At 40.0% G+C, this 265,059-nt stretch overlaps 4 protein-coding genes and 1 long non-coding RNA gene across 20 annotated transcripts; 2 read left to right on the forward strand and 3 right to left on the reverse strand.

Annotated features, from left to right (window-relative positions):
* Positions 1-7,385: 7,385 nt before the first annotated feature.
* Positions 7,386-10,315, reverse strand: LOC131576357 (uncharacterized). Its single transcript, XR_009276965.1, has 3 exons — positions 9,961-10,315; positions 9,706-9,820; positions 7,386-8,429 (listed from the first exon to the last, which is right to left on the reverse strand). It is a non-coding gene; the product is annotated as an uncharacterized LOC131576357 (long non-coding RNA).
* Positions 10,316-10,489: 174 nt separating this feature from the next.
* On the forward strand, positions 10,490-87,902 carry ABI1 (abl interactor 1). 12 transcript variants are annotated; one of them, XM_058832965.1, is made up of 12 exons: positions 10,490-10,771; positions 33,754-33,921; positions 59,610-59,786; positions 69,465-69,479; positions 70,203-70,303; positions 73,444-73,584; positions 75,325-75,425; positions 76,348-76,422; positions 77,990-78,166; positions 80,997-81,083; positions 85,214-85,399; positions 87,018-87,902. In XM_058832965.1, the coding sequence occupies exons 1-12, from the start codon at positions 10,655-10,657 to the stop codon at positions 87,191-87,193; spliced, it is 1,521 nt and encodes a 506-aa protein (XP_058688948.1). In that variant the 5' UTR covers positions 10,490-10,654; the 3' UTR covers positions 87,194-87,902. The 12 variants fall into 12 exon arrangements, with proteins under 12 accessions (XP_058688948.1, XP_058688955.1, XP_058688950.1 ...); XM_058832972.1 differs by lacking the exon at positions 77,990-78,166; XM_058832967.1 differs by lacking the exon at positions 76,348-76,422.
* A 602-nt stretch (positions 87,903-88,504) lies between these two features.
* PDSS1 (decaprenyl diphosphate synthase subunit 1) lies at positions 88,505-111,936 on the reverse strand. Of its 2 annotated transcripts, XM_058832979.1 has the most exons (12): positions 111,713-111,936; positions 110,042-110,106; positions 109,512-109,631; positions 109,087-109,210; positions 108,598-108,728; positions 101,748-101,889; positions 100,570-100,681; positions 100,371-100,480; positions 93,816-93,896; positions 93,526-93,639; positions 89,992-90,072; positions 88,505-89,261 (listed from the first exon to the last, which is right to left on the reverse strand). In XM_058832979.1, the coding sequence occupies exons 1-12, from the start codon at positions 111,818-111,820 to the stop codon at positions 89,121-89,123; spliced, it is 1,329 nt and encodes a 442-aa protein (XP_058688962.1). In that variant the 5' UTR covers positions 111,821-111,936; the 3' UTR covers positions 88,505-89,120. The 2 variants fall into 2 exon arrangements, with proteins under 2 accessions (XP_058688962.1, XP_058688961.1); XM_058832978.1 differs by lacking the exon at positions 109,512-109,631 and having other exon boundaries at positions 88,510-89,261; positions 111,713-111,924.
* LOC131576354 (protein adenylyltransferase SelO-like) lies at positions 111,936-134,536 on the forward strand. Of its 4 annotated transcripts, XM_058832964.1 has the most exons (19): positions 111,936-112,176; positions 113,498-113,616; positions 113,850-113,978; positions 114,706-114,770; positions 114,872-114,928; positions 115,028-115,126; positions 119,414-119,481; positions 120,153-120,240; positions 121,064-121,133; positions 121,768-121,840; positions 122,398-122,481; positions 124,551-124,680; positions 125,218-125,262; positions 125,351-125,432; positions 125,522-125,614; positions 128,989-129,068; positions 129,904-129,947; positions 133,858-133,937; positions 134,266-134,536. In XM_058832964.1, exons 1-19 carry the CDS (start codon positions 112,002-112,004, stop codon positions 134,386-134,388), a joined length of 1,704 nt encoding a protein of 567 aa, XP_058688947.1. In that variant the 5' UTR covers positions 111,936-112,001; the 3' UTR covers positions 134,389-134,536. The 4 variants fall into 4 exon arrangements, 3 of the variants coding, with proteins under 3 accessions (XP_058688947.1, XP_058688945.1, XP_058688946.1); XR_009276964.1 differs by lacking the exon at positions 129,904-129,947 and having other exon boundaries at positions 134,266-134,284; XM_058832962.1 differs by lacking the exon at positions 133,858-133,937.
* Positions 134,537-137,803: 3,267 nt separating this feature from the next.
* On the reverse strand, positions 137,804-203,400 carry APBB1IP (amyloid beta precursor protein binding family B member 1 interacting protein). The gene is made up of 14 exons (XM_058832960.1): positions 203,112-203,400; positions 186,395-186,466; positions 184,333-184,420; positions 182,165-182,457; positions 176,532-176,609; positions 173,765-173,924; positions 170,050-170,171; positions 162,802-162,876; positions 161,484-161,627; positions 157,948-158,058; positions 145,158-145,256; positions 144,205-144,319; positions 140,321-140,418; positions 137,804-138,337 (listed from the first exon to the last, which is right to left on the reverse strand). The coding sequence occupies exons 2-14, from the start codon at positions 186,464-186,466 to the stop codon at positions 137,804-137,806; spliced, it is 1,989 nt and encodes a 662-aa protein (XP_058688943.1). The 5' UTR covers positions 203,112-203,400.
* Between the last annotated feature and the right edge of the window lie 61,659 nt (positions 203,401-265,059).

A 265,059-nucleotide genomic window follows, 5' to 3' on the forward strand; every position in this document is an offset into this window, starting at 1 on the left:
ATCATTATTTTTAAGTTTTCCTACACAAATTCAGAAGACAAATGATAGGAGAAATCTGCTTGGCAAGGGGAGGGGGGGAGGAACACACAAAATCCAGCCTGCTGTTGTGAGATTTCCAACATAAATTAAGGCATGACTTTGAAACTGATATAATAGTTTTGTTATTACTCTGCATATGAATAAAAATTACTTAGAATTCTAGAATTGTCAAGGTTGCAAAAGACTTCTAAGATCATCACATCCAACCATCAACCCAGCACTACCATGTTCCCCACTGAAGTCCTCCATCCACATGTTTTTTCAGCACTTCAAAGGACAGTGATTCCACCAGTTCCCTGGGCAGCCTTTTTCAATGCTTAACCATCCTTTCAGTGAAGACATTTTTTCCTAATATCCAATCTAAACATCTTCTGGTGCAAGTTGAGGGCATTTTTTCTCAACCTGTCACTTGTTACCTGGAAGAAGAGACCAACCCTCACTTGGCTACAACCTCTTTTCAGGTAATTGTAGAGAGTGGCAAGGTCTCCCCTGGGCCTCCTTTTCTCCAGGCTAAACAACCCCAGCTCCCTCAGCTTCTCCTTGTAAGACCTATTCTCCAGCCCTTTCACCAGCTTTGTTGATCTTCTTTGGATATTTCCTTTTATTTGATTAAAACCTTTTATACAAAAATAGTTATGCATTAGATACCATAATTTATACAGTCTATTTTGTGAATAAGCATTAGCAATGGATTATACATAAATCGCTACATTGTTGCTGTGATCCTTATTCCTAGGCACTTATAAATAAATATATTCCCCTGTGGCTTCACTAAATCTTTGAAAAGTACATTTCTATGCAAATCTGTGAAAAGTTATATGGCAGTGTTACCCTTAGCACTGCACAAGTTGTCCAGTACCATAGCGGACTGTGGAAGAGTCTGACAGCTGATGGACTGGAAGCTCCAGGCCTTTTTCAGTAGGTACATGTAAAATTAGAGGGTATAAAAAGCCAGATATAAAGTACAGAGGACAATTTTGCCATATTCTACATATATACATATGTAGTGGATAACCTCCTATTAGTATCTTAGTTATGCACTTAGTTATACACAATATTCACAAAGCTCTTTGCTAAGTTTTTCTAAGATTGCTTAAGTAGAAGAACAAGTGATCCTCCGATCCAGAAAATGCAGCTGTCTGCCATGCACCAAGGGAATGCTTGGCAGCTGCCAGCCTCCAGCCTAACCCTGCTGCGTGATGGCCAGCACTGACCCTGCTGGAAGGTGGCAGGGCTGGGACTGGCTCGCTGCTGCTTTAGCCAACACCTCCCAGCTTTCAGCTGAACCACAGCAATGGAACAGCATCGGCTACAGGCTTGGGTTACAGGTTCATGTAGTTTATATCCATCACAGAACTGTAATGGGAAATCACTTTATAGCAATTTTATTGTTCTAATGGACTATTATAGCAGGAGGCTATTGTAAATAATACCTGAAGAGTTTACTGAAATTAGGCTTTTTCAGTTATGAAGACAAATCTTTGAATGAAGTGCTGTATGTCAGATTTGCTGCTCTTTTTCTAATGCAGAACAAGAAAGCATTTGAATACTGAATTCTCTTCTCTGAAATAAGGAACCTTTTGGTCACACAACAAAAATAATTTAAAATTAAATGTATTAGCCATAGGTCATTAGCTGGCCGATACATTGTTTAAACTTGCCAAGAGTTTGGTGGGTAGCCAACATAAGTACCAACATCAAGATCTGATTTTTCAGATCTACAGCAAATGACCTTTACACAGCAGGAGTAATTGGCAATGATCATAGACTGTAGTCCTCAGATTCCTGTGAATTTTTTGCCTATTGTGAGAAAACAAGAGAAAATAAAGTCCTGAGGCCAAGTCTAGATCCAGTGTAGGAAAAGTTTGTAGTTTTTTAGTGCTTTCCTCGGCCCACCTGTTCTCTGCTGTGATCAGATACCATATCTAAACAATCTTCAATCTCATCATAGTTCCTCTTTACCTTTTCTTCCTCTTCCTCCCCTTTTACACCTGTACATGCCCCTTCTGTCTGGCCCATGCAAGTGCCTGCACTATTTCTTCTCCCAGAATTCATCATACTGTTACATTAGGGATGCCAGGGATACAATCCCTCTATGCCATTATCCATCACAGTGATACTGTATGGGAAAAGAAAAGAAAAAAAAAGTGCAGAAAAAATCCCTTAATCATTGCAGTGCACACTGGAACATTATCAGCACATCCCAGTTCCTCAGGTGACAAATTCTAGCTCTTATAAACGCTATTAAGAGTATGCAAATATATTAGTTCTAGAACTTCAGGAATTCACCAAATGTTGTCAGGTTTTTCAGGAAGAGCAGGAGATATGGCCCTGAAACTACCTTCTGCTAACTATCTTCTTCATTCAAAATAGAGAGCTCCTGGAGTAACTTCGTGGCTGAAATATTTGTAATGATGCTACAGAAAGCATTTCTTCTTTCTGTCTCACAAATTCCTTGGAGAGGAAAAATAAAATCTGAAATAGAAATATGTGCTACTTGTGCTAAATTAAGACTGAGAAAGGTATAAGCAACTAAAAGCAAAGCTTTACAAGGGGGAAAAAACCTGCAAATTTCACATACAGTATAGTGAGGGCTCTATAATACATCTTCAATGTAAAACAACATCTTAATCTCTTTTTCAGTCAGAACAGCATGAGTCTTTTTTTTTCTTAGCATGTAAGAAAAGATATCTAGCTGTGAGGCATCTTTTAATTGATATAAAAACATAGACAGGATCTACCTTACATATTGAAGAAATTTTGAGAAGTACAAACATGTCAGATACAGAATGAAGCGTCAGACATTTAAAGGGAAGTGATGGCATGCATAATTATCCATCTCACATTCAGAATTATTTTAAAGAATGTTAGAAATATTTTTAATACTGAATAGATATGTATTTATTAAATGCCACTGACTAAAAAGTCCCCACCACCTTAGGAAACACACTGGCCAGAAAAATACTGTGGAATTATTATAGTGACGACCAAATAAATTAAAACATTCATAGCTAATGGTGACAGCAAATAGTTGAGCATAGCAGGAAGCTGTCATCAGTAATTTACATATTCACTTCTAATTGTGCTTGTGGATCATTAGTATTGTTCATATTTGCATTCGCTGCCCTCTGAACCAAGTCATTTTCCAGTGGCATATATTCACTTTCACTGCAGGTAACTTTCATTAGTGGTAATTAAAGGACAATTTTTACCGCATTATGCTACAGGAAACAAGAAGTGGTTGCTGAGATTGATTAATATCTAAACTAAGTTTGAGATGTAATCAGTCTCAGAGGCACAAGAGATTGTTCCTGTTATGTAATGAAAAGTAACAGGAGAACCCCCTCCTATTTGTTTTGAATGTCCGAAGCTTATCCTTTAAATTTTGTTGGAATGAACTAAGCGGCCTGATTTATTTTTAAATGTTCCCAACAGAGAATAGCCTCAGTCTGTGTGTAATGACTTTTTACCCTCATTTCTGCACAGTCTGTGTTTGAGCTCTGACTGGCACAATACCAAGGAGAATGTCAATGTTATCTTAGTGTGGAAGTGATCTTCTAGTATACAACCGTATCTGAAGGTTGCTGTGCATCCAGTCTGATCCCTTTTGCCTTCAGTGCTATTGAAGATGGTCCTTTTCAAACACCGCTCAACCCTACAGACTCAGCATTGCTTCCAGTTGAAGCTTTACTGTTTCACTGGGAGCTGGAACAGACCCAAGAACTGTAATGTGTTTTCACTTGCTGAAAAAAAAACTATTATGTTGTCCCTTATTTTGCCATCCAAATACTGTGCTTGGTAATATTATCACTGCAAAATTGTTGTCAAATATTTATTTTTATTGGGGAAATAGCACTTCTTCTGCAGTAGCATGATGTTATCATTTAATTATTTTTTCTTTTCTGCTTTGTGATGGAAAACTGCAATTCAATGAAGTATATATTTAAATGCAAAAGAGGCACACCAATTAATCAGTACAGAATACGAATGCTTTTAATCTGCATCAAAAAAAAAACTGTGGCACTTAGAAAAACACCAATCTTTCAAACAGAAAGAACATAAAAGTAATTCCTATCCATGCTCAGATTTCCTCAAATACAATGAAAAATTGTGCAATTAGATTATCTTCACAATAATATATTATTTTAAAGTTCCGCATTATGCAAAGCACAATTTGATAAGCTTTTCATTCCTTTTTTTTTTAAGAATAAAAAGGGACTTAGATAAGTAATTTTAATTGGTAAAAAAAATTCCACAGGGATAGCTCAAGTGTTGGCTCCGAAACACAGATGTTTACTGTTTTCTGGTTTTTATTCATGCACTGTACCAAACACAGAAACTAAGTACTGAAGATAAGCAATAAATCAGTCTAGGTATATATAGGGTAAGTTAGGTACAGCCAGGACCATGAAGTAATCAATTCTGAGGCGTGGATAAACTACGTGATAGTATATTGTATATATACTATAATGTATAATACTATAATATACTATAATATAATATATATGTATATATTGTATAGTACAATCAACTCTCCATTATCTGGAGTCATAGAAGACTGGGAACTGATGGAGAAGAGGGAAAACACAGATAGTGGAGCTGCTCCAAGAAACACCAGAGACACTTCTGTTCTGTGTGTGGTAAATGTAGTCCAACAGAGTTGTGGTCAGCACTAGGCAGTGGTCTCAAGGCATCATTTGCAGTGTAGCAGGAACTTGCAAAGCCATCTTAGACTCTGCTTCTCAAGGAAGCAGTTACAGCTCTGCAAACCCATGTCTGAGCCAGTCACTCTCATTAAGCTTGGGGTGGCTCTATATGTGTTTTCCCTGGAACATTTTTGTTTGTGCTATTCTCATAGCCTTTATAAAGCAGTGCAAATAGACCAGAAATGGTACTAAAGGTGTTTCCGGACTTCAAAATGTTTTCCAAGACCTTAAGCAATTTTTTTCTTCCTATTAGGGATACTTACTCCAAAGAGCTGAGCAAGTAGGACACTGCTGATATGGGCCATCTACCCTTTCAGTGCCTGCTTAAGTTTAGAGTCACGGGAGAATTGTCTTTAGATCTGTTATATTCCCTTTCACTGTTCATTATGCAAATATTTATTTTTTTCTGGGCAAGGTGTCTCTGTCTACTTTTAACCAGAAACTCTATGCAGGGTGAAAAACCTTTTCCAGGAAAATTTTTATTTCATATATACATATCAAATAAATTCTTCCATTTTAAAGGATTGCCATCCTCCAACAAACAGCTATTAGCTCAGGAAATCCCAACTTACCCACCCTCTAATGAGTATGCCAAACCTGCATGGGTCTATTCAAAAAGCTGACTTTGACTCCATGCCTACCCCTTGCAATAAGATGGTTCTTTTCATATTTAAATTACCTTTCCAAAGCCATAAAATAAAAGAATGAAAAAAAAATGCTAATAGAAAGGATTACTGCCAGAAGCCCACCTCCTGCTTTAAGTGGTTGCTCTAAAGTCAAAGCTTCCTCAAAATGTTTTCATAGCAAAACAGTTTAGCACTATTTGTTAGTGGTGTTAGAAGCAAGTTGTCATTTGTCATACATTAGCCATCCTCTCTGTAGGTCTAGGAGAAAGAAATGAGCTGCCTGAGATTCTCCACATATCTGGCTGCACCACCAGGGTCTAGTCCCCCATTTTCCCCATGTTCTTAGGACAGTGGATGCATCGGTCCTATTTTGAGGGATTAAGAAGATAAGCCTACCTTGTGATGGGCAGCTGGAAGTGACAGCAGGAGAAGGGATCTAGACTGGTAGCTGGGAATGGAAAATAGGAGAGGAATTCCTTGATACAGTGAAAGTGGAAAGGAAAAATAAGGAGACAACCTAAAGGCCAGAGGCTGAGCTGAGAAAGATGCAAGAATGAAAAGATTAAAAAATATTAAAATATTAAAGAGGCCAAAGGAACAAGGGATACAGTGGAACATGGGAGAAGAGCAACTGAGATGACAGATGGCGAAAAGGGTAGCGGAGGTGATGGAAAAGGAGGATTGCTGACACCAGAGTACTGCTGAGGAGCAAAGATAAGTACACAGGAGGGATGAAGAACAGAGAGTTTTATGAAAAATTAGGTTGAGACAGAAGGCAAATCCTGCAAGTGAAAATATATTAGAGGAGAAAGGTCATGTCAAAATACAGTAAAACTATTTATTTTTTGCCACTCTTATCTTGTGCATTCTTGAAGCTGCAATTTTGAATCTTATTACTTCTGTGCTCCCCAGCAGCTCAGGCTGCCTAGCAATGGCTGGCTGTGCTGGCTGTGCTGCACAGAGCTCGTGGCTGCCTAGCAACTGCCAGGGGGCTGTGCTGGGGTCCCCAACAGCTCAGGGGTGCAGTCCTGCCCCAAACACCCCTGCTTCCCTGGCAAGCCAGGAGGCAGCACCTCCAGTTGTTAACAGCTGTGATGAAAACCTTAAAAACATTAATAGGGAAAAACGGCATGTGGAGGTGACCACAAGAGTGCAGAGTGCATGACAAACAGTCTCCAAAATGCAGATACAGCCCCATTAATCTCTGCAATATTCAGACAAACTGTGATGGTAACTGAAATATCAATATGGGTAATTATTCTGGTTCTTAAATAAAGCTCTGTGATAAAGCAAAGGAAAGCAACCCAATGCAGCTATGCATCTTCTTGGGCAGCTATTAAACTGGCAGAGCAAATTTTGGTACCAGGAAAAAAAAAAACATTAAGAGTATTAAGTAGTCACACAGGCTTGCCCTAGTACAGCCATACTTGTGTAACTACCATTGCAATCAACAAAAATTTTCTTACGAGAAAATGAGACTTGGCATTTGGCAGCAGAGCTGATGTGGCTGATCTGAACAGGCCCTGTGTCCTCTATGCTTCCAGCTGCCCCCTTAGATCCCTCATCTCCCTTTCCATTGCACTGTCAGAAGCGCTTGTGCAGCTAAACAACCAAATCAGGAATCAATCCAGCTGAGAAATGGTCCAACAAAAAAATAAAGGGTTATTTTCCAATCAACACTACTGAAGCAAGTACTGTTCGTTCCCAAGGGAAAAACAAAGACACATGCCAATCTATGGTCAAGGAAAGGGAACAGACAGTTACAGAGCTACCCAAATTACAGTGCAGGAGAAGTTGCTGTGCTACTGCTACTCTGCTGCTGTTCTAAACAGCACTTAGAATACAGTCACATTTTTCTTTCCCAGCCAAAAATGGCCTATTGTCCCTATTGTCCTGAAAGACAGGATTGCCCCTAGAGTTCATGCCCCACTGAAGAGGAGAAAATCTCAGAGGTAAAGTTATAGATATATAAGACACTGAGAAATATACAAGCATATTTTACTCTGGGTAGGATCTCATTTGGGTGATTGTTTAGGTGGAGACTGATGGACATAATTACATGTTTTCCTCTGCCAGTCCAGCAGCCCAAGCCAGGAAAATTTTAATTACCAGCTCTTTTACATACTCGAAGTATCTTGTGTAAGTTAGATAATTTTTTTCTAATCAGCAGATTATTGTCTGGTGCAATGAGAAAGTGTGACAGAGCAAAAAAGCCCAAACCCAACAAACTAAACCAAAATTCAAAAAATGACAGAATAAAATAGTTTCTGGAAAGAAACCCCAGTGAACGCAGTTTAGATGCACACTACTATCTTCAGCAAATGTCAGCTCAAGCCCAAGGTTTATTGATTGTGGCTCAGCGCTGGTTCTGTTACATTTGCACTTTTTCAGGTGCTTTAGAGTCACTCGGTGTACACACCATGCAGATTCATGGAGCCAGCTTCAATCTATTGCACCTGAGTCAATGCACCCTCCAAGAGCCTCAGATACGAGCAACACCCTGCAAAGACACTTGAGGGACCCTGCAGAGAGTTATTTAGAAAGCTATTTAGTTATTTAGGGCTAGCATGGGGCAGAAGCTAATAAGGCCTGCTGATCTAATCAGTTGAGCGTATCTACACCACAATTCCCAGTACATCTTACACTGTGTGTCAGTGCCCTCACAGCAGCACTGCCATGGTTGTATGGCACCCAGCTGAGAGGTCCTGAAGGAGCGGACCTGGAGCCAGTTTGGGAGTTTACCTACCCCAGGTCTACCTCGTGGGCGTGGGGACAACACCTGGCCGTGCCACGGCAGGTGCAGAAAAGCCTCAACGCAGCTGTCACAAGGTGGCGACCTTTGATGTGCTCCTCCAAGGTCTTCATGAGTTGTGAGAACATTTCGAAGTACACTGGGTGGGGTTTGTGCAAGGCCTTTCAGGTCGAGTCCAGCAGGACACGAGGCTGCAAGCCCTCCTGGAGCCACTGCTCCACTGTGCGAGGTGGCTGCATCTCCTGGGAGCCCCCACTGCGTGCTCAGTGGCTGTCCTGCCACGGGCTTGCAGGACAAGCTTGCTCACTGAAATGAAGCACAATACATTAGCAAAACACATGCCACTCATTTCTCTCGTACTGAAAAAAGCTGATGGGCAAAGCCCCACACATATGTCATTTCTTCTACAGGGGCAGCTGTAACATTTTAAGAAGAGCCAACAACAATTCTGCTACTTTTGGGAATGTCAACAGCTTCCATGAAGCTAGTCTGCGATCTCTAGGCAATTACAGACTCATCCAAGCCAATGGGTGTTAAGCAATTTGCACCCAAAGTGAATAGCAAAATCAAATTTGTCTTTGTCTTTTAATGTATAGCTGGAAACAAGGAAAAGTCAGTACAGGAAACAAGGAGAAGACAGTGCCCAAGAGGGGTTCTGGTCACACTTGCCCCAGGACATGTTTAAAGCTTGCCAATATCTCAATACAAACCAATTGAATTATTTGACATTAAAAGGAATCAAAAATAAAGTGTTTTATTGGAAATTAAATGCTGCCCTAAAGAGAGCTATTGAAACTCCTTTGGAAACAATTTTTCTAAGCTGTCAAGTAAATTAACCATCAGAAGATAGCAATGTAGATGCATTTCTAAGCCACAACAAGTGCTGCAAACATACAAGCCCCTTTGGCTCCTCAAAGAGCTCTCAAATAATTTTCTTGGTACCTTTCTGGCTGCTCCCACACAGGGGTGGTTTTTGTAACTGCAGCTACAAAGAGTTCCCCAGGCCCACTGGTCCTTTCCAGGCTCCTACCTTTCATCCTTGCCTCTACAGTTCTGGGCTGAGATGCTGGACTTTGCTAACCTCAGAGGTGAAGGGAGATCTATTTTTTTTCCCTCCACCTTGATTTAGAGACAGTAGGAAGTACACCAAAGCACAGCAGTACTGCAAACAGGAGACAGACTACAGAGAACAGGTAAAATGTCCCATGCTTATGCAGAGATAAAGCAGTCTCCTCTTACTATAATGTGCTTGAGACTGGTTTTTTTCTGAAGCATACTGACTTTTTACCACTGTGTGGATTTCTCTGGGATAACTACTAAAATTCAAGGACTAACTGTGCTTGTGTTTGTGAGTGCAGACACACAGCACATGGCATGAACAGCAGAGCCTTGGAGATGGCTTCTTCTGGTCCTGTTACTCATTGCAAAAGCAGGCACGGACAATCCAGCAAAGCAGTCACCTGCTGTTACTGGCTTCTCTTCTGGCATGACTGCAGAATCAGGATTTTGCTTACAAAAAACACATGCAAGAAAGATTGTACTAATCTTTTACTAATCTAAGACAGACCTTTGTCTTCCATACCTTTGCAAACAGCCAGAGGAAGCCTTGAACAATGATTAACAACTGAGGTAAATGAGTGGCAGGAATACTGTATTTATCTCAGCCAAGTATGTAAGCTCTTCTTCTGAACCTAAATCTGGACAATCACTAATCGTTAGTGAGCAGGCCTTGAGGAAGATCTACACAGCTTAGATTCAGTATTTCTCCCTCCCCCCCATGGGGTAACTCCCTGGAAGGGACTAGTTGCCCCCATGCATGATCCCTCTAACACCTTACCAGTGATTTGTCATCTTTGGAATGGTCTGCTCAGGGAGGTAATGGAATCACCGTCCCTGGAGATGTTTAAAGAAACACCGGACATGGGATTTAGGGCTGTGGTCTAATTGACATGGTGTTCAGTCATAGATTGGACTCGATGATCTCAGAGATCTTTTCCCAACCTAACTGGAAACCTAAGATCTGCGATCTTCCAAATTTCAAGGCAGGCAGCCAACCACCGCTTCCCTCCCAGACCCTCCTGGGCTCTCCTGCAGAGAGGCGCTGTCTCCGGTCACCACTGCGGGGCTTTTCTGAGCGGGGTGTGGGGATGGACATCAGTGTATCACTTCGTCTCTGGGCTCCCAGAAGGACAGTCCGGCAGCCAGCCGGGCCAGCGCACTCCGGGCCCCGCCATGTCCCTCCGGCCGCGGGCGGTGCCCATGAGCGGCGGCCGCCCCGCGCATGCGGCCGGGCCTGCCTACAACTCCCGGCTGCCTTCGCACAGCGGGGGCGGGCTTTTCCTCTTTTTTTCTTGGTCTGTTTTTTTTTTAATCTTTTTTTTCCCCTCCCCTCGGAGGGGGAAGGATGGGTGGGGAAAGCGAGCGTTCACGAAAGCGAGGCGAGGAGGAATCCCACAATACCAGGCGGGTTGCGAGCCCGGCGCTGCCGCTGTCTCTTTAATGCAAGAGGAAGCGATGCGGAGGGGTGGAAAATGGCAGAGTTGCAGATGTTGCTAGAGGAGGAAATCCCTTCTGGCAAGCGGGCTCTGCTCGAGAGCTACCAGAACCTCACTCGAGTCGCCGACTACTGCGAAAACAACTACATCCAGGTGAGGGGCGGCGGGGCAGCGCACCGGGGGCCGGCGGCGGCGCTCGGCGGGGCCGGGCTCTCCGGTGCGGGCGGCGGGGCCGGAGCCGCCCGAGGGGCAGCGGCGCCTGGCTGCCCTCGCCGCGGCTCCCGCCCCGCAGCCGGTCCCTCGGGTTTGCCTTTTCTTTCAACTTTCCCAGCTGAACGGCCAGGCTTCCCTTCCCCCCCTCCAGAGGGGAAGGGAGGGGGTTATTATGTCAGTCCGGCGCTGAGGGTGTGTCTTCTTTTTTTTTTTTTTTTTTTTTTCCTTCCCCCCCCCGTATTTATTTATCATGAGTCACATCCCGGAGACCTCCTAGGGCAGGGGTGGGGGTGTGTGAGGCGCGAGGGCCCCCGAGCCTCTCCGTGCAGCCAGCTCCGACTCGGTATCCGGGGTTTCCCCAGGGCTTCCCGGCGGCGGGGTCCCTTCGGGGGCCGCGGACGGGCCCCGGGGCGGCGGTCGGTGGCGGTGGCCGGGCGGATGCGCCGCACGTGGGGCGCGGGTGCCGGCGGCCCCGCACCGCGCTCCGCCGGGGCCGCCGCCGCAGCGGCGCGGGGAGCGGAAGGGGCCCCGCACACGGAGCTCGGGGATCCGCGCCGGGTCCTCCTCGGCGTGCGGGTCCCGGCGGGGCCGAGGGAGCCGCGGTGCTGCGGGTCCGCAGCGCTGCCTGAGCACCGTGCGGGGGCAGGAGGCTGCCCGTGGGCTGGCACCGCCGTGCGAGCGTGAGGCGGTGTTTCAAAATGGCAATCGGTGCCTCTCGCCGCCTGCCCGGCTCTAACACCCTGCAACAGTGATTGCAGACCGGGTCTCTCGTGCTGGAAGAGGCTCCATTGGTTGTAGCGTCTCTCCACTGGTCGGTGTGGGGTTCCCCCCCCCCCCCATAGATTGCCAGTGCTTCTTGACCTTGTTTTGAGTCTGTGTTTGTGAAGCTACTTTAAGCACAATTTACTATTATTATTTTTTCAGGATTTACATCACGTGACTCTAAGTCTGCGTAGTCATACAGATCTGGATGCAGAATTATCCAGAGATGCTGAAACTCAGCTTTTTTTTTCTGTGAAAAATTTGAAGGTGAAAGGCAAACAAACCTTATTTACTAGACAGGTCGTAGAGTGAACTTGTTGAATCTAATACTAGATCACCTGTGATAAGTATTTAATGCAGGTTACTAACGTCTTTGGTATCCATCCTTGCTGGTAAGCTATCTTACTGTTTCTAGTAATGGAGCAGCAAATATGGAAACATCTTTAATAATACAAAGTTATTTTTTTAAGGAGATATTTGAATTAAAACTACTCTAACAAGCCATATTTTCAAGGATTTTTTTTTTTTTGGTTGTTTTTTTTGTGGTATATGAGGTAGTATGAGTTAATGTCTATTTATGCTTCCGAGTTGTTTGCTCCACCCAGAGAAAGCTGCTGATATAAATGCTTGTAAGAGGCGAGGTTCATTTGGTTTTACTCATGGGAAATATGACAAATACATGAGTATGGTAATTGCAGCACAAGTTTTGACGTGTCTCCTGCTTCTGACTTTTCCCTATGTCAGAAAGGTGCAGAGAATCTTCAGTTACATCATATTCTTCAGAGTCATAAAACTTGTCTTTTCTTACTTCAATCAAACAAACCAAATAAACACAACACTTGAGCAAATTCCCATCCGGTCATTTGGGGTGGCTTTTCCTTTTTTCGTTTTTTTTTTTTTTTAATTTGGTAGCTCATTTTCACCTCAAGTATCAAGGTCAGCTGGATGTGGGATGGTAGGGTCTGTTTTATCTTTGTACAGCTGTGTTTATCCCTTTTGAAAGGAAGCTGGAATTCTAAAATTCCTAATGCAGTCTTGTACAGTAGCTTTGGAAAATGTATTACCTTGCTTGTATTTTACATGTTTTGTACATTTGCTCAGTAAAAATGGTAACTGTATTGATAAAATTATGTATTTTTTTAAATGTTTGATGGAGGTGTTTTTTTTAATCAGCACTTGATGCAAAGCCATCTGCTGTCCAGTTGGACTGCTGAACAGATTATACTGCCAGTGCATGTGGTGGGGCTGCTGCCGGATTAGGCAATATGACACAGGGCACTGGGTTATGAGATTTGAGTGTATAAGTATTGTGGCGTGGGAAGAGAAAAAAGGAAGGGAAGAGGGTTAACAAATATACAATACAAAATCTATGTGTTTAGTGTAATTGAGCATTTTATAAAAAAGACAGGCCAGAATAGAGAACCTGGTCATGAAATGAATGTTAAAATACTTCACAAGTAGCTACATATTGAAGCTTACGGTTACTTATCTGTAACTTAGAGCTGGCTCAGTTCAGCCCCTTTGAATATGAAGGGATTTCTTTTTTTCTCTGGAAAAAGTGAAGTGCTCTATAGTGGTAAAAATTACCATGTGCTGTTACTCCCTCTGAGTTGTGCCACTGGGGTGGAACAGGTTTGTCAGACTATTCTGAGTGCTGGCACTAACAATTTATAATGATTGTAATGGGAGACAGAATGATATTCTCAGTGTTTGGGTTTATATTCTGTGGTGAATTAAGCAGGAAAGTAATTTCCCACCACTAATATTGCTGTATTCAAGCTATATATATATATTTTATTTAAAAATACAGGAATTTTGTTTTGTCTGTTTAACTTAAGCTGAGAATAATTCTAATAAAATTTCAGTCATGCTGATTTTTTGAGGAAAACTTTTCTTCAGTGTCTTTAGGGATTCCTCATGGGGGGTGGGAAAAAAAAAAGAGAGAGAAATGGGGAAAAGCTCATCTGGCTGGAACTTGGCTCCCTGAAGGTGAATATAGTTGTGTGGAGAGTAAGTATCCTTTTACTGAAGCATTTACAAAAGGTGACAGCATTCAGGAATCTAAAGTTGAAAATTACGGTTCTTAGAAAGGCAGGAAGCAGGTTTTTGCTAAGGCATATTGTGACTATATCAGAATGCTGGCTGGTAACACAGTTAGCCAGCCCTCTAGATCATGTGTATTTTGGTTATCTTGAAAGTTTATTTGTTAGGAAGAGAAAATAATTCAGGAGAAGTAGAGCAAATAAGCTTCTAAGGAAGACCTGCAGTGCAAAAAGGAAAGTACAGAATGGTGACAGTCTTGAGGGGGATGGGAGAAAAAGGGAGACAGAAAAAAGTAAAAACCAAATGTAGAAGTAGTAACTGAAGAACATTGTGGTGTTTTGGTGGTGATTTTGGCTTTGAATAGAAGGAAAAGGGCATTATAAGTACATTAGTGTATTTAATCTCTGATGATATTTAAAATCTGGTGATGTTTCTGGTTGGAAGCTTCAGTAACAAGCAGGTAGAAAATTGGATCCCTGTTTTAGGTCAGAGGCTTAAACTCTGAACAGTTTGAAGAGCAGGTTTTGAACCTTAAATCTTTAAGGCATGTTTTTGCCTTCTGGAGAATTTTTTCTTCTATACAGATGTATTAATTTTTAAAAACTATTTTCAAAATGTAAGCTCCCATAGCTGATGTCTTCCCCAGATCCTTTTGCCTGCAGGTGTATTCTGGGACTAATCCTTCTGGTGCGCTTGTAACCAAAAGGCTATCTGAAAATCTGTAGCATAAAGCTGAAGATGCTAGTGAGGAGTTTCATCAGTATCCTAGACAGTATGAACTTGATCAGTGCTACTTAATACAGAAATAACAAGGAGTTAAAGCATTTGCAGTTCTAGTTATGATTCATCAGCTGAAAAGTACTAACTTCCTGACTAGAGATTCTCTAGTCATTTTTCTGGCTGTATTGAGTTATTTTGGTGTTTTAAGGAACTTATTTACAATAACTAGCTTATGAAGCATTAGAATGACACAGGAAATCAGCTTCTTCAGTGTTACTGCATTGATGGCTTCCTTTTGAACAACTTCAGTTGACTGGTGTATCCCAGAGAGGCCTCTCTGTGCTATAAAGCGCTGCTTACAGCTCTTCTCCTGTCTAAATCAAGTGTTCCTCATAACCCTGTTTATGCATATGCAGATATACATAGTTTTTGTCAGTTTCAAGTTTCTAGACCACTTGTGAAGATCCTGTTGCAATTTTTTTTTTAAGCTCAAATATAATTTTAATATGACTGTGAGAATCTCTAAACAAATAGTTTGCACTCCTTGTGTAAATTGTCATCCTGATAGTCTGAAGTGGGTAGATTTAGCAGCTTTAGAAAAATAAATTCAGTGACATTTTAAGGAAGTAAGTGCTGTGTTGCCTGAATATGTGTTTTTCTGTCATGTTACTTCCTTCTGTAGCTTCTGACTGGTGTGTGGAAACTGAACGGTGAAATAACAAGTTATTTTGGGTAAAACAGACAAAAGCGCAGACAGATTTCAGTTTAACTGCTATTCCAAAAAAATTAAAGTATCTTTCCAGGTTATATAAAAGTAAATGTGTGGCATTGAGCAGAAGTGTTGCATGCAAAAAGTTTCATAAATATTTGTGTTATCTTCCAAGATGCATAGAGTAACTATTTTTGCTTCATAACTTGGATGTTCTACGCTTCTCTACAATAGATATTTCCTTTCCAACACTAATGAACCTTTTTTTGGTGGCTTTTCTTTTAACATTGGTAGGTGGTCAGACACTCGATTTCATTGCCTGGCACATGGAAAGTGCTTAACTTAGTTCAGTACAAAGAAGTTCACTCAGAATGTCTAATTCAGGAAATGAGCTGCTCTAAAAGGATAAACTTCTTAAATTGTCACTAATACAAATCCTTTATGTGCTGTAAGAACTTGCATGCTTTTATGTTCATAGTTTGAGTTTGTATTGAGAGTAAATGCAGTGGTATTTTTTCTTCTGCAGATTTGATTGCTAAATTTGGAACATTTAACAAAAAAAGCAAATTAAGTTCATTTTCTGTAACACCAAATATAGTTCAAAATTAAGAGAGCAATGAGATAAAAATGTATAATCTATTATGCTTTGTAGGTTTAAATAATACTCTTTTTCAAAAGGTGTTGTATTATACTTTGAAATAATGTTCTTTAAAGGTACTTTAAGCAAACATTTGCCAGCAGTATAAAAGACACAAGCAATTCTGTGTGTGGTTTTGGACTTCTTTTTAGAATAATAATATAGGCACAGGTTGGTGGGTTGGGCTTATAGTTCTTCTGTGCCTTGTATAGGTCTCCTGTGCCTATGCAAGTATCTTTGTGTTTTGCAAAATAAAGCTTTAGCTTATCGGCAGTAATAAGACTGTAGCCCAACTTCACTGAATCAGCAAATGATTACACTGAATTTAAAGAAAACTAATCCTATGGTGTTATATGTCTGGTTTGTGTCCAGAAGAGGTAGATGATATGAGATTAGCTTTTCCAAATTCCATAAATTTTGGTATATTTGGTTTAAGAAGCCAGCAAGATGTTGGCTGCTATTCCTTCTCCATTTTTCATAAGTGCTGCCTGAATCAGGTGCAGTAAAGTGGATTGGAATAAGATTTTACAGGTATGTATTGTTTCTTCCACAAGGGAAGTGCTCTCCACTCCCTTCTGTTTGTGCATTGTTGGAAGGAAGAAGCTTGCAGGATGTCTGTGGTCAGTGTGAGTGAGATCCTTGCTCCCTGTGCTGCTCTTGCTGTGCACAGTCCTGTGGAATTGTTGGAGGGAAGAAAGAAATATGATTAAATGGGGCAACAATCTACTACTTCCTTCTGGTTCTCTGAGAGGTTACAGTAAGTAGCTCTCCTGGTAAAGAGAAAATAGATGAGGCTTGGGAAGGTCTCATAAAGTGGAGAATGAAGGCAGTTGTAGTGAAGAGTACCGGAGCAGGCTGAGTACATGTAGGAAGTGTTGTACCTCTGAGGGCAAAGTTCCTGCTAGTATCTAATCTAAGTTTAACAGAAAAAAAGTCTGAACTCTGAAACAAAAGAACTGCTACGACTTCCCAGTATCTTTGTTTAGCATTTTGAACTGTCTTCATATTACAAAAGCATATGAGGCATGGAATTTTTAACTGCCTTATGGAAGGTCATATAGGGACATATTGTCAGATTTGGGAACAGAACCTGATAGTGTGGACTTCCAGTGCTGTTCCCCCTGCCACCCCACCCCTTTCCAGGCTGCCTCTGTTACACTGCAACACAGCAAAAAGTGGGTGAAACACAGAAACACAGAGACAGTAAGCACAGAGGCAGTGTAATGACTCTTTTTGGAAAATATGCACCTGAAAGCATCATTGAGCATCAACTCATTAGCAGCAATTACTTTTTAAGAATTTTATGTATTGACTCTCATAAGAACCTTGAGATTCTCATTTTTTGCGAACCTTGGGAGTTACATAAGGCTCACAGTACTGTTTGTCTGTGTGTTGGTGGGTCTTGGCAGAAACACGAGAAGATGCCGCTCTATTTCTCATTAGTGAAAGCAGTCTGTGTTTGACATTTCTGGTGACCGAAATCTCGCTTAGCTACAGAATGTTGGAGTGGCAGCTGCGTGGACAAAGTGTCAGTCCTGGCATGGCAAGACAGCCTTGAGGGATAAAGGGGTATCTTGCTCTCTCTGCCTGTGTTCAGTCCTTATTAAGTGACTTGGAGTCTAAAGGAGTGCAGTGTGGTTTTTATTGTTAAATGGTAGGAAATTACTTGTGGGACACCGCTTACTCAGTGTCCAGGCTTGTTCATAACTATCTGAGCATTCGTGCTCTCTTTAGCATCTGTGTTCCCTAGAGTGGTCTTGTTATTCCTTCCACTTCAATCCCAAATCTGAGCGGAGGTGACAGAGATGGGTGAGCTTGGTTAGAAGGATCCTCACCTCCCTCTACCCCTACGTAAAGGGAAGTAACTGCTGAATTTTAAGTGGTAGCGTTCCTCAGTCTGGTTCCTCCCTTTTCCTGACCTTGCTGGTGAGGCAGCAGCCACAGAGACTTGATGTCTCCTGTGGGTTTTGGAAATAGCCTTCTGCAGCTTAGAACTTGCAGAGAGCCCTTGAGAGCCAAGACCAAGGTGCTGTGGAGAGTAGGTCACAGTGTGCTCCCGAACACAGCTCTGAGCAGAATGGTCCTGCAGGTGCCTTTCCTCCTGCACCCCCAGCCTGTCAGTGTGTCCTGACTGTGCTGGAGGGGCTCAGTCAAGTGTTTCATCAGCTTAGTGTCAGGTATTGAAATAGAAGATGCAGCATTTCTAACTCTTTTAAGTGGGCTCTTTAAAGCATTTATTAGGCAGCAGATGAAAACAGAACTCTAAACTTTTCCTCCTAATTTTAGAGGGAATGCGTTATTTTCCTTTGGTTAATTAATAACAGTGTAGATGCTGCCTTTTCTTGAGACTGCAAATAGTGTTGCTCATTACTTATGCAAGCCCTTAATGATGTTAACAGGAGCCATGCATGCTTGCTTAGAAGAATATATATTTGCTACTATGATGCTGATAGTTCAGAAGAAAAGGAGGGGTGGGGAATCCTGTATGAGACTTTCAACTTAGAGTGAAACATAAGTATAGCATTTTCTGGTACAACTTGTAAAATTCAGCGGTTTGTATTAAAGTGAGTTGGAATTGGTAGGTAACCTGCTGGCTGAGCTAAAGAAGCAGGTTAGTTTAACTCTGAAAAAGACTGACTACTTACAAAGGGACTTTATTTTTAATAATATTCTTGTCAAAGGTTCCAGATCAAGTATGTTTAGTAAGTGCTGGGGTTTGGCAAACTGAAAAAGTATCTGAAAATCAAAACATCCCTTAGTTTGAGCCTCCCCTATGATAAAGTCTCTTCATAACCTCCACAGATGGTTTGCCATGCTGTATCTTCTGACATTGTGGAATATTCTAAAAGAACAGTAAAGGTTGTCTCCTCTGCAATGAGATTGCATCTTTCTTGTGTTTCTTATGCTAAGATATCAGATATATTTCTGATAGTGTCATCCCTCCCTCTCTGAGCCCAAAATAATTCTCTATACTCTTTTTACAGCAAAAGTGCTGCTCCATGTGCAAGGAAGCTTTGGTACTTGGTAGTGATGTACAGTTAAATAATTCATGGGGAAGAGAGTGCATCACTGTCCTAGCTTTATTGTAACCTCAAATAGGAATAAAATGTGGTACTGTTTCCACTTTCGTTAAGAAAGCAGGAAGGCCTCTCAGAACTCGCACGGAGGAGTCTTAGTAAAACAAATGTTGGTTTGACATCTTTAGAGTTGAATGTAGTGTTCCTTCTGGGTGGTCTTAAAGTTATAAATAATTCCAAGGAACAAAAGTTTGTTTACCACTTGAAGCATAACAATTCTTGGAAAAGAATTGAAGTGTAGACTCCGCTGGCTACTTTCACACCAGTGTTTCACATGATAATGCTTTTTATAAGCTATGCCTTATCAGGCAAGTGTGGTGTTTTTTGTTGGCTTTTTTTGTTGTTTTGGGGGTTTTTTTGTTTGTTTCACGGATAATCTTTTACTAGATGTATATTTTCACTTTCGTTTTCTGATCTCCTTGTTGTACTTTGGGGTCAGCAAATCTGCCAAGCAGTATTTGCCCTGCAGTAATCATTGTCAGCTGTGCATCTTATTTGACTTTTAGCAGGTATGCTACAAGTTAATATTTGAGCTGTGGTCCTCATGCAATAGTTCTACATTTTCTAGAGCCTGTGATAAGAAAATATATGCATAAAACAAATGGGCAAGAGAAGAACAAGGTATTCAGGCAGGTGCATCAGATTAATGCAGGAACATCTAAGTAGCTGCAGAATGCCATGCCATGGCTTGTCTTTTCACATACCTAGTAATGTTGGTTGTTCTTATGTCACTAAATATTAGTAATGATGTTTCTCTCTTTCCATGTTCTTCTCCTAGGTTGTGATATTAATACGAATTTGCTGATTTCTCTACCCCTGCTCAAGTCTTCTTTTACTTGCTGCAGATTGCTTGTTAGACCTTTTGTCTCACTCTCATGATGTTGACTTTGTCTCACTCCAGATTTGATCTGAAAACCTATTCTCCCTTGCCTATTTTTTTAATTAATCTCTTTCTATTATTTAATTACACATTTTACTGCCTTGCAACTTATATTATGCAACTATTTTTCATGATGCCTTTCCTACAAACAGTTTCTACTAGCATGGGTTTGCTCGTAATTTGAAACCTTCAGCTACTGAAGACATTTATACACATCTTGTTTTAAAATTATCTTTGTTGGCACAGAGTTGAGACTAAATCCTTATCTCTGCAGTAGTCTCTAGCTACCTGAGGAAGCCATGATGAGCAGACTACAGAGGATACGAAATGCAGCTGGGAAGACAGTGGAATGGGAGTGACATGATTCTCCCTATTACTAAAATTCTTAGGAGCCCTCTCATATTTATATGCAGCCAGGTCTTTCCTATATTAGAAACCTGTCTTCTTCAGGAAATTGGTCCTTTTGTTACTCTTTTGAGACTGAGGAGTAAAATGAGTATAATAAAACTTCTCTGCTTGCAGGGCTTTGGTTCGCTTAACAGTGAAGGAAAGTGAATGTGTCAGGAGGAATGGCATTCTCTTAACATGCGTGTGTCCACAAAGCAGAGCTGGAATGGATCCTTAAAGGGTTTTATAAAATATGGTTATAACCTCCAGGATTTCCACTGAGAAGCCTCATGGCAGGTGGCTTGGATGGTGCTTCAGTCAAGGTCCAGAGAGTATCAGACTAGCAAGTCTATGGTGGATCAACGCACTTACGTTGGCAAGATCTTTGAGACCTGGTTGGAGATTGTTCAGCTTTTGATTTGCTGTCTGACTCGCAGGATTTCTAAATCTCTGGGAGGAGCTATTGTTTCTGTGATGCAAACTCCTGGCTTTAGCCGCATTAGATAAAATATGCGTCTGGTTTGGAAGTGCTTGGCTCTACAAGGGCTCTCTTCAAATACCGTGGGTGTGTTTCCTGCTGCAGCACACCATATGTTCTCCCAGCACTGAAATGATGTGGTTGCTGCAGTAGTCCTGGGATTTGTCTTAAATGGCAACAGATTTTTAATCTAATTTCTAAGGTGCCTTTAACTTTGAACGTTAGAGAAATTGTTGTTCCCGTAGATGTATTTGAAGTCTGGGCTCATACAGTGCAGTTTACTTTGTCAGAAATTTTGTATCTCTTCAGTAGTGGCTGTCATTTCTAAATGTGTATTTCATTCCTCTTTATCAGTTTGTCCTTTAACCAGTGGAGAATGATAATAGCCAGTGGAAAGCTTTCTAGCACACATTCCCTCTTTGAAAACCTACTGTATGTTAACACAAACTGTAAAATCAGCTCTTCTCAGTACTCTGCAGTGAATGAATACTGACTGTTCAGAGACTGAGGGAGGTATTTTTGTAATTATGAGAGAAGCTTGTTTACTGGGGATAGAAGCCAAGTAGGCAGGGATATGGTACCTGTTGATTTCTGTCTCTGCTGGAGAGAGAAGTTGCTGGTTTTGGTCCTGAATGTCATGTGTGGAGTATTTAAATGTGTTCCTTGGGCATGGAAGGAACTTTAAGAGTAGATAATCTGTGTTGAATAACTTTCTGCCTTGCTGATAGAAAATGGGAGTGGTTTGAAGGATATCTGAAAAGCAATTTGAGGGTCTTGAGAAACTCCCAAGTTTCTGGTGGGAATAAGAGCACAGGAAGAATGGGGAAGAGTGTGTGTAACCTTCCTTCATTGTGTTCAGCCACTCTCTCTTGCTAACTGTGGTACTGAGAAGGACAATGTGAAAAGCAAATACTATTTGTTTCCTGCCTACAGCAGAGAAATAGCTTTACTTTTTTCCCAGATTGCTGTAAGGGCTTTCTGCAGCAGCAGTGGGAGTGGGGGAGTATGAACTGGAACAGGTACTTTTACTGGCTGCAGAACATCCCACGAGGCCTGGGGGAATGAATGTGGGGAATACTGTGAGTCATACTTGTCAGTCTCATAAAGCAGGAGGCTTTTTAAAATTGGCCTTGAAGGAGAAGAGGTGTTTAATGGAGCAGTTGTGCAGGAGTTATGCAAATAGAGAACATAAATAATGAGCAAACACACTCATTTAAGCTTTTTGCCTCCTCAGAAAATGACTAAATGCAAACAAGCATTGTGAAAGTTAAGAAAAATGCAACATCATTTAACTATAATGGGTGCAAAAATATGGCCATCCATGACGATAAGAAAATTCTCCTTTTGTGAATAGCAAAATTAATTTATGTAGTTGTTGAACAGAAAACATGCTTGTTGTCAGTCTGTTTGGTTTTTTGTGCTTTCCAGTTTCCTTTGAAAAACAACAGGCAGGAAGCTGAAAAGCAGTTCCCTAACCCAAGAGCGGGTGGGGAGGGGAGGTGGTGAAAAGACCAGTCTTGAGTTTTGCTTTGGACGTATCTTCAGTGTTTAGGCTGGTTTAGTGTAAAAAGTTTTTTCTTCTCTGTACCCTTATTCATGCAGGATTTAATTTACATGTAAGTACTGTGTATTCTTTGGTGAAACCAAGAGCATGTTTTTAGAGTATAGCTGTATTTTTTTTTTTCCTTATTGACACAGCCACTTCATGCTGTTTTAAATTAATTTTGAACAGAACTTATGAAATGTGCTTGCATCATAGTGAGAATCTTATCTCTGATAGTAAGCTTTACCAGCAGACTTAATGGGCATAAAATTTTCTTGGACTACTACTTCTGCTTCTTGCAGTGCAGAGAGGCCATCCCGAGCTTTGAAGCAGTTGGAAATGACAGATCCACCATCCCACATGCTGCTGCACTGCTGTGTATGTCCTCCCATGGCCTCCCCTGTGTTTCAGCCCAGCTTCCTCCTGGGTGTACAGATGCAGAGGTAGTGGCAGTGTGGGTATGGGTGGATACACAGCTGCGGTGATGTGTTCCTGTTGTGAGGGGACTGTTTCTCTGAGCACAGCCCCTCTGCAGCTGTAATAAGGCCATTCAAGCTGATTACAGACGAGATAGCAATGTGTCCTGATGGCCCTATGACAAGTGCTGAAATAGAATAGTTCAGGTTTTGTTTTACTGCTGGAGCAGGGAGACAGGGAGCGATGTGGATATGACTGTTCTCATGCATCTGGTTGCGCGGAAGTGCAGCTCTGCTGTCCTCTATGACTCTGCACCTTCTGCATATGCCTACACCTGCCCTCTACATTGTACATGAAGGGGAGGCAGTCTTTAAAATCGTGTGGAGGTGCATCTTAAAAACACCAGTGCAACTTCAGCACTGATTAGAAAACTTTGCTGTAACTGTGTCTGTAAGAGGCATTGCAGCTGTATTTATAGGGAAAGTTACTCACTTGAGCTGCTGCTGTATTAGCTAACAGCACAACAATTGTCTCACCAAGGAGTTTAGAAAAGCCAGACAAAGAATTCCCTCACTCCTGAACTTGATGCTGTATTTCCTATAAAATAATTTGTTTGCTTTCTTCTGTTGCTTTCTGTAAATTGGGTTTTACCTATTGCTGGATGTGGAGGTTACTGTATTTATTTAGTTCTGGTTATCTGTTCTTCTGTTCACTTTTTGGTGAGGAAAGAAATATTATTGACTCACCATTCCTACTCCCTCTCCTTCTCCATTCTCCTGAGCTATCTCTTTTGCTCTGTTGTGTGTGGTTTTTAGAGGAGATGAAAATCTACTTGTTGCAATTGAAATAACCCAGTATGTAAGAGAGCTTCTGCATGTAAGGTTTTGCAATGTTGTTGCTAACCATAGGATAAAATTTCAACTTAATAAAAATAATTATGCAGACAGAAGCTGGATGTAGTGTGCTTACAGCCACTATCAAATAAAAACTGTACAGTCAGGTCCAGGAGTACATCAAAGTCTGAGCAGTATTTGCTGTTTATGTGATCAGCTAGAAACAGAAACTAGGTTAATTTTTTCAAATTACGTGCAAGTTCTTATAAAAACAATAATTCCTTGTATTGCAGTCCATTACTTTATTACCATGAGATCACTGTATAGCCTGTGTGTTGTGTGAGAATATGCCTTGTGCTGGGAAACAATCTACTACAAAATTCTGGGAATCTACTAATTTCTGGTCTAAGTACGCTGCTAAGTACAGTGAAATTCGTGATGATTGTGTGCTGGACTGAATATCCATCTTCAAGAAACTAAATAGCAGCGTAGTGATACAAAGCACGAGGAGAGAATTTGATCCTATAATGGCCATTGTTTTCTTTGTTTTAAAAATACTGTGATGTTTCAGAACTGCCTGAACTGTAAAATCTGGGCAGCAGCTGTGTGTCTAAAGTGACTCTTAAACATGAGAGCTGTTCCTGAATTAGGAACACGTGCAAGACAGAAATTTGCTGATTGTCTGAAGGCTAGTGTAACTCTTGGCTCTATGGTTTTTTTGCCTTGAGATTCTCCCTGGAGCTGGACAGGCCTGTTAATGACTTTCAGTGCTCCCTTTTCCCACTTCCTTCACTGCTTTGTTGTTTTGCAATATCTCTGATGTCTCCATGGGGAGGAACCTGTTGCAGTGCAGAGTGTAGCTTTGAGCCTGCTTGTTTGTGCACCAATCCACCAACTTTAGTGGATGCTGACATTCAATGTGTTTGTTTTGCATACAGATGTTGAGGTTACCCTATTGTATGGGTTCAGAGCACTATTGACATCAAATAGAATACCAGGTTGGAAGGGGACCTTAAGAATCATCTGGTTCAACTTTTCTTGGGCATAAGAAAGCATAATCTAGACAAGATGCCCCAGCACCCTGTCCAGTTGAAAACTGGTGTTGGGAATTCCACCGCTTCCCTGACAAGATTATTCCAGTGACTGGTTGTTCTCATTGTGAAAACTTTTCCTATTGTGTCTAATAGGAATCTCCCCAGAAGTAACTTGTAAAAAGGGAGATTCCATCTTTTCCTAACCACCCTTTGAATACTGGAATGTCTGTGATAATAATCTGTGATACCAGGACATGCTGAGATGAAATTTGATCCTTAATGCTAAATCTTGTTGTGTTAACCTTGCTTGTTCAATGCTATCTGGTATGATTCCAGGCCTGCATAAAAGGTAGGGAGGACTAGAGAATGAGAATCTGGGGGAAAAAAAAGGTAGTCTTTGAAGCTGACCTATGAAGTCATCAAATTTTAGCCTGTTGCTTGTCTTCAGATGAAGATTTGTTGTATTCTGGGTTTAGACCCTTAGTGTGATTTATCAAAACAGAAATAAGACTTCATGTCAGGAGTCACCAGTCCTAGAGAGTAAACTAAAGAGGTAAACAAAATCCATAGGAGGAGATGTTGTGAACATAAACTTTTTCACACAGAGTGAACTGGGAAGCTTTGACCCAAAGCAGGTTACTCTGTGGTGTCTGGATTCAAAGGTTTGCATGACATCAAAGTCTGTCAATTTCTGATTTTTCTGTTTGTTTGGAGAAACTCAAGTTTGGTTCTATGTTGCTGCCACTATATCACAGATAGGGTATTGAAGTAACTAATAAATAGTAAAGTGTTTCCTTCTTATTCTCACAAAAAAAAGAATGAAAAATAAGTCTCTGACTTATCAAGGTGCGTGTCTTGCTAGATGAGCTAATATTTGTGGGTGGGTGCTGTCACTTAAAGTAAACAGCCATTTTAATTTCAAGCCCTATTAAAAAAACAAAAGATCAATATTTGAGAGACATTCTATTTGTTTCTCTAGGCACTGTAAGTTCTCTAATTCACTGTTATCTGCTGTCTGGTGTGCCAAAATAATCATACACTCCAAAGCCTTGGGTAGCTTTCATAGTGTTGAAGGAAGAAGACTGCTATGGAAGTGCCAAGGATTTCTTTTTCTGTCTGACAGCCCAAGGGTGGCATTAGAATCACAGAATTATTTAGATTGGAGAAGGCCTTTGAGGCGGTCAAGTGCAGTCATTAACCCAGCTCTGCCAAGGCCACTAGTAAACCACGTCCTAGGTGTCACATCCACATGTCATTAAAATACTTCTAGGGATGATGAATCCAACACTCTGGAGCTCTGGCTGATATCTCTGATGTCAGAGGCTGCTTTATGTCAGCTCTGAAGAAAATGGTGTTTGATGTCACAATGTGATAAATCAGACACTGCAAGAAAAGTTCAAGGTGTAGTTTTGAAGCAACTGTATGTGCTACTATTGGGCAGTGCTTTACAGGAACAGAATATGTGGTTTCTGTATTGAAGCTTATATTGTCTAAATCATGTAAAACACAGAATGTAAGATTTGGACCAAATTTCTTACCCTTGCTGTGTGTGCAGCCTTGAAGCCTTACTAAATGAGTGTACAAGAGTTATGTGAAAATGACATGTGGGCATGTCTGCTTCAGTCACTTGAGTTCAGTGTGGCATGCCATTATGGTTGTATAGACAGACTGTGACAACTGACAGTGACAATGTATTGTGCCAACATATTTACTGAGACATCTCTTTGATTTGATTTGGCAGAAGAACTGAAAACTACATTATCAACAGTATTTTTATATATTGTATATAAATTATATATGTATATATAGTTTTTTTAATAAGGGGGGTGGCTTAGTCCAGAGCCAACATGAACCTTGTTTGTTGCATTGGGTAGAAAATGCTACTAACAGAGCAGCTGGCATGTACCTTCCCAGGCTCCATCTGTTAGAGTCTGCATTGCTTTATAAATCACATTCCTAGTGGAGAGATTTGTTTCTTGCTACAATGTTTGCAGCCTGGATTAAAATGGAATTCCTCAATTGTTTTTTTTAAAAAAATTATTTATTGTTTAAGTGTGTATGTATATATATTCATGATATATGTATGTTTCTTAAACTTTCTATTGGAATTAACTTCTCCCCTTGATAAAGAAGCTTTTCTCCGTCTACCTTTCTCAAAAAAGAGGATGATTAAAAAATTCAGACTCTTGTATTTACAGTTAATCAACAGAGTGAAAAGCAACTTTCAAGTAAAAGAGAATTGGCAAAGACACAGTGAGATTGACTAAATTTGGTCTCAGCGCATAGAAATGCTAATTTGCTATCAAGGCTATTCAGGACTGGTCAGGGGAATATTATTGATGGAAATGAAGGATTTGCTTCTAGCTGATTGTCTCGTGCATACAGGATTTGGGGGAAGGGCTTGTCTGAAAAAGAGTTTGCAAATTACAGGCAGTGCTGCTTACACTGCTGCATGTGTTTGTTAAACAGTAATTTGGTGTGTGTCTTGACCCTTGAGATAAAGAATCTGACTAGTCAATGTTGTTTGTCAAGATAATGTTTCTAAAAAGAAACAGACTGAAATCTTGTTTGTGGACTGCGGTGTGGTGGTGGTGGTGATCATCTCATCTTCTGGTGCCTTGAATGAATGCCAGCATTATTGTGCAAGGTCTTTACCTGATGAGAAGAGATTTCAAGTTCTTCTAGTTTCTCTGCATTTTGTATAGCTGATTTACTGCATCTTATCTGGAGAAACTCAACAGACATGATATTATTTCATACCAGTGGATTTTTTTGTTTTAGATGCTGGAAGGAAATTCCCTTGAGTTGAAGGTTAGATGCTAGCTTTGCCGTGTTTATTGAGGATTTCTGTCTTAGTAGATGCAAAGAATTACTGTTTACTGAATGAAGTTGAAAGAATTTTAATCATGCTGTTTATAGTTTTGGGGTTTGCATAGTGAAAGGTATCTTGGGGTTTAGAACTGCTCTTAATGGTTAGGCATCCTTCTGTACCTTACCTGGCTTTCAGATTCCTCCATGTTTCTGGAGCAGTTATTTAAATAATCAAGAGCTCTGATATTTCTATTTGACACTACCTCTCACTCTGTGAGGAGAGAAGCGTGCTGAATAGTCTTGTTCTATTTCTTGTTTTCACTGTCAGTGAAGGATTGACTGCCAGCCCCCTGGAGAGGCCTTGGACAGGAGGTGGACACATTCAGTGACTGCAATATGTTGCTATTAGTAGCTTGCAAGCTATGGTGTAATTAAAGTCTTGAGCTTTTACTTGTGCACACACAAATTCAGGAATGGTAGAAAAGTACAACCAAATGACATGCTTTGATAAGAATCACTTCAGTAAAACCCTTGAACGTTTTTGTATTGCACATACTTTAGCACTGATCTTTGTGATGCAGAATTTTAGTTGAGATGTGCCAGTGGTCCGGAGTGTGTGTGGCTTTTTGCCTTTAGTTCCCCTTTCAGTATGGAGGCTGGGTTGGTCCTGTCATTTTATCAGTCTGTACTTAAGACTAAGTCCCTTCCTGTTCTTTGTCCCCACATAAATGCTTGCTTTTTAAATTTCCCACAGTTGTTTTTACTGATGATAATAATAATATGAATGGCAGAGCAACTGATTCAAGTAACAAGAATATGGGTAGTGATCTGCTTATGTTGAAGAAAAACAGCAGATGAAGTGTACTGGTGACCCTCTATAGCCTTGTCTGTGGTGCTGTGGGAGGGTGTCTCTTGTCCTAGTACACTGGGCAAGTTGAGTTTGAACTTCTGAGTTAACTCTTCTGATGGCTTACTTCACTTTCCTGTGGGGGAATTGGAGTGCTGATCAGTCAGGAACAATCCAACTTGTAGGCAGGTAAATTCCAGGCCAGATATAACTCTGTGGGTATTGGAATGTACTCAGCACATCATCCATCCCCTTGAAGTAAATGTGTTAGGTGTTGCCTAGCCTAATGCATTGCAGAGAGAATTTCTTCAATGGAATTGCTGTATGGCACAGGTACTGTAAACCTGTTGCAGGAGACAATTGACACATCTGATTGATACTCCTATTTTTACCTGCATGGCATATGTAATGTAAGCAACCCTGTTTGTAAATTTTGAAACTTTAGTTTCCTGTACCACTTTGGAATGTAATATATCCATTGAGGCTATGTGTGTGGTGATAGAAACCCTGAATGCTCCCTGCTGAGTACCTGCTACTAATAACCACAGTCTGTGTAGATCTACTTGGATGGCTTCCAGGTAAGTAGTTGGCTCCTGAAAGTTCTTCAGACTATAGAAACTTGTGGCACTTGCTGCTGTGACTTGCCAGTGTGTCTCTCTTCTCTAATTTATAACTGATACTCTGATGTAATAACCATCAGTAGCAGCCAAAAAGTCTACCTTGGTGCAGTGTGTTTACAAAGAAGTCTGACAAGCTCTATGAAAAACAGATAAGGGAAAACCTGAATCTGAGGGGTACCTACGTATTTCAGTATATAGCTCCTCAGTTATTTGCAGTGATCTAGGGACATGATATTCAACATAAATTGCATTTCCCTCCTGAGCCAAAAGTCTAATCTAGTGTGTATGGCATATTTAAACCTTTTAAAAACACGTTACTAAAGCTTGGATGTGGAAGACTTGGTCTAAGAACATAGGTGTGAATGGTTTAGAGATGTCCAAGCCTTTTACAATTAGCAGTCAGAAGTAACAAACTCAAATAAAGCTTTGATTTATTAAAAACCTTATCAGATCAGTGAAGCAGCAACTTCAGACTCCTATATCTGAAGTTCCGCATAGTGTTACAAGCCCTTGCTTTAGGGAGGTTTGCTCCTGTTTTCTGAGTAAGGAAACCACTTTTCAGAAATTCCACTTTGGAGCGTCCCCATTTAATTCTCAGGCAGGTTCAAGTACTGATGTCTAGAAGTCTCCAGACCACTTCCAGAATGTACATCTTCACCATTCTGTAAAAGTATTTCCTGTTGACTTGAAAAATAAGGTGCTGTAGGTTCTATGTAACATAAGCTCGTATGATAAAAATTTTGACTGGGTGGTTTGATATGGATCTCTGAGCTAAAATGGCAAGACCTTGGTGAAGAAAACAGGCCCTGGAAACTTCAACTGTAGTGCTTGTGTTATCAGAAAACATGCATTCTGTAAATATCAAAGATTGATACATGATGGGATGAACAAAAGAGAATACTAATGGATGTATTGATGACTTTGCATAGTTTCATTCTGTGAATGCATTCTGTGATGCACAATAGAGATTGCTGAATTCCTGTGGCAACTGATTGTAGTAATCCTAATTTTTTCTTTAATCAGCTAATGATAGGTGGATTTCTTTTTCAAAAAGTCCAGAACATAAAACTGAACAATTTTCTTGTGTTTACTTTTGAAGCAACTGTACTGCAGCGTTGCATTTTAAAGGTGCATGAGCACAACAAAGGCAAATATAACTGAGTGTAAAGCTGTTCCTGCAGCTTGGTTGCTGAGAGTGATCAAGCCCAGCAACAGAACTCCAAGCATCTGAGCAGCTATTGGGCACTCAGTATTTAAGAGCTCTGTTTAACTTCCTGATTACTGGGCTGCTTTAGGGCAGTTCTCTGTTAGTAGTTTGTCCTGGATGAGTTTTTCTGTGCTTGAATTTGCACATATTCCAACAGCTTGAAGATGAAAAATGTGGAGCAGCCCATGCCACGTACTAAGGAGGCATTTTGGTTTGTTTTTGCTAGGCCAGCCAGCTTTGGTGTGATCGGATAAGCTACTTTCTGACCTTTGTCAAGTGGAACCAGCTCTTCTCTTGGGGACTTTATCTTACAGGGAATATCAAACACAGTGAATGGAACTGAAGTTTAAAGAGGGAGAAGAGAGGTTGGGCAGCAAGTGCTGAGGGTATGGACTGGTGTGTTTGCAGTAGGATGTTTGACTTCTGAAGATGATTTACAGTGTGAGCTTATGAGATCTGTGGAGGGAGCCTGTACATGCAGTTATGTGCTCTATGAACTGGCACATGGTGGGAATTAGCTGAGAGAGATGGGCAGATGGCTTGAACAATGCACACACAATATTGTGGAGATGTGCCTGTGTGGGTGGCAGTTTGGAGAGGGGAAGAAAATGTGACTTGTAAAGATCGGCTGTGGAGTGATGGACAGGTTCCTCATCATTTGACCATGACATGTCACTGAACTGAAGACTTGATTTTACTGCGTCAATTATTTGGGTGCAGAACAAGTTTTGACTTTACAATAGTATTTATGTAAATTTTTCAAGGACACTTTGTAATACAAGTTGCATTTGACAAAAATACATGGTATGCAGTGTGGAGAGCCATGCAATTTTAACTGTCTCTTCATGTACCCCATTAAATTATATGAGAGGTTTTCTTAATTTTTTTTAAATATTGAATCTAGTGATGTGGAAGCAATTTCAAACAGCAATTTTGTTATAGTCACACAATTGTTAAAGGTGAACTGGGGATACAGGTTGGAGCTTACAGGAGGGAAACTTCAAAAGCTATGATGTTCTGTAAAGAATATCCACTTTGCTATTGAAGGAGATCAAATTTTTGTTTACAAGGACAACTGGAGAAAAAACAATTTCTTTGAAGCTTTTAATACTAGATTGCAAAGTAATTCTGAACCTTTAGGAAAGAAGTCAGATGACAGTCTTTGTACTGTGTTGTCTTAAAATTGAATAGTTAACTGGTGCTTATATATTACATTTAATGTAAACATGTGTGCTGTCTTCTAGTCTGCTTTCAGTTTTTGCTTAAAAAGAGATGTGAAAGTAACAGTTGAAGAACACTGAAACTCTCGGCTCCCTCCTGTTTCTGTCACACAGTTCTTGGCTTCTCCCTCTACCCTCCCGCCTTTGCTGTCTGTGAAGCTTTTAGCTTATATCTTGTGGATGCCAGCAGTTCTCATTAAAATAATGCAAAAGACTGCATGTCTAGTTAGTTCTAATCTAAACTGTTAATCTGCAAACTGAAATTGCCTGAATTATCTGCAAGGCTTGAAAATGTTCCTAATCTAGTTCTTACAGGACATGAAATGCATTCCACATCTCAGCTATGTTCATTTAATCCTGCTGCCAAAGTAGTAATTTGAGCAAATAACTAAAACGTTTAGTGCTTAGGCAAAGACATTTAATCAACAAATCATTGCAGAAGAAAAGAAACTTGTTATACACTGAAGTTTTCCCATTTGACAGCACACAGTAATGGAGTGCTGCAACTTTGTCACCTCTTAGTGTTTAGCCTAACAGTATTTAATTGAAACTTTGTAATAAGAAAACTGCTTGAATAAAGGCTGGTGTTGTTCTGTTGTCATCCCAATACAGGAGGATTTTATTCATAAATCATCCAGTCAGCTAAAAACACTGTTCTAAAATATTCTTCCTACACCAATCAGCTTAATTCTAATGTGCAAGTGCCAGTTCTTACTCAAAATCTACATATATATTTTATCTGTTTACACAAATAATTCTATCTGTTCTATCTAGAAATGGAAGCAATATTTTACTATGTTTTTGTTATGTTTGGAGCTAAGTTAATTTTGTAAAAGGTAGCACTGCTGAACTTCAGACTAGGCTTTTGGGCTTTTTACTAGCTAACACAGTATCTTAAGGCACTTAGGATATATTTCTACTTAAAACTAAAACTTATGCTCTTACTTCATGATTGTGGCTTAATATATTTAAGTTTCTCTAAAGGCTCTAATTTAATCTCTACATTTTTTTCTCTCTCTGAGGGACTTGGAGAGGCTTCTATTTCATGCATCCCAACAGTAGCTTTGTTTGCATGTGGAAAAATGGAATTTTATGTAGTCTGTCCTTAGTACGTGCAATAGTTGTTCTGCCTTTTGGCAGCATTGAACATTGAACCATTCTTGCTGCTTCACATTTTAGAAGGCATCTGTATATGAATTCCATTTGAAGGATGGCATTAACCAAGTGTCAAGTGTCACTAATAAGTGTCAAACATTTTTAGGAATGTTAGTCATGAGTATGAACAGAATTCCTGGATTGGGGGAACTCATGGGTTTTTAAAAAATATATTAGCAAAATGTGGCATAGCATAACATGTTGCAGTATTTAGGTCATGATGCAACTTTTATAATGTATATGAACAGCTTGCCTTCTGGTTTTCTACTTAAAAATAAGAGACAGGATTTAAAAATGAATGAATAAGGAAAGTGGAAACATAGGGCTCAGTTGAATGCTAATGGAATGTCTTTGTTTCCTTGCTTTGTGCTTAACATTGTAACTCTTGCATATAATGTGTATGGAGTGTTATTCAAAGAAAACAACAATTAAAATAGAAGTCTAATTGGAAGGGGCTATTAATATGGACCTTTTCTATTGGTTGCTGAGGTCTGCTCTTTGTTCCACAAATACATAAAATGGGGATGAAATTATTCTAGAAAAGGAAATTCTGGATAGTTCCTGTTTGCAGGTTGGGTAAGAGATGAAGTACATGGCCTCCACTGCCAGCTCCTAAGGTGTGAAACAGGGAGTACTTCAAAGGGGGTTCTGTCTGTGTGTTGTCATGGTAGTGGTGGTGTTGGTATCCCATCCTACCAGAGAGGAGGGATTTGGGCCACACAACTCAAGTGATGTAAACAGTTCCTGATCTTGGACAGTAACCTGCCCTCTGACTAGGGAGCCATGCCTCAGGACAGATTGAGGACTTTACCTTAGCAAGGTGTGATTTCAGTGGGAAGGAAATCACACCTTTCCCTATATTTTCACCCTTCAGGGGTAAGGATATGCTCCTTTCTGGTACCTCAAAATATGTGTGCCTTCTCAGTCAATGATCTTTCTCAGCTGTCAAGGAAAGTTTAAGCTTTTGTGTGAGGAGGGATAACTTCACAAATACTCCTGTATGCAGGAGGCCTCTGTGCATGGTATCCTGATGCTCTACTCGTCCTTCTGCTGGTCTTTGGGAGTAGTAGCCAGCATAACTGGAGGGCGGGCTTTTTAGATGGCATATGGAATAGGGGGATACCCAACTGTGGGAGAGTATTTTTCTGTCTTAATTAGCCTGGGCTGCATGACCTCATAAAAAATAGCAAAAGGGACATTTCAGTGGTCATTGGGATTTGGAGGCTTTTTGAGAAATGAGAGATTATTGGGTAGGCTTTAGAAACTTGACTCCAACAAATCACAGTAGTGTTGTTTTTCCTAGGGAATGAATTGTTTCTTGGGGTCTAAATTTATTATCGTTAAATATTTTTCAAATACTTCCTTGTCTGTATGATTGAGATTTTTTTTTTTTAAATCTCATGCAGATCAAGTACTTTGGCTGCTCAGTCAGACCTTCTTGACTACAAATTCTTCCAAATATAGGTTGTATTTTTTGTTCCTGTCCTTTTTCCCCATCCTCTTCCTGGCCTAAAGCAGATGTCTTGTTGTTTTTCTTTACAGGCTCCAGATAAAAGGAAAGCATTAGAAGAGACCAAAGCCTACACAACTCAGTCTCTAGCCAGTGTTGCTTATCAGATCAATGCACTGGCCAACAATGTGTTACAACTGCTGGACATCCAAGCGTCCCAGCTACGGAGGATGGAGTCCTCTATCAACCATATCTCCCAGGTAATATCTTTTCTCTTTTAATAGAGGATTGACTGTTGGTGGAGGCATTATCATGTCTCTTATTATTGAGTTGGATAGTTTATGTTGACTTTATTGTGACAGAAAACGGTAAGGTTTTTTTCTTTCTAATATTTATGAAATATGCTTTGTGATTAAGGTCATGTCCCAAATAAAATAGTTCCTGTATCAAGAATGCTGGAATTTGATTTAAATTGACTGATTTAAAGCAGGAATTAATTATTAAGATTTCAAGATCTGAAGCTGCACTTGAGGGAGGGGTAGAGAGAAGGATTCTGTTTCAGAAGGAAATCCAGTTAGATGTGCCATATGAGAGGTGGTATTTTATTTAACACATGCAATGAGTTCATTTGTTTTCATAGCCTTGCAGGACATAATTTCATGTGCTGTATGGAAGGGGAGGGGGGTTCACATGCTGCCACTCTTGGTCAAGCCAAAATCCTTCCCAGCTAAGGCAGCTGAATGAGTGAGCTGACCTGACTTGTACTGTGACTGCAGTATTGGAGTTGCTGCAGTGAGAACATGGAAATAGATGACAGGAAAGAATAGGCCAATCCTTCTCTGTGGCAGCCTGTATTTCCCTGGCTGAAGCTTCACCCTGTCTGCCTGCTTCTGTGGGGGTAAGCATTGCTGCTGCTGCCTGCTTTGTACCTATCATTGGCCTCATTGTATGCTAACTCAGCCAAAAATGTCTGCTGTGTTTAATCTGGAAGTGGCTTGCTGCATAGCCAGGTGTGTGCCATGTTAGTGCCAATGATGGCACGGGCAGAGCTCAGTTATTTCATGCTTACACTGGTGTTCTGAAATGGGCTTGAGGGAGTTGTTAAAAGCCCAGTATCCACTCTGTTGTGCTCTTACCGAAATTCAGTTGGATCTTCACTGGACGTTGTCCCATGTCTCTTTGAGATGTTTCATAAACAAATAGCACAGGATGCAACCTAATATGTTCTTCAGTGCAGCCAGTGAATAAAAAACCTTAGTCGGTCAGCCAGCATCCTGTTGGTGGTACACCTTAGACCAAATATGTGAAAGAAAATGCTTCTTATGGTCTCTGTTATCTCCCTCCCCAGCCCTGCTAACCTCTCTTTACTGATTTTTTAGAGTTGTTCTAAACATCTTTCTGTGAAATGACAGCACAATGGTTTTGTCTAAAGCATGTCAGCAGGGAGAAGATTCCAGTGCATATGGAAGGGCCCTCCTAGTAACAAACCTATCAAAAAGGCATGTGAGGTTAAGATGTGCTGAGAACTAAACAATGCTAAGAGCTGTGTAAAGTATTTAAAAGGTACCTTCCACTGAAACAGGAGAGTAGGAGGAAATGAAATTGCAGTAGATGAGTTTTTTAATTCTGTTAAGTATTCAGAGATGCTGGGATTATGACTACCTTTTAAGAAATGACTGGATAAAGAACTGAATCTATGGACTTTCCCAAGCATTGGATGCCGTCTTACACTGAGCACATTTTTTCTTAAGTGTTTGAGAGCTGCAGTGTGTGTGAGTGATTATTGTTAAATTCTCATTGGCCCACTGATATGACTAACCATGGAAAAAGCCAAAATGTTTGATTCTAGCATAAAAGGTGTTAACCCACTGTACTGTTTGCTGCTTGGATTGAAGACACTGTGCTGAAAGCTATTGAGTCACCTGATACATGAACTGTTTGCTAAAGGCTGGGAACAATCAGTGCTTTGTAAAGCTTTTGAGGAGTGTTTAGCAGGTCACTTGCTTGTAGTTTCTGTCCTGGTTGGGCTTGCCTGAAATTAATCCTTGCTTATAAATGAACCTCTGCGGACTAATTTTGTAGAATTAAATGGGATACAGATAATGCACACATACCAGCTCAGCTATTTGCTTTTAAGTGTTTCTGCTCAAATGCTTCAACTGCTTTTCTGAAATCAGATGTACAGTTGCTGTGATAGGCTGTTTTTAAATGCTTTGGGATCTCCAGAGTGTCCTTCCCTGTGCCTGTATCAATTGTGAATATTTTCATGTTATTTTCAAAGCATGGGGATGAACAGATTCTCAAAATGGCATTATTTTTCATGGAAGAGGTATTTCCCAGAAACACAGAATTGAGGCATTGCCGATCAATTACTCGATTCTGGGTTTTGCAAAAAAAGAGCAGCTATCTGTGAAATAAGGTACAGTTTGATAGTTATTCTAAGGAAGAAAGTCCTGTGGCTCTTCTGAGCACAGGCTGTTTCTGTTCCCGTACTGTTTTTCAGTTCACTGTGCTTGTTCTCCAGAATGACTCTAAGCTAAATCCCTGGATAGCTAAGCCTGATTAGTAGCCACTCTGTATTTTTCCTAGCTTAGTGTCTTCTTCAGTGGAAAAAGACCTCATGAAAATTTAGGTGATGGACTAGTGTGTTATTATTGTTACTGGAGCCTAATTTTATAGATGGAAATTGTGCTTGGTTTTATAGGAAAAAAATTGTTGGGCTTTGGTTTCTGGTTGAGCACAAATGCAGAGGCTTCACATGAGTAATTGCAGTGTGGTGAGGGAACACTTGTCTGAGGTGGAGGCCATGAACAGCTCCAGGAATGGCTTTCACATAGCAGCCAGAGCAAAAACCTGCCCAGCTTGCATCTGTATTTTTCTGTAGTTACAGTTGTCTTTCAGCTGTAGTGCCTGTGACCTGCCATATGATAATTTACTGCACCCAGTACAGGGGGCTGTGCACATAGAGCTCAGCTCTTGGTTTAAATCCTTCATATTGACTTGGAGCATTGCCAAGCTGACTTGACCTTTCCAAGCTGCTCTGATATGGCAGAGCAGAGACTTGGTCACTCTTCTGGAGAAGTTTGAAAACCCTTCTGGGATAAGGGATCCTACTTAATTACCCCATTAGGCAAGATTTGAGTGGAAAAAGCTAGTAAGCATATACTTTGCATCAACACAGGCATCAAGACTTCACTGATGGCATTAACTTAGCAAATATGCCAGACACTATCCTACAAGAAGGGCTGAATGCAGGATCCAGGGAACTATAAGCCTGTCAGCCTGACCTTGGTGCCACGGAAGGTAATGGAACGCATCATCTTGAGTGCTGTCACGTGACACATGAAACCAGGTAATCAGGCCCAGCCAGGATGGGTTTGTGAAGGCAAGTCCTGCTTGATCAACCTGATCCCCTTCCATGACAAGGAGACACACTTAGCGGATGAGAGAGAAGCTATGGATGCGTCTACCTGGACATCAGTAAAACCTTTGACACCATTTCCCACAGCATCTCTTGCAGAAACTGGCTGCTCTTGGCTTGGATGGGTTTGCTCTTTGCTGGGTAGAAAACTGTTGAGATGGCCAGGCCCAGGAGTGTTGGTGAATGGAGTTACATCCAGCTGGTCACCAGTCACCAGTGGTGTTCGCCAGGGCTTGGTATTGGGGCCAGACCTGTTCAATAGCTTTATCAATGATCTGGATGAGGGGATTGAGAGTACCCTCAGTCACAGCAAGTGGGGTAGAAGTGTGGAAGGCAGGAAAGCTCTGAATGGGGATCTGGACAGTGTGGATGGATTGGAAGAGGCAAATGGTCTGTGGTTCAACAAGACAAAGTGCCAGGTGCTGCAGTTTGGCTACAACAACCACATGCAGTAGTCCAGGCTTGGAGAAGTATCAGGGAAGCTGCCCAGCAGAAAAGGACCTGGGGGTTTTGATTAACAGAAGCTGAACCTGACCCAGCATGTGCCCAGGGGGCCAAGACCACCAGTGCCATCCTGGCCTGTGTCAGAAGTGGGGTGGGTAGCAGGACTAGGGAAGTGATCGTCCCTGTGTACTCAGCACTCTTTCTTGGTTGTACTCAACTCTTCCTCTCCTCTTATTGGAATTAAGAGTTGACTTAAAACATGTACTTTAAGATACATTTTTTGCTGCTTCATTTCCACAAAGTTCAAGAGAATGAAGATGGGACAGCCAGATTTCTCAGAGGAGAGAGGTTGACAGGGACATCCTTGTTTACTGTGTCAAAACTGAAAAATATAACAGATCAGCACTCATGTTTATATCAGAGCTGCAGCACTGAGTGTAGCAACTCTTCCTTTTTTTTCCTCCCTCTACATAAACAGCTTTTAAATAGCTCAGTATTTAAATCCAAGCATGAAGAAAGCAATAGTCTCCTTTTTAAGAAATTATAATTTTCACCAGGAAACACCACTCCCCTTAAACATTCAGTGTGAAGATTTTCTTTTGCATCTGAAGCTCTCCTCTAATGCAAAATAGGGACTATTGTAGAACAATGTGTTCTGAAAGCATCTCTCATTAAAAAAAGATATGTGCACATCTTTTGTTACCATTTAAAATTATAAGGTTTTAGAATTAAAAAAATAATTTATAAACTCCCCTGAATTAGTTCAGAAGAATCCTGCCTATTACCATCCATGTCTAATTAATTATGTGTGTAGTGCCATGTGCAAGGAGAAAGCCAAATGCCTTATGTTGCTGCAGCGTGGTTGTGTAGGTAAAGTTGGGGCAATGGTGCAGATACACAGATATCTTCTCAGAGGCTTTCTGAATCCTACAGCTGTAGCCTGTGTTGAATCCTGAATACTAAGGCCTTTCCATTGAGTTAGCTGCCAGTCAGGACTGCTGTGGATTAGGTTTCAGAGAAGTTCTGCTGAACATGTTCTAGGGCTGTAAGGGGCGAGCTCCAAAATAGTAACAAGTTGGTGTTTGGCAGGGAAGAGGAGCACAAGAGCTGTTATATGCTCAGCCGCTGGTGTTTGAAGGGGCAGTGCAGTGGTGGCTCTTTATAGGAAAGAGCTTTCAGAGTGTGTGTGTACTTTGGATTAATGTGATACTGCATTTAGGGATTGAGTATAATCACAACACAGTTTAATTTATGTTTAAAAGCCAAGAAATAGAAAGATGAATCTGTTGATGAATGTAGATGGTCATGCCTAGAAAGAAGCAATTATGTGAAGAACTTTAGTACACTTATGGATAGGAGCAAATGACCTTTCCAGATCCTCTTAATGGTGACTCTGCTTCCAAAGTACAGTTCTCCAGGTACTTTTGTGCTGAAGTTGCCTCTTTAAAAAGAAGTAAGTGCTTAGCCCCTGACCTTTGTTTCTGACCTCAAGAACATATGGGCTAGATGGAAGGACTGTTAATTGGAGAGAAGATTAGCCAGAACTAGCAAATGGTTCACTGCTGCTAACAAGCAGGGTCAGTACTGGAGCCTACAGTGTTCAGAACATGCTTTGGAGACCATTCAGAACATAAAGCATATCCTCAACAAATCTGGGACTAACTCTAAATTAGGAAAGATGATTCATACACTGCATGGCAGAGCTTCAGTATGCAGGACTCTTATTGAACCAGCAAAAACCTCAGGAAACTGGGCAAGGTGCATGGTCCTACACCCTAGGGTAGGGCCCAAAGTGCATTTGTATGCATTGGGAGGTGACTGTGAGTAGCAATGGATTGGAAAGGAGCTGGTATGCTGATGAGTGCTGTGCTGAGCATGAGCCAATGCCACAAGACTGTCTAAGTGAAGCAGTGTGGTGGAGCTGCCTTGGGAAGATTGTGGCTGACAGATAGAAGGCAATGATGCGATTTCGTCTGGAGTACTGGGTCTGGGCTGTTTTTTTTTTTTTTGTCACCTCTGTCTTGTTCAAGAGTGATTTAGGGAAACTGAAGACACTCCAGCAGAGAGGGCTGCAGAGATGGTCAGGGGCTTGGAGCATGCAGCCTGCAAGAAGAAGTTGAAGGAGTTGTGTTAATTTGGTCTGGTAAGGAAAAAGCAAAGCAGTGAAGCTATGGTAGCCCGTTAGTACTTAAGTCTGTTTCTGTCTTTGCAGTTGGTCTTTTGCTTGATAGTGATGGTGTAATGTTAAACAGCTAGCCATAAGCTGAAGCTTGGCAGATTAGTACATGGAGTTGGGAAAAGCCTTTTTATTTTGGAGTGTGATCTCTGCCATGACTTTTTGGTATTACACTGCAGCAGCTGGATGTATCCTAAAAGCTGGCTTTGTATCCTTGAAAGGCACAGCATAAATTATAGGAACTAATTGGTGTGGGGGGAAAGATAATTACAGAGTCAGGGGAGAAACTGCCATTACATATCTACAAATCTTGTATGCTCCACTTCCATCCAGACTTTCCTTTCCACACATCCAGAAGTCTGTGGAGAGACCAAAAGTATCAGCAAGAGCTACTGCATTGTCTAATGTTGTATACATTAAAAAGATAATGTATTCTCTCTGGTTCTCTTTGACTGCCCCTGCCTGTCAGCAGCCACAAATACTCTAAATATGGCAAGAAACTTGCACCTTTTGTTTAGATTAAACTTGCCTTGGGTGACGTTCCCTCTCCTAGTAAAGTGCTGACAGTTATCTCTGTGGCCTTTGCTTCACATCCTGTTCATCCTGTTCTCCCCCGATAGAGGCCAAGGCTCCAAGAAGTTGTGCCGTGCTTGCTCTGTTTGTCTGCTTTTGAAAATTGTTGTCAACTTCATGCATATCAGCTTCTACATGATATATATGAATTGCTCAGAAAGTAGTATAATGTGTGAGAGTTGCCTTGTCAGCCATTCAGCTGAGAAATTCCCTTCATGTCCACAAATGAATACATGTAGGATGTCCGTAATTCCTGTGCAGTTCAGCTGATGCACTTAAAAAGAAAACCCCAGCACATTACCAACAAATAAATCAAAGCAAGCCCTCCATGACAGTTAGGTACTCCTATGAGAGAGTAACCACAATGTCAGCCTTTCTGTGATGGGGAAGAGCAGTTGCTTTGATGAAGAAGAAACTGAACCAGAAACTTTTGTTTCACACTTTTTTTGTTTGCCCTGTGGAATGCAGGGTTTGGAACATGTTTTTGGGGAATGGGCAAAGTTGCTTACTTTAATAGCCATTGACTGTCATGAATTCCTTCATATGCTTAATCCCATTTCACCATCTACCAGAAGGGCAGTCTGAATGCATAGTTTTCAATGTGTTTTAGACCATTAAAACCTTCTTTCTGCTCAATGATTATTTGGCTGTAAACTCTAGATACCTCATTAAATACTGAATTAAGAGGCCTGATGCAACCTCTTGTTTTCTGAAATCAAAGCCAAAAACCCAGGACTGTGAACATGACTCTGAAAGGCCTTTTTGACAATTTTGTGTAACAAAGGAGTCATCAGTGTTTGTGCAGTCTTTTTAATGAAAACCTCTCATATCTGGAAGCTATACCAGGCTGATGAAATGCGTCACTAACCTGATATAAAGTCACATATTGGACTTTCCAGGGAGTCTTGGTTTGTTTGGGGTTTTTTTCCCCCCTTCAGATGCATCTGATTACCTTGCTGCCTGAATTTAATTTTCCTTCTATTTCAAGTCTTAGTAAGCCAGCAGTACCCACATATGAATAGTTCTTGGTTTACATCTCATTAAAGTTTTATCTCTGTCAATGTTTTAATTGCATAAATGCAGTGTATGAGGTGATAAGAACATTGTGCCTAATAAAACAGCAGGTAACCAGCTACCAAAGCATTTAGTCAGTTGCTATACCCGTGCCATCCAGTGCAGCTATTTGGGATGTTGGTTTTTGTGGCAGCTGGGTAGTGGTGTGCTTGAGCTGACTCTTTTTGGGGAAATAGAGGGGAGAAACAAGTACAAGAAACTTACTGTGGAGAAGATGAGTAACAGCATTCATTGTACAGCATCACTGAAGCTGCCGGTCAAGCACAACACATCCTGCTGGGTGCTTGTGGCTGGACTTCTTGTGCTGTTCAGATAGGGATCGCTTAGTGATTTCTGCTGGCTGGTTTTACTAGGACCACATAAGTGCTTAGTTAACTTTGATCTGCAGGTGGAAAACCAAGTAATGATTCACATGGGTGTTTATAAGCCAGTAATAACACTGCCACTTTTAATGCTGCTGCTGGTTTGACTTTATTCTCTTTTTTAGCAGCCTTTTGGGACCCATTGGTATCTGTTATGCATGTCTTGTAAAAGCCTCCTTACAGGTCATACATATACAAGGAATACTTTATTAGTTCATGGGAGGTCTATGAATATTTGTTAGCCGCTCTTCTAAAGAGTTGGGACAACTTCTGTTGGTTTTTTTTAACTTCGTACTTTTGTAACTTTGAAAAAGTGTATATGAAGTGTGAAAATCTGTCCAACTATGTTAATATCACTAAACACTTGTTACATGGCTCCTGAGCCCCAGTGGGAATCCCCTCCCTTCCCCAGCATCATCTCTGCATCACTGGGGCAGTCACAGACCACAAAGGGAAGCTTCCCTTTACTGTACCACAAAAAAATGTGAAATTGTGTTGGGTGATATAATTTATGGCTGAAGACCTAAATAAGTTACCGTGAACATTGTTTATTTGAGACAGCTTATTTTGCTGGCGAATATTGTTGTTTCTTCCCTCTCCCTGCTGCTAGTGCCATCAGAGAGGGCATTATGGCCCTCTGTAGTAGTGGAAATAAAACTGTAAATTTGTTTGTTTAAAAGCTATACTGTATATAGGATTTTTATTTTTTAACAAAACTCGTCAAGAATGTGTCTTGAATGAGCACATTTCAAGTGACAATTGGCTAAGGCCATCATTTGCTATTTCACCCGTTCCTATGTGGTATGTTGATTATGCATACAGAAGTAACCAGCATAAAAGTGTGTGTGTCTCTTTCTCAATTCCAAAAAATAGATGACTAAAGCTGTCATTTTTGTCTCTAATATTAAATTCCGGTTCCAACAAATAGTTATATTATTTAATAATTTTGGCTAATATTGTACCTAATTCTATCTTATTGTTTACATTTTTATGCCCATATATGACCACAGAATCACAGGGTTTTTATTTTTTTTTTTGTTTCCTCTTTGAGAATCTGCTGAGTAGCTATGACTTCTTAATGAATGTATCTTTGTACAAGTGCTAATGTTTAATGTAGCTTTACCTGTTCATGCCTAAATGCATTTGCTTCTTCCCCTCACATGTTGTCCTAGCATGATTATGTACTATGGATCCAGTGGTACAATTCAGCATGGGCTCACACCACGACTGAAGCACGGCTTGCTGTTTCTTTAACTGGCTTCTCTGTCCTTGCTTGCAAGAGAAAAATAATAATCAACCTGATCTTGTCATGCTATCTCAAATTCCTCTGTGTGGCAAGATCAGGAGCAGCAAGGGTATGATTAAAAGCTATTAGGCTTCTAAATATAAAATAAGAACAAGTAGGATGGGAACCTTAGAGTTGAGAGGGATCATGATGGAAATAATAAAACATACCATTGCTTCAGGAAAAGTCAGTTGGGCCATCATTTGAAAATATAAATACAAGGAAATTGAATAATGACTGAAGGGCTTGATTTGAACATAGGAATTTCTGCTTGCATGTTGAACTCGGTGTCTTAGAGGATTATTTTTTTCATTTTAAGATAATATTTTTGAACTGTGTTCAAAACTAGGCTATATAAGGTTGCAAGATAAGCCTTCAAACCACAAATCAACCTTTATCTGACTGGAAAGGAGATAAACATCATCTTTGGAAAGCTAATCCTTTTATAGGATTTTCTTATGTGTGTTGTTAAGTATTGAGCAAGATGCAGTAATGGCCAGATGTACAGGACTAGAAAAGATGAGTTCCGCTGAGGATAAGGCTTGTCACCTAAGCTAGGCTGAAAAAGGTCCTAGCTGAAGTTTTTGAATAGGGTATCTACTTTTTGCTCTTTAATAGCTTATAGGTAGTGTATGGTAAGCTAATAAAAAGCCTAGTGGTGTGACAATTTGTGTGTTCCTCTAAATAGTTTTTGAATTTCTTTTCATTAAAACTTAGATTACAAATAAGAAAAAAACTTATCTTGAAATTATGCAGTTTACATGCACATGTCTTGGTTGATTATGGCTTCTGAGAGTGGTAGAAATGGTAGAAATATGGAATATTATGTTATTTCAGTTATCCGTCTCGGGGTACTTTTTGCCTGCTGTGGTGATGAGTGAGATGCTGAAGTAATTGAGGACCATCTCATTTTGGGAAATGGAGAGACCTCCAAATCCTAACAGAAATATTCTAACCTCATGTAATTATGAGTCATTAAGGTAAAGGAAGAAAGTCCAGTCAAAATGCCAGAAACAAGTTAGTCTTTCTCAGCTATCTACTCTCCTGCCTGTGTCACTATATTTTGATTTAGTTTCTTCATACACCCTAAATCTCATGTTAAGATCCAGTACCAATAGGGTTATATCAGCTAAAAGCTGAGAGGAGGCAGGTCATCCTTTATTTTATTTGTTCCACTCTTCACACTGAGAATGGCCGTCTTGCCACTTACATATCCCTGGTTTAGCCTGATGTGTAGTTAAGCATATATGGTTTTGTGTTATGGATGGTGTTCAGACCTGTAGGTATGTCTGCTAGTGCCTTATTTTGATGGCAGCATGACAGCTGGCCTCAGAAATGCTGCATCTATTACAGTTTTGAAGCACCCATGATGTAGTGGTAGTGTTTGATGGTACTCTGGCATCTGAATGCTAAAATGGGAGGAGAGAATTTCTGGGGGTGTTCATGGTGCTTTGGTTAAAATAACAAGTTTTTCCCTTTTCTGAGCTCAGGCTCTGGCCCATGAATAAATAACAAAAAGCTCAGGAAGTGGGGGATGGTTTCCATACGCCCTCACTGAGCAAAACTCAAGTTCAATCACTGGGGATTTTGCTGCTTTAAGCAATAAATTCCTCCTGCAGTGCAGTGTGCCCCTGGGCTGGCATCTAGAATATCAAGCTTCACTCCCAGTTGGCTTGCTTTGTACTTCTAGATGTCCAGATGTGGGAGCAAAAGGATAGTGAGGGGACCACTACTCCAAGTTACTGGCATCTTATTTCCAGCTCAACAACTTTAAGACTGTATTTTCTTGAGCTGCATTAGTGTGTAGTCCTTCAGTCAATGCTGAAATGTCTTCAGATGTGCTCTCTCCTGGAGCTGGCTGAAATACTTGGACTATATATATCTGACATTTAAAAAAAAATTATTTGAAAAACTTTCAAAATACTGGTTTTCATGTGAAATGTTTGCCTAGAATATGTTTCAGAGAATGCTGCTGACTGGTCATTATTGAATAATGACAGATCACCTCCTTTGAGAATATTGAAAAGCATCATTAATCAGTAGAAACTGATTTAAGAAAATGTGGGATGAATTTTTCCAAATGCATTTTTAGAAAGCAGAGGTTCTGCAAACAATTATGTGACTTAAACAAACATCCTGGGAAAACAGATTGTGAGCAGTCTGCAGATCTTACTTGGATAACTTTCCTGTGTACTCTTCCCCTTTTGCCCATTTGCTGAGATTCCTTAGTCATGGTAAAAAAAAATTGTTAAAACAAATGTGTAGTTGTTGTTTATATTGGCTGTATACTTCTGGGAGTAAACACACTCCGTATTGCTGAATGGATATACACAGTTTAAATCCAAAAAGTACATTGACCTCCCCAGACTTTACCAAAGCAGTGGGGGAAGTAGGCCACAGAAGTTTGCACAGCTGTCTCTTTTGTAGCTCATTAAATTGTGTTGTGCTGTACCCCTTCATCTCTTGGAGAGCTCAGTAGCACCTCCCTCCCTGATTAAGGGTATCTCAATCCACCTTCCTGTGCACTCAGGTTTCTTGCAGGTGTTTAGTGACTCTTCACCGTGTGTTTTGCTGTCCAGCGCTGCACAGATCAGTGTCCAGTTGTGCACATGTCTGTGGTGGTTGTTACTGTGGAGTGGTAGAACTGCCTCTTGAAACTCTGTGGTGCCATTCAGTGGCTTATAAACACACCATGGTGTTTGGAGCACCCTCACCAGGCAGCCCCTCTACCCTCCTCAGTTAGCTGTAAACACTTCAGTGGTCAGTATAGTGGTATAATGTATGTATAACTTCTGCCTTAAGTGACAGTAGGAGATGGCCAGTCTTCTTTTTCCTGCCATTCTCTTGTGACAGGCAGTGTTTTATTCTTGGCCCCCTATTCCCTGACTTGTGGGCTCAATTATCTTGGAGACAAGGTCTTAAGAGCTGCAGTCTTCCAGCTGCTTTTTTGACTGGCTTCATTCTCTTTGTCCTCTCCACTGGCTGATGCTCTGCTTCTCCCCAAGTGTTTGCAATCATATTTAATCATTATGCTAATGACTGCACAGTGGAAATGGCTGATTTGAGCACATGGTCAGTCTAATGAATTGACTGTAGCAATAGTAGGATAATACATTCAGTAGCAGGGACATAGTGATGTGCCTGTGTCTCTGTGCCTATGCACAAAACTTCTCTTCAAGACTTGCACTGTCTTTTAACCTGCCATCAGGCTGCAGTGTTTGTGTTCAGGTGCTTTTGCACAGGACAGAGTCAAGATCTCACTTTTGGGTGTGTACATGTACAAGCCTGAGATATGATCCTGGTGGAGGGGCTGAGTGATGGCGCGGCTTCTTCTTGAGCCAGTCTCTCTCTGTCAGTAGGCCCTGCCTTAGAAAAAGTTCTGGGTCAGTAAGGTCTGGATGTTACCAGCAGATGTAACTGCAGTGTTTCATATCAGTCGTGGCCAAGAGTTGGGAGGCTAAGGGAAATCCATTTACAGAAACAATGTGCAACTTCCTGTTTGACTTGTGTGTGGAAATAAAAATGGCAATGGAGAACTAGAGCAGCCTTAGCAAGTCTATCTCTGCCTTGGCCCTTCCTTCCCACCCTGTTAAACTGGTAAATGTCATATTTGCTTGTCTGTCTTCTGCTTTTACTTAATATATCCCAAATTGAAAGAAGTCTGTATGACTCAGTCCAAAATAGTAGCGCAGTCTTAGAAAACATGTGAGGGAATTTTTGTCAACTCTCCTTTTTTGCCTGAGTATTTTAATAGGCATCCACATGCAATGCTGTGGAAACTCAATTTTTGGAAGAAGTTTGATCTGATGGAAGTTCATGATGCTTCTAAGCTTGTCCTCTGTTGATGTACCTTCTTGCTGGAGGGCATTTGGGAAAGGAGAGGCTGCATCAGAAAGTTGATCTGGTTTGTTCTATATATGTCTATATTTGAAAACAAAAGTGAGGAACTTATCAGATCCTAGTTGTTTTGGTATTCAAGTTACATGGAAGAGCTCTTTTCTACAATAATATGCAGAAGATAGTAGCATGGGTAGTAAGTGAACTGTAAAGTAGAATATGGTACTGAAAACTTTTAGATTGGAATCTGTAGTGGCTGAGGATTGTTCCTGCCACCCTATTTTTACTGATGGACAGGGTGGACAAGAGGAAGAAAATCGCTGTTGGTGGTTATCATTCCACTGGAATAGCACCTCACAGTGTTGCAACAAAGTTACTTGCCATAGCATCTTGCCTACTTTTTTATTAATTTTTTTTAAAAGTCCAGAACTTTAGTAGTTCTCTTCTGGACAGAGTGGAATATTCAAGTCTCGAATGTTCAACCCTTGAGAAATAGGAATTTCATATAGGGTAAGCTATGTTTGTGGCACTAATCCAGGAGGGTTTGTGGTGTAGATAGTGTGGCCTTGAGCCACGTGATGGCTGTTTAATTAATACTCATGAGTTACTCCTGGTGCAGTGCTGACCCAGCTGAAAACCAGCACATCTCCCACTAGCTGGTATCACTGCCATCAGATGACATGATCAAAGAGGGACAAAAGAACATTGTGCCTTGGGCAATTTGTAATCAGACTATGTCTGTAGGTAGCTAAAGGATACCCATCGTCATTCTAACATCTGCTGTCCTTGTTTTATGTGTGGGAGAAATAGTCTTTCTTAGAACTGTCAGCCTTACGTGTTTCGTAGGCCCTGAATTCATGTGGAGAAGGAGGAAAGGCTTTGGGAAAGGCGTTTTTGTGTATGTGTTTGTGTATTTGTGTGTGTATGTGTATATTTTGTTGGTTTTAGATTATTTGGTGATTGGGATTTCATATTTTAAGAAAAGTGTCTGAAAATTAATCCAGACCACTTTCAAGTAAATATATGTGATAAAGAATAGCTTTTATGTGAGTTTTGTTATTTTTTAGATAATAATTATTTTGAAATATACAATAAATCCACTATCCCATCCACGTAACATAACCTTTATCATTGGAAAATATTTTATTTTTGCTATTAGAGCTGATTAAATAAAGCACTGAAGAGGTGATACATTAAGGCTAAAGCAATATTAGCTCACTTTCTCTTGGTGTGGGCTCTGTCCCATGCTCTTACCAATTTGACTTGCCAACTTACAACTAAATGTGAAGTATTGGGCTTTGGGCTTTTTTTTATTGTTTTTGTTCAAGCATGAGCATTCTGACTTATCATTGTTACAGCTTTATCAGCTTCTTACCTCAGACAAACTTACAGAAAATTCAGACTTGTTCTGTTGAGTTTATTTTTCATAGGATTTTTTTAGGTGGTTTCCTTTTCAGCCACCTGCAGTGCGCTTTGCAATTGCACATGTTCATCTCCTGTGAAGTTGCTTTTTTTGGCACACAAAATGCTTTTTGTTTGACATGCAGTTTTGTTCTACTCCCATGGTGGTTCTTTAGTGAGTCCAAACTACTGAAGAAGCCGTTTAATTTTTCCTTTCTGTTGTGCTTTCCTACAGTCAAAAATATATTTAGGTGTGTATGTTTTGTTTAATTCTAGACAAGTGCATTGCTTCCAATAAGGAAGAAGGACTCAATCAGCTGCTTTAAAATGCTGGAACTCTTATGTGAAAGCTTGCATAAGCATATTCAGTTTCTTTTTCTTCTTTTTTTCTTTTGAATTGACTTAGTCATGCATATCTTCAGGAATACCCAGCAAAAAAAAATTTGAAGTTACTAATATCTAATTTCACAGACTGAAATACACTTAACACATACAGCTGGAATTTTGACTTTGCATAATCAAAAGCATTTATGTGCTTTTTGTGCTTTTTAGAGCTGAATACAAATGTAATATGACTGCACATTCTAAATGTCGTTCTGTCAAAAATCCATCAGATTGTACTGTTGAAACACTTCTCTTTTGAAGTGTCTTCCACTTTAAAGACTGACTTTAATCAGCAACTGGTGTTAGTTAAGCATTGAAATGTCTGTTTAGTTCACTGTGTAGAACACTAAAGGGGAGGGGGATGTGTACCTTGAGAGTTCTCTTATTGGAATCCTGTCTTGGTGAAGGGGAGGTGGTGGGCCAGAGGAAGGGCAGAGTAAAAGAACTGACATTCAGAAAGATGTTTGTTGCAGTGTGAAACTCAAGTGAATGGTTACCAGTTGTTAATTTGCCATGTGTAGTTTTGATCTGATGTAGAGCTGGGTCTGTACTTCCTGTTGTGCAGCACTTGTGAAGGGGGGGGAGGGCGGGGGGTGTGTGAGGTTCAGCCACAGCTGAATCTCCAGCAAATACTGGCAACCATATTCTAGAGTGATCAGGAATTTTGTGTCAGAACAGGGAATAACGCCATGGAAGCCATTTCTCTCTCTTCCCCCACTCCTGACATTGGATTCTGGAAAGCCATAGACTTCAGGAGGGGGGTGGAGATAAATGCCTTGTCTCCTCTTCTGTATTCCCACAGAGATCTACATAAGTGATGCTTTTTTTTTTCTATTTGTTTATTATACTCAATTTCTTGAAGATGGTATTGAAATAGCAGTTGCATTTGAAAGAAAAGAAAGTTATCTAGAAAACAAAAAAATTGTTGTACTCCATATAAACGTGTATCATAGGATTGGTCATTGGAGAGCTAGTGCCTTTTTTTTTAATGAATAATGCTCCTAATGCACTTCTTACTGCAGTGTATGTAGATATAGTTTGCTCAAATGGTTAAAATTGGCAGTAGATTTTGCCAAAGCACAGGAAGTATTATCTGTAACTCACAATTTCATTAGCAATTAAAAACATCAGTGGAAGGTGTTTAACAGAGAAATCTGGGCTGTCTCTGTGTGTCACTGTGCCCACAGCAGGCAGCTGTGGCAGTGCTGCCTGTACCTGTGCCCACCTGTACTCTGTCTATTCCTGGTGCTGCTGCAGGTGCACAGCTCCAAGCCCAAGCAGCAAAGCTCCTTGCTTGGTATAGCACAGGAAGTCTGGCAGAGCCAGGAATAGAACTTCAATCTGCTGTTTTCCAGGCTCTTGCTTTTAGCCGTAGACCCATCCCACCTCTTCACTCACTGACATCCTGGCAGACAGCCGCCTCCTGCGTGCAGGGCCAGCTGCTTCTGCAGCGCTGTCTGACCTCCATACTCCAGATGTTTGAAGTTCCATTTCCCTCATGCTTATGTGAACTTTAGCAAAGTGCTTCTGGCATTTCACCAATGCAGCGGAGAGGAGGAAGGGCTGTTAGCTGTTTTCTTTCCATAATAAGGGCCTCTCGAGCTGCTAAAAATCTCCTCCTCTGTAGGACTTAAGCTCCATTTGCCTTCAGTTGCCATCTGCCAGTCTTACTTCCCACATCCCTCTCCCTGTTCCCAGAGATACTCCTTATGCTCTGTGTTGACATTATCTTCCTTTCAGTTGGGGAAAGTGGGGAGCAGGGGGTGAGGGTGTAATGAGACTTCCATGTGTCTCTCCAAAGATGTTTCTCATTCATAGGCCCTAATTCTGTGAGGTGGCATTTCACAGGTGAGACCTACTGGATTCTGTCAGATGCCCCATTTTATCTGATCAGCCTCTTGCATGAACATGCCTGAAATAGTCATTAAGAGAATAATATGAGAAGGTTCTTTCCTTCAGTCCTGAGGGATGAATATGTATCCTCCACAGCAGTCCTCCTATTTGCACTTGGCACCAGGAAAGAAAAACCAGGCATGAACTCAAGTCTGGCTCTTGGACAAGTGGGCTGGTTTTTGTTCTGATTCTTGTCCTAGAATGTCATGTACCCACTCCCAGCCCATCTGGTCTGTCCTTGCCCCATGTCCCCTTTCTGTTCTCCAGCAGAATGCTGGTTTGCCAATAAGATACTCTGAAAAGCATCTATAGAAGTAATCTTTTAGCTGAACAGGCCTCTCTTTTTCCTTTTCTGTGCTGTTGTATAGGTGTATGTGCCACTCCATAAGTCATGTTGTGGAAATTAAGATACAGTTGGGGTCCAATTCTCAGTGAATCCTAGAGTTCCTTTTGGAAGAAAGGCTAAAGGTGAGGCTATTTGTCCATGGGTAGTAATCTTTAAGCCTGTTTCTCTAGCTTCTGTTTTCAGTTTTTTTATTTTAACTAGGCTTATTTTCTTTTTTAAATTCTTGCAAGCACATGTCTGTTAGTCAAGAATGAGTTTCTTAAGTATGTCTTGAAATAAATAGAGCTTAAACGTGCTATGAAACTGTGTGTAATTGTTTTGCATTCTGTGCTTCTGAATTCTAAAAACATACAGTCCTGAGTAAATGGGATGTCTGTGTATACTTCACTCCCTTACCAGTCATCCCCTATAGCTGTCCTGATATCCCAGAAAAAAAATCTGTGTGAAGGTATAAAGTATCTTCAAATGTTGCTGAAATATGGTTTGCTTTATGCCAGTGGCAGTTGGTAGGAGAATCTGAGAAAAAACTGCTAGTGTATATAAAGAAAGATTTAAATTCTAAATCAGGTGCTAGCTCCACAGGATTAAACTGACATATAATCTGTGTTCAGACATAATTTAAGAAGTAGTGATAAACTGTCAAAGCAAGACCCACAATCAACACTTTTTAAACCCTCCTCTCCATTGGGTAATAGTAGTAAAATGCATTGTTAACAGTGTGATTTTATGTTTTTATATATGTATTGATATTTTATGTATAGAAATATATTTTAAAAGTGTACCTTTACATATGAATTACATCCAGAAGTGGGATGTATTTCTCTCATTATTTTTCTTTTGATCTCTCTAGTGCCTTTCCCCCTCTGCTGGCAACATTTATATGGACTGTGAAAGTTGCTGTATATATCTGTGTTGATGGCCTTAGTTCATCGTGTTAATCTGTGAAAGCTCTTGAATGTGAGCCCTCTGTGCAGGAAAAGGAAGGTGGCATATCAGATTACATGAGATATGGCTTATCTGGCTCCTCTAGCCTTTTACCTTAAGAGGCCTGGATTTACCAGGACTTCAGGAGATGAGGCTTTCTGGAGAGCCTGTCCTACTATTGTCACTTGTCTGTATGCTGAAGAGAATGTGTGAGAAACTTCTGTCTATAAACCTACCAGAAAACATTGCTGGGTTTTTAGCTCTGGAAATACAACTCTTAAATCTATTTCAGTTGCCTCCTACATTGCCAGCACCCCATACAAAGTAAACACTCAAGGTGAAACTCCAATGTCCAAATGGTTCAGAGTGATAAGAAACCTTACTTTCATTGTGCAGGTTCAAAAGGCATGTCAGGATATTATGAGGATTCTCAGATGAATTTAGATAGTGGTGTTCAGGCAACTATTAGCCTTAGTGAAAGTTGGATTGAAGGATTGTTCATATGAAATAAAAAGGTGTTGAAATCCTTATATTCTTAAAGGAATTTGGGGAACTGGAAAAAGCATCTCCCTTTTCCTTTTCCTCTAGTAACTGTTGCTTGTTGCTTGCACTGGGTTTCTTCTGTGGATTGACTGATAAATTGACAGTGCTTTAGCAGACTTGATTCTGGCTACTGTCCAAGAGGCTGTTAAAAATGTCTTGAAATTGTCTCTTGAGGAGGGGAATGGTAGGAAAGGCCGTTCCCCTTTTTATTATGAAAGCGAAAGATAACCAATATAAAGCTTCTAGTACGGTGCCTTCATATGAAATTTGTTCAAAGCTAGCTAGGGACTTGAATTTCACACAATTGATAGCTGATAGAAGCTATGATAGAAGATTGCATCAGTCTTCTACCTTAAGAGACAGGATTGACTCCACCAGTCCCTGATACCAGGGCAATATTTCAGTCAAAGTTTCTTCCAGTTTTTTTATATGCTTCTTAGATGTTGGCTAACTTAACCAGATGTCTATTCTTGAAGAACTGGGAAGAGGCAAATGCTCACCAACCTGACCAGTTTGGGTCTGTAATGGAGTTGGTATTGTCACAGCTGGAGTGTTCAAAGAATTTCTAGTTGGTGGAACTGATGGTTACAATTCCCAATGCCAGTACAGCCTCATACTTTGGAGGAGATCCTCATGGAATAAATGTGTGTGCACAGTGATAGACAAGGGTGACCGATGCCAGTTGCACCAATGCTCTGCTCTCCGTGTCTCCCGTAAGGCCAGGCCTGCTTAGTGCTTGGACTCACCTGGACAAGAGAGGGAAGTAAACTATTTTATATATGTAGGTACATTTCTTGAGTTTCTTGAACAGTATCTTGGTATCAGACAATATGTAAGCAATAGTTTCAAGCCAAATACTTGAGTTACTAGCACTTTCATCGAGAGTTAATGAAATATGTAATTTGCAACATAGTTGCAAAAGACATCTGATTTTACATTATGCCATAAAACCCCAAGCTACTCACTTATGCTTTTTCTTGCCTGATGTGCCTTGAGTCCATAATTGATCTTTTCTGTGCGATATTTATTTGCAGTTTAAATATGTTCACATTTCCCTGTGTTGAATTTTCTTTACCAAATAATGGCATAAGCTGGTGCCCTCACTGGAGAAGTTATCTGTCTGACTGAGCTCATTAAAGCTGGGGATTTCATTGTTCTTTTTGTAGGTCAAACTGACTTCATTGCAGGTGGCCTGTGCAACATGCATTGTCCAGGTCTCTTCAGCGCTGTTACTCAACCATAACTCATTTATTTAAAAGGTCTTACTAAACATGCTTTCTTTCTGGAAGTAGCAGTGGAATGAATTTGTATTTCTAAAACAGAACAAGTTGATGTTCTTAGTCTCACTGGTTTATTTTCATTTCAGGGAAGCTTATTGTATAAACTGTATAGGAAGTCAATGAAATCTGTAGTTTTGGAGAATGACAGTAAGGGTTAATATTAAAGCTGGGTTTAGGAAAAGATTGCAAAGAGTGAGGGTTTGGGTTGTTTTTATTTATTAAGGGATACCAAAAGCACCTTAGTGATTGTTTCTTAATTAATTTGTTACTACTTAAAGTATGTTTGCTTTGGTTAATACACTTTATAGTGGGTGTGTGAACTTGTAGTAGAAAATATTTGTGTTAGAAAGTTTTTAACATTTAACTATGTGTATTTTATTGCTATGTATGACCAATTAAATCTGAAGCTGTGAGTGATTTTTTTGTGGGCAGTAGAACAGATACTACCTTTCATATTGAAACATAAAGAAGTAAGCTTGGAATCCAGTTGTATCAGAGGTCGAGTAAGGAAACTGAACTTTCTCTGCATCACTCACTATTGCATTGCATAGTTCTGTTGACAAGGTTGAGTCTGACTCTGCCTTTTCCCAGTATTTTGTGTCACATCAGGCACAGTTCCTGCTGAAAGAAGATACTATATTTGATGGATTGTTGTGATGTGATACGTCAAGTCTAGTGTTCCAACTGGCTTGTCTTTGACTAGAGGTCTTTGGGTTTTTTGTTCTTAATCAATTCTTTTATCTTACACTGCCAGCAATGCCCTTTGGTTAAGAGAATCTCACTGTTCAGGAATGAATTGAAATGGATGAAATACTGTTCTCTCCATTAACTTGGAATTAGATGATGCAGTGTTTAGCATACAGTCATTTAAAGTTAGATGAGACCAATAAGGATAAACAAGTCCAACTCCTTAAAGCTCAACCATATGACTTAGTATCATCCAGGTGCTCATTGAACTCTGACAGGCTTGTGACTGACCACTTCCCTCGGAAGCCTGTTCTAGTGACCACCCACCCTCTCAGTGAAGAACATTTTCCTAATGTCCAGTCTGAAATACCCCTGACATGGCTTCATTCCATTTCCTCGTATCCTATTGCTGCTCACCGGAGCAGATCAGCACCTTCCCTGTTTGCTGCCCCCCTTGAGTTGTTGGCTGTGATGAGGGCACCCCTCAGCCTTCACTTCTCCGGGCTGAAGAAACAAAGTGACCTCAGCCACTTGTGTGGCTTCCCCTTGTCACCTTTCAACATCTTGGTCGCCCAACTCTGGACACACTCTCTGAGAGTTTGTCCTTCTTGTATTGAGCTTCCCCAAAGTGCACCCAGGACTTCAGGTGCAGAGCAGATTCCTTTGGGGAAATACATCACCAAGTTTGTGCAGAACAGGTTGCTGGGCCTCAGGACATGTGATTATAGCAAGTGCAGTAGGAAGATGGCGGTGGGAAGTGGTAGCAGGTCATGCTGCTTGCCTGGCTGATATGTCTTATGTCTGAGTTCTGTTAGTATAAAGTAATTGTAACCTATTCTGCTGACATTTAGCTATGTATAGCACTGATGCCCTGTAATCAGGGCTCTACTTGCCTGAAATAAAGTGTTAGTAAGAGACCCAACCCTATATTTAACCACAAACTGAAACAGCAAAAAAGAGAAACAATGTCAAAATTACAGAAAACTGTTGCCAATAACAAGCTGCTTGGTCTTCCTTGTCTCCTTGCTTTAGAGAAATTAGCATCTTAAGGAAGTTTGTGGATTGTGATCCTGCATTCCTTCTCTGAGTGAGTTTAGGGACAAATTGAAAAGTTACTGGCTTGCAGCTCTGTGTGGCACAGGGCATTTGTTTGTATGATGTGAAAGTTCTTAAAAGCATTGCATGAAATGGCTTGAAAAGCTGTCATTGAAAGTGGTGGTGTAATCTTAGGATTTTTTTTTTTTTTGTCTTATATGTTTGAATGTTAGATTTTTTTAAGATCAAGGAAATGTCCTTGAAGTGACTTTTTGCTCTTCCTTAAACTGATAAATTTGAGTTGCAGTGGTTCAGGAGTAAAAAGATTTTAGAAGTTTGAATTGTTTTTCCTTTTTTAATACCCCCATATGTGTGAGCTTTATCAAAATGTTCAGATACCCTCATATTAGCTTGGCCAGAGATGCTTCAGTCTCTATTTATTGTAAATTGTTTGTTCTGGGCTAGCACACTCTAGCATGTGGGTAGAGTGGTATCTGCAGCGCAGGATAATAAACTAACAACTATTTGCTGTATCATTGCTGTACTTCATTTGGCCTTGAGGCTGCTTCTAGGGGAAGCAAATAGTTAAAATTTAACTCTACATCCTGTTGTTCAATTGTTTGGTTTTTTAAAAAAAATTATATGATTTGAAGATGACCAATAGTGGAGGCAGCTAATAATTAACAGTTCCTTCAACGTCCAAGCCTCTGGATTAGCCGGCATAGTCCCTGGCACTCAGTTGTAATGGCACAGGGGTTTGTTTGACAAGTTAATTTAAATGTGCTTCCCAAAGAAAACACACTGTGCTTCTGGAAGGACTGTCTTTTCCCTCTTCTCCAAATCAGTATAAAGCTGGGCTTTGTCTCACTGGATTATGTTGTCTAGGAGTGAAAATCCCTGTCCTATTCCCCAAATATTAAATTATGTTATGTATTTGTTTCAGCACAGGCCAAAGATACCTGAAGCTGGTCTGACTGCTTGCAAGTTCTTATTAACCTGTGCTAACCCATACCAGTTAGCCATACTTTGCTCCTCTCCGTCTTTGATGTCTAAAAGTAGGTTTTGTGCATGAAATCACAAACTACTGTTTAGCTGTCTTGTTACCGTATCAGAACAACCACAGTATGTCAAGTGTGACCAGAGCTTTGAGAATGGTCTGTTTTGGCTGTTGCCTGGTATATATGGCTTGTCTTTCTTGGAAATTAACTGTTGAATGGCTGGAGAGCTTTGCTGTCCTACTAAAAATTACTTGTGTGTTGAGTTTTTCCTCTTTTAAAGGTGAAAAACATTGCCTATGACTAAACAATAGACTTCCACATGAACATCAAGCAAATGGGTATAAATGAAAATACAAGAATGACCAATTTCTTTGTGCTTTGTTTTGCAAAATGTTCACATAAGACTTAATATGCAGACCGAAAAACCCCAGTAATTTCTTGAAGAAGTAAGATGCTGTCTCGTAGGTCTGACAGGCAGCCTATTGCTGTGGGCAAAGCATATGCTGTGAGCCTTTCCTTTGCATAGGGGTAAAATCCTGCCTTCCTTTTCCGGTGCACCAGATGTGGTAGGGGTTGAAGTCTCATTTGCTTTGAACAGCAAATTAGTCTCTTGCACAGGCATGTCTGAATGACTTTCAGGATTTACATATATGCCCTGTTGATGGCCCTGCACTGTGGTACAGATACTCTTCTTTTTGTTTTGTTTGCCTCGCTGAAATTTGTGCTGAGACTTTACAAATCACTGCTCAGTCCTTAACTTTGGATAAGCTGTCTGATAAAATTAATATATAGTCTTTTCCTGCTCTAAGAGGTATTTTCATTAACAACAATTTGTTGCAAAATTACTTAACTCTGTTTCCAAAGCATTTATGGTACAGCATCTGTTCCTGGAATTTCTTATCCTCTCTTTCAGTAAGCTACAGAATTTTCATTGTTCATTGCAGGGAGGAAAGGTAATTTCATGGACTACCTGCTAGGAAAAGATGCATCATTTTGTACTCTGAAGAGCTTTGTTTTGTTTTTTCTTTTTTTCTTTTGCTGTCAATGAGAACTCTTAGTATAAAGACACATCTTCGTCCATCCACTGAACAAAAAATGAATCTATTAGTAACAACAGGTTTGGTTTGTGAGGATGAAGTAGAAGTATGGATTTATTTCAAGGGACATAGCTGTATTTAAAAAAAACTCTATTTTGAAACATTGTTGTATGCTTTTAAAATTGATGTTCTCAGCCTCCTAAATTGCTCTGTTATTCAGGGGAATTTAAAATTGGTTCTTTTTCTGTCCTAGGCAGTGTTCATGTATTACAAAATATGAAGAGTTGCTTATTATTTAAGAGTTTTGTGAGATAGTTTGAGGCCTGCTCTTACCATTGAACAGAAAGGTTCAGGTTGTGCAGAAAAATTGGAAGAAAGCTGAACATGTAGCACCACCTTCATATAATTCTTTCAGCAAGATGAAGAAAACAACAGAAAGGCAGAACTAATACGTATGTTTCAGTCTCTAAAAGGAAAAGAAAAAAAATAGCTGCATTTGAAAAAAATAGACTATTCTCATTCTGTAGTCTTCATTCTATCATCTGTGGAATCGGCTGCCAGGGAAAATGTGGGTGCAGTGGGTGATAGCTGATACTGATGTAGGTAAATGCTTGACATATAGGATTGTCTTGTCTAGGGAGGCATTTTTTTAAATTCCTGACATCAGGATTTTTCAGAACATGCACATTTAGAACAGTAAAGTTTGTTCCAAAGTTTTACTTAGATATTTAATTTATTCAAAATATGCTAATGGAGATGTACATACTGCATGTCTTGCATTGCTCTGGAAAATGACAACTCTTATTTCTGTTAAGTTTCTGCATGCTTCCAAAGTAAAAGAGCCTTTTGCAGTATTACAAGTAGCCTATTATTTAGCTTTAAGCTGTGAAAACAAGCTTACTTGGTATCACCGCTTTTCGGTGCTTCTCTACCTGTATTCCTGCTTGTAATCTGCAATGCTGTTTATCAAACAGCTAAGTGAAGGAAGGGTTTGTCTTTTTGTAGTCAGGAGAATTTAAGATTATTTGAGCATGTGCACCAGTTAATGAAAAAAACAGTTGAGCTGAAGACATCTCACAGTGAACACTGAATGTTCACTTCCTGAGTACTAGTCTTGCTTTTTTTCATCTTGCCTCATATAGAAGTAGAAATATCAGCTAATTTTTTGCTTTGTTTTTGACTTTGCTTCACTAAATAAAACCTTGAATATCACAACATTAATTTTAGATTAAACTATTTCTAGAGATGTACCTAAATGAGGTAGGATTTAGGATTTTTCTTTCTTTTTGAACCTTCACTATTTTTTTATATGATAGCCTTTCTAGGAGGAGTTGATGATTGTAGACTAAGATTTATTTTCCTCGGTGGATAAAGTGATGGCTTGATAGGTTTTGCTCAAATGGGCGTTTTTTTGTCACATGCCATCTTCAATGAGATCCTGAGGTTCTAGTAGGAACTTAAGCCAGTACATTCAATCCCTGACTTTTGAAATAGGCTTCCTAGAAATGGGACTTCCTATGGCATCCAATGCTTGATTTGCACTTGTTCTTCAGCTAGGGTTTAAGCCATGATTATATTCCATGTAGAAGAATGTGTCTGTTATGTGAAGTTTAGCTTGATTTTTCACAGACTGCTGGACTGATCTTTGTCTCTTCCCCCACCCCGAATAAAATGCAGCATATTTTGTATTCCTTTACTTGCATCTTTAAAGCTTTGTTTTATTCTTTCAGTAAAGCTGCTATGAACTGTATGATTGAAACTAGCCCCAGTGCTGAAATTAGTCCCTCCCTGTGCAGACTCTCACTCTGATATGCACTGATGGCTTTGCTGAAAGAAATTACCACACAGACTTCCCAAGCTTAGTCCCCCTCTGGGGCTCTGAGCAAATTGCTTAGCTTGTCTGTCCTGGTTTCCCAGCTGTGGAGTTGGAGTAATTTATTACCAGTGTCAGTCATAAGAACGCTGAGGGTTCATCTGTGAGGACTGTATCTGCATAGTGTCTTTAGAGTGTCGAAGTAGTAACGTATAATTGTAATTTTATTATTAATATTGCTTATTTCATTAAGGCATAATTTTCTAACAGCATTCGTGTGGATTAAGCTCATTTCGTCAATAAACTGGCATCCTTCCAGCAGCATTAACTCAGTTCAGACTCTTTGTCTAACAGTGAAACCTAAACATGTAGCTAGCTCTGTAAAGAAAACAGCAAATGCCTAAAGAAACCCATACTTTCTTGTTTTTAATCTAGACTGTGGACATCCATAAAGAAAAGGTCGCTCGCAGAGAGATAGGCATTTTGACGACCAATAAGAACACATCAAGAACTCACAAAATTATAGCACCAGCGAACATGGAACGTCCTGTAAGGTATATTCGAAAACCTATAGACTACACGGTGCTGGATGATGTTGGCCATGGCGTAAAGGTAAGAACTCCTGGACACTTGAGGACTCCAAGTAACACAGACCAGGAGACAGGGTTGGGGCAGAATGTTACTGATACTGAAATGTTCAGTTCCTTTATGATAGGAAGGATTATGTGTGTGATATGCTCCCACATACAAACATTTCAATAAAAAAATGGATTGTTTTACAGTGAGGGTTTTTTGAGCAGTGTTTTCCATAACCTTGTGACTGTCAGCGGTAGTCACAGTGTCAGGAAATAATGGCTCATGATCTTAGGCTAATGACTTGTCAAAAAAGCCATGACTGACTTTTAAAATTATCACTGCTTCCTCCTCTACATTAAGTTGTCACTGCCATTCAGTTTTTCCTCAATAACTAAAGAAATAAAGGAAGTCATCTCTTATGGGGAAGTTGGGTGGTGGGGGTAGGGTTTCTTGGTAGGTGAACAGAAGAAAGGGAATCAGCTAGTTTGCATTTAAATCTCAGTGGCAATTGATGTCTTACTCCCATTGGGCAGCCTAACTTTCCTTTTCTCTAAGTAAAAACCTTAATAAGATAATGTCTACCTCTCTTGAAATGGTTGTAATTAGAGTGAATTAATGTAACACCTTTTACTCCCTGGTCATCTTTTTATAAAAAATGCCGTTGTATCCCTCTAGACCAGGTGTTCAAGGTATATTCAGTTTGCAGCTATCTTCCCTTGGATGGCATTTGTTCAAAACCTGTGTATCCTCTAAAGCTTGATGTGCTCTGGTCAGTCAGTTGTGCAGCTGTGTCAGCCCATCATGTGGGCTTTGAATTGCTGAGCTTGAGGAACATATCTCTCCAAATGACTTGGCACAACAGAGTACAAGGGTACCTCCTGCTTCGTAGCAGCCCTCCAAATGTCCACAGGAGTCTAATTCCAGCACAAGTTAGAAAGCAGTTCTATACCATGACAGCTGTTATGAATTAATGTAGTGACTTCAGACTACCTGATTTTTTTGTTTTGTTCATAGGTAAACATGTATTAAACCTGTAACACTTAGGATTGTTTTACAGTAATAAAGCCAGTCTTGATGGATAACAGTCATGTTATTCATGACAGACATGTTCTGAAGTGCTATGAAATAGAAACACTGGAGCCAGAGAAACTGAAGATTTTTCAGTGTAGCCTGCATTTGAGGAGAATGTTCTATGAATAGAGAGTACAGAAATTCAATGTCAGGTTACTGGTTTCTGCATTTAAGTGTTCCAGGGATCAAATGCTGTAGAAGACTTTAAAAGTCAAATAATTACTGTTAGTCTCTGAAATTGATGCTTTGCTGAACTACTTGGATTGTGCAGACTCAAAACGGATTGCTTGATCCATGAAGGCTGAGTTTATTTAGGGTTAGCTGTTGCATTTTCCAGTATCAGTATTTGCTTTTGGGAATACTGGTGTCTATTCATGTCACCCTCATTTTTTAGTGGGTGCTGTTTACCTGTTTTCTAGGCAGTTCTTACAGAATGCTTTTGGTAAAGTGTTTTTTTAATGTTAGTCATTTATTCTGTACTAAAAGCTTGGTGTTGATCTTTCAGGGGTAAAAAAAAGCCTCTAGTCATAACCAAATTGCCAACTCAATTACAAGACAGCTGCAAATTATATCTTGATACTTTTTATTTGAGTGACTTGCCTAAGTCTGTTTTACAGCTATGAAAGGCATGAAACAGTTGGTATTTTCTGTGTAGACTTGTTACACAAATGAAGTAAACTGCTATCCAGACCTCAGGTATGTAGTTCAAGGTGGTTGCCATATCTTAGAGACACTGTTGAAAAGAGTGTGCTGAGTTCCTTAATGGCACATTAATTAAGTGTTTTAGCCATCTTATTACTTAGGTTCCAAGAGTGTGACACAGGTCAAGGCTCTGAAGGAAGCAGTTTAGTCACCTAGATGTAGGTAGTGGTGTTACAAGAAAATCAAACCAAAACTACTTAAGAAGCTGGATCAAGTCATGTTGGAAGTCAGTACAAATAAAGAAGGTGCTGAGAATCTGGGTTGCCTCTTGAATCTACAGTTAGGGGAGAGCATACAGTAAACTGAATTACAAACTTTGTCTCATCCAGAGTGGTCTTAAAAGATGCTTCAGTCTCTGTTAAGTCTTATTTTCTTGAGCAAAGATTTCACCCCAGGCTGGATAGCAATGTGTACAATAAGGCCTTAGAAACCATGTTTGTCTAGGAAAAAAAAAAAGTTTGAGGTCTACTTAAAACAGTTGTCAGTTTGACAAACTTGCAGATCCTTGAATGTTTTCTGCTGTAGCATCTGTCATTAAAATACAGCACAACACATATATTGGCATTTAAGTATTAAATAAAAATTATACAACACTTTGAAATCTGTAGATGATAATTTATTGCAGTTAATGGGACTCTGTTCTCGTGTAGGATTTGATAAAGGAAGATAAAGGAAAAATACAAGGCGGAGAAATCAAGGATACAGACTGGATTATACCATGTTTCTGCTTTTATGTTTTTAAATATTGATCCTAGGAAAAATGTTGTTTAAATATGCAGTATATTTTATGGGGTGATCCTGAATTGTTTCATATGTAAAGTGTAAATAAAAGGAATGTCTCACAGAGTTATATAATGAAATTAGGGAGGTATGTAATCCTGAGGGTAAATGCTGTCTTCACCATACGTCTTCCATCTGAGCAAATGCAAAACCACCTCCTGTGTATACTCAGAGTTCATTTTCTTTGTCTCTGCTTGTCGTGGCTGTGTAGAAAGGATGCAAAAGCAGATGCATGTGCTTGGGGCATGGAGAAGGGCTGTGCACGCCTCCCTCTGTCTCACACGCATGCAGCAATTTCTGTGGGGGCAGGTGAGGATGGAGGTGGCAGTGATGGGTAAGCAGCTGCTCTCCAGAGCAGGTTTCCTCACTGATGGGAGACACTTCCTTGGAAGGCAATGCTGTTTCCTCCTCCAGCACGATCTTGGTTGAAAAGCTTTTGTAGAGCATCATAGGATCACAGAGGTGCTTTCCCCTTCAGCCTGAAATGTCCATGGCAGCCCCAAAGTGCCCCAGCTGCTGCACTCCCAGCCCCTTCTCTTTTCAGGGACAGATGGAGACAATGTCTCCAATGGTTGCTTTTTTTTAATGTATGTCCCTATGAAGCTGAGGCTAGCATAAGTCCAAATCAGGAGGGCTTTTTAAGTTGGTTTGCTAGCAAGAAGGCTTTTCTTTGCAATACAAGTATGTGTTGATGGCTCCAAGAAACACACAGGGAAACATTTTTGCTGGTCTGTTAAGTGGTTGCTCAGCTGTCACCCTCTGGGCATAGGGGAACGTAGCTAAAGTAATTCTTTGTAAACAAGAGTAAGTGTCTTATCTACCTTCCTGTGTAGAGCTCTGTTTAAAATTATTAGGCAGAGGCTACTTCAACATTTCCTTCCTCCTCTCCTCCTTTTTTTTTTTTGTGAAAGGAAAGGAAAAAATACTGTGCCAGCAAATAAATAGGTCAAACACAATTACTCATACAGAAAATCCTTAGTTTAAGAGCAGGGAGAAGGAGGAAGCTTGGAAGCTGCCTTAAAAACCTTAAATTTGCCCTTAACAGCGAAATTCAAATTGGCCTTTGGATTTATTATAATCTTCTTTTTGAATAGAAGGCAGGTGGAATTGCAGCAATTTGTAAAATGGCAGCTAAGTAGGAAATTGAAGTGATGATGCCTTATGTTTAAAGTCAGATAAAATTTTGAATACGTGCCTAATTGAAATGCCTAATAGCTGTAATTGGATCAAGTTTATTTTATGGAACTAACAGTTCTTCAGAACCAAACTTGAATTGTATATGAAGATTGATCACTTTTCAGTTTTATTTTAAGGAAAGAAATTGTAATTTTGTCACCATAAAGAAATTTGCATTTCAGCACATGAAAGCTGTAAGAAGCTTTTGAGCCCAGAAAGTTAAACAGGAATTAAGCATTCAGAAATCTTTCTCAAGCAAATGGAAGTTGGAAGGACTCCCTTAAAGTAGGGATTGGGCCAGAACTTGACAAACACTAAGCTTAGAGAGGAGGGTCTTGCTCTTACCCTTGTACTTCTCAGCATGTCCTACTTGTCTGCAGTTCTTATGCTTATGTCTGGGTCAGTGCAAAATGAAAATGCAGATGAGATGCTGATGTGAGGGTGAAAGGCTACCTAATCGAGCTTACTTACCCTTTAGGATAAGACTGTTTATGTGTAGCTGCTGGAATATTAAATTTTAAATAATTCACCCTAATAAAACCCAAGTGAGATAGGGATCCTGAACTGGAGCTGCTGCTGCCTTTGTCCCCTTAACCAGCCTCTGTCAGACATTCACGCTTCAAAGGATGTCATGTTGCCAATTTCATTAATGTCACATCATCTCTCTGGGGTCACGGCCAAACACTAAATATTGCTGTAGGGTAAAGAATGCTTCTCTGGGGGGAAAAAGGAACTTCCTGTTGCCAACTCTGATGACTCTGTTGTGAGTGTTAACACACTGTGCTTTCCATAGGGCACTTGCTACTGGAAAGTTAGAAGTGTGCCTAGTGTCATCTGATATAATGTAGGATGCAAGCCTTTTAGCTTGCAAAGGAAACACAAAACTTTGAGTCTCTTTATTTTCTAATTTATTTTTTTTATGCTAGCCTTACTTTATTGTAGTTAGATTCAAAGTCACCAACTCAACTGAAAAATATGAAAAATCTTCAACTATTTAAAAGCAGGGATCTAGGTATCTTTCTCTGAGCAAGACTAGTGAGTGCTGAGAGAGGTGTTAAGTTTGTCTATCACCCACAATAGATTTTTGTATGCTAATGCTTTTTAATTAGAAAGTAAAAAAAAAAAAAGAGAGAGAAGTAGCACTGACAAACTACATCTGGTTGCTGTTAACAGAAGACTAATGACTAGGTTGCAAGTACTAGTAGGAGAGGTTAAATTTCCCTGAAGAGAGACTTACCTACACATGTTCAATTTTTAAAGAAATACTAATTTGAAACCTACATTTCTTCAAAATAGTCTGCTTTACTACAGACTAGAGGAAATGAAGAACAAATAAAAGCTTTTTACCCATTCTGATAAGAAAATTGAGACCCAGGAATAATTTCTTTAAAACTGCTCAAAACTAGTGTGGCAGAAGTGTTTTACCCTGAGTGCCTGACACCCACATACAGTCTGCCTCCTGAACAACATTTCTGATTACATATTCTACCAAACTCTGTGTCTTGATTTCTGTAAGGAAACCATGTTTCTAGGTTTGGTGCTTTACTGTATAATTTCCTCAGGCATTACCAGCCTTCACATACAAGCACCTTTCTAGCTTCTGTTTTTCTTGCTCTGAATGTGTCACCGTGTGGTATTTCAGAACTGCCCCACTGATGAGACAGAAGGCAATCTTGTGCAAAGTTGCCTAGCTGCACACACATAATTGCATTTCAAAAGGTCTTATGACCAGCTATCTCTCTGTAGGGGCATTCTCCCATGACTAATAAAGGCAGTACCTTTTTAAGTAAAAAGGAGGTTGACTAAAGAGTCAGGAGTGACCATGTGGGGTTTTTTTCTGTTGTGTCTGACAGCTGTGATTATTGGTCAAAGAGAACGGATTTTAGGCTGACTATTGCTTTTACAGACCCTATGTTTAAAAGTTCCAAGTTTTCCAGATACTTACTATTAGTGGAAGTCAGACTGGCACACTTCTTAAACCCTTGTTTCCATTGTAGAGCATTTATACTGGGTGGTCTTTAATGACCTCTTTCAGTCATCCTAGGAATGGCAGGATATAGAGTGAAATTGGCTCTTTAATTCAGGAGTCGGAGAAATGATGAGTGAATACAGCAGGGGAAGTACAACCTGCATAGAGATTTGAAGTTTCTGCACTCCAAAATTGGAGAGTTCATAGCTGAAATGTGCAGGAGAAACTTGCTGAATGTCAGCATAAGGATTTTGCTTCTGTGTGCAGGTGGTCTTTTGTGTGCTTACAGATAAATGTGCTCACATAAATGAGTTATTTGCAACCATCCCTACTCCTAGTTTTCCAAGCACAGTTTATAGCACAAATGATAGCTTTATAGTTTCCCTGAATCATGACTAATGTTCCCCCATGACTTGTTACTTGGCATGAAAGCTGTTAAAAACAGTTAGATGGCTGCCTTCTGAGGCGGCCACGGGAGTCCTTCGATGTCTCAACATCTTTAGACTACCAGTGGGTACTTCTGATTTCCTCACACCCTTCCTTTTCATGCCATTCTTCGTCTCATCCCTTTGACCTCAGTTACAGTGACCTGCAGTGTTGCCCTTGGCAGCAGGTGTTTTTTGTACTCTTCAGACTATCAGAACTGAATATGCTGGAATTGCCAAGAGAGTTGCCTTAAGCAAATAAATCTCTTGGTACTAGCAGTCATTGCCCGTCCTTTCAAACTACAGCTGAAGTTCTAAAGTCCAGGTGCTCTGAATTCCTGGCATGAGTTACAGGAGCCGCCTCAATTTTGGCTTTTGATAAATGCCTTGCATGGCTACTGCAAACACCTGTTCTGCCCATTGCCTTAATTGCTCTGATCCTTTCCAGCCCACTGCTGGCTCTCAGTTCTAGGCCAGCCTGCTCTCCTGTGTTGTTCAGTGGATGTGGATGTGTCACTGCTCTAGCTGTGACATTTTGGGAATGCAGCAGCATTGACTCTTATTTCTTGACCCTGAGATTGTGGTTTCTTTCTCTTGGTTTTGTGACAGCCCTTACAGCTTTATCCAGGATAGGCACATGCTTATTGGGTTTTCCTTGGAAAGGCAAGATTGTTCTGCTTGCTTCTTTAAAGTATGATCTGCTATATGATTGCAAGAAACCCCAACCAATACTGCTGCTTACCCTGTTTCCTTTCTGGGAGTGTTCTGGTCTGTCTAGTTCTCACCCTCAGCATCACAAGCATCCCCAGCAAGCCTACGGCCTGTTTTTGTTCTGATGTGTGTCATCCAGGATGCTGGTATCGGGTTGAAAAGTGTCTCCTGTGTGTGCAATAATACAGGTCTCAGGGGGAGAAGAGAATCATGCTCCTCACAGCTTCTGAAGAGTTCTCAGTGATGCTATTCATCTGACTAAGCTTGCTTCCTTTTGCATGTCCTGTCTCTTATTTTATAGCCTCTCAGAACAGTCTCTTCCCTCTTCAAGCTGCGAACCACATGCATGCTACGGCTTCTCCTCCTCATGCCCTGCATTTCCCTTCTCCTTGGCTCTGACCTTCCTGGTACTGATCAGGCACTTGGTGATGGTCATGTTCTGCCAACAGGCTGGCTGGCCTAGAGGCACTTGTAGAGAGATGCTTGCACATCCATTAAGCACATAGTTGCCACTCCTTTTGGTTTTCTAATGCCTTTTTTCACCTTCAATTGACAGTCTATTCAATTCACCCTGCTGCATAACCTTGTCTCGATTCCAAGCAGGTTTTTTTGCTTAGAAAGCATCACATTTGGCTTTCAGACCAAGAAATGTAGCAATGTTGACCTCATAAGCTCAGCTGATAAATAAAATGTCTCCTCCTAATTAGCTTGTTAACCATGATTAAATAGCCATATGGTTCATCTTGCTTTGGTTCAATTGCTTTCCCCCCTTACTTAGGTCTTTCGGATCAGGAGCTGTTTTCTCCCAGTTCCTTCTGTGTTCTGGCCTTGTTTTCCTGCCTGTGTGATTCTTGTTTATATTGACAGCAGAGAGGACATCTACAGACTTTTTTTACATATCGAAAGCAGCATGACAGTAGTTTCTAATTCTTCTGAACAATCAAGTGTGTATCAATCTGTATGTTGTTTAACTGGTAGCAGAAGAGATGAAGCTCACCTTATGTAGTCCTAGAGACAGGAATAAAGGTCAAGAGCTGTTGGACTTCAGATAAATGTTTAGTGTACCTAGCAGTAGAAAGTTTTGAAATAAGATGAAGATTAACTGAACCATTGCTACACCTAGATATTCAGACTGTCACTGCAGTGGAGGCAGAATGAAACAGGGATTAGGAGGGGAGTGGAAGTAGTCACCATAAATGCTGAGTGACACTGCATAAGAGAAGGAAAGAAGGAAGCTTTTTGGTTTTATATTTTTGAGGCAGACAAATTTAGTAGGAGAGGCTGGATAAGAAACCATGCCACCCTTCCTTTTAAGCCTTCAAAAATGTTTCTAGCTATGTCTGCTGGGGAAGGACAGATCCAAGAGTTTCATTTTTTGGTCTCCTTTAACAAATTCCTTTTATTATGCCATTGCTGTTGGCAGCGGATGAAGTAAGGGGAAGGGTCACATATTCCTGTGAGAAAAGAAAGAAAATTTCATTTTTAAAGGCCTGTTTTAAAAATACACTACTTGGGAGAGTACTCTGGCATCTTGGGAACTGAACCTGCATGTTTATCCATGAAATAAGTATGTGGGGACAGAGTTGGTTTAAATGCCTGTGAACTCTGCTGATGAACTTCTGCCCAGGCTGTGAGTAAATGGGTTGACCTTCAAATTTACTTACCAGAGCTAAACTTTTAAATCTGAATTTTGGAACAGGATTTATGTTCCTATTATTGTATTATGAATAACTTAATGGCCACAGCTTTCAAGCTTGTTTGGTTGGTGAACCCCAGCTGTTTTTCATTGGTTTTGCAGACCCTGTCAGAAGCCTCAAATGCACATTTGCTGTATAGCATGTTTTAATTACTTTTTTTACTGAGTTCATGGATGCCTTTAAACTAGTCTGTGTTTCTTGGAGCAGGAGAAGAAGATGCAAGCCACAGTTTGAAATGCTCTGTCTTAGAAGGCTTGTTCTGGATGGAACAGTTTAATTCCAAACAATCTCAAAAAAAGCATTGAGATCATTTTGGTTAGGGTGTTTGTATTTGTTTTGTTTTTTGTTTTTTTTATTGGTGAAATTAACCCTTTCAAAAATATAAGTGCCTATTCCCCTGTACCACTCACCCATGATCCCCTTGAACCCTCCAAAAATGAAAGAACTTGGCTTATTTTAAATGTTACATTTACCTCATGAGGCCAAGTTTTGATATTTTTTTTCCTCCGAATTCATGAGGGCTGTTAAAATGATACAGTGGAGTCATATAATGACTTGATTCTAAGAGCTAAAATTTCAGAATAACAATCATTATATCCCTGCCAACACAGGGATATAAGAAGCCAGCGTTGTGCTGGCTTGAATCAGATTTCAATCAATAAACCAGAGGTGAAAGGCGCTGCTGCTCATCCCATTTAAAAATTCCCTTTTCTTTATTTACCATTCAATGCAGCAGCTAGGATTTCTTGAAAACATAGAAAGGTTAAGTGTCAAAGCAACAGGCCCATCGATTCTGTGCATATTGCTGAAAGTGTGGTTTTGTGAATGAATTCTTAAGTGCATATTGCCTTTGAAATAGCACTGATTTGGTTTTGGACTTGAATGGTCAGCAGAGAGCTTTTCAACCCTTTACTGCCCACGAAGAACCTGGCAGATATTTCTGGCAAAGCTTAGCTAAACTTAATTTTGACACAAGCGCTTTTCCTGTGATCGTTTCATCACACACTGAATTTTCAATAACTGACACAGCAGAATCTCTTAGTGTACTGGGATGAGCTAATTATTAGTAGACACAAATGATTTCTTTAAAATGTGATTCTCTTTAGTTTAACCTGTCGTACCAGTTGTGATGGATCTGCCATTAATTTCTACCTTTTTCCCCCCTTTTTTTGCCAACGTTAAGTGGCTAAAAGCCAAGGTAAGAAGTGTTATTTCTCCTTTGACCCACAGTGCCTCATGTGACTGATAGTAGAGGCTGCAGAGCCATTAAAACTGAAAACTAGTGCTCTCTTACGCTCTCTTCTGCTTTCCATAGGATATTTAGATTAAACATGCTATACTTTTTTTTCATTTACAGCATTTAGTGTGTCAATATATCTGTGATACATTGACATCCGCATTTATTCATAGATACATTAATTTCTCTAACACATATAGTGCTTTGCTCTGAATTCGGTAGATGCCTTTTTTCTCTTCACTTACATTTTTTGCAGGAGACTTCCCAGACAACCTGAATGACTCTGCTAGTCAAATAGCAGGGACAGATTGAGAAATTCTGGGCCATGCTGGCTGTATTGTACTGTCAGTGTTAAAGTTTGATTTAAATTATTAACATCCGAATGGCAATGAATACAAATGTGGCTTCCCTCTAAGCAAAAAAATGGTAGAAGACATTTGTGCATGAACCTGTCAATTGCCTACCTTTCTGATGTCTGTTTTTAATTAATAGTAAAAATAACATTAAGCTTGTGTTTAGACTCTTTGTATTTACTGGTGTCTGTCTCATGTGTAGCTGAAAACTTGCTGTTTGACAGCTGTCTGGGAATTCTCACTTCATATTCTTACACTTTAAAAAAAAAAAAGCTGTCAGTAATAGTGCTTCTCTGTTATAAAAATAAAATCATGTTTTCCCTTATTTCAGCATGGAAATAACCAGCCTGCAAGAACTGGCACCTTGTCAAGAACAAATCCGCCTACACAAAAACCACCAAGTCCTCCCATGTCAGGCCGGGGAACTCTGGGGTAAGAATGGACTGCCTGGTCCCTCCTGTGTAACTGATATTTTTAATTGTGGCAGTATTGGTGTTTCTTAAATTCGTAAATAAATGGCAATTCTGGTTGCCTTTAGCAAAAAAAATTCACAATAACCTTTTCTGTTTGAACCCCTTCAGCTGCGTTGACTCTTGTTTTCAGGATGACTGAAACAATTTTTTTTTCACGGGGAAGGATTTAATATGGATATTGGTAAATACCCATATTAAAATAAATGTAAATTAAACATAAATATCCAGGCTATTGGATATTTATTTTGGGGAGAAATGCTTAGTGACAGAAACGAATAAAGTTTTAACTTCAGTGGGGGAAAGACTTTACGAGTAAAGTTCTTGTCTACTCATTTCTTAATATTAGAAGAGCTATGAAGTGGCTGTTTGTGCTGTAGTTGTTGCATTATCTAAGCAAAATTTATGGCATTGTGAGCACAGTGGCAACATTGATTCTCGCTGGCTTGTGCATTTTTATTTTTATACTTAAATGAGGAAGGATTTTGCTATTCCCAAGTCCCACTGTGAGCAGAGTTCCCTGCATCTATTTTGCTGCAATGGACCTGTGGGGAGTGAAATCTGCTTATCTTGGTGTGCCAGCAAGTAGTTGTTGTTAGAGTCAAAACATTAATACTTGAGAAGCTCAGTGCATGTGCCATGCGGTTTTGTCTGTCCAACAGTGCAGCATCTTCCAAAAGGCATCCTGAATGACATTCTACTTTTTTATCACACTTAGCCTTCTCCTTATACTGTGGGGGATTGAGGCACTGTGAAGCTGGCTGACATGGTTGTGTTGGCTTCAGGTATGCTGGAAAAGGAAGGAAGCTGGAAAAATGAGGAATAATGAGATGGAGCAGGGTGGAGATCAAGAGCAGTGATCAAGGAGAATTAGAGGCAGAAACTCCTTTTGTTGAAGACTTAGCAATTTTTAATCCCTATTTGATGTTTTGGTGCATATTCCACAGAGAAATTAACCTAGAGGTTTCCTCAGCATGTTTTCTGAAAATTCCCATTGCTCAAGGGCATGAAATCAGTATTCCAATTGTGTCTCTTATCCCAGCTGAGAGAGTTGTTTATCAGGCCTGGGAACCTGGGTAGCAATTTCATGTCCTCTTGGACGCTTGCTAGTGAAACAGCAGTGCTGATGTACTGGTGAACTGCCTCTCTCAATACTCCCCCCTGAACAAGCCAGAGCTGTTTGCTTGCCTTGGCTGATGCCTGATAAGGATTAATCAGCTGAATGTCATTTCCAGATGAGCTTGACAAGCGGCAGCAGTTGGCTGAGGGGGAGGAATAATGTGGGTTTGTAAGAGAGATTTCTATCTGCCCTTCTTGTTCAGGAAGTACAGTTCTTGTCTTGAGCAGCCGTGTTCTGCCAAAGCATGAAATATCACAGGCATGACTTACCTTAATTTATGCAGAAAAAATCGCTAGAAACCGCAGGGATGCTACTCTTCTCCCTTTGATCCAGAAAACAGAGATAAGTATGTAAAACCAGAATGAGCTTAATGTGTAACATCAGCCTTTAAGTAGGTGCTGCCTGTTGTGCAGCTTGTGCCTCCAAGGCAGAACCATCTAAAGGAATATGGTGGGGAGGGAGTCCTGCATGGAAATCACGAAGAGTGAAAAGCAAAGGGCTGAAGTAAGCAGGGGTCTCTTCACAGGACCAGGGAGAGATTGTGGAAATCATTGGGTGCTCAGGTTGGAGGTACCATGGAAGAATAAGTGAATTGCTGGAACTTGATGTGGCAGGAGAAGTTGATGTTATTCCTTGAGGGTCCTGGAGCAAAGCAAGGCCCTGGGCTCCCTGTAGCTCTCCCTGGTGGTAAGGGCTCCCAGGATCACCCTGAAACATTGGGGGACAGTGAGGTGAGGAGCTCTGACCAGTGCCAGGAAATAATTTTTTTGTCTTCCTTCTATAGCAATTTATTATTAAAACCTCTCAAAGAAAAAAGTGGCAATACTGTAAGTGTTTTCAGATACTGTAGTGTTTGTAAATTAGCTTGTCTATATGAAGAACTCTAGATGATTTTAATATGCAGGGTGTCACCACCTATAGATCTGCCAAAGGAGATCAGTTGTGGAAAAAAGAAATTTTGTATTCTGGTTGTAAGCAATAGAGATATAAAGACTATCAAATAAAAATGATAAGCAGGGAAGACTGTTAATGTGCTTCCAACTGAAATAACTTTAGTACTGTTGCTTTTCATAATGTAGAAAGTAAGTAAGTTTCTTAAAATACCAGGAAGCTGTATGACTTAGCAACTCAGTTATAGCCAGTAATTGAACAAATTATTAAATGCCAGTAGTTCAGTATTTTTGGTTTTGGTTAGCTCTGGTGCATTGCCAGATTCTGTGTTTTGCAATGGATCTCTTAGTTACTGGTGAGAACTGAAGAACTCTGCGATTCAGTACAATAAATGCACTGTTCTTATGGCAGTAATGGGTCTGGTAAATAGATCTTGAAAGATCTGTGTTATATTTCTGACTTGATGCAGTCTGCTAGGTTGGAATTCTTGGGCCACAAAATAGAGACAATGAAGCTCATCTACGAGGCACTTTTAGGTCTGCTTATGTGACATGAGGTTGCTTGATTACTGCATGAAGCAGTGCTCCTGGGAAAGACACTGGTGATTGCAAATGTCACTTCTTTGAATCTTGATCCAGCCATGCTGATGTCTTAATGAGATGAATACCTTTAGTCAAGCATACTTTTGTAAAGGATTCTGATGGGAAGGGAAGGGGGAGGAGAGAAGAGGAGATTGATACAACAGAAATTTGTTATGTGCCAACAGGTAACCCAGAGTGTTATGCAGATATAGCTATTGTATGTTAGGTTGCTCAAATAATGTATTTTGGGTGGTTAGTTTAGTTTAGGCTTTTTTGACCAGTTTCTGTGCTGTAGGCCAACTTCTGTAGATCTATGTAAGACTACTTTTGGGCTGTTGACTGTGACCTGTCTACCCTGCCCATTGGAATTTTAATATACTACAGTGTGGGTCACTGCAGTGATCTTTTTTGAAAAATTTAGAAAACAAAAGGATTTACAACTTCACATATTTATCCTTTAAATCTTCTGATTCTTTATCTTTGTCTTCAAATCTTTTTTTCCTTGACCAGACGAAATACTCCTTACAAAACCCTGGAGCCAGTCAAACCTCCAACAGTCCCGAATGATTACATGACCAGCCCTGCCAGGCTGGGCAGTCAGCACAGTCCAGGAAGGACAGCTTCCTTGAACCAGAGACCACGAACACACAGGTAGGGTGTCTTCCCACGGTAATTCTTTCCTGCCTGGCAAGCCAGTGCTTACAAAAGTCACAGAAAAGCCTTGAAGCATTGTGCCTCTCAGCTTATTGTTGAAAGGCAAAAAGGTGGGTTATTCTACCACTGCATCAACAGAACTTTACTGCATTGCTGACTTCCAAAACACGAAGAAGTGCCTTCATATTCAATGTTCTGAGTGTAGCTTTTAAAAACTTGTTATTTTCTTCTTGAATTGCAAGGCTAAATGTTTCTCTGAGTCTCTTGAGTGAGTTCATTCTTTTTTCAGTTTGATTTTTATCACAGGCTTCAAACTGCAGGGAAAAAACAGATGAAAGAATTCAATGTAATTAGAAATAAAAGGTTAGCTTGGTTTTTTTGAGAGCTTCTTTCTTAGTATTTTTCTTTTTTCAAAAACTCACAGTAGGCAGTTAAACGTGGTAGGTCACTAACAGGGACTGAGAGAGTATTTTAGACACAGTTGGTGATAAGCTACTGTCAAAATTAAATAACTTCTAAATGTCGCTGCATGAGGATCTTGTTAGTTTGTTTAGCTGGCTACTGTGAATGCTCCTTACTCCTGTCTCACAAGATCTTCTTTTATGTAGGCTGCAGTTAGAAATTCAGCTGCAACCATGGTGACAAGATCAAGGTCTTCAGCAGACAGAACACTAATTTTGAAGGAATTATCTTGGCTTCCATTTCAGATCACCGGTTTTCTTTTTGTAACCTTATTTTCTAAAGAGATATATTTGAATGATTTGCGCTTGACTCTTGACTGATTTAGAGCTATCCAGGAGTGGTAAATAAGCTAGAACCTCACTGAGTACTCTTAATTACCATAGATGAACTAAAGTGAAGTTTTGGCTTCAAAACATCTTACTGGTTATTTCCTTTACTTATTATCCATTTAATGCATATAAATTCAGGACTTGAACTAAGGATTGCTCTTAGATAAGAATAAGGACAGATTTTTATGTCAATTTTGATTCTTTTTCAGTTCCCTCTAAGAAAATAAGTGTTAATGGCCTCTGTAGGCAAGTGTTGAAATGTTATCCAGTAGTTCCCTAGATTTTGCATTGCTGGCCTCTGATTTGCATGTCATATTACATTAGTTAGACAAATTTTGAGCTGGCTGTACTGTTACCTTACAGATAATCTTAGAAAGAAACTTCTTGTACAAAAAGGGTGTATGGGTAATGGGGAGTGTTAGATATACAGAAAATTCGACACACTATATCCCAGACCCCACCCAGGGGTTTGTCATGTCCATTCTCAGTTGAAAACTTAGCAATCTAACCTTCTGTTCTGAGTAGAGGAAATGTTCCTTCATTTGACAGCATAGTTAATCCTAATTATTTTTTTAGAGTTTAGCCGTGAAGTCTTCCAGCCCCAGCATACTCCTTTGTTATTACAGGGCCCCTGAACTACTCCTGCAGTTGTTACTCCATTGCCTAGAACTTGCATGGTTGATTACCTTTTTATTTTTGAAGCATTTAATTGCACATTTTAGTTACAGTGATGTTTATCAGTTTAAATAATTCCATTTATTAGGAGTATAATGCATCCAGACTTCATTATCTGTATGCAATTGTAGGTAAAGACAGAGGCATTTAATAGGGAGTTTTTCAACAGTCTAATTGAGTTAAGCTAGCAGAGCTCACACAAGAAGTGTGACTGATGGTATGTTTTTGTAGGAGATGCTATGCTAATACTTGTGTTTTTTTCCTTCTGTAGTGGCAGTAGTGGAGGAAGTGGCAGTCGAGAGAACAGTGGAAGCAGCAGTATTGGCATTCCCATTGCCGTGCCTACACCTTCACCGCCAACCATCGGGCCAGGTATGTGCGACTCCTTCAGGCTGCTCCTCACTTCCCTGTGTTTGCAGAGGGACTTGGGCTAAACATGATGGGGTAGAAACTGCCCTGAAGCACAGTCCTACTCTGGAAATCACATGTGCTGAGTGATGTCTAAAGTTTTAATTCTTTGCCAGGAGTAGTTGCAGGACAGTTACTGAATAATGAGTGGTTAAAATACATTTGCTGGTCCGTGTTTGTACAAGACAATCAAGGGTGCACAAGGGGAGTAAAAGACAAACGTATCCTTTTAAAGCTTAACTGTAATTTTAAATGTGTCTACAATTTGGCATTTCTGGATGCCCTGAGAGCAGCAGCAACTATGCACATGTTTAATGGGAAACATTGGCTTCTGAAATACTCTGCTAACTTTGCCATCTGTGGTGAAGGAACCATGTGGGATCTCTCAGCATTGGAGGCACACTCCCTTGTGTTTAAGAATGATGAATGGTGAGATTGAGTAGGGTCCTTTATTATTATTATTGTTATTATTATCTTAGTAATAAACTAGCCCAGTCACTTACTGTATGTTTTTCAAGCCTGTAAGACATAAGAAAATAGTGGAGTTTTGGTGTAATGTGATTTTGCTATTGCAGAGATTTCTGTTGCTTGGATGACAAGTCTTCACTTCCTTGTATACATATAGGCTTTCCTTTTCCAGAACCTTTTCTGGTCCTGCAGTGGTACAAATAGGCATGAAATCTTATTATCCTCTGGCATCCCATAAAAGTAAATGAGAATAAAGATTGACATATACAGAACCCTGGATAGGATTGGGGTCTGAATTTGTATTAGTTAACTGAAGTTGAATTTTCATATTTGTTTGGGAAGCCTATCAAGTGCTTGTACTTTTTTTTTTTTGCTTTTAATAATATAGCCTAATTAGGAATATAAACTATTTTATTAGCACACATTTCTGTTCCTCCTGGAGCCCCGCCAGCACCACCACTGCCTCCACCTCTCCCGATGGGCAGTCTGATAGGTGAGACTTGTCAATGCTGAAGTGATTGCAGTCATGCTGCATAATCAATAATCATCTCTTCCTAATGAACTTAGGGTGTTTTTAATTCTGTAGTGAGACCTTGGTGATTTTATTACAAAAATCAGTTCTGGGATTTTTTGGGGTCTTTATTTCAATATATCTAATCTCCACTAATTTCCTGTGGTTAAAGCCTCTGAAGCTAAATGCACTAGGTATGGAAAAAAGGCTGCTAGTTGCTTGAAATATACTCCAAATTAAGCGAAGATCCAATTAATCTGATCTATAAGATCTCAGAATCAGCTTGAATATTGATATTAGGCTGTGTAACTCCTGCAGCAGAAACAAAGTCACAGCAGTTGCATTCTAGCTTAGAAATGGTAGGTTATGTGTCGGGTGATGTGTGTGTTCTATTCTGTGCGCATAAAGTGAGTGGACAGCACAAGTGTCTGTCACAGTGGCTTGGCTTTGATTCCATAATGCTGCAGGCAGGTGTCAAACTGGAAGACTTGAGGATATGTACTAACAGTTCTTAAGAAATTGCTTCAAGCATTAGGGTGGGGTCTAAAAATAGTACTTTTCAAAATAGACAGGAAAAAATACCCCACCCTTTCCTGTCACAGGCTGATGACAAAAATAATTGATTGAATTATGAAACTAGCTTTGGAGGCTTTGACCCACATAACCTTTTGCACTCTCCCTTACTGAAATGTTAAGTGAAAGTGACTTTGGATAGCATTACAAGACTGCAAACTTCCGACTCCTTGCTGTTTGTGTCTTATATATATATGTATATAAGAGCACAAAATACTTTATTGCAAACTGGTTTTTGCATTTAAGCATTGTGTTAATTCATGCAACTGCAACATGTGAGATTCATTAGTTTGCAAGGTGTGATTTTCTGTCAGAGGTTAATCTGAAAGAGAACTTGAACTGTTCTGTCAACCTTGAAGTTTGTGCAGCAAGTAGGTCGAGGGTAAAGATGGGTGTTTATTATGAAGAATGAATGATATCTTTCTCAGCTGGCACTGGTGATTCTGATTTGTTAGTACAAATTCCATCAATATAAAAGTGCAACCAGCAAATATGGTTGATAAATGTGTCAAGTGTCTGAAGCTCATGACATGTGTTTCACTGTTCTGTTAGAGTGTTGTTTTATATTAGATTGGACGCATGTTCAGCTTTGCAGTAGAGATCATTTTTTTTGAGCAGAATGTGAATTTTTTTTCTGTGTGCCTTTTAATAAAGGGTATTATTGCATGTAGTATAATTGAGATACACTTAAGAGTTGGATTCAATTTTCCAGTCCAATCCAGTCTCTCAAAGTACTCTCAGCATTTCTCAATGCCCTTTATATGAGTGTTGGTTTATGTTCTGTGTGTTTTTTCTCATTATTGATTGTAACAGGGATGTTTGTTTTTCTGTTATTTGCCTGTTACTGACCTTAAATTATTGGAGAACTGTAACCAAGTATTTTCCACATTCTGGACTTTTTCTATTTTCTGCATTCTATCCCAAGTAATGCTCTGCTTAAGTCTTTTCCTTGGTTCCTCTGGCTAATGCTTTTCAGCTGCTCCTGGTTCAGCTCCTGGCTCCCAGTATGGCACAATGACCAGGCAAATCTCGCGACACAACTCTACCACTTCTTCAGCATCTTCTGGTGGATACAGACGGAATCCTTCTGTGACTGCCCCATTTTCTGCTCAACCTCATGTTAATGGCGGGCCTCTTTATTCTCAAAATTCAAGTAAGCTGCTGAGCTCTGAAATCACAAACTGTTTTGAGCAAAATGATTGTAAAAGCATGCATAGCATTTTAATTCATTTATGAAAAGCATCAATGAGATTACTGCTTTCTTTCCTGAAACAGAAAGAAAAACAAACAAGAAAAACCATATTGAAATTGTACAGTGATTGCACTATATGCAATTATACTGTTTTTCCCCCTGACTTGTTTGCTGTTACTCATGACAAGAAATTATTAGGATTGCCTGTCTAATAATAGGCACATTATACTTGGCATTTCAGGTGTGCTTGGAGAACATAAACTAAACCCAGGGTTTTTTTGTGGGAGACCTAATGTGATTGTAGTACAGCCCCCCCCTATTTGGATAATGGCAAAAGAATACATTCTGAGCACAATGCTCGTGTTCCAGTCACACAGTTCCTCCCTGTCTCTGTCTCTTTCTTAAAGCCTTTCCTGATTCCAAGTTTCTCCTTTGTTCTTAGCTTTAAGCTTGACTGTTAAAGAGCTCAGTCTTTCTCTTTTAGCAGACAACTTCTCTTTGCTTTCACACTGGTAGGAGTAGAGAAGGAGATGAATGAGGGAAGGGATGGATGCCATGGGCAACAGAGCAGGTTTTGGTCAGCAGCCTCCTGCCTGCCTACCCCGCAAGGGCAAACAAGGTTCACTGCAGAAAGATCTGCAAAATAAGGATCTTGGCTGCTGGTACGAAGCTCTATTAGGAAACCTCTTCCTTGCCATTTCCATAAATTTTCATCAAATACATATTGAGGAGTGGTAGCTGCTTAGTAGAGTTCAGAATGCCTACTCTTTAAACTTCAGAGGAACATTTCTTTTGAAAAGAAATGTTGATGTTTGGATTCAAGATCTCTTTAGACCACTGTTTACTGTTGTGTACTTTTAAGAAAAGAATGCTTTTAAAATACTTGAGACACTCAAGTGAAGAGTTTTCTGAGTAGTTAAGAAGTATTACATTTGTCCAAAAGCATTTTTATATGCAGACGTGTTATCTATCTTTTCTTTTTTTCCAAACCTGATTTTCCTCCTACTCTTGCTCACCCATACTAGCATTTCATTTTCCTCCACATTCTTATTCCTCCAAATTAATTCACCATAACAACAGAAACTCCCTCCTGCTTGAACAGTTGAGTTCCATTAAATAAACAGGATTTTACTTCTAGAAATAGTTCAGTTGTCTTAAATGCTGTGCAACCACTGTTTCTGAACATTTACATTTGTCCAAAGCAATTTTTTGCTCAAATGCAGGTGCTGTTTCTTAATCTAGCCTCTTTGGTGTTCTCAAAATACTGATGGTCAGCATTTTTTAAACAGTATTTTGATTGGTGTGTTTTGCTACTTGAAGCTGTTTTCCTCTGTTTCTGTAACTGGTGATTATTTTTTTTAGTGCTACTGTCTTGATGTTAAACCCAGGTCCCATGTTTCCTTAAGGTTTTGCTTTTCACGCTAACAAATGCTCTGGTTTTTCTTAGATGTTTACTTCAATTTTGTGAGACACTGTTTGTTCTCCTGCTTTTATTGATCATTTATCCCATACAGTTTATTTGATTATTGGTTTTATAATGAACTAAATGCTTCATTTTAATTCATCAAACATTAATCTTAGTTACGGCTTTATTTAAAACTGTTGCTTACTTGGAAGAACAGAACCTCTTTCAAATTTGGTTCCAACTGGATTATTACCCTGCTGAATTCCCACCTTCACAGGAATTTTTCTGCTCCATTGTAAGAGAAATTCCACTGCAAAGGGACACAGTATGAAAAAATGAGTTGATGTTTTGTTGAGTTTCTGGGTGGGGTTTTGTTATATGCTTTTCATTCTCCGCACTTAACGGGATAGATGTCCTACCAGAGCTGATTGTTTGAGTGGCTTGCCCTACTGCTCCCATTCCTCTTCCCTACCTGTGCAGGGAAGAGTTGAACATCTGGACTGTCAGCCCAGTTTCTCTGAGCATGGGTGTGGTCACATGTCTCATTACTCACCAGAGACAGGCACATACTTCAGAGAAGATGAGCCTGCAAGGGCTTCCTGAGGAACTCTGCATGCTCCTGTGGCCACTTGGAGCTGTTGAAGCCTTTGCCAGCCTTTTAGGTAGCTGAGTGCCCTTTTACCACAGAAGGCTTACTAAAGCTCCACTCTTCTCTAGACCCATTTATTTTTTTTACCATCAAGCAACTAGCTCCCTTTTTTTGAGAAAAACTGAAATGCAGTAAGCTAGCTGACTGCCCCTATCCCAGCAGAGCACAGTGATAGGAGGTGCTTCCTGTGTGAATGTGAAGTATTGATGCTGGAGCATTGTGCCCCTTGCAAAAGTTGTCTTTGCTCTGTGTCAGTGCTGCTTTGCTGCACTTGATGCAGCGCTCCACTTTGATTTTAGAGAAGTCCAGAATCTTGCGAAACATCACCTCTACTTCTAGTAGCTCACTTTGAAAAGGTAACTGCTAAATTGAGTAGTGCCTATTTAGCAGCAAGACAAAAGCTCAATTTTATGTGCTCCCCAGGTGAAGCACACAAAATGTGTGACAGAGCAAGAACCTTCACATGCACCCTGTGAGCTTCCAGACACGCAGCCTGCGCTCGGCTGTTACCTGGCTGAACACGGGCATGCTTTGCTTTTGATCCTCCATTGGCTAACCACGAATTCAGCCTTGTTGGAAACACAAGCTTGAAGAAGGTTCTTGTGTGTGTGTGTTCTTGTTGTTCTTTACATACTTCGTTTTGTGGTCCTCGTTACTGACGGCTGCTTTTGTTTGTTCCCTTTTTTTTTTCCTTTGTCCATTTGACTTTCCCGATATGGTGTGTGTGTTGCTACCAGTTTCTATTGCTCCACCCCCTCCCCCTATGCCTCAGTTGACTCCACAGATACCTCTCACAGGCTTCGTGGCCAGGGTGCAGGAAAACAGTAAGTTTGGACAAGCTGAGCTGTTAAAGGGTAGAGCCTACTCTCTTCTAGCATGCATGGCTGGCAAGTCAGACTCTATTTTGTTTCCTTTTCCAGAAGCTAATACCATCTTGCATTCTAGTGTCAATATGCTATTGGAGCTGAAGGGCACACTCTTCAATATTTTATAATATGTGCACGATTATTACTGACCCATTTAAGTTCTGAACTGCAAATTTATTGCAGAAGTACAGTGTGAAATGTGGCATATGTTTGGTGTGAATATAAAATTGTATTTTAATTGAAAATGCTAATTTCATGTTGAATCACCCTGCCTTTTTCATTAGGGACAATTGATCAGTTTCTATTAGAAAGGCTTATGTTAGACTGTCAGAAGGTGTAATGTGTAATCATTGATTCCAGTACTGTAGCATTTTTCAGGAAGCTGTACAGTCAATTGAAAATGCACAGTCTTAAGATCTAATGCATTACAAAGGAGGTTGTAAGGCATCTCTCCTCTCAGCAGCCTTTCATTCTCCATTTCCTTGTGTTCTCCTATTTCCCTGCTGAACTTCTTGCAGCATAGCTCTGCTTGTTAGGTTTGTGAGAGGTGCTCTCTAGCTGTGCTGTGTTTATACTGGTAACTCTGCTTTTACCATTACTGCTTGATTCCCTTCAGGTGAGTGTTATTGTCTCAGGTGTTAATGCAGGTGGAAAGTCGTGTTCCTGATCTGGAGATGCCCTTTTCTGTAGGAGTTTGTTGCAGTTCTGTAAACAAAAGACTGAATGTGATGCACATAGAGCATGAAATAAATAAAAAATGTTTTTAGAGCGTTTGGGAACCATTTTGAGATTTGCTAGGATCTCAGGGGCTACTGCTATCCAGTTAGCTATATAGCTGCAGCATCCATTTAGGGACCCCAGGTCTGAATAGTGCTGCTGTTAGGCTTCCCATTAGAGCTTTTAAGTGGTTGTGTTCTGAGTATTCCCCATGAGATAAGAGACATCTCTCTGGTTCTCTTTCAAAAATAAGGTATTTTGGTGTTGTGCTAGGTAAACAGTAAGAATCACGTTGATGTAGAATAGTATGCCACAAAATTGTGTTGAACACCTTTCCAAAATATTGTGTAGAGGTAAACCTGCTGAAGATGAAGATTACAGAATGTCTTCACTTGCAGATAAACTTGAGAAAATTGACACCTGCTTCTGAATTGTTCCAAGTATTGTCCTTCTGGAGATGAAACAGCCCTTGGGAGAGCGGAGGTGAAAGGGACAGACTGACTTGTGTGTGCAACAGCAAAATGCAAGCCTTGTGAATGAGGTTGCAGCAAAACAGCTGAAGCTTGAAATCTGGTCATAGGAATTGTTCTTTATTTTCTTTCTTTTAATAGTCCCTTGGGTTGGAAAGTTATATAATAAGTATGGCTTGGAGCTGCTGCTGCCTCATTCCGGAGGCGGGGGTGTGTGTGGCAGCCTGTGCATACGCTCAGCAAAACTGGCTGTAGAGGCTGTTGTTGAGTTTTGGCATTGCGTGCTAGACTTTCATTGGCCTCGTTTTCTGCAAGAAGTCTTTGGTGTTAGGGAGACATGTGGGTAGGCTTGTCTTTTCCTTATCATAGAGATCTGCAGGTTTGGAAAGCAGCATCCTCTGCTTGTGGACTTCTTTCAGAGGACAAGGACAGAGAGGCCTTAGAAATTATGCAATGCTTTTTCTTTTTCTCCTGCATCCAAACCAGTGTGTCTGGTGCTCAGGGGCAGTTGATTTAAGTTGCTGTACTCTCACACCCAGTCCTTTCAAAAGGAATCTGCTGGTCCCCATTTAAAGAACAAGGGTGGGAATACATACAAGAGAAGATCTCAGTTTGGAGCTATATAAATACCTATCCCTTTACCCTTTGTCATTTAGAGTGGCTTTTTGCATGCTTTTTTTCCCCTTCCCCTAGGAGAAGTGATGCTGTCCTAGAGTCTGGCTAAGTTTAGATCCAGGAAAAGTCTAGGTTAAAGTCCAAGAGGCGAGGGGATACTTCAATGGAGTGGCACTTGTCTAATTTTCTGTTTCATTCTCTCCCTTTGTTTAAATGTGAAGTTGAATTGTTTTAAATGTTTCCCATAAAGCTTGCAGTTTCTGCATTGCATCTCAGTTAGAATATGTCTTGGTGCTTTCACACTTGCATTTCCTGCTCTCTTTACTTCTTTTCAAATATGCAGCTTCACTGCTGAATAAATGTAACTTTTTTATTTTTAAATTTTTAAAAAATTTCATAAAGTAAGGATTTCTCAAGATCTCAAATTATTGTTGTTTCAATTCTGTTTTGTTTTTTTTTCCTGGCTGCAGACAGAAATTAAGGGGAGAAATACATTTGTGGAAGATGTACTGAACTGCAGCATAGAACCGGTCCATTCATAAACGGTGTTGTGTGTCTGTGGTGGATTAATGAAGCCTGTCTGTGAGTGCTATTCAGTAGTGGGCAGGACATAGCATTCACTCTGCCAAAGACTTTGTTAGTCTGTCTCCAAGTGACATAAATGGGCTTCTGTATGGGAGAGGAATCACTAATACAGTGGCAGCCAGTCTTATTGATGGAGAGAACTGTGGGGTGTTCAGCTCAGCTGGTCAAGTTGAAGAGGAGCTGGGCTTGCAGGTAAAGAATTGGCCCTTCAAGGGAAGGGAGTGGGCTGGATCCTGGGCTGAGGCAGCCCCTGCCCCAGCAGCTCCTGCCCCCTTTTGCCCATGGCAGCAGGTGCCAGACCTGTCCCAGTGCAGCCAGTCTGACCCAGACAGGACACAGGAGCTGTGCCCACGTCCCTTGCCAGGGCCATGGGGCTGAAGAGCAAAGGTTAAGTCACCACTAGAGTAGTGACCAGCCAAAAGTAAAGACTGTTCAGGCAAACAAAACCCTTATTTCTAATCTCCGGTGCCATTGTAACTGTCAGTAGTTAAAGCTTCATTCAGTGCAGTGTTGTTCTTTCTCACTTGCTTGGCTTTCTTTTCAAAATTTGTGTGCTGGAGCTGCACATTCTGGGGCCTGATGCCTCATTCCATCAGACCCTGCCTAGAGCAGGTTCCTAGAGTGGTTTTCAGCCTGTGTTTTCAGTGTGCAGAATCTCAGCTCTTGAAAATGAATCTGTGTTGCTATGTAACCAAGTTGGTGTTAGTAGCTTCCTTTCAGTAACTTGGGGCTTCATAGTGCTTACACCAGGTCCATGTGTAGTGGTCCACATCTCCCTAAGGATAGGAGAAAGTGACTTGATGTCCTGCATCTGAGTATGCCATCTCTTTATCTCGCTGCCAGGTGCTGTCAACATTACTGGAAAATAATTTAATGAGCTGATTTTAAAAGTGATTTGTATCATAATGCCTTTCTCTTTTTCCCTTTCCCAAAGCAACTTGTAATTGTGCTGATGGGAGAATCTCAGGGCAGGGATTTGACATTTTGGATTATACATTTAATTCCTTGAGCACTTTTTCTCTAAGAGCAGCAGCTGCCTATCATAGTTTTCCATTTATTAATTGACTCCTGAATGTGTGCACACACACAAGCTACTCTGCAAGATAAGGATCTGCACAAAGCTTTTCTTCTGCAGAAGAATCACTTGGCTTCCTCTTACCTGGTTAAATCTTTAAAAAGGGAAGAGACTAGTATTTATGATCCACACCAGATCTTTTTCTTCCCTCATGCTAGCTCTGAGAGAGAAAGAATCCAAGGAAGCAGTGTTCAGAAGTAAATTGAAGTGACTTCAAGTTATGAACAAAGGATTTGTTAAAAACCAATCAAGCTGCTGGCCCGGTCAGAGGCCTGTTGCTGCCTGGCTCAGAGGGTGCCACTCGGAGTCCTCCATAGCTAACGCTGCAGCGCATGGACATTGGAGCAGGAAGCTTTCCTCTCTGCTGATGTTCAGCTTATGCCCCGCAGCATGTGCTTTGACTCTAGTAGCATTTACACATAGATTTGACCACTAATAACAAATATAGTTATGTGTTGTAGTTGTTAATACAAAGCCTCTGTTTCTAATCAGTGCATGGTATTATAGTGCATGCTGTGTGTGTTGTCCCCCCCAACCCTTTTATTTACAGTGTACAGCCTCAGGTTTGTTTGCATCTCTACACTGTCTTGATTTAAGAAAAACCAATAATATCCAAATGTTTCTAGTTGCTGATAGCCCAACTCCTCCCCCGCCACCACCTCCCGATGAGATGCCGATGTTTGATGACTCTCCTCCTCCTCCACCCCCACCCCCCGTGGATTATGAGGATGAGGAGGCTGCTGTTGTGCAGTACAGCGATCCCTATGCAGATGGAGATCCTGCCTGGGCACCTAAAAACTACATAGAGAAAGGTAAGAGAAGCGTTGCAGCTGTGTTAGTGCAGTATCAGAGGATTAATGGTATCTGAAAGGAATGAAGGACTTAGCATAGGTCTGATGAAAAAAGTTATTGTCCCTCCTAAGTCAGAACTCAAACCATGCTGTCTGTAGTTTGTCCACACCTAATGTGGTAAGACATAATCCTTCTTTGGACAAATTATAAAATGCCTTCAAGCATTCTAGAATGGATGAAAAAGCAAGCTTCTTCACAACAAACAGATGTAAATGGGATGGCTTTCATCTTTATGAGCTGGACTGTCTGTACCTACCTCAGGATTGCTGGGCAGTCATCTACAAACTGCTGCAAAACAGACAGAAATTCCAAGCTGTATTTATCTCATCAAACTAGATTACTAGAATGGATTATTAGCCTTTGAATGATAAAATGTGTTGAGGCCTCGTTGGAGATTTATCAGTGACTCCAGATCAGCAGACTGTGAACTGTGCTTAGGTATGAAGTCACATATTAAACATCTCTTCCCATAAATAATGGACAAGCAGATTTCCTGCCTGCGGAATTGTCTGTGTTGTAGCACTGACCATTTTGTCAGCAGTAGTGTTGCCAGTTTTCTCATGAGCTGGCCAGTGCTGCAGTGAGTATGAAATGGGGCCAGGTACTGGTGATATTTGTGGCAGAGCTCCTCTGTTCCATCTTCACTCGAGCTGGACTGTGTGCAGGGCATACCCATGGGATGAAAATAACTGATGCAGCACATCATTGCTAGGCATTAAGACATCAGATATCAGAGAACATATGTAGGTGTAAAATAATGGATTCTTGGAATTCTTAAAGCTGATCAATTGCTTATCCATCCATATTAACTTCTGAAGGGTAAGGCTGTGATGTCTGAAGTCTGTATATTCACAGTGGTAGTTTTTAACTCCAGTATTTGTGGTGGCAACATTTGTTCCTTGGGGAAATCTCCGCTTTAATGGCACACAGCAAGTTGGAGGTTGGTAAGAGTAAGGTACACACCAGGCAGGTACTGAAAATAACAGATGTTGTTTCTGCATTCTTCTTCAGCAACTTTCCTACTTGCGCTCAGTGCAGCTCCTTGAAAAGTAATGCCAGAACTCCTTACGACATAAAAGTTCTGCAGGAAAGACCATTCATTTGTGTGCAGTGGCTTTAGCAGCGATGTGTGCAAGGCCACTTTAAGGTGCCAACAGAGGAATGATTTCTGTAAAATTTTTTTAGCCATGTTCTAATGAAGAGAATCATATAAAGGGATCCATATGCTTTTGAGGTAATCTGGTCAGAAATGGGTACCACACAAGTCAGTTACTGCCCAACTCAGCTTTTAAGTGTCTATAAGCTGCACTTTACGGTGTCACAGTCAAACATACTTCTCTGTCAGCAGCTTAAATGAGTGTTCAGTGTAGTCACCACCCACTTCTTAGTGCTAGCTAATGTTGCAAGGAAAGAGAAATTCCATTTTCTGGGCTTAATGTTCAACAGGAAAAGCATGTGAATTCATTATTGAGAATCCCGGGATAGCAAACTAATGTTTTAACATTTTCTGAAGTACAATTGTTTTTTAATACTGTTGCTATTAATAAAATGCTAAATGTGTCCCTGTTTGTTCCACAGTTGTTGCTATATATGACTATACAAAGGACAAAGACGATGAGCTGTCATTTATGGAGGGTGCAATCATTTATGTGATAAAGAAGAACGATGATGGCTGGTATGAAGGAGTTTGCAATCGAGTAACTGGCTTGTTTCCTGGGAATTACGTTGAATCAATCATGCACTATGCCGATTAAAATCCTTTGCTTTTCAAAGTTTGGTCTTGTATTAAAGTCATACCATGATTATTTACAAAGGGTAACTAAAAGCTAACAGAATTGTCTTAATATACTTTCAAAATTGTGCCCATTTCTTCAGGCCATACTGTTTTAATGGTATGATTGAATGTCCATCTCTGAGTCTCTGGGGACAGTATGTCTTACCTGATGGCAATTTGTAAAACAAGCAACTGTCTATAACTGGTTATACTTATTTACTTATACATTGTTAATTTTATGACCAGCCTAAATATTATGGGGAAGTAGGGTATAATATTTAATGAACCATGATCAGATTGTGCCATTACATTTTTCAGTACAGCATGGTAACTAACACTACGTTAGACTAACATATTAAAACCTGGATGAGAAATTTAATGTTAGTGCTGGTCATATTACTTTTTGTTTAGACTCTTTGCTCATTCTTGAACTATATTTGTTTAAAGCATGCATACAAACTTATGTATTGAAATATACTTTTTTAAAAATCCAAGATGCTTCCAATTGTTGTAATCTTTACCTGGAGTATTCTCACTAAAGTCTATTACAATGAGTTGTTTGGGTCTAAGGTGTCCATGTGATTCAAAAAATGGGTGGTCTTATGTATGTGTAATTTGTACCCAAGTTTTTTTAATGAGTAAATTTACATTATGACTTTTTCCATTCATAAATATATAAGTGAACCAAAGGTCTTGTCCATTACTTTTTTGGTTGGCTTGGCAAAGAAGTTTGGAATGCTAACGTAGCAAAATCGTGGCTGTGTTATCCCAGGCAATGTACTAAAAAACAAATGTTTGTAACATGACTTTTATCAGTGACAGAGGGCAAATAAATTAGATCTGAAACCTGAATTACACACTTATACATACTCTTAGAAGTTCTTTCCTGCCAACACTTAATTTTAGTGAGGGTACTTGATTGAATCTAGTTACCTGGATGCAGTAAGTTGGACAGGATCTGTAGCTGACAGTTGTGTGTGGGAACTCTGTGTCACTGGGGAGTGCCCCAGGGAGCAGGCTCTCCTCCAGACAGCACCCAGGGGAGCACATGTGACAGGAACCTGGCCATTGTTAGGGGATCACAGGCACAGATAGCCAGAGAGGGTGTGCTTCCTTGCTCTACAGATTCTGTGGCTGAAATAACCTCAGAAGGAATGTGGTAGTACTGGGTAATTACTGTGAGAGGAATGTGTCTGGGACTTCAAAGGCAGCTTCTAGGGTGCTACAGAATATATTCTATAAATGAGTGATGGAAAGTGATGGAGTTGCAGGTTTGACTGGCTGGTGAATCATTTATTTTTAGTGTGAGTTAGGAATACCAAGCCTTTGGTTTTCTGTACAAAAGCATTCATTTGGTAGCAGTCTCAAATTCTGCATCATTGGTAGCCACCAATAGCATGAATTGGAACTCATTTTATATAACCAAGTAAATCCACATGTAGTCTTCTACAGTAAACCAGTATCTCTATATACAATTCCAGGTGCTTCTGTTAAACAGCTGGGAAGCATCCAAACCATCTCTCTTCACAGGAGCTCCTGTACATGCATGCTCTGTTTATTAGTGTAAACAAGTGAAACTTGGAACAGCTTCAGTTTTCATACACTGATTTATATTTATTCTCATTGTGGCCTTTGTGCATCAACATGTAAACATCTTCCCCATCCCCCACAATCAATAGCCCCTGCTAAAACAATTGTACAGCACAGTTTGATTTGCTCTGAATTGCATGGCTTCCTGCAATAAAAGACTTCAAACTTTTGTTTTTAAAAAAAAAAAAACTTTAAAAAAAAAAGAGATTTTTTTTTAAAAAAATAATTTTTGGTAGCTTGTGTTGGAAGCAAATAACTTCTGAAATAAATTTAGGCACAGTCTGGTAAGTAGCTGCCAGAATGAGTGGAAGGAGCTCTCACTTGTCTCGCATGAGAACCATTTCTGTCAGGTGGATGAGGGCCTCTCTCTCAGGGGACGGCCGCAGCTTGCGGATCTCGCGCGTGGCGGCGTGGCAGTAGCGCTGGGCGAGGTAGGTCGTTTGCTGCACACCATCACTCTGATGGAAGGAGACAGAGATAGGAAACGGTGAACTCTAATCAGCCTTCTGCCTCTTCTAGTCACAGGGGGAAGTTTTAAGGTCAGTAAGTACCCTAACACATTATATTCTGATGGGGAAAGGAAGAGGATTCGTTCTGTAATCAGGGAAGCCCACCTACCTGCCCCAAACTGTCAAAGTACAAAAACTCATCCATGCTTAAACACCAACTCAACCATTACAGAACAGCACTGTTATTAATAGCAAACTAGAAATTAATGGTTTATCCCTTCCCCTCCTGCCCTAAATAGAGATGTACAAAACCCCCATGCTATTCTGAAAGATAGGTATTAATTTTGCACAGATCATTACTCAGTCCTTTTAGACCAGAGTCAATTAAAACTGGTATGGGGTGTGCACTGCAGTTACACAACTGACTAGTAATTATGTGCCACTTATACCAGCTATTGAATACAGCTATGCCTCAGCTGAAGGAACTGGGTTCATGCATGAGCTTTTTACTTATTATGTGGATTTTCTGCAATTGGAGGGAAAAAAAGAAAAAAAAGTTCTTCAGTACCTAGCATTTCTACTAAAACACTGTGCCAGTGGGAGAGCTGAGGAGCTTTGACTTGGCATTGTACACTGCATGCTACTCAGGAGGTATTTGACAATGCAGCCTTGCTATTTTACTTGAGAGATGATTTCAGACAGCAGCAGGGAGAGCAGAAATATTTGGTATTAGTCTTACCTGCAACACATATTTCCGTGCACGTTCAACATCTCCTGGCTTACTGAATCTCCTCATTATCATAGCATTCATTTCTGGAAACTAAGCACAAAGGAAGAAGGGTTTGTGTTTGCTTTTGAGTTGTTTTCCAGGTAGCTGCCTGCCATGCTAAGGTCAGAATGACGCCAAGTGCAGTCCTCTTCCCCTGTCACTGTTATTGCTACAGGTATAGCTTTACGTTTGTACTTGCAGTCTGCACAGGACTACGGTATAGCAGAGCCCAAGCATTGAAAACTTAAACCATCTGGCTCTGCTGGCTGTAGCCAGTTGGTAGCAGAAGTCAGCACCTGCCATTTTATCATGTTAAACAGATGCTCCAGTGTGGTTATTTCTGATGTGGCTACTACCTGGTGTATAATGTGCATCAGATATTCTATCACAGATGAATGGTTAGTGTTGGCAGTCCTAGAGAAAGCACCTCTACCCCCACACCTACAGAAGAACCCAGGATATTTGATTTTACAATGTTGCACAGTTCAGCTTGTAAAACCCCCTCGTGGTAACACTGGCATGTTCTCATGACATTCTCCTACATTTTCCATTGTGGTGGTATTTTATATATGCAGATTTTTTTTTTAAGAAGAGAAAAATTACAGCTATAATGTATTTTGTTTTCAGTCACATAGCATTTGTAGTTAGCACTGCATGCTCAATTCCCTGCAAATCAAGCAGGTAACTCAAGTCTGTTGTTTTGAGAAAAATCACATCACTTAGCTATATATGCAGCCTCTTTCTTCAGACAGTCTAGAAACACAAAAACCTAATGCTTAGCAAAATAAGGCCACAACTCAAGGCAGCTACTCCACAGAAAAATTCTTTTTAAGGGAAAGAGCTGTTTGTTCATCTTGCCTGAAAGAATAGAGTCAAACAGATTATTTTATTGGTGTACACTTTTAAACAATGATCTGCTTGCCTTGCACACCTTTTGTCCTGCAACTGCAGCTTTACAACCTTGCTCAGGTACAAACATGTAGCACCCATCTCTGTGCTGCGACATTTTCCTATTACTCATACATCGTCTTGGAGATGCATTCAGAAGTTCAGTGGTGACTCATACTTTATCTAAAAGAAGAAAGTCATGGCTTTTTCTAGGTCCTAGCTTCCTTCCCAGGTAATGACAATTTAATTGCACTCTTCATGCAATCAGTTTTCACAGTATTCATATTTACAGTTATATAGAATGCATATGGGATCACTTTTTATATTTAAGCACTAAAGGACAGGAAAAACCCCAAACTTGTAAGGCAGAGCTGTTATTAGCAACTCTGCATATTTAGTGGGCAGCACATCAGCATTTAACAGGAATGTTTATAATAAAAATAGACCTTCATTATTCAGCTGTACTCATTTAAGAGGAGCTTTAGAATTAGCATACACTAGTGTATTTCCTTAAAAAGTAAAAATGGGGTGGGTTGGTTTGTTTTTTTTTAACTGAGTGACCTAACTTTAAATACTGAATAAATAGGTTTTATATCAAGGTAAACATTTTTTTCTGCTTAATATTCTAATGCACAAAAGTGTATTTTAGAGGGAGGGGAGGGGAGAGGAGAGGATAGGAAGAAAAGGCATCTGTCACTGATGATCCAGAGCACATTAAAAACGAACAAATGTTTGTCAGAAAACAACCTGAGGAGTACCAGCTACATGAAAGTATAGAGCAATACTAATCTGAAAAGAAATCCTATAATTAATAATTACACTTTGGGCTGTCTTCAAGTCCTGGCTCATGAGTTTTTTCCTCAGATACAAAAATATGAAATATCTTTTAGTAGCATCACAAGTAGGTGTCTGTTGAAGCTCCACATTTTTTAGCACTCATGCTTTGTTTATATATCAGTTAAGACTGTAATGCTGTTCTTCCAGTTACTTGAAAACAGCAGAACAATTTCAGCAAAGAAGCCTTCTGGTTAATGCAGAAAACTTTGTAAGATGGTCAAGTTATCTTTCAATGCAAAAATGTACTCTTCCCATCTATCAAAGATATAAATGAGGAAAAGCATTTAAAAGTGACATTTAAAAGCATTTAAAGCTCTACAAAGAACAAGATTTTAAAATAGGACTGGCAGATTTTCTTGTATTTCTGTATTATGAACTAACTTATCTTGTAAAGCTAATTAAAAGATAGATGAAGTTCGAAGTCAGAGACAGACAACCCTAACAAATTAATAAAGAACAGTTTTAATTTAAAAATTGGAATGTTCAATACCCACAAGACAATCAATATCACCCATTCTCTGACATCTAAGACCTAACCTCTACTGCTGTACCATGAAAATTGGGTATTTTCAACATGCTTTGTTTCCTTCTACACACGGCTTTGGAACACACAAAAACAGTTTTACAACTCCATGCTCCCTTTCTACCTGAGTGTCTCACTGGTCTTTGGACAGCTCCAATTGCTGATGACACCATTCTGAAACAATGATTCACGAACATGCTTGTGAGTCCCCCAGATGAGTATGGGAGGACATTGAGGACATGGAGAACGTTGTCCTCAATATGTATTCATCTCCTTTGTCAATTGGCTGATACTCAGTGCTCCCCTGTCTTTTCTGAGATACAGATCCTTGTAAGTGCCCAAAGGATATGGAAGCAAACAGACGTGTATGCTCCACCTCCCCCCACAACAGGCTCTTTTGGAAGGGGAAATAAATCTCAAATTTGGGTTTTTTTTTGTTCTAATGATTTAGAACTTTTCCCGTGTCAACCTCTAAGCAATTCCACTGAGAGATCATAGACAAGCGCTCTGCTGGAACTAATTGTGCCAGTTTTTGTATCACACTGTGAAGCCTGGTAGGAAGGACTGCTTTTTAAGTCCCAAATCTGATTGCCTCTGGTGAACAAGACACTCGAGCAAGGAATTAAACCAGTTTCTTCCCTGTTTATAGATAAGCACCAATTTTAATATTTTTTTCATGTTGCTCACACTTCTTTTTTCATTCTGCTCTCCAGATAATTTTTAAGGCTCTGAAAATCTTGACCAATTTTATTGACCATGTTTTATTTATGACACTCTTTTCTCTTATCCAGCCTTCTGACAGGAAAGCTACCTGTGTTTATAACTGGATAATACTTGAGGACAAAGAGATTAAGAGATCAAATCCAACAAATAAAGGTACCCACCTAAATGCAAGACAGGGATTTCAATTCTTGGCCCCAGGTGAATACAAAGCCCAGAGCAAGGCAAAAAAGAGTCAAGCCTGGGAAGATGTCTCAGGAGAAAAAAAGCAAGAAGCTACTTAGGAATAACCTATACAAAATGTGCTAAACCTCTCTGAATACCTACAAGAGCCTAACAGTAAGTAGAGTTGTGCAGGAAGGTGTTTCTCATAACTTGTGTGTGCACAGAATCCATCTGATATTAAACACACTGATCGGTCACACATGCCCAAGTGTCTCTCTCACTGACACTGGAGATTTGATGTGTTTCAGCTGGTCCTGTGAGGAGCTGTTTACACTTTTTATTTTGAGGAAACGGCTTCCTCACTGACTTACCTGTCGACAAGCAAATAAGACGGGACCTGTAGCTAATCCAAGCTTGAGATCCGCTGCTGTTGGTTTCCCCAGATGGTCAGCACATGATGTAAAATCCAGCACATCATCTATCAGCTGGAAAAAATATACAAATTATTTAAAATTTATTTTAAAAAAATTAGAGCTAAATACAGAATAATCCTTGTTAAGGACAAGCTTTGTAGGAATGATTAAGACAGCCCACTTTGATTTCTACAGCACTTTGGAGAAGTTTGGATTTTAGATTCCATATAGTTCAACAAAAACACTACCTGAAAAGCTATGCCAACATTTTTTCCATACTGGTATGCAATCTCATGAACTTTGGGATCAGGGCAGCCTAGAATTGAAACCTGAAAAGAAAAAAATACCCAAATAAATAGAAAGCTTTAGTTAGCACCCACTTTTAGCCTCTAAACATAGGTGTGACACAGCCAGCACAGGCAGGAGGCATCTGGGAAATACAAAAAAAGCTGACTCAGGCACATTCTGGCTTATCTCTGTTCATGGAGACACATAACTAGCCAAGCTTACTAGAAAATAAGGCTGAACAGCAGGGCAGTATTAAAACTACATTCAAGTCTGCAAAGAGATGAGCTTCATTAAATATTTATCAGGCTTAGAAATTACGGTGCAAGGATAAAGAAGAAATGTGGATGCACTTCACATGCAGGGTAGCAGTCGTATACAGTCCAGTGATGGGGAAATTAAGCTAATTACATATATAAATCAGCCCGGGGATAACTGGAGGTCAGACAACAGATAAATGGACATTACATTTCTCATAAAAGATCAGAGCTGGATGTGTTGAAGCCAGCACAGGAGAGGCAGCTGACCTAAGTTTTAGCAAAAGAATATTTTTATAAGCTGATGTTAACTGTATCTGACTTGCTCAGGAAGATGAGTTGATTAGCTTCCAGGCAAAGGTACTGAGGGATAACTAATGGCAAAGAAAAGGCAGCAAATGAAGAAAGCACACCAAGCTGACTTGGTATCACTAAACTGAGACAAACAAAACATTTTACTTGAATGTACAATGAACTACTTGAGAGACAGAAATTTTGCTGAATAAATGCCACAAAACTAAAATACAGGACACTAAGGTTTGAGAATTAATATCTTGCCTCAAAGTAAGGGCAGTTATGCTTTTTGCATTTATGTACTGCTTATATATTTTGCAAAATGAGGTTATTTAAAGACTCAGATTTATTTCAACCTTAAATAACCCAATTAGGAACAGGGTACAAAAATCCATCCTGGTTTATTGCAGGCATTCCAAATCTGCTGTAACACAGGGAGTGAAGATACATTTTACTTAAGACTAAAAATATATGCCAGGAAAACTACACAATATAAAAATACGTAAGTGTGTGTGTGTGTGTATATATATACATATACATATATATATATATATATATTCTTTTTTAAGACTGTGTAAGGTAGGGTCATAAAGAAAACCCCTCCAACCCCAAAACCAACCCCAAACTAAAGTGAGTCCAGCAGTAGTGAGTAGCTTTAAAGGTGAACATGAAGATAGAAGTAAGAAACAACATTATATCCTAATAAATGTGATTCAACTTGCACAAAATGAGAGATTGTTTCATGCATTACTGCACTTCATAGCTGAGCATCAGAATACTTCCCAGTCATAACCTGCATCTGTGGATAACTAAGCCCCAGAGGAATCTGGATGACTGAGGAATTAACAATATTGAACATTTCCCACTTTTATTTAAAGGAGGAGGACAGTATAGCAGGAAAATAATGCTACTTATCTCTAACAATGATAAAAAATCCTGAAGGCTGTTGAACAGAGTGAACTGCAAATATGAGATATTTAAATTGATGTTGCTAGGGACTATCAAAGTAGAACATTTTGCCCTTTTATCCTTCTTTTGATGTTTGTCTCTTAAATAGCAGTATTTGCCCGAAGACCTAACATCTACTGCTGTACCATGCAAGCTTTTGTTTGCTTCTGTAATATAAATCACATAATACCAGCATGGCATGGGACTGCATCTATCCTGGCCTAATGAAATCCTTACCTATCTCCACATTTCATTCCATGTAGAAGATTAAAATATGGAATTCAGTGACAAAATTCTGGTTAATAGTAAAGGGTTGGAATGGGCAGTAGCTGGCAGAGGGTGAAAGGAAGCGCTGTGTAAAGAAAAGAGCTTCTCATTTAACCTGAAAGGTCATGTCTTGTTCAAAGACAAAAAAAAAGACAAAAATTAAAAATTCAGGAGATTTGTTTTGCCAGTCATCCTCCAGTGAGCAACCCTCTGACCATGACCACATCATAAACGTGCAATGACTGGGTTGTGTCTATCAGGAAGTTCCTTCAGGTTGCAATTTCTCAAGCTGCTCTTGTAGATTGTTGCCCCCAGCTGGACACGGGCCGGGCTGCAGCCAGGCAACCTCACTCCCACATGGAGTTTAACTGGAGCTGTACTGGGATAATGTTGTGGGATAATACATGCAGTTGCAAATACAAATCAGGATAACCAAGTCAATACCGTGTTGTGTGTTTAAATGATAAAACTCCCTCTTTGAAAATAGCCTAGAGCTCCCCAAATAGGTATGACTGGTTCATGACAATTTTAATCTTGCAAGAATTCAAACCTATCCTCCACTAAATCATGATGAAAAATCCTTCCTAATACCAAGTAGAACAAATTCTTTAGGAAAGTTCTTTAAATTCAGCAAAGCAGGACAATTTCCTTGGTGTTTTTTCAAACACACTTTTTTGCAAAAAAAAGTTGTTTCTGTTACGTTATATAGGAGACTATAAACCAATTTTGCCTCTTTACTGGATTTCACATCCATAAAATACAGCATCAGCTCTGGGTATATATATCCTGCTATAATCTGATATTTAATAAGTGACAATATGGCAGCTGGAGCTGAAAGCGTTTGCACATCTCTACCAGTGCTCTGTAGGTCAAAGAGGAAAACCTGCTGCTAGGCCAGAATATGCTTGAATAAACACTACAAGTGATGTTTTTTCTTGTACTCCTAGATTTGTGGACTCCATGGAAAGGAAAAGCTCTAAAATCTTCCCCTTTTCCAGCCATTCTCCTCCATGCCCATCTCCAGAAGCAGTCAGATTCCTGCTTTCTCACTCCTGGCTCATCTACCACTGTTTTTCTAGACAGTGTTCCTCTTTCCAGGAGAATCACAGAATAGCTTAGGTTGGAAGGAAAATCTGAAAGCCATCTGCTGAAAGGAGAGTTTACTTCACAGTTAGACCAGGTTTCTCAGAGCTATGTCCAGTAGATTTCTGAGCATCTCCAAGGATGAAAAATCATATACTCTGTCTTGGCTACTTGTTGCAATGTTTGACCAACCTCATGGAGAAATTTTTCCCCAAACCTAATTGAATTTTTCCACAGTACAACTGTGGAAAAACTGGTACAACTGGTCCTTTCACTGCACATCTCCCCATACTCTCTACATCCTCCAATTACAAGCTGGAGACGGCAGGAGGATTCCCCCTTTGTCTTCCCTACTCCAGACTCAAACCAGCTCTTGGCATATCATTTGCTCCAGCCTCTGCCCTCAAGGTGGCCCTTCACTGAACTCCCTGCAGTGCCCATGTGTGTCCTGTAGGAGGGAGCCCAGCCCTGTGGTCTCACAGCCACTGCCCTGGATGTGCTGCTGCACTGGCAACGATGCCCCCTCCCCATGTTTGTCCTCCACTGCTGCTGGGAATGCCGCCAACTTCTCCGGGCTCCTCAAATGCTCCTGGGAACTGCTCTTGAGGAGGGGGTGATGGAGGCCTCCTTGGCAGAGGGAGATGTCTACACAAGGCAGACAACTATCTTGTCCTAAGTCTGCATATTCATGCATTTGACCTTTTCTCAAGTGATTAATATTTTAACAGGTTAACCAAGTCCTTGTTTGTGCAGAATTGTACTTTGCAGTAGCAAAGATTATCTGCCTGAATATATGTGATCTATTTATTCAAATATTTTTCACAGCAAAAGAAATACCCCCAAAGGACTTACTGTATTTTAAATAACTAAGGAGATTAACTAGCTGACCATGCTATCTGACTATGCTATTACCCTATATCTGCCATAAGACATTATTACATCCTGCAGGTCTAGTTGGGCTGGGGGGATTCAATTCTGCTGGTGGGGGTCAGAGGTCTAATTTTCCTAGGCACTGGTTCCACATGCTGGTAGGGTTTTCTGATGGAGCCCTGTGCACCAAACTAGGAACTGGTTGGAGCAGGAGCTCACAGGTAGATCCAGAGCTGCAGACTACTGGTTTATTCAGTCCCTTCCACAGCCTTACACAAGGGAGGCACAAGCTTCCTCCTAATATGGAAGTCAAGACTCTCTAGTGCACCTTTAGCAAGCACAATTTAATCCCTCATCTGAAAGTGTACCAAATATAAACAGCTTTATGAGACTCAGGAATTTACATTACAGCAGGGTTTAAAAAAGGACAGAAAGTTATTTTGCTATCTCCAGCTGGCCTGGTGACCAAACAGAAATTCCACTTCAGCTTTATTGTTTCTGAATTCTTGAACTAAAGTCACCTCATGTTTCTCTGAAAAATGCCTTGCAGTAACTAAGGCTTCAATGACTCTGGGCCACCTGCCACTGTTTCCTTTTACAATACATTTTGATTGAAACTCTGGTAACATTCCCCCATGCAGAACTATTGTAGAAATAAACCTAAGACTGGAATGGCTCTTAACATCTTGAACAGACTATTCTGTCCCTAAGTCCTAACTTAAAGAATTTTGATTTAAATGCAGTAATGCTTTGGTGGTACAGAATGTATCAATTAAATGTGAATGTCATGTTTAGTCCTTTTTACAGGAATAGTCTACTCTTCCATTTCTAAAGCATGGCACCATGGAATTCTAAGGTGCCACCTGAACTTGTTTGATATCTTCTTTCCAGTTAATACTTGTATTTTATTCAACCACAGCAACAAATGAGGTTTTTCCTATCATTAACAGGAACAGAACTGCTTTTAAAGCCCATAATCTCTTATTTTGTCCCTGAAAACAAGATATGAATACTATTGATTCCCTAACTGAATTTCCTTTCAAGACAGAACTGGTGATGCTGCTTATCATTTTTTATACAGAAAACAGAACTCCCTTCTGATTCCATTTCCTCAGTAGCCAAAGCCATCTAAACAAAAATCCCTTTTAACTGCTATCAATAGAGCTCTCCTAATCCATGCAGAAAGAAACTGAGGGAAACATATGTATTCAACTCATTGGTACTATGTGCAGCAAGTAAGGATTTGCCATGAGAGACCTTTTCTCTCAGTTTTCCTTTCTAACACAAATTTTACAGCATATGAAATTCCAGCAATTCAGCAATGGAACAACTCAGACCAGCCACTAGAAGAAAAGCAGCCAAACACCCTCTTGACCAGCATCACAGCCTCAATCTTGAGGGAAGTGCTTAAATCCTTAACTCTTGCAAGTCATGAAAAGGAAAAAGCTTAAATCAGCACATTTGTAGGGAGAATCCAGCCAGTGGGAAAGTGATTTCTCTTATCTGCTAAGATTCTTTAAGGCAGACTGTCAAAATGAATATTAAAACTTGTGCATGTTTTTTCTGGGGTAGCAGAATAATGTGATGCTCTCTACTAGTCCAGGTGCCTACTGATACAAAACAAGACATGCAAAAGAAAATTTTCAGGGTCCTATTGCCATTAATATGAGCAATCCAGAAGATTTGATTTCTTTCCTCCAACTAGAATAAAAGGTATTTTCCCTCCCCTGAAATCCATGTGTCTCATTCTATGTGATCATTTTGATATAAGCTATTTTCAACTGCTGTCTGTTGTACAAATGTACCAGTTCTCTGAGAACAAAGGAAGATGATTAACATTAGCCCAGATTTTTAGTCTAATTCTCTTAGAACTCTTGCTTGCTATAGAATCCATCAGTTATACTGCCTTTCACTAAAAAGAATAAACAAATCTCTCTTTTGGGGTGAAATTATTACCCACCTCTATTTTCTGCACTAAAACCGAACATCTATTTTTGTTTAAGAACATAATCTTGAATTGGATCTATTTGTAATCAAGTAAGAGAATGGAGTGACAGGGTTGGATAAAGCAACTGATAATTAAAACCCACAGACAAATCAAGAGGTACATGCTTCTGGTTTTTTACAATGTGATGTAGAGATATCAGGAAAATATTTTCACACAGAGGGTGGCTGGGTACTAGAAAAGACTCTCCAGGAAAGTGGTCACAGCACTGAACCTGACAGAGTTCAAGAAATGCTTCGACAATGCTCTCAGGCACGTGGTGTGACTCTTGGGGTGTCCCATGCAGGGACAGAAGTTGGACTTGATCTTGATGGGCCCCTTCCAATGCAGCTTACTCTCTGATTATATGAATTAATTGTTTCCTCCCACTGCTACCATTCCATTTAAGGTCTCACTCAGCACCAAGGAATAGGGACAGATGTCAAAGAAGATTCAAAATCAAATTATAGGCTCAAAAATTATAAACTGAGTTTAAAACCACTGTCTCAAAGTTGCAGAATTTCGTGATTTGAAGATTGCCATCATTATGATTATTTGAACATGATTTTGATTCCATTGAGAATAACAATAAATCCGTGCATAAATAAAAAATGCAAATTGAAAGTGAAAACCAATATTGGAGGCTACACAGCTGAACTGTGATAAAATTCACAATCTAACCCATTCACATTCTGGCAGAATACCATTACAAGGGTTTGCTTTGGAGGGTCTCCAGAGCAAACAGCAATACTAGGAGTTTAGCTGTGAAGCTTACAGTATGGTATGTTAACTTCAGAAGAGACAGACGTACATACTGCTTTACAACTGTTTGCTATCAGACTCGCTGTCTTCTTAAAAGTCTTCTCGAGGTAGTGAGCAAATCTCTCATTCTCGTTTTCCTTGGAACCCAGCTGGAGGAATTCACCTAAAAAGTTGCACAGATTGGAAGTTTTATTTGTGGGTTTACTGCTTAGGCAAGCAAATGGGAAGATAAAAAATAGGAAAAAACCTTACCACGCACCAGATCTTCAATCACCTGAGTTAGAACAGAGATGATAGTAGTATTTCCAATTCGTGCTAAAGCTACAGAAGCTGCTGAGAGGATGAAGTCACCAGCTAGAACAGCCTAAGAACAACAACAACAACAAGGTGATTCCTTAAGTCTTTTCCTGTGTTACTCCAGACAGTACAATTTCCCTTATTTGTCAGATCTACCCATATTACATAACTTTTCTACATAAAGCACAAATATCTAATTTTAAGAGCAAAAAACCACATAACCAAATATTGAAATCTGAGTAATTTTTGAATCTCTATCTTATAGTACTGTTTATATTTTTCTGTATAAGCACTGTCCTCTATGTATGCAATATGTGTTTGCTTATGAAGTTTTTCTGAACATCAGTTCTCTATTCGACCATTCTCTTGTGGCTTGTTGCCACATTCTCTTGTTGCACCATGTGAACTCCAAACTGCCCCAAGTTCCTTCCTTGCAGTTTCTGGTGAAGACCTTTCTTGTAATCCTCTGTGAGGAAAATACTAATTTAAAAAAAAAAATTTCCCGCTGACTGTAAACATTTTTGTGCTCACCACTGAATCAGCATTCAGGAGGAGGTACAAATTTAAAGTATTTCAACAGCACTGCCAAGAATGGCACAGGGAATGCAAAATCAGGAATAATCACAGAATGGGTCAGGTTGGAAGGGGCCAGTCATCTGGTCCAACCTCCCTGCTCAAAAGCTGGGTCATCGCAGAGCACATGGAACAGGATTGCATCCAGATGATTTCTAAATCTCTCCAGTGAGGGAGACTCCACACCCTCTCTGGACAATGTGTTCATATTCAGGTGGAACTTCCTGTGCATCAGTTTTAGTCCACTCCCTCTTGTCCCATTACTTGAGAAGAGCCTGGATCCATCTTCTTGACACTGCTTTCAGGTACTTATGATGAGAACCCCTCTCAGTTGGCTCTTCTGGAGGATGAACAGGCTCAATACTTACACACTTCAATCATTCATTATCTAATGCTTCCAACAGTTCAGAAACACATTTATCTCACCCACAAACTGTGCACACCTCTTCATATGTTTTCTGACAGATTCCAAGACCTAGAGATAGTAACGTTACAAACCTCTAGGTACTTGTGCTCTGCTGAAATTTAAAGGCAAGTTCTGCACTTATTAGCAAACTCACTTTCCTCTCTCCCCAGATTTGATTAAGTGTCCTTTTTCCTCTGCGAGAATTTGCATCATCAATAACATCATCATGAACTAGACTGGCTGTATGGATCATCTCAGCAATTATGGCCACAGAGCGCTGGCTTGCTTGCACCTCCCTAAAATAAAAAACAAGAACTATCAAATAATTAAATCAATTATATATGCTGCAATACACTAAAAAATCTTAATTAAAAACAAAATAAAAAAATGTTTCTCTGAAAACAAACAGCTGTTACAGTTTTTTCCTGGTCTGACGCCTTTCTTTCAAACCTGGAATTAGGAAGGCAAGAGAAAGTAAGACCACATTAGTATAGTAGGTGCAGAGGGATGCATCCATCCTCATTAGGCCTATTTCTACATTGCTGCATTAACAGTATTGCAAAACTCCTGCGTTATTGACTTTATTTCCTCTAAATCCAGACTGCAATAAATAGCATAGCATCAAGGATGCTTGGGTCCAAGACTGAAATCTGGAAAACAGCAGAGGAAAGAATGCCGGGTAACTTTGTAGATGAGTTTTCCTTATCTCTGTTGTTCTGCCTAGAAATGTGGCACCACAAACTCTCTAAAGCTGGATAACTCTACTAACCAGCAAGTGGAGAGATCAGAAGGAACAGAAACCTGCATTCTACATTTGAAAGACATAATTCATAGATCTTATCCTTTATGTTACCTGATTACCTTAAAACCCCAGAGGTTCTTCCGAAGACTGAGGAGTTAACTAGAATTCTACTGCAACCACTTTAGGACTGTAAACACCAACTACCCAACACTTACTGGAACTCAGCTTCTGGGAAAGGTCTATCACTGATGATTCAACTCTCAGTGGTTCACATTACTTTGTTTTTTTAAACCAGGTGAAAAGAAGGTAATGGAAGAACACAGAAGCAATTATGTAGAGAACAAGACTGGCAAAAAGCACATGAAAGAGCCAACCTCGCTCACACAAAGGACCATCTCCCTTAATATCCAGTTGCCACTATCTTCTGGTATTTTGCTATCTGTTTTTATCATACATTACATGCAGGAGCCCAGAAATGGCTATCCCAGTCAGCCTTGCTTCATAGGTGTAACAAGTCCACATGGACATTTAAAATACCCCACACACAAAACAATAACATAAAAAACCCACAACAAAAGAAAGAAACTACTTCTGAATTATAAATACTGTACTTCTGGTACACACACAACACAGAAAATCATACTATTTTCCAGAAGAACAGAAAAAGAACAGAAACAGAAGATAATTTCAGTTCAGCTAAGAGAATTTAAAACTTCCCTGCACTGCCTATGTTCATTAAAATGTGATTAATCACAAAATGAAAGAACATATTGCAGTCTGCTGACATAACACTGCATTCTGACACATACCTCTATACAGAATTCTACACTGCTGTCAGTGGGAGTTCTACATCCTGAACAATAGCAGGATGAATGGGTAGCTCAGGCTGTGAAAATATGGCTTTTACACAACAGAAAATAAGAGCTGGAAACCTTCATGGTTGTTTGGAGGCAAGTCTTAATGTGGACCAGTGATTTAATCAAATGCTAGTTTAGTAAGTAGTTTTCCAAAATAAACTACTCTTACTAAGTAGGAGAAAACTTACCTTCAAAAAACTGTAAAGGTCTCCAGCCTCTTTCATGCACTGTTCTCCTTTTGGGGATTCTCTTTTTCATTAATTATGTCAGCAGACTGGATTTCCTGCTGGGAAGCAGCAGTAAATGGCAACACTCACTGACACACTGAAATATTTCAGTAGTATGAAGACAGCACAAAACCACTTACTCCAAAAGCAGGTTCTGAAAAGTTCTGCATTATACTCTCTTATGTCTGACAATGACTAAAAATGGCATAGGAATGTTCACGGTTCATGGTTTCCAGAATGTTGTATCAAATACAATTAATTCAGATTAATCTGAAGGGGTTTTAAAACTAGTATTTCCACAAAGTCTCAAGCAAGGCTCTTCCCACTGCTGGCAGAAAAAGATCTGCAGTAGTTTCCTACATGCATCTTGTGAGACTAATTCTAGATCAGAGCATGCCTATTTTAGAAGAAAACACACAAACCCAAGGATCCCTCTCATCCCTTGACATTTTTCATTCAGCTTCTCATGCAAAACAAAAGCAAAAAGTGTCAGTAACTCGACTCAATAGGTAACAGGGTCCCTGCAAATCCAGTAAGTGGAAAGATGCCATTTTTAGGTCATTCTCAAAGTAAAGATGCCCCGAGATAATGTATATCTATATGGATATTTTATACAACTAAACATGTTCTGTCTTTCAGTAGGACCCCCTGCTTGATTCAGTGATAAAATTTTATAGATCTACCGTACCCTGAGATATTTTCCATTACAGAACTTGTTTCATGAACACTGAACAAGCCAAGGCTGACCATACAGGTTAAGAAACCCCAAATATCTCCCTCCAAATATCCCTGTCCACAACCAAAACAACCAAAAAACAACCAAAACCACCAGACAATGGTGAGGGTTAAAAAACACACAAACCAGTATTTAGACTCTCCAAGAAAGAGCTTTGAGGCAATGTGCTTGCCAGTAAGTAAATATTGCCAGTTTATGGAGAGGAAATAAAAATAAGAACTTGTAAAATTTTTGTGCTACGACCACAGTCCTCCAAGCATCTTTCTCCTGCTAAGGCCCTGTGGGTGAAAGAAGAAACCATCTCAGAAACAGTCTGTGACACAGAAGGGCACTGCAGGCTACGGGAAGCACAGAGAATGCATGTGTTAACACCAGGGAAAACTGCAGAGCAGCTGACACCACGGGCTTCTGACAATGATGGTTTGGAAGAGTGAAAAAAAAGGAACTAAGGTTGCTGGCAGGTCCTATCCTTAGGAAATATTCCCTCGAGTTTAGCCACGTCATTTTATTTGTTTGTCACACTATTCTGATAAATTTATTTCCCCTCCCCTTCCCCCCACCAAACTTTTGTGCTCAGTTTTCCCTATTATCCTCGTACTTCTTTGGTCCTCTCTTATTTGCCTTTCTCTTTTTGGTGGTAGGAAAAGAAATAAAAACTCATTTGCAAACACCTTTGGAGAATACAGAAACGCTATGTCCTGTCAGGCTAAGTGATAATTCAGTGAAATTCTTCACACAGGTATGTGAAGAAATGCCAGTGGATGTGTGAAATTCAGGCTTTGCATGACCCCAGCTTAAACTATTTACAACAGTTCTCACATAAAGCAAAGTTGCTATCAATAAGCAAAAAGCCACTGCCCAAGGGACTTAAAGACTTAGGGTAGAAGGATTTCTGACACTTAAAACTCCAAGAGAAAAGAAATAAACACACTTCAGTCACTTATCTTTTTGGTAATAGTGAGAGAACTCTTTTTACAACTGTCATTTTCCTTATTATGACCAGAATAAAGTGACCTCAATCTAGATAAACTGTCATCCTGCTGAGGATACAGTAAACACCTCTCCTCATTCAAACCTAAACATAAATGATCAATGTCACCTAACCTGCAAGCACAGCCACCTGGGCATTCCATTCTCCTGACAAATCTCAGCTACTCTGGAGGGACTCAGTGAAGAGAAAGAGGGGACTGCCTTGTAGGGATTGCCTTGTAAGATCAGGACCTGTAGCCTTCCTAAATTGAGTCCTGTTCTTTTAACAGCCAAATAAGAAGCATTACATTTTATACAAAAATCGCACAAAAGAAGAAAAGAAAACGAAAAAGCAGGCAAAAGCATGCTGGCTCCAGCAAGTTCCATTACAGTTGAGAATGGCAGCAAGATGAAGAAGAAACTGAACATCAGCAATACAAACTCCAGAGGCAAAATTTTAAAAAAATGCTAGGGATGAAGAGCAGAGGATATTGGCTCACCCTATAAACCTACAGATACTGTGGTCAGTCTCCTCAATTCCATGTGTGGGAACCAAAGCCTCAACAAAGGAAAATAAGCCTGGGAGAAGAATCATTATTAACTGAGGAAAAGAATGATAAAATGTTTCAAAGGAAATGACAAATTGAAAGTGGAAAAATATCTTTAAAAAACACTGAGAGAAGCAGAAGGTAAGGTAAATATTTTTCCGCTCAGGTTTGCAGAAGAATAGCAAAGTTAAAAATATGCAGTATTACTTCTCTACATACACAATTTTCCTCACAAACATAGAAAAGTTGGAAGAACAATCTGTCACCTGGAGACAATGTTGCCTTAAGAAAGAACAATAATGAAGCAATCATAGTATCCATGTGAACTGAAGTATATGTATACACAGACAGGATATAAGACAGTCTGCTCCAAGCAGCTTAAAAGCAAAAGAGAAGAAAATGCCCATAAAACTTTATCAGCTCACAGGAACTGGGTATCCACAGTACAAACGTAAATTCCTTTAACATAGCCATGCCAACTCTCAGAAGCATTGGTCACCCAGCAAGAACCAACAAGCACTACAGTGAAGACTTTGTATCAACATATGGGATATTTAATTACAATCACATTGGCACAGGACACAGAAGAGGAAGGTAAATACCCAGAGATTTCATTCCATTCCTTTACTGAAACATTTCTGTTCTTGGCACTCAGAATTTCATTCTAAAAGCAACATGACAAAGATGTTGACTCAGCCTGGTTTGTACTAGGAACATTCAGATTATTGAGGAGGCTTTTAAGCACTGAACATACTTTGGAGGTGCTGATTAGAACCACAACAGATGTACAAACACTACCAAATGACACAGGCATCCAGAAATCAGAGGACTTATGCCGAGGGCTGGCTACTGCAAAACAGTACACTTACCCCAGTCACATGTGGCCCTTTCTTACTGGCATAGGTCAGGTCTCAAAACTGGTCCTGACAGTTTTGAGACAGCATAAGATGTGGACAAGAATGTGTCCATGGGCATATACATATGTCAAAAGACAGCAAATACGCTTTGAGCATACAGGCAAATTCAGTCTTTCCACTGCTGCCTCTCTTGATTCACTGCTCAACTCCCACACTGTATGACATCAGTTCCAGCCTTCTCAGTACTGCACATGTGATTTTGTTCATAAGCTTTTCATGCGACATACTAGAATGAGATAAAACTATTTTTACCATTATTTTGACTCCAAAGATGCTCCAAAAACTCACTGTCCCCTTTGTTAAAAGTCTCCTTCTAAATTTCAATTCTCTTAGCAACATAATGCTTTGTCTTAAGTAGCTCTTTCACCCTGCTCTGATAAATTTGTAGACCACAAGTCTTCAATCTTCACAGTTATCTTTACAATCCGTCCCTGAAGCCAGCCGGACTTCACTTATTTTGAACACAGGCATCAGACGTGCTGATGATTTCAGGAAGTGCAATATACACTCCTGTAGCTGAACTGGATGGCTGATGCATGCTAGGGTATCTTTGAGGTTCTTCATAATGAAAGTGGTTGCAAACCACACTAGGTTATGCCCTAATGGGACACCCAAGACCCTACAAGCTCAAGCAGAAATAATTGGTTTACTGTGCTTCCTTACATTTCACCATAGATGGCTGATCATCAAGAATGATTTTGCCATCAAAAAGTGCCATCCTCAAACTCCTTTTTTTCATGTCAAGACCAATCAGGAAAATATTAAGCCAGCCAGTGGCAAAAGGCATCCCTGAGGATTTTCACAACCAGTACTGTTCTTTTTGCTATCTCAAAATTAATGACAAGAAGCAGTCCTGAGCTGACAACAGAAACAGGCTGAAGCAAAGTCCATTAATCCTGGATGATTTTTCCTAAAATAAGGGGAACTGGCACACACAAGACAGGACACTGCCAGCTCAGTTTTGCTTTCTCCTTCAAAATTATATTCACATAGAACGGGATACAGGGAGAGGGGCTATCCATGCAACAAAATATCCATATTCTGAAGTAGTAATCAAGTCCAACAAGGCATTAAACTACTCCTACAGAAAGAAAATGGTGCAAGAGCTCAGAGAAATTCCTTAATTTCTGACAAATTAGCTATTATCCTTAATTTCTCACAAATGACTGACAAATTAGCCTAGAACGACTTTTGGAAAGGGACCAAAGATTACCTATTTGAAATTCTATACAAGTCAACACTGGAAGCATAGCTGGAAGGCAAAGAACACTGCAGCCAACACCTTTCCTCAAAATCCAAACATAGCAGTTGACAGGAACGTGTGGAGTTGCAACAAGCCAGACTCAGGAGTGATAGAGATACAGGCCAAGCATGATCTTCTGCTCAGTTAAAATGGCTTTCAAAAGACATGTAACTTGGAGATCATGAGGACTATGACAGTCTAATAAGCTTAGAATCTTACATAAAGCCTAGAAACTTGCTACTAGAGGGTAGGAAAAAACCTCTTGACTGTTTTCAAAATTTCACTGCTTTGAATACAATCATACCACCTGTTTAATATCTTTTCTGCATAATTACTAAAAAAATCTATGAAGGCCTCTTCTCACAGCAAATTTCTTACCTGTGACAGGAGTTTAATAGGAACACAAGTGGTTACAAATGAAATATACTTAATACAGTTTATATAGTTTCAAAGAATATCAAAGGTTCTAATAAACCATTTATGCAAAAAGGTAGAATTGACTAAAAACCTTACAAATATTGTAATTTGGCAACATTTTCTATCCACCCTGGTTACAAGTGCAGTATAGTCCATGATTTAACACATGGAAATATGTAATAAACCCAGCAGTTCCTTTTGCACTGACAACTACAAAAGTACAGCTTCAAGATGGAACTTAAATTCAGGTTTTACTGAGGAGCATTTTATTTTCATAAAGTATTTTTCAGAGACACAAGAATGATAATTTTCAAATATGATGAGTGTATCTGAAAGTGACCAACTCACTTGGAATTATTATGGTGAATGTTGCAAGCCCGAGCCATTAGCACCACAATCATTGGTCGAAAGGCCTTTCCCTTCCCATCAAAGTAATAATCACACATTTCCTTAAGTTCTGCTGCAGAGACCAGCAATTCCTATAAAAAAGGACAAGAGCATTTCAGCATAGAAATCACACAGTCTGTTTAGTGTAAGTAAAACAGTATGCACGTATAAAGTTATTGCCTGCATTCATTCCACCCAGTGTAAGCTCAAGTTGTTTCTAAAATTACTATGAGTAACCTGAAATGTAAATTATGCATTCCAGCACTGAAAATCAGGAGAAAAAATTGCATTCTGGTTCTATAAAATATGAGAAATGTTCTGTTTGCTTTCAGTTTCAGACAGCTGCTCATAAACATAAATAACATTCTCTCAATAGATATCCTCAAAACTGATGGCTGCTATTAAAAACAATCATCATGACACCCCAGCACAGTCACCAAAATCCGTTACCTTTTTAATATCTTCATAGAGATTCTTCAAGTCTTTTCTACCTAGTTGAAAGGGGTCTTGGTATTTTTCATCACTAATTGTCTTACTGCAGCTGCACCAGTGGGATGTACTTGTATGATGAAACCTGGTGACAGTGTTTTTCAAGTCAGTAGTCTTGTTAGAAGTCAAGTTCCCCTGATTCCCCAAACAGAAATGTCTGAAAGGATTTCTTTCTCTCCCTCTCCCTTCACACCACATTTAACCAAATGGATAAAACATATGAAGGCATAAAAACACACTTTTCAGACAGACAGTAAGGTGCAAGGACAGCAGAGCTATGCATTGAATGACCACAAACCTTTGGGACCTGGCAAATCACATTTGACAAACACACACACTCTGCCCTTAACACATCCCAGAAGTCTTCTTGAGACACAGAACACTACCTTGCTCTCCTTGTATTCCTTTTGAATACATTATGGATAGCGTAGCCCACACTTGGAGATAGAGCCTTCACTTCTGGCAACCCAACTATTCTGTTACTTTCTTCCCTCTCTTGCAAACTCCTGAAAAAATATTCCTGACTTAGATTTGATATTTTGTGCTTTGTATACCCAGCTGCATACCCAGGTAGCATGAAGATGCTAGGAAAGTTCATCATAAAAGGGTGAAAGCTCCACCTGGATGCATTAAGATGCATTTAGCCTAGGAGATTGGTTTGTTTGTTTCCTGAAGTTTCTTCTGCTTCTAATGTTTCCTTTTCCAAAGTGACCCATATGTATTTCTTGCAGCATTCTTGCTTTACCCATTACTCTCCAGGACGAACGACTGAGATTCAGACTCAGCACTACAGCAGCAGTCTACACTGGAGCAAATAACCTTATTTTCAAGGTTTACAGCTCAGAGGTGTAACTACTATGTTCACCCAATAAGTATTTCTTTACCCGCTACACAACAATGTGAATCTCCAACTTACCGCCAAAATATACTACATATTTTTGGAAACAAGAAAGTTGAACTTCTTTGGGTAATGTGACACATCTGCACAAAATAAAATCAGGGATAGTTTATTAGAACTTTAAACTAACAGAAAACATTTGACTACAAAAAAAATGTATCCATCACTACTGCTCTATTTCTCCATTTTAACAAGCCAGCAGCAAAGGGCGTCTCATAACCCCTTCCATATCACATGAGACATGAATGCCAATAGGCACACTGAACTGATTCTTCTGCTTCAGAGCACTGGACTTTCTACCCTGGCAGGCCCAGCCCAGGAGGCTTATCAGTTAAATTACTAAAACTGTTCCAATAAAACTTTGCTTTTGTACTTGTGCAAGGTGCAATTTCCTGCCTGGAAGATAAATCTGGACTGCACCGGTCAAGACAACAGAGAAAGGGATGAGCTGTTTCAGCATGCTAACAGAAAATCATGTCCTTATTTTCTCCTGAAGCAACTTCAATTCAGCCTGCTGTTTATAATCTATGCCTGTCCATCTTCCCTGCTACATGTCCAGAAGCTAACTTCCAAATCTACCAATCTCTCCAATGTTCTCTCCCTGCAGACAGAGCCCAGGAGCGTGAGGGAAGGCACAGTCCCAGGTACGTGATTCCAGCACATACAGCCTGAGAAAGGAAGTCCAGCTTTTGCTCTGCTCCTGGGAGTGCTGCCAGCAAGCACTGAACCCTGCCCAATGCTGGGCCGAGCCAACCTAAAATCGCTGCAATCCACGTGTTCACCAAACTGCCTCTGCAAAAACTAGAACAGAAACGCTCAAGATCTGCTCCTCGTGCCTCAGCGCTCCTCATACCTGGATTAAAATCTCTCTATCCTCGGACAGTGGGAGAGAAACAAAAGCACTGTAATGGCTCAGGGGCGCTCTTCCACCCTCCGTGCTTACACAAGGCCATGCAAGGAGTCTAAGGAAGGCGAGGAGCTCTAACTTACCACAGATCTGCAACCCACAGCTGTCTGACTTCAGTGTCCGGCCCTATGGCTGAGACATTCCTAAATCGCTCTCTCGGACCTCTCACCGCGTTCTGTTGCTAAAAATAGCTGATCTCTTCCTACTCTTCCTTCAGTGTGGGCACACACAGGCTCCCTCCTTCACACTGCTGCTGCTTGACCCTGTAACAGCGGCTGGTGCAGGATTCTGGACACATTCCCCAGAGCACTTTCTCGGGGGTCAGGACAGCCAGAGCACCTCAGCGAGGGTCAGAATAGCAGCCTGACCTTGTGAAGAAGCTCCAAACCAGGGCAGTGAGTGAGCTGCCCTCATTACCTCTCACAACGCTACCACACACGAACGCCTTCAAAATCTCACGCTACTGAGAAGCATTTCCCCTGCTCCCACCTAGGGCTCCCAGAGGCGCACACACTGACCAGTGCCAGAGATCCTTAATCCGGAATTTAACCTTGCTCCTGCCCCCAGTAAGGACCCCCCGGCTGGGAGCCGCCCCCGGGCCGTGGCTCTTCCCGGGCGGAGGCTGCCGGGGAGCCGAAGGAGCGGCGGCCCCGGGTGCCCGCCCGGCCCGGCCCGGCGCCCCCCGGGGAGCCGAAGGAGCGGCGGCCCCGGGTGCCCGCCCGGCCCGGCCCGGCGCCCCCCACCCCATTCATTCCGCGCCCGCCCGGCGCCGCCGCACTCACCGCCGCGCTGGGGGCCGGCGGGGCGCGGGGGCCGGAGCTGCCCACGGAGCCCAGCGGCGGCGCCCGGCAGCACGAGGCGCCGCTCCGCCACCACCACCGCAAGGCCATGGTGTCCCCCAGCCCCGCCGCGCCGGCACCGCCTCCCGGCACCGCCGCGACCCGGACGCGGAAGCCCCGCTCCGCCACCGCCCTTCGGCGGGGTACCGGGCGGGCACCCCCACGCCCTCTTTAAGGGCGGGAGACCTCAGTCCGGGTGCGTAGGTGACTCTGGAAGGCGAAGTTTGAGGACATGTGGTGGCGGCCCTGGCTGCCCGCCTGCCTGGCCTGGGGCTGTGTGGCCGCGCTGTGCGGCTCCCGCGGGCTCTGCCCGGCCCCGAACGCCTCCCACGCCGAGCCGGGTCAGTGCCCGCGGCGCCGGGCGGCCGAGCTCTGCGCCTGGGCCCTGTCCTCCGACAGCCTGCTAGGTACGGCCTGCCCTGCCTGGGGCTCCGTACTCCTGTCCTGCCCTGCCCGGGGCTCCGTACTCCTGTCCTGCCTTGTCTCGGGGCTCCGTACTCCTGTCCTGCCTTGTCCCGGGGCTCCGTACTCCTGTCCTGTCCTGTCCTGTCCTGCCCTGCCCGGGGCTCCGTACTCCTGCCCTGCCCGTCGCTTTTGCTTGTTGGGGTGTAGCAGCTCCCTAAGCAGGAACTAAGCGAAGACGTGATACACATAGTCAAATATTATTTTTAAAATTAAAACTGGATTGGTCATAAGGAGCTTCTTTTTTCCCCGAGTCCCAATTATGTGTTAGTGCAGAGTTGATAACCTGACACTTCTCTGGAAGTACACAAAGCATTCTAGCTCTGCTAGCTCTGGGGCATACAAAACTGTGTAATCATAATGCTAATTGATATGATAACATTACAGAACTAATTTCATTAGGTAACACAATTACTTGTGAGCATTAAGAAATAATCATTGATAAATCTTGTGGCAGCTGGTTATAACAGGATCTGTCATTAGAGGTAGTGAGAAACACGGCTAGCAGCAAGGCTCCAGAGATGCTAACTAACTTAAAGTTTTTACAAAACAATGAGTATGAGGTACTGGGATTTTATAATTAATGTGGAATTGTAAGACTGTTGTGAGCAAAAGTCCATAAAGATGGGAAACCACACTTTTAAAACAATATTTGTCCTCTGTTACTATGGAAAAGGGCACAGAGTGGGCCTGAAGGAAGAATGAACTTCTGAGTACAGATGTATGCTACAACAAGAGCTAAATCTCCTAACTCGTTCATTTGCTGTTTACATTACTTAGAAAAGACTTCATCTGTTTTCTTGGGTTGTGTGGTGATCACATTGCATATGGACTGTACACAGCAATTACTGGTGTAAAGTGACTTAGATCTGTTGCACTACATTGTTCAGCTCTGGGAAAAGCTGAACAACTTTGTCTCTTGCAGGTATTTTTAGGGTGTATATAATTGAGTGCAACATCAAACTGCCCTGAGACTGTTCTAGTCACAGTCTATTCAATCTATTCTTAGATATGGTTTAGATCTTCAAACTAGAATACCCTGGTAGATTCTTTAACTGCAGAATTCAGTCCTTTTCAGAAATTCCAAACAATGGAATCCTAAATTTATTTGGGCTTGCTTTTTGTGAAGGCTTAATATACATTGGTAAAGTTGTAATGTTACAATTATTTATAAAGCATCTTGGCTGGATTTAAGAGGAAACATATTAAGAATAATATAATTAATTGTTTTTTATACAGCATTTGTTGTCTGTTTCATGTTTACAGATCCTTTTCCAGTTGATGTGATACAAGAAAATTACGTCCGTAATGTGAGAAACTGCATTTTTTCAGTTGTCTATCCTACACCTTTTAAATCTAGAGTTCATCTTGTTGCTGTTTCAAAGGTTGGCTATTGTTTTTTATTCCTCTCTAGTTCGTAGAAATTACTAACACATTTACTAAAGTATACTTTAATATTCATACTCTATATATTGTAAAACATCTCAATATATACTTTAAACAAAAAGAGCATTTAAAACATATTGTGAGATGTCTTTTAATGATGAAATATATAAAAGGAAATATGTTCATTACCACTGAAAATTTGATCATGTTCAAGTATTATTTTTTTCTCCAGGAAGTTCTTGAAAATATTTTGGATCTTGATATATCTGTCAAAGGATCATCTGATTTTCTGGAGTTTGTCAGTGGTGGGAAAGTGATATTTGGGTCTGTTCCACTGGCCCATAGGTATGGGGGTCACCAGGTAAGTATGGCACTTGTTCTTGCAGGTGGAATTGTGTAGGTATGTTCTTGTGAATTACACCTTGATAATACCTGTAAGTACCTGAGTATATGCCTGTGAGTGCATAAACGCTTGCTAACATTTTGATTTCAGACTTGTTCTTCATAACAGGCTGCAGGTGAAAGAGAACTATAATATCCTTCCACAGTACCCTGTTTACTTTCTCTGCATTTGTTTATGCCTGGAGCAAATTATTGTTTTAACTTTCATTAGCTGCCGAGCCTGCTTAGCACCCCACAGCCTGGACAGCTCTGCTTTGTGATAGACACTAAGAGCTCAGAGGAGTGGAGAAGGACAGAGCCTCACTGCAACACCATGATTTCTAAGATTCACATTTCATTGGAATGGCTATGATTATTCCTGGAGAAGAATTTGATTTGTAATTTCCAATTAAAAAAAAACCAACAAAACAAGCCGTGTGGGTTTAAAGTCTCATTATACAAAAAAGACAGGTCTGTAGCTGTACATCATAGCTGGAAGGTAAATAGAAAAGAGGATTACTGGTGTTACTCTTTTCCTGCGGTTTTCTGATTCATTTCTGGAGTGAGTGTAGAAATACAGCTTTAGGGATCAACATTTTAATGTAAGCAAATACATCTTTCATGAGGACCTCGATTTAATCTGTATTGTTTCAAGTATAACTTCTATAAATGATGGAGGACAATAACTTGATTTAAATTTTTGTCAGTTTGGTAGCTGGGCAGGCCAGCTGGGGGATGGAAGAGCCCACTTGATCGGAGTATATACAAACAGGTGTGACTTTTTTAAGTGTCTGATTGAACTCTGTGTTCAGCTTAGCTGATTCATGATTAAGCTGAGGTCTATTGCTAGAAATGCCAATGGTATTTTTGCAGGCGTGGTGAGAGGTGGGAACTGCAGTTAAAAGGGTCAGGAAAGACCCCGTACTCCAGGTAAGTTGCAGTCATTCTGTGTACTCTAAACCAGAATGTTTTCTTTTTGAAATTTGCCTTGATTTAATGACCTCTTCCTTGTTTCTCTGTTCTCCATAGGAATGGTGATGGAAGAGCTGTGCTTCGCTCTTCTGTTCGAGAGTTTTTATGTAGTGAGGCCATGCACTATCTTGGAATTCCTACAAGCAGAGCTGCTAGGTATTTTTTCTTTCCTTTGTTCACAGTATACTAATTACAGGTAATTTTGTGACTGAATTTCACTGAATATCAATAAAGCAGGACAGTTAGTTTCCAGGATGAAAGATCTCTTCATATGTATGCAATCAGAACAAAATACATTCTCCACAAATTTTTGGATAAAACCTTCCAATAATAATAAGCTACAGCAATTAATTGCATCACATAGTTTGCTGGATTCTAGAAATACTACTTAACTGCTTTAGTGTAGTAAAGACTCATTTCTGTAAAATTAGTCCAAATTCTAGAATCTAGCCAACTAGGAAAATGTTGAAAGTGGGTATTTTTGTACTGTCATTTTTAAGATTGCTGGGAAAAATTGTCAGTCATTAATAATAATAATACATTATGTTTATATATTATATATACATATATATATATATAATACATTAATATTGGAGGTAGAACTGAATGAAGGCAGTTAGGAGACAAACACATTTATTCATTTGGATGATTTTCTCAGAATCAAGTAACTGAATATTTTCAGATGATCGTGTTTAAAATGCCAAGTTCACTTTGTGTTCCAAGTAGTCTCAAGTCTGTACTGCAGTGTTTAAGGCTTCAAATAAAGCAAATGTTCTGCAGAAAAGGCCTGTACTCAGCTGCCACATGGCTAGGTGTCTGTATTTGCAAAGTGTCTGCAAATCTCTTTAGCATTAGTTCTAACTCATTTGCTCTATTAAAGTGCAGTGTTTGTAAATGACATTTTTGATGGTTTATTCATTGACTTCATCTTGAGACTCTTTGCTGTTGGCTGTTAATGCAGAACTTCAAATCTGTCTGAATATCAGTACGAAATCATTTGGCAGGTTAGAGCCTCTCTTTGCTGTCATCTCAACAAATTGTTCAGTGCAAAACCAGTATGAAATTACCCCTTTACTGTGCACAAATTCTACTGAGCACACAGTGTGCTTTAGTTCTCTGCTGGCAGATTGATTAAATGCCTGGCTCTCTTAACTGTTGTACAAGCTCTGCAGACTGTTTGCAAGACTTAATTTGGAAAAACCCCAGCTGACAGCCATATTCTTCCCGATGGGGAGCTGTTGTACTGAGGCTGGTGGGATGCACTTAACAGAGGTCTTGTCAAGTCTTGGCAGAAGTGGGAGGAAAAACCTTATGGCTTATGCCAGAACACCCAGCAGGTTGGTTTGCTCTATTAATTTTAAGTACTGTGTTCCCAATAGGGTGCTACAGTTTATGACTGTACTGCCAGATACAGAACACTTCATACAGTACCATTTTAGTCACACGCTGGGACTACCAGTGAGCAGTGTTACGCATTAAGTCAAAAAAGGGAACCAATGTGCGTAGTTTTCCGAGTGGCTTTACTTGCACAGGGCTTGATGTTCATGTGGAACAGCAGACAGATCACTGGAAGTGTAAAGTCATGCCTTTAAGTGAGAGCCAGGAAGGGAGGGATATAATCCTTCCATCCATCCATCCATCCATCCATCCATCCATCCATCCATCCATCCATCCATCCATCCATCCATCCATCCATCCATCCATCCTTCCTTCCTTCCTTCCTTCCTTCCATCCATCCATCCATCCATCCATCCATCCATCCATCCATCCATCCATCTATCCATCCATCCATCCATCCATCCATCCATCCATCCATCCATCCATCCATCCATCCATCCTTCCTTCCATCCGTCCATCCATCCATCCATCCATCCATCCATCCATCCATCCATCCATCCATCCATCCATCCATCCATCCATCCATCTATCCATCCATCCATCCATCCATCCATCCATCCATCCATCCATCCATCCATCAGCACTGTTCCAACTTCTTTGGTGTAAGAGCAATTTCAGTGCTCTGTGTCCTATGGGTGAGCGTACAGCTGGTCTTCTCTCCAGTAATGGTGTTTACCACCTACAGGGACCATTGGAGAACTGCTTTTCTAGTGGAAATGTGTGTTCAAGTGGCTGCTCAGATACCTGGCTGGCTCTCAAGTGTTGCATGTCCATACTAGCTGAATGTTGATGCCCCCATGGATTTTTTATCTGCAATAGAAGTGCTGGTATTCTGAAGGAATTTTGCAGAGAGCCTGCTAAGAGTTACACAGTGAAAAGAAAACAAGCCTTCTGCCATAGGTTTGTTCAAAACAGTTGAGTTTAGTAGCACAACTTTTGTGCCTTCTGTCCCCTAGTGCTCTGCTGCACACAGTATATTGTAGGTGTCTGAGGTTTCTTCCCTGGTTCTCATTTTTTTTTCTCTTGAAGGATTAAGATTTTCTTCTTCCATCTCATTTATGTCAGAACTTTTTGTACTTAATCCTGCAGACATACCAATTGGTTCCAAATGGGTATTTAAAAAAGCAAAAACGAATCCTAATTCTACTTGTATCAGTACAGCTCCAATAAAAGGAGCAGATTGATTTCTATATATTTTCCCCTCCTGAAATAATTCACTGCCTGTTCTTTGCAGTTAACAGAACATTCAGTTTTAATAGCTACTAGATATCTTCAAAAATGCTTAATATAATAACAATAATTTAGTTTCAAACCCACAGTTACTGTTGCAAGCAACTGCACTATGAAGGACTTTGTGCTATTTCTTTTCATGACCTTTTTGTACATATTTATATGCATACCCCACATTTTTGGTTAAACTGAATTCTTTCTAAAATTTCAATGCTAAAATATGTAAAACCAGAATCTAGTGTACTTCCAAAATTTAACTTTTGGGAATTAACAGTGTGACCATCTTCAGTCATATTTATGAATGGAATATTAGGCTTGTGTCTTGTTCCTTGCTGTGCACCTTGAAAAATAGTTTGGTTCTGTCTTCTCTGCTCTCTTCAACTACCTAATAGGTAGCAGATATAAGTAACTGCATTAAATGTCAAGTAGCATGCCACCCAACTATATTCTGAATCATAGAATTGTGATTTGGATTGGAAGAGACTTTTATTGGTCTAGTCCAATTCCCCCTCAATGAGCAGGGGCATCTTCACTAAATCAGGGTGTTCAAAGCCCACTCTAACTTGACCTTGAATGTTTCCATGGATAGGGCATCTACCACCTTTTTGGGCAACCTGTTCCAGTGTCCCACCACCCTCAGAATAAAAAACTTCTTCCTGATGTCTAATCTAAGCCTGCCCCTTTTCAGTTTACAGCCATTCCCCCTTGTCCTATTGCTAGAGGCCCTGGTAAAGAGTACCTGTTCCAGCCAGCTTTGGGGACTGGAGGGTGCTGTGAGGTCTCCCCGTACTCCCCACGTGCAGCCCTAACTCTCTCAGTCCATCCTCATGGGAGAGGTGCTTCAGCTCTCTGGTCATTTCTGTGGCCCTCCTCTGGACTCACTCCAGTAGGTCCATGTCTCTCCTGAATAGAGTAGTAATTTCTAGTTATCAAAAACAAACAAAAAAAGAACTATACAAAATGAGCTGAATTATCCTCCTGCTAGATTCTTGAACTAGGGGTCTTCTGAGCCTATTGAGGGGCTAAGATCTCTTTCAGAAGATGGCACCAAGCTGGATTGTCAGTGTAATCCCAGTTGCTTTGGAGAGAAAACTTCCTACTTTTTAATCTTGGAGGAACATGATGCCTTTGCATAGATGATTGATTCTTCCTGATAGAATAGAAAATACAATGAAATTATGTACTTTATTTCATAGAATTAATCTAAATTGTGAAATATTTTAAAGCAAGTTGTATGGAACTCTCACAGACCTCATGACATGTTTGGATAAACATGAAAATTTATAGAATGTGAAGAATTTTAAGGCAAATGAAAGGAAGAGATTGCTTTTAAAAGTCCAAGTACCAGTTGCTAAGGGTCACAGACCTGTCACTGAAGTTTCTGAGATCATTTTGGTGCATGTAATGGGCAACCTCCACCTGATGCAACAATTTGGTTTCTAATTTCTCTCTCCTCAAAATTTTCATGTTGTCCCCAGGGAAATTGTGACTTAGTTAATGTTGCAGTCACACTAATCTGTCACTCAGGTTCCATGTGAATGCACTGCTCTTTTTGGCAGCCATCTCCCCAAGAACAGTGAAAGTAACAAAATTGGACAACATTGCTTTAAATACAAAATAAATGCATTTTGGTCATGAACCTTAGTAAGCCTCAGCATCGTCTTTGCCCGTGTCATTTGTAAATACAAAGCTATGCCACTAAAACAGTGTTTCTTTTTATGAAGAAAATTAATTTCTATAAAATACCGCTTTGATCTTGGTTATGAATTATTTTTTCTGAGATAACTTTTAATGTTCATTTCTTGTTTGCTACAGCTTAGTTGTAAGTGACGATGATGTGTGGAGAGACCAGTTTTACAATGGAAATATTAAGAAAGAAAGAGGTAATGAACATATTTTAAAATGTTACAACATTGTAAATTAATTCTCCATAAAAAATGTGTAATAAAAAGTAATAAATTGACTTAATTTAATTTATTAAGATATAAAACCCTCTCCTGAGAAAATCAATCTGAAACATATCTTGGTTGAAGAAATTAAGCCCTCTGAACAGGTCTTCTATGATTGTGGCATAAGTATTGTGGCAAGAATATAATTTTCATTTCCCATTACAAAATTGTTATTAAAAACTAGGGGAATTTTCCATTGTTTTGACAGCAATACCAGGATGGGTGGAATGCAATTGTGGCCATGTCATTGCTACATCATCTATACATGCTCTGAAAGAGTCAGATGCCACAGCATGGAGAAAATCTGTTTGTGTTCTTTCTTTGAGGCTGGCATTTCTGGAGCAATTCTAATATTAATGCACTAACAGAATTTTGCCTGTGGTTGCTGGTATAACAAATCAAGCTTTATCATTAAAATGCTTATGTAGTAAAATAATGTTATACATATTCATCTGTTATGTGTTAGGCATCCTTACAAAATATTTTAACTGTGCATATATAAACTCTGTGTCTATAGAAACAACACATGGTGGCTTTTGCTATGGAACTGTTTTATTTTGCTGATACTCTGTTTACATTTAAACACACTTGTCTCTGTATTTAAGGTGCAATAGTGCTACGACTTGCCAAATCATGGTTTCGTATAGGATCCTTGGAAATCTTAGCTCATTCAGGGGAACTGGACTTACTAAGGTTTGAATTGAATCTTCATAGTAACTGTAATAGTTTTCTCAACAATCAAATTACATTGGAATTCATTTTTACAGTTGGAATTTAGACATAAATTATTTAGCAAGTAAGATTACATAATTTAGAAAGGAAACCTGCTATTTTTATACAGGCATACCAAAGATCTTACAAGGGTTAAAACGCTTTGAGATGTTTCTAAAGGCCTGGATCTCACAAAATGAGGAAAGTTTTATACCAAAGTAGTTCTGGTAACTAAGCACTAGGGAGGAGTTGTTTGTTTTGGAAAGATTTGTAAGTTGAAAGTGTAAGTTCATACATTTCTCAGTTTTCTGTGAGAGTTCCGGCAAATTTTAATGCAGGTGTCCCATTTCCCTAAGCCTGTCTTGTAGAGCACTGTTTTGGGAATGGCCAGTTACTGTGAAAGTAACCCTGCTTCATAGGAATTCAGCTGTAACTTTTTCTTTTGAGAATTCTGATGTAGAATTCCTTGTAATCTTATACTGGTTTTTTTTTGAAATGCAAAGGTTTTTTCCCTAAAAAATGGATATTGCTGCATGCAAGACCATATCCTGGTATGCTCTGGAGATTTAATGGTGGGATAATTTTAACCATGTGGCAGTCTCCAGTTGTACGTATGACTACAAGCTTAGGTTTTATCTCTAAGCATTTGGAAGAGCTTAATCTAACATTCATTGGAATAAATAGACTTTAATAACTATTTGTGGCAAGCTGTAGGTCAGCATTTTGCTGTTTGAGAACAATAATTTTTAATGATCAGTTCCAAAGTACCAGTTTTGTTTAAAGAATTCTGTTTCTGCTATTACAGAAGATTGCTAGACTTTATCATCCAGGAACATTTTCCATCGATAGCTATGAATAATTCAAATAGATACCTGGTAAGTCTTTTTTAAGACTATTTTTATTTTCCACAAGGATGTGAACAAAAATTACAGGAAGATCTTCACAATTTCAAGTTTTATAGGATTTTAAAATTTGAAGTAAGCTTCCAGGTTTTATTATCAAAAGTTTGTTAATTCTCAGCAGTAAAAATCTGCTTCTTGATTTTTTTTTTTGTTTTCTCAAAGTCAAATATGAACATTTTTCACCAGTTTCCATTATGCAAATGTTTATTATGAAGCTTCCATTTTTGTTCACTTACTGCTCAGGTTGTTGGTGAACAGTGGTCATGAAATGATGAAGTATGCTTTTGCTAATGTAAATGTAGCATATATAGTATATTCTAGTATACTGCCTAGGATATATAGTGTCTTAGTTTTTTTTTTGTTGTTGTTGCTTTTATTTTACTTCTTAACTTCTTTAAGGGCATCTGTGTATACTTATTTAACTATAGTCTTTGCTGGATAAGGTTATTATGCATTCACATAATTTAGAATGGGAATGAAAAATCCTGACAGATACATAGATTTGAAAAATAGAATGTATTACATATTTCTAAAGCTAATAAAATGCTTATGTATTTCAATATGTTTGATACAGAGACCTTGAACTAAAAGATGTATTTCATTTTAGGAATTTTTCTCTACAGTCGTGTCAGAGACTGCAAATCTCATTTCCTTGTGGATGTCTGTGGGGTTTGCACATGGTAAGGTGCCAGATGGCATTGGCTTTAGGGGAGGGACACTTTGCAGTAAAGTACTTAAAAATGGGTTTTATTTGTCACCATCTTCAGTTCTGCTGATGTCTTCACCTGCAGCTTTATCTGTTACACAAGGGGTTTTTGTAAGGGTTATGTTGTCTGATCTCTCAGAGCACAGCTGTGACAGGATGAGAATAGGGGAGCAGGAATTCTCAGAGCTGCTGCAACAGGACAATGTTAAAGACAGGGTACTGATGCCACATGTAAGTTTAACTGCTCTGAATTTGATCCATCCACATAAAGCCCTGGCCTTTTACAGTGCACAGGAGGCAGAGCTGTCCAGCTTTTTGCAGATTTGTGGGATTAACCCCAAAACAGCGGTGGGAGCAGGAGCCTCAGTGTCCTGCGGGGCGTGGGCTGGGGGCACAGGGACAGGTACGTTTTCCAGAGTCTGATTCCTGAGAGCTCTTTAAATTCAGTGGACCTGTTTCACAGCAAATTGCCTAGAGATTTGGGTTCAGGTGGAATTTTAACTTCTGTCTCTCCTTTCTGTTTAACTGTAGGGGTGTGCAATACAGATAACTTCAGTTTGTTGTCCATAACAATAGATTATGGTCCATTTGGATTTATGGACTCCTATGATCCAAGTGAGTGTAACACCTGTTTTTATTTTTTTGTTTTTGTTACTTAAGATAATCTTTTTATATTAAATTATATGGTTTCCATTGCATGAAAACCTCTTTTCATTATTAGCAGAAAAACCATAAGCATATGTACTATTTGAAGAGCTTTAGGGGAAAAAATTGCATCAGTGACCAGTTTTATGACACACTGTACAGGTAGCATTCAAGGACGAAAAGTCTTGAATTTTTTAAATGAAATATTACTATTAAACCCATTTCCATGAGACTGTTTCCACTTGAACACCATCAATTCAATAGATGCTACAACAGAAGCCAAGAAAACTAAAAATTTTATATTGCTGGAAGCAGCCAAAAGCAGAAGTGGAAGACAGTAACTTTGCATGCATGAAGCTCTAGCTGTATAGTCACAGCAGCTAATTATATGTTGGAAGGAAAGAAATCAAACCTACACAGTCATGGTAACCTTTCTTTGAAAGTCTTAACTCAGTCTGGGATTGATAGACACACATTCAGTACGTACATAAATGTGTATTCTTAGAATATTGTTTATAGTTTCCAACTGAACAAACTTCAGAATCAGCAGTGGTTACCTTGCTATGTGTTTTCATGCCTGCAGCCTCAAATTAAGGAAAAGTCATGAGAATAAATGTCATATTGTTTCTATTGTATTGAACAAAATGGAGCTTTTTTGCTTTTAGCTCTCTCTCTGTAGGGTGGCTTGACTCCAGCTGGCAGTTAAGGACCCACAAGCCACTTGTTCACTCCTGCTTGCTGTGGGCTGAGGGAGAGAATTAGAGAAGCAAGGCTAAGAAAAAGCTTATGGGTCAAGATAAAGACATCTGAATAAATCAAGGGGAAAAAGGGGCACTAGCAACCAGCAGCTGGTGGAAAGACAATCATTCACCATATCTCACCAGCAGGCTGAAGCTAAGTCAGACCCCAAGTAACAGCTGCCTTGGAAAAACTACCCCCAGTTTTTATTGCTGATCATGATGTTACAGGTGTCGAATATCCCTTTGGTCAGCTGGGCTCAGCTGTTACAGCTGCATCCCCTCCTAGCCTCTTACCCACCCCAGCCTCATTTTCTGGGGTTGCAGAGTGAGAATAGAGCCCTTGGTGCTGGACCAGCCCTGCTGAGCTGTGTGTAGAACTTTGCTGTGCTCTCAGCACTGTTTCAGTCACAAGTCCAACTCATAATGCCAGACTGGCTGCTGTGAAGAGAACTGACTCTGTCCCAGCCAGACAGTGCACCCTAGAGCCAGATGAGAGGGTTAGAGTTGAAATTCAGCTTTGAACCACTTGCCAGATCTGACAGATGAGGTACCAGTCTCCTCCTTAGAGCTCCACTTGTGTCAGTGTCCTGTGAGGGCTCAGGCGATGCTGTGGGCATTGATCAGCTTACCTGGGTTTGACCTGAGTGAGGGTTCCCACTGATCCCTGCAGAGACTGCTGCTGTAGGTAGGCATAGATTTTACTTCTGGATACCTGTAAATTGCATGGCAGGTGTTTATTATCTCTCAGATAATGGATTTGCATACTAGAACACATTAGGCCTTATTTTTATGTGAATACAAAGCTTGCTTGTCCAATTGAAACAAATCTTGCTTAGGTGGCCTATTAAGTACATGTTCACTGTATGTGTGACTTTTCCATAAATACTTAAATCCTGAATCTAGTTGGACATTTGCTTGCTTAATCTATGTGCTAAATAGTAGCACTAGATGTAGTAAAAATATTTGGTTTAAGTATAAAAGACAGTGTTTTTAATGCAAAAATGGTCTTTTTCTCTGTAACCATCTGAATTTACCTTGTATCTTTAGGTAGGAAAATGTCACTTGTGACACATGGGAACTTGTGTGTGAAGGTTATATTCCTTAGATTTTCAAATAATAGATCTTGAGTTAATTCACTTTAAATAAATGTTCTTGTGATCTGATTTTAAATATTTAGTAGTTTTAGGTCTTCTATAAGTTTGCTGTCTAAATGTAAAAATTAATGTATTTCAGTATCTCAACATTGATTGTTAATTGTAATTACTCTGTTACAGAAAACTAACATTTTGTTTGAAACAGATTTTGTTCCAAACACATCCGATGATGAAAGGAGGTATAAAATAGGAAATCAGGCAAGTGTTGGTCTGTTTAATCTGAGCAAGCTGTTACAAGCTCTAAAACCTTTATTGGATCCCAGGCAAAAGCAGCTGTAAGTAATCCTTAAAATATCGTAATGCTTAAAGGAACTAGTGAGATGGGAGGCACTGTAATCACCATATGCTTAGGAAAGAAAGGGATTAGCTTTTAAAATATTTTACTTTTTTTTTTTAACTGGAAATTGATTCTGGGTTAATTATTGGCCAGAATAAGATTAGAGGGTGGGGAGAAAAGTTTTTGTTGGTCATAAATTGTAGTAAAATAGGACCACAGAGAGGTATTAGATGTTGTGTGATCCTGCCTCCTTCCACTAAGGTAGGACCTTTGCCTGTAGTTTTCTGTTCTAAGTTTGTCTAGCTTGTTTTGTAAGATACTTACTTAGGAAGACCATGCACCCTCCTGAAGTAATGAAGTAGTATTTTAATAGCCTCTTGTAAAGATCCTTATATGAAGAACAAATCCCTGATGATTCAGAGTATCAGTGTTTCTGAGATAGCAGGCAGAAGTTTTCATTGGTTAAAGTACAGCAGGATTATACCTGCAGCAGCATTGTAGCTCCTTAGAACTTGACATTTCTTTTGTTTTGCAGAGCTTCCCAAATTTTGGAGGGGTATGGTGACCACTATTACAGTCGGTATGCGCTTTCAGAACTGAAACCTTCTAGTCTCAATACTGTAAAATATATTATGTTCACAATTTCCATATTTTGTTACTATTTTCAGTTTCACAGAACTATTCAAAACAAAATTGGGTCTTCTTGGGGAGAAGGAGAATGATAACTACTTGATTGCTTTCCTCTTAAAAGTGAGTTTACTTTGCTAATTTTGCTGGCAAACATCTGAACTGACACCCCACACTTGAAAAGCATTCATAGAAGTATCTTTATTCACTAGATTATGGAAGATACAAAGGCTGACTTTACAATGACATTCCGAGAGCTGAGTGAAATTACTGCAGACCAGTTAAAGGAGCTCCATATTCCTGAGGTATAAATACAAGCACCCAATCTTAGAAATACTTAATAAAAAAAGAGTAAATCAAGTTGAGAAAAACCATAATATAGTAGAGGCTACCTCAAGCCATGATTCATCTGAGAAATATAAGATTGTATCATTTTTAAGGGACAGAGGGACTAATATACCTGTGTCAGGCTACCACCCCTTGTTAAGCCTGTGTCTGGTAATGATGGATATGTTAATCAAAAGTACTAATGAAAGGTGCATTAATGAAGAATGCTGAAGTCAGATTTTGGTACAGGTTCAATATGGGTAGTCATAAATACTGATATACGATGGGGAACGTGATTTTCTTCACATTGATGTGGGTCTGCTACAAAGAACTTTCTTCCCCCTCATCTCCCTTTTTTGATTTGTTTGAGAGTACCTTTTACCAACAAGTGCAGTTTCACAGGGCTCATGAGGAAAATTACAGCCTCAGGTCAACCAAACTGTTCCTGACATGGGTTTACCAGGCAGCCTAAACCTGTGCTCTCAGGTGTGTTTGTTTGTCTTGGTATCTGATGGTAAGTGAGATCCCATCTCAGCATAAACTCCTGCTAGAACCCTTTGCCCAGATTTGCCTCTGCCCTTCCTTGAGCACAAGACTGATTTTAAATGTAACTTAAAGCATAAGAATACATTTTGCTATTGTGTCCTGCTCAGCCTGCTATCCCATCCTGTGTTGCTGATAACTTAGCCTGAATTTATTCTTCAGGACCAAGTATAACCATAGATAAAAGCCTTGAGAGTATTTAGGTTTTTTTGCCTGGATTTAGTGCAATCTTTGAAAGTGGAAATACAGCTGAAATATTTGAACTGGACGGAGGTGCTAGGCAAGTCATAATTGGATAAAAAAGCAAAAGGGAAATTCTGAAAAGGAAGCTTGTAATCTGGTTCTGAAAAGCAACCTAATCTGGGAAGTAAAAGCCTTTTTGCAAGAGCCAAAATTATTTTTTTTTCTCTTATTCTTTAATACAGTGCCTTTTCCATGGGATGAATATTGTTCATTTTGCCTGGGAAACTTCATTGCCTTCCCCAAACATCTGATTTATGTCTGTTTTTGAGGCCAATTTAAAATGAGGGCAGGTGGACTTTGGAGGTTGTTTTTAGGCAGCAGGAATGTAAAACACAGAATGAAAATGAGGAGTTGATGGTTCTTTTTCCAAGTATAATTAAGAGGTTTTGAGCAAATTTTCTGGTTCTCCTTGGTTTTTTCTATTAAGTAAGAAGTCTGTCCTGACTTTTTCTATGAACTTGAAGCCATTAAGATGTTAAAAGTTTAGATACTCTAGAGGTAAGCAACAAAAAGAACCCCAGGAGCTGTGGCTTTGGAATTAATCATTTGCACAGGAGGGTGATAAGTGGATGGATGTGTTTGAAACAAGGTATTTTTGTCATAAAACCCAAGGGATTTTTCCATTTATGGCAACTCCATCTCCCCATCTTTGAAGGTGTTGGCTGAGGAACCAGCGATTGTGGTGGAGTTGTGACCCTGCTGCTACACCGAGGGTCGTTTCCAGCTTTCACTTGGTAGCAACCTGATCTTTTTTTTTCCTCGCAATGAAATTATTTATCCCACAAATTCTGAGTTCTGAAGCTGATGTGGAAAAACAACTACAATTTTATGCTGGTGAAAAGGTTTAATTGTTTTAAAGAATTTCAATTTTAAAGTAATTTCACTTCTGTTTCTTTACACACCGATAATTTTATGAGTAAGTTTTCATATTGATTTGTACATCACTTAAGATTTTTTCAGCTGCATACCAAAATTGACCTAAAAATGCCAGGATCCTTTGGGAACACTGCAGGAGTCCTTATATTTAGTATTAACTGAAAACATTCTGAAATTCCTCCTAAAGCAGCCTACCTCTGCACATCTTTGAACAAACTCCAGATTCTCACACTCACCTGTTATCCACCTGCCTGATTCCCAGCTCTTAGTCATTTCTGTGCTCATTTTTATGATCAAATATAGTTTTCATATATTTTTACTCTTATTCCTCAAAAAAAAAAAACAACAAAAAACCCCAGATGAGATCAAAACTACTTCTCTACTTCTTCTTACTTTTAATTTCCCTTACTTTTTTTTTCTTGAATATGTGCTGTTTAGCTCCTTTTATCTATGTCCATTTCTTCCTAATCTGTTCTTTCTCTGAAGTCTGTGAGCTTTGGCTGCTTTCAGCTCAGGAATATGAAGCAGCTGTTAGCTCAGTGTAATCAGCCAGGGAGGCCTGGTTTGTGTTTGCTGGCCATCACTGGAGGCAATAAGCCCAAGCTCTGATTTCTTGCTGTTGGCCTTTTCCAAGTTCTGTATCCTCTCCTGCTGTCTCTATTCTCAGTTTTCTCCTATACCTGTAGCCTTTAGTTTCCCTTTCTCTCCACCTTTTCTTTATTTATATATTTTGCTTATTGTACAATTTTTGATGAAAAAAAATCTCTGTGAATATATCTGACCCATGTACAAATCTCAGAAGAGAGTGAAACCTGTAATTATATAGCTTAAAAGAATGAAATAGGTCAGACAATAAGCCAAGGGTGAAGTACTTGAGGTGTTTAGATAAAATTTGTCATCCATTTGTCATTGGATGTATCATGCTAGCAAAAAGGAATAATTCAAATACAGAGGAAGAGAGACTAGTAGAATGCTTAGGGAGAAAATTGTTTGAAGGGTCATCATATGTTTGCCTTTTAAATCCTTTTATTGTTCATTGTCCTGATTTCAGCTGGGGAAGAGTTAATTTTCTTCCTAGTAGTACAGTGCTATGTCTTGGGCTTAGATTGTGAATAATGCTGATAACACACTGATGGTTTAGTTGTTGCTGAGCAGGCCTTACACTAAGTCAAGGACTTTTCAGCTCCTCATGGTGCTCTGCCAGCAAGGAGACTGGGGGTACACAAGAAGCTGGGAGGGGACAGAGCCAGGACAGCTGACCCAAACTGGCCAAAGGGATATCCCACAGCATTTGGTGTCATGCTCAGCAAATAATCTAGGGGAGAGCCGAGGGGAACGCTGCTTGGGAACTGGCTGGGCATAGGTGGGTGAGAAATTGTTTTTTCAATGGCATCACTTGTTTCTGTCGGGTTTTATTTCTCTCTCCTTTTCTTATTTTCATTGCTGTTATTACTATTATTATTGTTATTATGAAATAGTTTCAGTTATTAAAATGTTCTTATCTCAATCCATGAGTTTTCTTACTTTTAACCTTCCTCTAAAGCCCCATTGAGGGGGAGCATGAGCAAGTGGTTATGTGAGGCTTAGTTGCCAGATGGGCTTAAAGGACATTATTTGTTGCTTACTTTGGTTTTTGCTTAACAGGAAAATAATTCTGATTATCTGTCAATAAATGTTTCTTTCTCTTTAGGAGTTCTGGGCTCTCCAGGATCTGGGTAAACACAAATTATTTTCAGAATGGGTCACTATGTACCTCCTGAGATTAAAAAGGTAAGTCTGATTGCAGTTTAAAGTGTGTATTTCCCAGAAGCAGGCAACTTTGATCTGCAGTGATTTTCCATAGTCTTTAGCAGGTCTAATAAACTGGCCCAAGCATGGTTTCATACACCTTTTTTTGTCTTCATGGTTTTAGATGGTGCTGGATTCAACAATAATTACTGCTGTAGTTCTGTTTTGACACACAGGTACATAAAAATGACATGGAAGGAATAATTTCTATTCTTTGTCCTTCATTGAGCACCTGATCAGTTTTCTTTGGTTAACAGTTTTTCTTAAAATATCAATCCTACAGACTCAAAGAATCACAAATAGACTTTGCAAGTACATAGGAATGAATAGTGTTTAATTACTGTTTATATATGAATATTTACTATGTAATAACATTGTGGTGGCAGGAGATGGAAGTTGAACAGTTGCAAATGCACAGATTGTATTTGGAAACCATGGTGTTGCATAGATAGGAATGCACAGGATTCTTTTGTGTTAAATCGATAAAAAATATGTCATTTTTTTCTTAGTTATATATGGTATGCATGGCTAATAATAGTGAAAATAAATACATATCAGGTACTTGGAAATTTTATGCAGAAAATACAATTCTTAGGGGAGAAATCAATACAAGGCACAAAACCTACAAGAATGTGCAGCTTTTTCCAAGTCTAATCATTCTTAGAGATTCACACCACCTTCTGCCAAACAGAAAAGCAGAGCACTTAATGGTTTTAATGGAAGTCAAATAAGATATTTCTAAAAATAAATCAGCATAACCCTCACTAGCCAAAATGCTTTCTGTTTTTCTTCTTTTAATTTGTTTTTTTATGTGTAGTAACAACAATGACTCAGATGCCAAAAGAAGAACAAGAATGGCAAGTGAGTAAAACAACCCAAAGGAATTATACGTTTGCAGATGGCACATATTTATTTACATATGTTTCTTTAGTGTTAGATATTTTTCTTTTTGGGTAGAACTAAAATATTTTTCTGAAGAAGAGAAGTTCTCATTATGCTGCTGCAAATCTTGTAACACCATATATTCATTCTTTCTGTCTCTGTCCTTTCTATGTGCTACAGAGAATTCAGATTTCTGATAGGGACATGCTTTTCCTTTCTGTTGCCCAGAGAAAAAACTCCTTGTGAAAGGACTACCTGGTCATAGAAGGCAAAGGAAAGTGCTTTGATTCTTCAAGTTACTCTAAACACAAAATGGCAAAGGTGCTGCAGTTAGGTATCACAGCAGAAACAGCAGATATGAAACTCCAAGAATTGTTCAGTGGGAGATATTTTTGATCTGCATAAGCTGTGGTAAATTTGTGACATTTGCTTATTAGAGAAAATTAGCAACTGAAAATCAGTGGCCAAAGGGAATGCAGGAACTACAGGATCTGATCAAACTCGGCACAAGAGGCTTTGCTGTTACACTGCTTTGCAGGGTGCCTCCTGCAAAGCAGGATGGAAATGGCTGCACTCTTTTGTCAGATATTGATTGGCCACTTTCTTCTAGAGCTCCAATTGATTTGCTAGGAAAATGGCAGGAACTGGCACTGACTTTCAGTAATGAGATAGTAAAACTACAGAGGGCACAGATGGTTTCAGGTTTGCATCCCCATTTTCTAATGAAGGCTCTATCCTTTTTAAAGAACAATTCTTAAAATTCTATATGCATTTTAGGAAGTTAATATGAAAAGAGCTACCAAGAACAAATACTTGATAGGGTTAAGAAGGGTTTGATAGGGTTAAGAAGCTTCATCTGTGAGTTTCTGAGGCTCTTTGCTCAATTATCATTTTGAGTTTTCAAGCTCCTGTTTTCCTCAGCTAAAATTGAATGCTGAAAACTGTCTAAACACACTTCTTATTTTTCTGTATTTTTGACTCTGCTTTTAGAGAAAATCATGACAATCTGAGGTTTCATTCCAAATCAGAAAGGATCCTAGTTTGTCAATACTCTTCTGCAAACCATCATTATGTTTTTCCATATGCACCTCAGAAGATCTCATAGTACAGGAGATGGATGAAACACAGAAAAGGTTTTGCCTCCAAAATCACACTTGTGCTAATGGTCTTAGTTTTGGTAGCAGTCAAAACTTGATCTGCAAAGATTAATGGTTCAGTTAATTTTCTTCCACATAATCAACCATCACTCTATTCATACTGCAGAGATGCAAAAATTTATAATAGGCTACTAATGTTAGTTTGTTATTGTTTTATTTGAAATCAACACTTCTAGTTGGATTTTTGCTAGCTGCTCCATGTTACAGAGTGACTGAAATTTCTTACAGAGGTTCTGGGATTTTTTTTGTTCTGTTTTATATTTGTACATCTATGCATTTAAATAGATTGCTTAGGTGCCCCTGTGGTCGCCTTAAAATTATTTCAGTTTTTGTTTTGTTTGTTGTTTGTTTGAGCATTTGCTTGTAACAGCTGTGCTGGTCAGCAAAACTTCCAGCAGAAATCTGGCTCAATTCAGTCAATTCTGCATTTTTATCCAGCATTTCATGTTGAAGACAAAACTGTCATGGCTCTTCAGATTCTCAACTGTGTTGGGAAGTTCACTAAACTGTGTACTGCTGTCTTTGACTGACCTTGAATATATTGGCATAAACACCTCATTATTCCTCACCCTTCCCTAATTGTTAGTAAGTGTCATAAAAAAATCTCACTTCTCAAAGTACATTAACTTGAATCATTTGAAGGCATCACTTATTCATTATTTTTATTTTATTCTACCTTGATGTAGTTTTCAGTTCTTAGTAGCGTTTTATCTTGCACCGCCTAAACTTAGTTCTTCTGGAGTTGATCAAAAAGTTTTGACAATCCAAGTCTAAAATTGTATTTCTTTACAAAAGAAGCATGTAAAAAAAGTAGACCAGATCATACTTATAAGGGCACGAAAGTTCTTTTGCTTTGCCCTTTTCTTACCGGGCTTGTATTACTCTTTCATAATTATCTTGTCACTTGTGTTAAATACCAGTATTTTTAAAACCACTGTGAAGCGTGTCAATTTGCAATTGTTAAGAATTTATTTCTGGGACAAATATTCTCCTGATAAAATGACTCACAACTGTAATGTGAATTACCATTTTTTGAATGAGTAATATCTTAACTTTTTCACCTTTAAAAATATTTTTAAAAATAGTTATCACACTTTACTATTGATAAGCCATTTACTGGATTAAATCAAATACTTGACCAGTGCAAATTGCTTTGCCAAGTGGTAAAACACTTTTTTAGCAGTTAGGGCAGAGTGTTGTTATGCCTGTGTAGAGGTTATCAGGATTCCCAGTAGACAGTTGTATTTATTGGCTTTTTTAATATGTCTAAGTACATACTGGACAGTGGGGATGTGAAAAAGAAGAGTGTCTGCGGCCCCTTCTAATATATTATTTGTAAATAAAATAATTTAATAACTAATTGATTATTAGTTGATATATAATTGATATATAATTGATATATATACTCAATTAAAGGAATTGAGTACAGGATAGTTTGAGATGGTAATTTTGATGATTCCTCTGCTTTTTCTAATATGCTGTAAGGGTATTTTTAAGAATATTTTATAAATCTCTGTGGATTTTTAAAAAGAAATATATAAAACTAACATTTATTCATATCTAAAACTAACATTTTTTTCATATAAAACCTACTGGGACATCAGTGGAAAGAGAAGGAGATGAAGTTTGTGTATGTCCATAAATCTCAGACTTTTGGTTTCAAGTGCCTGGATGAAACACCTTTGGTATCACTAATTAATACCTTAATGTAATAAATGCTTACTGAATTGGGAAAAATATACAGACCAATGGCAAATTAAGACTTCAAAGCAGGCTTGAAGTGTTACAATTATTCTGTAATGTTGTTTTGAACATTAGGTAACGGGAAAACTTACTGAAGTAGAATTCTAGGCTTTAATTGCAGAACAAAAATAAGAATTTAATTGACATAATCTGCTAAGAAATTGATAATTAGAGCCATGTGTGCTGATAAGAATTGTCCCTGGCATACAGTTTGACAAAATTCCTTTTACAAGTTGTTAGTAGCTCTGCTGTAGGATATATCCTGGTCTACAAATTCAGCAGTTTCATCTTCCAGTGTAGCTAAATTCTCTCTACTGCTCATTAGACAAAAGCAGCCGGAAACAAGGCAGGGAAACAGTGCAGTTGTCATGAGGGTTTCCAAAAAGATACAACAGACAGCTGTGGAAAAATCTGAGGAGCTTCTGCCTACCCCCAGCCAGGAGAGTAAAAGGGAAGTTGAAAAAGTAGCTTCTAAAATACACAGCTGAAATGTAACATTAAAGGCTTCTATGACTAAACGTTTGTTACATGACATAGAAGGAGTATCTAAGTGCATATGCTCTAAAATATATCTTAGTAATTTCTTTTTAAATTAAACAATACAGTATTCATTTTTGTGATATCCAGAAAGGTTGAACATTAAAATGTTTTCCATCAACACAGCAGGAACCTAGGCCATGATAAACTCATCACACTTGAAAAGCCTGCAGGTGTTCCTGACAAGAAATCCTTCCCATATCAATGTCATATTCTGGGCTAATCTAATTTCTGCTTGGCATTTTGGCACTACTGATACTGCAAGTTTTAAAATCCTTTTAGCAACTCATAGAATTAAGTAGATTGATTAATTCCTTTTCCATTTTATGTGTTTTTTTTCTTGATCTGCAAATTTAAATCTTCTTGAAGATTTCGGTGACATGTTTCAATGACTGTTTCCATTTTGTTGACTATGTCTAGCTAAATTTAATATTATTTACTCTTGGTTTCAGCTGTTAATCCTAGATACATACTTAGGAATTGGATGGCAGAATCAGCAGTGCGAAAAGCTAATTTGAATGATTTCTCAGAGGTAAAATTATATTTTTTTTGTGTCAGATTTAATAATTGTCATAACAGCTAAAGAAACAGTTTTTACATTTACACTTTGAACTGTACTACATTTTGACCAAAATTGTACCATATAACACCAATTGCTATTTAAAATATTAATAAAATTATTAATACTATTAATTATAACATACATAGTAGTGACTATATTAATAGTAGTACTAATAATAGTAAGCAATTAATGTGGTAGTTTCTGGAGCCAGGAGGACATAAGGCAAAGTGGAAAAAAATTTCCTTGTTTACCAGAAAGCATTTTGTATAAAAACTTACCCATTTTTAACTGCTTCCAGGTTCAGCTCCTAGAGCAGGTTTTACAACACCCCTTTCAGAGGCAGGAGGCTGCAGAGAGAGCAGGGTACTCCCTGCGCCCCCCAGCTTGGGCCAAGCATCTGAAAGTCAGCTGTTCATCCTGAGGGAAATTCAAACAAGCAAGAAGAATGATCAAGGTCAAAGCTCAAGCCTTCAAATAGGGCTAATGGATCAAGCCACAGGAACTTCTGTCCCCTTAGACTTTGTGGACTGGAATCTGCTACTGTTCTTGACCAGTTTATGAAGTTTTAAGATTAAAGAAGTGCATCACTATGTATGGTTGCATCAGCAGATTTTGCTGGCATTGACAACTCTGTTTCTCACATTCAGCTCTGCATTACTTTGAGTCCCAATATTTAAGTTCTGCCAAACTGTCACACTTAACCTTTCAAAATTCATGGCTGATCAGGAGGGTCTTAATAGCTTTTAGTGACCGGTCAATTTAAAATCCATCTAAGCTAGTTTTAATAATGCAGTATTTTGATTAATTTTCCTCTTGCTGTTACACACTCAAATATAGCTGTGTTCTGCAGACATAAATGTTAAATCTTGCAGACCTGGCATTGAGGATCATCTTAGACCTTGACACCTTTTCTCATTCTGATTGTGTTTTGTACCATTAAGCTGACAAAAGATTTAAAGGAAATGCAGTTAAATACTTAGCAAAAGTGTCTGTCTTGGGAGTGACTTACTCCAGAGTAAGTTTTGGTGTCTTTGCTGGTGTCAGGTGCCTATCCAGAGGACCATTGCTCTTTGAAACTGTATTTTGATAGGAGTAGAAAGATTATTGGTGCATAGATATGAAGTCTCAGGAAAAATTCACTGTTTGGACCTGGAAAAAGACTGTGTTGCTCTGTGTCTCAGCTGAGACTGCTTCCATTTCTGGTATGGAAGAAGGTTAAAAAGGACGTGCTGCAATTTCATATATTTGCAGGCTAAAATGCTGTAAGGTCTAGTGATCTAAAGACCATTTAGAGTGCAGTAGGTTAGGTAGAGGTGGAAGGATTAATTTCTTTTTACAAACACTTTGAATTACAGCATTGGAATATCTTTACTTTGCAGCATATTTTGGTACCACATCAAGCCAGATAATTGTGTATCAATAAGGGGCAGCTTTGTTCTTTGAATGAAGTTTAAATCTTACATTTTAAAAATTCCATGTAGCCATGTACATACACAAAATAGTTGATAGAGGTCTAATCATCACAGCATTTTACTTGATTTCTGGAGTTTTCTGTAGGCTTTGGTTTTTTGTTTGTTTTGAAGAAAGTTCAACTTCTTTTGTTTAAGTGCATGAATTATGATCGACTGCAGATGTAAAAAATGTATAAAATGTAAAAATGTATAAAATTGATTTTTTTGTGTAACAAAAGAGAAGGGAGGAAGGAAATAAAGTGGGAGGCTGGGCATTCTGGTGAGAAGAGTGAATGCTAGAAAATCCATTGTAAAAGTCTCGGTGCTTTGTGACCTTATTGTGCAACATTTTTCCATTTTTTATGTTCTGCTTTATTTTGATGCTGGGTGTATATTTCATAAAATTAATTTGATTTAAAAATAGTTGACTTGCAGACAGCTGTTGTCACCTTAGTATGTCAAATATGCGCACTCCTAATACCTAGTCAGAAACTGTCCAGCTCTTCAGTGATTCTGCATAATGCTTCCTTCAGTTATATATGGAAAGGGATTGGGAAACAGTAATCCTTTCCTCATTTTTAATTTTTTTTTTTTTTTTTTAACTTCTAGTTTTAACCCTCTCACTTTTAGGCTGTTGGTGTTTTTCCACTTCACTTTGAACTGAGGCTTGTATGAGCTTTGCACTCATACAAGGGAGTTTCTCAGTTTGGCAATTTGAGGGTGCTGAGATACCTTTTCAATGTCCCAGCATGACAATTCAAGACTTCCAGGTGACACTTTTCTTAGTGGTGGGCATAGTTCTCTTGGTGAGAGCTTTTTGCTCAGTTCAGCTGAAAGCAAGGCAGCTCAGAAACCAATAAGAGCTGGATGGACTCCCTCTGTGTCAGCTTAACATGGTATTTAAAGCAAAATCATTTCAGGAAGAAATGCACATGATTCCAAACACTGTTTTCAGCTTTAAATAAAATAAATTTTTTTTAAAAGTCGTAGTTTCAAAGGGAAAGGTTCTTTATGAAGACTTGGTTACAGCTTTCTTATTTCTGTTGATCTTGTTATGCAGATATCTAAGTATTGCCAAACCAACCTTAAGCCACAAATAAGACTAGAGATGACCCAAAACACAGACTGTGGCACTGCCAGCAGCTTGTCTTTCTCTCACCTCCAACACCACTTCTGGATCTAGCAATCCATTCTGACAAAAACAGCAGGCTCATCCCCTGCTCTGTCAGCTGCTTTCATGTATGTATTTATTTTGCACACACTTTGCTTTTTTATCGTTCAAAATATAGAGATATACTGCTGATATCTTAGAAGGTCAAGTGTGCATGAGAAGAGGCAAAGACCAGAAAAAATAAAAACAAAATCTAGAAGGTATAGGCAAAAATTCTTTAAAATATTTGAAGTTCCAATTGCCAGAAAAAGGCTGTTCATTAACTGTGACACTTTGTACAGATATAAAATAGAAGCTATTTTTATTTAAGAGCTAACAATGAATGCTTCCTAAACGAACAGTGGAGAATTAAATGGGGAGAACAAAGGGAGGAGGAGACATTCCTATCAGATACAAGATAATTACAAAGCCTTTCACAAGACAGATCATTTCTAGGTACAGTTTGAAGACAAATGTTAACCAACAGAAAAAAAATCTCTTCTAACCATGGAAGCATACATGATTTCAAAATAAAATATTTTTCTTTGTCTAAGGCAACCAAATAAATGAGATTTCAAAGCAGCAGTTGTGAATGCTGACAGGTATGACTGAATTGCATATAGAAACAGGAATATGTAACATTTGGAGTGACACTGTCTGGAAATGGTCCTGGCCCTAACTTGCATCTCCCAATAATCTGAGGTTTTAAATTTTAAGACCTACTATTTAAAAAAAAAAAAGCATCTTTGTATTGGAAGAAAATCCCCCATAGCTGGGAGTTTTCTGATGAAGTACTTTTAAGGGCTATTCTGTGAAAAAGGATCTTCCTTCCCACTTCTCAAAATTTGCATGAGGACATTGTATTTTTCCTTTAACTCCATTTCTACTAAAAAGGCAGCCAGAGTAGATGCATTTCACTTTCTGAAATGGCTGTCTCCAGAGTGCTGCTCCACCATCCCTGGATGTCCTTGTGGAGGGAAGCAAGACTCCAGCTAATTCTTACCTTGGTCTGGTGGTGGAATGGGAATTAAGAGCAGGGGATGGTGAGGTGTAGGGAGGAAAAGAGCAGGTTATAGGGACAAAGTGGGAGACAAAGGGTGCCCCACCTTCTCAAGACACCCCCCACCCCAAGAGGAACTCTGCAGGAGAATTCGTCCTGGAGAAGCCTGATCCAGCATGACCTTCCATGATGCCTCACAAAACCAGCTGTCTTAAAATCTACCCATTCGCAGAGTTCAGGAGCTATTACCCCTTTTCTTCTCAAGAGCCTTCATTAGGTCAGACATGAAATCGGCTTGCTTGCCTCCCCCTGCCATCAGAGGTGGCCCCGCCGACTGTGGCTCTCCATCTTCTCCTGTGCTTTCCAGCCTTTTTGGAGGAAGTGGTACAGGTTTCTTCGCTGGAGGTGGTGGCGGCTTACTGGAGACAGGTGGAGGTGGAGGGGGTAATGGCACATCTCCATTACTGCTGCTGGAGACAGGTGGTGGTGGAGGCACAAAATCAGGAGGTGGTTCGCAGAAATCAGGTGGTGGTGGTGGAGGAAAATCAATCTTCAGTGTAGGTGGTGGTGCTGGAAAGCTCTCCAGCTCTGTTAGGAAAATGCCACTGTCTCGTTTCACTTTGGAGGGCAGAACTGGTGAAGCAGAAGTTGCAGATGATCGCCTTTCAGGTGGAGGAGGAGGCTGCAGCGATGTCCTCTTACTCTGGACTTTCTGTGGCCTCAGCAGTGTCTGTGCCAGGCTGGGTGCACTGGTATTATTTGTTTCAGCCTTTAATAAGCAGAAAAATAAAAGGACAGACATAGTCAGTAAACGTGTAAATTAATGCCACTGCCTAAGAACATAAAAAAATGTGAAAATACATCAGTATAGTGACAGGAAAATTAGGTAGAGTACATTTTGCCTGAAACATTAAAATGATATTTTGTTTTCTTTCTGGAGCTGCCACAGAGGTTTGACAGTGGAAACCTCCCTGTTGACAGTATTCATAGTGCTTCTTTGAATGCTGTCCACGGACAATAAGTACTTTTAAAATTTCAAATAATTGCAGTTAGTAAGACTAACATCAAGAAAGTATCTTTGGGATGCGTTGTCCCTGACCCTGGAAGAAATGATCCTTGAATTTTGACCACCTCTCTTGGACCCCTCTTCCCTTCAGGGCCTTCTCCCATGAGATTCTTCCAAGACTATCCCTAAAGATGCTAAAGTTAGCTTTCCTGGAGTCCCTGTTTGTAATCGTGCTCTCTGGCCTGCTACCTCTTCCTTCAATACTGAACTCTACGATCCCATGGTCACTGCAGCCAAGGCTGCCCCAACTTTCACACGTCCAACAAGGCCTTCCCTGTTTGTTAGTATAAGGTTGGGCAGTCCAGCATTCCTTGTGGGATCTTCCACTACCTGTGACAGGAAGCTGTCATCACTGCTTTCCAGGAACCCCCTGCACTGCTTGTGCTTTGCTGTTTTGTTTCTCCAGAAGATGTCAGGATAGTTAAGGACCCCCAAGAACCAGGGCCTGTGACTGTGGGGCTCCTTCCAGCTGCCTGTAGAAGGCCTCATCCACTTCCTCCTGATCAGGCGGCCTGTGGCAAACACCCATCATTGTGTCACCCGTACTAAGCCGCCCTTTTATCCCCACCAGGGCAGAGCTCAGTATGCTCCAAGCATTGCCTCACATCAAGGGTGACTCCACCACTGCACCTTCCTGGTCTCTCTCCTAAACAGCCTGTGGCCCTTCATGACAACATTCCAGTCACGGGAGCTAGCTCACCACATCCATAACTGCAATGAGATCGAAGCCCAGTGGCTACACAAAGATCTCTAGCTCCTCCTGTTTCTTTGCTGTTTCTTGAGAAAAGTGCTCTGCATCTCTGCAGTCAGCAGCATTAATTCTGGCATGAGCTAATTATAACATGTATGCCTCTTCTTCCTCACTCCTTGCCTACAAACATGGAAGTAAATCAGACACAGGAGGAGGGAGCCACTGTCTGAGTTCTCTGAATGTATTCTCATCCAGGGAAGTGAGTTTCAGAACAGAGAAACAGGAGGAACTCAAAGACAGAAACGGGAAGTGTAGAACATATAATGCTGGTGACAGGAAAATCCTAGTAATTTAATTTCATTTGTTCTGTGCACTTCATGCATGATGGAAAGATTGAATAATGAACTGCAAACAAATGCTTACTTTTTTTCTATATCATGTTCTTGAGGTTCTCTTAACTGTACCCATTGCTATTTTTACAGCCAGATTTGGTTCAAGTACATGAAGTTTGGAGCTTAACTAAGAAAGGTATTTAGAGCCTAAGGAAAACATGTTATGTTTTCCCTGAGTTCTTCATAGTTTCTCCTTTCACTCATCTTCAGCTGTGCAGTGTTCCCTACTGAAAACACTACTGCATGCCTTGTAAAAGGCAAGACCTTTTTTTTTGGCAGAGACAGAACATGGCACCAAGGCTCTGGCAGCACACTTTGAGACTATCCTAGCAGGCACATTCCTATTCTTGCTACATGAACTCATGGCTGATTTTTCTGAAAATCAGAAGCAGTGGATGGCTGTGCCTTCATCTCCCACTGGAGGGTCCTGGTTCTGCACAGCACACACACAGTTTGCAGTGTGTAAAACATGAGGAGGGGCAGCCACCTTTCCCAGGAGCCAAATACTTCTCATTGGCACTTTGAGGGGGAAGACAGAAGGTGAAGGAAAACAAACTTGGAGAACTTGTTCACAGATGAAATTTAACTGTGGTAGCTGCTCACTTGTGCCTCGGATGTATCCACTTTCTTCTGAGGGTCTGGAAATTCTGCACTGGAACAAGGAACACTTCGGGGAATCTGTCCATTTGACTGAACAGTACCTGTGACAAGGAGAGGAGTCAGAGGGAAGAGAGTGTTATGTTTTTGTAATATTATCTAGATCAGGGAATAACCAACTAAGAAAAAGGCTATACAAATTTCTTCACAACTTCCACAAGTTACTAGTTTTTTATACATAACTCAGTAAAATCTGTTTTCTACTTCAAGCTCATTTTGTGACTTTTCATATTCATATTTTTATATTCTGTTCATTACTTAAAGAAGATAAAGAAAGTACCTTACATTAAAATTCCTGTGTTTCATAACAGCATTTTGAAGTTTGCAGTGTGCTGTAGTATTGCTATATTCCCAGTTTTTATTGCTTTTGTTTTGTTTTGTTTAATTTAGGCTAAAGACTAAAAGAGCCATGGATTCATACCAATCAGTCATGGGAGTGGAAGGTCTGAAATCCTACAGAGGGGCTGATCTGCTCACTTTCTTTAGTAAATGAGCTAAAGCATCTCCCCTACCCCATTTAGAATCACAAAGATCTGTGAACTTCCCTGTGTTCTCAGATTAGTGCGGATCTGGAAGCTGGCTGAGTTAAAGCTCTGCAAAACACCTGCCCACCATTTCTGCTTGTGCAAGGGATATGCATAAATAACCCAGTACTGTCAAATGGAGTAAGTGAATGTGAGACCAAAGAACAAATTTACAAGTTTAATTATAAAAAATCCCCTGCCCCTGTGTAGTCTGATGAGGATTAAATACTCTCTGGTTTAATGCAGCATTTTTGAAAGCTGTATGTGTCGAAGTAGTAGACAGTTTGCTGCTTAGAGATGTACATTTGCAAGCCTTAATGACTGCCTTAGCTCTATTATAATTTACAGTTCCGAGATCCAGTAAAGTTCCACTCGTACTTCTCAGATGTTAGTGAACCCTTAGCTGTAGACTAAACACAACAATGGCTTTAATCTTAACATGAACTTTACTGATCAGCAAAGAGGTTCCAGGAAAATGATAAGAAATAGAATAAAGTATTTTTACTGCCATACCTGCAAATCCCATGACTGGAAGAGAGGTAAGACAAACTCTGCAGTGTGCCTAATTTACTAAGGCTATTTTAAGCTTCAAGGGGTGGTCTAATGTCAGGTTTTATGCCTATGCCTGCATGGTGTTCAGCATATTTCATGGTTTTCAGTCTATTTGGGTCATTCAAGCTACAATTTTGTATTTGTTGAAGGACAAACATGGAAGTCAACAAAGAGATAAAACCAATCTTGTGGCTCTCCTTCCTCGGTGGAAGGAGATGTAAATACCTGGGTTCTGCAGCCCAAAGGGATTATGCTCCCTAAGTGGAGCAAGTTATTGTCTTACCTCCCTTTTTATGCTGTTCATAACAGAGCAGGTGTTTGGTTTTCACACTGCTCAAAGATGATGCTGCCTCCTGTCATACTGAGATTTAACTAAATGAAGGAGAGAAGAGAGAGATCCACTCTATCTAGTACAAGATATGGTGTTCTACTTGGCAAAAATGTTGTAACAGAACGCTGGGACACGGTAATCTGTTTCTTCTTCTGTTAATGGATTTCATAAACTACGCAAGACTTGAAAGTAGCACTTGATACATTATCTCTTGTCAGCCAGCTAAAGGACTCCCAGACAATACAGTAAGCCCATGCCCATGCTAGCCCATGCATTCTATTCTCAAGATTTATTTTTAATTTAAATGTTATAATATTCTTTACAAGTTAATTTCTTCAAAATTTTATACTGAATTAGCATTTGTTTTAAGAAAAAAAAAAAAAGGTAGTCCAAATAATGCAAAATATAGATACCCAAATTCAAAATATTTATCCTTGTAGTCACAAGGAACACATGCATAAAGCAATATCTTCTGTCTTTCAAACATCATGATATTGTGCAGGAGCACACATACACTGACTTTTTTAGTGTTCAAAGGCACACAGTAAGGCAGAGAGGGAAACAACATATTTTGACTGAGATGCACCTGGGATGCTTCAGAGCCAAAGACTACACAGGCTAGGGTATATGTGAACATACCAATGCTGATTACAGTAGTGTGTCCAGGGAATAGTGGCTACATGGTATGTGAGAACCAAAGTTTCACCTGCCTTCCTTGGCTGCCACTGAAGTTGACAGAGTACATCCCCTGCCCAGTTCACACAGGACTGTATTTTTCTAGCAGATTTTAGCCTATACTGAAGTCAGCCCATACAAATGGCTATGGAGCCATCTGAAAACAGAATGGACATGCTTTGTTCCATTTCCAAAACACAAACCAACAGCTGCTCACACTTAGGCAGTTCTAGTAGCATAGTCAGGCCCCAGGTTTTATATAGGGCCGCTACAACAAATGTAAGAAGCCCAGAATCACAGTGACTTGCCTCAATTACAACACTAATGATCCTTCAGAGATATTTCCATAGAGACAGTATACATGACTAAAACCTTTCCAGGCTACTTAACCATGTAATGCAATCCATTAGTTAAAATTAGCAGTATATTCTACTGAACACATGCAGTGTTCCTGGATTCCAGTCAGGAGCTGAAATCACAGATGTATATACAGCCTTTATACAGCCTCAGTCCTGCCCATATCCAGGACAGATGGCAGCACCAGCATGAAGCCCCATGGCCAGCAACTTCTCTACTGCTGTCAGCACCTGCACAAATGTTCCATGACTGTCAAACACACCCTCAATCAAGTAAACTTCCTCCTGTCAAGGACTGATGCTGTCCGGATGCCAGGCACCCACAAAAGCTGCTTGCTCACTCCTCTCTGCTGTTGGTCAGAGGAGAGAAAATTCAACTAACAGTTCAGGGGTTCAGATAAGAACTGGGAGAGATCACTCACCAAATACCATCAAGGGCAAAACAGGCACAACTTAGAGATATAAAGTCAACTTACTGCTAACAAAATCAGAGCAGGATAATGAGAAGTAAAACAAGCCCTTAAAAACACCTTTCCCCATCAGAAACATCCCTGATCTCAAAATAGTCTGTTATGGGTGTCCCCACTCCAGATGTGGATTTATTAACATGGAACAGTAGGAAGACCACCCTCTATCTCCCATGTACTCAAAAAAGGTGAACTGAAGCCCTAGAAAGGTATTTGAGCTGTCTACATGAAAGTCAGAATATTAACTGCCAACAGTGATTTCTACTTTGCCTGCCTTATGACAGTGAGTACTTGACCAGCATGCCCTTCCTAATAAAGCATATCTTAAGCATGTAGACTAAAAATAGTCATGCAAGTTACAGCTCGTATCATGCACTGTTGTACTGGCATCATGATTAGATCAGTAACAGCAGTAAGATGAAGCTACTGGAAAAGTAGGGTTAGAAAATAACGCAATCCTTTCTTACTCTTGTGTCCTAACACCCACATTGTTATGAGTGAAAGGCTAGGACAGAGTGGCTCACCCTGTAATAATCTTTCTATAATGATCAATCTCAGAATATCCCACTCATCCCTTTTACTAATTGGAAGAAAATCTCCAATACAGTGTAGAGATGGGCAAACAGAAATTTTCAAGACATGGACTATCAGTCTGCAAAATGTAGATGGAGGATAAAGGATTCAGATGCCAACAGAAAAACGCCTTATTAAGTTATGCAGATTTAAACTGATTTTCAGTGAACTGTCTTTGTATTTTCCAAGTTCTAACTGTAAAGTGAGAGCTTTGCTGCTACACTGGCCTGTCTATAAAAAGACTTCTTGCTGAATCCCTGGGATAGTTTTCTGAACAAAGACTCTATGCAACACTGATGACAATAGAAGGGGGCAATAAATGTGACTTCAACTGTTATGACAGTGTCAATACCTGCTGATGAGGACCCTGCAGGGGCTGGTTCCACCACTTTTTGATTCGCCCACCTAGAGGACAAGCCAGCTTTCTTCACTGCACATTTGTAATTGTCATAGAGTGTCTTGCCATACTGCAAAAGAATAAAAACAATTACATGAGGTTGACATAGGCTTGACAAAGGCCAAACATTCATTTTGCTCTTGGATAACCTTTCTGACCCTGTTTCTTCCTACCTAGTTTTGTTAAAAAGTGTCTTTCTAGAAGTAGTGTGCCTTTTCTGTGTAGGGTCAGGTAGAAAGCATAGTAAAACATGAATCCCCATGACCAAACACAGTCCTACTGATATAATGCTTACATTTGATGTTTGTTTCAGTATTTGTAAACTTCTTGAAACCCAGCTTTAAAATCAACTGTTCTCAGTATCTTTTTCTAAGTATTACATTTTCAAACTGGAAACTTGAGACACCAAATCCCAGGCTCTAGAGCAAACAGCTCTGTCAGTGTAAGACACGACATAATTTTATGTTCACCCCACACCTTTGTTATATGCCACCCTGCAGCAAAACTGTCAGGAAAAAGCCCAAAGTTAAGAGGAGTAGGTTTGTGTGGGAAAATACAGCCAATACCTAGAGCTTGCACATTATAGCCACAGCTAATTATTTTATATATATATATATATATACACAGTTATTATTGAGCCAGATAACTGTGCAGCAAGTTTTATGAGGACATGAGTTTTATAGCTACTGAACTCACTCCTGTGTTAATAAGAAAAACATACTGATAGCTAAGGTACAGGGACATTCAGCAAATCCATCCTCATCATGCACTTCTGATTTTTGTTTCTATGGTAAAACTAGCATGAATGTTCATTCTTGTCACAGCATTTCCAGTTGAGGTGATGACAGTCAGTAACCTCAGGAAGACCTGATTTTACAGAAAACATATTAAAGTAAATTTAATCTCACCTTGGCAATCCTTATTCCTGTTACCCACTGATGCAGGGTTGTTTTATCATCACAGCACAAGTACTTGATATATTGTGACTCCTTTTGAATCTGGGGGTGCTGAAAGATATTAATTTATAAAATGAGACAAACACAGAAATTAAATCACTATACAAAAGTCTGAAGGCACCACACAATGACCCTGTGAAAACACATCATGTAGAAGATTTGAAAAAAAAAAAAGGCAGCAAAAACAGAGTATAAGAAAATATAAAAAAAGCGGGTGCTTATGAACAATACATGAGTTGCCATTGACAGCTTTTGCTTGAAATAATTTAAGTGCATTGTAATATGAATTCAAGGGTTTCAGAAATGTAACTGATCTAGAGTACAATGACATCTACAACTGCTCTGGTTCAAGGTCTAACACGCAATGTACAAACACTAGAAGGAAGTCTGTTTCTCATTTTGTGGCTTGTCATATGTGAGGCACCCAGACTGAACGTTGAACAAAATTAGTTTTCAAAGAGTATGTTAAATTTAAGTATAAACTTTCAGCTGAAACAGATTTTTCCTCCTAACTGACTGCTTTTCTTTGGGATCAATTCTAGGTTTCTTCTTATATATTTTTATTCAGTTTTACTCTCGCTGTTTTTGCAAAAAATTATATATATATATATATATATATATATATATATATATATATATATATATATATGTGATATATTCTAGACAGAGGATCATTCCAAATCCAGCACTACCAGAAGTATTGTTTTTCATTTGTTTGTACTAGAAACCTCTACTATTTTACAACCTTTTTTTTTTAAATTTTGGACAAAATTTAGGATCTGTTTCCTTTATTGATCAAGGTAGTATAGGTATGTGTTGACATACCTTTGCAACTCAAAGACCATCAAAATTCCAGACTTCCTACCTGCCTAGGACTGAACATTCTCTCTAAGACTCGGAAGGAATTAGGTTTCCCCTGATGAAGCGGAGAAGGACGTAAGTCTTTAGTAACTTGGATGGAATAACATACTGCCATCTCTTGATATGCAAAGGAAAGAATGGACCCAAAGGAAAACTTATCCCTTATTTATGTGTTCAATTCTATCTATATTCTTAAAAATTGTAAGTGCACAGTTAGTGAAATACTGTGAATGCACAAAGAGTGGCTAAATATGCTCCAAGGATTCACTCTCTTTTTAGCCTGTACAGTTAAAAATTCAAGGCACACCTCCACCTAGCAAAGACACTGGGTTTATAGGTATCATTAAGCCCCCAAAGCAGAGCAATGCTGGACATGGGGAACTCAGCAAGGTCCCTCCCAGTGTGGAGAGCTGCCAGCCTCTGGCTGATGTAGGTGCCACCTCCTTATAAATATCTGCTGGTGGGTGGGACATCCTGCCGCAGAGGCCAAACCTGCCCACAGCTGGGTGACCCAAGGGCTCAGAAGCAGAGCCAAACACAGCGGACTTGCTCCTCAGCCATGTGTCCCTTGCTCCCCGCTCAGCACTGCAGACATCAGGCTTCCCCTGTTTGTGCTGACCCAGCTGCTCAGGAGGCCACATTCTGATTAAAAAAACCACCAAAACCAGACCTGGTCTGCGTTAAATATAACCCATTTAATCATGCTGTAGTTTCGGTTTATATGTTTGTTAACCCAGCAGTTCACAGCATGACCTCACATACAGCGAGGGAATAAGGCACATTGTAGCTTGGGGAGAGAATGAGTAGCAAGGGATGGATGAGAGGATGGGACTGCACAAGCCATTATTGCTGCCAAAGCCCTGCATCATCAAATTATAGAGTGAGAGGGAACATACCATGGAGATAATTGTGAGGAAGAAAAAACAAAGGGATATCCCAAGGCAGTCCTGTGGGTAACCATGTTACAAGTCCTTGCATGTTTGCACTCAGTTGCTCACACAGGTCTTGGCCATTTTTCTGCAAACGCACAGCCGGCCATCTCCCCTGGACAATGGATACACAGAGTCTGCTTCCACCTCTGGAATTTCCTGTGGCTACCTTATTCCATTTCCTTGCTCTGGGGCACTCCCAAATTGAGTGAGGGACAGCTCAGACTGCAAGCCCAGAGGTGCCAGCTCACTGTCACCACGTACCTTAACTGCAGAGGAGGAGCCATGCCCACCTCATGAACTCTCACCCATCACCCCTGCACACGGCTCAATATATAGGGCTGTATCTTGTTTCTGTATACCTCTGCCACGTATCAAACCAAGGCAGTAACCAGGACCCTGGACAAACAGCCTGCTCCAGCTCCCAGCATCTGCCTGCCCTTGTCTCCCACAGCCTCGGAGAGCCTGAATGCTGCTCTGAGTGAGCTCTGCTAGCACAAGACGTGCCTAGAACACAATGCCCAAAAATCCTTATTTCCTTACACTATTTCTCCATTAGGTGACCAAACACAGTGAAAATCAATAGAAAATTCAGCCAGAATGGTACCTTTAAAAGGGAACTGTAAGCAGACACTTTTTTGTGTGACAGAATACATCCCATATACCTGGGTTACATTATCACCAATGGAGACGAAAGAACCAGGAGGTGCAAAGACACTGCAATCCTCCATAAATTCAGTTCTTCAGGCACTTTTCAACCAGCAACTAGCAATTTTGCTCCAGTGTGTAAGGTCCTACTGAACCCAGCAGATGGCACCCAAACCTTTCAAAAAGGAAAAAAGAGAGCTTTTCCTTCCCCTTCTTTTTCATGGCAAGAAGTCCATTGCATCTACATATTCCCCTCCATTTTTAAACACCACACTTACTAGTGTGTGTTTTTATTACAAGAAAAAATAGAGAACTTCCATAATTTAACAAATGGTTGATGCAAACATCTGGAATCTGTCCACACTGCATAACAAAGCAGAAGAGGTCATGGCATAGAGCAAGCTAGGTAATGATTCTGCACATAGACACAGCCCTGCCACTGGGATCTGATTCTAGGGTGTTAAAGAGAGCCTGCTGCAGACCTCTCCTCTGGGGCACCCTATGGAACTATCAGTTTCACAAGAACACCTGTACGGTGTCAGAACAAAGGTCCCTGAAACCAGAATCTGGACTCTGAGAGTGGCCAGAAATGGAGGAAGAGAAAGTACAAGATAAGCATATATGATACTTCCTTCTCTGTACGCTCTCTGTCTACAGTGATTTGCAGCAATTTTCTGAGATTCATGGGGTTTCCCCGTAAATAGGTTCTCTTCCAGGTACTTCTTCAGTTTTTTACTGAGCACAAAGAGAGTTCTGGCATCCACAACACCTTTTAGCAACAACTTTAGTAAGTCTGTCACACACTCTATGATGAACCATTTCCTTCTCTGAACCTGACTGCCACTAGCTTTGTGTAACATTCTTGTTTTGGAAGAGACACTGAATGCCTGAGCCCTAGCCACACCTTTCCATGCCACTCCTGAGCCTAGAGATCCACATCATACTCGTGGCAAGCTGTCTCTCCCTTTCAGCCTACAGGCTTCTAGTCTCTTCAGTCATTCTTCAAGTCAAAGTAATTCCTTACCTTTGCTTATCCTTGTTGCCCCTGCTTGATACTTTTCCAAGTTTATTATATATTCTCTTTGACATGAGAGGACCAGAAGTGCACAGAAACCATGAACTTGTGCCATGGTAAGGCAAGATTTGCTGTTTTATCATCTATGTCTTTCCTAATCGTTCCTAATGCTTCATTTATATATCTGACAACTACTTAGCACTGAACCTCAGACTCACAATGGCCTTCCAGAATTCCTCAGTCTGCCCTTTCCATGATGATCTGAATAAAATAATATCATCAGCAAGTTTCCTCACCTCCCTCCTTACCCTGACTGTGAATATTTTCAGACTGGGTGGGTCTCATAATCCTGAGAAGTTGAGGGGGAACTGTCAGTGAACAAGGTGACAGTGTCCCTTGCTGGATAACATGTGAGTTACTTACTGGCTACCCTTTACCCTATCTTTTGCTGGCTATTGTCTCCACTAGACAATCCATCTTAACTACTGCTATTCACCAGTGGGACCTATTCCAAATTGCCCCAATCAGTTTCTTGATTAAATTACTCCAATCAGCAACCATGATTAAGCACACAGTCACAAATATGTGCTGTCAATTAGCGACCAAACTAGCAAGCTTCAGAACTCCAGCTCTGTGAAGGAAGGTTAGACACCTCAGAGCTATCAGGCACCTTGTATAATCTCTTTGTTACAGCTGAGAACTGCATTGTCTCTCATTTTCCAAGAAGCATCAGTAGCACTGGCTCTTTTTACATGTAACTTTATAAATGACACGTGAAGCTTAAGTTGTTACTGATCCACAGCCCACTGAGGTCAGCTGGAAATATCCCCCTCACCTCACAAGGGTCAGGCCTAAGGAGGACTGTTCCAGGCTGCCAGTACAGAGGCTGCCTACAGCAGCTGTCCACAAGGCAGACCACAGGTACAAACACCAGCAGCACCAAGCTTAGCCCTCAAGGTTTATACCCATACAAGATTAAAAGTAACTGGCTCAGATGGAGACATTTGGCTTCCTGTGGTTTTCAGATGCCTGAAGCATGCCACTTTAGCTAGGAAGGAGAAATGTTTCAGCCAAGTATTGTCACAGCCCACCCAGCCCACCATTTGCTCACTTGGAGGAACTGTATGATAATGGAATTGCTTCAGCAGTACAAACGGCAGAAGGCTCAGCTCTCAATGCTGACCTTTACAAGCTCAATTTTCCACTTAAAACTGCACACAAAATCTACTACATAGTGCATTAAAATGGTGATTCAGAGTAAGCAATCTGAAGAAGAACCTAAGCAGCTGGAAGTGCCTGGAAATGCTGACTTGGTATGAAGATCCCTAAACGATTCTATGATTCTGAGTGGACCAATTTCCTCCTTTCACAGCTCAGGTGTCTCAGGAGAGTGTTTAGTCTAGCACACAGACATAAGCAGCTGTAGTCACTATGCAAGTCTGGTTTTACTAAACTAGATTCAGAGTCTCTGTAATAACTTCTCTGTGAGACTAGCAGAGGTCAGCTACATCAATCATGACAGCCATGTGAGAAATATTGTACTTTAAGGGAAAATAACACTAACCTCAATATGTCACACCTCACACATAGACACAGACAAATTATTTTGTTATAGGCTGCATACCATGTCCTGAAAAGATCATTAAAATCATCTGATAGCAAAGTGAAAACGTCTTCTCTGGAAAGGTTCAGCACCTTTGCCTCTGAAATATGCAGCACCAAAATGAATTGTGAAAGACAACTATTCAAACAGCAATGACTCTAGAAATCATAGTTTAAAAGAAAAGTGGAAATATGCAAGTAGAAAGGTTCTCCAGAATTTTTCTCACACTAAAAACATTGAATAGTGCTTTGAAATAATATGGACTACAGTGAACTTTCAGCTAAATAATGATGAATTAGTTGCATCATTGAGCCTGATTTTGCAGGTATTTAAGATCTGAGTTTCTCAAACATGAGGCTGCAAAAGGATGTGTTGTGTTTCACCCAGAAAAGCACTGAAAAGGCTTGGAACAGAACCTAGTATTCTCCCCTGTCCCACTGTCTCCTCTGTAAGTATCAATTGTCTAGAGATAAAAAAAGCAGAAGTACTTGAATATAACGAGTTATGCTTTCTGGAGAGGTTGAAAAAAATATTTGTCCACAGATAACATTTTCAGATATAAAGTAAACTCTTTGCCTAAGGAAAAAGAAGATAAAACACATTGAAAACCTGAAGAAATGGGAACTGAATGATGTGGTTTCTATGGTGTCTGCCAAAAAAAATGACTGAAGGCCATGTGTGCATGAAATTGGAGATTATCCCAATAAAATGTTCTTTTGCGTTGCCTTCTTCCAACACTGAAGATGAAAAGTAAATTGAAGTTATTCAGGCATCTCATTGCATTTCTTGCCCCAAAATATATGGATCATTGCTCAGTCTCTGAGGCAGAAACAATAGCCAGAAGCATAAAGAGTGACTAACTTTGGATCACAAGCTTTGGCTTTTGGCAGAATTTTCACAAAATCCTCAATGCTTTTGTATACCTTAACTACTACCAATGAATTTCTGCTGTGTTAAACTAGCTTCTCTGAAAAGCTGAGACTCTTCTGGCTCCCGTGACTGAAAGCAGAATTAATAATCAGTACCTTTCAAAAGCCACATTGAAATTGTTCAGATTTGCAATCTACTATTCATCATGGTCAAATTCAGATGCTATGCACCCCTTGCATGAAGATAATCATACTTAACTGATCTTATGAAGATGTGTGAACTCTATGTATAAAAGAATAATTGCCCTATTATAAGGAAATTATTCTTTTGACCTACATTTCTCTAATGACCTGAGGCAAAATTTTTAGGTCATTAAAATATATATATAATAGCCATTTTTACCAAAGAGGTCTGCTTTATGCAGGAAGTAATATTTTCCAAAGCTATCATATTCAATTTCTTCCTGTCATTCTCTGTCCTTATTCTCCCTCCCGTTTATACATTAATGTAGTAAAACTGTGCATGTACATGACTGTAATCTCACGTACCTGAAAGTGTTTTGCCATAAAAAGTACTTCTACTTCTTCTTTCTCAGTTAATCTAGCAATGAATTTACTCTGAAACACTTATCTGAAGCAAAATTTTCAAATCTTTCACCTAAAAAATAAATCTCTTGCTTTCTTTGTTTCCTGCACTAGCCATTTGTTCTACATAGTTATTATTCATAGTGTTTTCTGTCTCAAACACTGCTAATTCTCACCTTCTACCTTTTAAACTGTCTTTGTGTTGAATGCATTACATACATGATTCAGCCTACATGGAGCACATGGGGTGTGAGGGAGGAGGGAATCAGGAGAGAAGCAGCTAAATACAAAATTATCTGTTAGAATGATGCTGCTATTGCAAACAAGCTATTCTTCTTGAAAATTTACCTCCAAAATTCTTTATATCATTAGATTTTTTTTTTTTTTTTTTAAATCACAGTGCCAAATGATGCCAGGAAAACTTAACTGTTTTGACTGCACAGAAAAACGTACCCAGCTGTAGAAATGGAGGATGATTTGCCTTTGTCTCAGTTTATCCCCAGGAAACCAATTTTTTTCATCCTAGATTAATTCAGCATTATGCACCATTACCTCCAGATTACTCAAGCATAACCAGCACTCATAAACTATAATTAAATCCACTCTTTGTCACAGGCACATCAGACTGACTAAACCAGCAAATTTGCATATAGATTACCTTGCTATTTGTCTGCTTTGAAAGATTTTTCAACATGGTGTGACAAAATCAGCTCCTGGACGAGCATGCGTGCGCATGCACACACAGAGAAAATCCAGAAAATAAACATTACATTCACAATTTCTGCTCAGTACAATAGATGCTGTTGCTAGCATGGTGGACAGATCCCTCTTGGTGAAATACCTTATTTTTGTGGGCTTTCAGTTTCAGAATATGAAATAAATCATTAAAGGTGTCCTTTATTTCCACAGCATTTCCCATGTAACATAGTAAACAGTGAATGAGAAAATTTGCAGGGAATTTATATATAAAACCACACATTTATAAATGTAAAGGTGGCTCCGAGGAACCAAACCATTCCTACTTGCTGTGTGCAGTGTGTGAATATATTTTTGCTAGAAAGTAGAAAGAATTGTGTTCCATCACCATTGCTCTCCCAGGAGTGGCCAGCACTCTGTGCAGGTGTAATCTGGGGTGGCAGGGAGAGCTGTGCTGTGACCCTCTCCTGCCTACTCTGCTGGGAACAGTGACAAATCTGAACTTGAGAGATGTAGGTTTGAGTGAGGGTCTCTTTTTCAAACTTGGCTGAGCTTTCCATTCCCCTCCTTTGCTTATGGAGATCGCTATTAAGAAAAGACTCACTTTATCCAATGTCAAAGAGAAGGGTGGGATCTTTAAATTTATGAAAGCATTACACTTAGGCTGAGTACAAAATAGGAAGAATCTGCATACTTACAGGAGCAGATGTCCAAAAAGTATTTCTTGTGCTCAGAGGCTCTGTTTTTAATATTCTGAGAGTTCTTTGTATTGTTTCTGGGTTTTGAAACGTGGGACTTCCTTTGAGCGAGGAAGGTTTGTTTAGCAGTGGTATAGAACAAGTACATTTAAGAAGGTTAAAGCTCAGCACAGACCAATTAGCTGCTGAGAAATAAAACACAGTTCTTCAGGTTTTTAGTTGCCCCAAAGCCAAAGGATTCCTGAATGCCAGCTCCATCAGAGGCTCTGAGCCAGGCTGCAGTCTTGTCCTCAGGACCCAGCCATGTCAGTCCTGGTCTGCTGCACAGGCAGGTCTGCTGCACAGCTAAAGGTGACCCTGCTCTCAGCCACCAACCAGCCAGCTGTGCTCTTTCTGGTTGGTCACAGCTGGGCTTTCTGCTGGCTGATATGAAGAAGTATCTGCTTTGTTCTGTTATTGCAGTTGTTTCCTGAATCATCCTGAAAGGAAACTTCTGAATAAGCTCAGCAAAATGCTCCCTCTTTTGCTAGTAAACACTGTGATGTTTAATTGTTTCTGGCACCCCACCATTATCTCCTCAGTTATTAACAAATAAGCAAAGCACACCCCATTTTTGTCCTGAGGTATAGTACATACAGTGGGGTGCTGACATAATGGGAACAAGTGATACACAAAGAGCACTCACAACACATCGTGCCTCTCTAGCTGTAAGAAGAATATCCTACAGCATGGATCTGCTGTATATAATATATTAGATATAGATAAATATATAGATAATATATTTGAGCTGGTTTAGGTGCAGCTCCAATATCCCAGGCTGCAAAACCCACCACAGCTTCACGCTAAGTATCAAAGCAACCTGCCCATGATGTACATGATCTTCTTGCTTCACTAATACCAGCACCCAAGCCAGCATTAGCTACATAACTCAGGTATGATCCCTGAAGTTGAAATGAAACGCCTACATTATAAAAGAAACAGGACAGAGGGCGCTGCCAGCTCCTGGGGACTGGATACATGTTAGCTGGGAGAGGCACTGTCACCAAAAGCTCACTGTCTCTGCAAGCCCCATACTTGACTGTAGCCAAGAAGAAACTGAAGAAAAAGCCCACACCCCATTTAGGGAGATCAAAGTGAAGCAACATTTGAAGAAATGTCATGAAGACTTTGAGGCAACACCCATATTATTCAGGGCTGTGTCAGACAACCTGAAAAATCTCGTTGCTCTGGCTAAAACCAGGTCACCAGGATAGTGGTTAACATTACAGCATTAACATTTTCTTTACATTATTGGCAATGCCTGGAACACAGATGTAAAAATGGCAGGAGTGCTGTGCTCATTCTTAAAATTTTTCCTGAGTGCTCTTCCCTCCATAAAAACACACCATAAAGATGAGCAAGACTGGGGGGAGGCAAAAGGAAATGTTTTCTCTTTTCCCCCACTAATGTGAGACAAGACCTTCAAAGCAGGAACAAATATCACAAATATAATGTACTATTTGTTTTGAAGGCTCATCATACAACTGGAGACTGGAGGAAAAGAAAGAACACTTTCTTCAAACATTAGGCTATATTCAACACCAAACCAGCCTACCTTACAGGCCATTTGCAGCCATTTGAATGAACAAAGGGCATGTACCTCTTCTTTAAGTAAATATGCCAACAGTTTAACCACTGAGAAATTAATATGGTAATTTTTCAACTCAGTTCTCAAAGCTGGGAAAATATAGTTCTGAATTCAGCAGGGTTTTCCACCTAGCACAGAAGCAAGGTATTTCTGAAACTGCTACAACCTTGCATTTCTCCAGTACTACAAAATATAAACTGGTCTGTCTCTGAGCTGAGCAGGTTCCTTTGTTCCTATGTTTCCTCTGAAACACAGCAGAGCAAGTAACTTGGCTGATGCCTGCCCACTGTTTTGACATAGCAGTTCCTAAGGGGATCCTCAAAAAGAAACAATTCTTTAAAAAATTTAATTCCAATGCTATTCAAAAACTTTCTAAGTGGCATTACAGCATGCTGGAGATAATAAGGGCTACCAGACTAACTTTTTTTCCCCTAATATTTCCTTTGCTTTACAACCCTCTCAGTGAAAAGCTAGCATGGGCTGTGGCTGCTACTGTTTCAATTACCTTGTCTCATTTGTTGTAAAACAAATAATCTTATCCTGCCCTGGAAGAGCTGTGAAGACACAGCAGAACTTTGGCTGTGGAGAAATTTCCAATTGGCTTAGGCTAAACTGGGCATCCAAATTCCTTCAAAATTACTGACAACACAGTCCAGAGAAGCATGCAGAGGAGTGAGTGCTGTTTCTGAAAACAAACTGTGTTCTTCTTCTTTCCCCCACTATGCTCTCAGAACCAGTCTTAAAGGTGCAGAATTTAATATCCAGCATAAACAGAACAGATGACTGGGGATACCAGAATCATAAAGTCACCTCAGGACACTAGGCTTCCTCTGTTATAAAAACAAATGTTTACCCATTAAATCCATTTCCTTTTGCTCACTGCACCTGTCTGCAAGAGTACTGTTATTTCTTCTTGAAGACTTCATTCTCAAAATATGGCAGGATGAGAAATATCTCAAGAATGATGGCTTGTTTTCCACTGACATGTCAGGACAAGTGTCTCCCAGCAAGAGAGATATTTTCTTCTGGGAGACTTCCAGATCAAACCAGACAGGACAAAAATGTGACTAAGTGTGATAAATGGTTCAGTGTTACCATCCACACACTTTTGTGTCACCAAGGATCCAATCAGAGAGATTGACATTTAACTTCGCTCTTTCCTTCAGCCCACAGATCTCAATGTATATTACATCCTCAGTTCCTCCACATCCTCAACCTCCAAAGGTAAAACAAGGATATAAGAGAACTCATTTCAGCAGCAGGCCTTTAAAAAATAGAATTAATACTCTATATATCAAATACATATATGTTTATATATATATATAAAATTCAAATTATGTACAAAAGTGATCATAAATATTAAACTCTCCACCACCCTCAGAAAGCCACCCTAAGTAGGAGACTTTCACTTCTGATATAACAGAAGATATGAAGATATCAGTATTTACCTGTACTACCTGACCAACTCCAGCACTGCAAGTCAGCCATTAAAAAAAAGCCAAGCCTGAAACTGAGTGGGTAAAGAATCTACCAAACAATGATCTGTAGTAATGAAAATTAAAAACAAGCACTGTAACAAAATCTATTCATCACTAAGTTACATTGCTCGGAAATAATTATTGATACAATGTTTTTTTCTAGTGTACCGCAAATACATTTTAGAAGCATCAGAGCAAACTTGATTTGCTAAGTAGGTGTCATACATTTATAAACCTATTACACATAAAGCTTTCCCATGTGAGCTTTTGATCTTGTTCTTCCCATTTCACATTGAAAGTACCACACTAATATCACACATGAAATAAAGCAAGAATTTCACTTGAGGTGTGACTTTTTGCTAGTGTAAATAGCATACCTCTTTTCAGAAAAAATGACAGTAAGTCCAGAAATTTTACCTAACTATTGTTCACAGTTAAACTCATTGCTACGTGCATTCAAAAATCATGCTTTTATTTTCATCTGGACAGAATGTGAACAACTGTTATTAAATTAGTCAGACAGTTCTTAGACCAGTTATCTATTTAGAAAATCAATTTCCCTTTATTTTTTTTTACATCAGCTCCCTTTTTGCTTTTTCTTTTTTTTTTTTTTTTTCTCATTAGAGGTTGTAGTTTCCAGAAGCAATTTCATTACCTGTTAGGTTCTGAAAGCTCACCTGTGTTTCTTGTAGAGTGTTTTGTGGAGGACTAGACTGTTAAAACTGTTCATCTGTGTTAATTAGATACATCTGTTTCAGAAAATAAATCCGCGCCTATAAACCACTTCTGCTTGGCCATATATAAATTAGGCTAGCAGACATTTTGGGAGTGAATAAAAAAGTGCTTTAAGTGTGCAACTACAGTCAGAAATGTGGTACTGTTAAGTGACCTCTGATGTCAATGTTTCCTGTACTTTTTTTTCTGAGATGGCAAGATACTGTGTTTTCTAATACTTTGTTTGCACTGCACACCTATAAAAAGAAAAGCAGCAACAAGGTTATCTTCTGTCTTGTACACAATGATATGACAGATAGCAAGCAAGGCCAAATTACTGCAACCTCAAATCTTCCTTTCTGCTGTCTGAACTAGGTGAAAAGCATGGACTTCTTTTCCTTTCCTGAGAGGAATGCAGAATTCTCAGCCTATTTACAGTGCTATTACCTGGAGAGGCAGCAATGAGATACTTATTCAAGAACAAGCATTGATTTTCTTGAGTGGATGAGCAATGTATTTTACCTTCCTGCCAGAAACAGCAGTGCAATAAAATATGACAAATGAAATGCCTATTCCTGCAAAATTTTGCATCTCAGCTCAACAAACCCCTCAACAGGTATGACTACACCAAAAAAAAAGTAGATATGCTTTTTAGTGTATATTCCATAGTGCTCATAACATCAAAATTAGGGACTGCCAGACTTATCATACATCTGCCTTGGGTGTCATCTTCCCAATGTGTCCAGTCACCCGAACAGCCAGCATATCCAACCCTGTTTTGAAGACAACTTTAGGATGCACTGTAGACATGTATCACAGGACTAGCAGCAATAAAATTAAGGTTCTAAATATATACTGCTGATAACAATAAAGCAAAGAAGAAATTACACATGATTTTGCAGGAGTTACTCTATCTTATTAGGATCCTTGGAGATTCAAACTTAAACATGTTTCCATATAAAAGAAACTATGTGACATATGTGACACTTGCAGAACTTTTTGGGATTTTTGTACATTACCTTTAAGACAAAGCAGTGATCTGTAGGTGCCTTGTATTTCACTTTGTGTTGATAACCGTAATACACATTCACATTCTCAAACTGAAGGAAGCATGCCAGATCCCGTGATGTCTACAAATGAAAACCAAACTCATCATTATTAGAACAAATTGAATTTGATGTGAAACTCATTAATAGGACCTTTATCAAGTGCATAAATGCCAATGATTTTTATTCCTGTAACTCTCATGAAGCTGACTGAAAAAAATGGATTAATTTTAAGCAGCTGCTTTCTTAAAATAAAAATTGGAAGAGGGTCACTACATATTATGAATAATCAATAACATGGTTCAACATTTTGCTCTTGTTCTGGTTATGCTGGCCTTCATTGCTTTGTGTGGAGATTTTAACTTATGTCTAATATGACCAAAGAAAACATCATAGTAATAAACCACACACTTAAAATTCTGAGTTGAGAAAGAAGGTTTGGGGCTCTAAATTGCTTTGGGAGCTTGTTTTTCTTTTGTACATGTAACAAACAAACCCTCATCAGGAAATAAGCACACGTTTAATCTGTTTTGCTTTGAATTTTCTCAAATTTCCTGGCATCATTCTATTTTTGTTTATCATAATATTTGCTTCAATAATAAATATATTTATTATATTTATCAAAATATATTGCTAAAGTAACAAGGTTTCTGTTGCTGGTATGTTTCTCAGTGATGAAGTCTGCATACAGTAACTTTTGAAATCTTTTGTGTGGAAATACAAAAATAGCCATTTCACATGGTCATCCTTGGCTAAACTGAAGAATCAGGAAATTGTGGGGAAAAAAAGAAAAATAAAACAACAAACCACAAGCTCCCTCTACACCTAAAAATGGGGTATGATATGATGGCATGTTATAATATGCATACGATGTTTCTAATCTGCTGTTCTCATTCTTAATGATATTTTCATTACAATATACCCTTGAGTCAGCTTTATTTACAAATTGAGTTTGCAAGTAAGATTTGTGGGGAAACACTTCCTACTAGATGTAGACAGGGCTTCTCTCTCTCTCTCTCTCTCTCTCCTGTCTCTGCTGCAGCTGATGCCAGAGATTTGCCAGTGAGTGTGTGGACCTCAGTTTTTCAAATACCTTGAAGTTCCTAAATGTGCTCAAATCCATCCAGTATAATGTGTTCCTTTCCTTTAGGAACCAGGCAACAGAGATTAAGACCAATATGAATGCAGTTGTTATTATCTTCTGAGGAACAGATTTTTATGCAAGGGACAAAGGTGCTTATTGGGAGTATTTGTGCAATGTTAACATGACATAGCAATGTTAACATGACAAAGCAACACAATTAACAGATACAGATTTTTTAAATTATCTGTAATTCTGATGCTTTTGTTTTGTGACCCTGTCCATTAACAGCACATTTTTGAATGGCACCTAAGTAGAGCAATGCTGAAGAATGAAATTAAGACAGCAGTGCTGACTGGTTTGTTAACAAATAACCCTGAAACAAAAAACCACTACAAGCATGTGTGTAAAATTATGTGAGCATGCCCCCGTATTTTCACCTTCACCATGTATTTTACACCCAGCACAAAGTGCCAAAGGTAGGCCAGATGTCTTTTCTTCTTTGTAACAAGTGAAAACAGGAATATATCTGAATAATTTTAAAACACCTGCAGCAGCTGAAGATACTGTTGTCTGCCGACTGTTTGTTTCTGTACCTCAAAGAAAGACTACTCTGCCCACAACTGAATTGCTAGGTGCACGTGCACTTTTCATGCTAACTTGACAAGGAAGGAACTCTCATCATTTGAGGGCTTTAACTGAAGAGCTCTACTGAATTCTACTGCAGCGCTTTAAGATGTTTAACACCCTCACTGCATCCTGCTCACGTCCCAGAGCAAAAGACATGTGTACTTCATCCTCAGCTGTTCCAATACAGAGTGCAGTAATTACACAGATCACCATTAAGCACAGATTTGAGCTAAGAGACTATCTCTGGAATGGCTAAGACACGGACATAGGCATCCTTTTGCTGAAGGCTGTTACAGATGCAGGAGCAAACAGATGACTGTGCTACCATTTTAAAGAGCTGTGACTAACTCCTAAAGAACTAGATTCGTGGTAATATAGTGACTTTAAAGCACACAATTCCTAAAAATGCTTGGTTCTAGGCAGGGTGGTACACAGGCTGTTTCACAGGCTGTAATGATGAACAGGCAGTAAAGTGTTAAAGAGCTGTTACAAGGGGACTGTGTGGCTCCATTTGAGCCTATGTTTACAGCCTACCACCTGAAAAAAAAAGCACATCCCTCATTTGCACTGTGATAAAAAGTTACTGGAACAGGTATCACTGGATGATGAAGAAAGGCTGAGTAACTATCAGGGCATACTTGCCTTATTTTGGCACTGTACTATTGGTCATCATTGGAGGCATGCTACAAGGTAATGTCCAAGATGGACTTTGCATTTGACTACTCTTACACTTTTTCTAACATAAGTGCCTTCTAAATACCATTCTAGATCCTAATTGATAGGATGTTGTGTGTACAACCTGATTTGAGGCCTGAAAGCCATTATCTCAGGGTCAGGTAAAGTCAAAATAAATTGCTGTGAAAGCAGCAAGGTGATCTGTTTTTCACTGTTGTTTGGTTATAAAAACAGGTCACTGGAGGAGCAGCACAACATCCCTTTATAAGATAAAAAGTTTTTTTCCTTTGGACTTCAGTCAGGAAATAGCAGAAGAGTTAAGTTTCAAAGCACAAATCCTAACAGTAAAGCTTCACCAGCAGAGGCATTTCTAAATATGAAGCATTAGCAGAGCTGTAAGTAGTAACAGAAGTGGTTTTCAGAACACAAAAAAACCCCATACCACTGGTCCCAGAATCCACTGTTCTGCCTCATCACTGTGGAAATGAAAAGCCAGCTGCCCTGATGTGCAATACATCTAGTGCTGGCAATTTAGACTCTTTAAGTGTTTTGTAATACTAAGTGTAAGTAAATTTGATTCAGCTGGGTAGATGCTTCTGACTCACTTCTTTCTAAACAAAGGGTGGTCTTAAAAAGCCATAAAAGACACAACACATTCTCTAGGTACAGATCACTGTATTTAAAAAGTACAGCATTTCAAATGCTGTACAGAAAGTCAGTATCAAACAAAGTAAAATTCTACCTTTTTTGTGACAAGAAATTAGTTTACTTGACAACTTTTTAAGATATTCTTTCACAGGGAACCCACATAACAGTGAAGCATTTTGGCAGCACATCACCAGCTGACGGGTGCTATGCTGTTTTTCTTTCCCCTCCTGCCTTCCGGAGGAGCACTGTTTTATTAATGCTTTTATCTATCCCTAGAAATCAAAAGGAGAGAAACGTGACAGGATTCAGTGACTGCATTCTAGTATTTGCACAAGTGGTGTAGTAAAGTTGAACCATGGAAATCTCAGCCCTCACAGATGCACCAGACAGTGCTCTTCAAATGTCACCTTGGGAGTTCTACACTTTCACCGCCATGAATTGTTTCATTGCTAAAAGGATTATTTGGCTTCCTGACCTTGGTTTTTCCTCTGGGTACATAATAAATTCCAGAAGCTCGTAGAAGAAAATAACGCCTCTTCCAGGACTTTTTTCCATCTTCTTTTAAATAAAGGGCCCCTTCAAGCTCTGGCACAATGACAGATGTCCCACAGAAGCTTTCCTGCGCAACAAGAATAATAATGCACAAAACAAATCCATTTAAGCACAATCCTATCAATATATAGAAGAAAATGCTCCTTAGAAAAATAAAGACATTTCTTGTGACAGTGAACATACGAACATGGGGAATGCAGTTATTAGGGAGATGAACACCATAGACAGGCAAAGGAAACTTTTCCAAGCTAATGCTGGGTGCTCACACACTGATAAAGAAGGATTGCAAAATCTCCATGCCTTAGGGTCAAGCAAAAACATACAAAGGCTTTTAATTAGACATAGATGTGCTCAGCAAAGACTATAGAACGGAATGGTTGGTACTGTTGGTGGGTTTTTCCCTCTACTGCAGGTTCTGTAGAGAAATACTTTGGTAGAGAGATTCCTTAGAGACTGCTTAGGGCTCTCTGCATAGGTCAATCTATGCCTTCACTTTGCAATATATGCTAGCATTTAAAATACTATTTAATCAGACATACTAATTGTTTGCTTGAAGGACTTATTGTTGGGTAATTTTTAATGCCAACACACTCATCACTTAATGCTTTCATTTAGAATTCACCAGGACTTCTGCTGGTTAACATCTGGTGTCTTCATGGGATGCAAAATTTTGAAATGTGAGTCCTCAGTCACCTGAGAAACGCATTTCCTTTGTGAGCTTTTACCAAACTGCTTGCCTGGAGAACTGTGGTAATCTTTTCTTTCAAATAGCTCTGGATTTTTCTCTTTCAAGTGTACATCTGAAGCAAAACTTGAGCAGGAAAGGCAAGAGATTAAACAGACTTTCTGGAAAAGTGAACTGATCTTTTTCTGCTGTAGTACAGCTAATAAGCTGAGAAGTAAATCCACTTCTAACCTGAAGATAATTGTTCAGTACTGATCAACCTTACTGACAATAAAAAGTCCAGGCCTAAATAAAGGCCCAAATTATCTGGGATTAAATAAAAGCCCAAATAAAAGGGTTGGCCTAAGAGTGAACAATCTGCATTTTTAATGAGGAACAGTAGATTAAGAAGAAAGTCTACATATTAAACCTGAGATACAAAGACACCAATGATCCCAGAAATTCCTGTTGTTACTCTATTTCCCACAAAGAACTAAATGTTGTTATTACAGAGCAGATACAAATGGTGGCAGAGTTTTGGTGACATTTGCATCATTGGCTTAATAATTTGGCTTACCTCCAGCAAAGCCTCTTTGTTTCTATCATTCATTTCTTTGCTTTCTTTCTTCCCTTTGTTTGCCAGGTAGAAATTCTGATGAAGACACAAAAGAAGTTCACATTCATTATAAAACCAGCAATACAAGTAACTAGATTGGTACAAACTCATTCAATAGTCACTGGGTCCTTCAATACTGAGTACCCAATCATCAGGTGCAAGAGAAAAATGCTTATGGACTCTTAAAGAAAAGTTTAATCACACCTGCCTGCTCATGAATTTTTAATTCTTTATTCTGAATAAAATTAAAACATAATACAAGATTGTTTTTGCCCATGTAAACGGCCTCCAAAAAGTAAAACCAGTGGCTTATGTTTTTGGCTGTTTTTCTGGATCAACAGGTTTGGGTTTTAGCATTTCAATTTTCACTGCTGCCTGTAGATTAGGTTAGGTTGCAGAGAACCTAACATTTGATTGCATGCTGATATACAGTGAATGCAATGCAGTATCAAAAGACTAGAAAGCACTTTCCCTACAGCCCAATCTGGTCATTTGCATGCTTCATATCTTGCACTCTGGATATAACTCAATTTTTAGTTAATGTGCTTATATGCCAAAGCCTTTATCCAAAGTTACTACTTTCTACTTTTATACCTCTGCTCATGCTTTTCAAAGTTCTTTTATGCAGTGAAGAAACTGTTCAAAAATCTAGAAGCAATCTGAAGAAGTAATCACCATGATATTTTGGCACGTGTGCTCCAGCCTACTGAAAACAAAGCCTGCACTCCTGTTTCTGTGAAGCTGCAGCTGCCCTCGGAGAACCCAGTGCCTGCCTGCCCCACAAATAAGGAACCACAGTGCCTCAAGGACATGTTCAGCCATAAAAACAAATTTGCTCACTGTTAAACAGCAATAACGAGCCTGCATGCCTCTGCATTGTACAGATGGACAGAAGGACAGCACCTGGACATATGTGCAAATTCTGACAAGTGGGAAGGATGCTAGTACTTGTGTGCTGGAGCATGTGCAGTGGCTTTGCTCCACAGCAAGCAGGGCCACACAAGCAGAGCCAGCTGCCTGCAGACTGTAAGGCAGGTGTGTGTGAAGGAAGAGATCAAGGATGGATGCATCGAATAGCATTTGGATCCATGGCCTTAAGGCTAGAATGGTTACACTCAAGAGTTCTTGTGGTTTACAGTTTTTCAGTTTATCTGACTTTTCATCTCTCTCTATTTTTTCATGTCTCAAGACTATGAGAAAGTGACAACATATTTACATGCCTAGAACTCCTCAACACCTAAAGTGCAACATAAATGCAAACATTATCAAAATACAAGTGAGAAGTGTGTAAATGAAGGAACAGACTGTTGCCATAGTATAAGAAAGAAACAATCAAACAAGCAGCAAATCTACTCTGCCAGCAGACCACATTTACAGCAATGCAATTTATCTGAAGTGAAAACCTGCTCTTCCACACAACCACATCTTCTTTTCCAAACAGTGCTGTGAACAGCTGTCTGCCAGAATGCAAGCCTCAGAGCAAACTGTTTTTGGAGGGGCACCAGGAGAGGAAGCAGAAGAGGTCTGGATCTCAAAACCAGTTCTTTAAAAACTGCTTTCTTTAAAGTTCACATTAAGTTGAACGGGGAACTCAGAAACAGACACCTGCAGTGTGGCCTATGCTGATGCCTACATCTATGGTGTGAGAAACTTTAACATTCAATACAATAGACAGTTATCCTAGGAAACACAGATGGCTTCAGACTGCCTGGATATATTTTTAGTCCACAGCTGAAGGTAAGCAAACAGTAAGGACCACAGCTTTGCAATTACATCTAAAGACAATATTCAGAGTGGAAAAAACCTCCAATCAGCTCAAAACAAAACCCATTTAAAAGTTCTGAGCAGCTGCAGCCCAGTGATTAGTACATGAGCAACAGCTTTTCTTGACAGGCAGCATTAATGCAGCCCTGAAGCCCCCGAGGGCACTGTTAGGCTGGGCTGGGCCTCCAGACCTTGGGATGGATTTGGAAAGTAGAGGGACATGCAAGCTGTAAGGCATCTTCTCTAGACCATTATAAAGACATAGTATAACCCCTAAAATACACAATGAAGATTTATCAAGGTACACCTTATCACTGTCTCAACAAGGCTTGATTCACCAAATTTACTACTAGTGGGGAGAGCATCTGATTTAGTCAGCCTTCTGTGGACTGATAATACAAAAACAAAGGTCCTCTGACTACAACTGATTCACATTCAGGCATCTGGCATTTAGTAGAAGCCCAGACCACCCTGTATTGACATAATCAATCATAAAGAGAGAAAGTTTGCAAGGATATCCATGCTGGATATCTAGTGCCACAGCTTTTTCATTAGGGAAGCAGGACTCTGTCACCTAACCCAATGTTACACAGATGTACACTGTTATCTTTCACCTGTCAACACACACTTCATTTATTACTGATTACCTCCTTTATGTCTCTGCTCTGAAATCTGGAAGTACATGGTATTTATTAGTTGTCAGTTGCTAAAAACCTGGGGAGCAGACTGAACACTCTTCTTGTTTCATCACTGTGTGGTCTTCTATTTTTGATCAGAAGCATTCATCCTAGAGGAGGCAAGCCACATGTGTCCAGAAGAGGTCATTTCAAGTCCAGTAGTCAAAGGTCATGATAAAAGGCAAGCTCTTTCCTGTGTGAGGACACCACCAGGAAATGCATGTTTGATTTGGGATGTCAGGTCATTAATGGGACAAGATGTAGCTGCAGGGCAGCTTTCTACATATATCTACAGATTTGAGAATTAACTGCTTCTTACATTCAAAAGACAAGCCTTTCCACTTAGGGACATAGCCTTCTCCTTTTGTGTGGAAAGGCAGGTAAAAAAAAAAATCAGGCTGTATCTCTCTGCACTGTGTAACCCTCAAACAGTGGAAAACAGAAAGTGTTTTCAGTAGTGTGCAAGAATATCTGTGTTGGCATGTAAACAATACAAACCTGGATCATGATAGAAATAGTACTAAACTACTGCACTATCAAACTCTCTGATTGGTATTTATGTCTCTAGACTCAAAAAATTAATTTCCTAAATGAAATAACACCTTGTGGAAACCGAATTAGTATTTAACCGGATATTTAATACCTTGGACCAGGTTCCTAACATGGAGGGAATAAACCTGAGGCCCAGGGATGCGGGGTGCTGGGGGGATGCTACTGGAGTCATCCCAAAATAGGTCATGTCCGTGGAACGTGTTCACAATTGGGCCTCTGCCCTCAGATACCTCTTTACATTATGAAGTTCACCACTCCCCCTGGTCTTTAGAAGCAGCCCCTTGGACCATGCAGTCTCTGTGAACATTAAAATCTATCTTTGAGCACTCCATTGTACCCATCCCAATTTATTCTGCCATGCTCGACCCAGCTGAAATGGATGAAAGGTCTCAGAACCCCACTGTGACAGCGCCTCTCTCACACCTTTCACTTTTTTTTCATACACAGACACATCCAAGTGAGAGCACAGCAGCAACTACTTGTTGCATGGCAAAAAACAGGTGCTCCAAGACAGCATGCTCCCTCTGCCTCCTCCTACACTTAGGTTGTATTTTTGCTTCCAAGCTCTTGAAACTGATTTTCCAGATCTGAAAAATCCACAACAGCACAGATCAAACAGTGTGCATAAAACAATGCAGATGCTTCATAGTGATGACTAGCTTCTTTGAGCAATGGGCTGCCTGCTTATGCTCATCCAACCTGCACCCAATATGAGGCAAGAACTGGCCAGCTCACATCCCATTTCAGATCATTGCAACTACTACTCAATCCAGCATGGTTTGTACAGAAAAAATAAAGCAGAACCACGTCATATCTGCAACTTATATCATGGTGTGTCCCCTAGAAAACTGCACATTAAAAGTACTAGAAGATACCTATAATTGCTCTGAAGATCATAAAAGTATAAAAATACATGAAGCTAAAGGCAAAGCTCTTTTGAAATCCCAAAAAAGAGAAATTAAGATTACTAAACAATGGGAGTACAGTGAAAAACTGTACTCTCTTTTCTCACTTCTATTTCTTTGCATTTTGCCAGCATACTCAATAACCAGGTTCCCTGTCACCCTTTTATGTTTTCATCACTGGATAACAGTGGAGACAAAAGGAAAACCTTGATTAATAAATGTGGCCAAGATGGTGAAAAACAAAAGTATCACCTGGTGGATAGTAGATAAATATACAAGCATGAAACTTGCTATAGCTGTCTTGTTACGAACGACATTACAAATCCACTACAAACAATCCACTTCCTGACGCTGTTGAGAACTCTTGCTCTTCAGAAGAAATAAAGAATCAATACAGTGTATGGGTCCTCCATTGGAAGGTGTAGCTCTAGCTTTTGGCTTACATATGAGGGAGCAGAAACATGAAGCACTTTACAGACTTTCGGTAATTTTCATAAATACTGTCCAATAATAAGAAAACAAACAAACAAAAGCATATGCAGGTGGTGTAGCCCGCAATGTTTGATTTTATCAGAAGAAAACCACAGGAAATCAAAGTTCATGCAAACAGAAGTAAAATAAAGTGTTCTAAGAGCATGACCAGCATTTAAAGCAAGGAGTTTAGATTCAGCTACACCTTAAAAACAACCATTTTCCTTCATTTTTCTTCCTTTTGTAGTATCTTTTAGCTGAGTTATTCTTTGAGTTTTTTGAAAAGAGGTGTTGAGACCTGACAACCTTTCCTTTCAAGAGAAAACTAGCATCACTTAACCATATGACAAAGCACCACCTTTCCAATGTTATAGAAGTTCTCTTTATTTGCCCATGTACCAGTATGTATTTTTGTTTCACTCTTTAGTCACAGACTAAAGAAGAAGCTACTTCTTTGCAGATGAGTCACTGATGGCATTCATGAAACAGTCTTTTACTGCAAGTTCCCTGTCACAGTGAGAAGAGGGCAAAGTGTGCTTGTCTTCATAGTGAGAGGGATGCCTGAGAATTTTATAATAGCTTTTTCTAAAAGGTATTCCAAACACTTCAAAAAATATTTCAGAAAACAAAGCTGCAGAAAAACTACCAAGTGCTGCATGACAAGAATAACAGTCTTCATAAAAAAGCCACTGGCATTAACTGAGCAACATATTGCCAGCACATAGAGAATAAATCCTGCATTTCAGAACCTCAATTCCCCCTTAGAAAATGAAACACTTGTAATTAATTGTTGTTACATTGGTCTATAACTAGTTCACAGAAAGAAACAATAAACATTAGCACAGGTCACAGACCTTCTTCAAAGGTCCACTTGTTTTAGGAAGGCATCTGCCCATCTTCATAAGATTTTTTTTTTTTTTAAAAAGCACTTAACTCTTAATTGTGTCAAATCTTTGTGATGAAAATTTTGCATGGCTAATTTGTCTTAGAATACACTGTAAGCACCTGGCCACCTTTGGATATTTTTTCCCCAGAAAAGTTAAAAAATGCAAGTTAAAAAAAGGTGAGATCTCCACAAAACCCTTCCTACAGAATGAGCACAAAATAAAACAAGGAATTCAACTGTTGCAGTGTTAACACCACTGGGTGTGTCAAAAAAAGCATGCTGCAATTTGTGTACTCCCAAAATGAGTTTTATGTGGCAGCCTTGACTGAGCTAGAAGGAGGCTGAATGTACTGAGCACACAGTCTCACAGCACAAGATTTCAGTTTCCCATTGGTTACGTCCTAATTTCCACAAGTAGTTAGCTAGGTAATCACACACCCTCCACCCCACAACTCAGCATTTCCGCTTGGTTTACCTTTTCAGGGACTCACTGCTGATCATGTATTTTATCATGTTTCAGTATTTAGTGTGAGCTCTGTACAGTACTGATTACTTTCTGCCACAATATGACTGTACTGTTTTCCCCATTTACAGTGTTTCAGTTTACCACGCCTGACAGATGGTCAGACTTTATTACTGGCAAAATATTTCAACAGTGTGATAGTCACAACTGATCCAGTTTCCTCAGACTGTTCATTTTAGAGCTTATCATGGAAGGGCTAAAGCTCAGACTCCAGATACAGCTGAGACAAGAGGACAGAGCTACACGTTTGTTTGATTTTGGTTTAGGCCACATTTATTTCTAAACTTCATTGCAACCAAAATGCATATTCATAATATTCATCTAAGTTTTATTTCCTGTTTGAGGTTCAGGGACTTGCTCTAAGCCACTTACACAAATAACACTATACTACAGTATATGAATCAAATGTGGAGTTGAACCTACCTGCTGGGTAGGTTTACGTGCTCTAGAAAGGAGGACTTCAAGACAGTATGTTCTATTTTCAAATTTGACTTTGCTATTTCATACTAAAAATCAACATTAATCCATGTACACTGCAGGATAAGTTTTCCTTTCCTGACTGTGGATATGAAGTCATGTCAATGAACGAAACTTCTTTTCTGCAGGTTTTATCTCAAACATTGGCTCATTCTATAAAAAAACAACTTCCTAATGAGCAGCTTGGTGAGATTTACTGCCAAATTACATATTTGACTCATTTTTTTCCGCAATGCTGAATTGCTCATTTATCTCTTGCGGCCCTTAGGAACAAACCAGATGCTCAATGAGCTAACAGTCAGCTGACATGGGGAAAAGGTCTTGTGCCCCAGAATCCAGCAGCTGTATGTTCCAGGATGTTTGTACATACAGGTTTGACCACATAACACAAGAAATAAAACTATTTGTGTATACACCTATCTGTATAATTTGATGCAATTCAGTGTGCAGACCCTCCTTTATGAAGTTAATGTGCACCGGTTATTGATAACCCAATTCCTCTCCTCAGTATAAACAAAATCCAGTAAATCCTCTGTAATATTCAATATACCCTTTATGAAGTTTCATGTACAACTGGCAAAATCTGGGCCTTCAAGGAAATCATCAGCAGAAATAGTGGAGAAGCTGTAGTAATAACAAAGGCCAGGTTTTTACAGCTGTGCCAGCTCACCCAGTTCTAAAAGCTGTACCCAAACAGTAGCTTGTACTGGAGGTGAACTACATGCTTCAGTTTTTACCTCTACAGACAGGACTCTAAAATAGTATCAGAAAAAAAGTAGAAAACACTAATTTTCAAATCCTTGCATTCAACATCCTGGTGGGTTTTTTGGTCGAAAATACAATTTTTGTTTACTCTGAACTGACAGAGCTGAAAGCAAATTGTTAATGCAACAGGCAGAATGCAGACTAAATGACCTTAGTTTAGACACTTACCTAAATACCATGTTAGCTTACCTGGGGATTTTTAAATAAAGCGTATTTTTGACTTTTTTCCAAAAACATAATCTTATTCTCAGTGTCTCGAGTCCAGTCTGATAACACTTCAACAACATTTTCATGGTCTTCAAAAAACCTTTCTGGAGAGACAGAGAAGATAATGTAAGACATTCAAACTGTTCCTGCCCTCTCCAGAGGCTGCGGAAATTCCTATGTAAGAATGTAATCATTATCTGATGTTCACTCACTCAGGGCTGGACAGTTCAGCACTCTTTTCCCACTGCACAGACGGGTGCAAAACCCACATGAAATTGTGTCACATGGAAGGGCAGAGCGGCTACAGATGCCTTATGTAGCTGTGCCATGCAGGATTCCCCCTGCATCTCTCTGCTGTCACCTGAAGACTGCAAGAGATGGAAACAGTGACCTGCCAGGAGTAGATGATTACACCCATGTTTTTCATGGCTTTCTGCTTTTGATTGATTTTGCTTTTTTTAAGGTTTGCAGTATTACAGATTGAGGGATGGGAGAAGGGGTATATATAAATGATAGCTAATGAAATGAAAAAAAAAAAAGTAAAAATTTATTTATTTGTTCTTTTGCTTTACTTCTTTACAATGAAGATTTATTTTTTTTGTCAGCAGGAAGAATTCTATGCACTGAAAAGAAAATGTTTGGTTTCAAGCAACTGTATTTAAAACAACAAATATCAAAACAGAAAATACGAAGATAGACTGAGAACTGATGTCAAGATATACTGGTTCACCCAGCATCTCTGTAGCTAAAAACCTTACCAGGGATGTGAGAGACCTAATGTTAACTCTGTCCCGTCCTGATCTGCTCTGAACCCCAGTCCTCCACCAAGAAAAGCCACAGGGTGTGCTGAGACTAGGAAACTGATCTTTTCTGCTTCAGTTTCATTTATAAAAGATTGTTCAATAGTAACACAAAACCCCTTTTAAAGAAAAAGGAATTCAGCTTAACCTGACAGTTCATTTTGGAGGGTCCCAACCTGCACTTTTTTACAAATTCAGTACTGAGATAGGGAATTAACTCAGCTCCAATTTTCAGTAGGATTCTGGCAATTTTCTGGGAACAGCCGTACCCATTTCTGTGGTCTGTGGTGATCACATCTTCCAATGGCCTAGACTGGCCTGGCATCAGAGGAGGTAACAGAGCACACATTCTGTAGGCTTTGTTTAGCACTTGTTACTTTTGACAAGGGTTAAGTACATCCCATCCAACCCGTATCTTGTGAATTAATTAATTTCACAGAATGGGATAGCTTCAAGACCCATTTGCATGTACACAGTAACTTTTAACATCAACAACAAAACACTCTTCATTTAGCAGCTGGTACTTCTGCAATGCACTAGAAATAGAAAGCACTATATAAAACCCCGTTAATGGTTTGAAGGGTGAACAGTAGCTTATAGTTTAAGATAGGCATGAAACAATTCTCAGACAGCAACACTAATTTTTGCCACATATATTTTCATTTGTTCATTTGCTGCACCAGGATTTTCTTGTATGAAAAATGTGATTTTATGATCACCAGGAGAGTCTTTTCAATAATTACTTTTACCTTAAAAAAGTCAAATCTAGATGACTATTATAAAATTAAAATAGTCTTTATTGCAAAATAGATGCTGGTCTATACAGCCCAGTGTTACATCACCATCTCACTACTGAGATTGTGATATTTAAAATGTATTTAATTTTAAACTGTAGTTTATTTTATTTACAATGGTAGTCTTTCAAAATAACCATATATGTAAGACAACCTGTCAAGTATCCTGTGATATAAAAGTAGTTTGGACTTTCAGTTCAGCAAGAAATACTTGCTGCTCAGATTTGCTTCTTAAAGTAAAGGTGATTTTATTCTATTTAATACTAACGTGGAGAGCAGGCAGATAGATGAAGTGCAGAAAAGTTCTGTCTTTGTGCTGATAGTAATAAAGTCATCTAGAGCAGCCAAGAAGTATACTGACAAAAATAAAGAATGGCTCACATTGTTCTGATTTTGAACAAAATTAGCTGCATGTTGTTGTGCATTGGAAGCAGAAGAAAGAACATGTACTGTTCCACTCATATTGAAACTTCCTTCTGCAAACAAAAAGGCTGCGGTCGCAGCAGATCTGGACCTGGTAATAGATCACTGCATCAGGAGTTAATAGATTTTTCCATTTTTCTTGAACCAGATACAAGTTTATTTCCTTTGGTGCTTTTCTTCTGTCCTGGCTTTTAAAATAATTTTAATTCATTATTAGAGTAATTCCTTACTGTACCAATACCCTAACACTAACTAAAATCACCTAGCATTAGCTGGGACAAAAGTAGCACAAGTAATTTTTACAAAGAAAATTCTAACCATTAACCCCAATGTTTGTAGCAAACTGATACCTTCAGTTTTAATTGCATGATGGGAAATTCAAGTATCTATCCAGATTATGAAGAAACATATTCTTTTTAATGACTATGGAGATTAAGAAAACAATACATTTATGTGCTGTCATTCCAATACTCAGACATGTTTGTCCAAGTCATACTGGACAAAAAGGGAGCAACATTCTAAGATAGGAAAATACTCCAAAATTATTCAGTGACTTTTGTCAGATTTTTGATCTAGGGTCAAATGACATTTCCAGTATGTCCTTAGTTAAGATAAGCAGGTACAAAAGAATGCAGCACCATTATCTTAAGTAGCAAGAACAGACTGGCAGTAAATTTATGCATCACTCTTACAAGCAGATGAGCACCTACTTGCTCATGACCAGTCAGGCTTTTTTCCAGTTATTTTTAAATTTCTATCATTTAGTTTAGCAGAGTGACTACACCTGGGGCTCTTTTGAAGTGCAATATTGATATTTGACTTAATTTGTGAATTTTCACATCTCTGCTGGGAGACTGTAAACTGAGAACGTTAAAGGCTGTTTGACAATTTCCCATTTTGCTAGGTTAAATGTGACTCTGAAAGAAAGTCATGGCAATTTTCCTTCTCCTTTTGATGTCATACCTTTTCAGTCTGGAAAATAAAAAGATTCTGAAATATTTCACAATTAGAGAATACTCTGTTCTTAATGGAAGAAACCTTGAAGCCTTTTTCAAACAAGACTCATTATGCTGCACAGAGCAATTTCTAAGTTTTGCACAGCTGTTTCTCAGGACCTGGAGGCCAGGTTAATTACTCCATAAGTCATAACTTACCATCAGCAGAGCTGTAGCCCCATCACAGAGCAGTATCCTGGACACAGCTACACTTATGAAAATGATTACCACAAATGAAAAGCATTAGAAATGACTGAAACACTTCTCACAGAGACTTGTTTAATGACATTTGTTTAGCCAGTACGTAATACATGCCTGCTGACAGCACTCCAACACTGCATCCTCTCTTCAAAAAGTGGATTTGAGTACTGGTGTGTTTAGGATTGTCATCACCTTGAAATTCACATGGCTCCTTCATTTTGTGTAAAATAAAATAATGAAACTGGTGAAAAGCAAGGAGCCTTCCGCAGGTCACAGCACAGCTGAATGGACTCATTTCCACAGCAAGAACAACCCAACCATATTCCCTCAGCATCCCTCATCTTAGAGTCTGTGATGTCACATTGCCAGGCGACACATGGGCCAGAGAAATGTTACTATCTTTTCAAGATTACCAACACTTATCTGATCATTCAAGATGACCAGCCCTCTACCTATTTGCTATGTGCTATGTTACTACACTTACCAATTTGCAGCTCTGGGTACATCTCATAGAGACACCAGTCAACGTTGCAGTCACAATGGGTTTTCTCAAAGAGATTGTCCAAAACATCCCGCGCCACCTGACGCTCATCCACCATTAGAGACTTTGTGCTGTTATCATTCATGTGCACCTTGATAACAAGCTGAGAACAAAGTCACACAAGAGTCACTTAACTTCAGAAGCAAGAAAAAGCCTACTCTGAATCTGCAAACACAGATAAGAAAGATAAAGGCTGAAGGTCAAAGGCTGATTCAAAGGCATCCTGTCCTACAGCAAGCTGAGAGAATAAAACAGCTCCGAAGTTTTCACATTACAATGCCAACAAAATAAAGATCTTTTCTCTAAAAATAAAATTGAGCCTTGTCCTATGCATGATTTCAGGAAAGGTGAAATTGCCATGAAGAAAAAGCAGAAGCTAATCTCTTCTCTGAATCTACTACATGTGCAATTAAGGAAAATGCTTGTTAGGGAAACCAAGTACAAAAGGACAGAACGTCCTTAATGCAAGTTACAAATGTGGAAAATTCTGTTTTAAATAGAAAAAGAATGGAAGAATCTTGCCATGCCAACAGAATAATGTGAAACTGGATTGTATTAAGATGGGCCAACATCTTGGACATCAAGATAGTCCAACAGTCATCAGTAAGAAAACAGACGAGTTCACAGAATATGCTGAATTGTAAGGGACCCATCAGAATCATCGAGTACAACTCCTGGCCCTGCACAGGACAACCCCAAGAGTCACACCATGTGCCTGAGAGCATTGTCCAAATGTTTCTTGAACTCTGTCAGGGTTTGTCCTGTGACCACTTTACTGGAGGACCTGTTCCAGGCCATTCTCTTGGGTTCTGTCAGTGGCTACCACTGAGAAACGATCAGTGAATGCCCCTCCTCTTCCCCTCACGAGTTACTAACATAGATTAAAATAACCTGAGACACCCATTACTTCTTTGTATGGTGAAGTATTTGTTAAACATGAAACACAGTGAACTTTCTTCAGAGAGGAACAATGCGAGAAAATGCTGAAGTAAATAAAATGTGATAAAGAACTGGAAGTACATTGTAAGAAAGTGCTTAAAATGCTCCATTAGTACTGAAAACAGTAGAATAATTCTCTAAAAGGTCTGTACATTGCTGGTGAGTTGGAACTACTTTCCATGTAGTCTTGTTTAAATAGCTCTTTATTTTAAATTGTGTGCATAAGAATCTTTGGCTCTGTAGAGACAATCTGCGTAAAAGGTCAGGTAGAAGCAGAGTTATGATCCCCAAGAAAAAATCCACACTACCTCTGAAAAGCAAAAAACAAATGTAACAAAAGCTATGAACTTGTTTTGATTCCAATCCTTGTAAGAAGAATCTTCTGTAAAATAAGCAGCTGAGCCGTAGTGCAGATTAGAGAGAAAAGAAGTGTTGTGCATGCATAATCTAACACATTTAAGGTAAAAGGGAATTTTTGTCTGGTTCTAACTGACTGCTCAGGAACATGCATTCAGCTGCCATCTTTACAGAATCACAAAACAGCCGAGATTGGAAGGCACCTCCGGTGGCCATCCAGTCCAGTTGCCTGGGCAAGCAGGGTCACCTAGAGACCAATGGCCAGGACCCTGTCCAGGTGGTTTGTTACCATCTCCAACGAGCGAGACTCCACAATCTGCCTGGGAAACCTGTGCCAGGCTCACCCAACCTCACAGTGAAGAAGTGTTTCCTGTTTGTGCCCATTGCCTCTGGTCCTGTCACTGGGCAGCACTGAAGAGGGCCTGGCTCCATTCTCTTTGCACCCTTTTTTGAGGTTTTTCTAGAGATAGACAAGCACCACACAGAGCCCTCTCTTTGCTAGGCAGTCTCAGCCTTTCCTCACAGGAGAGATACTCCTATCATCTTCATGATATTTTCTGATCATCTTTCATTGGAATGGAACTCTCTTGAGTTTGAAGGAGGTGATCTTTAAATATTAACCAGCTTTCTTGACCCCTTCTTCCCACCAGGAAGTCCCACATGGGATTCTTCCAAGCAGATCTCTGAAGAAGCCAGTCTGCTCTCCTAAAGTCCAGAACTGTGAGCTTGCATTTATCATCCCTGCCATCTGCCCTCTGCTTTTAGTAGAAGAGAGAAGACCAGTTTTCTTGACAATGTTTAGTCAATTTAGAATTCAAGAATGACTCAGTAATTTTATTATAGTGACAGTCACAAGATTGAACCTTATTTCTACTGTATGATTCCAAATATTCAGGGGGGGGCGGCAGTGTGTGTGTGGGGGGGGGGGGGGGGGTGTGGAAGAAAAGTCTCCCAAAGGAGAACTGCCAACATATCAAAGAAAAGAGGGTGACCAGTGAGCACTCATAACTTTAGTTACAGAGTCAACATTGGTGAAATCCTCATTAATTTAATAGGGATTAGCTAAATCCACATCCACTATGAAGAAAAGTTTAATACTCCTGGAATCACCACAGCATAAGTAAGCAACATTTTCACGTACACTCTGCTTTCTCTAAAGCAACTTATCAGAACAGTGGGCTTTGCCCCAACACTGATAAAAAGAGAAAGAGACAGCATTTTCCAAGTCCTCCAAAAAATAAGTCCCTTGGAGGCAGCATTCTCCTAGAGACATCTCTTGGGGTGGGTGATGAGAGCTCCACTGAGTATCTTTACAGATAAAGTATGGAAGAGCCTAGTCATTTTAGTAAGAAATTTATTATTAAGAAGAATGTTAACGGTTTTGTAGGTGGTAGCTCTTATGGTTATGGCTCACCTTTTTAACTTTGGCTTCCTTCAGTTTCTCCAATGCAAGTTTAATCTTGTCAGCTTTAGCCTTTGCTTCTAGTTCTTCCTGGAAAGACACAAGATATTTGATATATTTCTTGTTAAGTAATCTCAGCAATTTATATTTACTTGAAGAGGGTTGTTTTCTTGACAGAAGGCTTGTCACAGCAAACTTCATACATACAGATAATCTCTAGCCTTCCTTGACCTAATATCCTTCAGCCAAAGCTGAATCATTGGATTGATTTACAAGTCAAATGTTCCCTGCTGTTGCTCAGTCATAGTTCTTACATGATCTGTTCCTCAAATGCTACAGGAATTCCTGAAAACTGGATTCTTCTATGTTTCTGTGCATACAGCTGATACAAAAGAGAAGGTGAAGGAAGATCTAGCCTGAGTGAAATAGCATTGTGGTTGGAAGAAAACTCTCTTCTAATTAGGGTAAGAGAACTAGTATTTGTAGGATTTTACTGAACTTTTGGCTTGCAATTACACCACTTGTAATTTATACTCTGTGTTCAGTACACTAGCTTACTTTGGTTTGCCACATATGATCTCTTATTGCACAGATACTTACTGAGAACACCTCCATTAATTGGATGATCCCATGGCTTTTTATTCTACTAATGGAGCTATTCATATTAACAGACTGTTAGATAGAGCACACAAGTTCATTCCAGCTTTTGCTGAATGCCACAGCCACAGTAAGAATCCCAAAAATCTCAGTATCACCCAGCTCTCCTTTAACAAAACAGCTCTATCAATATCATGCCTCTCTCTTAAGATCAATGGCATTTGTGATCCAAGAAGACTCTGGATCCCCAGGTGCTGAGAATTTTAGCTACATGTACCAAATGCCAGTGCCTAGTGCTGCCTCTGTGACTGCTCTATAGATTGGGACTGTTCCTTTATGCCATGTCTGTTCCAGAAGTCTCCTCCTGTCACATTAGGAGCTGGAAAAGCACATTTTGGACAGCAAGTGACGGTGGTTCCTGGGGCTGCCTTGGACTCCTCCAGTACTACTTGAGCATTCAGTTTCTTTCCAACTTAACATCCCTGTTGCCTCTTCTGAAGTCTCTGTTGCCACTACTGAAGTCTGTTTTGTCAATGCTTTTTTGCCTCTCTGCTGATTTTTGCTGTCTCTGTTGCTCTCTTACTATCAGCTTCCTTTGTTTAAAAGGGGTAAGATTTTGTGCTACGCTGTATGCTACTCACTGGCTACCAACTTCCAGTCAAGGACTGTGGGAGAAACTTCCTGTTCTGCTTCCACACAAGATTTCTATTACCATCAGCCCCCACTTGCTACCCTAAAGTCAAAATTTTTAGTGGCCTTTGCACCGAGAGAACTGGCTACAACTCATGGAAGATGCACTTGAAAGAAACTAAGCCTTCTTCCCTGTTGCTGAGATACCATGCAATCATAGCAAAAAAGAGCAAAGAAAGCTATCTTGTTCATCCCAAGTTTTGAGGGACGTTCAACAGCACCTCAAATATTCCTGACTGACATCCCTCCTGCTAAATTAAACATCTTTTGTTTTATCACTGCTTCAAGCATGTTTCCTGTTATCAAATTCTCTACTATAAATACCATGCAATCAGTTAAAAATATCTCCTTTTTTCTCTGCAGGTGTGGAAATTTGCATTGCTATAGCTTAGCAGTGCTTAACTTAGAGAATTGAAAAAAAAGATTCTGTAGTTGAACACAAGCAGTTGCACAAAGGTGGCTGCTGCAGTGAGGCTGAGTGTTCAGAGGGAAAAGCACACACTTCTCACACTGTGGCCCTCCCCTTACCACCTCTCTGCAGCAAGCAGGAAAAGCATCTTAACCAAAGTGGTTGAGTGTGGTGTGAGCAGGCTTTCTGATGAAAATTTTAGGCAGGTATAATTCACGCCTCACCTGCATGTGACTTGTGTTGAACAGAGGTCACACACTGTATAAATCTGTGCAACAGAACTCTCACCTGACAGCCTTCGTAGTTTCATAAGCTTTGACTTATTGCAGAAAAAGGAAATAAGCTATCAGATGAAAAATTTTAGCAGTGTTAGAAATGCTTTGACAAGCTACAGGATTTGTTTTCCTGCTACAGTATCATCACCACACTTTCTGGATCTTTTAACAGAAGCACATAAAATTATCATGTCAATAGAAAATGAAGCCTTATTTAGCTGAAGGCCAGTTTTAAAAAGAAATGTCAGAGTTTATGGAAACTAATGACACAGCTCTATGCTTCCCTGAAAGAAAGGCCCTACTTTATTTTGGCACACCTAAAGGTTAGAAAATAGGGTCTTAATATCACGGTTGCATTGGGAATTACTAACACTGTTCTTATTTGACTGTGGATAACACAAGTGTGTTAAACACAATGTCAGCCTTCATTGGCTCAAGAATCACTTATCAAGAATCCTGGCTAACAGGAATGTGAATTTTGATGACAAAAAATACATTCAACTTACAGCTGAATTTCATTCTACTGAGCAGAAATGTCATGTCAAAACAAATACTAATCAAGAAAATTAATATTAATTTGAAATCAATTCTTTCCATATTAATTTTAAATGGTTATTACCTCCATCATTCAACCTGTGTAATAGCCCTGTGGGCAATTTTGTGGACAGTAAGCGACAGTGTGTATGCCATTAGTATTTGAATACAACCTGTATCATAAAATGAGAAAAAAGGCTGCAGGAAAAAGCCGAACCAATGCCTTAATGAGGGAATAAAGTATTGTTGTTATAGTCCTTAGAAATGCTTCTACAACCTGTTCCTATCCTCCTCTGACACTCCCTGAATCTGGAAAGAGATCAGGGAATATCGTTAGAGATCAGTCTCAGAGGAACAGTTCAACTGAGGGAGAAGTGACTTTTGGCTACATTTTTTTTTCATATAGAATTCCAGTTGTGTTTAGCAAGAACATACTCTTCTCACTCTAAAATCTTTGACTCTCAGGTAATGCCCAATGTCAGCTAATAAAGAATTAGCTCAACACTCAATGGAAAGAACAACACTCAATGGAAAGAACTTCAGCACAGTTGATTTCAGTGAGCTTTAGATCCCAGCATCATAAAAATGCTGTCTGGAAGGGAGGCCTGAGGGTCCATAGTCAAGCTCCTGTCCCAGGCAAGACGGTCACCAACCTTAGATCATGTCAGTCATGATTTTGCCTAGCAAAGTTTAGAAAACCTTTAAAGAAAGGGAATCTGGGATCTCTTTGGGTCACCTGTTCCAGTGCTGCACCACCATCTGAAGAGGGAAAATATTTTCCTAATGTCCTGTCTGAAACTACAAAGCTACAACATGTAGCTCTTGCCCCTTCCATGTCAGTCACCTAAAACTACCATGGAAGAATTTGCCACCACCAGTTTTTTTTTATCCTTCAGGTATTTGTAGGCTGTCATTAGATCACTCCCCAGTCTCCTCTGTCAGACTAAACAAGCACAGCTCAATCAGCCTGTCCTTGCTGGCCCCTTATCACTGCACGCCTCTGGCAATTCCATCAGCTCTCTGCTGGACACTCTCCAGTATCTCCACAGTGCAATATTCCAGGAGTGGGACCACCAATGCCAAGAGAAAGCAACAATAACTCCCTTAGTTTGCTGGCCATACTCCTCCCAACAGAGGCCAGTTTCCTGTACTGAGATGATCTTTCACTAATGGTTCTTATTCACTGTGGTATCCAGCAGGATCTCCTTTCCACCAGGGCTGCTGCTCAGCCTGTCCTCTCCCAAATTGTACAAATGGTAATTACACCCCAGGTGCAGGACCTCATACCTTGCTGGGTTTCTGAGAGTTTTGCTGGCCTAGTCCTCATGTTTTAAGTCTCCTTGCATTGAAGGTCTGCCAGTGATCTTAACAGTCAATGCCCTTAATTAAAAGCATCTTCAGCACATCTGCAGGTGGGTTTTTATATCATCACTCGAGTCACAGATGAAAATGTTAAACAATATAAACACCAGTGCTGATCCCACTTGCTACCAGCCAGCAAACCATTAACTTACTAGCCCTTGAGTCTGGCCAGTCTCAGCCCACCTAACCAGCTACCCTTCCAGAGCATACTTGTCAGCTGACAAACCAGACTTGGAACTTAGAAGCTTAGTACTTCCTTAAAGATCATGAGTCTAAATCAAGATGGGGAAATGCTTGAAGGAAATGGATAGAACTCATCTTGACGGCATCTCTTCTGTATCAGTCATACTAGTAAAAAAAATACTTCAGCTTTTGAAGCTATTTTGCTTCAAAAAACTGGTATTTTGCAAATGTTTATATTCCTTTAAGAGAGGACGTTAGCTATTATTTTTGAGATGCAGAACAATAGCAAAGCTTCTCCCATATGTTTATCAGTTTCATTCTTCAAACAGAGTTGAAGGGTCCCATGCATCAAATGAAGCTTTATCCAGTGAATCACTTCTCATCCCATCAGACATACACGATTTTTCCATCTAATTTTCTGTTCCTTTTGCTGAATATGTCTGCTGTATGATTCCAAACACAGGGGCAGCAGTGATGCTGAGGTGATTCATATTCAGTTTGTGTGGGCTTTTAAACATCAATGAATTGACCACGGTTTTAAGGAAAACTGACTGATACTTTTCATGTTCCCTAAAATATTTCCATTCCCCAAATGTAAACATCTTCTTTCAATCACAGTTACTGTGACCATGAATACTGAAAGAGATATATTTGTGTATTTCATGATTTCAGATTCATTTTTTGGGGGGGCTGCATCACTCTTTTAATGCCTTCTCTTCACAGGGCTGTGACAGGGCAGAATTCTCACACTACCTCTCCACAATCTCACATCAAAAAAATACTACAAATATCACATTTTATTTCAGTTGTTAAAACAGCTCTGCAAGAAATACAGACATGGAGAAGGTAGTGATAAGTCCAAAATTTTAGATACAGGTAAACCAGTTGTTTATAAATAGTTATAAATAGTTACCTACTGGTAACTTTGGCACCTCCTAAGAGCATTTGTCCCCTATTGCAGATAGTCATCATTACTTTCTTTCAAGGGCAAGACCAAGAAGAGCACTAATTCTGTATTAGGACCAGGAGAGGTACTTTCTTTTGCCCCTGGATATGGTCACCTAGCAAATGCTGAGTTTTACACACATGAACAGCCTTTCCTATTGCAAGAAATCACTTAGGCCAAGGATGGAGCCAGGAAACATCCACCAATTTTTGTCATCAGTACAAATAGCACAGACTGCAATGAACACACACAGTGACATCTTCACAAAGTGGAGATCATTGGCTATGCTGTGCACTGATGCCAAAACCAAATTCTTTATAAGAAGATATTAACTGATCAGTGCTTCTTAAAATGATTCAGTGATACATTTTCTGTTACAATAAACCATTTGCAATGATTATGCCTATACTGGGCTATCAAAATGATGATTAGAAAGATGAAAGAATGGGTAATAGTTCAAGGAATAGGCAGAAACTGTTGAGACCACAACAGCAGAAATTTCACTCCAGAGTTCAGGCACGTTTCAGCATTGCACAACCTTCCCAAGATGTATCTGCCTGGGAGATCCACTGGTGTTCCAGTATCAAATATCCCTTACAAAATGACAAAAACTAGTGAATGCTTAGAATAAGGTTCCACCCAGACTCACCTGAGTAAGTGGCTCAGGAGGAGGTGGTGGCGGTGGTGGTGGAAGTTCTGGTTCAGGATCTGGAGGCGGAGGGGGCAAATCATCCTCAAACTGTCCAGTAATGGTAACATAGGGACTTACTTTAGAATAAATGTCACTATTCAAACCTGTTGAAGGCTGAGTGACTGTACTTTGCTGGTTGCAAGAAGTTGTTTTCTGGGTTTGTAAAGTTTTCTGTTCAACATCATTAAGGTCTGCTACAAGATCAGCCATTAAAGCATCCAGGTCTCTGTCCTCTAGGGCATTTAGCGATTCTGTAAAGAAAACCACAAAATGTGTCAGAGACTGAATGCAATGCAAAGCACTGTTTCCAGTTCAGCAGAGATTAAATTACAGAAGGCATGGTTACGGGGTTATGGGAAAGGAAACAACATTTTACATGGGTCCAAGAAACAAACATGCTTTTGGAATAGCCATTAATCTGGTTGTACTGAAGTTCAGAGTACAAGGAACTCTAGAATACAAACTAAACAGGACAGGAAGCTTCAGTTCCAGTGATACAGTCTCAGGCCCTTATGATGTTACAAAATATGCCCCTGATCCTGCCAGGTTACTGGGTACCCGCTTCGTGATATGAGTGTAAGAAATTCCATGAGCTCCCATTAGGCTGTAAGCGCATACATAAATGCTTAGCAAGTTCTGGAACAGCATACAACAAACCACGTAACTGAGGCCTAGATCAAGAATATCTCCATATATTACTATGATACACCAGTAAAATGAAAATTAAGCAGAATCAAAGAATATTGAGACACAATAAACTGCATGGTATCATCTGTAGCACATCAGTAATGTGTGATCTGTGACACACCACATGGATGATACACCACACATGTTTTTGAGGACCCTTTAAGCAAGGAACAAACAAGAAAGTCTCTTTCAAAAGCATCTTATAAACCAGATAGAAACAATTTAATTTTTTCTTTCTGTTTTATTTTACTCTGATAGAGTATAAGATAAAATTCTATACCAGAACTTCACATGTAATTTGTGGTTGTTTTAACTAGCAATGGTGTAAAGACATACTGTGAAGCAAAACCCTGTAGGATGTTTTAGCTTTCTAGAAGAGAAAGGTTCTTTAAGATTGAACAGTCAATGGTTTAAATCTCTCTAAAGAGTCCAGTTAAGAAATAAATAAATTACCCACTGGGAAAACTTTTAAGTGAGATTTTGAGAGGGATAAAGAGCACTGAATTAGATACTCAAAAATGCCAATATAGTCCAATAAAGAAAAGTCATTCATGAGACTAAGTGTGAACATGTCACTAGGCCACCGCAGTTAACTCTGCTCTCCCTGTTAATATAGTATTTAATACAATTTTCTTTACAGTGGGGAAGTTGGCTTATGATCCTCTCTATTAACATAGCTCTACCCACTTTACAGATAGAGTCTTTAGGAAAGTCCAAGAGGGAACTGATCCTGGGACAAAGCCAGAGGTTAACACCAACTCAGATTACTGTAAACAACCAGCCCTCACTCAAAAAAACCAACAATAAACCAAACAACAACAAAAAACAAACAAAACCCAAAACCAAAACCAAACAAAAAAGTCCCAAACTAAACATCAAAACCAAACCAAAGCAAAAAACCCTAATCACAAACAAAATCGAAAGAGGAGTTCTTCAAACTCAGATATACCCTCTCATTTGGCTTGCCATACAGCCTCAGCAAGCAGCTGTACATGCAAAAGTAACAGTGCAAACCTACATGAGAATAAGCACTGAAAAGTGGAAGCAGCTGAAGCTGGTACTTCCACTGGAAAGAAATGCTTATGCAACTCTGACATCACATTGAGGAACTTTGTCTTCCACCAAGTTAAATTTTTACATTAAAAAGGCTACATTTTAGTAAGTTATTTGGAAGACTCCTCATTTTTGTTTTCCTCTACACTCAGACATTTTTAAAAGCCTGACTTTTATTGAAACTGAGTAATGTCCCAAAAAATTGTTCCCTTTGAAGTTTCCCAAATCAAGACACAAAAATATACCTTCTCCTCCAACAAAACAGGGTTATTTTGTTTGGTTTGGGGTTTTTGGTCAAGGGTATGTAAAGATTTTCTTCTCATTTGTTGCTGTGAAGTATTTTAAGCAAGCATAAAAGGCATGATAGAGTCCATTTGGCTACTTACCATTTAAATCTTTAAAACCAACTGTAAAGCTAAAGTCATTGTTGGACACCTTGGGGCATGGAGGTGGTACAGTCTCCACTCCTAAACTCTGTTAAGGTAGAAGAAAAAAATGGGTATCAGATGATATAATTACTATTACATACATTAACATTTGAAAATAAATTACCTGAACTTATCTAATGAATTAAATTCTTCTTCAATAAGAGAATGACACACACTGGTTTCTCAGATTATGTTGGACTGGTAAACTTACTAGGGCCAGGACAAGGGTTCAAGCACTGTCTCACAATCATGGCAAGGGTTTTGCATGCTTCTCAATACAATGTTGAAGGCAGCAACTCCTTTCAGGCAACACCTGGGCTTGGTTTGGGGAACAGGAGAGAACTGGACTGTTTCTTATGGAGACAGCAGGCAAAGCCAGACTGTTTTTTAGCTTTCTTGGGTTTTTTGAAGTGGGATGTGGAAAGAGTTTAGCTGTGTACACATTTGAGCCACAGTGCCATTTTCTTTCCAGAGTGCTTTATTTATCAATATAAATGAAATCTAGCTGTTGCTTTCTCCTCTTGTTTGAAAAAAATCCAAACCCAAATACAACAAACAAAGCCCCATGCTGTTGCAAAGTAAACTGCAAATCTGTGAAATAGAGAATTCCTAGTTTGCGGCAGAAAAGGCTAATTCTGAATTTGCATTTCTTTTTCAGCCCTGTTATGCCATGTAGAGGTATCTCTGTGAGCTTCTATAATTTACACTTACTTTAGAAATAGAAAGACTAGTGAAAAAGTGTGAAAAACTATCTCCAGTCTTGTTTGGACAGTTAAGAGTCTGAGGGAATTAACAGATTCAGTTCAGTTAACTGAAAGTCTTCATACTTTCAGATACCCCTGCCTCCTTCTCCCTCTCTTCTCAGTGCTGATGTAAGAGGTGATGCCAGAACTTCAGAGAGGAGAAGCCTGTCTCAATCTCAGGAACACTCCATCCCACCCAGTACTGCACCAGGGAGCACACACAGAGACAAGAGACTCTCTTACATTCTTTGTACCACATGCCCTTGTAACACTGCTGTGTCCAGTCTGAGAAGGTAAAATTTATCACAAGCAGTCTTTTTTTCTTTTGAAGGCATAATAATGAAATGAGATTACCATAAATCCCTCCATGTATATAAATACATAAAATAAATATGCACATTTACAAACAGCCCTAAAGAGCAGAAAGGCTACCAAGGGACAAGGTAGTGACAACACCACATGAAATCTTGGCTTTCACTCAGTTTAAACACAATTTCTATTCTGTGCCTCAGAATTATTGGTATATAATTTGTCAAGCACTGGGATTCACCAAGAAGAAAGACACCCTCAAAACAGAGGCTGTAACCAAACTCACACACCCAACATGACAACTTAAGTGCTTTCAGTCATGCATTTATTAAAGTAAAACAAATTTATTTCCTTTGTAGATTTTTTCTAGAAATAAAAATTTCCTTTCATCAGCTTTTGCAGGAAGTATTTCATGATTAGAGCTTTAGAAAAATGCTCATGCTGTTTTACACTCTCAGGAGTGTATTCTGCATTGGGAATAATACCTCCATGAATTCCTGAATGCCACCCTCACTGCAGCTTAATATTTAGCCATAGCTAAAGAATCCTTTAAATATACATTCAAAATGTTGCTTTCATTTCCAAAGTTCATATTTGACACTCAGGCTACATCCTATTTACCCATGTATGCTAAGCATTCATACCTGAAAATTCAGACTCAAACTCTTCCTGTTTTCACAGAATCCTTTAATTTCTTTGGACTCAGTCCAGAGGAATTTACATTGCTGGGCTGGGTTTTTTTCAGAAAATGTCTTTCACAAGCAGTTAGGTCTTTTTAATAACCTACCCTGTACTGGTATTACCTTATTCTTGATTTAACTGTCAAGCAGAGAAATTTAGCTAAAGGTTTACCACAATAATGTATTTATTCAGAGTGGAAGTGCATGAAAAATATAGAGAAGTTCCCTCTTTTCTCTAACACATAATAGTTATTTTTCTAATCTTGATGGAAACACAAAAGTATTTACCTGAGTCAGCATGTCCATCTCCCCAAGTAAATTGCTGAACATTTCATCGATATCATCACAGGTTTGCTCCATCTGAAAGAAAAATACCACAAACAAGAAGTTAATTTCAAAGCCAGGAATGGTTGAAACCAAATGCTCTTTCATATTGTGTTTGCAAATAACTTTAAAACAACTGCTCATGACTTGCAAAAAATCTGAATCTATACCTTAGAAGTAACTACTAACAGTTCAGAACGCTTATCCTGTATATGCTAAAATATACACTTCAGTCTATGCTCATCAGAAGTTCTGATGACCTCATCATTTCCACTTCATATTAAGTCATCAGCTAATAAACATGGTTGTATCTTAAACATAAAAAATAATGTAGCCTGTGAGATATAGAGAGGGAAACAAAATTTGATGTTGAGAAATTCCTGAATGTTTCATCTTGAAAGCCTTCTTTCTTTGGCTTAGATAACTAATATTACAGAAGTTGTTGGGTGTTAACTAGTACAAAACCAGGTTATGGTTAGTTACATGACCAACTTTTTGGCTCAGTGTTTCTCCATTTTTCTTTCAACTTCTACTGCACTGAGAAAACTCAAGTCTTACCTAACCATAAGAGATCTGAGGAAGTGCACTGAGACAAGGAAAATGGGTACATGCTGCATGACAGTCTATGGCAGCACTTGTTGCAAGAGGGCAGTGTGAGGACAGGATCACACACCAGCAGTGCTGAGCAATGGGGAAGACACAGCTTCTCTCTCATGTCCTCTCCCTCATAAATCTGTTCCTTTGCAGGGAAACTAGCAGTGTAAAAGGGTGTCTGCCACGGAATGCTACCAGAGACAAGAACTAGAAACTTTCTTTTATTAAAAGGCTCAAGCCTGCAAAGGATTTAGAACTGTGGCACTGAACACATAAAACCAGGGTTCAAACTTGGGCCAAACATTAAACATGCAAGTAGTCCTATCAGTTCTCTGGGTTTCTGTGCACCTGTATTGGATTTTGTGACAAGGTTTGGCGGGGAGGGCAGCGTGGCTGCAAAGGTGACTCCTGTGAGAAGGAAGCTCTTCCCAGAGAGAGACAGGAGTTCAAGCTGACTCCAAGACGGACTTGGTGCTGGCCAAAGCTGAGACCAACTGGCAGTGCTGGTGGCACCTCTGTGACAACACACTAAGAAAGGGTAAAAAATTATGCACAGCAGCTGCAAAAGAGGAGTAGGAAAACATAAGTGATATAACCCTGCAAACTCCAAGGTCAGTATTGAAGGAGGGAGAGATGTTCCAGATGCCAGAGCAGAGATACCCCTGCAGCCCATGAAGGACCATGGCAGAGCAGATATCCGTACTGCAGCCTGTGGAAGACCTCCAGCCACAGCAGGTGGACATGCCCTGAATGAAGATGAGGGCCACGGTGTGCCACACTAGAGCAGGCTCCTGGTGGGAACTGCAGCTTGTGGAGAGGAGCCCACACAGTGCAGGTTTTCTGGTAGGACCTGTGACCCCAGGAAGGACCCAGACCAGAGCAAGCTGGTACTCTAAGACTCTGCCTGTGAGAAGGATCGAGGCTGGAACAGTTGTTGAAGAACTACAGCTTGGGGAAAGGTCCCTTACTGAAAAAGTTCATGTAGGGCTGTCTCCCTTGGGAGGGTCCCCATGCTAGAGCAGTGTAAAGAGGAAGAAGCAGCAGAGACAGTATTATGAACTGACTGCAAACCCACTCCCCATCCCCCTGTGCCACTTGAGTGGGAAGAGGTAGAAGAGTTAGAAGTGAAGCTGAAACTGGGAAGAAGGGAAGGGTGGGTGTTGCAGCCTGCAACCTCAGGATCTCGTCCAGGGAAACAGCAGGATTCTGGGGACCAGCATGAAACACCAACGAGACGGGCTCCCGTTCATGAAACCATTTATTCAGCATGAGAACAAACTCAGGTCCAGAACAGAGAGCCCCGAACAGAGGCACAGCAGGGGTTTTTGAGGGACAGAACCGAGGGTTTACACCCTTGAGGGTGGAGTTCAGGATCAGGGACCATTAGAAACACACCAAGGGAGAACCCCCCAGGGACTCAAACCCAATCAGAACTCCTGGGCCGCCCTTCACAAGGGGTTTGGGGTGGGACAATGTAACTCTTTGTCTCCCTGAGGCCGCTGCAACATCTGCTCCTTTTTTATTTTTTTTTTTATTTTTTTTTTTTCAAATTTTTAATTAGGAGCTTAAAATGTTTCTAACCATACACCTTAAAATCTCACCTCCTCCACAGAGCACCCACTTTGCTTTGTGGGACACCAAAAACTCAATCACAAAACACATTAGGCAAACAGAAAAAAAAAAAAACAAAATTACAAACAAACACTTAAATCTCGGACCACGCCGGGCAAATTAAACGGTGATGGTACTTAATGCAAACATAATGTTTTTTAGTTCAGTCTCTTCCACTTCAGGATTCTCTCTTTGGAAGGGCGCAGCTCTTAGATCTCCTCTCACGAGGGGCAGAATTCTTCGATCTCCAGCTTCGGCTCCGGCTCCCATGTGGGCGCCGCCTCTTCAGATGATCTCGGGCTAACACTGGCTTTCGGAGCTCGGTTACAGTTTCGATTTCCCCAGAGGAGGTGTTGCTCACGATGGAGAAGGCACAGCCCCCAGGGGTGGAGCACCGAACAAAGGGATGGGGCCAAGCAGGAGTTACTGGGAGGTTCGGGAAGGGAAGGTTTGGGACCGGAAAAGAAGGAGCAAGGCGGGAAACAAGGGATCCCAGACCGCGTGGCCGGCGCCATCTTGGGATGGGGGGGGGTCCGGGACGAACTTTCCCGGCCAGGGAACGGGAATATGGAAAGACAGGGGGTGAAGGAGGACACGGAACAGTGGGCAGACGGCAGCAACCCCGAGCCACCTTGGCTTTTTTCACCCTTTGTCCTGCCCTTAGGAACAGAGGAAAGGGGAAGGTACAGGGAGGTATACACCAAAAAAAAAAAAGGAACTTCACAGAAGACAGAAACAGTCCACCGGAAGAGCCATACCGTCCATAATCGTCCATAATGTTGATATAATCGTCCATAATGTTGATATCGTCCATAATCGTCCATAATGTTAATAGAATCGTCCATAATGTTGATATCGTCCATAATACGTCTCGTTGGGTGATGTTAGGTGCTTGTCCCAGCGTCTGGTCTCGGCTCCCACACCTCCGTAATCCCTTTTCTTCCCCCATGCCCGAGGCACTCTCAACCCAGTCTCCCTGCCAGGTACTCTCGAGTCCTCCTTTCCAAGGCGGGGGTCTCGCCGGCTCTCAAGCCATCAGCCGGGGACTTACGAGGTGTCCATGGAGCCGGGTCCTGCTGTTCTCCTGGTGCTTCGCTGGATGCCACGCATTCTCTCACCATTTGTTGCAGTCAGCAACCTCAGGATCTCGTCCAGGGAAACAGCAGGGTTCTGGGGACCAGCATGAAACACCAACGAGACGGGCTCCCGTTCATGAAACCATTTATTCAGCATGAGAACAAACTCAGGTCCAGAACAGAGAGCCCCGAACAGAGGCACAGCAGGGGTTTTTGAGGGACAGAACCGAGGGTTTACACCCTTGAGGGTGGAGTTCAGGATCAGGGACCATTAGAAACACACCAAGGGAGAACCCCCCAGGGACTCAAACCCAATCAGAACTCCTGGGCCGCCCTTCACAAGGGGTTTGGGGTGGGACAATGTAACTCTTTGTCTCCCTGAGGCCGCTGCAACAGGTGGGGTAAAGACCTTTTTTGTTTTCTTCTTATTTTGCATTATCCTACCATCTTATTAACTGCCAATATATTAATTTAATTTCCCTATGTTGAGCCTGTTTTGCTCAACAGTAGCTGGCAAGTGATCTCCCTGTCCTTACCTCAATCCATTAACTTTCCACTGTAATTTCTCTCCCTCTTCTGCTGAGGAGGGAAAGTGATAGAGCACCATGGTAAGCACCTGGTAGACAACCAAAGGCAACCAACCAGAGCACCTTACAAGATGAGGACCAGGCTGATGCAAGAAAGCAATCAACTGAGGACAGGAATAACTCTAATGACTATAAAGACTGATAAGAAAAGAAAACCAGCAAGTTTCCCATTCTTCAGTCTTAATGCTTTTCCTTCAATAGAGCATCTTGAGTCATGTAACTGTTCCATGGATAAATTATAAAGGCCACCGAACGCTTAAGTCAGTATCTGTTTCTCTCAGATCCCAGAAATGAAAGACTTACAGATTTGGGAACTGGATACTCTTAAAGACATTTTAATAGGATGTGGCTGACAGAGCTGAGGACAACTGTAGCCCAGCAGTGGAGATTGCACAGCTCTGCCCAAGGAACAGGGAACAGACATCACACAGGACTGAGTGAGTGGAGAGTTAAAATCATCTTATCTGCTTCCTTTCCAGCTGACAAACCCACACCCGATGGCTCACTCTCCCTGTCTGTATCATGCTTCTCATACAGAGCCTTGTACACAACATTCTGTTTCTGTAGACTCAGCTGTATGCTGGGTGGCATATGATTACTGAATCTTAATTCATTTATTTGGATCAACAGCTGTGTAGCTTCCTACACACCTGGCACTTGGAGAATCAATTTTCACAGAAAGGCTAGATAAAATGGCACTTACTTGATCAGGCAGAGTGAAGATACATTTGTTATGTGACAAAAAATGGAGCAGCAGCTCACACTGACAAGTATCTCATCAGTGTTTAAATAATACGGAATAATTTTATGTTTTCCTGTTTTCTGTTCAGGAGATCAAAATATCTTCTAAGGAAATCTTATCAGTTCCAGTTATTTGTATGTTTTTGGTAGACTTTTAGAAAAACCTAGCTATATCAACTTTCAGGAAAAGATCTTCATACAAGTTCTTTTGACAAACTGAAATCTGCCTTTACTATATTTTTACAGAATAGAAATATAAAAATGGCAAAAAAATTACTCGAGTTTCAACCAGTTGCAACTTATTTTCACAAGGAGTAGTAAGAACTGTCTAAAAAGGAAAAAATCAAACCTAAGGACTGTCTTCTCAGTAATTAACAACAATAACAGAAAGATAAAGTCATGTTGTCACCAAGCCACTGCTTCTACTGGTATTTTATTTTCTCTTGAATTTTTCTTGATTTGGTTTAGGAAGACAATATTATTATCATAATCAGCAAATATGCTGGAATTTTTTATGTTAAAACACACTGAATGATCTCTTAAATTGGTATAAAAACTCTAGATATCCACCAAAGATCTTGACAAGAGCTAGAAAAACTTAAGATAGCAATATGAGTCCCCATAATATGGAATTGCAAAAGACTGTCCATTCACTCTTCTTTGACTTCTTGCCACTTACATCCATTTCTTTTATTTGATTGCCACAATGGAAACAAACAGATGAAAAAAACTTGCAGATTTGGAAATTATCCTGTTGGATGTTGCTGCCTTCTGGATCAGCAAATTTTTCTGAATTTTATAAATAGCCTTGAACTTATTCAAAACAGAAATTCAAGGTGAAATGTGTAGGTGTATGAGCTCTTATTAACGAAAAACAGGAAAATATTTACCAAAGTGCCCAGAAGAATATTGAGGTTCATACTCAGTCCTACTCTACTGCAACTTTCTGTCAGGTTTTTCTTTATGCTGTGCAAATACTAGGAACTCTAAAAAATCACTACTGACTACAATAAACCCAACAGAAAAAATCCCAAACCAAACAGAACTGTACTTCAACAATAAGTTTCCCAGACTATGTATGAGTTTTTAAGCAGAGAAAAAAAAACAAAACAATTAAAACAACAATTATAAAAAAAATAAAAAAATAAAATAATACGAGGAAATTGCAGTGTCACAAATAAACAAGCTAAGAAGGGCCTTGTGGGAAGCCATATATGGGAAATGTAACATTTTTAAAGTGATTGATTTTCAAACTGATGCCTTATAGACCACTTTTTGAAGCAGCACAGTTAAATACTCCTTGTTTTTTATTTCCCCCATTTTCACATTCTCAAATCTTCATTAAGCTCTCATAAAAACCTCTTTTTTTAAAAAAAAATATTTTATTTAAGACTCCTACTTTTCTCATACTGTATATCTAAGAGACTGTGACATTTCTCTTCAACTTCCTATTCTAACCACCAATGAGTCTCACTTTTAGTGTATATATATTAAGCCCTCAGAGGTTTATGTAATACATAAGGTCGACTCATTAATTCATCCCACCATTTACCAGAAGTCCTCCAGAAACACTGGATCTATTAATTGTTTTAATTATTTTACCCTCCCAATTTAGATAGGAAATTGAATTGTTTGATAGAATCTTTAACATTCAGCAGGAAACTAGCAAATGAGGAGTAGAACAGTGGTACAAAATGTATACTGCTTAAGAAAAAAAAAATTCAGCCAGCTTAAAAAAAAAAAAAAAGAAAAAAAAGAAGAAACCATACCAAGAACAACCTATTACTTAAATATATAATGAAATCTGAAGAAGTGACCATACAGTGGTCAAAAACCCTCAGATATGGTATGATACCAAACAGAATTTTAACAGTTAGTACTTTAGTATCTGATAGTTCTGAGAAATACCCAAAGCTAGTCCCTGTTCACAGGAAGAGTGGTCTAAGCCACGTGGTAAAAAGGCTTCTGCACTGGAGAAGTTAGAAAACAAGCTCAAAGCCCTTGTGAAACACTGAACAGGAAACACCAACATTACCATCTCTGCAACTCAGTCTCGGTAGAGTTGATGCAGTTAAACCAACCAAAGGGCCACAACAAAAAAGGAATGAGGAACAGCATGATGTCAGAAAATAAAGTTTTACAGTAGATTCTGATACAAACAGTATTGGGAACCAGCCCACTTAGTGATCTAGTGAACAGTTACAGATACATTCATTACATTCAAAGTATTGTTACTGTTCTTAAACTGCTACATACATAAATAGCAGAGATAAAAATACATGAACTATACTTTGACAAGTCACACAGAAACATCAAAAGCACACCTTCAGGTCCTAGTCTCTGCACTACAGTGTGAAAGTGTCAGAGTACCAGGACAATGAACACTTTGACTACCCAGATGACTGCTAACAGCACTGCAACTTCCTGCTATTGCTTAATGCTTAAATGCTTTCCGGAGTGGAATGAAGAAATCTTTAATATTTTAGAGAGACGCAGCAGTAGCCTGGTGAATAAATTGCTCGAGTCAAAGATTTACCCTTGTGTACTACAGACTATGCAAAGTAGATCATCCCATAGCAAACACAGAAAAAGGAAGAAAACTAGGGAAGCATGATGAAAGTGACAGAGTCCCACCATAAAGTGAAAAGCTGGAAAGAGGGTTTCTGATTGTCACAGAAAACAGGTGTGAAACTAGTGTAATTTAAAAAATGCGCCAAAACCTAGAGGAAAGTTACTGAGGCACTATTTCATCCTGACTTACAACACAAAACCAGTGGGATAGTAAATGAAAGCCTAAGTAACTGTTACAGGGAAACATGCACAGTGTAACTGTGAAACTCATCATCAAAACTGGTGAGTAAGCAAGCTGAGGAGTTGTTTTTCTCTACGTGCAGTTGTAGCTAGAAGTGCTAGTATTGCAGAAAGCTTCAGGCAAAGATGATGAACCTCATGTTTTAAGACCTAAAATAAAGGCTTCACCAATTTGGAACCAGAGTAAAGCTTTCATGATAGGCAGGTTACGCCATACCTTCCAGCACGAGATTTCTTGCCTCCTTCTGAAGTACATGATACTAGCCACAGCTGGGGATAACTCTGGCCAGATGGTCTGCAGGTCTAAAACAGATCTGTGTTCCTCACAGTGATTTCACAGTTAGATGTCAAGAAAAAACTCATTCTACACACGTCTCTCATATATCTAAATGAGGCAGGATGGGAGTTCTTTAACCAGCTATTTCATCACATCAAGTAAAAAATCCTTAAGAGACATATAGGCCTATGTTTCTGAAGTAAAGTACAAGAGAACTTCTGTCTCTGCAGACTTCAGTCCAGAGGAACATAATCCAATTAGTTACTAATTCCAGCAGATACTAAGAATGGAAATTGAAGTTTTGGAGTGATACAATTGAAATGATAGCTGACCCCAAGGTTTCAAAATCACAATCAGATTTGGCAATTAGCATTTTGACTTTCCTCCTTCTTACTTACATGATATGGCTCTGTAACTCTCTGTTTTAACACTAGCTCATATTTTAAAAATAAAGGATCAAAAGCAATTAGACTGCTTCCAGCACTGTACTTACTTAACATTGATAAGCACAGTATTTTCCAATAAAAAGTTTTCACACACTGATAACTCTGAAAGCAGCTTTTTACTAATATTCACTATTCTTCTGGGAAATTTGGTGTGCCAATAACTGTAGGCTTATCTGCAGCTGAAGTTACACTACATATTTATCTCAGGGATGGTGTGACCTGCAATAACTCTATTCATGAGGGAATAAAAGGAACACACTAAAACAGTAGTAGCTTCAGGAAAACTGTACAACTGGAAAGTATCCTTATTAGTTCAAAAATGAGTGACATCTGGCTCTGGATTAAAATTAAAGTGGCAGATAAATACAATCAAGAGAGAATCCTACTCTAATGTTAACTACTAGAGTTCATATTCTACTAATTCCAGAATCACCCACCCAGAGGTAAACACAAACATTGTTAGATAAAAGCACCTCAAACTCACAGATCCTACTCATGTTTCACATAAATTTTAACTATGCCATTTATACAATTAAACCTCTTGAAAGCTTGTTCACTTTTTTGCCATTTTGGAAATACAGTTATGTCACGTTTTACAGGAACAAACCTGCAGTGAGGACTGATTTTGGAAAAAGTCTTTATTAGTCCAAAATTCCCATATTTCACAGACATGAAAACTACACAGTTTCACTTAAATGATGACAGCAGTTGTATTTTTTACTTGTTTTGCCAAGATGATAATAATAATTTAAACACTACAGGAACTCCACCGTCTTTTTCAGTGACATCTGTGTACTTCATTTTCAGAGAGAGTGACAGAGGGGCTGAGCAGGGTGGGGACAGGGGAGAGAAGACTGACATTTAAGATGTTTCTGTAAAGCACCGCAGGATGTTGAGTGTGAGGCCATCCTCCAGATGCTGCTGCCTCAGCATCCATCACCTCTGTGATGGATCCACCACCATGCCCAGCCTTCTCCTCTCCCCCCATGCACTGCCCCAAACACATACTTTCTTCTTTAACACCCTTGCCAAGAGTGTGTCTGGGAGAAGCAGCTGTGGGTCCTGCTCTGAGGGTGAGGCAGGCTGGCAAGATTATTGAATGATCACTGAGGTTCATTTAAGTGAAGCTGGAAGAAATGAGGGACTACCTAACAGCTTACTCACAGCATGTCAGGAGAAGTTATCCAAGGCCAGAGGAGGGGGTTAGCAAAGGGCTCTTGTTCTGAAAGAGGATAGGAAGAACATTTAACCTATGGCTACAGTAAAGGCATGTAGAGGGATATGGCACACAGGCTGGGTATGAGACTCCTCATTAAGATCCTCTCCACAATAACTCACAGGCACACACACAGTCTGGATCCTGGGCCCCAGAAAATGTATTCCAAATATACTTGAGCAGCTGGGGAGCTGTGAGTTAAAAGCACCTTATGAAAGATGGGGAAAAAAACCCAACCCAGTGTAAAGCACATATACAAGGAGGAGAAAGCTTGGGAGCAATTTTTGTGTACCAGAACTGCACTTTGTACCTTCCTGTCAGCTCCCAGAGGGGACTGTTTCTATGGGAATCAAAACAGTGCCACTGCTGTTCATTTTCTTACAGTATACTCACATCAGTCCATGTGCTTCAGTCTGGCTTGTGGGTCTAAGAAATTATAGAAATACAGCTACAGTTTTGGTCATCTTTTTCTTTTGCCACAGAATTATTTACTGCAGAATGGTCCATTCTGGGGACTTTCTCCTCATGAGCAATACAGGCAGAACAAACTGCACAGAATAAAAGGGTAGGAGGAGACATATGTCCAGCCCTATGTCTTCACACAGACTGGTAAAAGAAACAATTCCCTTATCTGTGCCAGATTAATGGCACACAGGAACGGTATTTCTATTCCGACAACATATCCTCTCCTGGAAAAGGCAGAAAGCTGGGTGGAAGTGTGTCCCCTGAGCTCATGAACCACCAGCTTACCCAGGCTCATCCATTTTGGGTTTATAATGTGTCTTCTTCAGCTCTACTCAGATATAAACAGACCTTCAAGTCATCAGAACTCAGTATCAGAACCTCAGTTTTAGGTTCCTCCCATTCCCTGCCACAATGGCAGTGCAGAATAGCAAAAGAGTAATGTAACCCTGAGTAGCCAAAATTTATAGTTTCCACATTCCTTCCCATAATCTGTAGCTTGTTGGTGCAATGTTTTCCTTCCTGTTTTTTTTTCCCTGTTACCCAACACTGCTGTCCAGAACTTAGATGACAAGAGACTGTCTTATACTTTAAACAATTGCCAGCAAAGTCCAATAATTCAATTTTGATGTTTAGTTCACAGTCCATGAAGTAGACTAATCCCACATTAATAGATTGTCTAAAAAGTAATAAACAGTAGACAAGGAAGTCTACAGATGAGAGAGGAAGGCATACAGGGGTGTAAAATGAGGGAAAAAATCCTTCCTTTCCTCAATTCCCTATAGAATCAAAAGATGTTAAAAGTGTTTACACACTTTTTTATTATTAGTGAAAATAATAGCAAAAACTTAAGAAGAGGAAAAAAGGTATGAAAAGTTACGGTACCAAATTTGAGTGCAGGAACTGCACCTTGGATAGGCAATGGCTCAGCTTTTCTAACACTCACTTCCTCCCACAGTGAGCCACTAGATAAGCACAAGATATGCTACAAGGGTCCATGACACAACTGTCTCCCCATACAAATAACTTATTCCTATGACCTATCACGGGCAAAAGCTCTAAATCACCATCTTCTTTCTTATAATCACATGTCATTACTACCAGAAATGCTTAAGGGATGGCACACATGGTATGGGAAAGGAAAACTGAAAAAGGAAAAGACACTAACATAAAATGCTATAACAGTAAAAGTGAAACAAAAGGATAAATCTGTAAAAATGTTATTGAATCCATTTGTTTTGTACACAGTTCATACAGTAAAATCAAATAAAGAAAGTAATGCTTTAATATGAATTTATAGATATTTCACCACACTACCGTGCTCAGTAACATAGTGAGTAGTAGAAAAATTGAATGAATATTTAAAAAAAAAATCTCAGTTTTACTACTGACTGAAGTGTCAGGTACAATTCCAAGGCCCACTGTTAACTTTTCACCTAGCAAATTTGTTTCTTTCAGTCTATACAATGCAGTAATTACATGCAGCTTTAAGCAGTAGGTTTCAGATGAAGATCTGTAAGGCAAGTGGAAGCTTGGAGTCACCACAGACAGGATGCTGTACTGGTATGGCAGTGCTTGCTTTGTCACAATCCAGAGATCCCTGAACTGCACAAAGTAACAGCTGTGAGAAGAAAATGCACCAAAAGGAGAAGAACCTCGTGACATTTCCATTCTTCCATTTCTCTAAGATTTTCCATGAGAAGGAAATATCACTGCCTCCCTCTCTTTTTTCCTTTAGAAGCGAAGGAGGGATGGAACAGTCCTGATCTGGTCACAGCAACTCCATCATGACATCCAGGAGACAAAAGAGGCTAATCTAGTGACAGATATGAAAGGCTCTGCTGAATTTCATGTAAGAACGTGGACCCCATGGGACAGAACTGCAATTAAGTTTATGAATTCCTCCCTAGAACTGCCATCTAAAACTACTGGCTCATTCATATTTGCTCTCTCAAACATTAGGTCTGTCACCTTCCTGTCAGTCATGAGGATATGGTCACCAAAGTACAAACCTAAGCTGTAACCACAGCAAGTGTTTGGGAATGTTCTGTGCGTTCATGTTTTTGGCACGTGTTCTTGCTTGGTCAAGGTTGACTCAGATATTTATGTCCTCCAAGGAACATGTACAGCGGATATTTCAAATACACTATTTCATCAAAAAGCAGAGAGAACAGAAATGTATATTTGACTGGGTTTTTGTTTTGTTTTGTAAATTTGCAGTCAGACGGAAGAACCACATCACCTTTCAAAAATACATTTTGGGCTGATAATCCTTCTTATTTCTGTGTTTCAGTGAAATCCCCATAGCAAGTGAGGGAATAGGGCCTTCCAGTACAGTTAGAAAATACTAGAAAAATCTTCAAAAGTACATCAAAATCTTGCTCTGATGCAAAAGTAAAGTAATTATGTGTCTACAGTCTGGGTTACCTGAAGATGCAGTGAGAATACCAAAATGGATCAACTAAGGCCACCAAGGAGCATCTTTTCACTGCTGCCAACATGGACTTGATGCCAACAGTTTAAACAGCCTCTCTGCTGAGCTTCCTAACTTTTCTGGTGAGTTGCCTTTGAGGCAGACACATCATTTTGCCTAAAACTGGGGACTCTGAAGGTAATTTTTAATTTTTTTCAGCAAAAGCATCTAGTAAGTATCAACATACTCATTGATTTTGGCTCCTAGTGATTCTCTCTATGCTTGATGGACCAGCAATGCTGCTAAAGGCAGATTTGCTCCCCTTCCATCCCCACTCTCCCTGACAGGTGTAGCTACAATGACAAGATTTTCACCAAAGTGTTTGTTTAATCAGTTGGATTGTCTGAGGACAACTGAGAACTTTCCGTTGGTAGAGACATCAACCATGCAGGGTCTGCTCATCACTGATAGCAGACACAGGGAGTTTTATCCTTTGATACCGATGTCACATGCCACACTTTTACATCTACTACTTTAGATTACAAGCAAATACAAAGTGAAAGTAAAAATGGAAATGTACTGAGATGTATCCAGTGCAAAACTTCTATCAGATGTGATTTTGTTAGCATTTCTAAACGGAGCAGTAGAGAAAAATCTGTTTTGTATATACACTGAATGTTGTATATACACTGAATGTTGTTCTTCTTGGATTTATAATATATCTAGTCCCCAAAATACTGCTAATACTTCTAATGACTGCAGCTCTTATTTATTTGAGCCTAAGTTCATAGCATGCTGAATCAATGTTCAACAAGAAGAAACAGAGCTGTGTGCAGGCTGGCATAGCTCCTGGAAGCAAAAAAATATGAGAGCAGTCAGCCAGCCATAAATCTAAAAGGTCACTTAACTGGAAGAAAGTCTTTGAAACTAATGACAGGCCTAAACTTTTTGAACTATCATTACCAAACTAGTTTGTGAATTCCCACAGTAAAATTTTAAGTCAGATCAAAGTCATCTGTGCTTCCTTTTCATTCAAAACCCAGAAGCAGCACTACAAATGGAAACTGAGGGGTGTGAGGAACATGATCTCATATATGCTGCTGTAAATGCTTAAAAGTCTCCTACGGAAACTTGAGAAGAACATAGCACCCAGTTTCTTTCTTTCACAGTATAACATATATCTTCTACACTGGCAGCTCTACTGGTAGTACCTGGGATAGCTGTGGATCAATAGGCTGGACAATAAGGAAATGCCCCAAATGCCTGTTTTTCCAAGAGCCATGGATCATTCCTAATAATGGAAATACATATGGCAACATTTCTATGATATCTGCATCTGACCTGGTTGTCCCAAGCTTTTTTAAGACAATGAAGGGAAAAGAAGACAATTTTACAGAGGAGGATTCATGGCTGCTGTCTAAAATGGCCACCAAAGCAAGGTTTAGCAGTATCTATCTCTTGGTGTAAGAGACTGTAAAGCTGACTCAGAACCTCGGGTGACTCAGATGTTCATGTCTGCAGCTGGATGAGGAAAGTCCTGCCTCTAAAGCCCAAGAAGCGCTTTGGAAGGTCTGTATGGATACAAGATACCATTGTCACTAGAGACCTTCCAAAGGAAATAAGCTAAAGCTTCTATATTGCTGCAGGCAAATAAAAGGTCTTGTTTTTGCTTCAACCCTGATCAGCACCTGACCACATGAAATCATCATCAGAACAGGTCAGACCGACGTCCACCAAAACAATCAAGATATACTACAACTAAAGAAATTAAAAATTGTATGTCAGAAAGGAAAACCCATGTAGTTTGCAAAGAGAGCAGGAAAGGATAAGGGCCTTGATATCTTAACAATATACAGGAAAACAAAATTCAGTTACATTCCTGTAAAACAACCTCTGAACTGAAGCCTGCTTTTAAGAAAATCCATGTTCCCAGATCATCTTATCAATGGTCAGATGTTCATGAATCTGCAAGAAAGACAGGTCCTCTCTTGAACAAGGCAACCCCCTGTCTCATCTGCAGCACTGCAGACTGGTGGTTTTCTCACACTTTTTGCAGGGCCAAAGGGATGCAAGAGGTGATCCCTCCATCCACAGCTTGCCCAAGCTCTTAGCTCTCCCTTCACCACTTAGGGAAGAGCAAGAGAAGGAAACCTTTCTGCCTCTTCTTCCTCTTATTGCTTAAATACATTTATTTTAACCAGAAAGGTAAAACACAGCAAAAGCAAATTCTTAGTGGGTTGGGTAAATCTTTTAACCTGTAAGAAATCATGGGGCTCAGGAGTTAAATTGTTACATCCAACAGACCTGTCTGCTCATACTGTTGCCACTTTTGTGCAAATTGTTACCCTACCAAATGCATAAGTCTCTTTATAAATTACAAAAAAGATCAAAGCTACACCTGATTTACAGGTACATGGGTTATGGCATCTGATCTACTAGACACTATCCAGCTATAGTGACTTTTGATCTGTAAAAAATCAAACTTTGCTGTAATAAATACCCTTGATAACAAAATAAACCAGCGCTTCAAAAGCATCATACCCTGCTTGAAGATACTACCCACTGATAACCACAAGTTCCAGCATGAACAATTAAAACACAATTTATTAAATAATTACATTGAACCATCAATCATTTTGCCTCCCAACATAGTCTGCCTCATAGAACAGTCTGTAATACCTACAGGAGGTATTTAAAAATGAAAGAGAAGACACAGGGAATGATAAAATGTTCCTTTCAGAGTTAGTACGTTTTTCCAGTTATGTGTTCCCAGATGGACCAGAATTTTCTGAGAATAAAACAAGAACCACTCAGTTATTGGTAATGCTCCATTGATTCAACTTTCCAAAGACATTTGTAAGCCATATTTCAAACCAAATTATCTCCATTTTTAAGCAATGCTTGCAGAAAGCATTAAGTACAATTAAATGTAATAGTCTCCTTAGAAAAGGAAACAGGGGAAAACAACCAAAGAGGTTCAGTAAAAAGTTAAACATTCTGTTTCAGACATCAAATTTTAACCTAAATTAAAAAAAAAAAAACAAAAACAAAACAACCAAAAACAAACAAAAAAAAAACCCAAAAAAAGCCCTGTAGATTTAATGAAGACAAATGATTAGGAGACTGCACAGGTGGAACAGGTCACTAGTATAGCTCCCTAGAGCAGCGGTACTCACCTATTTGGCCCTAATGACACAGACAGACTACATCAAGCCCTGACTACATTTACATCACTGCTGTGCAGCAGTAGGGTGACCAAGTAACAGTAAAATCAACAAATTTCACGTGTGAAATAAGATGGATGCAGGTTTGGAAGAGATGACAAAACACACATGTCATGTAATTCATAAAGAGGAACTAGAATCAAAGAGGAAAAAATACTGCCAAAATTCTGCAAACCAAAGTTCTGAGAGGGAGAGACAAACTGGAGCCAAATTATTCACACAATCAGAGTCATCTCGGGGAGGAAGTGACTTCAAAAAGTTAAGCTGCTAGCTTGGTGATCTTGGTGGAACCCTGCTTATTTTATTTGTAGGCTGTATTCCTGCAACAAAATTTTGATGACAGTTAAGACAGGCTGGATCGTATACTGCCTAAAAGACACTACTGGATACCTCTTCCCAGTATGATAATGAATGGATTTAATAACTTCTCTTTTGGTGCACGAGGGATTGAAAAACCACCCCAAGCTTGTGGAGATTGCCTTTCAGTTACTTCTCCGTGGTACTCAGCTGAGGGTATCAAGCGGGATGGACACTCTGAGTCAGGCGACACTGAGAGTTTTTCCCTAAAGCACGTTGCCAAAGGCACCACCAGCAGAGAGATGTAAACTGTGTTCCTTAGAAGTCTCTACTGGCTGTTTGGCCACAGCCGCACCACCTTCTACACGCTTAGTTGAAGATCGAATAGCGCATTCACATGGTGCATTCTCTGCCCGCTTGGTCCGCAGTTTTCTCCCTCCCGCCTTCACTCTCCTAACGCTGATCTTGAAGCAGGGCACTGCATATCCCTCGGGGTCCCCGCCGGCCTCGTGAGGCTGCAGGGAAGCTTTGGCACCCCTGCCTTGCAATGATCAACCCCCTATCGCTTCCCCCAGGGACTGGGCGCAGGGAAGGTCTGCCCCAGTCTAACCCTGCCGAGGAGAAGAACCATTCCTGGGACCCAGCACCACAGCGCGAAACCCCGCGGTGCCCCGTCAGCCCCCGAGGCTGCGTGCCGCCGGCAGGTCTCTGTCCCGAGGGGGAGCGCGGTGTGCGGGGCTGTTCCCTCTGAGGGCTCCCGGCCGCTGCCCAGGGCGGGGGTCGCCGCACCTCCCAGCCCAGCTGCGCCCTTGGCCGCCCGGGCACCTCACCGCGGCCAGCGGGACCCCGCACAGCCCGCCCCGCCGGCTGCCGGCCTGGCGCCGGGAGCCCTCGGGGGTCCGGCTAATCCCTCCCTCCCGCTTTACCTCGACGGGCGGGCGGCGGCTCAGGAGGCTGCGAGGAGGCGCGGAGCGGCTCTGAGGGCCCGGCCCGGCTCGGCGGGGCCCAGCGCTGCCTGGGGGAAGTGGGGCCGCCCCGCCGTGCTCTCAGCGCCGCCCTCCGCCCCCGGGCCGGACAGAGGCGGCCGCTGCCCTGCCCTCATCCCCCGGGCAAACCCCGGCCGGACCGGACCGAACCGAACAGCCCGGCCCGGCCCGGCCCGGCCCGGCCCCTGCGCTCCCCTCCCGCGGCCGCTCCTGGGCCGCCCCAGCCGGGCCGGGCGCTCTCGGCTGGACAGCGCTGTCAGGCGCTCTCTGGTTTTCACACACAATTGTGTTTCTTTCCCCGCTCTCTTAAGTGACTCTACATCATCTATAACCTGCAAGGCAGCGGAATGCTTTCATGGCATTTTTTTGTCATTTCGTACCTTTGGAAAAGGTTGCCTTGAAGGGTACTTAGATTTTATTCGCGGAGTAGGACTGATTTTATAAAAGGTTAAATTCCTTGAAACGTTATGGAGGAAAAAAAAAATCAAGACGTTTCCATTTGAAGCGAAAAAAGTGTCAGAAAATTCGATGCAGCCTTGGAAGCCTTGATGTCTCCAAGTTAGAGACACGTTGAGTACTGTAAGCCATGTGCAAATAGAACTCTCTCTTGATTTAATATCCTGTTTTCAGTACCTATAACTTTGCCAAAACAATGCTTTTAGCATATTTTTTTCCTATTTCTAAAGCATTGACAGTGAAGCGTAGTGAAAAAAGGTGAAGATGACACCATCGCCTCCTTCTGTTACTTCAGATTAGAGAAGTCACCAGGTAGTTCAGCTTATTCTTGTGTTTATAGGCAATTTGTATTAAAATTCCAGATTTTGCTCCAAAGCAGCCAAGAAATCACATTTTTTGTTCTTCCAACACTGCTGGAGATAAAATAATTATAGCAGAAGGATGGTAGCATTTTAAATTACCAGCATGTTTTGCACAGCAAATATGTTTCAATGCTTTAAGAGGTAATTGCTTAGAAAAATTCCAGCTGAGACAGCTCAGCCATATTTATGAATGCATTTAGGGAATAGTGCATTGTTCTGCTCATGTAATTTTAAAAAACCCAAATTAATTCATTGACAAGCTGGCTAAATTTACCAGAGTCTTTGGTGAGGTCAGAGCTTCATTTTTGGCCAGGCACATGAAAATATATCACAATTTAGCAAACATTATTTGTAAAATCATGCACATAGTTATTAAATAGTTGAGTTATTAGCTGAGAAGCTTGGGAGTCTGAGGTTCCAATACTGCATATTGTCTTTGCTGACTTTATTTGCAGTTGCTCCTTTTAATTTTTGGTATCATTATGGTGCCAAGGAAAGATGTAATTTCAAAGGATTCATTGGCAATTATTTTTTAAAATTCATCCCAAAGTAAATTTTAAATCAGCACTTAGCACTGAACATTCTGCATGTTTTAAAGGAGTCATATTGCTTGGTGCATTTTGTTGTCAGAAAGTATATTTTCATTTCTATACGTGACCTACCAGTAACATGGTCACACCCTGAACACATTAGTGGTTTCACACTTATTTTGCTGTTATTAAATACATAACCAACATATTTGTTTAGATACTGTAAAAAACATCTATCCTCCTTGTAGAAAGTAGCCTTTGTTTGCTCTGTCTCTAGATTTGTTCCTGTCCTCTCCAAGTATCCTGGAAAAGGCTAAGACAGCTGAATGGCGGTATTTTGCAGCTCTCCTAAGCTCACCTGGCATTGCCTATAATGGAACAGTGGAGAAAAGAACAGCACACCTCTAGAAAGCAAAGAGAAAATAACAAAAATCCCAGAAAATCTTGAGTGGTATCTGTGAAGTTTTTGGTCTCTGTTCAGGAGCATGAGGATTGTGCTCCAGTGGGATGGGTGGGGGCCATCACATATTCATAGGGAAGAAATGTGGTGAGGGAAATGCTACAGCAGATGCAGACTTGATTAACAGTGTGTGTTGTAATGTTAGAGAGAAACAAAGTTTGTGGGAAGTGGAGGTGGAAATCAGTTAAACTTCCTAATTTGTTTTCTGTCAGATGAAATTAATGTGCAGCAGAATAATTTCCCTGAATTCCAGCTCTACATTCTGCCTGCTTTCTTCCAGAAGCTTTTAATTTTATAATGGGAAGAGGAGACGTGCACTCCACCCAGGTTACAGTTGGGCGTTTCTCAGCAGTTGCATGACTCAGGATCTAACACATGCAGTTAGAAATCGTTCTTTTCCTTTTCTTATCATGGGTGAGTAGATCACTGGGTAGATATGCTGTCATTATACACCCTCCACTGAGGAAGAAGGGGGAGGCCTTTATTAACCTTCCCAGTCCTTCTGGATTGCATGTGCTAGTAGTATAAGTTTCTATAAAGAAGCAGATAATTTAGAATTAAAGCAGGACATCTGTTTTTGAAAGGGAACAAATAAATATGTTTCTAGTTTCAGGAAACCAGCAGTTCATTGGAAAAAAAATAACATTTTACCATAAATGTGTTCCCTTAAATTTTACTGAGATCACTTTATACACTAAAAATAAAAACCTGACTTTGTAGAGACTGACCTTAATTTTCTCTACAGGGTAAATGAGGCACTATGCTAAGATCTTTTACCCGCCCAGAGTAATGCAGGACCAGCCCATAGCCCTCAGTGTTATGAATTGAGAGGGTGCAGATATGTAAAATATTGCCAAGCTGTTGTGCTCCTGGCCAACAGTAGAGAAGAGGAAAAGAAATCAGTGCATTAATTAGAACTTTTGCCATAGCAAAGCACAGAGAATGCAATTGAAGGGGTTGTTTGTTTTGTGGTTATTCAAACAAAATAACTTTCAGGTGGAAGAATGGAACTTTTGATCATAGAGCACAAAGGCATAGATACAAGCTACAAAATAGGATTAGAAATATGTGTTTAAGGCAAGTGATATCTAAAGGCTGGAGTATCCTCTTTTCAAGTAGTACCATGCAGATACTGAAAACCTTTGGTACAATGACTGGATGATCCTCTAGGGTACATCAGATAAGTTCTTTCATCAAGACACTCTTTTTCCAGAAAGCTTTAAGAGATTGGAATTAGTGAGAAGTGAATCTCATCACCACATCAGACTGTAATGTCAGAGCATTCTGGAAAAATCTTCTTATAAGGCCAAAAGTAAAAAGTATATGTATAAGGAAGTAGCAATGACAGGCTTTATGTTCTTCCAATAAGTATTAATTCTATTTAAGGGTGGGTTTTTAAAAAAAATTCATTTTTGATTGTGCAATATGGCAGAAGACCTGTAAACCCTAAAACTTCCTTACAAGAAAGATGGAAAGCTCTCATTTAAGAGCTTATATCAAAGAAATTACCAAAAGCAGCATTTAAAAAATCATAGTAAATCAAATTGAAGTACGACTCTGTTGTGTGCAGAAGCTAGTTAACAAGAACACAATATAAAGTTATTTAAAATTATAGGAAACGAAGAAGCTAAAACCCAATGTGCTAAAGAGCACTATGATCCTTCTGCACATCTTCTCTTCAATCCTTTTGAAGGCATTTTTCAGCAAATCTGAACTGAAAATAGAATTATTTCTCCATTACTCCTAAGATGAAAGCATTGATTCATACAGTGGAAAACCAAAAGCAAAGCAAACCAATATCTCAACCTGGATGAAAAGCTGAAGAAGATGTTTTAATCTGAAAATGTTAGTAGTGAAGTTGGGAAATTCACACTTTTAACTGCAGGAAATTAAAAGTACTTCTGGAAAGTTTATGATCAAAGCTTAGTTACTAGAATTCTATCCACCGTCATAGTTTTAAGATGGATTTCCATTTTTATTTTTCCTCTGTGTATGGTAGGGCCTTGGGTTAATCAATGGCTTCCATTTTTGCATGTAGAATATGTTTAGGCAACTATTTAGATAGCCAGGATTTATACTGTTAAAATTTGTCTAAGGTCTTGATTAATAAGTCAGACATGCCTGAAGGAGATTTTTTTGCTGTGCTCAATGAGTTTTAGATCAGAGTCTAAGTGTTCCTGCTCTCACATATAAATATCACTGTGTACATCCATATTTCTTCTAACTGTTTGTACATAGCAGATATCTATATATATCCCTTTCTGTTCCTTGTAGACATCTGTTCAAGTAGGCCTCCTTGTTCACTGTGAGAGCTGAGCATCTAACATAATTTTCAGCTGAGGCAGGAAAAGCCTGACATCTCATTTATTAGCTTTATTGACCTTATGATAAATTAAACTGGCTGCACCCTTAAAAGGAAACCTGTATATGTCACGACATGGAATATTGAAATCTCATCTAACTTGTTCAGAATGATGCTTGTTATTAACTAGAAAATTGTAACCTGAGGGTTTTCATTTGAAAATGTCAGCATTTATTATTAACATAATTTCTTTAGCTTTACAAAATAGGCTTTTTGATATTGCTCAGAGCAATGTGTGCAAAAGTTAGTTTAATGAGAAGTATAATTTGATTTTATTAATGCTGTATGTTAGATTTCACATGTATGACAAACTAAGCATGATATGAGCAAGGTTTTGAAGCTTCTTACTGAATATAAGAGGTACTTCAAGGCAGAAGAAGAGAGAATTATCTGACTTTATTAATAGAAATAAATAAATTATATGTCTTGCTAATTTAAAGTTGTTCAACCTTTCCTCATTCACTTCTTTCCTCTGGGATTTATTTCCCTTTTCTTTCCTGATTGTTAAAATGTTGTAAGCTTGGTTTATACAGGTAGAATGTTCATTTGAAGTTTCATCAATTCAAAGTGAATGTATTTGTGTGAGGACAAGCATGGAAATTGGTCCTTTGGTCATTCCACTTTAAACTTTCATCTCTTTAAAATAAAGTTTAACTGTTCTCCTTTACCTGCTACATGTTGACTGTTTCATTACATTCACATGAATATTAAAACTTCCCCCATTGCCTGGAGGCCCAGGGCAAGTCTTTGGAACACTTAATAGTCTTCTTTTGACAACACAATAGTAGTTGCAAACTACTAAACTTCATAACTTTGAGATTTTTTTTTTTCTGTTGTTCAGGGTTCATAATAAACTTGTTCCACCCCCTGTCCACTTCCCAGCCATCCATTATTTTCACAGAGACTACAGAACGCTTTAAGGAGATAATTGTCAACATATTTTTGCTTGTCAGAAAGGATCTCCAAAATCTGAGTACATACTTATTCTTTCTCTCTCAGCAGGTATTTTAAAAATACTAATGCAAGGTTACGTCTTTTTCCACATGCATTTGATTTCCTGTAGCTGCATGTCAGTATTAGGCTGCAAAAATTTTCTGCTGCGTGTCTGTCACATAGAGCATATGTGTAGTGTGTAACATTTGTCCAGATGTAATATGCATATAGGGTGAGGGATAGTATGAGGAAAGCAGCAATATAAACTACCTGTATGTTTTTTTTCTGGTGTGAAGAAGTGCAAAGTAGAGTTCTTGCATTTCCCATCTGTGTAAGCACTGTCTGCAAGAAACAGGTGGAAACCTTCAGAAATAGTCAACAGAACTATATTTTACAAGCGAAGTTCCCGATAGCTCCTGCAAAATACATTTTAAGTGTGTGGCACTTACTGTTCATAAGGGGGGAAACTAGAAAGCAGAACTTGCTTTTAGGCCATGTACTAAATATGGAAGCAACTGTGGGAAAGTGTTTTTAAGTGTTTCGTCTTCTAGCCCCACCTCAAAGGAAAGTGCATATGAAATTAGCTCATGCATATGAAATTCACAGCCGGAATTTGGCTACACAGTCAATCCTTCCTGGTAGGTCCCAGTGAGCCAGACTGTGGTGTCATAGAAGTGCAAGTTGAGTCTACAGAAAAAGTACATGTGATGCAAAAATTCAAAGCTAAGAGTTTTGTCATACTATGATAGCTTTGATCTGTCTTGGCCAACTCAGATTATGTTAGATTTGTGTCAGATACAGGACAATCTTTAACCAAATACTCTTTAGTTTCCACCTTACCACAATCTTGTATGATGAATCCTGAGAGAAAAGCTGTGTGCCAGAGCTTAACACACCACAGCAATGGTCTCAACTTTACATGGCTGTTGATGAATAAGATAGCCAGGGAACTTGTTTATTTCCACATTGTTCATAAAAAATTGCCTCCATAAAATCATAGACTTTCTGAAGGGTAGTACTTACCCTGTTCAGGTAACATAAAGATGAGCTCTGAATATTAATATTAAGAATGTGGATACCTTGAACTTTCTGTCTTCTCTTCTTTTTCAGCTTTCCATGGCCTATAATTGGTGCTGGTCTGTAATCAAATGTCTATGAGTCAAGCAAGAGTCAAGGTGAGACTCTCCTTCCACTGTGCAAAGAAATTACAGTAACCCAGCTGTGGCCAATTGTATCACTCGATTCACAAGAGCATAAGACAATGAAAGGTTTACTGGGATAGAACTAGTAATCTGTGTTTTCCAGATGAAGCTGGAAACATAGTTTTTACATAGAATACAAACTGAATATGAGCTCCATTTGAATTTTATAGAATCGATAATGTTTAAAAGAGGAACTTGGCAGTAGCACTGTGCTTCCTCTGGTAGCTTTTCTCTTTTTTAATTTTAGGAGAAGGCAGTGAATTCTCACTTCCTCTTTCATTGAATAACTCATGTTTCTACACTATTGCAATATACAGTTGTTTTATTTTTAGATTATGGTTATAACTAATATATTAAATACTGTCATATTTCCCTCATGATAGCTTGAGTGCCCATTTGTCAACAAAATATAGTACTCTTGCACAATGATACAGCCATCTGCTGACCACAACAGAGATTTCTGTGAGAATAAGGAAAAAACAAGCTTTGCCCCAGCAGCAGAAGTTAAAATCATTCAATATCTCAGGTATTCCAGCCAGAATCACATGATTTACTGGTCTTTCATGCTCCTGAGGAACATAGGGTTCCTATGTACTAGCTGTGTCCATGGTGGCAATTTGAAGAGTTTATTGTGGGACATATTAAGGAAGGATGTGAATCTGGGGTAAAATTGTTGAAGAAAGTATTTCAAATAATATAGCTTGGTTTTGAAAAAACTGTTCCTTCTGCTCTGAAAATACAATAAGCATGAAAAATGTTTGGCTGATAATGTTTCTCTGAAAGTAAGGAGATTACTTTCTCAAACAGACTTAACTAATAACTTCAAGCTCTTAAACAGTTTTGTTCAGAACTTCTTGGACAAGGGGCAGCTTATGGCTGTACTTCAGTAAAGCAGTTGAGGAAGTGCTTGCCTCGTACTTATGTTCAGTCCACCACGATTGGTATTTATGCACTGTGCTTCTTATTCATGTTTTGGTTTCTGATTCTGCTCCCTTTTTGTCACAGTAGCACTAGTCTTCATCTCTCATATGACATCTGAACGTAATTAAAATTGTGTACTCTCCACATTTCACTCTTCAATAGAACTTTTTCTCATTTTCAAATGAAAATCCTTTGTAGTAGCATTTAGATTATCCCCAGCTGACACAAACTTTTTTAAGTACAGGTAACTGTCGTAGAATGGCAAGTATGTGTACTGCATTATCCTGGATTTAAAAGTGCAGAGACTTTTTAGAAATTTCAGATGTGAAAAATAAAATGTGAAGGTTGTCCTGAATTTTAATAAATGGGCAAAGAAAAGGTGAGGGCTTATGAGTCTATAATGAAAGAGAGGTGGTGTGGAACCTGGAGAATCCATGGAGAAACTTAAAATAGATCAGAAGTTTGTGTTTGATAAAAGTGGGTAGCCAGTGCCAGCTTAGGAATGCAGAGACAAAATGATATAATAAAAATATTATTAGAATATTTATTAGAATATAAATATTATTAGAAAATAATTTTCAGAGCAAGAAAGAATAAATGAGACGGGAAAGACCACATCAGAAAACCATGGATAAAGATATGAAATGAAAGCCTTGCTTCAAGCTTTGACATATGGAAAGAGAGCACCTATTTTAGAGGTGCTGAGAGAAAATCAGCTATCTCTAGACACAGCTGACCTGGGAAGATCTGAGTCAAAGATGATGCCCAGGTTACAGCAGAGAAGGAAAGCATGTGGAAGCAAGTATTTTCTTAAATCTTCATAGGTTCAACTTGAGCTTCAGTTGTTAGCTGGATAAAAAGAAAAGTTGAAAAATATACATTGCAAGTGAACCTGGTATATATAAATATGCATTCCAAGTAAATTCAGCAGCTGGCATGCACTGGTTTTGTTAAGCAGTCAGTATTGTCACATACATAGTATGCACTTGATTTGTTTCTTTTGAAGGCTGTAAAGCAAACTTTACCTTGGTGGAAAACTGTTGTAAAAGTAATAAAACTTTCAGAGATCAATGCAGTATCTTTAATCACAATTTTCTTCTGTTTTCAGGTTTTCCTTTTCGATGCAGAAAGAATTCCATGCCTCATGATGCATGCATACAAAAGGAACATCCCATTTATGTGAACACACTCCAGAAGAAAGTCATCAGCATCGATAATTTTGCCAATATGTTCTTGTCTCATGAAGTGAAGGTAGGCTTGACAACACTATATACCACTTTTCCTCTGCAAGGATCATATGAAATGAAAAGTATAATCCTTTTCAACTAAGAATGAAAATTTCCATAGGTTTAATCTCTCTTATGAGCTTCTTTTCCTCTAGTAACTGTGGATCTCACATTCCTTCCTTCTAAAGGAAGCTTGTTCTTTCCCTAAAGCATATAAAACTGGTAATAAAGCAAGGGAGATGAAAGTGAAGGACCTAAACAGGGTCCTGTGGAAGACCTGAGCTGGTTTTTCAAGTCTGCCACTGGATATTTGTAACCATGTTACTAGTGACATTTAAAACAACCTAAAAATGTCAAAAGAGCTAAGTGTTGCCACAGATTGTAAAAAATATTTGGGTCCCATTAGTAATGTGGCTGTGCCTGAATGCCTGGAAGTCTGCGCCTTAACTGTCTAGGAATCAAATCGTTGTGGGTGAATAACGGAGAGAGAACTTCTTTAAGTCTCAGATGTGTTCTGAACATACTTGCATTGGACTGTGACCTTCTCACAAACTCTGGCCAGATAAGTACCAAAGAGATCTAGATAGGTGATTTAACCACAGCCCTAAAACTACTGCAGCTCCTGAAAATACAAATACGGGATGTAAGAGAAACTAATGTAGTACATGAGAAGAAAGACACAGATATTTAGCCTGCTCAACAGCCTTTTTCTTTATGGAAACAACTTTTTTTTTGCCAGGTTAATATTATTTCTAGAAACAGAGGCCAAAACAAACACTCTTCTTGGACTATCTAATGAAAATCTATCTTGAGTAGAATAAACTCAGCTGGGTCTCGATCAATCAGTGTTTGAAAGATTTCCAGTTTGACTGTTAATGTGATTTTTTGCCAAAATCTTAGGCTTTAAATTTATTTTAGAACTACATTGTTGAGGAAAAGTCTTTGTAATTGATCCTAGCCTATTTTTGGGATTACCAAAATAAGGTCTTGATGGTGGGCAAATAGCCATACTGAAAAAAGATCTCACAGCTTGGAGCAAAGATCAATGTAAACTGTTTACAAAGGGTATTTGAGAGACCACCAGACACTGGAGCATTATTGAGAAGAGCCTCATGTGTTACTGTGCAGATTTCTGCCCTAGGAACCACGAAAGCTAATTTGCTTGTCTTATGCAGCAAGAGTGTGCTTCCTTTCTCAAGGAGAAAAATAAATCCTTATTTATAGAAAGGCACAAAGAGAAGTTCATGTAGGATGTTTGTTTCAAGAGCTTTTATAATTGCTAGGAAAACACAAAGCACCTGATTTACATTTGTAGGAGAGCTCCTTCACACAAGGTAAATGAGGATCAAGTCTACAGTATTTAGTAGCTTAAACAGTCTTAATTTAATCATTTTTGCAAGAATAACTCCCCTGTTCTTAAAACTTCAAGGCTGCATATGGAAATGCACAGATCTAAATTGTCAATGCTGCCTATCTGTGCAGAAATCATTCACAGCTATGGCCTTTCCTTTGGGCATGTCTGAAAAAGCTTTCCTCTACATGAAAGAGTTTGTGGATGTTTGTCTCCACTGTTCTTGGATGAATGAAGATAAAGAACTGGAAACCTATAAGCACTCCACAGTATCACTCCTGTGCTGTTTCTCCCATTGTTGGCCTGGAAAATTAGAAATTGTCATAAAATAAAATAAAGAAAAAAATTTATCTTAGTAATTATTACAGCTGAAGTTTTCTTCCCATTTTCACTCTGAAGGCAAAAGGCACCAAGATGCATTCTTATCTTTCTTGTAGCTCTGAACTCTGGCTTTTGAAAAATTACACTGTTATAAGTTGTGTGCATAAAGATTATCTAGCTATATTCTTATTTGATCTCTTTGGCAGCCTCAAGACTGTCTGGTGATATTTTTCAGCATTAGTGAATTATAGACAACACTCAAGAATTTGTCATTTTCAATTCCAGGTTCAAGTCCCCATTTTTAACATTTTATACATTTAATGAATGTATGTTTGTCTAAAAAACAAATAGAAACATTATCAGATTTCACATAAGTTACATTTAATTTCTTCATTTTTAGCTAGTGTTTGACATAGTAATTGTTTCTAACTGTTAGACATAAATTGCTTAGAAGGGGCATTGCTGAAAAAATTTCAAAATGTTAAGTATATAATTCCAAAACCAGTTGGTTTTAGTTTGGGTTTTTTTTAAAGTTTCAAGAAAACTAATCTTAACAGAATCTGTCAACTAAAGTAAAATACAAACATGACCATCTTGTCCTACTTCCAAACTGAGATGTCCTGGCACAGAAATTTTGGAAGTGAATGTTAGATTGCTTTGTCTGTTGTTCTTTATAACATAAAACAAAATCTTCTACATATACAGTCTACTGTACAACTACACACTGTACTAAGCCAAATATTTTTTGTTTAGAAAAACTTTGTTTTGTGACTTGGACTTTCAAAGATAATAAATCCAGTGCTGCACTCTGCCAAGTCCTGATTTTGTAGGGTTTGGGGTTTTTTATCTGCCTTGATTTTCTGCATGACACCATTTATAGCTGTGGGTGCTTTACCATTCACTGTAGAAAATCCAGGACATTTTCCTCATTTTTCACTCTTATTAGCTTTTAAAAATATTTTCTTTAACCACCATTTTCCCTTCAGGTCCTTTGATGTTCCAAGAGTAGTTGGTACATTTTAGTCTGACCTACACCATAATTACATATGTTTACTTTTGCAGGGGCCATGGAGTTTTGACAGGTGGTAACCTGACACGATTTATTTTATACCAAATATTTAACATATAAGTATGTACAAAACCAAAGCTTTTATTAAGGCTGTAAAAAAAACCTTTCATGACCTGGGAAATTCCAGAATCAAGGCTGCTGATTTAAATTAATTTCTGTCACATTTTTTTGCAAACCCCTGAGTATGTATTGATCCAAACATTTAAAAACTGACAAAAGTATTAAAAAACTCAAACTGGATTTTATAGTGGGAAAATCTGCAAGAGTATTACTAGCAAATGATAGTTTCTACTACTTCTGTAATGAAAAAAGCAACAATGGTTAGATTTGAGGTTGTCCTCTGGCCATTAGAAACAGTATATGGAAGGAAGTACAGCAGCTAAAGTGGATAAGTTAGATGTCTCTTGGACTTGCTGACATTGACTTAAAACACATTATTTATGTCCAGCTAGGGACCCTGCTCCACAATTTTTGATAGCCTGAATATACAGTGATGTGAGGTACCTCAAGCACGACTCCTCTTAGCAGATCTTCTGTGTGAAGAACATGGGAACACAGTAAAGTCTTCCAGAACTTGGCTCTACAGCTACTCAAGAGAAATCTTCCTCATCATTTGCGTGCTTTTCCCATTACCATGTTATAAGGACCTGGAGGAAAAAGACAAGACTCCTTGTCAAGGTGCTTTGATCAGGAGAATTTCTGGGCAGCCTGTGATCTGTATTTAACCAAAAACCTTCAAAGTAGAATGCAAAAATATCTGTCCAGGAGATTCTCTCTAACCAAGTATGAAACCATTAACAAGGATTCTGTGCTGTGCTTCTAATGCTCATGTGGCATTACTGAACGAGTGCAGTCAGCAGTTAGGAGAACAGAAGGTGACTCAAAGATTATTATTATTTCAGGAGGCTGACTTGTAGCACTGAACTAATGCTGACCAGCTAGTCTAGCCAAGTCTGAGATATTTTTATCATTGTATCATCCAGCTATGAATGCATCTCTTGGAAACACCATTCTGTTGGCATGTTTTCTGTCAGGAGTTGCTGGTTCACTGAGAGTGAAACATTTCATGAAAGATTATCTCAGTGAGCCTTATAATGGAATACAGATAACTTTTGATAGTCGTCTGCAAGGCGGGTCAGCTGCCAGTTTTCCATTCAGTCAGATCTACTCCCGTGTGATGGCCTCTTCCTTGTCTCAGGGATCCAGGAATACAAGGACCTCCTGGTATTCGGGGCTCCACTGCTCTTGGAAGAAAATATTGCTTTTTGAAAATGCTGTGGATCTGTTTCCCAAATAACATTGTTAGTGGAATGTCTATTTCCTAGGAAATGTTTTAACAGTTTTTATTCCAAATTGGGACAAATTAAGATTTCAAACTGGTAGGATTTTTCAGAAAATACAAAGTCTGAGCCGTGACCAATTCAAAGTATTCATAATACACCCCGGCTGTAAAATTCTAGATTATGTGAAGTCTGAGAGCCTGAAGCCTTACCCACAGGGCAGGTAGAGCTCACTTGGAGGAAGCAGTTGCAACACAGAGCAGGTCTGCAGAGCTGTGTGCAGCCCTGTGAGGCAGTGCAGGGCACATTGACACACTAATATGATTGTTTTGCAGATAAACTACACTGGGCTGTGAAAACAATGAAATGCTATTAGTTACCAGCTGTGGTGTATGCATTCTCCTGATCAGTTTTAGTAAAATTAAGAATTACATTGTAAAAAGGATATAGTTTCCTCTTAGCAATTGGAGAAAAATATTTGTATTTCCTGTCTTTGTGCTATTTTGACCAGAGAAGTAGAAGCTACAAAATACTAAACTTGTAGTACTAGACTAAACTGATTTTTTTTAATGAACTTACACAACAATTATTTCAGGTGATTCCCAAAAATTTGTTGGATAACAGGTTGTTCCCAAATTTATAAGTTTATAAGTTAAAAGGAGATTCTTCATATGTTTGTAGCTACACTACAGAATTGTTGCTGCTGCTTCTCTGCAGGTGGAGATTGACAATATGCGTTATCTGAGATCTTTGGCATTGATCTCACAGAGAACAGCTCTTCTTTTTTCCAGTTCTCAGTATCCATATGCCACTTCTTCTTGGGTGTAACTTAACAACAGTAAAATATGTCCTTTGAACTATACTGTTTCCGTTTTTTTATTGTTTTCATGAAACCCTGAAATCTTAAGGGGGGCAGAGGGGTTGTTTTAGTATTCTCATTATTCAGTGGAGTTTGTATCTTCTCCCTTTGGACAGCTGTGACTTTCCATTTCTTTCCCCATGCCAATTAGATGGCAAACTGTTACCTGTAAAGGGATGACACTCTAGACATCTAAGGGAGGCTTAAAACGTCTCACCATCTTGTGAGATTTAATGCTAGTTCTTGATGGAGAACGTAGCAGAGAGAAGTACTACTTCAGTGACATAGCTCTCTCCTCTGTTCATTTAGTTGTTCAGTCATCTAAGGTATAGTTACAGGCAAATTAGTCATCACAGATATCATTGCATGCCATTTTGCACAACATGAAATCATTCAAGGAAGGAAGGAATAAAAGTTTGAGATCTATCTATTTTGTATTGCAAACTATAATGGTTGTTTAAGGCAAAACTTGGCAATCCCTTGACATGCACTATTACCAGTTCAAATATTATTAGTTCATCTGCACTTTGATTAGGAATCTGTTTAGAATGTATAAAATTAATTTATTGAAATCCAACCTAGAAATGGAGGCTGAAGGTTAGTGGACATGAAAAGGGATTTCTAAACAGAAAACTTAGCAGTTCTGAAAATACTGATTGGGATTTAAATTTGATAATGTTCGGAAAAACAATGAAGGATACAAGGCATTGAGCAAATTCAGGGTATTTCAAATGCTGCCTGATAGCAAGTTAGATACATTCTGGCAGGATTTGTTTCTCCCTAGTTTCTTTCTCTTTCTTAGCTAATGTTCGTGCAAAAATCCCATTAGCTTTAATGGAAAACTCAAAACTACTCCCATGTTCTTCATCTGGCAAAAGTATTTATTTAACTATCAATCTTCTTTAGAAACCAGCAATATACTAAAAATGACAGAAATACTTGGAATCCTACCTAAGAAAGGTCTTGTAAAAAATAAATAATTGGAAACAACCAGAGAAAAAAAATATTTATCTTGTTCTGGTTTGGGTTTTGATTAAAGAAAAATGTGTATCTAGAAAGGTATGCACTGTAAGCAGTGCTGCTGGATGCAGTATTTATTCAGATTGCTAAGCGTGTCTGCAAGGCTTGCAGGATCAAATAGTTGTTCAACATTGCCATTGTAAAAGATTCTGAAAGGTGGGGAAATAATGTGGGTCTAGATTTAGGTATCTGGGAGGGATTTTTTTCAAAACTGCTGCATGGTTAAACTAGACATTTGAGTAAAGTAAATCACGTTAAGTCATACTGTTATGTATGACTGCTCTGGATTTTTGTCGTCCATATTGCAAAATATCATCCAACTCCAAACGTTATTCAAAAACGCTTAATGCAGGTTGTCCGGACTGCTTAAAAAATCTGGCTCATGCAGAGAGCGCATGTGAAAGAACATTCTGCTTCATCCAGCTGCCTCAACAAAGAAGCAGGCAGAGAGAATGTACCGCTGAGGTTTGGGCAAAGCCAATGAATGACCTTTAAGGACGCGGTGCATCCTCCCGAGGTGTCCCCTCCGCGCCCGGTGCCGCCGTGCGGCCCCGAGAAACGCCAGAGCACCGCCCGGGGAGCGGACCCAGCGGGAGCGGGGGGACTGCGAGCGAGGCGAGTCCGGCACGGGGTCGGACGGGACGGAGGGGGACGGGCCCGGCCACAGGGCCGGAACAGGACGGCGGGGGGACAGGACGGGCACGGCCACAGGGCCGGGACAGGACGGCGGGGGACGGGACGGGCACGGCCACAGGGCCGGGACAGGACGGCGGGGGGACAGGACGGGCACGGCCACAGGGCCGGGACAGGACGGCGGGGGACGGGACGGGCACGGCCGCAGGGCCGGGACAGGACGGCGGGGGACGGGACGGGCACGGCCACAGGGCTGGGACAGTACGGCGGGGGACGGGACGGGCACGGCCACAGGGCCGGGATGGGATGGGACGGGCCGGGCCGGGGCCAGCCCGGGGCCCTGCTGCCCTCTGCCGGCTGCCGCCCGCCCCGGAGCGCCGCAGGCTGCGGGACCGGCGGGCGCTCCCCTCAGGGTCTCGCTGGCCTCCCTCAGACGGACTTGGAGACGGGCAAAGCCTACCTCCCGCTGCACGGGGAGCGATAGAGCTGCTGCTTTACTTGAAGATGGGGCTAAGTAAATCCGTTTTGGGTTCTTTCTGGATTTGTGTGCTGGTTCAGAGCAGCAGGGCTGTTTTGTAGCAATTACACTAACCTTTCTTGCCTATCAGATTCAGTTTTGGCACTTGAAGAGGGTGCCTTTTGGGGGATTCTAACAGGATATACTCTTTTCTGGACAGACACCAAACAGGTACCAGTGTCTGACCGGGGATGTAGCTGTACAGACGAGTTCTGTGTTTTATTTTAATCATTGCCAGGTCTGAAGAACCCTCCCCAAACTGCATATAGTGTAGATGCAGGAGCCTCTAACATACTTCTTTGATCTGTGCCACTCCTTTTGTGCCAGAAAACACAGCCAATCTCAAAAATGCCATGAAAAGCAAAATTATTGCACCAAACCATCCTTCAAACTTGTGAAGTAGGGATTCTCCCTCCTTACACAGTACCCACACAAGGAAAGAAACCAGGAATATAACAGGAACAGCTTTATGTGTATTTACAAACAAGTCACTAAGTTCAGTTTGGATGTTCAGCAAGTTTACTGGGTGATTCTGGTACCTATGCACCTCTAGACAGTACTCACAAATAGCGTCATATAGCTGAAATGCCCTATACTAGACATCAGCAGAACATACTATTTTTACAAGTATCACCACCTCCATTTATTGATGCCCAGCTTTTCAATCATAAGGGATGGTATACACGTGTTTATGCTACTTGTCAAACCAATGGCAGCATTTCTAACTGCTGTGTTCTGTGCTATAGACACTTCCAAAGTCAAATGTATAAATCAATACTCTTGTTGGTACTATTACTGATATATTTGCCTATCTAAAACCTTTTTTTCTTTTGTTCCAGAAAAAATGAAATTGTTATTAAGGTTCAGGTTTGAAGGTAAATTCTGTTCTTATTTTTTGCATCGGTATGTAAAGAGCTCAGATTCAGTAGAATTGCTCTCAATCTGTGTAGCATCTGAGAACATAATGTCTCTTGTCATTTCATGAATTATTAGCCTGAAGGTGTAGCTACTCTGGGCATCATCCCCAACTCTGTAGCCTTTTTTATGGCATTTCTGAAGATGATCCAAAGATGATCTTAGGTATCTTATGTAGCTTTATATGCACTGGCACAGATCCCCAAATAATACCGCTGTGGTTGCAATGTATCGGCTGCAAAACCTATAAAAGAACTAGAGAAAACACACAGGTGTTTGTTTAGAAGAAAAAAATTCGCTCGTACAGAGCTCCATACTATTACAGCTGGGCTGTGGGAAGGACAAACTGTGGAGGTTTATCTCCATTTATTCTATGCATTTTTGTAGAGCTACTGGAAGCCAGAGGCTCTCTCAGGAGCAGTTGACCCTGGAATTCTACTTCAGTTGAAGGTCAAGGCAAAGAGTCAAGGAACAGCTGGGCATTTCATGTAGGATCTGGTGACAGAGCTGGCAGGTATCCCTGTCCCAGGCAGGTGCTCTGGAACCTGGCAGGTCATCAGCCCTGCAGAACTCAGCAGGGGCTACAACCCCTGTGTGTTGGAGCCTTTACTGCTGCTGCTGTACAGGGCATTTCAGTTTTGACAAGTCAGTGTTTTCAAAATAAGCAATGCTTAGTCAAAAAATGGCAAGCCAGTTTGCAAGTGATGTATTTCGTATGCTTTTCCAGTAGCAAGGGAAACAGCAAATTAATCAGCCTGAATTAAAAAAAAAAAAAAAAAGAAAAAGAAAAGGGGAAAAAGGGGGAAAAGAGAGTCACAAGAAGTTTCAAAGAATATTTGTAGGGAAAAAACTTTTAAACAAATCAACCAACAAACAAAACAATGCTGTTTCTTCTCTTTCCTGTATAAGTGATAGCAAAGGGACTGTGTGAGAGTATTGCAAATATACTCTGAAGAGGCTTCACGTGTGTGAGCCCGTAGATGGAAGGAAGCTGAAGATAATGAATCAATAAATAGAGTTTTCTGTAACTGTTCTTCTGTCCATAGCTATTGTATCTGTGCTGGCCGACTTCCCAAAGCGGCATCGCAGTTAGTGCCGAACTGGACACATACTTGGTGTCGCTTTCCCGCAGTAGCATGTGGAAGAGATTAGATAAGCGAGGTGGCTCCTGCTGCGGGGAGTTATTCACGCCTCGGAGCACTTGAAAGGTATGCTGATCCTCACACCTCGGTGTGAGCGCTGCCAGAAACGGTCCGGGGAAGCTTCTTTATCAGAAAGCAAATATACACGGGCACAGCCACATGGCTGGTCTGCTCATAATCGGTCCTTCGCTTCGGTTCTGCTGCGTCCCTCGGTAGCCTCAGAGAAAAAGGCAGCTGCGGTCGTGGTTATCCTTGATGGAGGTTCCTGACGATCGAAATGAGAACCAAGAAATCCAATCTACCCGTAACTTTTTCAGCCGTGTGAATTTTTCTTTACTGGAAACTGCGTTGAGCGTGTACTTTACTTCTACTGGGTTTGAGGTTTTGGGGGTTTTTGGCTTTTGGGTTTGTTTTATTTTGTTTTCGGGTTTTGCGGCGGGGAGGGGGGTTGAGGCTCAGTAAAACCACTCGGAATAAAAGCCAGCCTTTTAAGACATGTACATATCCCTGTCTGGGCGCCGTGGGATAACGCAGCCAAGCGGGGAGAGCTGGAGCCGGCGGGAGCAGCGGCGGAGCCCCCGCCTCTGTCCCACCGCCGCCCCGGGCAGCCGGCAGGGGCTGGAGGAGCGAAGGAGTTAAAGGGAGGCGCTTGGGAAATCTGATGCTAACGAAGCCCCAGGAATGTTGCACATTTCCATTCCCCTCCAGCTTTCGGAGGAGGTTGGTCCCCGCTTCGGGCAGCCGCTCCGAGGAGCACAGCCCCGAGGCCACACTTGCTCCGGGCGCCGCCCCGCACCTTCCGCAGGTTCCGCCGGGAGACATCGGGGAGGGACGGGACGGGACGGGACGCGGGGGAAAAGTTTTCCCTGGATCTGGGATGCTGTGCCGGTACCTGCGCAACTGAGGGAGAGGGGTGTGGGGGGCGGGGTTCCGCGGCTCTGCACCCCGGGCTAGGGCGGAGGGAGAGGGACATCTGCCCTGACCCGCCGCGGCCTCTCTTCTCTTGCAGGCGCGGCCGGAGATGCCGGCGAGACGGCTGTGGTGGGCGCGCTGCTGGCTCGGCGTCTGCCTCTCGCTGCTGGGCGCGGGGGGCGGCTCAGCCGAGCCCTGCCGCGGACCCCCGTGCGAGGGCGGCTCCGATCCCCCGCCGCCCTGCCGCGGACCCCGCTGCGGCGGCCGTGCGGGGCGCCCGGCGCGCTCCTTCCTGCACACCGCCGCTCCGCTGCGGCCGCCGCAGGGCAGGGCACTGCCCGCAGCCCCGCCGCCCGCCTGCCCCGGCGGGGACTGCGCCGCCAACGCCACCCGCCGCGACTGCCAGGGCCTGGAGTGCCGCCTGCTGCCCGCCCGCCTGCGGCCGCGGCCCCGCGGCCCGGGCTGCGCCGCCCCCGCCGAGGGCTGCCCCGAGCCCGCCCTGCTGCGCGCCGCCGACAGAGCCGCACAGTTCGCGGGGGACGACTTCGGCCACGCCGCTCCCGAGCGAGGCGGCGGCGCCCCGGGGGTGCAGCTCACCTGCGACGTCAAGCCAGGTGCGGGGCGGCACGAGGGGCCCGGGGGCGGGAGGGCACACCTTACAGCAGCACCGCCCGGCCGTGGCACGTAGGGTTCCTGCAGCCCGCCGAGGATCAGTGGGGTCGCGGAGAGCCGCGGGGTGCCGGGTCTCCTCGAGCCGGGCAGGTGCCTGCTGGGCCAAGGGGCTTCAGCATCTCTGTGAGCCCGGACGCAGGGGCACCTGAGCGACTGCACCGGAGCTCGTTGTTTTGGGAGAGTTAGCAAGAAAATCTGGCGCTGGTCTTCACATCATGTGAGGGAATTGCTGCTGTGGCTCCTCTCTCTGCTCCTCTTCATCTCCCCTCCATAAACACGTCCACCTAGGAGACCTAGAGCTGATGAAATGTGGCAGAATATTTTAGTGCTGTTTTTAAACAAGTTTAAGTCTCTCTCTTCACTGTCTGGTATTTCTGGTGTTCTTAATTTATAGCAACACTGTCTTCCATGGGGTGGGTGTATGTTCCATACCCAGACTGGTGCCATTGGTAAGAAACTTGCTATTACTGCCAAACTGTCCTGATGTATTAGCCAGGGTAAAAAAAAATAAATTGTAAAGTGTCTCTTACAGTGCATTGTTCTGGACACTTGTCTGTCCATTGACAAGCACAGCTCTGGTGAATTTGGTGTCTCTGTAGGAAGCCAAGTACATCTATGGTTATACTCACAGGTCAGCAGGAAGGTTTCTAATTGTCGGGGATTTATGGATATGAAGAGCACCAACAGGTCTTTAATAACCACAGAACGGTTTGGATTCTGCTTTAATGCCTTGTCTGAAAGATAGGAAATATATTAGGAAGGGTGATTTATTTCCCATTGATGTTAAAAGCTAATGTAAAGCATGAAGAAGGTAATTTAAGCTTTGTCACCTCTGTGTGGCAGATATGAGTGCCATGGCTGTTTCAGACACCAGAGCACATGCTAAACCTATAAGTTATCAAGGTCTACTTAGTGAAGTGACGTCTCCAAAGGAGACTGCTGCATTTAGTGATTCCAGTCCCAGGACTGACATTTAAGCCCCCCCGAGCATAATGCAGTGGCACTGCCTGCCTTCAACTTGCCTGAAACAGTCCCCAGATGTCTTAGAGAACCTCTCTATGATTAGTGACCAAAGGTGGACAAGAAAACAAGTCAGTATGGTTAACCTCCTTTTTCTCTGCTTCTGTGCGTACTCTTCTTTGTACTGTCATCAAAAATGTCATGCCTCTGTTTTGCCAAGGAGCCCAGGATATTTGCATTTTCTTCGTCCATACCAAAGTCCTTCTCGGTGTTATACAAGCCTTGGCAAATACTAAGAACATTCTGCTTGTCCAGAAAAGAGTAATACTTTTGGATGGTGCTGAAAACAGGCACGTTGTATCTCTGTTCAAGTCTTACAAAGAGCATCCGGCTCAGCATAAGCTCTTTCTCCAAACATTATCTTGTTCTTTGGCTATCTCAGTCTGTGCTGCCCAGTCTCCAATACCATCAGCAGTTACAGCTAACATAGTGACTTACATGCAGCTCTCGTCTCTTGGGCCTTAGGTTTGGGACTTCTTCCCCTCGGATATGGGTCAGAGGAGTTAAAGCTGAAGGGTCAGAGAGTGAAGATGTTTGGAGACTCAGAGTTCCCTCTTTCAATTTTATACTCTTTGCAGGCCTTATGCTGGGTTAAGTCTTGGAGGAAGAGAAGTGTGGTTAGAAGTTTCCCTCAACAAAACCCTTGAATGTGTCAAGAATGGATTATGGGCAGTGGTGATAATGGATTTGTGCATTCCTGTGGCAGGGAGAAGTGTTCTATATATTGGAGGGAGAGCAGTGTACTGCACTGCCTACTAAACCATGTAGTCTCATGTAAGGCACTTTCGACATGGAACACACAGTGAGCAAACCTGTGATAACACACAGTTATGTGAGTTTTCAGATGACGACCACTGCACCCTCAGAAGTTCTCCTCTTGCACTGCTCTTGCCATCAGCTCACTGCTGCAGTTGGTGTGAATGAATCTTGCTGGAGACATGCTTTTGTCCAGACTGGACGGAGGACACGTATACATGTTTTGCCCATTCCAAAGACAGGACCCAACCAAGACCTTCAAAAGGCATCTTTCTCTCCTAGGAGTGGAATAGCAGCATGCTGAATTCATCACCATCTAGCAGAAATTCCATGTATTTGGCATCAGGAACAAAAAATAAGGCATATTGACTGTCTTTGGTTTCCTCCAAGTCAGTGTATAGGCAAGCATCCAGCATTCTGCTCTGCTTGCAACCTCTAGCATTTTCTGTTTCCCTGAGACCTTCTTTTGAGCACAGGTCAGTGGGTTTCCTGCAGTAGCGCAGAGGAATCCCCATTGGCAACTAGAGTCAAATCTTGCAAATGAGAATGGTTTGTCCAATTCCAGCATGGTTTGTCTACTGAAACAAACAGAACAAATTATGTGATAATAAGATCTCTAATCTGGGGAAATGCATTGACAATTGTCTGAGGAGAGCTGCAGCTCAAACAGATGTAATATCCATGACAAGGGGAAATGGCTTCCAACTTAAAAGAGAGTAGGTGTAGATAAGATATTAAGAAGGAATTTTTTACTGTGAGGGTGGTGAAGCACTGAACAGGTTGTCCAGAGAATTTGTGGATGTCCCACTCTTGGAAGTGTTCAGGGCAAGGTTGGATGGCGCCCTGAGCAACCTGGTCTAGTACAGGGTGTGCCTGCCCATGGCAGGGGCATTGGAACTGGAGGAACTTTAAGGTCCCTTCCAAAACAAGCAATTATTTGATGATTTAAGAGACAGGTCAGTGACTCAGTGACTGTTCCTGTCTTTGTTTTTAGAGGAACATTTCTGTCAAGGTACCATTTCATCACATCACTAATACCAGCAGAATGGGATGTTCCTTTGCCTTTGACCTCTCCTCAGACAGCAGGGGATATGGAATATACTTCCTAGGTGACCCAGAGGCTATTTTTCTACCTGCATTAATTCACCATGCACAGGTGGAAATCTGGTGGCACATCCCAGCCTATGACTGCCAGCTTTGTGACAATGCCTGATTAGATTTGCAGTGATTCTTTAGTAATTAAAATATCCCTGCCCTAGTTAACCTGCTAGAAAAAACTGTGTTTTGGTGAACAGAATAGTATGTCGTTCAGCCTGTTAAAAGCCCCATTCATATGAGGTGCAGTCTACTCAGATGCTTGCTGAAGACCATGCCTGATGCCAACCCTCCACAGTACAGGCCAATACCAGGGGCTCAAGCTGATTCCCAGCATGGTGTCCATGTTTGCAGGTTCATGTGCATGAGGCAGGTGTCTGTCACTCTCCACCAGCTTCCTGTCACAGCCAGCACAGGCCATCTGCGGGCGTTACACAAACCTCTTCATCATCTTTTCAGCCAGTATCACCAGCACCACACCTACTGCCTGGAAGACTCCTGCCAACTGCAGCTGAACCACCACTTCTTTTGGCCAGGTGAAGATGTTGGAGTGTGGACTCGTAGTCCCATTTCACATCAGATGAGCCCATTGTCCCAGCTATTTCTCAGCAGCACCGTGAGTGCACCTTACTTCAGATGGAAGACTGGCATCCCAAAAGAAGGAATGCACAGAAACTGGGTTTTGTTGTCTTATCCTGGTCTTTGTTTTCTCAAATCCAGTATATTGCAAGCTACCTTAATATTTAAGTTAATGCTGAAAAATGAAAATGAACGTGTGCCTTATGCCGTGAGTAAAACTAACCAAACAGTAAAATATTTTGGGAACTGTAAACAAAAACTGGATATGGTCTTTGTTCATTGTGTCATCCTTCACATCCTGTGCTTGTAAGAATAAAAATTAGTGCTGCTTAAGAGCAGATGAGTGATTATATGGATTGAGGATTCTCTGGCAGTGTCCAGCAGCAGATACTGTAGAAAGTAGGGCATGATATTTTCCTAGATCATTTTCCCAGCTCCAACCGTTTGTTGCTTAGATTTCCTGAATCTGATCAATGTCTATCTTTAAGCCCCAAATTGATTTTATTTTTGAAGTTTTAGTGTATGGAACTGCTGCCTTCATTTAATTCTTGTATTGGAAGAAAGACTGAAAAGTCTTTCCATATTTATTTGCTTTAGGATACCTATAATATAGCACAGTCTGGTTTCTTTTTTTCTTTTCCTGTTCCTGAAAAGTCTTACCTACTTTCTCATATTACAGCAGTATCATGTGTTAGACTTCCCTTGCTGCCCTTTTTGTGAACTTGTGAGTTCTTCTATACTCCTTTTTGAGATGGGGAACCAGCAGTGCATTCTGTATTCAGATGCTGTATTGATTAATGTAATGTCATAATGATATATTATCTTCTATGTTCTTCTAATTAATCCTAGGGTTTTTTTGCCTTTCTGACCTCTGTTGGGCACTGAACTGATGATTACATGGCTCTGAAGACCAACATCTATATCAAAATATATTATTTCAAGATAATTTCCAAGGGGTAATAATTAGAAGTATGACATTTGATCTAAAAAATCTTGGAAATATTTTTTTCTCAGTGAGAACATCAATTCACCTTTATCTCCTCTGAACTTCTTTTTAGTAATTTTATTGCTGCTGCTCAGTATCATAGGCTCCTTTTGCAGCTCTTTGCAATTGACCCTTACTTTTACCACCCTTAATAGCTTAGTATTTGCAGCAAGTTTTATCACTTCATTTTATCACTTCTACAGTGAAAATTGGCCATTTGCTCTTTACTGTGTTTGAGCATGTACATAGGAATGATTAATCTGTTATTGATGTGGTGATTAATTTATGCCCTGAAGCAGGGGCAAATGCTGATTTCATAAGCTGCTTATGAAATGGAAAGCCTTGTGGTTCCATGAAGCGGCTACAAAGATAGCAAAGGAACTGACCTTATAGTGATGACTTGAATTTAGTGAGACTTTTCATTAATTTGCTAAAATTGGAATGTTTTTGAACAAGCTTGGACAATAATAGATCTTTTGTATTTCAGGAGAAAATGAAGTTCCATCTGAAGATGCCCTAATACTACAACTGCATCTCGCAAAAGGGCATGAGAAATTCACTGAAATGCTAAAAAGCCAACAGCAGATCATTGTTGATTTGCAGCAAAAACTTGCTGAGCAGCAGCATGTGTTGGTTAGCCAGCAACGGGAGATTCTTGAACAGCAAAGAAAAATGTATGAACAAATGGATCTGATCAAAGTCCAGTATGGCATGCTTTTTGATACAGTGAAACAAATGTCATTTCAGAGCTTGCAAGAAGATATTCAAAATTATTTTGAAAGTCATCTTCATGGACTTCAGAACCAGGTCAGAAATCATCTCCAGAAGTCATACTCTGTGCACAAAGTAGAAGTGGATGCAAAAGTGATTAACGTTGGGGAGTCTTTGCTGGACTGTGGCCTTTGTGAAAGTGATGAATTTTGCAATTTCCAAAAGACACCTTCACAATGTGAAAAATGCACATTGTGTCCTGCTGGTTTTTTCCAAATGACTGAGTGTTCTGCAAACTCTGATCGGATTTGCCAGGTGAAACATAATTATGTATCTTTCAGTTATTGCTTATGAAGCATTGTGTTGGACATATTGGGATAACATTCTGGAAATAACTACTTGGAGAGCTAGAAAAGTCCAGTTTGGAGCATGTGTTTTATCAAATGGGTCTATGAAACTTCAAAGTCTGACAGGAGGTTTTTTTGTGGGTTTCTCTTTAGCATTTAGTGTTCTAAATGAGTCACTGGTTTTTCCCTGTTGGGTGTGACACTTTCCCAAACCTGACAGCTGGCAAGACTTTGATTCTTCTCATCGTGGTAGGAGAAGACGTCTTAAAACATTTAGACTTTCATGATAAATTTGTTTATTTAATTCCATTACACTCTACAGGAGCTTCTAGACATCTATGAAAAGCACAGGAAAGCTTTATTAAGCATAAGTCAGACATTTATTTATAAATTTGGAAACAGAAGTTGTCAGTTAAAGGAAATGTAAGAATTAATGCCTTCTTAGACATAACATAAATACACGAATACAGAACATGAATACTTCTGTTAAATACATTTTATTATAAAGTACATTTTATTATCCAACACAAAACTAGCATGCAAGCAAAATAAGATGGTTCTTTGTTTTCTTTCTGTCATTAAGAAGTCCTAAGATATACAGACTACTTGATATTTAAAGCAGTATCTTGTTCACTAAGTGTTGCTCACTAAGTGGTGAGCTGACCAGCTGGACCAGATGCTGAGAACTTGAATGTGTCTGTCCAGTTCCCTCTCTGCTAGCCTCAGTTTTCTTTAATGCTAGAACTTAAAGGCAAATGTAGGCTGTTTTTCTTTCCCCTCTGCCTGCTGCAGGGTGAAAGGAGGGCTTGTTGACAGGGAATATTACTTTCTAATTTACTTGTCATGTGTATTTTGGTTAGTAGCTTCCTCCCAGACTTAATGTTCTTAAAAGCCTTTCCTGACACTGTCTTGATTGTTGCAATGTCCTTAAGATCAATTGATTGATGCACCAGTCTTGGGGATGTGCATCATAACAAGTGTTGCTTATGCAACCCCTCTGTTCAGCTCATCTGCACACTGCTTCCTTCTGTGGCATCACACAGTGTTTTTGGATACCTGGTTAGGAGAGGTAACAAATCCAAATCAAAATTGTCCTGCTCTAATATGCTTATGGGATCAAGCCCTTCTCCATCCCTACATAAACCTATCACATACAGATGGATGTCACAGAGCCTGAAATGAAATGTTTCAAATTTAAGTTGTCATGTTAAACTGTTTCAATATGATTCTTGTGATTTACAGGACAGAGATGAGTGCATTGAATCTCCAAGCATTTGTGGTGAGAGGATAAAATGCCTCAATACTCCAGGTGAGTTATATTCTCTGATAAATAAAGAATGAGGATAATTAGATCTCCAGGAACAGGCCAAAGAAATAGATAAGCACTCAGGCTTGTATGTTTGTGAGTAGTGATATGCGCAGCTTGCTGGAATCAAAGGGGTTAAAAACCACAAATCTGTATGTTTTTAGCAGTTCTTGTGGCTATTTAGGACATTAATATCCTTTATAAGCATTTAGGACATTATTATCCTTTATACTTTTGGATGGTCCCTTTTGCCTTATTTTCGTGGGGCTTTATTTGCATTGATTTTGATTTTCTCTTATGACCTGACCTTCTTTTTTATGCTGGTGCAGATAGGGCCCAAATTAAAGATATTATTCCTAATTGAGAAAAATATTTGTCATTTTCCTTCTGGTGTACTGGGGTGGATACCTGATTTGATCTAATGAAGACTCTTATAAGACCTCACTCTGAATCTTGTTCTCCTTAGCAATAATATTGTCAAATACTGAGGAAAGATCAACAGTTTCCATCATTTGAGGACACTTTGGGGGAGCTTTTCAGACTTTGAAGAACAAATCTGTCTGGTGTTTTGCACTGTAGACTTCATTATTTCGTTACATTCTCATGGCAGTCAGACACAAAAGAGCAAAATTAATAGACATACAGAGCAAATTTTATCCAGGTACTAAATTTCTTTATATTGTTCTAATTTTGGTCATCTAAAAAACTTTGAAAGGAACTCTGTGGTCGAACAGGGCATTTCACAGTTGTGACCTGTACCTGAGGTCTCACAGTCAAATAACCCAGGAAGGGCTTCATTAGATTCTATGTTTTTCCTTCTCTAGGCTTCTAGACTTGTTAGAAGAGGGTGACCTCTTTGAGGGGTAAGAACTGTTTTCATCTGATTGTGAGTGATTTTGTGCCTTTTTTGCCCAGTCACTAGTGGAGAAAAATTTGGGACCCTAGGAGAGGATTAAAAGAGTGTGTGGGCTTTCCTATATTGTCCTTCCTTCCTCTGGACAGGGATTGTGTTGGTTTGGATGGAAACACTACAGGAAACTGGAAATGACTTGAGGAAGAGGGCACTTAGTGTTGCCTTGTGTGGTAAATGCTGCACGTGAGGTACCGTCAGTCTTACAAAAGAAGAAGGAAGACACTTTTGGAGAGTCTTAGAGGTGGACAGTTGGAGACAAGACAGTGTAGAGTACAGAATTAGAGTCAAAGCATTGGAAAGGTGTAAGGCTTTGTCTTGCCTTTATTGAGACATTGGGTTTGCTCCCGTTGGTGTTTTGTTGGATGGAAGCCCACAAGGCCTCAGCCCTAGGAAAGGAGAGCCACCAGTGTGGTAGTCATTTGGTGTTGCTCTAGTCTGCGGCTTGGAAGGGGGAAGGCTGTAATGAATTTATTCATTGGGTTCTGTGGAGGGGAACCAGAACAAGAAAGGGTCTGTACAGCTGCTGGAGGAATGTAAGTGAGGGCAAAACACTGCCAAGAAGCAGATGGGTAGTGATGGTGTGTCAGACCACAGAAAGGCAGTAGCAATGTATTTGGAAGGAAAGGAATCTCCGCTCTCTTCCTCTTCTCCCAGTTTTAATGGTGGTGTGGAGATATGTGAAAGCAAGTTTTCACCCATCACCTGGACAGGAATTGATGTCCTGTCAATGTTTTTCCCATCTGTCATGGAAGATAAAGTGTTCCTATTGTTTTTTGTTAGAGACAACTGCTACTTTCAGCCTGTCTGTTCATGGTAGCTCATTATCTCATACAAATGCAATTAACGTGTCAAAAGAAAGGCTGAAACTGAATGTCTGTTTTGGGTAAAGAAGGAAAGAAGGGGATGTGATGTGACATATGAGTTCCAGATGTTGCTGAATGTGCTCTCTCAAGCTGCACGCAAAGGTTCTTGCATCTGTAGCAACTCATGTTCAATGTACGTTGTGAGGGGAGACAGAGCAAATAACAGCAAAGAATCATGTAACTAGGAGCCTCTCTTTCTTCACACTTCCACTTTCCTCTACGTCATACCTTCTTCCCCTGCTGCTTTTTCTCATTTCTATTTGGGATGAGAATGGTTGATTTATTTGATTAGCGGTATGTAATCAGTGAAAATAGGGTTTGGTGCATCATTTCCTTCTTAGACAGCCATGGGAGAGTAGTCATATTTTTTATCCAACAAATAGAATCAACCAAAGGCACTCTCCCTGGAATGCCATCCAAAATAAAGAGGACTTACTGCAGAGCTTACTGTAGGATGCAGGGGAAAGAGGAATGAAAACCTTGACAGATAGTCCTGATTTGTAATGAACCATATTGATATGTGATGATCCAAATATTGATATAGAGGGTTTAAAAAGAGAAGGATTCCCATACTTAATCTGCCCAAACGTAACCTTTGCATCAGGCAGTTGTGACTTAGCAGCAGAAAAACACATGCATAGCTTACTGTAATTGCCTTTCAATTACCTGGCCTCTGTGAGCAGCAAGGGCTGGGGAATGTGCTGCAGAAAGATTCAATTTCACAAAGCCAGGCTGAGTACAGCTGGACTGCTGTACTCAGTACAGGTGTCAGGTGCAGCAGTGCTCAGAGAAAGGAGCCAGGAAGAGGTGGCAGAGTTTGTAAAGTGATAAAGAGCAGCAGGAAGCAGTCCCAGCATGCTGCTGTGCTGGTTTTCTGCTGTTTGGCTGTCATTTGCTGCTTGACCTCTTCTGGGCAGAGGGTAGGGTGCTGTTCTTGCAACTGTGGCCGCAGCAGAAAGTGGTCTGTGTGCTGCTTTGAAGTCACCTATTTGAAGTATACACAGGGGGAACACCTGCTGCAGATCTAACCAGTAAAAGACTTGACAGCAAATTAGTGCATATAGCTGTCACAAATATTTGTGAAACATGGTATCTGTAAATACTCAAATACTAAAATATTTTAAAGAAACAAATAGCATAAAAACTGTTCCTAGGCACTGCTGAAAATTTTCTCTGCATTGTGGACCAGGTGAATGTGTATACTTGGTATTAATTAATTCAGTATTTCTGACTGAGGGTGGAGCTACTGATAGGAGAAATAGAAGTGGTTAAGAATTACATAGTGGTTAAAACTGATTTAAAAGGGAAAGATTATCTGGGACTTTTTTCTATACTCCCTCTAGAATGCTTTTAGTTGAAAAAACGTAATCTTATTCATTTGGCTTTTGCTTCTCATAAAAAAACAAGACACTTTCAGAGAGGAACAAAGTGTTTAATTTCTTTTGACTTTTTTTCAGATGGAAAAAAATCTTACTGTTCTGCAGTGAAGTCTTTTGATAAAATGGTACCTCATTTTAGAAGGAATATTCTCACATCATAAATTGTACATATCAATGTTAGTGGAGAATAATCACTTGAGTGAATGAGGAGGAAATAGACAAAAAGTGATATGGGGGTGAATATATGAAGCTTGTATGAATTAACAGTGTCTGCTGTTTTCTGCTGAATAATGTAGTATTAGAAGTGAATTCTAGCCAACGTTCTGACCTTCCCTGTGGGCCAGGTTTGCAGTTTGCAAACAAGTGTGGTGAGCTTTTCTGTCTACGTCAGCAGTCGGCATGGCCAATGCCACCCTGGGCTGGCAGTGGAGAATCCATTGTTGGGATCCTTGCAAATGCTGCTAGTCCAGTCTTAGAGCAAATCCCAGCCCAGGTACAGGAAGCTTCCACCTAAAGAATAATGCAAGTGTATGACATGGGATCTAGATCTATAGGATCATAGATACTAAAAGATATTTAAGATCTGTTAGAAAGATGATTATTGAGTTTTGATCATGGTGGTAAAAAAGCACAAATGAGCGCATTAGTGATTAAGTTTTGAGGCACAAGCTGGAGGTAGTTATTCTTTAGGATGCCTCAGATCTTGTGTGTTGATTCAGATCCTGAAATCTCCACATACAAAGGTTTTGGGTTCTGGTTGCTCCAGGTGGAAGCACTGGCAGCTGGTGGTGCTCTTGGACAATTGCCACAAAAAATTACAGACTGTTTTTAAAACCTGTTTTTTTGGTGTGCATTCTTTGATCCACTGAGGTTATGGTGTACCATTTAACAGCACAAAATTGCTTTGTGTCAAACAAAGTAATTTCAAACAGCACGTGTATATTCTCCTCACTGTTTGCAGCAGTGTTTTACTTTAGCTTGATCACAACCACTGGTGTCCTGTGTCTTAGGGCAGTGGTTTTCCACTTTTTAAATGTGTGGGCTGCTGCATAATTATTTTAAGCCGGCTGTTTAAAGTTTTGATTTTCCTATTTGTCTCTTGCAGGTTTTTTAAAAACTGTATACAGAATGAATGCAAGGGTCCTTGTTCCTTGGGTTGCAAATCACTGCTTTAGCAATAACAGCAACAGCAGGGCTAGCCCATAGCATGGCTGGGCAGGCAGCACACATTTCTCCCTGTGTATGGGAACTCTCCATTAGTTGAAAGGAGCTCCTTGGTGCACAGGTCACTGTGCCTTTTAGGTCACAGAAGGAAGAGACTGTCTTTGGAGCAATATCATTCTATATGATATGTTACTGGTTTCGGTTAGAATTGCCCCTATGTAGCTTCTTTTTCACTCCAAGCCATTGTACTTCGTTTGGACAAGGTGAATTATGCCTAATAGTTCCTCTGTAATCTATCAAGGTTTCTCTAATAGCATAAAGTGATCTGACATCATAAATATCTTCTGTTTTCTCCCTTATGATTAGATATATATGTCAAAGATACTTGGTATGTGGAGCTATAGAGTTCTTACTTTTAGTATTTTAAAGGTATGACAGTAAAAATGGTCCATTTCCTGTGAACAGGTGGTTTCCGATGCCTTGGAATTGCTGAGAAAGATGCAGCTTTGGGAATGTGTGGAGAGGAACATTTCTTTAATAAGGAAATGCAGGAATGCCAAGCGTGTTTAAAGTGTGAAGATGGAATGGTGGCTGTGCCTTGTTCTGCTGTCAGTGACACGGTTTGTTCAGCAGCCAGTGAAAACAAGCTCTCAGAGTCTTGGGCTGCAAACATTGTTCTGCCCTCCCTAAAGTCTGGCATCTCTCAGGTCTACTCTGGCTTGAGCTTGAAGATCAAGGGAAAACTTCCTTGTGATATCCTGTCCACTGAAGAGAGCAGCCTGGTATTCAGGCAACATGGTCTGTTGTGGACTGACTTAAATTTTGCAGTAAAGCACAACTGCAGGAACTTTTTGCAACTTTCTTTAAAGCTCAATGGCAGTGACGAAGACTATGAATTGAGTGGTGTTCGGATCGAGCAGCCAGAAGGAAAGTATTTCCAGAGCACTAGTTTAAGTAGTGCTGCTGAAGTGGAGCCCAGCCAAACTCTTTCTGTGTATTTGAGGAGCCCTAATCAATTCTGCAATCAAAGCAAAGACTTAAATATTTATGATCTTAATACCCCGCTCAGTTTGTTTTGGTTGTCGCACGACACAGGTGCCGTGGCACTCAGTGCGCAGATGTCAACAGCGATGCATTACCAGACCAACTATCGACCTACCTTTAAAATAATTTCTGTTTCTGACCCTTATATGCTAAGTTTATCTCATGATGGCAGAGCTATAAAATTCACTGAAACTGGTGTTGTCAAATTTGTGTTTCATCAAGCATTGTATTCCATGGGTCATATGTGTGTCCGGGAGGGCTTCTCCTTAATTTCTTACATCAATAGGAATGGTACCAACAGAGAATTAATGAATGTATTTAAATCTGGGGTAAATTACAGAGACACATCAATATCTGCTTCTGGGGCCACAAAGGTCGGTGCTGGAGATCTGATTAGCTTTGAGATACTTTCTCCTGCACAGTGTAATGTTCGCTATTTTGGAGATAGTTCTGGAATTAGTATGTTTAGCCTCATCTGGATACCTTCAGCAGTTTCTAGTGCCATATCAGCCACAGTTTCTGTTACAGCTCTGCCTACTGGAGCTGTGAGGAACAAACTACTGGATTTCACCCAGGTCTCTTCCAATGAGAAACAGATACAACTGGTTTCTTCTGGACAGCTTGCTCAGAAGTATTTTATTTTTACTGAAAAGGGAGTTGCCAGCATTGCATTTAACTTAAAGCTAATCCATTCCTGCAATGTGCTCAAAGTGACTCTCAATCAGCTGGCCATGGATCACATGCAGCCCACTGCAGTTGCTCAGCAGATTGGAGGTCAGATGCCAGAGGGAAGCATATGGACCAGCGTGTCCCTCCGTGCATCTTTTGAAGTACATAATGGAACATTGGTATCAGTTTCTCTTGACTGTGTGCGTGGAAGGATCAATCAGATCACTCATGAACATGGAACCAGTATATCTATTTTATGGATTTCATCTTAATTTCTGTGCACTGAAGTTAGCATGGAATTGGGATTTCAATTGTATTTGGAGTCTACTCTGATTGTATACATATTTGACACTATACTGTGTTGACTTGAGCAGATAATCCCACAGAATGCTTTCAATTTTAGGAATATTTAAATATAATCTTAACTGAATGATCACTATTTAAAGAAAGCAAGAGCTTTCAGTCAAGATTTTAATTCTGCTACCATCTTCAGACAGGGGAACGTCAAACTCCCTAATTTTTAATAAAGCAGCCTCTCAAAATTGATTATTTCTGGACCACAAAAAATTGCAACTGAGGGTAGATAGCATTTAGTACTGTAACTGAAACCAGTGCAGCCAAATAATTTAAACCTTTAATTTGCTTTCATATGCTTTCATTTTTTCATGCAACAGGCTAATAAAAAGACTAAATGTACTTTGAGGCTAATTTGTCTACATCATACAAAATGTTTTGCTTTCCGTAAAGGGAGAAAACATGCCTCAAATAGGTGATAATGTGGCAACACTGGAGTATACATTCTTAATATTGTGGAAAGGGACTGGGTCAAAAATAGAACTTCGTTTTTACAACAAAAAGAGTGGAACTAATAATGGCTCTAATTTCATTTGGAAGTAATCTGCATTTAAAAGTTTAGGAAGGCTTTTCTCTGTTTTTAGTTTTGCCAGTGAAAAGTTGCAGAATGAGAAGGAAGGGGGTCTATTCTAACAAGAAAGAGTATGTAGGCAAAAAGAAGCAAGTACTGAAAGAATGTATTGAAAATTAGACTTCTGAAAATTAAGCAAATTTTTATTCTATTTCTTTTAAACAGTAAAATATTTTTCTGATCAAAAGCTCCCATTATTTACAAGTCTATTTTACTGAACAGGTATTTACATTAGAAAGGCTTTTTTTTTTTTTTTTTGTCAAATCAGTCAATTCAAGGAAATGTATTCATTGACTAATTTTTATCTTCTTCCAACTCTTCCATCAAACTATTCTTTTTCTAAACTATGTAGACTGTTTTCTCCCATTTTCTCCTTTCTCCTCCACAAATGCTTCTTCACTCTCTCATTTCTTTTGTTAGGAGTAAATGATGTGCCTTGTCACATCTCTTTCCAGCTTTCTTTCAGCATTTGTACAAAAGGACAGATGTTTGTGTCACAGATGTAACTATAAAAGAGGGACATTAACAGTGCACTTGCAGGCTGCCTTAAATTAACCCTACTGAAAAGAAATACTATACACAAAATAACTTTAATGTCCCTGCCTGAGTATGTGTATCTAAAATATATATACATTGCTGTGTTTTAATCTGTTCTGGAGAGTGTTACACTGTTTTTGCTGTATAGTGCCCTCCTATAATATTCTGTAATAGAATGAACCCAAGTGCGAGACTTCTATCTGTTCATTGTTTTGTGACATTATAACTGTGTCCTTAACATTTTAAGTTATTTTTCCATCATAGTTTGTTTCTTTTTTTCTTCAAGAATATGCTCAAGGATTCAGGCTTTTAACAAACTGCTTTCCTGATCCAAATAGAGAACAGTAGTTTTTCTTGCTTCCAGCTGCAAAAACTAAGCAGTATGTCAGAGGAGACCTCACTGTGCATTGTGTTGCAGCCAGTGTAAATACACAAACCATGATCCTGGTGTCCCCAGAGTCTGTCAGTGACAGAGATCTTAGTGCCTGTGTGTGTAGCCAAGGTCTCATTCATTCTTGCAAGGTCATAAGGGAGGATGAATTAAAACTACTATTGAAGGTGTTCAGCATTTGCACGATACTTCTATTATTACAGAAGATATTTTGTAGTGGTAAAGAAGAACTTCTGGAATGGAAAGCATGTGTATCTGTTGTGTGCAGAAGAGCTGCATTACCTGGGAGCAGAGCAGTTTTTCTGGGAACTTCACTCTTGGAGTCTACTGAGAACTGAACAAAGATGAAATGGCACAAGAGTTAAAGTTCTCCTGACATACCCATTCTGATTTCTGTAGAAGGGTGCATGTGATGTAGGAGAAACTCTGCAGAGAGCACACCTGGGTATTTTTATGGTAAGAATTGAAGGAGAGATTATGTTAGAAAAAGCTAGAAATTATAGGCATATGTTTTTGTTTTAGAAGAAGTTAAAGAAGCTACTGTCTCACAAACAGAACCCCTTATTATCCTTTGCTGGTTTGTATTGTGCAGTTCTTTTGAACTCCCCAGAGTGGCAGCTTAAGGGTCATTCTAGATTTAAACCTGTGCAGCAGAGATCAGAATCTGGTATTAGAAATAATCTGGTACATCTTTAGCAAAGTGCAGATGTTACTTGAATATAATAAAGATTTGTCCATATGTGGCATATAGCAAATCTAATGGAATGATTTGTATTAGTATTCTTTATCTGAGTGAGGCAGTGAGATTAGTGGAGTTAAACAGGGCAGAGAATGATGCTACAATCCTGTATTATGCATGCTAGTGGTAAATGCACCATTATTAAAGGATACAGAAGCTACAAGGAAGGTACAAGTGAGCATTATTACAACTGAGAGAAGTTCCAAAGTATAAATTCTTCAATGTAATAAAACTTTCTTTAGAGGATTCTGTGGCGAGTGCCCATAATTTCCCTTAAATTCAGAGTAAGTTTTTAGATGCACAGTGGCAGAAACAGTAGTTTGCATCCAGCTGGTAGTGATAATGCATCTAATGTTTTACTCATGTCATCTGTGATTAAGCATTCATAGAGTGAAAAAAAAGTCTTATCAAATATGTATTACGATTTGCAATTTACAGCACAATTAGCCTTATTTCAAGCAAGAAAAGGCTGATCATTGAGCCTCTTTTGAGTCTCTCCCTTTCAAAAAACAAAAAGCCTGGATCTGTTGTTCAGGTCACTCACTGACCTTGGTTATAGCAACAGGAATTTGAGTATGTTGGAATTAGTATAGATTTATAATAGCCTAATTAATGGTGTAGTATATAGCCTTTGCATCTATGAAAACGATATATATATTGCCTCATACCATGCAACATTAAGTGGTGCACTATGATCCTGAATAAGATAAAGTTCAAGAGGAATTGATGCACAATGAATGCTAATCTTATGGCACTTATCCCATTTGCTGTAATAAATTGCATGTTTTGTTGTCAGGTACCTTATTAATTATATTTACAATTTTTGAACTTTTTTATTTTTATTTTTTTCCGTATTTTATTTTCCATTAATAGTACAATATAATACTGTGAAATATGGAATTCATTAAAAAATTTATATTTTGCATCTTTTGATACCACATTCTTGAATATGGTTAAAATAGCTGGAGAAAGGCTCTTCAATCTTTTCTGTCAGAGAGTGTTTCCAAAGGAAGGATTCACAAAGTAACAGAGTAAGTATAACGCTGGTAGAATCTACCTGTACAGAATGACTTTAAGTTAATACATCCAGGAAAGCAGGTGGTTGTTTCACTGTGTTATGAAGATAATGGACAACTTGTTGTTATAAAAAACTTGACCATTACAGGAGGAAAATAATTTAGGTTGGATAGTGCTGCTTATACAAAAGAAAAAAAGATTTGGCTTACAATACCTGCATTGATTTGTATTGGGAAACATTTTGCAAGTTCAAAGGTTTTACCTGAATATATTTATTACCTATGCAAATTTTTTATGCTTTCTGTCAAGTCAAAACTGGGCAGAATATGTGAAGTCTATTTTAATATTATCTCTGTTCCTCTGTTCTGGGGTCTCTGCAGATTGCAGTACACTGTGAAAACTGTACTATTTTCTAGTTGTGCATTTTATGAAATTTTCTACTTTGAAAAATTACCTTGTTTTAAAAATACTGTTTAGACACTTGCCTCTGTTAATATTATATTGTAATATGTTTTAAGAGAAATTCACTGAGATAAATAAAATGATAAAACTTCATTGGTATTTGTATTCTGTTCTGAGGAGAACTGATGTGGCTCTTGGCATTTTTTACCACTGACTCTTCTGGGGTTGGCATTTCACAGATGTTATCTGAGTTAGTCACCTGTGCCTGCTGAGGTGGCGCTGAACAGGAACAATAACAGTGGACATTTCTAGAGATCTGCCTGCCTTCTGTTCCCATTGTTGAAACAGCAGATCTGAGAAGATGAAAATTGTCGTAAGAGCAGTACAGTTTATCCTGGTCGTGGCTGGTGCCCCAGTGACACAGAGAAGAAAGAAATTTCTCCTGCCTAGGTGCTTCATAGGCTCTCTGTTGTATGTGAAAGCTTTTATGGTGTTGGGGGAGGTCCAGATTAGGCTATTGCCTAATAGCTCAGCTATGCTTCTGTCAGTGTCTGGCCAAGTTAAAACTCGTATTCTCAGTAGAAACTTCACAAGTATTTTAGATTGTACGTCTGTTTCTTCTTTTTGGGGATGTTGTTATTTATTAATTGTGAACAGAAAGAGAGGTGCTGTCAAAAAGGGATTACAGACATCATTAGCGTACTCTAAATTACCCAAGGATAAAATTCAGAGGAAGGAGAAAAGAAGTATTTGTGAAATACAGTTGAAAGTAGGAGCATCCTCCTCCAGGTTGGATCAAAACTGCCTCTTCCCTTCTGGCCTTCAGCAGCTGAGTCTGTTTATGCTCTTTCTCTAACAGCCCAGACCATGTTGATGTTTGTCTGCTCCCCATGATGGCTCTCTCAGGGTCACCTTACATTTCTCTTCAGGGCTGTCATTCCCTTGTCCAACATCCACGCGTACAGGTCTAGAAGCACACTGTGCCACCGAGCCTGGTGCCCCTTCCTGTGCTTGGAGGGCTTACCTTACAGTACGGCTTCAAAGATGTTAAATGTGTTAGTGCAGTGCCTGTGCTGCTTTTGCTGTGCTGCCTGACAGAAGTTAATAGTGAGTGGGCCCCAAAATAGCTGAATTGCCCATCTGCTGGATCTCAGCATCTCTCTGTCAGTACCTGTCTTTCACTGTCTGGTTCTGGTTGTATGAAAGCCAAATGACTGTAAAAGAGGGATCCAAGAAACTCATTTGCATTAAATAATAGAATTGCTATTGCTAAATAAGAGTTTCTTGTCCAGCTGCAGTTTGCACAGCTTTCCTCAGCCCTTGCTTGGAGCTCTGCAGGCACATCGTGACCTGCAGGATTGTATCTTGTTCACAGGCTCTTCAGAGGGAAACAAGCTGCTCTCCAGGCACTCTAGTGCAATCCAGTTAAATGGCATCTCCTGAAAGTAGCCTTAAAAGGCTGGATGTGATTTCCTCGCTAGAAGGGTGTTAATGCCTGGCTTTAGCAGAACCTTGAAGCAAAAACCTGTCATGGTTATGCATTTACGTATGTATATGTTTATATATTTATGTATGTATATATTTATATAATCTCCTTAGTCTCAGTTAAATAGCATTTTCTCTGGAAGAACGGTGGAAAAAGCATTTTTAAAAGTTCCTTCATCTTCTCATAAAGTCAATGTCTTCAACTTTCTCCTTTGCTATTTTTTTCACTGGAAACATAGAAAAATGAAAGGGAAATTAAAAAGAGAAGACTGGGGGAATGGAGATAGAAGGGGAGAAAAGTGGAAGAAGGAAAAGACAATCTCCAGTGTTTAGGTAATTCCATGTATAGGAATTTGAAGTAGTTTTTGTCAGAACTTCTTGGGCTTTCAATCAGTTGTATTTAAACATATGCTCAACTGAAAATTCAATCACATTTGGCTTAATATCTGTATCTTCTTTAAAGCACTTCCCACCCACCAACTTTTGTAAACTAAAATAGTATTAGAGTATCCTGAATATACTACTTTTCTCAGCTGGAACATTAAGCTGGGTAATTTGGTTAATTAAATACCAGCTTATATTGGGAATTCTCTGGATATATTTGTGGATTTTGGCATGCAAACCTCAGTTTTCATCATTACCTCTTAACTATGTTTATATTGGGAACTACTTCTCATTAGATAAATGAGCCTTCTCTGAACTCCATGTTATCTGACTGCTAATGGTACCTTTAATTGTCCTTTGTGTATTTTTCTATTATATTGCAGTCAATAATCTAGACATGTACTAAGTGTCTTCAGGAGCTCTGTGCATGTGGAATGTTGACCGTGTGTCCTGGTGACGGCCGGATTTTCCTGACCTGCTTCATTGTTTTAAATCACAAGTTTTATTCAGTTCAGAAGTCCATATGATAGATATGAGCTTTCAAAGCAAGTTTGGCCTCGTGAGTGATTTAGACTGGTAATCACATCTGAGTTGCATGATTGCAGCCTTCTCTTGCAGAGTATAAAAAACTTCTGAAAATACTCACAGATTAAATGCAGGTGTTTTGAGTAAAGAGCTGGAGGTGCTTTACATCAAACTGAAATAAAAGCCTCATACTCTACTCAGGAGGTCAAAAAAATAAAAAGATTTAGTATATACTGTAAAATACACTGTTTGTTGAACAGAGAAGTACATTTGTTGGTTTTATTAGGAGAGGAGAATGAAAATGTGTGCTTTATACCAAGTAGAGAAGACAAATTTCTTAAGATGCCTTTATGCCTGAAAATGCTCTATATTTCATTTCTTCTTGAACACATACCTAGATTTGTTTAAACCTTTGCTTCAAACTACTGCCACATCAGTCACTTTAATACAGGCTTGATTCATGCTAAAACCTTTGAGGATATTTTTCTCCAGACAAACGTAATACATTTCAAACACTACTGATCAGTCCTTGAAAAATAGTGGCTAATACTGCAAGTCTCCCAACAGGTACAAGCTGTGCGATCCTGTCTGAGGCAGCAGCTTTTATCCTCAGCTGCTTTAGCCTCCTGAAGCCCTTGTCCCAGGGCAGTCAAGCTTTTCCCCATCTTTTGGCCTTGCTAGAGGTGTGAAGTGACAGCTGTATTGGGTGAGAAGCTACTTGGGTTTGACCTGCCATAAATGCTTTTTTCCCTCTTATTTTATCCATTCTGACTTTCACCCTTTCATGGTTAGCTGTAAAGCAGAAAATCTACTGTGCCCACATCTCCACCACTGATGTGCACCTGTACTTCTGCTCTCTCAGGTTTTGGTGTGTGACAGGGGTTTCATTCTTGGTTTGCTGTCAGCCGGCTTCCCTCTCATACTCATCTGTGAAGCACCACATAAACATCACATGCCTCTGAAAGCTCAGATACTGCATAGCCAAAGATGATTTGTCTTCTTTGGACCTGTACATCCCTAGGAGACAGGGAGGATTTTCATTTTCATACCTAGAAATAACCTGTTTCCCTGACAGTGCTTTTGCAGCATTTCACACCTTTTTTTCAGTTGCTCTTGAAGTATTGATGTCCTTGAAAACTTTTTTCAGGTTCTGTGTTTGCACATGCACTTGAGAATTCTCTTATATCCTGGAGGAGAGGGAATACCTCTTTTTGTCTTACCTTTGCAATTACTCCCAAAGCCAACAGTATTGAAAAGATCTGCTTTCATCCATTCTTCCTGGCATTTGATTTCCAGAGGCCAGAACACAAAGTATGTTTCCTACCTTGCATATAAGATAATAAATACCTACAGTATTATTGGTGTGCTACTGATGAAATATATTTCAGAATTGATAATCTCAGAAGTTGCCCAGCTCTGCAGGCATATTTAAATTACAATGCAGGTATCAACCTGCACCTGCAGCATATACCTTTGAAGATTTGTTTCTGTCCAAGGTTGGGCACAATATTCTTTGATAAGAAACAGGTTGGAGAGCACATGGAAATACTGATTGAACAGGCCAGGCTGGCTCTGGGAGAGAGACCCCTGCTGAAGCTAAGGAGTTGACATGACTGAGGGTCCTGCTGCAGCCTGGCCCTCGCAGAAGCGGGAGTTTGGGAGACCTGAGCAGTTCCCAGGACATGCCAAAGTTTAGGAATGGCTGGGGTGTGTTGAGGTTATTTTGCTGTTGTAGCATTTTTGTTGCATTTTTGTGTACTTCTGTGGGTAAATCCTTTCCTTGGAAGGTTGCCTGTATTCAGTATCTTAACAGCAACTTAAGGGAAATTTGTTCCAGAAGCGCATCCTGGTTTGAATATCTGAATAAAATGCTTAGAAGTTGCAGATTATGATGAGGCATCAAGGTCTTCATGAAATGCGCAGAGTTTTCACAAATCAGTAGGAGCACAGGACACGTCACTTGATAATAGGGACTTAGGCTGGAACTGTAACAGATACCCTTAATTTTTGTGCTTTCAAAACATGCTAAACCCAATGCAAGTATCCAGGCTAAGGTCTGTATTAGGGATTGGGGTATTCTTATGGGTAGTTCACAGCTGATAAATGAAAACTGTTTCTGACATAACTCAAAGAAGACTTCATTCTGTCTGTGCTGTAGTTCACCTCATCTGTACCCACATCACAGTGCCTCCCAGGAAACCAGCAGATACAAATTCATTGGACTTGACACTGATGGTGAAGTGTTGGGGGCTCCTGGTCACATGTATCTGGCTTTATGGAGTGAAACGTGAAATCTCCTCTGTAATCGTTCCTTCCAGCTATCTGAAAGATCCACATGGATCTGCTCTCTTCTAATAAATAACAACTGTGAAGCAGGGACTTGAATTACACTATTTTTAGTAAATTGAAAATCCTTGCTGACAAGATACATCACTGAGGTCTGGATCACTGCTTCAGAGAGCAGATACTCAATCTGTATTCAAGCTCTCAGTCTAGATTTTAAGACTGGGATACCCTTACCCATCACCAAAGTAGCACCGATGCCCTGTGAACAGCAGTGTCTTTGGAGCTGAGCAGTGGCAGTGGCTGTTGCTACACCAGGGGGATGCTCCAGGCCCATCCCCAGCCCAGAACACCTGGTGTCCCCAAGCAAAAGCAGAAACTCACACACCCAACACTGACATTTCCTCTGCTACAGCAGCCCCAGCCCATGTGCAGGAACATCCCTCCAAACTTCACATCCTTGCAAACAAGCCAGGGCCTGGCTGCAGCCTGTGCCCAGGTAGGGGGGTTCCTTATGAGCAGGAAAGGCTGTGGATAGGGGCTGCAGGAGCCTATTGAGGAGCAGAGACAAGAAAGAAATTTTCTGGTTTCAGAGACACTAAATGCTGATTGTGTTCATGTTGCCCTAGAGGTGTTTCTGTGCCCTTCAAGGCTGCCAGCAGAGGTTTGTCTGCTAGAGGGGATTCTTTTTTTTGTTCCAGTGAAAAACTGAATAGGGCAATTATTTATCACTGCCTTGGCTGAGCAGTCATAAAAGTGGCAATAATAGTTAGTTGATAAGAGCAGGAAAAAGGCTGTCTCCAGCCCTGGGGAAGGTTTTGATAAATGGCTGCTCACTAGATTGGAGGTGTTGCTGGCTTGGAGACTGATGGGCTCACCAGTTGTATGCAGGTAATGCTACAGGTAAGTGAGAGAAATTACTGTAGGCATAGTTGAGGTCATTACAGCAACCTCTTTATCTGCTGTTGGCATCTTTTGCCTTCATAGCTAATTCATTTTCTTTGAAAGACACCAGGGAGTGAGGGATGAGTGAACTCTCTAGGCACAAAGAAAAGGCTGTTGCTTGATTTTGGTGCCATGCATTAAACAGGTGTGTTTGTGACAAATCTTTGCCCCAAACTGTTTTGTTGTGAGTTACAGAGGCTCCTGTTTCGCAATCAGTTAATGACAGATTTAGTCCTTTCTTTCACAGATTTTTGTCTTTTCTATTTCTTTAAGTGTATCACAATAGGTATCAGCTGGTATTAACTGTAACCATTTGTTAAAAATTTCTGTACAGATTTAGGTGAGTGGTAATTGAGTGTTAAACCCCCATACAGTCCCTGTCAAAAGGAGACAAACAGTCTGCAACTTGCTTTGTACAATGTTTTGAGCAGTACAGATTTGTTATATTTGTCCTCTCATATTTTTAAGTGAGCAAATAATTGTAAAAATAAATGTAATGTTTCAGGTGGGTATTTTGGGGGCTTGAGTCTACTTCTTAATGCGAGCATCCATGCTGATATGCCTTAGGTGCCCTGAGGTCAACACTGAAGTCTTCAAAGGCTGAATTAATCTGACAAGAGAAAATACTCAGAGCAGAGGCTGTAAGAATGAAAATAGAGAAGGTCACAGTCACTCCTTTCCCTAATTTTCTGTGGATTCCAGATAAACCCAAAACTTTATTTTATACAACAGAATGTGTTGGTTACTTTATTAGAAAGAAAAAGAGTGTGTGGGGGAAGAAATTTAGGAATTCCTACATCAAAAACCTTGGAAATGTTTTTGGACTTAAGTTTTAATGGTAGAAATATTTAAGAGTGTTTCTAAAGGCAAAATAGATGGCATTCTGTACTCTTGACACTTACTTATTTTGATTTATTTTTGCAGCTTGTTCATATTTAAATTTGAGAAAAAATTGAGAAAAATATTTCTCATGAGCAGATGAAGAAAAAAAACAGGCAATAAAGATCTTCTAAGATTTTTTTAATACACTCGTATTTTTTCCTTTTTGTGAACTATTGAATAATAAAGAAAAATGTATCATCTTCAAACATCTAAGTGAATTAATAGCTAGTTAATTATTCTAAGTGAATTAATGACCTATTTTGTCAGATCAGACAGTCAAAGAGGAAGCATCACCTTTGAAAATCCAGCCAAAGACTGGCAGGACAGGAGGTGCCATTCTCCCTTGCTACTCCTCACTTTGTGCCATTGAGCCAGAGTTTAGAGAACCCCCTGTTTTGGAGAAAAGCTGTTGCCAAGCTTTTGGAGATTTTCAGAACAGGCTCAGATACACAGAGACACTGAACCCATCATGCAGCCTGAAATCACTACGGACTAGTCCATACACTGTGGGTGATTATTTAGCTCTTATTGGTGCTCTTTCTAATTATCTCCAGATTTCTCTTAAAAGGACTGAAAGCCCATTACCCCAGCCTGTGTTTTCAGTGCATTTCCTGTCATCCACAGCTCTCCCTGAGAGTCCTGTGCTCTTTCTTCTTTAGAAATCTGAAAAACGCATGTCTCAGCATAGCAATTTCTACTATAAGAGTAATGAGTTCTAATTGTTTCTTTGTTCTGAAGAGAAGAAAATTTGCTGGGCATGTGATAGACTGGAGAAGAAAATTGAAATACAGAGCAAGGAAAATACAGCCTGAGCACTGGGTAGATATCAGATGGCCTATTTGCATATAATTGGGCCTTTCCTTCATCTTCCTTAAATTGAGAAGACTATTTCCCTTTCTTCTCTTCCAAGCTTACAGGGAGCTGTGCTGGTTTGAAGGCAGAAGTGAACAGAGTTTGATACGGACTGTTATGGGTAATATCTGCTCATTTCCTTATCTCTACCTTTCCATTGAATTTTGTAATAAAACTACTGATATGCAGATGAGAAGAGATTTTTCAAATACCATTATTTGATTCTGAAGTACAGAGCCTGAACTACATCCACGTTTCCCTGCTACATTCTGAGAAGGGAGTGTTGCATATCCTTGGAAATAATCATGGAAGCATTCCCTGGCAGTGGTCTGGTGGCCTTACCCCCTGAAAACTGGGGTTTTGTTCCTTTTATGTTCTTCCCTAGCAGTTTATTGTTGACCCATCTCAAAGTCACGGTGCTGGCTGGATCGAGGATGCAAATGCTCTTTCTTGTTTAGATTTCAGGGATCTTACCACAGTCTGCTGGTGTGGCTGGACTGGTGGCTCAGTCTACTTGCTTTTGTTGCTTTAGAAATGGGAAAAAGGACCACTGCACCACTACAGGGGTGTTATGAGGGTAAAACTCATTCCTAATGGCTGTGAGGTATTCAGATGCAGTGGTAATGAGGCTGTATGGACGTCTGGAGTATGTGCTTCACTGCACATCTGAAGCAAAACACGTCTGTTTCCTTGGCAACGCCTCTGCATCTGTACCATTGTAGCTGCTCTCCACTGGATGTGGAATATCAAGCATCATTACTGAATCGTGCTCACATTTTGCTCCATTCATAGTCTGCTATTAAAAAAATTCTGTTTGTTACATTGTTACATAGACACTGTGGGCTCCGAATGGTCCCTTCCCTGTCTCCCTGCACCTCCCTCCCTCCAGCCCCCTTTTCCTCAGCTTAGCCCTCTCTGCTTAGCAGGAGCCCCGAGGTCACCCCACCTTTGGGGGGAAGCAGCACCGCTTCTCTAAGCAGTGCATTAATAGGGTAATATGGAAGCACATCATGTACATGTCCATGCACTGCCCTTGAGGAAATTAAAACAACCTGAACTTTCTGAACAACAATTAGTGCTGCCATCTGTTACTGTCAGCAGATGTACGCGATAACCTTGTGTTCGCCTGCTTGAAAAGAGCTGTGTGTATTTCACTTACGTTATCCATAAAATCTTTTTCTCTTAGCAATGTAGAGATATGTGATATTATCTAGCAGTTTTATCCTGACGTGTCGTGGTTGTATGAGTGCCTTTACAATAAAACAAGTATCACAGAGCTCTGCAGCTCTGAGCTGTATGTGGTCACTGCTTCCAGACCGGTGAGAATTCTTATCCCATGGAAGCCCAAGGACTGCTCCTGTGAGAAGGTGCTCACCACAGCCTGGGAACTGTGCAGCCTCACCCTCCTAATGCAGCCAGTGTCTGTGTCCTCCTTTGAGCTGTTGTGTGTTAAGATGAGTGGTGGCTGCCAAAGATCCAATCCTACATATGGAGAAAGGCAAATATGTTGTGTTTAAATACTTGTCACCAATTCAAAATAGAAACTTCAGGTTCTAGGGTTTCAGTTCTTCTCACTGTCAGTGTAGCCCAACTACCATGTAAAGATATAAGGGGAATATAGGAAAAAAAAAGAAGTGTTGAAAACACACCTAAGTTCAAATTCTTGTGCTGTGCTTATTCTCAGCACCTGCATCTCTTCAACTCAATTTCTCTGGGATCCATTGCTCTGAGCACTGCTTCACTTGCCTTCACCTCTGCTCATGAACAGGTTTGCAGCTCTGTGCATTTGTGCTGGGTAATGTACCATGAAAAAATGCCTAACAAAAGGGTTAAGGTGGTGTGAGACTGAGCATAAGAATCAATTTCTGGTTAAGAAATGGAAAAGGAAGCACAGAATGTGGGCCACAAAGGCCTGTTCTGTAAATCTGCCCAGTCATTCAGTGCTTATTTGAGCATGATATTACCACAATTATATCTTTAGTGTGAGTGAGATGTCCATCCATTTTCTAAAAGCTGGAATGTGAATAGATACAAAATAAATGAAAATCTTTCCTATTTCTGGCAAGCACTGAAGAGAGATGAAGGAGACTTTTCTCTGTGAGATCTAGGAAGATAACCCTAACTGCTCCTCATTATAGGTTAGTGTTTATACATCTCCTTTTGCCTAAAATAGGTTGGTCTCTACTAAACTATGTTTTCTAGAACAATATCTGCTGCAAATTAAGACATAAGGAATTGCTCTACAGTATCCTGGGAGACCATTTTCCATTTTAAAATCAATGCTAAGTAAGTGTACATACTTTAATGTTGACATAAATCTGTTCCAAATTTACACGCTGCCAATACCTTACAAAACATCATTTACCTTGATTCTAATGAGCTCTTCCCTCAGTGTATTTTGTATGAGTAAATGAATTGCCTTTGTTTTTGCATAAACATAGATACACACACATATAGTATCTACATATGAAGAGGAGATAAATAACAGGGATTTAGGTCTTTTGGCCTTTGGATTTGATTGACATTCTGCTTGGCTGCAGGACTCCTCTGAAACCAAGTCCTCTAAAACATCCTAACAGGCTGTTGGGTAAAATCAGAAACCTCCTGATGTGTGTTTGTGAGAAAGCACTGACATAGATGTCTAATTGTAGCAAAATAGTCACTTTTTGCATCTCTCCTGTAAGAATTCAAATTCCTGGAAGAAGCAGAACTTCTTCCCACTTCTTACTGTTTCATGCAATCAGATGTGATGATTTTTGTTAGGATGTTCTATTTTCCTGAAAATTATTAAAGGATTTCAGCATTTTCCCAGCAGGTATTTTAAATAGCTGAGCATGGACACAGCAGCAGATCTGCACTATAGGAAGTGTACAGAGAACAGCAGAGTGTTCTTTGCATGTGAGTAGGTAGCAAGAAAGCTTTGGCTATGTGACAAAGAGATTTTATGGTACACATGTTTACTTTAATGATGGGGAGGGTAGGGGAACATATATACATATACATATGTGTGTGTATATATACATACAGACAAAAATACACCCCAGAAATATGGGAGCCATATGGGGAAACAGAGTAATTCCCTGTACTGGGAAAAAGGCTCAAGTGTGACAGAAATCTCAGTGAAAATAAACTTCAGGATTCAGTAGGCACTTCTGCAAGGGATTAACAAAGCAAATGTAGACTTGCCTCTAACAAGAAACAGTCACACATTCAATAAAAAGCACTTAGACCATTATATTTAGGTCATGGCAACTGTGAGAACCAAGGAAGTATTCCCTTTCATATTTTAGTTCATATTATAGCTGTGCACCACATTGATTTGACTTCTAAATTGCTTCCAATAAAAAAAAAGCACAGGCCTCTTGATTGCATGGTGCCTAATGGACTGCATTTCTGCAGGGGATCAAACCTGTGTGCTGCCTTCAGTGGGAAAGGTGTTTTAAGAAACTCCTTTCTTTCCTCATAACAGCCTTGAACAAGAATTGTAATGCTATGCCAAAGTTTACCAGTTCCAAGGTGAGAAGTTATGGCTGATTTTGAGGCCATGCTGTAAACCAGGTCAGTGAAATGTTTAAAATAGTCACCAGAAGCTCCAGGGCAGATGGATTTGAAGGCAGCTTTGTCATCACCGCTAGCACTGCATTAACAGCACAGTAAATGTCATAGCTGAGTGCAAGTCCACAGAAGAAACATGGAAATCCATGAAAGCACATGAAGAATGAAGAGTGCAGCCTACCCTTGCCTTCCAGCTGTATGGAGAACAGCTACTGTGCACAGGTGCAAAAGGAAAAGGAGCAGCATCCAGACCTTGGTTTAGTTATATGCAACACATCTGATCACACCACATTATGGGGAGCTACAGATTTGTTAGCAACCTGCAGTTGTTTCAGAATTTCATCTTGACTTTTAGAACTGTTGGAGGGAAAAGCCCCTGTGTGATTATTCTCAGGATGCTCTTTTCTGACTATTCCTGAATGGAATGGTTAAATTTTATTAAAAGGTATTTTAATTTATTAAATTGCATTTTAATAAATTAAATTAATAAATTAAAATGTTTCTTTCAACTTATTTAAAATTAAGAAGAACCAGCAAATTTTAAATACCTTTACATCTAAAAAATGTTTCATTTCATCCCAGCTCTTCTCCACCCTTCTGCTGGTAGACTTTGGCAATTGTTTCAAGAAGGAGTGGCTTAAAAACAGATGTAGAATCTTGTATGGACACCAATGATTCTTCTTTCAGAAAACTGCCTTCTTGCAAATCCCACAGTGATCTTTAATACCCTGCCTTATACTTTGACCTATGATTTCAGCATCTTCTAAACAATAATATGGAATAGCAGCTTTCCTGTTGGCAGCCCTCAGATGCTTCTGTAGGATTAAGGAACGTAGTCATAGTGTCCAGACCTCTGATTTTGCATATTTTGCCAAGCTCCTAGAAATGTACACTGGAAGCAGCTTTGGGACGTTCCCACTTGAGTTCCTGCCCCTACAAGCAGATCTGGAGCATGGAAGTTGAAAATCTCTATCCTCCTTCAGAACAAGAATCGCTCAGTACAATCTCAGTGGGGACATGCCATAAGACACAATGTTCAGTCTCTGTGTGAGCATTACCTTGGAATTACCATTACCAGAACTTATTTTTAAAAGGTGCAATAATGCAGCAGTAACACAAGTCCTTTGCTGCTGGTGGGGCTACAAACAACTTCATGTGTCCAGGAGATTTCGGTGGGTGTGGTGAAGGTGAGATATGGGCTGTTCAGGTCACTGTAGGTGTGCCTGATTACAATGTTGGGTCATCACAGGCACACTGAGAATGGAAATTTAACTTTGGACCAAGAGGTATTGCCTTCAGTGTATGTTTACCGTAAGTTCATCTTATTTTTCAGTGACTGTCAAGAGTTATCATCTGTCAATTTGAAAAATATTATTCCTAGGAGTCTATTCTTAAAGAGGACTCGTCCATTCCAGTGGGCTGAAAGAGTTTAATATCATCAGCTGTTCTATTCCTGGATCACTATGTGTGGGTAATTGCCTGGAAAGCCAGCCTTTCCCATCTGCTTTCACTAAAGGACATTGCTTCTCTGCCTTTAAGAGATCAAAACCAGACACTTACTATTTGGGCAGTGACCATCAGGCATCAGGAGACAACACTAAAATTTTGTTTGAAACAAACTAAGTGTAACAGGAGCTTTCTTGGGTTGAGTTGCAGTGTCTGTATGTGTTTAACACATAAATGGTGCTTTATGCTTCACCAAAGCCAAGCTTCCAAAATATTCATCGTATTTCCACTGTTTGAAACTGTCTCTGAAGAAGTACCCTAAAAATTCAGTTGGGAGGGGGCTAAATCTTCATTTTTTACTTTAAAGACAAAGATTGTGTTTTTGTGGGGACAAGTCTGAAAATGGGCAGTCTTGAAGAGTTTCAGTTCGGGTGTTTCTTCAATCAATTAGTCTAAATTTGGCAGCGAGCAGTAAGGAGGTTAAATACCCAGTCATCTAGCATCCCTAACAATACAGGACACACACATTCACAGAACAAATACACAGAGCCCTAACAAGAGTGGTAACAAAATACATGCCCTAAATATTACCTGCATGATTTGATGTACTGCTGGAAAATGTCCAGATTCTGTAGTATTACAAGAATACACAGAAAGCAGCATATTTATTTTAATTTTTTTTTTTTTTTTTTTATCACACAGGCTACATTTTCCTTGTATTTATGGGTTTGTACTTACCTTTTGTAATCTAATTCTTCTTGAATTCAGATAGAGTCAACCATCTTCATTCACCCAAAAAAAGCAACTGCATCAGGGCACAGAAAATACCTAAAAAAAATACTGAAATCTCTGAGTCTGAAGACTTGCATTGTGGACAGTCTTGTGTTTCCACCTGCCTTTGCATCTGACTGGTCCTTTTCAGACAAACCTCCAGGAGATACACCTGGCTCAGAGGCACAACTGTGTGTTTGCCTGCCATTCACCTCACACTTTCTGCATTTTCTGCTTCCCAAAGTTTCCTCAGGGTGTCTTTGTAAACTAGTGGATGGTGATTTCATAGGCTCTTAAAATACTGTGATGAGAGATTTGTTTTTATAAAAAAAAAAATTATTTTTCTTCAGTAAGCTTTGAAAGAGGTGCTAAAACAAGCTGATAATTTGTCATTCACAAGCAAGATAGTGCAACACATAAAAGTTTAATTCTTCTTCCAATGAAACCAATGGCAAGGTTCCCACTGACTACACTGGGGCAGAATCTGACATGGGGTGCTTGGTCTTCTGTCTTCTAAAGGCAAAGACTTTTTCAGTGAATATAATAGACACAAAAATAGCCACTAGAATAGCTGTACAACATTCAGGAACTAAGAGACTCAGTACTCCTTGTACTTAATTAAGAACCAACAAGGAAAAAAATAAATCATGTTATTTGCTCTGCTCAAAGGAGACTCAGATTAAATTGTATTTTCTCAAAGTTTTTTTAAAAATAAAGACTTAAATATAATTTTTCAATGAAATTGAATAACCAGTACTGCTACTGTTCTTATTTGTTGTACTCCAAAGGGTAACATGGGTAAGCAAATGAAAGAAGGCTGTCAGTACATGTATCTGTTCAATACACTACACACTGTACTGTGCAGGTGTGTGTAGATACAACATGTGTGTGTGTGTAAATATATATATATATATAAATAACATGTGAATGAAAGGACTTAAGCATTTGCTAATTATTTTTAGGAAATGGGCACAGTCATACCAATCACTCTGAGCTAGAAGAAAGCATATTTCCCCCCAGGATAAATATACCTTTCTGGAAAGAGGCTCACTAACATTCTTTTACTCAAAACCCTTGTACCTTTTCAGGGAAAAAAAAAAAAAAAAAAGAAAAAGAAAAAAGAATAAGAGTCCAACAATAAGCACCTAAAAAATTACAGTGCAATGTACTTTTCCTTGAGGTATGAGATTGAATTACTTGAAGCAGAGGAGAGAATGAAATGCTGTTGCCCCATCTCTGATGGGAGATGCCTGGATAAAAGACAGAGCAGCATCTCCAGCACTATGTCTGGCTTTTGCATGTGAAGAAAATCTGTGAGAGGAGTCTATGGAAGAGATAGTAAGAAATCCAGTTTGTTGTCCAGAAAGGACTGCACTGAGCTAATGCCTCCCCTGCACAGCCACACCAACACGCAGCTCCATCGAGCCGTGCTCAGGACAGCACCTACAGCTCCTGCAGACCCATCACGGTGAGGACCTGTGTGCCTCAGTGTCTCTTATGTCTCAAGGTGGGGCTGCAGATTTTGAGGCTTGTTAGTGACTAGATTTAGTTGTTTTTGTCCCATGCTTCAGTCCAAACTAAGCCCCTTGCTTGCAGTGCTGCACTCGCCACAAAAGTATTTCTGTTTAACTATCTACACATTAGGAATCATACTGGTGCTTTGAGATACACAAATGCTAATTGTTGTTACAACAATTAAATATACAAATAGCACTGTCACTTTTTCACAAAAAACCCCCACCTCTTTGAGTTCTTACCATGTCATAAATGTCTGGACATGACAGGTTTTTGCTTTATAAGCCATACAAACAATATGGTTTTGCAGTGATTATCTAAGATACCCACTTGAAGAAAAGCACAGGTTAAGCAGCTGTTGTTGGCAGGCTTGTATATACCTTGTGGATGCACAGAGCCCTGGAATAGGCTTAATAAAGCTTCTGGTGAGAAAGTAGAATGTTTTAAGTTACCCGTTCTGACAGCTTTTCTTACCCTATGTGTTTTCACTGGTGAGAATTTCTTGGTGCCCCTCTGACTGCATCTTGCTGCTGAAGCAGAACAGGAACACAAGCAGTAATCTCCTTCTACATGCACCAATAACAATATGGAAGAGGAAAAATCTCAGCCCAAAATACCATTTTCATAATAGTATATTTAAGAAGAGTTTGCAGAGAATAATCACCTTGGGTTTGTTTTTGTATAATTTTGGATTGATTTTTTTTTAAGGAAACAATTACTTGCAAAATTTTCCAAACCAAAACCCATCAGTTTTTTCCCCACGTAATTCTTTTTGTTGGTAGAAATATATCATTACCTTTGGCAGAGTCTGAGTGTGTTCACACTTGCCTTTGCACAGCTACTTGAGCTTTCTACAGCAGTAGCAGGTAAGATGAGGGTCAGTAACCAGAAATTGGGGTCAGTTTTCCAGATATCACATTACATAGCTCAATCACTATCTCTCTCTAGAATGTTTCATCTAAAGACAATAAAGTTTGTCTGCCTTTTAAAGCAAGGTCACTCAGTTTCTCCTGATTCAATCTCCATTCTGTGACTTTTTACACAAAGACACAAATAAGACTTGCTCACAGCTATTTAGCATGTGAGTGGGTGTAGTTTGATGGGAGGTGATTTGAGTATCCACAGAAAGTGGAAACAATGCTGAGTTAGTGCTCCAGTCCTATGTCTTCTTAATTTCTTAGAGGAAAGGGAATTAAACCTGAAAAGAAACTGCAATATCACAGCGTGATTTCTCTTAAAGGAATTTTGCATACAAGTCACAATGAATGTGTGCAATTCAGAAAGTATATTTTCCTGCTGTCAGGTGGGAGAGATCGATGCATGAAGCAATTGGATGACGAATAAAGCAACAGCAAAGAAACACTTGTTCAAGTGTTGTGAAGCTACGGGGAAAACAGAGCTCTCCCTGCTGTGCTGTAATCTTTGACTTTTCCCTTGGGGACTTCCCAAGCCCTGGCCCTGACCCTCACGGAGGATGGCAGAAGGCTCCATTGGGAGCTTCTGCAGCCAGCCAGGGGTGAAGGGAGGAGGCAAAGCCAGGGCTGAAATATCCCCGTGACTGACTCCTGTAGCCAGCTCCTGCTCATTTGCATGCCAGTCTTCAAAGTAGTCAGCATCTCTCACAGAAATTGTATAATGACAGAGCCCTGAAATACAGTCATTTGGTGACATCAGAGCAGTGAGATACAGCTCCTTGCCATTGCTGTCCAGATGATTTGTGCTTTTCATTACAGCAGTATGATAATAAAATCAGAGTCTGGAGAAGGAAAATGACAGACAAAAGCAGACGCTTGCCAATAGTGTGGTATGACAAAGTCCCTTGTTCTGTCTGGAAATATAAGTCTTTTACATCAGTAGAAAGCTATTTAGTTCATTCTCATTAAATTTATTGCTAGGGTGACTTTATATAGGTCTGACAGAATGGTTCGGTAAAGCTGGCAACTCCATTTTTCTAAGTGTCTTTTGTTCTGACACTGAAATAGCACACCAGTAAACCTGGCTTTAGTGGTCAACTTCAGCAATTAGTGTGAGAAAGTAGCCAGAAGAGGCTGAGGTCTGCAAAGCAATTCTTTTGTTGGTTAATCATACCTTTATGGAAAGACAGTGAAAATCTGAGAATATGCTACCGCAGGATTCCAGCTCCAGTACTTTTCTCTGTATGTTTAAGGATCTGTACTATAAATCTGTACTAGGAAAACAAGAAACACAAGAAAAAAAATGTCATATGAGTAAATGGTTTCTTTAGAGAGGAGAGGCTTGACCATTGCTTAAAACAGAATATAATAAATTGAAATTTAGAAAGGGGCATTTCTTTTTTTTCAGTGGAAAAAAGCTGATGTCCAGATCACAGCAATTTGTCACATTCATTTTCAGGAAAATACATGAGTGAAAATCACAGTAGGGGGAAAACTGCAAGGGGCTTGAGAGGGATGTTTAGTGAAAGGGAGATATCTTCAGGAGCAGAAACAGAAGATAGGCCCCTTATGTAAACATTTGTAATGCAATAGAATAATAACTCAGGAGCCAGGGGCAGAGCTCATGGTTTTATATTGCACATGATGGAAACAGACCTTATAGCATACCATGAGTGATGGAGGGTAGAGCTATCTGGCTTTGTGCTAAATCTTCTGTGGCTCTTTTAGTGTACAGCATCATTCCCCTTCCACAAGGGAATCCCCAGGGAATGGGGTCCCAGACCTCTGGCACAGAGGATAAAACAAGGTCATACCTTGCTGCAACACAGCAGGGACAACAGGGCTGCTCAAACCCTGTGCACTTCAGCCCCAGCAGGGTGGCATTCCAGGGAGCAGTGAAGTGGTCCTGCTTGGCCTCACTCCAGCCCTTGGCTGTTCCCAGATATTGCTTTTCTTGCTCCCTGATCCATGTCTGTGCCCAGACCTTAAGCAACATTTGTTTCAACAGGAAAACCTGTATTTGAGAAGAAATAACTATTCTGATTGGTATCCTGAAATAAGCAATAGTGCTGGTGACCATGCAGGACTGAGAGAAAGAACACACACCTGAGCATGAGACACAGCAGCATTTTTTAGAGCATCCAGAGATACTGCAGCAGTACCCAGAATAAGCTCCAGAAGCAAAGACTGAGCTAAGTTAATGCTGGATAATTTCTTGCTGCATATTGAAATGTCCCATTTAATTTAATGTTCAGTGTGTTGTGTGTCTCTAGTATGGAGTAATCAAGGTCTCTCTAATTCCTGCAGACTGGAGATTACTAGTTAAGAGTCTTTGCTTTTGGAGGCAAGAGGTTAATCTTTGACAGTGTATTTTTTGACTGGAAATCATTCTGTGCACTCACTCTGCTGCAATTTGTTGTGGGGCTCATTTCAGCAAAACTTCTGTCAATGAGAGCCTCATGAAGCAAAAAACCCCAGCAGTTAATCCACGTATGTTGTATCCATGGAGTTAAACACTTCACTTAAATGGAACAGAGAATTGCATGTACATAAAACCTCTTTTTAGTGGGATGCTGCATCTTAAATCCTGTGCTCAGTTTTGGGTCCCGTGATACAAGAAAAACTTTAGGGCTTGGTTTTAGAGCTTGGCAGACGGAAGCAGGGAGGAGCACCGATAGTCTTTTGCTGTAAGTTGAGTATGGTGCTGTATGTTGTCATTTAAACATTAGGCCACTTGTACTGAAAGAAAAGCAGAAGTTATCTGCTTCCTGTTTGAAGAAGAATATTAAAGGCCATGAAGCACCAGATAGAAAATGAGTGCTGGTGAGTTCTCTGAACACACTAAGCATCATATAACAAATACTCTGATGGCCACATGATTACTCAAGTGTTGAGTTTTGCATGATTTTGTTTCTGGCACTTTATCCAAATAAGAAGTAGGGGAAAAATACAGTAGGGTATGTTGTAAAATAGGGGTGGATCTGAAAATAAATACTACTCTTGTGCCATTTCATAATAGTATAGTTTACAAAGAAGATTAAATAAACTGAAATCTATTAAAAAAATAACAAGCATATGTCTAAGAATGTAATTACCCATACTAGAATCAGACTAACAAAATAGTTTCCATTTGTAACTGCATATGCAGCCAAATCCTTGTAATTTTCATAGTAATCTGAAAACTGAGTCATGACCACTTCAGAAATATCTTTGTCTTCACTGAGTTTACAGAAAACTATGAGTTTAAAACCACCATTTAAAAGCTGAAACACATGGGTTTTTTTTTTTTTTGGAAAATTGAAACTGGGAGGTAGTTAAAACTACAGTTCTTGGTTTTGTTTGTTTTTTCCCCCATTTCATCCCTGTGTATTATGGCCTATTGCTTACTAAATATTATGGCTAAAGACAGCTATGTTTATTTCATTTTTTAAGAAAGTAGCAGCTAGAAAAAAAAAAATCCTTGTTCTCTTTTAATTCACACTTAGAAAATGTAGTGATGTCTTTGTAGTCTTAGTAGCTCATAAAGAGAAAGAAATCTACTGCATACTTTTAAGCACTTTCCAAGTTATTTTGATGTAGAGAAAAGTAGCAGATCAGTCACTAGCCATGAAATGCAGCTGACTTACTGGAGGTTGTTTAAATGCTAACAATCATTAATGTCTGTTAAATAATAGGGCATACACGAATAATACACTTTTTTCTATACATGAAGACACTTGGGCTAATGTGTACTCTGAGGCTTTCATCACCCTAATTAATCTTCTCTTGATCCCTGTCCTTCTGCTTAAAACATCTCATACACATTCCACCTAAAGCTCTTCTAACAGAAAACATCACATTAGGGCAATGAATGAAAGACAGTGCTTCATTGACCCTGGCAGAGTTATTTTACTTCCATTTACTTTCAACAAACACTTGATTTCCATATATATATATATTTTGTATATATATCTTAGGCTCTGAGCAGTGCTGTTACTTCTTCATGAAACATTTTCAAAAGACTTTTGTTACCCTTGCATTATGGAAATAAACCACCCACAGAATTAACAGAGAATGTAATCCTGGCCACAGAGGCCTTTAGGAGGCTTCAAAAAACACAGGAAGGACCTCACAGTCTCCAGTGAATGCTTCAGTTTCTATTTAATTTTCATGTAGCAGTGCATTGCTACTGCATTTACTACATTTCCCAAATGCTTTTTAAAACATTAGAGAGTCATCATTTTATAAGTAATTTAAATCTATTTCATGCACCCTTCTCACATTCAGAAACACAAGCTTCCTTGTTTAAGTTTTGGTGAAGAATTATTTTGTCACAGTACAGTCCACCCAGAATAAAGGGTAATGGCTCACTCGGCTGTCCAGGAGCTGGGCAAGCTTACACAGTTCAAATTCTTGTTTATCTTTGCCTTCCTTGGAGAATAAATCAGTATCCAGCTTTTTGGAGAGTGACTGGCAGTCCTCTCAGCCTTAGCCCTAGATGATGGACCTCCACTCTGTCCACGTCTGTGCTTGCCTGCAGATTTCCACCCATCACTCTGCCTGGGAGCAGCAGGTTGGAAGCAGCTAATTTTACAGCCTCAAGTCCTTTCTGTCCTTTGTGCATGCCCAGGATGGCTTTAAAGCTGAGTTCTAAAAAGCCAAATTGCCAGCCTGTGGCCAGCCTCTCCTCTTGATAAGTAGAGGATCAGGAGTTCCATGGTACCTGCTGCCAAATGCAGCCTCTCTGCCACTGGGGCTTGTGACTGTGTTAAAGCACCGTCAGACCCAGCCAGCTCTGGGGCCACCAAGCAGCAGAGATTGGCCACTGGGGTCCTGGGACTTCTGGAGTCAGCAGCACTTCTATCTCTGACTTCAACACAGTCAGGATTTCAACCACCAATCAAATTAGACAAGGAATTTACTTGTTTGGAGTTAGCTTGAAAGCACCTCCTATACTTGCAGCTTTTAATTTTAACATCATCTTCTGACATACACTGTCTTGATGTAGAGCAAAGCATTGCCCTGGCAGCCAGCTCTGGGGTGTGCTGGGATGCTCACCTGTGCTGCAGCCCAGCCCCACTTTGCTGCCTGGTACTTGCAGCAGGAGGTGATGGGTTGGCACTCTCATTCCAGCACAGCATCCTCACATCAGCTTGCCCTGACTTTTAAAAAACTTTCTCACAGGGTTAATTTTTATTGGAGCGGGACTGAGAAATAAAAGGATGAGAAATGTATCTTTCTTTTGTTGATCTCCACCAAAATTAACACTCCTATGCTTCATCCAGTCCTTCTTAGCAGCCAATTAATGCCTGAAATATGAAAGCTTGACTTCATGCCCTGCCTTAATCTCTCTGACTCACTCATCCCCAAACCAGCCCATATACCTATGCTTTGAGCTTTTCTTTTTTAAGCTTCATTATGTAAAATGAAATGGTTCTGGGCAGAAAGTTAACTGCAGAGTACAGCTAAGTTGTCGTTTATTAACAGCTTTCTATGTTTAATTCCACATTGCTATTCATCTCTCTTGTGTGCCTCACTGATAAAAACATTATCTTAATAGACATATGGTGGTAAAATGTGGATGAGGTATGATGTAAGTATAAACATTAGAGGAAGAAGAAATACAAGAAAATCAGGTACTGAGAATAGACACATATTCATGCCTTAGAAATGTAAGAAAACAAGATGAGAGGAACAGTTGTATTTAATGAGTTTATATATATTGGTTATTAAAATTCTTACATGAAAATTTGACTAGCAAAACAATTAGAAATCACTGTAATCATGTATAAAATAGTGTTTTATTGTACCAGCAAAAGCTAGAAATGAAAAGTGAAGTATATCTAAACCGCTACCAATATATTATTAGTCTGCTTACAAATTTAACAATTTAATTGCACAGTCCTGTATCAGCTTGTCTCTTTTAAAAATAATGACTTTGAAGGTGAGAATGATACAAATAATCTCATGTTGCTAAATGACTCACCATGGCAAAACTCTAAGGTCTCCTGAATGCAACAGAAATACAGAGAAATTACAGGAAAGACTAACAAAGAAATCCATCTTGTTAACAATGTCACATTTCATGGCCCTCCTGCGTGGGTACCAGTGTGTTAGGTAAGTCCTTCAGGTCTTCTAGGCCAGTGGAGTTCTGCAATATTGATGTCTGGTGCTTACATCAGCTTTCTGTCCCTTCTCCTGTCAAATTCAGGATTCTATTAAGCAGTCAAACCTGCCACTCACTGAAGGCTTTCTTCTTGTGAGAAGAACCAGATCATAATTGTGTGATGTAGAAAGAAACTACCTTGTCTGGAAACATTGTCCTTTCCATGGAGAAGAACCCATCAAGCTCAGAAGGGTCAGCAGATGATACCCTTTATTTCCCTCTGCACCCAAGTGCTGCAAACACATGGCAATTGCTGCCATTTGCCTCAGTGCACAGCTCAAAAATGCTTTACAGTCTGCACTTGTGAGGGGAGGACTTTTTTCTTCCATGGTAAGTGATTGATCTCAGCATAATGTGATATTGCAGCATTCTTTATGCAATATGAGCTTTTCCTCCTTCTACTCCTTCAGCCAAATTCTTAAAAAGAGTCAGTGGAAGACACCTGCAGAAAATTAGACAGCTTCTTCCCCCTACCCTTTCTCCAATTTTAGAAGAAACATACAGCAGGGCTGGATAAAACTCAGCTTGTTTGGGTAGAGAGGGGTGAGATTTACAGCCACCTTCCTTCAACACATATCTGCCAGTAGCTGGGGCTACAGGAGTATTTTATCACCTGTTCACAACTGCCCTGGGTTCATTTTCAAGGTGAGTCAGGGGGAGACAGCATCCAAGATTATCCAGCTGGAAATACAAACTGGAGTCATCACCAGCAGGATCTGGCTTCTGTATTTCATCCAAAACTAGACCAGGACTGTGCTTCTATGTGCAGCATCACTGCCTGGCCCCCTTCTGCAGACCCAAGGGAAATTGTACCCCCTGTCCTGCTTGAACCTTGGTCCTACCCTACACCCATCCCTACCTTCTCCCTCCCAATGCCCTGAAGCTAATGCATGGAGACTGTCAACTCCATGCCCTGTTTTATCTGCTTAAAAACTTGTAATAGCTATGTAAACAAATTATTAAAGTGGCCAGAATACATAGGAAAGACAAACTGACAAATCTGAAGCAAATGCAGAAGACTGAGTTTGTTTCCCAGCTCCTGGTTTCAAGGAGTTAAGATGAGCACCCAGGCTACTCCTCCACCAGAACTATTGCGAGTGAATCAAAACTCACCCCCTTCTCTGTCTCTTCCTCTTTTTACCTTGTCACATTCAAATTTCAGTCACAATCTGGATTTCTGGTTTTGACCTCTCTCATGGTAGCGAGATTTGAGAAATTTTTAGGAAATTTCTGCTGCATTTTGCATCAGTTAACCATCAAGGAGACAACCAGCTCTATGGTTAAGGCAGGGTAGCAGCAGTCTGGGGAGCTGGCAGGTCAGCAGGTCCCTGCCTTTGCCAAAGGAGGACAATAAATACAGCTCATTACATCTGTTATCACACTGACTGCCTGAGATCTCTACAGCTTTCTTGCTACAGTGGATTTTCTAAAAATTAACTTCATGCTGATCCACAGCGCAGATATTTTTGAAAACTGTTACTGAAAGGCATTGCAGGTAGCAACCCAGGGCTGCTGCCTAGAGGCACAGAAAAATACAGCAGGAGGGTCTCAAGGAGAGTCCCTGGTCCATGCCTCTGCTTGAAGTGGGATCATTTGTTTCTTGCTTAATATTTGTCCACCCTGTTCTGAAGACTATCTCATGGTTTCCCAAGGTAATCTGTTTGGAGGCTTTATTAGCTTTAACACTGAAAAGCTGTTTCTAATATTGATTTTTATCTTTCCTGATAAAGTTTGAGCACAGTGTTTCTCTTCTGAGCCTTCATGACCACAGAGAAATAAAAGTCCCTTCCTCTCTACAGTATTCTTCTAGATAATAGAGGACTTTCACCATAAATTGACATGGTTTTTAGGCAGACAGTTCAACATTTACTATTTCCTTTAAGGATATATGTTTTTAGACAGCGAATAATTATTGCTCTCTTCTCAGTATCTTCCTGGAAGTGTGATGCCTAAAACTGAATATTATGTCCTCATAGAGGCTGTACCAGTCCACTGCTGACTAGATCTGAGGGATGACTCAGCCTGTGGTGCAAGCCATTTTCCCACTCATATATTCCAGACTGACTATGTACTTTTTCTCTCTGATAAATCATTGTTCAGCATTAATTGAGACCCCTTTTTGAAAGGCTGTTACATAAAGTACCTTCAATCTATGACTGTGATAATTAGCAAGGTCTTGGTAGCAGGGGGGCACAGGGGTGGCTTCTGTGAGAAGCTGCCAGAAGCTTCCCTACATCCCACAGAAGCAATGCCAGCTGGCTCCAAGAGGAACACACCACTGCCCAGTCTGAGACCACCAGTGATAGTGGCAGATATCTGGGATAAGATATTTAAGAAGGGGAAAAACAATGGTGGAGAGAGGAGTGAGAATATGTGAGAGCAAGAGCTCTGCAGACACCAAGGTGAGTGCAGAAGGAGGGGCAGGAGGTGATGCAGGAGCCAGAGGAGAGATTCCCCTGCCCTGTGGTGAGACCGTGGTGAGGTGGCCGTGCCCTGCAGCCCCTGGAGGGCCACAGGGGAGCAGAGATCCCCCACAGCCTCTGGAGGACCCCACCCTGGAGCAGGTGGAGGCACCTGAAGAGGCTGTGACCCTGTGGAAAGCCAGTGGTGGGTCAGGCTCCTGCCAGAACCTGTTGACTTGTGGAGAGGAGCCCACAATGGAGCAGGTTTGCTGGCAGGATTTATGATTCACCCTGGAGCAGCCTGTTCCTGAAGGACTGCACCCCATGGTAGGGACCCACACTGGAGCACCTCATGAGGAACTGGAGTGTGTAGGAAGGACTCCAGTTGGAGAAGGTGATGGAGGACTGTGTCCTGTGGGTGCAAGCCCACAGTGGAGCAGGGGAAGAGTGTGAGGAATGCTCCCCTGAGGAGGAAGGAATGGCAGAAACAACATGATGAACTGGCCCAAGTTCCCCACCCGACTGTGCTGCTGTGGGGAGGAGGTAGAGCAAATCTGAAGTTAAGCACGGGAAGAAGGGAGGGAGGAGGGAAAGGTGTTTAAGATTTAGTTTTTATTTTCTCATTATCCTATTCTGATTTGATTGGTAATAATTAAGGTAATTTTTCCAAGGTGTGTCTGTTTTACTGGTGATGGTAACTGGTGAGTGATCTCTCCCCATCCTTATCTCAACCCATAAACCTTTTGTTAAATTTTCTCTCCCTTGCCCAGCTGAGGAGGGGACTGCTAGAGTGGCTTTGGTGTCCAGTGTCCAGCTAGGGTCAACTCACCACAGTCCTGCTTGAAGTGACACCATTCACTTGCATTTACTGAAACTCAACCTATTTTTTCATCCTATTTTTCCAGGCTGTCAAGGTTGATTTGAATTCAGCTGTTTCCTTTCCTCTGTTCTTCCCAGACTCCTGCCCCTCTTTGCACTACACCATCAAGTCACTTGACAGACAGAGTCTGTATTTCACAGTCTGAGTCATCAGTGAGGAGCTGGACAAAATCAGGTCTGGGACAGACTTATGCAGAGCTGTTCTCTGTGTCACCTACAGGAAACTCTCTGGGCACATATATTAATCAGTTTTGTGCCAGCCCCACCACAGAGTCACTCAGATTACATGTCCACTGAAGGGATTAAGAACATTTCATACCCCTATATGCACCCATGAGCACTTTATTGGAGTGCTGGTGTGGGTTCAGATCTCATTTGACAAAATTAGGTTTGGACCTGAGACCTCATGTTTGAAAGTCCCAACCACCAAAACACTGAATGAGAGAGGAGACCTCTGTGAGCCTTTCTTGATCTTCAGGCTAGTTTTTCTGCTTCTCCTCTTCTAGTAGCAGTCCTTCATGAGCATCAACTTTAAGTTAGTTCATGTTCAGTGACTGTAGTAATACAGCAGAGGATAATGGATATCACAGTCCACTGCTATGTCTTGGGGTCATGATTTACTGGTGGACTTGGAAGTGTTGGGTTAATGGTTGGAATAAATGATCTTAGAAGTCTTTTCCAATCAAACTGATTCTATGAGTACCAAGAAGCCTGTTACAGCCTGCAGAATGACATCTTTGTGCATGACACCAGGGTATTTTTTGTGTACCTGAGAGAGAACAGGAGTATTTTCTAAATTGCAACATCCTCTGTAATGTAGAAGTCAAACTTGGTGCAGCATTGGTGCTGTCTGCTTGCATTAGACCCTGTGGTGACCTCTCCTGCCAAATGTGTCCAGTTTTCCATAGAAGTGGTTTAAT

The sequence above is a fragment of the Poecile atricapillus genome, chromosome 2, assembly GCF_030490865.1.
Source record: "Poecile atricapillus isolate bPoeAtr1 chromosome 2, bPoeAtr1.hap1, whole genome shotgun sequence".
NCBI lineage: Eukaryota > Metazoa > Chordata > Aves > Passeriformes > Paridae > Poecile > Poecile atricapillus.

Bases quoted from the DNA above. Each gene is read 5' to 3' on its own strand.
- APBB1IP (XM_058832960.1), bottom strand. From the start codon at position 186,466: ATGGAGCAAACCTGTGATGATATCGATGAAATGTTCAGCAATTTACTT. The intron at 184,421-186,394 runs GTAAATACTTTT...CTACCTTAACAG, and splicing joins AGATGGACATGCTGACTCAG to AGTTTAGGAGTGGAGACTGT. The intron at 176,610-182,164 runs GTGAGTCTGGGT...GTGTCTTTCCAG, and splicing joins CTCCTGAGCCACTTACTCAG to GAAGAACTAGAAGCAAAGGC.
- ABI1 (XM_058832965.1), top strand. From the start codon at position 10,655: ATGGCAGAGTTGCAGATGTTGCTAGAGGAGGAAATCCCTTCTGGCAAG. The intron at 75,426-76,347 runs GTATGTGCGACT...CTATTTTATTAG, and splicing joins ACCGCCAACCATCGGGCCAG to CACACATTTCTGTTCCTCCT. The intron at 81,084-85,213 runs GTAAGTTTGGAC...AAATGTTTCTAG, and splicing joins GGCCAGGGTGCAGGAAAACA to TTGCTGATAGCCCAACTCCT.
- PDSS1 (XM_058832979.1), bottom strand. From the start codon at position 111,820: ATGGCCTTGCGGTGGTGGTGGCGGAGCGGCGCCTCGTGCTGCCGGGCG. The intron at 100,682-101,747 runs GTGAGTTTGCTA...TGTTGTTCTTAG, and splicing joins AAATCTGGGGAGAGAGGAAA to GCTGTTCTAGCTGGTGACTT. The intron at 100,481-100,569 runs GTAAGGTTTTTT...GCAACTTTTTAG, and splicing joins GATTGAAGATCTGGTGCGTG to GTGAATTCCTCCAGCTGGGT.
- LOC131576354 (XM_058832962.1), top strand. From the start codon at position 112,002: ATGTGGTGGCGGCCCTGGCTGCCCGCCTGCCTGGCCTGGGGCTGTGTG. The intron at 120,241-121,063 runs GTTTGAATTGAA...CTGCTATTACAG, and splicing joins GGGGAACTGGACTTACTAAG to AAGATTGCTAGACTTTATCA. The intron at 124,681-125,217 runs GTAAGTAATCCT...TTTGTTTTGCAG, and splicing joins GATCCCAGGCAAAAGCAGCT to AGCTTCCCAAATTTTGGAGG.